At 31.6% G+C, this 226109-nt stretch overlaps 8 protein-coding genes across 22 annotated transcripts; 3 read left to right on the forward strand and 5 right to left on the reverse strand.

The window, feature by feature from the left end:
- Positions 1 to 3795: 3795 nt before the first annotated feature.
- On the reverse strand, positions 3796 to 11350 carry LOC143080906 (uncharacterized). 2 transcript variants are annotated; one of them, XM_076257070.1, is made up of 4 exons: positions 10849 to 11350; positions 9310 to 9403; positions 8176 to 8314; positions 3796 to 5510 (listed from the first exon to the last, which is right to left on the reverse strand). In XM_076257070.1, exons 1-4 carry the CDS (start codon positions 11270 to 11272, stop codon positions 5280 to 5282), a joined length of 888 nt encoding a protein of 295 aa, XP_076113185.1. In that variant the 5' UTR covers positions 11273 to 11350; the 3' UTR covers positions 3796 to 5279. The 2 variants fall into 2 exon arrangements, with proteins under 2 accessions (XP_076113185.1, XP_076113178.1); XM_076257063.1 differs by having other exon boundaries at positions 8140 to 8314.
- A 5291-nt stretch (positions 11351 to 16641) lies between these two features.
- LOC143080925 (peroxiredoxin-like 2C) lies at positions 16642 to 27844 on the reverse strand. Of its 2 annotated transcripts, XM_076257103.1 has the most exons (8): positions 27542 to 27844; positions 23356 to 23392; positions 22827 to 22858; positions 22181 to 22234; positions 20267 to 20372; positions 19731 to 19829; positions 19568 to 19591; positions 16642 to 18663 (listed from the first exon to the last, which is right to left on the reverse strand). In XM_076257103.1, the coding sequence occupies exons 1-8, from the start codon at positions 27746 to 27748 to the stop codon at positions 18536 to 18538; spliced, it is 687 nt and encodes a 228-aa protein (XP_076113218.1). In that variant the 5' UTR covers positions 27749 to 27844; the 3' UTR covers positions 16642 to 18535. The 2 variants fall into 2 exon arrangements, with proteins under 2 accessions (XP_076113218.1, XP_076113208.1); XM_076257093.1 differs by lacking the exon at positions 19568 to 19591 and having other exon boundaries at positions 19707 to 19829.
- A 10713-nt stretch (positions 27845 to 38557) lies between these two features.
- Positions 38558 to 54352, reverse strand: LOC143080933 (hydroxysteroid dehydrogenase-like protein 2). Its single transcript, XM_076257118.1, has 8 exons — positions 54265 to 54352; positions 47006 to 47169; positions 46268 to 46481; positions 44860 to 44963; positions 44223 to 44324; positions 43394 to 43594; positions 42152 to 42355; positions 38558 to 38910 (listed from the first exon to the last, which is right to left on the reverse strand). Exons 1-8 carry the CDS (start codon positions 54279 to 54281, stop codon positions 38669 to 38671), a joined length of 1248 nt encoding a protein of 415 aa, XP_076113233.1. The 5' UTR covers positions 54282 to 54352; the 3' UTR covers positions 38558 to 38668.
- A 210-nt stretch (positions 54353 to 54562) lies between these two features.
- Positions 54563 to 69471, forward strand: LOC143080936 (sterol carrier protein 2-like). Its single transcript, XM_076257131.1, has 5 exons — positions 54563 to 54651; positions 61947 to 62118; positions 66932 to 67159; positions 67823 to 68599; positions 69054 to 69471. The coding sequence occupies exons 2-5, from the start codon at positions 62016 to 62018 to the stop codon at positions 69212 to 69214; spliced, it is 1269 nt and encodes a 422-aa protein (XP_076113246.1). The 5' UTR covers positions 54563 to 54651; positions 61947 to 62015; the 3' UTR covers positions 69215 to 69471.
- An 8305-nt stretch (positions 69472 to 77776) lies between these two features.
- On the forward strand, positions 77777 to 80860 carry LOC143080945 (metallothionein 10-IV-like). The gene is made up of 3 exons (XM_076257144.1): positions 77777 to 77936; positions 78321 to 78422; positions 80712 to 80860. Exons 1-3 carry the CDS (start codon positions 77909 to 77911, stop codon positions 80780 to 80782), a joined length of 201 nt encoding a protein of 66 aa, XP_076113259.1. The 5' UTR covers positions 77777 to 77908; the 3' UTR covers positions 80783 to 80860.
- A 13842-nt stretch (positions 80861 to 94702) lies between these two features.
- LOC143080962 (oncostatin-M-specific receptor subunit beta-like) lies at positions 94703 to 186619 on the reverse strand. Of its 5 annotated transcripts, XM_076257176.1 has the most exons (21): positions 186556 to 186619; positions 162512 to 162580; positions 146429 to 146528; positions 142136 to 142220; positions 122294 to 122592; positions 116716 to 116819; positions 112926 to 113201; positions 112381 to 112510; positions 111494 to 111672; positions 110499 to 110632; positions 109658 to 109802; positions 108854 to 108945; positions 107603 to 107825; positions 106584 to 106747; positions 105093 to 105267; positions 104321 to 104479; positions 103545 to 103700; positions 102640 to 102733; positions 101265 to 101406; positions 99946 to 100107; positions 94703 to 99018 (listed from the first exon to the last, which is right to left on the reverse strand). In XM_076257176.1, exons 6-21 carry the CDS (start codon positions 116789 to 116791, stop codon positions 98116 to 98118), a joined length of 3210 nt encoding a protein of 1069 aa, XP_076113291.1. In that variant the 5' UTR covers positions 116792 to 116819; positions 122294 to 122592; positions 142136 to 142220; positions 146429 to 146528; positions 162512 to 162580; positions 186556 to 186619; the 3' UTR covers positions 94703 to 98115. The 5 variants fall into 5 exon arrangements, with proteins under 5 accessions (XP_076113291.1, XP_076113282.1, XP_076113320.1 ...); XM_076257167.1 differs by lacking the exons at positions 146429 to 146528; positions 162512 to 162580; positions 186556 to 186619 and having other exon boundaries at positions 142136 to 142378; XM_076257205.1 differs by lacking the exons at positions 101265 to 101406; positions 146429 to 146528; positions 162512 to 162580; positions 186556 to 186619 and adding an exon at positions 101133 to 101208 and having other exon boundaries at positions 142136 to 142377.
- LOC143080986 (uncharacterized) lies at positions 165580 to 209818 on the forward strand. 9 transcript variants are annotated; one of them, XM_076257245.1, is made up of 7 exons: positions 198293 to 198404; positions 202010 to 202075; positions 202245 to 202265; positions 204184 to 204350; positions 205899 to 206151; positions 207177 to 207247; positions 209333 to 209818. In XM_076257245.1, the coding sequence occupies exons 2-7, from the start codon at positions 202024 to 202026 to the stop codon at positions 209582 to 209584; spliced, it is 816 nt and encodes a 271-aa protein (XP_076113360.1). In that variant the 5' UTR covers positions 198293 to 198404; positions 202010 to 202023; the 3' UTR covers positions 209585 to 209818. The 9 variants fall into 9 exon arrangements, with proteins under 9 accessions (XP_076113375.1, XP_076113387.1, XP_076113360.1 ...); XM_076257223.1 differs by lacking the exon at positions 198293 to 198404 and adding an exon at positions 198467 to 198615; XM_076257215.1 differs by lacking the exon at positions 198293 to 198404 and adding an exon at positions 199452 to 199491.
- A 6100-nt stretch (positions 209819 to 215918) lies between these two features.
- On the reverse strand, positions 215919 to 221990 carry LOC143080953 (putative amidohydrolase YtcJ). Its single transcript, XM_076257155.1, has 3 exons — positions 221914 to 221990; positions 219591 to 219786; positions 215919 to 217762 (listed from the first exon to the last, which is right to left on the reverse strand). The coding sequence occupies exons 2-3, from the start codon at positions 219766 to 219768 to the stop codon at positions 216231 to 216233; spliced, it is 1710 nt and encodes a 569-aa protein (XP_076113270.1). The 5' UTR covers positions 219769 to 219786; positions 221914 to 221990; the 3' UTR covers positions 215919 to 216230.
- Between the last annotated feature and the right edge of the window lie 4119 nt (positions 221991 to 226109).

Here is a 226109-nt window from a genome sequence, read left to right on the forward strand (position 1 = left end):
CATGTTTTTTTTTATTTCATATGGTATACACACGAAATGTTGATATTGTTAACAATACATGCATATCGTTATAAATGAACGCATAACTCTAACTTAGATTGTACATTGTATAAGGATGTGTGGACACAAACTGACCAGGATAGTATGACTTGGAATCATCTGCCCCCCCCCCCCCACCCCCCGCCCGCAACTGGCGGATCCAGAAATTTTTAACGAGAGGTTGCCCACTGACTGTCTAAGAGGGGCTTCAGTCATTCCCTAGAAAAGCAACCAGACCCCCCCCCCCAAAGAAAAAAAAATCTGCCTTATAGTATCGATATACAATAAGCATTTTAACAAAATCATGTTGTTTTTTTAAATAAAACTATATCTATTATATATCGTCTTTGAATTAGAAAAAAATATGAAGCAATAGACAACCTGGGACCAAGAGATATTATTCATGTAAGTCCCAGATGCGACAATTTGTCCTTAAATGAATAGATATATTAATAAACTGTAAAGAAAATTTATCAGAAATATATCAGCTATATATATTCAACAAATAAGTTAAAGATAACTTAAATGGGAATAAATTTTCCTTTAGTAATATTTCTTCCTTTTATGCGTGATTGGTTTAATTTTAAGAACTATGTAAGTGTGGACACATATAAGTGTGGATAGTATATTTGGATGTTTGACAGTGTTTTCTGACAAAAAAATGTTGTCTGTTTTCCCCATGGGTTAACGGTGTAGCACAGGGACCACTAACCAGTATCGAACACTAAAAACAAGTTGCTTTCGTTAAAAAAGAAAAGCAATACGTGAACCTAAGACCGCTGACTGACGGGTCACCAAACGATTGTTACTGAATTTGTGTGCTTTTTATTGATATTGATAAGTAGAGCTCTCTCTCTGAATGATAAGTGACATCTTCATTAAGCGAGTTTTATAGTGGGTTTCCCTTTGTGTGTGTGTGTGTTTAGGAGTAGTTCTTATTTGAAAGTTTTCTTTCATATTTCAACTTATTTTCACTTATCTAAAATTTTCTAACTGCTATCAGTGCAATTAAATACCAACAGTATTTATATCTGATGTCCTTATTTTCAACAGTGCAAGAAAGGTCTATAGAAAAAATTTCCTGAATTAAATCATGCCACACAATGATCCTTGAACTGGTATGATCATGGTGTCCTTTTGACATTTTTAATATAAAAAATAAGATGTGATATGATTGCCAATAGGACAACTCTTCATAAGATACCAAATGGCACAGAAATTAACAACCATAGGTCACCGCAAGGCCTCGTCATCAATGAGGAAAGCCCATATCGCATTGTTACCATCTTTCTGTACCCGAATATTAGTTTCATCATGCAGTGATGGATCCAAGGGTAAAGTTTAACACCACAATTTTTGTTTAACAACTAATGCTTTTGTATGGAGACCAATGCTTGGAACCGACTTTTAAAAATGTCTGCACAGATCCTTGCCTGTCATGTATCCCAAACATATAGAATTGAACATCAATATACTTACTTATACTATAAAGATGAAGACAAATGTATCAGACTAACACAACGCACAAAAATGACGCTATATACTTTGGACTGATCAGGATTCGAATCAAATGTAGGCACAATGCTTATATGATGCTGTATTTGTTCATCATGCGGGAACAAAGAACTTAATTTGAATACAATTTTTTGGTATTAGACAATAATTCAATAGGCCAAGCACCCAAGCGCCACAACAAAAAAAACAAACCAAACAAACAACACCGGGACATTTCTAGTCATAATTATTAGAACAATAACCAGATGCTCCGCAGGGCGTAGCTTTATATGACCGCAGAGGTTGAACCCTGAACGGTTGGGGCAAGTATGGACACAACATTCAAGCTGGATTCAGCTCTAAATTTGGATTGTGATTAAATAGTTGACACAGCATAGGTTTCTGACACAGAATGAATGTGTTCTAATGAACTTAAAATTTTTTTTTTCTCTTAGAGCAATTCACTATGCTGTTGAATATTAATCCTCTCAAACAAATGTTTGAAGAAATTTTCTTTTTTATTTATGAAATTTCAAATGAGAAAAATTGAACCCAATTTTTTTAATCACATCCCCCTTTCCCTTATTCCAAAACTAATCTCAATTAAAATTTCTAATGGAGTTTGCAACAATAACTACTCATTTAAATACATCATAAAATATTAAGATGTAAAAAGACTGCTTGTTATCACTGAATGGTAAAGATTATTTTAATTTATCAGTTGGTAGTAAAAAGTGAATATACATTGTATATTGTATATAACAAAGATTTAAGTTGATTCTGGACAAAGAAAGATAACTCCAATTAAAAAAAAATTTGCTATTGCACAATATTTTGCAATTAGATATTTCTTGCTTACTATTCTGGACAAAGAAAGATAACTCTAATTAAAAAAAAATTTGCTATTTCACAATATTGTGCAATTAGATATTTCTTGCCATTGCGCAATACTGTGCAATTGAAAAGACTTGCTATTGCACAATACTTAATATAATAATTTTAGATCCTGATTTGGACCAACTTGAAAACTGGGCCCATAATAAAAAATCTAAGTACATTTTTGGATTCAGCATATCAAAGAACCCCAAGATTTCAATTTTTGTTAAAATCAGACTAAGTTTAATTTTGGACCCTTTGGACTTTAGTGTAGACCAATTTGAAAACAGGACCAAAAATGAAGAATCTACATACACAGTTAGATTTGGTATATCAAAGAACCCCATTTATTCAATTTTTGATGAAATCAAACAAAGTTTAATTTTGGACCCCAATTTGGACCAACTTGAAAACTGGGCCAATAATCAAGAATCTAAGTACATTTTTAGATTCAGCATATCAAAGAACCTAACTGATTCATTTTTTGTCAAAATCAAACTAAGTTTAATTTTGGACCCTTTGGACCTTAATGTAGACCAATTTGAAAACGGGACCAAAAGTTAAGAATCTACATACACAGTCATGACAGTTAGATTCGGCATTTCAAAGAACCCCAATTATTCAATTTTGATGAAATCAAACAAAATTTAATTTTGGACCCTTTGGGCCCCTTATTCTGTTGGGACCAAACTCCCAAAATCAATACCAACCTTCCTTTTATGGTCATAAACCTTGTGTTTAAATTTCATAGATTTCTATTTACTTATACTAACGTTATGGTGCGAAAACCAAGAAAAATGCTTATTTGGGTCCCTTTTTGGCCCCTAATTCCTAAACTGTTGGGACCTAAACTCCCAAAATCAATACCAACCTTCCTTTTGTAGTCATTAACATTGTGTTTAAATTTCATTGATTTCTATTTACTTAAACTAAAGTTATTGTGTGAAAACCAAGAATAATGCTTATTTGGGCCCTTTTTTGGCCCCTAATTCCTAAACTGTTGAAACCAAAACTCCCAAAATCAATCCCAACCGTTCTTTTGTGGTCATAAACCTTGTGTCAAAATTTCATAGATTTCTATTAACTTAAACTAAAGTTATAATGCGAAAACCAAGAAAATGCTTATTTGGGCCCTTTTTGGCCCCTAATTCCTAAAATGTTGAGACCAAAACTCCCAAAATCAATACCAACCTTCCTTTTGTGGTCATAAACCTTGTGTTAAAATTTCATAGATTTCCATTCACTTTTACTAAAGTTAGAGTGCGAAAACTAAAAGTATTCGGACGACGACGATGACGTCGCAGACGACGACGCCAACGTGATAGCAATATACGACGAAAATTTTTTCAAATTTTGCGGTCGTATAAAAATGTTAATACCCAAAAATTCATGAAACTCAGTGAATCTTTATTTGTGAACATGAATTGTGCATTAAATGCTTAAAATTTCACAGACACCCATTCTTAGCAGATACATCTATGTAAATGCAAAATATAATGATGTCTGATTGTCCAAAATAATTGTTTAACACAATAAATGATTCAGATCTGGTTTAAAACCAAAAAGTGTGTATGTTTACTATTACTATCAAGTACCATTTCTCAACTTCCTAAAATGAATATTTTCAAATACATGATATTAAATAAAAATCCTATTGGACTTACCGAAACAGAAGAACTTTACAACTTCAAAATATCTTGAATTTGCTGTTTTCTAATTTATAAAGGGAAGCATAACATAAGTTTTTACAGAGTGTTACTGATGTTGGCAGTGACAGGAGTCACAACACTAGGAATACTATGTACAATAAAATCATTTAATCACAAAGTGGCGTAAAATGGAAAAATACTGTTAAAGAACAAATTAATGTGTCGCCAATGGAACTTGTTTCATAAAAAATACCGAGACAAAACAAGAAATATTTGTAAATACAATATAAATAATTGTATGTTATTCCATTGTTTTCATACAATTTAGTTCTACGACCTTGATATCAAGTCATAACCTTTATCAGAAAAGATAGGCTCATTTTTTCATGAACTTTTCACTTATGTTGCTGCCAATTTTTTAATATGATACTACCAACAGTTTTAAAAGGTAATTCAAAATTGCAATTTATTTATTTGGAAATTTGGCAGTAGTGAACAAAAAAATATAACAATCTGAAAGTCAATTTTGTTATGAAATGTTAGTAATTTCATAACTAAATGTGCTACAAAATTTAATTGATGCATGAAAATATATTTCATATTAAACCAGTTTCAATGTCAATTAGAAGTTAATGCAATGGAATGAATACTAAGGATAGTTGATTTACAATACAACATTGAAATAATCAGAAGCTAATAGACAGATTTATAACAAAACTTAACATTTAAAAATCAGATGTAACAAGATTTTTGATTGGATAACTCAGAACATATTCAAAACATACCATACAGTTATGAAGTACTCTCAGCAATTGCAGTTCCATATCGAAAAGTTTAAAAATAAGTTTTTTTATTTTAATTTTTTGTCCTTCAACTTTAAAATATTGTATAAAATATCCAATTTAGATCAAATTTGGCAGTGGTTAAAAAAAAAATTTTTTCATTGTGCTAAATTTGATTTTCCTTTAAGTATTCTGAATTGTTTAAGGAAATTTTTTCTATACATTTTGATTTGACATAATCAAAATAATATTACTTTTAAAAAATGTGTTAAAAACTTACATTGAAAGACCAAACTATGATGTTTTTGCTATGCAAAACAATACAATATGTTATGAACTATATGCAGTTCATATTATCCAATCAAAAAAGTCATTACATCTGATCTTATGCAATTTGAATATAACACAAACAATTTGATAGGATAATCTTCAGCAATCATCAATTTTCATCATGTTTTCTTTGTCCCTCCACAGTCTTTTTCACTTCCCTGAGAGCTGTAGTCTTTACAAAGTCTATCTCTCTGTATTCAGTGGGTGTATTATTCCCCGTCTCTGCATGTGTAAGATGTATCGGTTGACTTGTAGGTTGGTCCACCAGGTCCAGTTCTAAATATTTCAGTTCATCTTTATCACTTTTCATAGAAGGGGGCACTTTATTCCAATTTTGACTCTAAAATGTGAAAATGAAACATTCTTTTAGCCTTTCTCAAACATCAATAAAATGAATTTTATGTAAGTGTGTCAAAGTGTTTAGTTCATATGGTGAAACTTGTGTAAATCACACATAATGTATTCTTTTCTGTAACACACACACTTATTAAATTTCGTTGAGGAATTCAAGTATAGATTCATTTCAGATGAAGATTATTCCAGGATCTTGTAATATTCTAAATTTTAATCCCTATTATAAGCTAGTATTATATTTGTCAGATTAAGTTAAGGATTTCTATTTCTGCTTTGTTTTTATATATTTTTTTCCACATTTAATAAGAAAAATACTGAATCAAATTGTTTTTACTTTATATGTTCACAAATTTATGTTACATAAAGGCCATCATAATATTGTAAGATCATAAATACACTGAAATTTATGATGGCATTGTCTTTGTTTATACATGTAGTAAAATGTAAATACATCTTCACATAGTAAAGTGCACCATTTCTCCTAAAAAAAAATAAAGATAGTCAAATAAAATGCATAAAATAACTATAAATATAAACTAAAATAAAATGACTATATAGCAAAGAAATAAGGTATAAAGCATCATTCTGAACAGGTTATTGGAGATAGGGTGTGAACATCATTCTGACATGCAAGAATTTTATATCTACAACCAGGAATTACATATAATACAAATTAAAGTTGTTTATGTTTTTTGCCTCCTAGTTTTTGGTTACTGTTAAATCTCCTTAAACAAATAGAGATAAATCAAAATTACACAGTAAAAGCATAAAAATATAGTATATAAGCCAATACACGTAAATAACAGTGCCTTGTGATGTTTCATAGCCTGATGGGTCAGGCGCTGTTAATTATCTGTATTGGCATACAGTCAGGCTATGAAACATCACCAGTCGCTGTTAATTATGTGTATTGGCATACAGTCAGGCTATGAAACATCACAGGCGCTGTTAATTATGTGTATTGGCTTATATACTATATTTTTATGCTTTTACATTTTTCTCGCTGATACACATAGTAAATATGGCTTCTACTAAGGAAAGCTCCATTTGGAGTTAACATGTTTAGAGACCACTTATGTCAGTACACCTTTCCTATATGGCTTAAAAATTACAAAGTAAATCTAACGCCTTAAAGCATGAATTTTAAGTCACAGCAGCCTATTTTTTATCAGATGTTTATTTCCTCTCACAATGCATCAGTATATGAGTTTTGATGATCCAATCATTGGAAAGTACAAAGATAATACAAGGAATCAATGCAGATTTATCTCATAACTTATAGTGAACTAGATATCAATTTAATGCAAAACTTAATTATAAATTGTAGATCAAAGTGACCTAATTGTGCAAAGATTCGGTCTGAAAGGACAGGATGCACTACAGGCTGTTTAAACTAGTTTTATGTGTACCTGCATATGTAGAGCACATGCAAATATCAACTTAATAATTTACTACCATTTTGTCTAAATAATCATCTCCCTACATGTTTTTAATACTTTTGTTTGATTATGGATATGCATTCTTTTTCCAACTCACAGCTTCATATATGTCAAAATATTGTCATTTGGTCCCTTGTGAAGAGTTGTCTCATTGGCAATCATACCACATCTTATTTCTTTTTTTATATAAAAGGAAAAATCAAATTTCTGCTTTTAACTTTCGCAAAATCTCTGTGAATTTTCATTTATTTATTTAAAGTTCATCACAAGTTGAAATTTGCACAACAATCAATTATCTTTAGACAAAGGCCATCTCAATTTGTTTAGTTTCAATTTTTCAGCCAAATGGGCCCATTACAACACTTCCTTCTTGAATAATTACTAAATAAGCCTTTGCAAATAAACTGGCATAAGAGTTGGATTATCATGTATATTTTCACTGTGCAAGCTAGCTCCAGGAAACAGTCATGCTGACTATGCTGTATGGGCTTTGATCATTGTTGAAGGCCGTACGGCGACATATAGTTGTTAATTTCTGTGTCATTTTGGTCTCTTGTGGACAGTGGTCTCATTGGCAATCATACCACATCTTTTATTTATATACAGTGGCTGGAGAATCACAATCTTTCATTGACAGAGTTCAAATTATTTGTAGATCAATTCCCTAGAGATACATCTATATATCTATGCTAGAACTGTACTATGTTTAAAGATTTCTAATTGTATATGTAATTATTCTGGTTGTAAATAATATAATCATGCAGAAAGATAATGAAGGAAACTATTTTAGAAAGGTAAATGTGAGGAAAGAATTACAACATCAATATATTGAAGAAAAAGGGGAGGATAACTCATAAAGGGAATTAACTCTGCTGTTATATTTTGCCTGTAAGTTAGTGATCTCCTTTTTGACAACAATACAAAACTTTATTCCATGTTTAAATTTTACTATAAGCTAAATATTGAACAAAAATATATGCATTAGTTGAATCTTAGCACATTTTTATATATTTGACTGAATTTTAAAGAATTGACACATCTAAAAAGAATGATTTTCAACTGATATTTTTTACCATTTAGTCTTGAAAAAGGAATCAAAAAGGAATAAACTGTAGAGATTTGGATCTATATCAGAGTTAAGTCCCTTGGATAAAAAATGATCAGAATGATGCGTACCTTTTGATGTTCTTCATATGGATATGGCACCATTACCTGGTCAATGTCAGCTATGCGATCATCCTCCTCATCTTCTGAACTTGTAGTTAAATCTGGATGTGGATTATTATTTTTTGGTAAAGGTATGCTATGTTGGAGCGATCGAGATATTTTACCAGCATACGGATCTCGGCCACTGTGAATATAAAAAATTTGCCAAATTCAGGATTAATGAATACATGTTTCTCTAATTCTCATGCTTTTTTCATATTTCTAGATTGTTGTAAGAAAAATATATCTCATCTCTAAGTAAAAACTTTGTTCTTGGCAAATGATTAGTACAATTTTAATTATGACTTCAATTTTCTGGATTTCTTTTGAATTTCCTATTGTGAAGTCGTTAAAAATAGCAACGAAATGCCTAATGAAGTGACATATGAAAACTACAATTTTTAAAAGAAATGATAAATTGGGTTTTGATATTGTCTTAAAATCATTAGAGAGAAACATATTACATGTACACTGCTATATCAAAGTATCCTTAATAAATATTTCCTTTTAACCCCCTAATGCTCTCTCCACTATGGTGGGGTCTCTAAAAATCTCAAAAGTAGTGATGATGTCTAGAAATGTAGACCTCATATGGGTTTTACTTGCATTAATTCAAACTTTTCCTTCATAGCAAAGATGAAGTGTTAATGTTATATGGCAATTTTCTTTGGAAACTTGTTCAGTAGTTTGGAGTAAAAGTGCAAGTTTTAGTAAAATACGAGCGCACTCACTGAAATCTCAAGGTGCCTGCCATCTTCCTTAGCCAAAAAGGCTATGTGTTGAAGACCATACCTTGACCAACAATGATTGACTTTTATAAACTGTGACTTGGATGAAGAGTTGTCTCATTGGCACTCATACCACATCTTATATCTATATATTGTTTGGTGTTTTGCAAATGGTCTCATTAGAAATATATATATGACTGTAAGACATGTAAGAAGGTGTAATAGAATCATATTTAATGGTAAATCTGAAATTTCAGGGTAATCCTGAACTGTAAATAAATGGTTTACAATTAATAAATAAGTTGAAAACTCTGGCGAGCTCATATACATGTAAACATAATAAATACAATTTTGTCAATACAAAATTTTACTTTTAAATAAAGAGCACACAAACCGTGAGTGAAATACAAACCTTGGAAAGTCAAATGGTGGATTATTAATGGTGTTATTTTTTTTTAAGCTTCGTGTTCGCTCATTTTTGTAGATGTTTGTGTAGGCATCACCATCTGAAAAGTAAAATAAATAGAGTTGTCAATTCATAATAAGGAAATCTAAAGCATTGTGGAAAATATTTTCAAAAGAGAACATGACGTATTAAAATTAGATAACAGTATGACAATGTCATAAACATACATTCAAGCAAAGATGGTCTACAAACAATGAAATTATAGTCTTTTCTATTCCTCAAGGTAAACTGTCACTCCTCAATCTCATTCATGTCAGGTGCAAAATAGTTATATGGTGAAGATTCTGAAAAAGTTTCATATAATTCTCAATCCTGTCATTAGGGGTTCAAAATCATTTTGGAGAAGAAGTAAATACAAAATAAGTTGCATTGACACCTTAAAAATATCCCATACACCAAATTTAGAAAGGCCATTTCTTCATTGTCTTTTTAGTATCTCAGAGACTTTTTAAAGAATAATAAACACATATATATATATCTTACTTTTGCTGGTAAGTGTGAATAAATACACTCATGCATACAAATAAATTACAAGCTTAAAATTCACCTATGGAGCTATCTAAATCACTCTTAAGTCATGTAAGTATCTGTAGAAAATGCAGCAATAAAAATGATTTTTTTTTCTGGTATTACATTATGAACATGGGACTGATCATGTACATTATTCTCGTACCACTTCATAAGTTCATGTCAAGTTTAAGTCAGATTGACCCAAAGAACTGTTTAACAACCAAACATGCCAAATATGAAACTATAAAAAATATTTCACATGTTAATTGTAATAACAAGATAATTATATACCAAATTACAGTGAAACCTGTTTAAATCAACCTCTTCAGGATTTTGATTTTGTTTGGTTTTGGCCGGTTAAGTTTTATCAAATCCACAATGCACATAATTTAATATGACGGTGCTTACGAATATGTTTGGTTTATACAGATTTTCAGTTTATGCAAGATTTGGTTTCACTGTATTAAGTGTCAATCATCATTTTAGCTCTTAATTCCTTCCTTATGTGTCATTCTCTTTTTAATATTACATTTATCATGTGTATATGAAGTATTAAATATTCTGTAGTCCCTATTTTATCATTACATCAATCAAAATGATGATGTAACAGCTTAAGGTATATATTTGAGTGTAAAAAGTGCAGATAAGTTTAGTTTGCCTGTTTTTTTAATGACCTAGAAATCAATACAACCCATATAAAGCGAATTGAGACAACTATCCTCCAATGTAGAAATGATGTGAATTTAAGCAATAATAGTTCAGTGTCTGCATGACTTTCAACAATTTATTTTTTCAATTTTCGTGTCTTCTAGACATATTCTTATAAGGAAAGATAACAGTTTAACATTTGCCACTATTTATAATTGAGTTATATTCTACATGTATATAAGATGTGCAAATAATCGTTTGAGCAAAACAAATATTGTCTACGCCATGTCACCTTTTTTTAAATGTAATAGAATAAATTTGACTTACTGCAAGGTTTAGGGATAACTTTACTAATCCTAGGTGGCCTTTGAGGAGGAGGATGATCGTATACATTCACCTCAGACATTAGAGTGTAACTGTCATGTGACTTCCCACTATCTGATATAGAAGATGTCCTATCTGCTACAGCAGGCGGCACAAGACCGTCCATTGCTAAATACATATCCTCATGTGCATGTGACACATGTCGTGTTGCAGCGTTTATGTAACTATGGGAATCAATACCACATCCAGGTGGAGGAATCACTAATAAACTAGAACCACTCTGTCCTGACGTCGGAAAATCATATGCACTTTGTGTAGAAGCATTGTTTGACGGAAAATCGTAAGATAACGGAACATTTGCACTAAGGTTTGTTGACATAGGAACAACTTTATTTATGTCTAAACTATCAATTCCTTCATTCAACATTTTACTATTTGGAGGAATATTTTGGTATGGTTCTTGTTGTTGCAGATACGACTTTGGCGGGGGTGGTCTTACCGGAGGTACATCCAGTGGCGGATCCAGAACTTTTCCTAAGGGGGGGCCCGTTGACTGACCTAAGAGGGGGCCCGCTCCAGTCATGCTTCAATGATTCCCTATATAATCAACCAAATTTTTCCCACAAAAGGGGGGGGCCGGGCCCCCCAGGGCCCCCCCCCCTGGATCCGCCTATGACATCGTCCATTTTTGGCAAGTTATGAGGATTTGTTGGAGGATAGTCATAAGTTTCATCACTCACAACATTCTTTTCTGAACTTGGAGGATAATCATATGTAAGGACTGACTGTGAAGAATAAGCTGAGTCTGCCTTATGACTTCCACTACTTGATGAACGAGGGGTACTTGGACTGTGACGAGGGGGGTGACCTGGGGATGGGATCATACACATCTAATGTAGAATCATCTTTGGATGATGACTCTGAAGATGTACATATTTTAGGAGCTGGCATAGTCACATTCATATCATGAGCCTTTGGTGGCATATCATACACTTGTGTGTGAAACACATCGTCCTCAATCACTTGGCCCCTTTTAACAGGTGGTGGTGGGGCTATTTCATCTGGTATACTATCAACACTATCTGGCCTTAATAAAGGTGGTTTTCTTGATACGGTTCCAGTTCTACAATTAGTCAAGGGAACATAATCCCTGTCAGAATTTTTTCGATCTCGACTCTGCGGAACATGTGTGATTCCTTGAGTTGGCTGTATAATTGGTTGTTTAGTAATAGAAGATGGCACATTTTGAATTGTGGTGAATGTATCATTGTCCTCTTCTCTCTGGGGTGGTAAATCAGAAGCTAAAATAAAATAATTTAAAATTATTACTGGTCTATTAGTATATGTATCTCGCATATAACATAATATAGGGACATACCTGTCTTCAAGAACACTAAAAGTGAAACTTGGTCTAAGTTTTGTGGTGATAGCCATTTATATGTATAAGTTTCATTGGTTGTGGCGATCTCAAGTTATCATGTAAGAAAACAGAAACAAAAAATCAGCGATTTTTTAATCTGTAAAGGGCATAACTCTAGAAAAGTAAAAGTTCCGCCTACCAATTTCCTGCTTTATCTGTGTTTTGTGGTAATAAGCATCATGAGCATTGTGGTAAAGTTTTATTACATTTGGATGAGGCAAACTAAAGTAATAGAATGGGAATTTATTGTAGGACTACAGAAGGACAAACAGAGGAACATGAGTAATATTTAATCCTCCCAATCGGCAATGGTTACAGATTTATACAACCGCAGAGGTCGAACCCTAACAGTTGGGGCAAGTATGGACACAGCATTCATGCCTGATACGTACAGCTCTGAATTTGGATTGTGATCAAATTTTTGAAATAATATATGGGTTTCTGACACAAAACAAATGTCAAGATCTTACAAATCTATTGCGCAATATTGTGCAATTAAAGATTTCTTCTTCAAACTTTAAAAAATTTGGAATTTGAGAAATTTGAGACCAGATGCTCCGCAGGGCGTAGCTTTATACGACCGCAGAGGTTGAACCCTGAACGGTTGGGGCAAGTATGGACACAACATTCAAGCTGGATTCAGCTCTAAATTTGGATTGTGATTAAATAGTTGACACAGCATAGGTTTCTGACACAGAATGAATGTGTTCTAATGAACTTAAAATTTTTGTTTTCTCTTAGAGCAATTCACTATGCTGTTGAATATTAATCCTCTCAAAACAAGAATGTGTCCTCAGTACACGAATGCCCCACTCGCACTATCATTTTCCATGTTCAGTGGACCGTGAAATTGGGGTAAAAACTCTAATTTGGCATTAAAATTAGAAAGATCATATCATAGGGGACATGTGTACTAAGTTTGAAGTCGATTGGACTTAAACTTCATCAAAAACTACCTTGACCAAAAACTTTAACCTGAAGCGGGACAGACGGACAGACGAACGGACGGACGGACGAACGAACGGACAGACGGACGGACGCACAGACCAGAAAACATAATGCCCCTCTACTATCGTAGGTGGGGCATAAAAATGTTTGAAGAAATTTTCTTTTTTATTTATGAAATTTCAAATGAGAAAAATTGAACCCAATTTTTTTAATCACATCCCCCTTTCCCTTATTCCAAAACTAATCTCAATTAAAATTTCTAATGGAGTTTGCAACAATAACTACTCATTTAAATACATCATAAAATATTAAGATGTAAAAAAAACTGCTTGTTATCACTGAATGTTATTTATTATAATTTATCAGTTGGTAGTAAAAAGTGAATATACATTGTATATTGTATATAACAAAGATTTAAGTTGATTCTGGACAAAGAAAGATAACTCCAATTTAAAAAAAATCTTGCTATTGCACAATATTTTGCAATTAGATATTTCTTGCTTACTATTCTGGACAAAGAAAGATAACTCTAATTAAAAAAAAATTTGCTATTTCACAATATTGTGCAATTAGATATTTCTTGCCATTGCGCAATACTGTGCAATTGAAAAGACTTGCTATTGCACAACACTTAATATAATAATTTTAGATCCTGATTTGGACCAACTTGAAAACTGGGCCCATAATAAAAAAATCTAAGTACATTTTTGGATTCAGCATATCAAAGAACCCCAAGATTTCAATTTTTGTTGAAATCAGACTAAGTTTAATTTTGGACCCTTTGGACTTTAGTGTAGACCAATTTGAAAACAGGACCTAAAATGAAGAATCTACATACACAGTTAGATTTGGTATATCAAAGAACCCCATTTATTCAATTTTTGATGAAATCAAACAAAGTTTAATTTTGGACCCCGATTTGGACCAACTTGAAAACTGGGCCAATAATCAAGAATCTAAGTACATTTTTAGATTCAGCATATCAAAGAACCTAACTGATTCATTTTTTGTCAAAATCAAACTAAGTTTAATTTTGGACCCTTTGGACCTTAATGTAGACCAATTTGAAAACGGGACCAAAAGTTAAGAATCTACATACACAGTCATGACAGTTAGATTCGGCATATGAAAGAACCCCAATTATTCAATTTTGATGAAATCAAACAAAGTTTAATTTTGGACCCTTTGGGCCCCTTATTCTGTTGGGACCAAAACTCCCAAAATCAATACCAACCTTCCTTTTATGGTCATAAACCTTGTGTTTAAATTTCATAGATTTCTATTTACTTATACTAACGTTATGGTGCGAAAACCAAGAAAAATGCTTATTTGGGTCCCTTTTTGGCCCCTAATTCCTAAACTGTTGGGACCTAAACTCCCAAAATCAATACCAACCTTCCTTTTGTAGTCATTAACATTGTGTTTAAATTTCATTGATTTCTATTGACTTAAACTAAAGTTATTGTGCGAAAACCAAGAATAATGCTTATTTGGGCCCTTTTTTGGCCCCTAATTCCTAAACTGTTGAAACCTAAACTCCCAAAATCAATCCCAACCGTTCTTTTGTGGTCATAAACCTTGTGTCAAAATTTCATAGATTTCTATTAACTTAAACTAAAGTTATAGTGCGAAAACCAAGAAAATGCTTATTTGGGCCCTATTTGGCCCCTAATTCCTAAAATGTTGGGACCAAAACTCCCAAAATCAATACCAACCTTGCTTTTGTGGTCATAAACCTTGTGTTAAAATTTCATAGATTTCCATTCACTTTTACTAAAGTTAGAGTGCGAAAACTAAAAGTATTCGGACGCCGGACGACGACGCAGACGACGACGACGCCAACGCCAACGTGATAGCAATATACACCGAAAAATTTTTCAAATTTTGCGGTCGTATAAAAATCAAGTTTATGTCAACCTTTTGGATAGTTAAAGCCGATATGGTTTCGTTATTAGGAAGTTAATGTGATATGTTATCAGCCTCACATTATGCTACTTTGGAATGACCTTATTCCATGCTAAGTCAGGAATCTGATGTTCAGTAGGGGTGTTTTGTTGATGTGATTCATAAGTGTTTCTCGTTTCTTGTTTTATTTTATATAGATAAGACCGTTGGTTTCCCGGTTTAAATGGTTTTACACTAGTCATTTGTGTGGCCCTTTACAGCTTGCTGTTCGGTGTGAGCGAGGCTCCATGTACTTTGACCTATAATGGTTTAATTTTATAAATTGCATCTTCGATGGAGAGTTGTCTCATACAACATCTTATATCTATGATCACTGAACCATACTATCGAGGTCATACCATCCTTTTATAAAGTATCTTCATTTTGCAATAGTTCTGTATGCATTCTTATCCTCCAGCATACGAAATCCTCATTCAATCAATAGCCACACTTAAAATCAAGTTTGATATCTTCGGTGTGTTTGAATCTACTGAAAAGTAAAACCACAAAAATATCGAACTCTTGAGAAAAATTCAAAACGGAAAATCCTTTTGCAAATGGCAAAATCAAAAGCTCTAACACTTCAAACTAATGGATAACAACTGTCATATTCCTGACTTGTTACAAACATTTTCTTATTTAGAAAATGGTGGATTAAACCTTGTTTTATAGCTAGCTAAACCACTCACTTGTATGACATTCACATTATAGTTACGTTATAAACCAATCTCAAAACAAGAAACAAGTTTAAGGAATTTCTAATCTAACGTATTTATAGAAGTGAAAAAAACACAAGCTCACAAAAAACACGAAACAAATAGTATACTGTCTGCATATTCAAAAGTTGTCATATCTGAACAGACTTTACAAAGTAAAACCAATTCAGGATAGTAGTCCTTGTTTATAACAAAGATTTTAATGTTTATACACTGGGTCAGATGGTTTATGCACAGATGGAAATGAGCAGACACAGACAGTGAGCTATATATAAGGATCAAACATTTCCCAAAATCAGCCCACAGCTTAGTCAGATTGGAACATACATGTACCTCAGTGCAAACACAATGCACTGATCGTGAAGACATCGTTTTGACCCAGAACAAATACATCACTGGCTTTCACTGCATATAAACTTACCTAACAAATATTTCTCCAAAACAGGTTCAACTAACAGCACACTTTAAGTTACCTGGACATCAAACACATCACAGACAGTGGTGAAAATACATGAAAAAACACATCACAGGACAAGCAGAAGTGAAACTCACTGGGAAAGAGAGCTCAATTCACAAGCAATGCAACAGAGAGCAAAGAAAACTGTTAATTGAAAGACAACCCAATGCAGAGGGAGCCCAAATGTTCAGAGAGCAACATAGAACGGTATACATAAACCAATTTAGACAGCACACTCCACGTGCAGCCGTAAACCTACCTGATAGAATGTATAACTAACAAGCTTACCCTACTCTAATGAAATACAAATATCTGTATAAATAAACTTTATTGTAAAGTAATAATTTCAAAAAAAGAGTTATAAATATTTCCAAGAAAAACAAAAACATAAAAGTTACAGTGACAGCATTCAAAAGTGTATTATTTCAAAACTTAAAATATATCATTGTCATAAGCAATTTATTTGTAATGTGTTTATATATCTTCTCTTTTTTCCCGATCAAATCTATTCTTGATAAATGATGTATTGCATGCTCTTAAAATTTCTACATTATAGTGGATTTATACACTATTTAGGTTTTACTTGTTACATATGTCAACAGTAAGAAAGTTTAATGTACACCACATATATTGACAGGAATATCTTTTTCTGTTAGTTATAATTAAACTCATCATAGATACCAGGACTAAATTTAGTATATACAACAGACGCACATTTCTTCTTTAAATGACTCATCAGTGACGCTCTAATCCAAAAAAGTTAAAAAGGCCAAATAAAGTACGAAGTTGAAGAGCATTGAGGATGAGAATTCCTAAATGTTTTGCCAAATACAGCCAAGGTAATCTATGCCTAAGGTAAAAAAGCCTTAGTATTTCAAAAAATTCAAACTATTCATATAGTGTGTGTGGTTACAATTGAGACATTACAAAACAAACGTAAATCTTCTGCTACAGTTAAATAAATGTTGTTCCTGATGAGGTATCACAATAACAACTAACTTGATAAAAACCTTTTTAAACTACATGTAGTTCTATGACTCCAAAAGGATAATCCCCACCCTGCAAGACAATTACATATAGAAGTAAATTTGATTATCTCCCCTTAAACATGTTGCATCTGAATTATGGTACTGTTCCACAACTGTGTTAAGTTTCATTGATATCAATTCATCCATTTCTGAAGAGTTTCACTTGCAGGATACAGGCACAGACATAAAGTGGCATACATGTTATGTCTAAATACTAAGTTTGTTGGTGGTATAAAAAATATAAAATTTCAAATGGTAGATTTTGTGGAATGAAGCTCTAATTTGCTTCTCCACTTAAGACAAAAGTGTTGTGTCACTTTTTAACAAAGTTTAAGAGAACTAACATTTTTATAAAAAGAGCTTCAGTTACAATATATTTAGTAAACATCTGAATATAAAAAAAATACAATATTGCATATATAGTGACAGTATGTTAGAAAAATGTTTCACAAATATTGAATGGTTTATAATGTTTTAAATAGAGGTACATACATTAATTGAAAATGAACACAAAATAAATAAAACAAATATTCACAAAAACATTATTATTTATATACATACTATAGGTTATTTGAAGGATATGAAATATGGAAGACAACTCATGTCCAATGAAAATCAAATGTTACAGAACTAAACACATTCATACTTCATCATATAAAACTTAACAACAAAGATAAAATGATATGTCCCTTTTAATCTGCATACTGATTTTATCAAACATTTCTTCTATACAACATCAGAATGTTTATAATGATTTAAAATCTGTTATATATTTTAAAATGAAACTATAATAATAATGATATGTTTTTGGAAGGAATACCATATGTGAAAAAAAAATCAAATATTATGAATATGTAAATAAATTTATCCTCATCATGTTCATTTTTTCAATTGATTTTTTCTATGATTCAAAACCTTTAAATTATAACATTCAATGTGCAGAAGAATTCAATTTCCCCCTTTTCTTCTGTATCAAGATTTCATTAAAACCAATTGTTCAACTACTATTAAATCCACTTCTTTATGATTTAAACTTTTTTTCTGGTAATAAATAAAGATATATATACAGCACAAACAACTCATTATTTGTTCTCTTCAATCTCTCAGTACAGAAAGGTCCAGTCGCAGGTTCAATTTATAATCATTTTGGTTATAAATGTACAGAATTGGATTTTGATCACAAGCTTTGAACTCTTGGGTCTTTTGGAAAACTGACTGGTAATACTCCTGCTACTTCTAACAGTTTGTTGATTGGAGTATGACTGGTGGAGTTTTTGTCCACGTGTGAATAAAGCAATTCATTACCTGAAAAAGGAGACATATATTTAATTTAACAAGAGTAAATCATGTTTCAGCATGAATTGCGATATGAATGATATAATGTATAAAAAGATTCTGTGTCCATAAGACACTGCATAGTTCACACTATATTTCCATTTTTTGATAAACTGTAAAATCTGGTTTAAACCCATATGATATATGCTATATAGTTTAAAAAGTTCTCATCATAATGAAAATATGAACCAAATTTCAAGTTGATGTGACAAAAACTTCAGAGAAACCAATGGGACTTAAACAAATTGCCTGATTCAGGATAGATGAAGAATGTTCAAATAGATCAGAAAGCATTATGCCCACTATTATCATTGCAGATTTTACAAAATTTACATTGTTGCTGGATTAAAATCCCTAAGTTTAGGCCAAATAAAAATATATGTGCGGTTCCAGTAACCCTGTCTTCCCTCCTTTTTCGCCTCAAAAATAGCGTACCCTAAAGATTTTATTGTCTTTTCTCATTAAGCCCTGTTAAAGTCAGAATGTTGCTCCCATAGACTCAATGTAAAAAAAAATCATAAAATAAAAAAAAAAACTTTTTTATTTGGCCTTAGCAGTGTTAGAAAAAAAAACCTATAAAAATAAGGAGATGTGATACGATTGGCATGCTCTTCATTTGAAAAAGTGTTCACTGTTGATACAAGGATAAAACTCAAGTGGTTGAATGGTTTTGCAGTTTCCATATATGGCATAAAATAACTACAAATAGAAGTGCTTTAAATGGTAAACATTTTCTATATTGTTTTAATTTGTCAACATATAAAGTATGACCTTGCAACCGAGAAAAGGGCACATTTCAAGTTTTTTATCCCATGGAATAAAGACCTATAACTTTCTAAATTTGAACCCCTACTACATACGAAAGTTATCTTACCTGGTCCAACAACTAAGGCACCCCCTTGCTGCTGAACATTTTCTTGGAATTCTTGATATTTCATTGACCTCCATATACTTCTCATTACACCCATTAACATATTCTGTTTGACATGTGTACTATTTGCATGTTATCTTACCTGGTCCAACAACTAAGGCACCACCCTGCTGCTGAACATTTCCCTGGAATTCTTGATATTTCATTGATCTCCATATACTTCTCATTACACCCATAAACATATTCTGTTTCACATGTCTACTATCTGTAAGTGAAATTAAAAACTTTTAATATGACACATTAACAACAATTTTTTTAATAAAAATAAATGAAATTAGAATGACAAACTACTGGTAAAATAATTAGAGACTGAGAATCTATTTTTTTTTATTCAGCATCAAAATATTGTATTAAAATTAAAAAGGTGGCCTTTGTCTTTTTTAATTTTTCAAATTTAAATTTATTTAGTATGGATAAATGTTGTGAAACATTAGACCACCATTCAAAAATCAGCAATTTTGGCTGACCAATACCATACTTCAGTTAAAAGGTACTGTATTATTCAATGGTACATTGCCATTACCAATATTTGAACTGAATGAGCTGGTTTCACAACTAGTTTTTAAGGAATACCAAGTAGCAGGACTTGTTTTGAAATTTGAAACTATAACCTATAAAAACTGTATTTAAAAATGTACACACCTGAACTTCCATGTTCCAAGTGTTCTTTTAAGCCTAATGCTTTATAAAGCACTCTTTCTGGATCGGTATATAAAGTGGACTGAAATCCAGTCAATTTCTTAAAATCCTGAAATAAACAAAACATTTATTAAAATACGAATAAAAAATAATAAACATGAAATCTGAATGCATGCAAATATTTCTAAGCTTGATCCAATTAGGCTCTACGATATCATCAGCAGTACTATTACATAGATATAGGAAGATATGGTATGAGTTCCAATGAGACAACTCTCCATCCAAGTAACAATTTATAGAAGTAAACCATTATAGGTCAAGGTATGGCCTTCAACACGGAGCAGGAGCTTTGGCTCACACCGAACAGCAAGTTATAAAGGGCCCTTAAAATTACTAGTGTAAATGTTCCGGACCTTATGTGTATTTGGACCGTACGCGTACGGTCTGGACCGTATGCGTACTTTTTCAAAATACTCATACGGTCGGACCGTACGCGTACGGTCTGATTAATGTTGCTTAAGTTTATAAGTTACAAATGCATGTAAAGTTCATGTACAGATCAACATAACTTAACTCTCAAATTAATATGGAAAAGTTCAATTGTAATTGGAATAAAAGCTTTATTTGTTAACTAAAAAAAAATTCACGCTTATTAAATCTATTAATATCTTGTATTTAGTATGTCGATCAGTAATACATTAATTGAATTATAATCATAGAAATTTACGATATCGGAAGTTAACATGATGTGGGACGCCAATTTTAGAATATTAGAAACTTTACAAAAAAAATGCAAATGCAAAGGAACATGAATGAACTGCAAACATGTAAATGTAAAAAATATATCATTAATTGTGGAAGTAAGTGCCACCTTGGGCGAGAGTACCAAAATAGTATTCAGATATACAATTAAACAAATATTTAATGTCAATTGTTCATTTTATCCATCTTAAAGTAATTGTAATGATAACAATTTATAAAACTAAAAATTGTGATAAATGGTTATCTCGTACTGGACCATACGCATATACTCATACGGTCCGACCGGAATATTAATTGTTCCTGTATCAGTGATACTGTAAAATCTATGAAGCTATACACGCCTTGACATTTTTTGTCAGAGTTAATTATATGAAATGCACATTTAGACCCAAAAGTTAAACGTGAAATGTACCTTTGAACTCTAAAAAGAACAAAGTTGTCAATAATCGGGTAATGACATTGTGATGAGGAAGATAATCATTTTCTGTGTAACTGATGCATGTATCTCAAGTTTTATCATCATATCAGTTAAAAAACTAGCAGGAAATTACCTGTTAAAGGCTGTTATAGTCCCTCAAACTAACGGTGATTTTATATAAAAAAAATAACACCTGCATGTATCATAGTTAAGTGCAAGCCTGCCTAAGAATTAGGCAGTGTCGAAAACATGACAAACAAAAACTCACTCAAGTTGACATTAGTTTATGTTCAAAATGTAAAATGATGCAAAAATGTGCCATTCGTTTCCTTGTCCTGTTCTGGTAATTCCAGATATAATTTGGTTACAGTGCTATAATAATTAACAATTAAGGGGAGCTAACTCTGTGATTTGCTATCTTTCTAACCAAAAGTTATCTAGAGTTTTCTCAAGTTACCAGACACGCAGAAAAAATAGACCTACCACTTCTAACTCAGGATGAGGATTACTTCAAAATGGTACTATACAAAGACTGGCACTTAATATGATACAATCTAGAAGTATTAGCTATATAGACTACAACAATACATACCAAAGACCTCATGAATGTAATTATTTACACCAAGCTAACACAGTTTTATAATTTCTTCCATGTAATTTTCACTGTTGTGTAAAGTGCATCAAATAATATAGAAACAGAGGTTTTATATTAAGTAAGAAAAAATAAACAGACTTACTTTTATAAATTTAAAAGGTGCTGGCCCAATTACAACAAGTCGTACATCTGCTTCCTAAAATAGAAAAGTAGTAACATTAATTTTTTTTTAAGAAGTTATATAAAAACAGAATTTTTGAGACAATTTCTGTTATTAAAAAAATATTTTTGCAAAACCCTACCTTACCAATTCTGGTAATTTTTTCGGTCAGACAAATCATTTAGACTTCTGAAAATAACAATTGATTTAGTATGTCACCAGACATTGCATACCACAGGGCTTTTATTATCTTTTATGTTGGCTGGTACATTCTTATTTGTACATGTACAGTAGGTGGTTCTTTTCCATATATTCAATGAACATCTTATAAGAAAATTCCTGAATTCAGGCAGTACTTCTCAATAAGAATAGGAGGGTAAAGTAAAAGTACTGGGTACCACCTCCATTGACCTCCTATAAATGAATGGCCTGGAGGTGACATAAAAAATTGTTTTAAAGCTACCATGTGCATATAATTCAACAAACAGAAAATGTTTATCTCACTTCCCTGCAGACAAAAAAATAATTTCTTTCTGGTCTACTACATGTATTATTCATTTTTTTGTAAAGAACATTGGCTACTTAGCCATGTCAGCAGCAAGTTATTAATATTAATAGCAAGACATACCTGAAGATACTCAAAAGGAACCAATGCCAGATCTGAAAAAGATTATTCATAAAAATTAATACTGTTAGTCAAGATTAAGAAATTTTTTTAATCATTTATTTTGGAAGTAAAGTTTTAATAAACTTGCACATAATGTTGTTACAGTGATCAAGATACGTGTTCTTTTGAGTAATGTTGTGTTGTAAGGTTGATGTCTCAATTGTCATTTATGGATTGCTTCTGATGAGGTTAAACTATTATGAAATACATTTTTATACATTTGTAGCTTGTTGATCATTTAAGAAACCATCAGACAGGGTTCTTGTCTTCCTGGATTCATCATTTTAAAAAGTGGTGAGTCTAAAGATGCATCATTCAAGATTGTTCCATTTTGTATATACTGACCACATACACATGTATCATTGTACAACAAAATCTTAAAAAATAATCTAACTTTGACTTCATTACCGCCTCCTAATTTCAACATGTTTAAAATAGATGTTTATGTATAATAAGTGTTGTACTAAAATAAACTAAAACTACTACTTGCCTTCTACATAATCTTTACACACAAAACACAGAAAATGCTGAAAAGAAAAGAAGTCATATATGATATGTATGTGGAAAAAGCCTGTATCAAGTCTGAAATAAGGCAATTGTTTAACACTGTGACTTAATAGACAACTTTCAAGTTTGATGCATTTCCGTCAAAAACTCTGGTTTTAGTGCATTTAGGTGCATCGTCACTTCCGTTCCAATGTTGAGCGAGTGGTTAGAAAACCATAGATTTATATTGTACGAATTATGCAGCATTGAATTGTCATCATGGTCATATTTGACAATCAGCACAAAACACCTATTATTTATAGTTCATTCTGCACAATGACAATCACTGAGACGCTTGATGAACGTTTTTATTATAGTGCAGGGATACAGGTGATCCCCTCTATCTGGTAAATGATGTCACAAAGGCGCGCATAATTGACGAGTTTTTTTCGGTGACAAATGAACTCGAAAGTGGTCTATTGTTTTTCTGATTGATAGTGTTTGATTTTATTATTTTTATAGACTTTACTTTTTTAATTTGCCTAGTTCAGTATTTTAGGGTTATATTTTTTTTCTCTAGAACATTACAGGAATGAAATGTTAAGTTTGTTTACCATTAAAAGAAAACAGAGTAATAATAATAACTTGGGATTTAGTCTAAGGCGTCAAAGAAAAAAATATAATAAAAGCCTTTCAAGACGGGTTACACTAATGACTGGACCGAATGACAGGACCGAATGACAGGACCAAATGAAAAATGCTAATAACTTTTTCATTTCGCAAAGGATTGATCTCAAATTTGAAATATAATAAGATTTCATCATTTGATAAATAGATTTAAAAAAAAAAATTAAAACATTTTGTAAGAAACTTTAGAAAACGTGACATGACCAACTCTGATAATGACAGGACCAACATCGAGAATGACAGGACCAAATCAAATTGCTAATAACTTTTTTGTTTTTCAAAGGAATTATTTCAGATTTGAAATATAAAATGGTATGTCATATTTTGAAACCAAAATGTTATAAAAATTATAGACTTATTTTCAAAAACTTTCGAAAACGTGACATGACCATCGCTGATTGACAGGACCAACATCGACAATGACCGGACCAGATGAAATTGCTAATTTCTCTTTTATTTCTCAAAATATTTTTCTAAAATTTTAAATTTAATAAGATTTCATCATTTATCAAATAAATTAAAAAAAAATACACAAAAAATATATAAGAAACTTTAGAAAACGTGACATGACCAACTCTGATAATGACAGGACCAACTTCGACAATAACAGGACCAAATAAAAATGCTAATAACTTTTTTATTTTTCAAAAGAATTATCTCAGATTTGAAACATAAAATGATATGTCACATTTTGAAACATTTATGTTATAAAAAATAATAATTTATTTTCAAAAACTTTCAAAATCGTGACATGATCCCATCGCTGACTGACATGACCAACCTCGACAAAGACCTGAACAAATGAAATTGCTAATTATTCTTTTATTTCGCAGAATATTTCTCTGAAAATTAAAATATGTGAAGATTATACCATTTTATACATAAATATAAGAAAAGGTATAAAAAGCTGGCTGAAATGTGACCTGGTTAACGTTGTCAATAACAGGACAATCCTCGACAATTAATGACAGGACCAAATAAAAATGCTAATTATGCATAACATTTGTCAGAATATTCCTCTCAAATTTGAAATAATGACAATTAAGACCATTTTGCACATCATATAAGAAAAATATAGAAAAAAAAACGTATTGAAAGCTTGCGGTTGTGTGACCTGACCAACATCGGCTATGATCTGGCCAATGATTTTACTGAAATTGTTCAATTCTGATCCATAATTAGTAAGATATATCTTATAAATTCAGGAAAATATATTCTATGGTGGTTAAAATTAAAATGTTTGATTCAGTATATTTTATGAAAATATTTGAAACTACCAAGAAATCATGCATGCAAGGGTCGGGCATACTTCAAGAAATGTTTATTAGTTTATTTATTATGAGGGGGGAAACTATCAAGATATACCCTGCATATACTCAAGCATACATGGAAATAATTATTTAATGTTCTGAAAATATTGAACAAAACAACGACTTGAACTATTATGTGATTTTAATTACTGTCATCACAATCTTTATTGGATTTATCAACTTATTTATGGCTTATGTCACACCTTTTGTTTGTTACCTTATAATTGTTTTCAGACGTGTCAGATTATGTCCGGTAATTAATATACAAAATAATCTGAATGAATGAATGAATGAATGATCTTTATTCTCAACCCAAATACATAGTTAAAGAGTTAAGATATAGCATGTGTGAAATATCAATTAATATGATAAATATAAATATTTATCATATTAATAGATATTTCACACATGCTATATCACCAAAGATAAATAAAGTTAGCTTTTTCCCTTATTTTCTAAAAGCTTATAAATCATTCAATCTTAATGTGTGTGTTTTAATTATTATTATTAATTTCAACCAGGATTTGATTATTTTCTATAGTAGGGACTATGGTCATTTCACGTTTTCGCAATAAAAAAAATCTAGATTTTTTTTCTTTAATTGATATTTTAAAAGATGAGATCACATTTTATTTTAAATCTGACATAATTCCTTTTCAAAATTAAAAAGTGAATAGCATTTTTATTTGGTCCTGTCCTTGTCAAGGTTTGTCCTGTCATTGTTAGTGTTGGTCAGGTCACATTACAGCAAGCTTTTAGTATTTTTTTCCTATATCATTCCTATTTTTATGTATAAAATGGTTAAATCTGACTATATCTCAAATTTCAGAAAAATATTTTTTAGAAATAAAAAGTAATTAGCAATTTCATCTGGTCCTGTCATTGTCGAGGTTGGTCCTGTCAGTCAGCGATGGTTATGTCACGTTTAAACTTTCTATATTTTTTATAACATTTATTTTTCAAAATATGACATATTATTTTATATTTCAAATCTGTGAGAATTCCTTTGAAAAATAAAAAAAGTTATTAGCATTTTACTTTGGTCCTGTCATTGTCGATGTTGGTCATGTCATTATCAGAGTTGGTCATGTCACGTTTTCTAAAGTTTCTTACAATTTTTTTAATTTTTTTTTCTTAAATCTATTTATCAAATGATGAAATCTTATTATATATCAAATTTCAGAAAAATATTTTGAGAAATAAAAGAGAAATTAGTAATTTTATCTGGTCCAGTCATTGTCGAGGTTGGTCCTGTCAATCAGCGATGGTCATGTCACGTTTTCGAAAGTTTTTGAAAATAAATCTATATTTTTTACAACATTTTGGTTTCAAAATATGACATACCATTTTATATTTCAAATCTGAAATAATTCCTTTGAAAAACAAAAAAGTTATTAGCATTTTTATTTGGTCCTGTCATTCTCGATGTTGGTCCTGTCATTATCAAAGTTGGTCATGTCACATTTTCTAAAGTTTCTTACAAAACTTTTTAATTTTTTTCTTAAATCTATTTATCAAATGATGAAATCTTATTATATTTCAAATTTGAGATCAATCCTTTGAGAAATGAAAAAGTTATAAGCATTTTTCATTTGGTCCTGTCATTCGGTCCAGTCATTAGTGTAACCCTTTCAAGACGTCAAAATTCTTTGGACTACTTGGGATTCATATTTTCTGTAGTCAATTTTATTCAAGAAAAGAATGCAATTGAATTAATTATTTTCTCATTATCATGTTTATTTGACATACTATCAGTGATCAAGAAATACCCTTCATCTAGAAAAATCACCAAATTAAGGCAAAGAGAAAACTAGTCCAAATAATTATGACGTCTTGAAAGGCTATTATAATTTTTTTCTTTGACGCCTTACATCGACGTCATAGTCGATGTAAGGCGTCAAAGAAAAAAATTATAATAGCCTTTCAAGACGTCATAATTATTTGGACTAAGAGAAAACCTGCACATGTCATCATGGTCATTGGGATAAGATTGGGGATTTGCATTAATAGATGAATACATTAATTTCTGAATTAACAGCATTTATTTCATAATTGTGTCTCGTGTTTCTGCATGCTTTAGTCTATTTCAAGTATTTCTTCTATTTGTTTAAGGGATTATCATTATGGAATTTTCAAAATTTTTCTTGCGCTAACAGTTTGAGAGAGAAAAAAAGTACATGTACACAATGTTACCCTTGTAAAGACAATGATTGTTTTTTGTTTCTTGTAAATATCTCCAAAACGTATTTTGTTGCCCATTTCATCAAATACAATCATATCTTGAATCTTCTCAAAGTCCACTTCCATTGTTGGCTCATCTGGTTTATCTGTTCTAGTTATCTTTAGATCGTCGACTCCTTTGATTTCTTCTGGAGCGTTTAGTTCCTCTTTAGTTGACATTTTGTTGATCACTTTTAAATCAAACTGTTTCTTGCTGCAGGGTTCGTTTGGGCTAGCATGTGCCTGTTTTCTTTTGTCGACGTCATTCAAAAGCAGATAAATTAGTTAAGGACTTCCGTTGTTTTAAGCGCATGGATGACAATGATTGATTTTAACCGGTAAAGGTGAAGGTTGCAATCAATTACCACGGTAACAGGTAAACCTTTCCAAAACATTATTTTTTTGGCGGGGAAATATAAAATTAATAAAAAAAAAAATTATGAATAATTTTCTTGTTGAAAATTTAGATTTTCTATAGGAAATCTAAAAAAGTTTCAAAAAATTTGTAGGGTTAAAAAAAAAATATAAATGCAACTTTGAAAAGGGGGGTCAAATCAAATACCAATCTCCGGCGCAGAGTTCATATCCGTTCCATACATGCTCCGCAATACTGCACTTAATATTGAGTGTAGTGTTACAAAGTATTGAACGGAACGGATATGTGATCTCTGCGCCGGAGATTGATCAAATACAGTAGTTCAGGGAAAGCTTGTTCGCGACCTAGAATTCTGAGTGGGTCAAGCGTTTAATTAAAACTCATGCGAGAATATACGAGATTTGGTTGAACTGGGGGGCAAAGTCATATATGGTACACATCAATATTCGGTGTTTAATAGGCGTTTATTAGGACGCCTGCCGCTTTCCCGTTTACCTGTGAAGTCGTTGAGTGTCATCTGTTTTTTGTTTGTTTATGTTTATGTGTAATAAAGTAAAATAAGTAATATTTTGAAAAATTTCGGGACATAGTGTTTAAAAATTACGGGAGAAAATTGGAAAAGAAAATTGAAATTACTGCTTGCAAAAAGCCAAAACGAAATGTTTGATAAAGAAGGAACGAGGTCCTTCAAGTCCCTGGAAGCTGTTAAGAACTTTGAAGAAGTTTATGTGCAGAAATATAATTTTTTGTTGATTGAGAATAATTTCCAGAAACATGCTGGCGTATTAAATGGCATTTATTGCCAAAACAGTATACAATGGTGACACTACATAATTTACTCTCTTTAGCCTTTTTTCGGGAGAATATAGATAAACAATCTAAACCATATGATTGTCATGTAAGACGGAGCTTTTTGAAAAGTTGTTGCTGGTCATAACACATGCATAGTCGTAATGAATGATATTTTGCGATGCATTCAATAAAAATAAACATCATGGCTTCATAAATGTTATGTTTTCAATATTGTATAAATAATCTGACCGTTAAACCTTGGTACAGGATATACGTTCCTTGTTCAAACCATAATAAAAATATAAAATTCCCATAAAATCAAACAGCTACAGATCGTCATATGGAATTAAAATCTTAGCAAAAAAGCCGCACCCACTTATAAGATATTCTGACTGTTGCATTTTGAACACACGAGTGAAAGTCCAGCGCAATGTAGAACAAAATAGTTTCAACATTCATATATCATTATCATGATCTTGACCTGCATGGATATGCATTTAACTTGCAACTGGACGATTAAACAAAACGGTTATTGACGACTGCACGAAAACCTTTACTTCAAACAAAGCATGAAATTAACTGTTCACTCGGGAAAAACGAAGTCCATCTAGTAAACTACGGGAAAATGAAAATAAATATTTGCAAAATTTTGCCCTGGATACTGAAAGAAACTCCCAATTTCCCGAAATTCCATTATGTTTGACAACGTTTTTGATGTAAAACAAAACTTTAACCACAGACTGAACCTAAATGCTGAATTAGTCGGCGTGAATGCTGACGACGGAACCTAGCATCGCTAAGTATCGCTTTCGCGAAACTTGTCAAAAAGAAGGATGTATGTCAAAAGATCCAAGTAGGCAGCTATTTCACTCATAAATCTTAAAGACCTCCTTGCTTTCGACAAGACGACAATAATTGTTTTCTTTTTGTCTACGGGGGGGGGGGGGTCTTTTTTCTATAGTAATTGTATCGCATTTAAGTATCATTTTTACAGAGGATGACCTTGAGGTCACTCCGATGTATTGTTATCGCTTAAATTTCCGTCATTCATAAATTCTAGTCAAATTAGTGTTGGGTTTTCAACACCAGTGAAAAAAGTGCATTTTCATACCTGCGATTTCTGTTCTCCGGTTGTACGATGTTTCAACAAAATATGGAATCATTTCAGTTGTTGATTTAGTGGTGAAAATTTGACTGAATTATATCTTAATAAATACGATTTTATATGTTTAATTGGTGTTTCAGAAAGAGGTCAGGTGCTCTTGTTCATTCATAAAATTATCGTTCATTCATAAATTTATCGTAAAATAAAAATCACTACACAGGTTATACGTGTAGTGTAAATGACCACCTGTAATCTAAAAATAGCGGTCTCACTAATAACGACAAGAAGAACTTTTAGCGACAAGAAGCGTCAAGAACGGACAAGAAGAATAAATTAAGCGACAAGAAGACTATTTAGAGACATGAAAACTTCTCGTACCGCATGAGGATGACACATATCAAATGAACAATTATGTGTGGGACTTAGTTTTAAGAAATGATGTCAAAGTAACACTATGAAAATATTTTTAGTAAGCTGAAATATATATTTATTTTTTACATGTTTATGTCTTGTAAGTTATTTTATTTCTGTCCCATTTTTCAACATTAGCGTCTCGAAAGGTGAAATGTTTTAAATGAATGGTTAATTTAAATTAATTATGAAAATTGTTAAAATTAAATAAATAAAAGTAATTATTGCCCAGTTACAAACACTACCAGGGGATAATGCATAATTACCCCCAACTAAAGCCTGGTAAACTTGTTGTCTCCTTGTGAAATATAAAACATATTAAAAATGATTTCCTGCTTAAGTTGAACCGACGTTGATAAGTTTGACCAAACTTATCAAGTCAACTTCCGGTAGCTGGTGAAACTAAGACAATACTTCCAAAAGACGCAAATGCGATAAATCGATTATCAGGTTATCGGCGTATTAATATTGTAAAATATCAGCTGCTCGACAAAAAGCTTAATATTATGTCTCGCAGCTGATATTTTACGATATCAACATGCAGACAACCTGATAATCGGTACTTATATGCAATCGTAATATTAATAATATATATATATATAACAACAAACCAGTGTATTCTCTACGACTATTAGTATACAAGTATAATAGTCCAAGGTATACTGATTTCTTGCACTACAATATAATAGTTATTACGGTGAGGTTGAATTTCCTGTCATTTATTCATCATCCAAGCACGAACTTGTATCAGAAAAAAATATCTCTGTAAATTTACCCAAGTTTCAGGTATAGAGATGTGATCTGTTTCTGTGGCATGTGTTTTTGACCATCCACAAGAACCTGCGGTCATCCGATGTTCAGTACTTCAGTACTTTGATTCTACCTACTAACATGAATTTTCTGACACAAAAATAAATATACGACAGAACTGTGCATTAAAAGTATGTAATCAAATGCCAAACTATATATATATATTGGAATTAACTAGATGTTCTGTATACAATATTATGTATGCTTCACAATATATCAAAATAAAATGCTGAACGACCCATCTCCCCCTCCTTTCAAAAATTGTCAATATCCGATGCATTTGAATTAAGCACAACACATTTATGTAAATACACGCATGCAATCAGGGATAGCATTTTGAACATATATTTTAATGGTACCTAACTGTCAGAACATGATTACGATTATTAAGGGTATAAAAATTGTCTCTAACTGTCGCCTGGTGAGATTAATAGTTTAAGGTAAAACTTTATGATACCATATGGCCTAGGTGTTGATTGACTTTTATTTTTATGACCCAAGATCAGTTCCTCAGACATGGTAATGAAATAGCACCTGTACCTTCTTGAATATACAGACGATCTGCTAAGTGAACATCACAGCATGAATCTGTCCATTTTTGCGTGAAGGTAACATTCAATGTCAGGTGACATATATCTAACCGTTCCTTTTGTAATTAAGATTAATTAACACAACGGTCAAAATAGTCTGTTTTAATATGTCAGTGGAATCTTCATTTAGAAGAATGTAACAAACTATTAAAAAATTACAGACAGTCTACCCTCTCGGTCTTAATGATAATATCATGGGAATTGGCAATATATCAAGAACCGATTCTGTTAACATTTTGGATATAGTTTCTAAAACTGTTCGTAAAAATCGTTCTCATGGACGCAGAAAAAATCGCAATCAAAGAAAATTTCGGACCAACCATACAAATATTTCGGACCTAATTTCCATTTCAAAAAACAACGGCAGACATTATCTGTTAACCAAGCTTTGTTCTTTACCTATACATAAATTAAATAAAATTTTAGAGGATTGCAACACAATTTCATATTACAGTCCTAAGTATGAAATTGTCCAAATTATAATGGCATATTGTTATTCTAAACTGTTTCCAAAAATTGATCGCCCTGAAGATCATAAAAAACATTTTATTAAAATAAAGTATGTCAATAAAGGTTTTGATTTTGTAAATATTGCCGGTATTTTTAACGACCATTCTGTTAAAGACCAAATTCCTGGATATTTTGATAATACTGAACTCCCTCTCATTTGTTATATTTACAAGAAATCTACCCGAAAATATGTGTTTAATTATAGCCAATTGTGTAAAGATGTAAATATCACTGAAAATACACCTATGTCGTGTAATTGCAGTAATTCAGAATACACCTATGGACCAATTTCCCATGTTATAACAGGAGACCTTAACATCGTTCGCGACCGAGAGTTAAAATCATTCCTCAGTAAAGGACCTAAATATCGTCCCCCGTCAACTATTAACTGGAATGAGTGTCGTAATATCATCAACGACTCACTCCGCGCCTACTGTTTGAAATGGGTAAAACGGGAAAAAGCTGACAAAAAATCTTTGGACTCTTTTATTAATTCAGTAATGAAGATAGTTGATATTCGAATACAACATTTTAAAGAACATTTTACCCTCAACAAAAACTATAAAAACCCTATTTCGCGTATCAAAAATAAACTAACAGAACTAGCCAAGGAATTTGTTTTTGTCCCGGCTGATAAAGCTGCTAATAATATCATTATTGTTTGACGTAAATTTTATATAGAGGTTCTGCAAAAGGAAATCACGAATTCACCAACATTCCAACTGACTTCATTTTCAGAAAACGACATCTGTAACAAACATAAACTTTTAGCTACTTCTTTACAAGCAGAACCAAACACAATGAAAGTCCCAACTATGTACTGGCTTCCGAAGCTGCACAAAAAACCTTACAAATATAGATTTATTTCATCTTCCAGCCATTGTTCAACTACTAAATTGTCTGTTTTACTTACTAGTACACTTGGTACAATAAAAAACCTGATAATAAATTGTTCAAATAAGGCCTTTGAAAATAGTGGAATTAATTACTTTTGGAGTGTCAAAAACTCGTTGGAAGTACTTGATAAATTGCATGCATATATTGGTGATTTTGAATCTGTTCAAAGTTTTGATTTTTCTACCCTATATACCACTTTGCCTCATATTCTTATTAAGAAAAAATTCACATCCCTAATTAACTGGGCATTTAAAAAGTCGGAATGCGAGTACATATGTTCAAACTCTTTTAGATCATTTTTTAGTAGCAATAAACAAAAGAACTATGTCAATTGGACATGCTTTGATACTATTTATGCACTTGAATTTTTACTTGATAACATTTTTGTTCGCTTTGGAGATTCCGTATATCGTCAAGTTATTGGAATTCCAATGGGGACTAACTATGCACCACTTATTGCGGACCTGTTTTTGTATTGTTATGAGTTACAATTTATGACTAAAATTAGCAAAGACCCATCAAAACAACATTTGATACAAAAATTTAACAATACTTTTAGATATTTGGATGATATATTGGCTCTAAATAATGACGACTTCAGTATGTATACTAAAGAAATTTATCCTGTAGAACTTACTTTAAATAAAGCTAATGATAACAATGACCACTGCCCTTTCCTCGATCTTGATATCTATATCATAAACGGGAAGCTTAATACAAAAATTTATGATAAAAGAGATGATTTTTCATTTCCTATTGTTAATTATCCATTTTTAGATGGTTACGTTCCCTTGTCACCATCTTATGGTGTTTATATATCTCAACTTGTACGATTCGCTCGTGTATGTAACAATGTATTAGATTTTAGCGAGAGAAATTTATGTATTACTGAAAAATTATTACACCAGGGTTTTCGATATCACAAACTGGTCAAAACATTTACTAAATTTTATCACCGGTATAAGGAAATAATTCGTAAATATAACTCAACATGCAGACATCTTATACGTTCAGGTATTTCACATCCAAAATTTTATGGAAATATTCTTTATAAAGCACAAAAATGTCAGTATTCTCCTCAGAAACTAACAAAACCTTTAAATAGACTTATTAAAAGGGGATATAGTTACGATACTGTTGTCAGGTCATTAAAGATTGCATATTTTGGATTTAACATTGATTCACTGATAGGGTCTTTGCATCGGAACTAAACACATTTATTTCTAAAAAAACAGTTGTTGGCATGACACGGGTTATGTTCTTCTCATATATTTTATGATAGTATGATACTAAACCCCTAACGGGAGGGATTGTACCTGATATTCATATGATGAAGACATAATCTTTCAATCAGTTTAATTGAGGTCTGGAGCTGGCATGTCAGTTAACTGCTAGTAGTCTGTTGTTATTTATGTATTATTGTCATTTTATTTATTTTCTTTTGTTACATCTTTTGACATCAGACTCGGACTTCTCTTGAACTGAATTTTAATGTGCGTATTGTTATTCTTTTACTTCAACATTGGCTAGAGGTATAGGGGGAGGGTTGAGATCTCATAAACATGTTTAACCCCGCCGCAATTTTGCGCCTGTCCCAAGTCAGGAGCCTCTGGCCTTTGTTAGTCTTGTATGATTTTAAATTTTAGTTTCTTGTGTATAATTCGGAGTTTAGTATGACGTCCATTATCACTGTACTATTATGCATATTTTAGGGGCCAGCTGAAGGACACCTACGGGTGCGGGAATTCTCGCTACATTGAAGACCCATTGGTTGCCTTCGGCTGTTGTTTGCTCTATGGTCGGGTGGTTGTCGCTTTGACATATTCACCATTTCCTTTCTCAATTTTATTTGTATTTATAAACGATATAAAGTAGTATTTGGTTTTGAAAGATACTTAGATTTTCATTGTAATGTATCTATATTACCAAAATTGCGTAGCGGCACACTTAGATTAAATGTTGAAATTGGTCGTTATCTGAATACTCAAAGAGAAAATAGAATTTGTATATGTTGCAATATGGATGTTTTGGAAGACGAATATCATTTTGTTTTATCATGTCCAACGTATAGATCTGTGCGCATAGAATTTTATATTTATTCTACTATTCTTGGCCAAATCGGCACAAGTTAGATAATTTATTCTAAATCTCTGACAGTAAAACTATGCATTTATTCAAATGCAGCCGCTTGGAAAATTAGATCACATATAATGTCATAATATTATTGTATACTCTGTAACTTCTGTTCTCTGCTGCCTTTTATTTGTCATATGTTGTTTATATTTTCGTTTGCCATAGCATGTGAAAATAAATTATGCATATGACTACAGTAATAACGATGCCGATCTGGTAAATCAATAACCTGAAGATTAGCCAGGACCCCAGGCTATAAACTGATAATGCCCCCAGTTTATCAAATCTCGTATCTAATTAGTCGATAACGCAAAATCACGATCGATCTTGCACATGCGCATTGCTTCCCTGAACTAGAGTATTAATGATTTTATCAGGAACATGCACATCCCATGTAATTTTTTTCTTTTTAAATTTCTTAGATATGTATTTTTTAATCATTTATAACAAAAAACTTTACTAATAAATTTATCTTAAAAAAAACTATAATTTGTTCTAAACAAGAGTGCACATGCTGAAATGTCTCGCCTTCTTTACTAATCATTGATATTATGTTGATAGTCCTAAACATAAAGCTTTATTACAACTGTCACATAAACTCAACATTAACCAAGAAAACTAAACATTGATCAATGGACCATGAAAATGGGTGTCAAGGTCAGATGAACCATGCCAGGCAGACATGTAGCTACAGCTAACAATTCTTCCATACCAGTGGCAGATCCAGAACTTTTCCTAAGGGGGCCCGCTGACTGACCTAAGGGGGGGGGACCCGCTCCAGTCATGCTTCAATGATTCCCTATATAAGCAACAAATTTTTCCCACGAAAGGGGGGGACCCTGGATCCGCCTATGTATACAACAAATATAGTTGACCTATTGCTTATAAATTAAGAAACAGACCAAAACACAAATACTTAATACTTAGCAATGAAAAGTTGAAAATGAGGTCTAGGTCAAATAAAACCTGCACGACTGTCATATAGATCATAAAATATTACCATACACCAAATATAGTTGACCTATTGTTTATAGTATTAGAAAAAGAACCAGAACTCAAAAACTTAACTTTGACCACTGAACCATTAAAATGAGGTCAAGGTCAGATGACACCTGTCAGCCAGACATGTACATCTTACAATCATTCCATACACCAAATATAGTTGACCTATTGCATATAGTATGAGAAAAACTGACCAAAACACAAAAACTTAACTATAACCACTGGACCATGAATATGAGGTCAAGGTCAAATGACACCTGCCAGTTGGACATGTACACTTTACAGTACTTCCATACACCGAATATACTAGACCTATTGCTTATAGTATCTGAGATATGGAATTGACCACCAAAACTTAACCTTGTTCACTGATCAATGAAATGAGGTCGAGGTCAAGTGAAAACTGTCCGAAGGGCATGAGGACATTGCAAGGAACGCACATACCAAATATACTTATCCTAATACTTATAATAAGAGAAATTTAACATTACAAAAAAATCTTAACTTTTTTTTCAAGTAGTCACTGAACCATGAAAATGAGGTCAAGGACATTGGACATGTGACTGACGGAAATTTCGTAACATGAGGCATCTTCTTTGAAGTTGGAAGTCAGTATCTTTTTGAAGAGAAAAAAAATTACTTCTTTTATTCTTGATAAGACCTTTTGTTGTAAATGTGTTTGTGCAAATGACTTTTGTTTGTTGTCATTATGGCATGTTCCTTAAATGCAACATCCCTTACGTTCTTTGGCAGTCTTCTCCTGAATATGCACTATATATATATTTGCCACTGGTATTTAAGAAAACAATTCATCAATTACTTTTTCAACAATAAAAAAAAACTCCTTTGGAAAAGATGGGAAAAAAAAATCAGATTTATAAAAATAAATCATTACCAATTAATTTTAAGCAAATAAATAAATAAAAGCTCAACAATAGGTTCATAACTCTAGGCACGTCTAACTCTCCATTGTAGAGAAATATGCACAGGAACCTGCATTCTTTATTTCGAGTTCACATATGATAACCTAAATACTGTAAATAGCTTTTGCCACTCACCTAAGGCTATGTGCCTCTTAAGCTTTGGACACTCTCCAACAATGGAGACTTTTTTCAGTTGATTTAATATTGCTGATATCTTTTTCCGTTAACAGTTTTCTCGATCTACTTTTCAAAATTTTGCCCCAAAAACAAACAAGATGCAACTAGTGACAGCATACAGGATTTACCTCAAAGGTTAAACCCTGAATAGCTGAGCAAGTAAAGAGTCACAATATTTAAACTTAACACAGCTCTCAATTTGGATTGTGATTGAATATTTGACAGATCATAGGTTTCTTTTAATATACACAAAAGGAATGTGGTATAAGAACTTGAAAATTTGAAATTGGACATTTATCTATTATGATCCATTATCTGAATTACATTATTAGAATCAGCATATAAAAGAACAAGAATTCAAGTTTTGATGAAAACAAATTCAATTTACTTTTAATTACACCATTTCTGTGTAAAGGGAAATAACTCAAAATAAACAGGCGACCAAATGACATAGAAATTAACAACATAAGGTTATTTTACACCATTTCTGTTCAAAGGGAAATAACTCAAAATAAAAATAAATCAAATAATAAAAAACTGAAAGGTCTACAACTCAACAATGAGAAAAGCTGAAATCATGAAAATTAAACTTGACCTTCATTCAGTCACAGGAAACAATATATCTTAATTTTAAAAGATTTTGACAAAGTGTTTTCATGTTAATGAACAGAAACTGTTTGCAGCCTATATGTATTTTAGTCTGTAAGATATCAGACAAAAAGACAAAAAACATGGTTGAAATTGTCATCAAAAGGCAATTACTACAATAATCCAGTAGATAGGTTTTGCAGTGGGTCAACAGATAAAGCGCAGGAATTTCAACTCTAGAAAAGGAGGTCATATTAAATATACAGGGCCAAAAATGGCTACATGTTGAACAGGAACAGAACAAATTAAACTAAGTCTCCCCTTCTGCACATTTTTGTCAGATGGTAATGAATATTCAATAAAACAGATATCTATAATCATGAAATAATGAATTGGCATGCTGATCTGATTCATTTCACATTTGTCAAGTCTGAGCATTTACAGCTGACTTTAAGGTATGGACATTGCTCATTGTTGAAGGCTACATGGCGACCTGAAGTTGATGACATCCACATCATTAGGTCCGTGTGCAATAGTTGTCTTATTGGCGATTGCACCACATCTCTATATTTTATATAAAGGAATTTTCATACATCTATCAGGTTTATCTAGTTTGAATCTTTATTTCTGTGTGTGTGGGCATACAAGAAATTGAACTAAAAAACAATACAAATCTTAGCACTATAAATACTTGTATTCATTTTAACAAATACGATTTAATATATATCTGTAACAATGTTAAATGGAATTTGTTTGTTCCCTGATTAATTTTTCAATGCCGTTACATCATAACTTTGAATTCATCTGACTCATCAATTTTTCTAATTTCATAGCTAAACCCATGTCCCCTTTGATCTTGAGCTTGCCACCCATGAATGCCGCCACAGCCTTTAATTCTCCTTTGAACATTTTAGAAAAGTCAGCGCTATCAAGGGTCATTTCACAATCAGCTCCACCTGGTGCTGGCCCTTGCCCTACAGCTCCACTTCCATTTTTTAAGTCCAAGTACCATTCTCCCTGGTCTGCACCTGAAACACAATTTAAATGTTCACAAAATAGTTACCTTTATTATAAATTTCATAAAAATATCGGACTTATTATTCACATGAGAGTGCTCATTTTGCAATAAAATTAATATTTCCAAAGGCATAACTCTCTTAAAAAAAACTGATCAGCACTGTTTTTGAAAATTTCCAAAGACATTGCTGATATGGACCCATGATTCAAGTTTCATAAATTCTGGCAAGAATTGTGCATATGAGAGCGCTAACCAGGGATCTCCATGGATGAAAATTGAACGATGGAGGAACTTTCACCATTACAAACCGTGTCTACGCTGTACAGTGTAGCGCGATCGGAAGTATTTTATCCCTCTATACAAGGAATGGTGAACATGCTAAATCATTGCTTATTTAAATTATATTTATTTGAATTTTCATTATAGAATTAGAAGTGTGAATATTTTCATTTATTGCCGTTTTTAACCATTCAAATGCCAAGTCTTCATGGTCCCCCCTTAGTCCAGAATGACCAAAAGCTGTCATGAAGGTCCCCATGTAGTTTTCTTGTATTTTTGGTAATTGTTTATATGGGGGTTAAAAATCATATGATGTGGAGCTTATTTTTCATGGACAGTTGTCAAATTCAGAACCCATTACCGGTATTGGCTGATTTGCAGCAACAACAAAACGATTCATACGGGTTATTTAAAAGGTTAAAGAGATTTGTAAAGCAAACGTTGACAAATGAAAACGTTTTTAATGACTTTATCTGGCAAATTGATGCTGTGCAACATGCATCTTTCGAGTCTGAATAGAAACCGGAAACACGGATGTATGAATTTGATTGTAATATACGAAATGAATTCGGAATTACGATACGATATTTCTTTACAGGAAATATTTAAGTTTTTACTTTTAAACTTTTATAGTAATTCTAAATTATCGTTACAGCAGTACTTGAATTATTTGCAATGAAATAATATTAACTGTTTTGCGTCTTATTTTGCACTTCTTAAAAAAGGGGGATGCTGATTGCGTAAGTCAAAATAAAGCACGTGTTCGACTTGTTAAACTGTTTTCTTTGTTACTGGACTATTAATTTATTTATTAAATCTAAATTATCATAATCATTTGCCGAAACTAATTGATTAATTCAACAAATGGATTGTCTATCCTCAGATAGTATTCTCCTGTCTGGTTTGTTGATCTACCTGTACAAGCTCAGGTACGAGTGATTAGTGATCTTAATCCGGATATCCCTCAGGCGTTAGAACTGTATTGGATTATAAAATAAAAAGCCTAAGGGTTATGCAATTACATGCATTTGATTATAAATGATAAAAAAATGGCGTCGGGCTGCAAAAAAACAATGAAGTTTTGAACGGTGGCGGAAGACAATTTAACGATGGCGCAAGACAATTTAACGATGGCGCAAGTCATTTGACGATGGCGCAAGACATTTGAACGATGGTGGGGCGCCATCGTTAATCAGACCATGGAGATCACTGCTAACAATATAATTTTTCATATGATCAATATTTCCAAGGGAGATATAACTCTTTATAAAATATGAGTTCAGCACTGATTTTTTATCTCATCAACAACATTGATTTTGTTCAAAAACTGTCAATGCTAATAGTATGAGAAACTTTTAGTATAGGTTTTCTTTCTATTGCTTTGGCATATTCAGCACAAATATTTTTTTAAAGATCTAGAAAATTTTTTGCTTCATTATTGCATCATCTATTTTATTATAGGATTAAATGCCTTTTTATAGGAATTTATTGGTGTATAAACTCGACCAATTCACACACAAACAAATAAAAGTCAAAAGGATTTTAAAGTATTGGCGCATGAATATATTTGTTGGTTAACACAAAAATATGTACTCCATGAAATTTGCTATATCTGATATAAAAAAAAAAAACCTTCAAAACTCTATTTATCATTCAAATGAAATGTTTAGTGTTATTTTTTATTTCAGTGAATCCCAAACTCTGTCTGACCGACAAAATGTCAGACAAAAAATCATTCTGTCAGACAGGAATTTTGGGATATTTTGGTCGAATATATAGTAGAAAAAATTTGTAACAGTTCCACAGAACCCAGTGTCTCGCCTACTTTTGCTGTTAATCGCAGGCTCAACAAAAATGAGACAACAAATTGGATTGTAAGAAGCTTGATAAAATCCAGGATAGTTTATGAATCTTACTGTATGCAATGCTAACTGGAAAGAAAACCTATGTCCATTTATAAGTAAAATACGGATAAACAGGTACAAAGGTTTAACAAAATTTTCTTCTAGATACTAGCCTATGATCATAAATCAAGTTTGGTACAAATCCAGGATAGTTTAAGAAAGTAATTAAAATTTTAAAAACTTTAACCTCAGAGTGAATATTTGTGGACGACACCGACGCCACTAAAGCAGACAGAATGTAGGATTGCTATGTGCCGCTTTTTCGACTTAAGTCGAAGGCTCAACAAAAATAAAATTTCTTTTTAGTCAGACAAACCCTTAAACAGTTTGGCACAGACTGTTATTTAATTTAACGATTAAACCGGAGTGAAAATGCTGTTAAAGAATATCTTATCAAGAATTTCTGAACTTTAAGGTCACTTGTCAAATATTTTTTTACATTCATATTATATAATTCTTTATATCCTTTATTCATAACAAGTACACAAATTTAAGTATGTTACAGGAATTGTCCAACTTTGAACTTCATATTTGTTGCTCTTGTGTTGCTGATAATCTTTGTGCCAAAAACAATGGACAAAAATAATTATTTAAGGGCAGTAACTCATATAAGGAGTCAACTGGATTACAGACTTTTTTTGCAATTTATAGTTTTTAATTATCCTTTGGGAAAAAATGCAAAACACAAATGGTAAAAACTCTCATTTAGAGGCAGTAACCTCAATTGAAAGGACGGCTGATTTCAGACAAATTGAACAATTTTAGATTTTGTCAAGCTGTCATCATATTTGATCTATCATATTTCTCAAGATAAAAAAGTAAACAGACTATGACAGATGATGATCTATCCCAAGTGGTCAGAAAATCTTGCATGAGCCTTTGGGTCAGATGAGCTAAAACTGAATGCAGCAAATTTAAATGAATCTTCATTTTTATATGTGATGGTTTCATGTTAGTTTCATACACTAACGAAAGAATGCATTATCAAAACTTCACTTCCATGTCATTGTGAGTCATGAATTTTCAAACTCAAATCAAGTTTGCCATGTAAAATAAATAAATCTTTACCTGATAAGTTAAACTGAAAAACCCCTTTGGTACTATCGACTAAATCTTCATTTAACATGGTTTTGAGCGTCTCGAATGTGGCAGCTGGACCCCCTGAACTTGAAGAGGAACGACCAAATGCTGGTTTTGCACCATCTTCAACCATCTGTTGTCGCAAAAAATCTGGGTCTTCTTCCAGGAAAAAATCAGGTAGTAATCTGTTTCCTATTAAGAAAAGACAAATGTACTAAAATAATTGCTCTGACAGAATTTTATGGCCATGTGAAACAAGACTGTCAACAAAACATCATACATGCCAACTTTTGAAAATATATTAGTGTGTGACAACATTTTTATGGGTTTACAATTTTTCACAGTCTTATTTATTTATCGTGTTCTAAGCTATTAAGATCATCTAATCCAGTTATGTCCTTAAATATAAGAAGATGCGGTATGAGTGCCAATGAGACAGCTCTCCATCAAAGTCACCTTGCATGTTTTGAAAGGTCGTACAAGTATACTACAACCAATGTTACTGTGTATTGCAGACTTTGCAAAAGGCATATGTGATATGATATCTCTATCATTGAATTTGTCAATTAGCCACAATTTTCTACTTAGTTGGTGTGAAAACCTTCTTGAAAATGATAATGTGTCTACAATGAGCACAAATTTTACAGTTCTGACATACAGGTTTTTTTTTTACAGTTCTGAAATTGACCAGTGACCCAGGCTCTAGAGAGCAAAATTGTTCTAATGTCATTTTGTTACACCACTGTCCCAGGTAAGAGGAGTGTATGGCGCAAGAAAACATGTTTATCCACATTCTTTATGTGTGTCCAAAGTCAGGAATCTGTAATTAAGTGGTTCTTGTTTGTTGCGGTATATCATATTTATTTTTATAGTTTATTGTTTTGTATTAAAGTTTTCTTGTTTGATTTGTTTCAGATTTGTCATTTTAGGGTCTTTTTAAGCTTACAATGTGGTAATGGTTTTGCTCATTTGAAATCCCTTCTGATCTTTAGTTATTAACTTCAATGTCTCTGATGGATAAAGCTGTCTCATTGGCAATCATTCAATAAGTCTTATTTTATAGAAAGAGGAATTCACTCAATAGTTCCAAAAAATGTTAAAATCACTACTTGTTTACAATGCACCACTAATTACTACCTGTAATTTTATTATTACAACCACCTGGGTGGTTTTTATGGACTTTGGACTACCAATGATGGTTGGTTTCAGGTATTGTATAATAATAAATACCTGGAACACAGGCATACTGCTCCATATCAGTAACACCAGAAGCCTTCAATACTTCATCATCTATAGCAAAGTTCCCTGTGTATGATTTGCTATCTTTGATAAACATGACATAAGCAGCATCAGACATGATCTCGGGTTTACGACATTGCTTGGCAACTTCACCACTTCCTCCTAACATTTCCATGGCTGCTGTTAAAATTGCTGAAATTTACAAAGATATATCTTAAATAATGTATTCTGAGTGATTGAAAATACTAGCTAAATTAAATTTAGAATGCAAAACGAGAAATAAAACCTATAAAAAACAGTGTACCATGCATTGACTCCTGTTGATGCTTTAATCTGATTTTATGTCCAAGGGGAACAACTCCAATATATTTTTTTTGTTCTTTAATTTTTTTCATATATATTCTACAAGAAATATAGGAGAATGATAGGATAAGAAGAACCACCAATTGTGTACTTATCAATTTAATACTTTTCAACAGTTTATTCAGTAAGTCGGGTTATTTGTTTTCAAATTCATACCAATAGTCACATCATAAAAAAATCTGTCTCACCAGTTTTACAGCCTATAATACATACTGTTAGGTACAAACATTTTCAGAATGATTTGTGGGGAACAACAGTATATAAGTTAAATGATCTAAATTACTTTTTAAAGATTGTAAGTTGCATAACTTTGCAGAAAAAAATGTATCAATGAAAGAAAAAGTAATCAGTCTACTGTTGGTAGTTTTTCCTTGAAAATTAAGATAATTACTTCAAACTTGACACTCAAAATTTTCTATAAAAAAGAAAATATTTAATAATTCTTATTTTCTGATACCTGTTCTTGGCCATAGAGCATTGACTGCTATTCCATCACCTTTTAATTCTTCTGACATTCCTAACACACACATTGACATTCCATATTTGGCCATTGTATAAGCTGTAAAGGGAAAAATATTTTATCAATTTAAGAATCAGAAAATGACTTTTCACACTTATCAATGAAGTACTCTAGACAAATATTTTATAAATATTTGTTGGAATTTATATTTCAATTTACAGTATTACAAATACTATCAAAATTAATGATTTAATACAATGTAATATTCAATGAAGGAAGCTTAAGTACTCAGAGAGAGCCAAAACCTTTGGTGTGAAACTTGATAATCCATGTAATATAAATTAAGAGTCTGACACACCTGGCATGTACAAGGTTCTATCTCACAACTACAGTGTTAACAGGTAAGCAGGTAAACTAATTAGTCCACAAGGCCACTGAGGCACCAAACACAACTTGCATGTGTGGGTTCAAACTCACAACCTGTTTGTTGACAGGCTAGTGATACAGCAGAAAAATTGCTTAGACTAAATGGCAATCAAATTTAAGGTCCCTTCTAAGAAAAATATTTTTTCTATAGTTTCCATTAAGAAAAGTGAGAATAAATTTAAATGTAATATAACCCATTGAATCTTACCTACATGATCTTTAAACCACTTGGGATTCATATTAAGTGGAGGGCTAATATTCAGAATATGTGGGTTACTGCTCTTCTTTAGGTAAGGTACACATACATGTGAACTGTAAAAATAAATGTTTTCAATTGTAAACAAGATACAAATGAATGCAGCATATTTTACAATCATTTAATTCACATTGGTGGCTCACCATTTAGTCCCTCATTTCTGATGCTGTGATGAGTAAAATTGAGAAAATCTAAATTACTTAAACAAGGATTAAATATATGATGTCATCATATTATTAATAGCTGTACTGACAGACTTTAATTCATGAATGTGTAAAGTGCAAGAGGGAAAAATCTGTTGATTAGCTGTCAAAAGTTTAAAAAAAATATTTTTCTAAATTTGAATTTCTGGCAACTTTTTTATCATGATGCATTGCAACGGAAATAAAGCTGAAAACTTAGGAAACATTATCTTTGTATTTAACATCCTCACATAATCTTTAGGCCACCCTTAAAAATATTTTGGTTTGCCCAAACCCTACCCAAAGGTTGAGACAGTGGGTAGGTAGGTAGGCATTTTTTTTTTCTTCAAAAAAAGGAATTGAAGTATCAGATGTTTATTAGTCTTCATGCCTATTTGATTAAAAACAAAATTCTTCAAATCAGGACAATAAAAGAATTTGAGTAGGCAGCTTTTTTCTGGGTAGGTAGCGTTTGGGCAAACAAACCTATTATTTATTATGGCCTTATATTGTATGACATCAAGGGATTGGCTGATGAATATCATGCCTGTTTCAAGTCAGAGTAATAAAGGTAGTCAGTACAGTCAGATAAATGGTTTGGGTAGGGTAGCTTGTGTTCATACAAACTCAATACTCATGACATAATACTGTCATCCTATGAACTATACATAAGAAAATGTGGTATGAGTATCAATGAGACAAAATTCTTTATCCAAGTCATAGTGTGTAAAAAGTAAACAATTATAGGTAACTCAAAGTAAAGCCACTAGCATGTTAAAATTCTGGCTCAAGATGTTTGTCTAATATAAACATGATAAAGCAGAATTGATTTTAATATCAATTTCATATGCTCTTGTCCTGAGTATGTTTATTTATATTCAAACTAGATAATAGCATCTACAAGCAAGTTACAAGCTATCCTACCCAAAACATTTATTTGACTGAACTGACATGCTAGTAGATGCCAGTATACTGTTAATACAGCTGCATTATTATTTATGGCATGTAAAGGATTTTGCGTAGTACATTGTAACCAAATTTTGAAAGATCAACAAGTCTACAAAATTTGTAAAAATCTATATGTAAAAAAGTATCCTAAAAAATATATTTTTCCACATTCCAAGTAAAATTGATACACACAAACATAAAAAAAAAATCATATTTTATGCATAGTTTACCATAGATAAGTTCCTCTGCCATTAACTTGATTCATTAAGTCATATTTCTTCATAGAAGTTTCTACTGTTCCCGTCAGACTGATAGCACTGGCATTGTTTACAAGTATGTCTATACCACCAAACTTCTGTACAGCATCTTCTACAGCCTTTCTAACCTCCTCTTCACTTCTTACATCAACAATACATGGCAGGCATTTACCACCAAGGTCTTCAACTGAGAGAAGAAGGGAAATGTTTTACAGCTTAACGGTTTTGACATGTTAAAATTGTCAAATGTTTATTGTAACGTGCCAGATTATCTGGTTTTCATTTCAAATGTTTAATTCAAGGATCCTGTACACAATAATTAGGGTTCAGTTTAGATTTATGAATAGGTAAGGGTTTGTTTTAGAGAAAGGTTAATTTAATTTTAACGTAACAATGTAGTATTTATATGTTTTTAGTGGTACAAGTGAATTCAAATTAGCCAGTTGTCATTTTTTATTTTTTTCTTCAATAAATTTTCAATATTCAGTGGAAAAATGGAGGGGATTGATATGATAAGAAATATTTAGTTTATTTTTTTTATTAAACTGTATGTATCATGTGTATTGTGGAATGGTTCTTCGTAAGAAGCCCAAGAACTTTCCACATTTTTTTTTCATGAAGACTACTTTTGAGCAATTGCCCTAAGCACTACTTTGATCATCTTTTAGTTATTCAAAACTTGTTAAAACTATATGTAATATACATCTTTACCTTCCTTAGCAGCAGTGTAAATGGTTCCTGGAAGTTTAGGGTGTGCTTGGGCTGTTTTGGCAGCTATTACAATGTTGGCCCCATCTCTGGCTGCCTTTAAAGCTATAGCTTTACCAATACCTCGACTAGCACCAGTTATAAAGATAGTCTTTCCAGCAAGTTTCCTATAACAATCAGCATAAGAGATTAAATGCAAATACTTTATTTTAACAGTCAAATAACATCAGCATTTTTATTTTCTGACATTCTCTCATATATATATGCTAAATGATGTTTAATCAGGTCTGCAGTGCTCCAGATGATTACTGTATTTTTGCACAATCCTGTTCACTTTTTCGCAAATGTGACACACTGAATTTGACTATTTACCGGATTTTCAATATAATGAACAACATGATGGGTGCCACATGTCGAATCTGCTTACCCTTTCAGAGTACCTGAAAACACCCCCAGTTTTTGCAATATTTTGGTGGAGATCTTGTTGCTTAATCTTTAAGTTTTTTATGTTGTGTCTTCTCACAATGTGTACATGTACTTTTAAATGTCTGTTTGTCTTTTTGTTTTAGCCATAGCGTTGTCAGTTTATTTTTTGATTGATGAGTTTGAATGTCCCTCTGGTAACTTTCACCCCTGTTTTAGAATTGACTTAATATCTCTTCTACATGTACTTCTATGCCGTTTTAAATCTGCAGTCGAAATTTCCAAAATGCAGATATTCTGAGTGTGTGTGTCAACCATTTTCTTCATTTTCCATAGAGCTAGTAACTTAGACTCCTGTTTTTTTTAACTACTGATTGCCTCTGTGGTGGTTCACGGTGGGTATGGTTGTCCTGCGAGAGAACGTTCTGTGCTGGTGATTCGGTCCTGACGGGTGCTGGTGATCGATGAAAAAATGTAAACAAAGACGAAAATGATGATTTTTGACGTTTTCACTCATAAAAAATGGAAGAAAACAGTTGAGATTTTTCAATTTTGTTTCTTATAGGTTCATATGTAAACCATTAAAAAGTTGACCCTCTAAACTGTTTCAGTAAGCGTAACACAAAAATGCTCATTTTCAGAAAATCTAGAACTGAAAAAATAAAACAAAAATGCTCATAGAGTCCGCTTTCTATACCGCAATCCACACGACAAAACTATTTTGTGAAAAAACATTGCAATTTATTAAAATTTAGCATTTTCTCAATTTATTCATGTCCTGATACTGTGCTGGTGGGTCCTGTCATTGTGCTGGTGGGTCCTGATACGGTGCTGGTGATTTTGGATAAGAAGTTGGTCATAGTTGAAACAAATGTTACAAAATCAATAAAATTGGGCAGATAATTGTTGTCAATAGGATCTATGACTCCTATTTTAGCTCTTATGCATCCATTTGGCTGTTTAATATGTGTTTTCAAATGATCGTAACTTGTATTACATTATTACATAAAAGGGCAACATCTTTCGTCCAATATCAGATAACAATATATAGTATCTAAAATAAGAATAGTTTTATTAAGATATTAAATGCCCCTTACATTGATGCTTCAACAATGATCAAAGCCCATGCCGCATAGACATGTTTGTTAGCGCTCCGCATGCCCCTCCCCACTTCCACCCAACCAATCCTCCTCATTTCCTCCTTCATTGTTACAGTGGTGTACCAGCACAACAATTTATCACATAAAATAATAACACAAAGACACACATTATTGAACAACGAATGCTCGCAGGTACTGAAAGCTAGTAGTTCAAAGGGTCCGCATTTTCAACTAATAGATAAACCATGTTCTCATATACAAAAATCCCAATCGTGTCGATTAAAAATGTCTCAAAACTTAAGTTCACATTTTAATGTTCGATGAAGCAGAACTTTAAAAGTGTGCAGCTCACAACAGTTATTGTCATAATTATGTTTACATACGACTTATAAAGGAATTAAGAAGGTACCAAGAAATATTTTACAGTTCAATTTAATGATCATGAATGGAAGGAAATGGTACGGAAGTTTACATAGGACAAAAAGAAATTGATAGTATTTTTTGGCATAAGACTTAAACGCTTCTTTGCATTATATAGTACAGCTCTTCTATAAAAGCATGCAAATAAAAACTTTGATTGACTTGCTTGCTATGTTTGCTTGGAAGTTTTCAAACAATAGGTAGGCGGAGTTTCAATACATACTGGGATTTGACTGGACAAATAAAAACTGACAGGAGTTGAAGTTAATGTTTATTGTCCAAACAAATTCTAGTATACAGTAAACAGACTACTTACCTGTCGTTTACAAACATCCAAACAATCATAGCAAACAATTAGATCAATGGTTTGCTTTGCATATATTTATAGAAGAGCTGTAAATTCTAAAAAAAAATTCTTGTTGTCGTAGATGGTTAAATCCTCAACAAAATCTCAATAACTTTGTTGGAACGAATAAAGGTTTTAAATCAAATTTTCGTGGACTTTTTAGCTTCCACCCTGACGCGGCATGTTAGCTGTTCGTATGCTGTTGCACCTGACGCACGGAAACTTTCACATTTCCATCTTCTTTTCTGAAATATTTTACCCAGCTCATACTTGACAAGATTGTTATCCTAGTAAAAGGTGTAACCAATGAATTGAACACAAGTTAAAAATCCACAATACTATATGATTCATTTTATGTGTCAATTTGTTCGAAAAAAGTCGAAAAGAAGAAAGTTTTTTAATGTCATGATTATCTGTCGCTTTCTAGATCTATGCTTAACATTTATTTCAGATGACATGGACTCCTCATCCTGGTGACCCTGCTGCCTTTCATAACTTTATCCGTATACATATGGGTCAGAATTTACTGTCATGAAATTTTTGTTACATCCAAAACTGTCTTTTTAGAAAATTTAAAACTACTCATAAAATGAAAAGGCCACTGTAAATTAAACCTAGGGATCAAGGCCTTTCCATTTCTGTATGCAAAAAGATAACTTGTTCATGCAACATGATATAAGTGGCATTTTTTCATTTCATTGAATGATGTAACACAGACTCCAAAACTTCTTGTAAATACTGGTTTTCAGAAATTCTATGAACAATTTAACATCTGTGTAGGGTTAAGTCTGTTCATTATCTCTAAACAGATTAAATGCTAGCAGTATTCTGTCTAATTTTGAACCATATTCAAGAAATTTCACTTTAAACTCATGGATGTAACAGGACACAATTTCGGTTTTCTTTTCATGTTTCTGAATATACCACAATCAATTTTTGGTGAAAGGTTACAGGATATCAGAAATGCATGGTGCAGATGAAAAAAAAAGTTGACTAAATCCAATTGGGTCCTCATACTTTTTTTTATTATAAACTATTTTTCAAATTTGTTGTCTTTGTTACATCAAAAATTGATTTAGTTTCAGTGTTACACCATATACTGCAGTATCTATATTAGCTTATCTTTTCATGGACCTTTCCTAGTATTAATATTGTGGTGCAATGTGAACTAATCTCCGTGTGTAAATTGGGTTACTTTTATTCATGAATTTTTCATTAGCCTAAATTTTGACAAACAATTCAAGGGTGTAACAATGAAACCATATTCTACACGGACTTATTGCAGCGAAATGGTTGTACCATTCTTCATTTATCATAAATCTGTTTACATCAAACTTAGCCGTACCAAATTTGTCAGGTTAACAATCTTGATGATATCAGATTTAGAAATAACAAAATTAATCACAGTAATCCTTCATTACATGTATATTTATGTGGTAAATATAACTGAAATATTTCATGTACATGATGTAACTAATGTCTGGTTTGCACTTCCTTCAATTTTGCAACCTTGTTTTCTTCCATTGAAAGTTGAAAAGACTGCATGTGTTGAATATGGTTGTACATTAGTATGACATTATGTCATAAATTTTTCAAAACATCAATTGAATATTGCTATTATGTTAATTGGTTCTCTTTTATTTAATTTATTAGTGTTGTATATAAGATGTAACAAATTGACACTATTTTCATGGATGTCCAACACTTGCGTATTTGAAGTACTTCTAGGAAAAACCGTCCATGCACAACATTATACCCGAATGTTGGAACAGTTTATCTCCGGGTAAATCTGCATGTTTATGACAGGGAACATCTCAAAGCTGTTTTAAGTAACATTTTTTGGATGTAACATTTATGACACAAAATGTTACATCTTCAATTTCTGCAAATATAACCTATTTTCTCGTTTTAATATGACATGTATACCCTATTAAGCACCATTAAATAGTTATCTAACACCTCTTATTGATATTAATATTCATATAGCAAAGAGTATTTGAAAGATAAAATCAACTGAGACGTATTTTTAACCACATGATTTTTACGGACACGATAAATTCAACAAAATGTCCACCAAAAATCACATTGAAATTTAGTATAAGAAACACTTGCATCAGAAAAAGTGGAATTCTATTGAGATTATTTATATCATCATCATGCAAGTTTTTTTCCATTTTATGTTTTATTCATTCTGAATCTTAATTGACTATACATTTTAAGAAATTGTCAGATGTAACACAAATTCCATGACAGTAAATTCTGACCCATATATTAATAGATAAACAAAAGACTGCAACTGGTATTTTTGTATTTAAAATGATTCGTTGTAACGAGAATATTTGTGGTGAATGGAAACTGTGAGGGTCAAAATCTTAAATTGCTTATAAATGTTGCTGGACCCAGTTTCGTTATCTGATTTGAATTTTCTGAAATGTGCAAGGTAGATAGACATTGGCCTTTTGATTTTTTTTACTCGGTAACTAGTTTTGCCCTAATTGTTTGAACTTTTGCAATATTAAAGCCGATTTCAATGAGTGTGTAGACAAAGGAAATATCTTTGGTTATCTTGCTTGCTGAACAGAAAAATCATTGTTAGGTTATGTAAACTACCCTACTTTAAAAGTAGACTAGTCCGACAAATGACCCATCTTTCTGTCTGTAGGACCAGGCTACTTCGAAAGGAGGGTAGTATACCTTACCTAACAATGACTTCACGGATTAGCTAACAAGCAAGCTAACCAAAGATATTACCTTTGCCTACATACTCAATGGAATCGGCTGTAACTAAAAACTCGAATACATTTTAACAGACAGTGGTCATGTTTGTTGATGAATATTGTTTTTCCTAGATTCACTCTTGAAAAATCATTTGGTAACATTTGGTCAAGTAATTTCAGAAAAGATCTTTTTGTAATTGCGGACGCCAAGACAATACATGAACCTCACACGACCCCTCGACACAGGTGAGCTTATATATGATCTTATAGCGATTCGGGTTGATAACCAGTTGAAATTAAGCCAGTTTTTTGTGTGTGTAGATTTATATTGTTTTAAACTGTTATGACATTTTAAAGTTAAATGTAGGTGTTTAATCTAAGAATTTCTTTTTTAAACTTATATACTTGTTTTATACTCAATTGGTAGTATGAAGCTACGAGATATTTTAATTTTTGAAATTGACATATTCTACTCTGCCCTTTCATAAAATAGTGAATTTTTTTAAGTGTTCTATCGAACTTTCGAAAAAAAAATACCTGATAACCGTTCAGACAAAAACATTATGTTGAAAAATCTTACAGATACAGCAAGTGAGTCTTAATAGCTATAAGATACATTTTTCTTTTGAAATACAACTTTTAAATCTTACGGGAAACTATTCCAAGCTTAAAACTTTCACTGTAACCTCGCTCTAACTTATCCCCCATTCCCCCCAAAAAAACCAAACAAACAAACCCGCAATACTATTGTCATGCTTATAGTCAGCACTAAATTGTTCACAAACAAATGTGTTTTAAGCTGCTAAAGACATATGATTCAAACGCTCAGAAAGTCCTTTGTTCTATATTTTGGCTCACCATTTTTATGCAAAACCTTTTACATTTTTATTTTATGGGTTATTGTTGAAGGTCGTACGATGACGTATAAAATTGAGAATGGAAATGGGGAATGTGCCAAAGAGACAACAACCCGACCATAGAAAAAAACAACAGCAGAAGGTCACCAACAGGCCTTCAATGTAACAAGAAATTCCCGCACCCGGAGGCGTCCTTCAACTGGCCCTAAACAAATATATACTAGTTCAGTGATAATGAACGCCATACTAATTTCCAAATTGTACACAAGAAACTATGTATGGTTGTTAACACATACTTCCTTTGGTTTCTTATGGAAATTTGTCCATTGACAACAAACATACCACATCATCTACTTTATATAAGTATTGTATAAATTACAACGTATTTTGGTGATCTTGCAAAATGATCGTAATCCCGAAAATCGTAAACATATTTTCTTATATTTAAAGGGGGCAAGAAGGGTTCCATTATCAGGCCAATAAATAAGATTATACAGTTAATTTAAAAAAAAAAAAAAATAGGGGTATTTTTACTCTCATAATAACAGTAAACAGATTCACAACAATGTCAATTTCAAGAAAGCAGACAACAGTTAATTAGTCAATAACAGTACAGCATCAATGATCTTGAATATATGCCACTTTTAACTAAAATATAAAGGCACAGAACCAGGACATAGGAGCACAGAACCAGGACCGTTTTTCTTATCACCAGCACAGCGTCAGGACAATTCCGTTTCACGAACTTGCACGACTTTTGCAATATACTTTGCATGGTACTTATGACGCATCAGAGAAAAATTAAGCAACAAAACAGTCGTTTTATTGCCGTTCTGATACAATGTAAACAAACCCACCAGCACAGAATCAGGACCCACCAGCACCGGACAGGACCAAATCACCAGCACAGAACGTTCTCTCGCAGGACAACCATACCCACCGTGTGGTTGATAGTTTCTTTTTCAAATGCACTCATTTTTGACAAGATTCTCTACCAATACACCTTATCGCTAATCCAGGCTGACCCGGCCGCTTGAACTTTTGACGTATACAACAATCACTTTTCCATTGTGGCGTCAGATATTTTGTATTTTGTGACGTCAAAATTTTACGGGAACCTGTGTGATATCCAGTATTGGCGGACAAATAGCGAAAAGGTGCATAAAATGATCAACTGTCCTTGCCACTTGTCTCAGAATTTTTTTTCCTACAGGGACTTCTTATACTAACTATTATCTAGAATAGTCCCTGTTTTGAAGTTATACAACTATGAGCATGATGAGTATGGCCGTCTTACCTTTTTCTTGGATAAATACTTCAATTAAATATTTTTATGCATCTTTGCAAAATATGCCATTATGTTATGATTTATATTATCTTAAATATACACTTTTCCTACCCGGTATTTGCTGCCATTGCTCTTATTTGCCCACTGTCAAAACTTGTGTAGACTTTGAACTTGTCAGAAGCCGGTAAGATTTCGAGATTAATTCATAAACCAGAATTAGAGAGAAAAAGAATTTAAAGAATCCACTATATTTTTCGATATGATAAATATTTTAATAAATCTGAAGCACATTGGAAATATTCTCATAATTAATAAGAAAGAAAGTAGACAAACAATTTTTTTAATAAGGTTTTATTCAAACAAATATTTCACATTAAGTTCGTTTTTTATCAAAATTAATTTAGAATTTGTATTCACCTTTAACAACAAAAGTTGAAAGTCCATCTCTGACAGAAATTATACTGAATACTTGTCTAAAACATAATTTATTATGTGAAGGTAAAAACTAAATGATATGGGGATAGGGAGCGTCTTTTTACCACAGAACACCACAGAATACCACAGAACACCACACAATACCACAGAACACTAAAAATATACCACAGAACACATATAATATGCCACAGAACACATATAATATGCCACAGAACTCCTAAATAGTAACAATTCAGACATTGCAGTTGTTGTTATTGCTAATTATGTCTATAATATGACTTTATTAGTCACACAAATTAAAAATTTCAATCTAGTGTCGACTCATTGTCCTTACGACCCCAATCGACTTGGCCTTTAATTGGGACCAGACTAAAAATTAATGTAAGACCAATTATCGAGAAAACCACATAGAATTGTACCAATATAATTTTTTCTTGTTGGAAATTGAAGGTCGAAGACTGATTTACGTTTGTTTGTGTGTGTGTGTGTGTGTGTGTGTGTCTTCCTCAAATTTCAAGTGAAAAAATTCTAGTTTAGATAAGTCTTGTCTGTGGTCAAATTTCAATAATAATAAAGAGATATAAAATTAAGTTGAAAATTTTAATTTGATAACATCAATAACAAAACAATTCAATAAATACATTAATGTCTTTTTTCGGCTCTTTCTGTTCTTGGTCTCTTTCTCTGCATAGGTTTCTTGGCTATTGACTTAGCCTTGTTCACAACAGAGTATAGTCCATCGGATGAAGTTATGATATTTTCGTGTTTTCTTTTTTTACTGTCCTGCAGGAAATTATTAAAGAGCTTTCGTTTTTCCTCGTCTGATTTTGTTTTCCAGATGGCATCTGCTATAGTGTACTGTTTGTATGAGTTGCATGTTGTCCCCAGAATGATGAAGGGCTGACCGTAGATTAATGAACTGGAAGTCCACCATGTCAAATAGTTTATCAACCAAATCTGGTGCATGTTGGGGCTTCCAGTTGACTGCCACTTTCATCACCCGGTTCATGGATTCTGCATTGTTGTTCGTCCACATTTGCTTAGTGCCTAAACGTCTATTGGGTGCATTAACGAATTCTTCAACTCGTGGCTTAAAACTTTGTTCGTAATATTTCAGGAACTGAGGATGATTTGCACACAAGTCCTTGAGCTCCGAATCTGCCCTTGCAAATTGCAATGTGTCGTCTGCGCTTGCAATTCCTTGATCTCCAAAAATTGTGTTGATGATGGTTTTTCTTTCTTGGGTGCTAACACCAACACGATCTTGAAGGTAATGTTGTACATTGTCCTTTAAATGTTTTGTGCACAATCTTCGTTTGGCAGTTGGAAATGCATTTTCCATCGCCTTGGTCATAGCTTTTTCGTAATCACTGCCAAACTCTATATTTTCGTGGAGACGAAGTTCAACATCATTAATGGGTAGTTCAAGTGTGGCAGAAATGTTTGAAAAGAAGGCTCTGTATGAATTAAAGAGATTGTCAAATGAAACCTATGTTCTTAGTGACCAGTATAGAAAATTAAAGGTGGCTAACGAAATTGACCAATTGGAGGACAGGCAAATGGAAGACGCCCTCGACAACCTACCAGAATTGAGCAGCGATGAGGATGAAGAAAAAATTGAGTAATATATCAGCTTGATGGATTTTACAAAGGTCCTTTTAAGGACCATCAATATTTTCAAAAAGATCCATCATTGTTGTTCACTTAATTACCCTAATTTCATCCGCCATCCATTAATATTAAGTTCCAAAAGGTTTTGCCAATTAGAAAACCAATTCGATGTCAAAATTTAAAATATAAAATTACCAAATGTAATTTTCATAAACATATTTAATTCCGTAACTTAAATAAAAAGAAAAATGAATTAACAAAACTTGACACGCGTTGGACGTTGATAAATATGTTAAAGGTGATAATCCATGATTAATTGCAAATAACAATTAATAATGTGCTATATACATTTTGAATTAATGAAGCCTATCTCGGTGATGAATAGAAAACAAATTCAATATCAAAATTTAAAATATAAAATTACCAAATTGTAAACTTCATGAATATATAATATATAAAATTACCAAATTATAAACTTCATGAACATATAATATATAAAGTTACCAAATTATAAACTTCATTAACATATAATATGCCGTAACTTAATAAGAAAGATGAATTAATAAAACTTAAATTGACACGCGTCGTTAATAAATATGTTAAATGTGATAATCAATCACTTATCAAAAATAAAGCCGTCCTCGGTAAGAAATAGAAAACAAATTCAATGTCAAATATTTAAAATATAAAATTAACAAATTGTAAATTTCATAAACATATTATATTCCGTAACTTAATAAGAAAGATGAATTAACAAATTTGACACGCGTCGGTGATAAATATGTTAAATGTGATAATCAATAACTTAATTATCATAAATCGCAATTAACAATTGTGCTGTATACATTTTGAATTAACAAATCCTGACACGCGTAAGTAATAAAAAGATTATACCGATTCAACAGATTAAGAAATTTAGCGTATGAAACAAAATTTACAAAAATTGTGCAAAATTGCAATATTTTTTTTAATATAAAAACATAAAATTACCAAATTAAGACGAAGTAAGCCAGATGAATAAGAGTAGGTTGACCCTACTTCTTCTTTCAAACAGGTCAAACAACAGAACGTAGAACAGCTGGATGTTATATTTATGAACTTTATAATAGATTTAGAAAGATTTTTGAATTTTTTTTCTTGTTCTATCAATATATACCCTTTGGTCAATATCTTTAAATTTTGGAGCCAATCGTAAATTTGACCAATAATATTAACAGGAAATAAAATATTGTCCACTTATTTTCGTCGGAAGTAAAAGATGATCCAATAACATTTACAGGAAGAAATTGTGATTCCAGTACTTTATGGTTTCACGTTTCCATTGTCTAACACAAGATTTGAGACGTCGCTAACAGAACAAAAATGTGAAATGACTTCTCTTGAGACATCGTTAAAAAAACAAAAAGTTATGTAGGACTTCTTTTAAATTTCCATTTCTTTTGACAGCGTGGTTGAATTATAGAAGCCATCCGTTCTTTTTAAATTTTGACATAGACCTCATTATAAAGTGGGTTGTGTTTGTTTAATTACTCTTAATAATGACCATAACATAGGCTTCTGTTTTACAAGCATTATTAAAAAAAAAAATTTATAAAATTATATAAGTATGTCAAAAGGAAACCCATTCAAAGATATTGCATGATAATTGATTAAAATCGTGCTAAAGGAACTTTATGCATTTCAAATAGAATTTATATATATTCATAATATTAAAGTAATCAGTCAAAGTCCTCGATCTCTTTCCGTCGGTTAGATTTTGATATTTGTCTCTTGTCTTATTTTTAGTAAAACTATTTTATATAAGAAGAAGAAAGAAATGAATAAAATATATAATATATATATTTGGTGGTTTGCGGAGTTGTCATGTTATAGACTTTCCTTTCCTGTTTGGTGTGTTCAATGTAGATATATTTGATATTTCAACTTTAATTCAATATGATTTGTTGCATTAATAACTGACATAATATATTAAGGTCACAATTAATACAATAAAACAAAAAACAAAATTAAAAAAAAATGCGCTGTTTAGCGATATGCGGTTTGCGATCGGTGATGAAGTTTAGATTTCCCGTCTAATTAACATTAGTTCATGGATTTTTTAAGTTATTTTAATGGTATGTTGCATATTTTAGTTGTTTTTTTGTTTGTTTTTATGTTCTGTGGTATATTTTGAGTGTTCTGTGGTATATTATATGTGTTCTGTGGTATATTTTTAGTGTTCTGTGGTATTCTGTGGTGTTCTGTGGTAAAAAGACGCTCCGATGGGGATATCTTTTTAGACTTTTTTTTATTCGAAAGAAACATTGTCCACTAAAATTAGAAAATGACACCAAAGATTTGGATAAATGTCAAATGAAAATATCAGTTGATTATATATATATATATATGGCAAAAATAATGCCAGTGAGAGAAGCTAGGATATAATTTAAAAGACTTCTGGAAAGGAAATTAAAATTTGTGCTGTTACTCCTTCCTAGCATTTCATAGTGTCAATTAAAAACAAAAAACAAAAAGAGAGGTAATGACAACTCTGTCATTTCACCATAGCCTCACCGGACACAACGATTTTTGAACTGTGATTAATATTTTTTTTATGTTGACTACTTTTCTTGAATTGTTTATACATGATAGAATTTAAGATGTATGAAGCATTTCCATTTTGCATTATATCCCACATAAATTTTTATTCACGTTAAGATACTTTAGTAAGATTTCCGTGACCTTGTTTTACGGGTCAAGAGAGCCACATATGGACGCAATTCCGAACAGCCCTATATTGATGTATCTTGCAGAAGAAATCAATGACAACAGTCTAGATTGATAAAGCATATATTATTTTCTTTTTACAATAAATAGGGTCACATGAGTCTAAAAAACGTCAATTGTGGGGTTATTAGGGCAAGATAAAAGGTATCAAGCATATTAACAGAATCAGGAGATATATTTCTTTCTATATATTAACAATAGACATGATAGAAGGCAATATGCACTTACCTTTCATTTTTTTTATATAACTTGCAGGCCAGATTGCCGTTCTTGTAATATTTTCAGAATGATTTTGTCATCATCATCAACATTCACCAAGTGCACATAAATTGTATTATCATGAAAATAAGGGAATTTTAATAGGGTTTTTATTTATAAAAACATTTATTGATAAATATAAATAAATATGATCTCAGAAGACAAACAATGGAAATCGTTCGTAATTGTGTCCAGTCGTAATTGCGTCCTCTGGGGCTATATACATGATATATAACTGCATATGTGTTAAAAAAGAAGAAGACAGGATATAAAAACATGTCAATTGATGTCCTAATTTGTATAATACTATGCTGACTCTAGATAAAGCTTAATATTTATTTATTTATTATAAGCAATGCCATCTGACAGAAAGTAACCAGTGTAAACGGAGTTAACAAACCCCAAGTCTGGTAATTTCTTTTGTTTGAGGTACATGTCACAGTCTGTTCATTTTGTCAAAAAATTAAATGAACAGACACACTGCACAAAAGAAATGATATTGTACATGTGACTTTATTTTACTTGTGTAACCTTACAGGATGAGAACATGAGAAATACACAAAAATGCAGAGGAGATATATTCACACACATCATTCAGATAAATTTCATTTTCTACTGTTTATAAGGGACGACATCAAAAGTTCAATGAAGGATAAAAAACTTAATTCACATAGTTTTTTTCACTGACCCACCCCCTCTTAACTTAATTTGGGACAAATTGATTGACCATTAGGGATATATGTAAAATCGATTTGAGATTAACAAAACTTGCAGTAATGTTGACCCCCTCACCCCAAACTATTTGATTTAAGTTTTTTTATCCTACATCGATCTTTTGATGTCGTCCCTAATCTCCCCCAGAATTGGTTGATTTGCATGTAGGAATATCCAATTATTATTTCTCCTTGAATTGGTTGATTTGCATGTAGGAATATCCAATTATTATCTCCCCCTGAATTGGTTGATTTGCATGTAGGAATATCCAATTATCTCCCCTGAATTGGTTGATTTGCATGTAGGAATATCCAATTATTATCTCCCCCTGAATTGGTTGATTTGCAGGAATATCCAATTATTATCTCCCCCTGAATTGGTTGAATTGCAGGATGTCCAATTATTATCTCCCCCTGGATTGGTTGATTTGCAGGAATATCCAATTACTATCTCCCCCTGAATTGGTTGAACTGCAGGAATATCCAATTACTATCTCCCCCTGAATTGGTTAAATTGCAGGAATATCCAATTACTATCTCCCCCTGAATTGATTGAATTGCAGGATATCCAATTACTATCTCCTCCTGAATTGGTTGATTTGCAGGAACATCCAATTATTTTTCCCCTGAATTGGTTGATTTGCAGGAATATCCGATTACTATCTCCTCCTGAATTGGTTGATTTGCAGGAACATCCAATTATTTTTCCCCTGAATTGGTTGATTTGCAGGAATATCCAATTATTATTCCCCTTAATTGGTTGATTTGCAGGAATATTCAATTATTATCCCCCTGAATTGGTTGAATTGCAGGATATCCAATTACTATCTCCCCCTGAATTGGTTAAATTGCAGGAATATCCAATTATTACACATTTTGTAGACCACATATATAAATAATATTGTTCCCTGAACTTGAAGTTATAGTATGTTTCTTATTTCCTCTTCTAATTTAATTCTAAGTTTTATGGCACAGGAACAGGAATGAAAGAATAAAGTTGAAATAAATTAATGGATGTTTTATTTTAACTGCTCAGTTGCTTAAAGAAGTGATTATAATGTCAGGTGCTAAAGGGTAATATGTAAGTTTTTCAGAATATCTCTTGAGTAGGCATGGGGTAATTGTAATCAGTAATCGTAATCTGCTGTAATTGATTACATTTTGCAGTGTAATTCTATGTAATCAGTAATCATGCCATTTCCAAGAGTCTTGACCTGTCAATACAGTATATTTATTTGGCTAAATTTATATAGTATCAATTTTTTTGAAATGTTGGATGTTTTTGGGGATTTGTAATGTACATTTTATATACAACAAAATTTTTGCCAAAAAAAAGGGTGTGATTTTTTTTAAAATGACAAAAGGTTATAAAGAAATAAAAGGAAAAATAATTGTGGTCTATGGCCTAAGCTCAGTTTTTGTAGTAATATCCAGTTATTATTTCCCCCTGTTCATGCTATTAACACAAATTAGTTGATTTGCAGAAATATCCAATTGTTATTTCCCCCTGAATTTTTTGATTTTGTAGTAATATCCAGTTATTATCTTCCCTGATTTGATTAATCAGTAATTATTTCCCTCTGAATTGGTTGACTTGCAGCAATGTTATCCAGTTTACTGTAAAATTCTGAATTGGTTGATTAAAGAATTTGGAGTTATCTCCCCCTGAATTTGTTTAATTTGTAGTAATAACCAATTTACAATTATCTCCTTCCAAATAGGTTGATTTACCCAACAAAATTTGACAATAAGTTATTCATCCACTCTAGATAGCAAAATTCTCTTTTACATCTACATGTACCTACCAACCTAGTCCTTTTTATGCCCAGATGCTCATTTCTCTTCTGTGCTTTCTTTTCTATTTTGCCCCAGCTGATTCCATGTTCTTTCATTTCTGCTTCAACTGTTTTTCTCCATGATGTTTATAAAAGGCATCTTTTCTTTCTTTTCCCTCTGGAGTCCATCTTAGGGCAAACAATTTTATATGTTAGTCTTATTTTTATATTTCAGTTATTTTGTAAGCTAAGTTTAGAGTACTGGATATTAGAGGATTAAACTGCTACACAAGAGATTCTTAAAATGGATAAAAGGAAAAGAACTTTTGTTGTGGGTGTTGGAACCACAAAATTTGAAAGACCACTGACCAAAAATTGGGACTATCATGACATGGGAAGAGAAGCTGGTATGGATAAGATAAGACAGCTACTTTTCTCAACTTAAAGATAGATACTTTGAACAGGACTAGAAATATTTGAGATACACAATTAAAAAGTTTATTGTCATACAGTCAGTATTAGGCATTGTTCTTGAAAAGAAATAAGAAGTCTTATTGAGACTTACAGATTTGCTCAGAAAAGCTCCAAAATCAGTATCATACAAGAAATTAAAAAGAATATAATAGGTTTAACAGAAAATGATTTAAGAGATTTAATAATCTCAGATTTCTCATGAAAATTGATTTCTTCAATACAATTATAAACTAATTTACTATATATTAGCATATTAAATAATCTATTGCAATAAAAAATCATAATATCTAATAAAATTTGTAGATTTAGCTAACAAAGTCCTTATATTTGTATAAAGTAATATTCGTTTATAGTGAAAAATTGTTTTAACGTTGAATAAGCTACAATTAAAAATTGCTTGCTGGTCCCTCTCTGTGATTACCATTCATTTCCCAATCAATCTATCACCAAAGGAAGATAACAAATTCGATTTTCGTTCATAGTCTTTTTATATGACCGCAAAAAATTTAAGTTTTTGGTCGTATATTGCTATCACGTTGGCGTCGTCGTCGTTGTCGTCGTCGTCCAAATACTTTTAGTTTTCGCACTCTAACTTTAGTAAAAGTGAATAGAAATCAATGAAATTTTAACACAAGGTTTATGACCACAAAAGGAAGGTTGGGATTGATTTTGGGAGTTTTGGTCCCAACATTTTAGGAATTAGGGGCCAAAAAGGGCCCAAATAAGCATTTTCTTGGTTTTTGCACTATAACTTTAGTTTAAGTGAATACAAATCTATGAAATTTTGACACAAGGTTTATGACCACAAAAGGAAGGTTGGGATTGATTTTGGGAGTTTTGGTTCCAACAGTTTAGGAATTAAGGGCCAAAAAAGGGCCCAAATAAGCATTATTCTTGGTTTTCGCACAATAACTTTAGTATAAGTAAATAGAAATCAATGAAATTTTAACACAAGGTTTATGACCACAAAAGGAAGGTTGGGATTGATTTTTGGAGTTGAGGTCACAACAGTTTATGAATTAGGGGCCAAAAAGGGGCCCAAATAAGCATTATTTTTGGTTTTTGCACCATAACTTTAGTATAAGTAAATAGAAATCTATGAAATTTAAACACAAGGTTTATGACCATAAAAGGAAGGTTGGGTTTGATTTTGGGAGTTTTGGTCCAACAGTTTAGGAATAAGGGGCCTAAAGGGTCCAAAATTGAACTTTGTGTGATTTCATCAAAAATTGAATAATTGGGGTTCTTTGATATGCCGAATCTAACTATGTATGTAGATTCTTAATTTTTGGTCCCGTTTTCAAATTGGTCTACATTAAGGTCCAAAGGGTCCAAAATTAAACTTAGTTTGATTTTAACAAAAATTGAATCCTTGGGGTTCTTTGATATGCTGAATTTAAAAATGTGCTTAGATTTTTAATTATTGGCCTAGTTTTCAAGTTGGTCCAAATGGGGGTCAAAAATTAAACTTTGTTTGATTTCATCAAAAATTGAATAAATGGGTTCTTTGATATGCCAAATCTAACTGTGTATGTAGATTCTTAATTTTTGGTCCAGTTTTCAAATTGGTCTACATTAAGGTCCAAAGGGTCCAAAATTAAACTAAGTTTGATTTTAACAAAAATTAAATTCTTGGACTTACTTGATATGCTTTATCTAAATATGTACTTTGATTTTTGATTATGGGCCCAGTTTTCAAGTTGGTCCAAATCAGGATTCCATATCAAGTATTGTGCAATAGCAAGAAATTTTCAATTGCACAGTATTGCACAATAGCAAGAAATATCTAATTGCGCAATATTGTGCAATAGCAATTAATTTTCAATTGGAGTTATCTTTCTTTGTATAGAATAGTAGTTGATAATATATGTTGGAAATTTGCCAGACATGACTATGATGTCATTTTCTATTTTTATATGCCAATAACTTTATGTAAATAACTTCATTGGAAATTTGCCAATATAAAATGTTGCTGATGAAGCTTTTTTTCCTTATCTTATCTAAAATGTTTTTAGATAATGTATGTTGGACATTTGCCAGACATGACTATGATGTCATTTTCTATTTTTATTTGCCAATAACTTTATGTAAATAACTTCATTGGAAATTTGCCAATATAAAATGTTGCTGATGAAGTTTTTTTTATTGTTTTATACAATAAACAATGTATATTCACTTTTACTACCAACCAATCTTTACCATTCAGAGATAACAAGCACTTTATTTTACATTTTAATATTTTATGATGTATTTAAAAGAGTAGTTATTGTTGCAAACCCCATTAGAAATTTGAATTGATATCAGTTTTGGAAAAAGGGAAACGGGGATGTGAAAAAAAAGGGGGGGGGTTTAAATTTTTCTCATTTCAGATTTCATAAATAAAAAGAAAATTTCTTCAAACATTTTTTTGAGAGGATTAATATTCAACAGCATAGTGAATTGCTCAAAGGCAAAAAAAAACTTTTAAGTTCATTAGACCACATTCATTCTGTGTCAGAAACCTATGCTGTGTCAACTATTTAATTTTAGATTTAAAAAGTTTGAAGAAGAAATCTTTAATTGATTTGTAAAATCTTGACATTTGTTTTGTGTAAAAAAAAACCATGTAATGTCAAAAATTTGATCACAATCCAAATTCAGAGCTGTATCACGCTTGAATGTTTTGTCCATACTTGCCCCAACTGTTCAGGGTTCGACCTCTGCGGACGTATAAAGCTGCGCCCTGTGGAGCACCTGGTTATTTCTATTTTTATTTGCCAATAACTTTATGTAAATAACTTCATTGGAAATTTGCCAATATAAAATGTTGCTGATGAAGCTTTTTTTCCTTAGCTTATCTAAAATGTTTTTAGATAAGGTATGTTGGACATTTGCCAGACATGACTATGATGTCATTTTCTATTTTTATTTGCCAATAACTTTATGTAAATAACTTCATTGGAAATTTGCCAATATAGAATGTTGCTGATGAAGTTTTTTTTATTGTTTTATACAATAAACAATGTATATTCACTTTTACTACCAACCAATCTTTACCATTCAGTGATAACAAGCACTTTACTTTACATTTTAATATTTTATGATGTATTTAAAAGAGTAGTTATTGTTGCAAACTCCATTAGAAATTTGAATTGATATCAGTTTTGGAAAAAGGGAAACGGGGATGTGAAAAAAAAAAAATGGCGGGGGGGTTAAATTTTTCTCATTTCAGATTTCATAAATAAAAAGAAATTTCTTCAAACATTTTTTTGAGAGGATTAATATTCAACAGCATAGTGAATTGCTTAAAGGCAAAAAAAAATTTTTAAGTTCATTAGACCACATTCATTCTGTGTCAGAAACCTATGCTGTGTCAACTATTTAATTTTAGATTTAAATAAGTTTGAAGAAGAAATCTTTAATTGATTTGTAAAATCTTGACATTTGTTTTGTGTAAAAAAAACCCATGTAATGTCAAAAATTTGATCACAATCCAAATTCAGAGCTGTATCACGCTTGAATGTTTTGTCCATACTTGCCCCAACTGTTCAGGGTTCGACCTCTGCGGTCGTATAAAGCTGCGCCCTGCGGAGCACCTGGTTCAAAAATGATGAACGGTTCTTTATATTGGTATGTAATCATTTTAAACGTTTCAAATTTCTGAAATTATATTCGTACATCAATGTTTTTGATACACCAATAACAAAAACTGAAATATACTGAATTGATACATTTTGTAATTATTCAAAATTATATCAGAAACCTAAACTTAATTTTAAAATATTGAACCTGTTAAGGGGAGAGAATACTTGCATAACTTTTTGGCACATAATACAACGGAATGTCACTCTTGCATACAAATGGCACATCAATATAATTAATTATCTGTGCAATCGTCCCCCACCTTCAATGATGATTGTAAATTATAAATATAACCAAAAGTTGTTAATCTATAGATAGTTAAGACTAATGAAAGCTAACCCACTGTAAAAATATTTCTTTGCAATTTTTTAAAACTTCCTCAGAAAAATGCTCGAGCCACTTGACTTTCATAGCTCAAAATTAACATTTTTACACAATATTTGAATAAAGTAGTTGAAGATTATTCGCTTCTCAAAGTGTAAGACACAATAAAAATCGTATGCTTGCACCATCCTACCGAAATACGGATTTAATTAAGTCCTGAACATTTCGACATTTCTTCGTATATTTTGATCAAAACCGGTTTTAAGCAAATCACAAGTATGTGTTAAGATCCGACTAAATACCTATTTTCCTATATGGTCAGGTAAAGTTGCTATATATATGCCTCTAACTCTTTAAAGAACCCCTTTTTTTATTTTAAAGGTTAATATTCAGCAGATTGAAAATAATCTTTCTTGTAACAGAAACCTTTACAAAACTCTTTTTCAAGAATCAGTAGATAAAAAAACCCAACTATGTCACACAATTCAGAAATTAAAAAAATACTTATTTTTTTCCCCTCATCTGCTACTGAAAGTATTATCAATATGCATTGAATACAGAGTATATTTATAAACATACATTCATTATGACCAAATGTATTTACAACATCATCAAAAGAAAAAAAATCAAAGCAGGAGAAAAAATTTTAGATTTTAAAAAGTACCTTTGGTTTAGTTTTTCTTAAAGATACTTTACACTTGACTTTGAAAGCTGAGTAGTATGAATAATCAGTTTTCATGTCTCTTATTTGGCATACAATTGTACTGAAATAAACTTATTACATGGTTTTTCCATTTACAGGTAAAGCAGCATTAGAAGATGCTAAGATTCCATACTCTAAGGTTCAAGCAGTTGTTGCAAGTTACTGTTATGGGGAACCAACATGTGGACAGAGAGCTGCCTATGAACTTGGATTGAGTGGAGTACCAGTGTTCAATGTAAATAACAATTGCTCCTCAGGTTCTAGTGCCCTAATGTTGGCAAGGAGACTGGTTCAAAGTGGCATTGAGGACTGTGTCATGGCTTTAGGTACTAATTCAATTATGCACAAAAAACTTTCTTAATAACTTAGTTATTATTTTTTAATTTCATATTACATGTATATGCTATCAAACATTTTTAATACACATACACATCTAGTGTTCTAGCAAACAGAATTCTTGCACTATCCCATTTTCTGTTCTTGTATAATCTATAAAACTAAATAAATCTAATTCATAATACAGTTAAAGGGAGATAATTCAAAAGTTAAACAAGTTAATGGTTTGCATTTCCTTGTGGAAACTTTCTATCCATTTCTATCTTGAATTGTTGAACAACAGTATTGCTTTGTTTGTGGAACTTTGCACGGATCCCCCTTCCTATTATGAAATGAAGTATTTTTAAATACCAAGAAGAATGTAGTGGCAGATCCAGAAATTTTCATAAGGGGAGGTCCATTGACTGTATTTATATAAGTGGAGAGGAGAGAGGAGGCCGTGCCATCATGCTTCAGTGATTCCCTAAATAATCAACCAAATTTTACCAATTAAACCTGCTTCTGAAATGCATTTCAAATATTTGATATATATATATATATATACATCTAGGTACATAAGTAAATTTAGATTAAATTCAGATTGACATATATATAATTTTTTTTTTATAAAATATATATCATGTTTATGATGCATATAATGTTTTATATTTCAGGCTTTGAAAAAATGGAGAGAGGACTTTCAGAAAGATATCCAGAGAAGGAATCCCCTGTCAAACGTCACATGGACCACATGGTTACCATTGGAGCCGATCCTGGTCTTATACAACCAAGAATGAACGCAATGACATCAGATGTTGTCAAATTGTATGCTTATGCTGCAAGAGAGTATCTGGAAAAGTACCCAGAAGCCAATATTGATGACATGGTTAACATTTCTTATAAAAATCATAAACAAAGTGTGAATAATCCTAAAGCCACTATTTCTAAAGAAATATCTCATTCCGATATAAAAGATAAAATGATGTTGTGTCATCCAATTACATTTTGGATGTCTGCTCCAGTTGCAGATGGTGGTGCTTGTGTCATTGTTTGTAGCGAAGACTTTGTCATTCGTCATGCTCTACAGAGAAAAGCTGTAGAAATCATATCACAGCACTTAGTAACTGACTTGCCGTCATCGTTTGAAAAAAGTTACATTGATTTGTCAGGGTACCAGATGGCAAAAGAAGCAGCTAGGAGATGCTTTCAAGAATCGGGTCTGACTCCTGACAATGTCAATGTTGTTGAGGTTCATGACTGTTTCTCTTGTAATGAAATGTTAATGTATGAGGCGTTAGGACTTGCCAAAGAAGGAACAGGATACCAGTTGATTAGAAACAGTGAATGGCGTAAAAATAAGGAAGGTGGAGAAATGTGTTATTTGAACAATAAATGGGTTGTTAACCCTTCAGGAGGACTGGAGTCCAAAGGTCATCCAATAGGTGCTACAGGTGAGGGACCTGAGAAAGAAACTACTGTTATTGTTTTTTATTATGTTTTACCTCTGTATGAATTTCAATTTTACTTGATTGAAATCTGGAACATTTTTTTTCATTATGAATTATAATATACATGTATATAAGAAGATATGGTGTGAGTGCTAATGAGACATCTTTCCATCCAAGTAATAATTTATAACAGTAAACCATTATAGATCAAAGTACGGTCTTCAACACAGAGCCTTGACTCATATCGAACAGCAAGCTGTAAAGGGCCCCCAAAAATGACTAGTGTAAAACCATTCAACAATGTTCAAGCGATAGAACCAATAGTCTAATCCCAATCTCATAAAAATAATTAAAAATGGAGCAAACAGATGAACACTTTTGTCTATTACAGCAACACATATTCATGTATGTTAACAAACCATTACAACTCAAAGCATCTATTTTCTTATTCTTACAGGTCTTGCTCAGTGTGCTGAATTAGTCTGGCAGTTGAGAGGACAAGCTGGTAAAAGACAAGTTGAAGATGCAAAAATTGGTTTACAACATAACTTTGGTATAGGTGGAGCTGCTGTAGTTACATTATATAAAAAATATGGTATCCAACAAGCTAAATTGTAGAACAACACATTGCAAGGAGTATCTTAACAGGTTCAGCTCCAGCAAAATTTAAAAGAACAGACAATCAAAATATGTTTGAATCGGAACCTGAATCCAAAAATGTATATGTATGGTAATCTAAATACGGGTAATAATTTTATCCTAATGAAAGCATTTTAATTATGGTACATGTGATTTTCTGGTTTAAAAAGACCACAAGCTTAGAAATATAATGCTAGAATTTGACAGATTTTTTTATGAATTGTAAATCAGAAACAGATGATTCTAATATTATTTCATATATTTGTTGTATGCTATATAAACAGAACATATATTTTGTTAAGTTAAATATGGATGGCTAAATTATTAAATTTACTATGTTTATGTTGTCATTTGCAGTTTAAATTATATGCAGAAAAAATATGCCTGAATTACCAACTTTTATGGAATTTTCATTTCACTGAAGTTATGCAATTTACAAACTAGAAGTGTTCTCTTTGTTAATTTTTTTTTAATTAACTGATAACTTTTAGGGGGATATGATGTGTTTTGTGTATTAGTCTATGTTAAGTTTTATGTTAAGGTCTAGATAAAAGCAACTGCAAATCATAGAGGATCTTTTGATGCCTTTTGTCAAATGAGGAACTTAATACGGTCAACTTTTATATATCAAATAGAGAGGATATTGTGTCAATTATAACGTTTACATTTCTTTATTTAAATAAAGAATAAATCATAACATAATTGCTATCGATTTAGAATGTTTTAAATTCAATATATATAAAACAAAGAACAATTTGCCTTTTGATACTGACTTTTCAACATGAATTATACATGTACAATGTATTGCAAGTGGGGTGTTGATACAAATACATTTTATTATCATAATTATTGTATAGTAAATAATGTTTATACTTTTAAAAGCATAATCAGAATGATCTGATAAGAATAGTCAATTTTTGTTTGATTTTATTTTGTTGAAGAATATTTATAAGATTTGTAATATTGTTGACATTCCAGAGAATAAATAGAAAATGAAGTAAATTGAATTCTTTTATTTACATACGACCGCAAAATTTTTTTTGGGTGCGTATAATGCTATATTGTCGTCTTCGTCTGTGTCGTCATACAAAGACACATTTGGTTTCCGAACAATAACGTTAGTTTAAGTGAATGGATCTCTGTGAAATTTTTTAAGAAGGTTCAATACCACAAAAGAAAGGTTGAGATTGATTTTCAGAATGGTGGTTCCAACCATTTAGTAATTAATGGCCCAAAAGGCACCCGAAATGAGCATTATTCTAGTTTCAGGATAATAACTTGAGTAAAAGTATTTCGATTTACTCTGAAATTGTACCACAATGTTCCATTCCACAATAAAAAGGTTGGGATTTATTTTGGGGGTTATGGTTCCAACAGTTTGGGAATTAAGGGCCAAAAACAAGCATTTTTGTAGTTTCTGGAACAATAACTTCTGTGTAAGTGCATGGATCTCTCTGACATTGTACGACAAAGTTCCATATCAGAAAGGGAAGGCAGGGATTGAATTTGGGGATAATTGCCCCAAACATGCAGGAATAAGGAGCAAAAAAAGAGCCAAAAACAAGCATTTTTTCTAGTTTCGAGACAATAACTTGTGTTTAACTGTTTCATCTATGAATCTCTCTAAAATTGTACAAGGTTCAATACTACAAAGGAAAGACTGGGATTGAGTTTGATGGATACTGCTCCAAGGGAGATTAAAAAAGTAGGGGGGTCCAACTTTTTAAGGGGTTCATATATTTTTTTTCAAAATTTTTCAAATGTTAAATATCTGAAAAGTTTCAAGAAGAAATTTTCAATTGCACAGTATTGCGCATTAGATTTGTCATTTATTTTGTGTCAGAAACCTATATTATGTCAAAAATTTGATCACAATCCAAATTCAGATAGTATCAAGCTTGAAAATTGTGCCCAAATTTGACCCAACTGTACAGGTTCCACCTCCGCTTTCGTATCGGGCTGCACTCAGTGAAGTATTTTACTAGCATTTAATGTGTAGAAATAAAATATATGGCAACCCAAAATGTATCATTATACCTTATTTACTAATTGAGGATTGTTGGTTTACCCACTGAACATCAGTGGTTATCTCTGGGCACTCTGGCTTCCTCCACCAACAAAAACTGGCCACAAAGAAATAGCCAACAGTGCAGAAAGTTGAGTTAAACATCAATCAATATACATGATGTATCTGCTCAATCTTAAATTTGCTTTCAAAAACATAATTGTATATATATATACCCAACAATCTCATGCCTGTCAGACAGTTTTCACTTGACCTCGACTCATTTCATGGATCAGTGAACAAGGTTAAGTTTTGGTGGTACATATCTCAGATACTTTAAGCAATAGGTCTAGTATATTTGGTGCATGAAAGGATTGTAAGGTGTACATGTCCAACTGGCAGGTGTCATCTGACCTTGACCTCATTTTTATGGTTCAGTGGTCAAAGTTAAGTTTTTTAGTTTTGTTATTTCATGGTTCGATGGTTATAGTTTAGTTTCTATATTTTGGTCTGTTTTTCTTGTACTGTGAGTAATAGGTCTACTATATTTGGTGTATGGAATGATTGTAAGGTGTGCATGTCCTACTGGCAGGTATCATCTGACCTTGACCTCATCTTCATGGTTCAGTGGTCAAAGTTAAGTTTTTGAGTTTTGTTATTTTTTTTCGAATACTAAATATATGCAATAGGTCAATTATATTTGCTGTATGAAAATATTTTATGATGTCCTTGTAAGTCCTGCTGGTTTTATTTGACCTTGACCTCATATTACGGTTATTTGCTCAGTATTTAGTTTTTGTGTTTTGGTCTGATTTTATATGCAATAGGTCAACTATATTTGTTGTTGGGAAGGATTGTAAACTGTTTATGTCTGCCTGACATGGTTCATCCGACCTGATTTTCTTGGTTCGTTGTTCAATGTTTAGTCTTCTTGGTTAAGACTGTTTCTTAGAAACTATAAGCAATAGCTATAGGTCAACTATATTTAGTGTATCATGTGTATTGAATGATTGAATGATTGGAAGGTGTACATGTACAGGTATTTCTCGTTTGGTTTATATGACCGTGACCTCATTTTCTTGGATCATGTTAAGTTTATGTGAAGGTTGTAGTAAATCATTATATGTTTCTGTTTCTTTTATGATGTTTTAAATTGTCCTTCCTTTTCAAAGATTTGCAGATAGTTGTGTTCTTTATATATGACATGCTCAGATCCGGCATGATCACTTTTTTTCATGACATCACAATAGGTAATTCAGAAAAAAATCATGAAAATTTAATGTCATAATTAAATTTCGACAAATCATTTGCTGAGAACAGATATTTTACTAGTGATAAGAAAAATTGCTCAAGAGATGTGAAAATAACACAAAAATTAGAGAAACTTGGAATCCAAAATGAGCCATTTGTGTTTAGAACTTAAAGCCACTGCTTGTTGTCAATTCTTCGGGACAAAATTCCACAAAAAGGTCATCTGTAGTATGTAATGTAAGACAGAAAATTCAAAACAAATTTGACCTCCATTTAATCATGAGAATCAACATATTACAACTTGAAACAGATTGGATCAAACATTTAAAAAAAATTTAGTATACAATTGACATTTAAGTGCTTTTTATGCCCCACCTACGATAGTAGAGGGGCATTATGTTTTCTGGTCTGTGGCTCCGTTCGTCCGTCCGTCCAGGTTAAAGTTTTTGGTCAAGGTAGTTTTTGATGAAGCTGAAGTCCAATCAACTTGAAACTTAGTACACTTGTTGCTTATGATATGATCTTTCTAATTTTAATGCCAAATTAGATAATTATCCAATTTCACGGTCCATGGAACATGGAAAAGGATAGTGCGAGTGGGGTATCCGTGTACTTTGGACACATTTTTGTTCATAATCAATTAAGACCATAACACATGTATATAAAACAGAAAACTGAAAATAAACAATATCATGAAAACAAGATTCAAGGAATAGACTTTTTAAAACAGCTTGCCTGACTGCCCACTCATTTACATTTTTTGTACAAAACTTCATGAAAAACTGATGATTAGATGGTTATCCCGTCAGAAATGATGAAATCCATTCATTTAAAACATCTGTCTATTGTGGAAGACTGTATGCTAACCTTTCAATTACTTGTTGGCTATTAGAAATGTTGGGTATCTGTATCTTGGAAATAGATCCTACATCTACTTTTAATCATTTTCTGACTTTGCTTACATGTATCAGTATCTTGAACAATGTTGAAAATACTTTGAGGAAGTTGCAAAAAGATTTTTTTTTTTATTCATCTTTTTATCTATGCAACTATGTGTGGAAATAACAACAAAAGCAATATCGTAAAGATCACCTCTTTTTAATTATATTTCAAGTAACTCACCAATATGACTGAAATCGTCATTCAACAATGTTCAACACTGTGCATAGAAATTACTTCCTTTGAAGAGTTTTTTTTTTTTCTCTCACTATTTTGGCTTTTTTACTGGAAATAAATATAAAATATTCTTGTTGCATTGTTCCAATTCAACAATAAATTTCGGATAAATTGCATGAATAGGACATGACAGTGATTTAATGATATGGGGAACTCAAAGAAAATACCTGAAAATAACCAATACAAACATGAACATGTTCAATCTAACATTGTTCTGAACATGCATGGAATATTTGCCACAGGACATTAAGCAACAAACAATTAGTCATTCAATCAATTTAACATTTGGGAAACCTATTTTGGTACATGTAGTTTGCTATCTAGTTTAGAAACTGGAAAGGCTTTTAAAAAAAAACCTGTTATACATGTAAAACCTTTATCAAAATATATTAAGTCCAAACTTAACCACTTTAACATCTGTTTAAATATACTTGTACATTATAATTGATTCTGTGATTCAAATTGTTTTATTCTGTAGTATTCACATATTTACTCTCATTGTTAGATTCACTCTTCAATAAATAGCTACACATAAAAGTAGTCCACAATGATAAAATTGCTACAAATGTTAGAATGAAACGCAATCCTTTGAACCATGGGGGATAAGCCCATGACACCATGTCATAATATCCAGCACCTGCTAATCCTCCCATCACAACAAACAATGATAATGGATGTGGCATCATAAGTCCACCCCATGCCACTAGGGATGGGACCACACTGACACCAAGACTTATCCAACCTGGTCTCAATACACTTTCTTCTGATATTGAAAACCCCCATCTTACTCCTCCAAGAAACGACAAAATGGTTGCTCCATAAGTCATTTGAGCAAAGCATATACTTGGCATAAACATACTACTGAAGATCATATATCCAGGAGCTGCTACAAAGGGGATTAATCCAGAGGCTCCAAGTACTAACGCTGGAACTGGGGAACACTTTAATTCTTTCACGCTGCCCCATACTGTCACTGCTTTTGTTTCCCGGTCTTCATGAAATGGTCGTAAATAAAATATATGGAAATCATTTGCCGTAAGAAAATTTGTCTTTAACTTGTTTAGATGTCCAGCACCTATATTGTTCTGTGAATGCAAGCCCTTCGATGAATTACATTGTTTGCCTGTATATAACTTATTTTGGAAAATGTTTATGCTTTTTCTCTTACAAAAGAGTGGTCTGTATTGCCAGATAACATGACTACTGTTGTAGTGTCTAACAATCTGTCTCACAGCTTGCATTATTAAATCTACAAACAGAAAAAAAAGGTATGGTCAGTGATTGTGTGAATTGTTGATAGCAATGAGCTTTAGTCTCAGTTTATGACTGCAATTGCTAACACAAATTAAGTTTTTGCAACAAAGTTTGAAGAGTTGCTTAATGCTGATAGTCTTTTCACAAAGGATGTAATTTATTTCACACCAGGCAGGATAGGTGAACATGGTGAAAGGTGTTTGACTGACTGCCCAATAAAAGAAATTTTGAGTTTTTAATGTATAATTTTATCACTAATAATGGCTCAAAACCTATGGCTCACAATGAATATCTTTTATTTAACATGTTAATCTACATTTGGTTTTTCAAACATTTTGAAAGTTAAACATTTGCCAAGTACTTCTTCCTCTTTAGATGAAGATCAAGGTTAAAAAATACCCCTAAAAAACATTGGACATATTTCCAAAATGAAAAATGTTCCTATGAAACAGAAACCATTTACACCCTTATAATTATATAACGACCAGATATGGAATGTGTTTTAACATCAAACAATAAAAAAGCCTGTAAGGCAAAACAATTTTTAAAAATGCAATTTAACAGAAAACCATGCGAGTTGGCATCTATGGTAGGTAGGGTGCCAAGTTTTTTTTTGCCTAATCATAAAATGTATTGTACATGTTGTAGTAGCTGCCTTTCAACAGACACTTTTGCACTCGGAGTCCTTGCTAAACTTATCGTAAAAAAACAAGTTAATGGAATCATAACAAGCTTTGTTGTCATCATACATGACAGATTATATGCATAATTATATTTACATTTTAACAAATGTTTGATGGCGTTATACAGGGGTTTCATTATCTTTCATGTTGACTGGTACTTTCCACGTTTCTAGGTGGTACTTTTCAATTTATTCTATGAATATCTTATATAAGAATTTCTACATTTAGGCGGTACTTGTCAATAGCATAGGAGGGTAAAAGTACCGGGTACCGCCTCCTAATGAATGGCCTGGTTATAGTATTAAATAAAAGATAAATCAGTTTTTAACATACAGGATACACCTTATCGCTATTTAGTCCAATCCGGGAAAAACAGTCATTTATACAACTTCCTGTTAGGGTCAGGCCTCCAAAAATAGAGGTCATTAGTAGTTGGCTGAGGGAGGAAAAACTTTAGAAGCGATCATTAAGAAACTTTGATAGAGTATGATTCATTTTTTATAAAATTAAAATTGAAGTAAAAAAATATTTTGTTTGAAGTATTTACGGTAGTTTAAACAGGTCTCATTAAAAAGTATCATGCATGGTGCATTTTTTAAACATTAAACACAGGGTCACAGATAGCTTCAACTGGATGAAAAAGATGTGTAATTTTAGAACTTATCCGGAATGGAATAAATAGCAATAAGGTGTATTACAGCACTGAGCAGGCTGGTGTTAATATAGAGTATTACTATTACTTAACTATCTGCAAGCACCTTGGCTATACCAGAGACATATAATACAATACAATAGACCACTTTCGAGTTCATCCGTCACTGGAAAAAACTTGTCAATTATGTGCGCCTTTATGACGTCATTTACCAGATAGAGGGGGAGCCTGTATCCCTGCACTATTAACGTTCATCAAGTGTCTTAGTGATCGTCATTGTGCATGATAAACTAGAAATAATGTTTGTTTTGTAAGTTCTTGATCACAATTCCTTAATGACAGCAGTGCTGATTGCCAACTTTGAGAATTTTATTTGCTGACTAACTCGTGCGATATAGTATTATAGTTTTCCAACCACTCGCTCAACATTGGAATGGAAGTGAAGATGCCCCTAAATGCACGAATGATGTTCACAAAACCAGAGTTTTTGAAGGAAATGCATCGAACTCGAAAGTTGTCTATTGTATTATGTCTCTGGCTAAACATTGTGTCATAAGTTTTCAAAGCCAGGGTAAATCTATTTTATTTTCAAAATATTGCCTCATAACTATTCACAACACCAGAGACATATTATATGTCTCTGATAGTGATACCACAGTCTAATATTTGTAAATGAACTGATCAGAGCCAGAGCTTTTCTAAAGCAGCTGAAACTTTATATATAAAACAAAACATAGTTTTTCGTTTCCCTTGTTCATTGTCATTATAAATATATTCAAACCTTATTAAACCTTGAAAATAGCATTAGCAGACAGTTTTGACATTTTTCACATTTAAATATCTGGTACTTTTCTTTTTTTTATGCAACTCATAGAGAAATAATTGTACAGGAAACCGGGCACCAGAGGATTTTAATATTATAAAGTTTGTACAATGCAGGAGTTGAATTCCGGCAATATTAAAACCAGAAAAAAAAATCTAGGACTTGAAAAAAACATACCACACAAATATGAACCCCAATATAATTAAAGAAAGTGGAATATAAAGCCCAAAATTGCTAAAAACGTGAAAAATAGGTAAGAACAGAGACACATAATACAATAGAAGTACCTGAAAGCAGAGACATATAATACAATGTCTCTGCTGAAAGCAAGGATTTGTATAGTTCTATTACTATACAAATCCTTGCTGAAAGTTAAGACTAGTCTAATTGCACATTGAACAGCATGGTATAACGAAAAACCAAAATGTTACCAATTTCAAACTGTGTTTATGTTTGATATTATTTAATACATCATAAACACAATTAATGCCTTGACCGAATTAACCAAACGATGACAGCACAGGGATAGTCGTATAGATGATGTTATGAAGCAACATATTATTATGTCGAATCACTGATTTGCACACGATCAGATTTTCACACGATCGGATATTCAGGGAGATGCTATGACGCAACATATCATGGCGAATCTCAGATTTGCACACGATCGGATTTTCACACGATCGAATTTTCACACGAACATATCAACAAACATATGTTTTGCACGCGGATCACATTATTGTTAATCGACATATAAATCAGAAAGCGCCAATTAATATTATTAAACTTATTTGAATACTACGACCACTGAGACCACTACAAATTAAACATGCCTGCACCTTGTAACTGTATCGAAAGTAAGTACATGTATAAATGTATATATTTTATGCTGATTATATGCACCATTTAACGATTTACCGTACTAAGTGTTCATTTTCTAGTGAGATAACATTAACATGATAAATACGAGAAGTAGAAATCGATGTTCACGTTTAAACCTTAAAGATCTTAAACTTTACAACGAGATTCACTATAAAAATCGCCCTCCCCTTTTTTCAAATCATTGCTTGTTATTTTAAACTTTAACCCCAAATGAAGATTAATAATTACTTGTTGGTCCATGCAGTTGATACCGTTTATCATTTATTATAACAAAATATTATTTAAATAGGTTTTAAGTGTTTTCATGATATTTAAAAATATCAAAACGTACTGTATTTAGATTTTTATTTTTTTTTTAGCAAATGTGTGTATCTGTGAAACTGGCTGCAGCGGTGAAGGTTGTCGCTGTGGTGAATGTAAATGTTCCGGTTGTAAAGTAGTATCTGCTTGCAAGTGTTCAGGTATGTTTGCCTTCATTTTATTGTACACGCATATAGTTTAATTTTAGATTGGTAGACCGTAGTATAACGGCCAGTAATTTGTTCAAACAATAGTAAAATTACAAACAATTAACTCTTTCTCTTAAACTATTATTATTGTTATTGTACAGTGTTTATAACGGCATCATCTGATATTAAAATTGCCCTAAGCGCTTTAAAACATAGATCAAGTCATAATACTAACAATGACAACTGCCCTTTCCTCGATCTTGATATCTATATCACTAACGGAAAGCTGAATACTAAAATTTATGATAAAAGAGATGATTTTTCATTTCCTATCGTTAATTATCCATTTTTAGATGGTGACGTTCCCTTGTCACCATCTTAGGTGTTTATATATCTCAACTTGTACGATTCGCTCGTGTATGTAACAATGTTTTAGATTTTAACGAGAGAAATTTATGTATTAATTTACTGAAAAATTATTACACCAGGGTTTTCGATATCACCAACTAGTCAAAACATTTACTAAATTCTATCATCGGTATAAGGACATCATTCGTAAATATAGCTCAACATGCATTTGACATGCAGACTTCTTATACGTTCAGGTATTTCACATCCAATTTTTTATGGAAATATTCTTTATAAAGCACAAAGGTGTCAGTATTCACCTCAAAAACTAACAAAAAAACTAACAAAACCTTTGCATAGACTTATTAAGAAGGGATATAGTTACGATACTGTTGTCAGGTCATTAAAGATTGCATATTTTGGCGTTAATGTTGATTCACTTATAGGGTCTTTGCATCGGAACTAAACGAATTTATTCAAAAACCAGTTGTTGGCATGACACGGGTTATGTTCTTCTCATATATGTTATGATGGTATGATACTAAACCCCTAACGGGAAGGATTGTGCCTGATGTTCATATGATGAAATCATAATCTTTCAGTCAATTTAATTGAAGTCTGGAGCTGGCATGTCAGTTAACTGCTAGTAGTCTGTTGTTATTTATGTATTATTGTCATTTTGTTTATTTTCTTTGGTTACATCTTCTGACATCAGACTCGGACTTCTCTTGAACTGAATTTTAATGTGCGTATTGTTATGCGTTTACTTTTCTACATTGGCTAGAGGTATAGGGGGAGGGTTGAGATCTCACAAACATGTTTAACCCCGCCGCATTTTTGCGCCTGTCCCAAGTCAGGAGCCTCTGGCCTTTGTTAGTCTTGTATTAATTTAATTTTAGTTTCTTGTGTACAATTTGGAAATTAGTATGGCGTTCATTATCACTGAACTAGTATATATTTGTTTAGGGGCCAGCTGAAGGACGCCTCCGGGTGCAGGAATTTCTCGCTACATTGAAGACCTGTTGGTGACCTTCTGCTGTTGTTTTTTTTCTATGGTCGGGTTGTTGTCTCTTTGGCACATTCCCCATTTCCATTCTCAATTTTTTATATTCATTTTTTTGGTATTTACTATAAAATATGAAAGCCAATATTATAAAATCCTAAAACAAACAAGTATTATGAAATATTTCACATAAAACTATACTTTGTCTATTAAAATATACTGATATAAACATGAATTGGGCATGATAAACACCTTTGGTAAATGTAGATTGTTTGGTATGTGGGCGAGAGATTTTAAGGAGTGGGTGAAATTGTTTCTTACGATTTAAATTTAAATTGACCTAAACTATTTTCACAACAAAACTTATGAATCTACAGGCCCGAAGCTGAATGTTACGATTTTTGTACCAAGATTCTAAATAAATTGGCTGTAGATATGATTTTGACAGGCCTAACACTATTTTAACCAAGGAGTGGGGGATGTGGCTGCGGTTTAATGCAAAGGATGCTGAAGCTTTCAAAAACAAACTCAGTTCACTCAGTCTAGTAGTCGTTACCTACTGAATACACTTAGTATCGGAAAGATATTTCGTACAATGTGGATTTTGTGCCACGTCACTATCAATGACTGTTCTTCACAATTTGGTGTTCGTTAATAAGGAATTAAATATACGTTTTATTTTTGTGTGTGTGTTAAAATTTACAAAACTCTCTGTACTCGAGTTTCAAAACAAAATTAGGGCAATGTCAGAAATTATCATTTTTGCATTCAGCACAAAACTCGAAGTTTCTAATTAAAAAAAACGTTGATACTTTTCTGGCAATGATATAATATTACATATATATAGGTATAGACCAGTATCCCCCCCCCCCACCTGTTGTTGAAGTGTCAATTAAATAATAAAATAAAGTAAAACTGTCTATTAATGAAAACTGTCTTCTTACTTTCAGGTAGCTGTGAGTGTGGAGGAGGATGTACACCTTTAACGTGTAAATGTGCACCTGGATGTTCCTGCAAATGAATCAAAACGACAATGTACTCGAACTTATTTCATGCATCAGATCAACCATTATGTATTAAAATTTCATGTCAAACTATACTTACTAACTTATTGATCCAAGTTCCAAGTCAAAGTTATTCCGCTTAGAGAATTGTGATGCTCTTTTCCTCGAATGTGACCGGCCAAATTATATCTGTAATTTAATTTGTACCACCATGACTAAAACGACGGGTGTCGTTTGTAGAGCACTCGTTTGGTTTAAGTTGCTCATGATCAGTCTCTAGTTTTCTTATTTGTAGTCTGCAGTTTGTCTCTTTTTTTGTGTTATGGCGTTGTCAATATCAAAAAGAAGATGTTGTATGATTGCCAATGTGACAACTCTCCACAAGAGACAAAAATGACACAGAAATTAACAACTATAGGTCACCGTACGGACTTCAACAATGAACAAAGCCCATACCGCACAGTCAGCTATAAAAGGCCCCGAAAAAATGACATTGCAAAACAATTCAAACGAGAAAACTAACGGCCTAATTTATGTACAAAACAGAGCGAAAAACAAATATATAACGCATAAACAAACGACAACCAATGAATTACAGGCCCCTGACTTGGGACAGGCACATACATAGAGAATGTGGTGGGGTTAAACATGTCAGTTTGTTGTCGACTTGCGATATTGTTTATCCCGTTGGTATCTCCCGTCTCTCATTTGTTGCATTTGTTAATCGTCAATAGCACTTTCCTTTTTGTGGTAAATGTTGGATCTCCATGAAATTTTCCAAGAAGGTTCATCACAACCAAAGAAAGGTTAGGTTGATTTTGGGGATAATGGTACCAACAGTTGCGGAATTACGGGCCAAATTTATTTTACAATAAACATATTCGCAGAACAAAAACATTTATTTTGAGAGTCCCAGATACTTTATTAGTTGACAGTTGTCCTACTAATTCCACGTGTTTTCAAGTAGTATTAAACTCGTAGTAGCCCATAATGCATTCAATGTACAGTGTAGTTCATTGAGTCGATTGGTAAGTTTTTCAAGGCCGTATTGGACTTGTGTCTGGGAAATTACTATTATATTCTGACGTCAGGAAATCTAGAGTTCTCGACCTGTTGAAAGATTGATCATTGTAAATAAAAAATTTAAATATTCTACCTAGGGTTCGAACATCAACCTATGGTCAGAACTTCTTAAATCTGAAGCTGCTGTTTTATGGAATGTTCTACCTGATGATTACGACAATTAGGGAGCTACCATTTGATTTTTATGGGGGGGCTAGGATGAAATTTGAAAAAAATAGGCAGGACAGGAGTTTTGAGTAAAAAAAAAAGGCAGGATGAGACACTTGCAAAAAAAAAAAGTCAGGACGACAATTTAGGTAAAAAAAAAGTCAGGATAAACTAAAAAAAAAGGCAGGACCGAACAGAGTGAAAAATAAAAAGGCAGGACAGAGATTACAGCTAAAAAAAAAATGCAGGACAAAATTTTTCATCCTAGCCCCCCATAAAAATCAAATGGTAGCTCCCTTACATAGTCATAGAAAACATACATAAATATAACTATAAGGTACAATTATTACAGACATGTCTGCCTTTATTTCCTCTCATTTGAACTAACCATGTTGATATGTTTTCATGATGTGTAGAACATTTGAATTAATAAAATTGAGAATGGAAATGGGGAATGTGCCAAAGAGACAACAACCCGACCATAGAGCAGACAACAGCAGAAGGTCACCAACAGGTCTTCAATGCAACGAGAAATTCCCGCACCCGGAGGCGTCCTTCAGCTAACCCCTAAACAAATATATTCTAGTTCAGTGATAATGAAAGCCATACTAAACTCCAAATTGTACACAAGAAACTATAAAGGTTTAAATAATACAAGACTAACAAGGGCAAGAGGCTCCTGACTTGGGACAGGCGCAAAAATGCGGCGGGGTTAAACATGTTTGTGATATCTCAACCCTCCTCCTATACCTCTAGCCAATGCAGAAAATTAAACGCATAACAATAAGTTGGTTTGGGACGTTTACAGGTTGATTGAAATAATGTTCTTCTTGTTGCCATAATTTTTCGTATTTTCAAGGATTTGTATAGTTAAAGTTAACTATACAAATCCTTGGTATTTTCAAAACTCAGTATAATGATTCCCTTTTATCAGTACTGAAAATATGCAAACTAAAGTGGAGTGGAAATGGTAAGACTGGGACTATTATACAGTAGTACAATAGTCACAGGGTAAACCAATGAAACAAAGAAGGAGGTTATTTTACCAAAGTGGCTGTTCCTCTATAATGGTTGCCTTCGTCTTAGCATTTGTATAATAGTCACTTGGTAAGCCAATGAAATAAAGAAGGAGGTTATTTGACCAAAGTGGCTGTTCCTCTCTATAATGGTTGCCTTCGACTTAGCATTTGTATAATAGTCACAAGGTAAGCCAATGAAACAAAGAAGGAGGTTATTTTACCAAAGTGGCTGTTTCTCTCTATAACATGGTTGCCTTCGTCTTAGCATTTGATTTAAACAATGTGAGTAAGCTTGACTGTATACATTGTACTTATTTCGTAAATGCAAGCTATAATCAATTAAAAGTTAAATGCAGAATATTCCAGAAAGTCTCTTTGACTTCTACTACTACTTACTGGTCTGATTCTACTACTTCCACTACTCCATACTGAGCTTCTGTTTCTAAGACAGTTTATTGAGCGGCTTGACCAGTCACTACTACATACTGACCTGCTGCTTCGCTGACTTCTATATATTCATAAACAATGAGATGCTTAAAATAAGTCTACTTCGTCCAATTTTCTTAATTACTATATATATATAGCTGCTGCTTCTACTTCAACTTAATGAGCTGGTTTTTTCTTCTTCTCTTATTTCACTTAATTCTACTTCTTCTCTATCGTTTACTTCCTCCTATTACGCTGCTGCTTCGCTGGCTTCTACCTACTATTACTGACCTGCTTCTAATACTTCTTTTTACTACTACACTGTATTTACTGAGCTGCTGCTTCTCTGACTTTCACTGCCAATTATTGAGCTGCTTTGCCTACCATTATAACTTCTTACTGAGCTGCTACTTCTAAGGCAAAATAAAATAATAGTTGTTTCCTATTACATTTTTTTACAGGGGCGGATCCAGAATTTTTGAAGGGGGGGGGGGGGGCGAAGGTTTTAAAGAAAAAAAAATTGGGACTTTTTGGGGCTAAAAAACATAAAATAAGTGTAACATGCAATTATTAAACGGTTCCTGTCGTGGGGAATGTTTATTTTGTAGTTGCTGTAAAGCGTAGGGGTTGGACATGTTCGATACTGTATTCTCCTTATTAATTGTCTTTCATAAAATGATAGTATGGATCCAAAGTCATGTATTGATAAATTTGATGTGGGACTTGTCAGTAAAAAATAGACATTGTAAATTCTCGCCGGTTTGTACATGTTGTACATGTTGTAAGTTAAGTCATCAGGACCTCACATATTTCTTGTTGTATACAAGATATACACCTGGCTATTCGATGGAATTTACAATACGACCAACAAGAGTTAAAAAAGACAAACAACCAATTTTTATCCCAATGTTTTGATGAATTGTTTTACCCCAAAAAAATAAGTGAGGGGCTTCAAATCAACCAAAGCCTACGAATGAGTCTTATGACAACGAATTTATGAATGGGTCGACAAATGGAGACAGAAAGGCCGCACCCAGCAGGCAGTTTGCAGTTTGGTCTTGAAAAAAGTATTTAATACATCAGTTCGGCATATCAGACAATTTGATCATACCTGCAAACCCGGCCACAAAAAAAAAATACGCCCGTTTTTATTCATCGTGCTCATTTAATGCTAAATAATTCTGTTGGAAATTTTTGTTTCTAATAGCAATAAAGTGGACAAGATTATTGTTTTCAATCCAGTTCCGGCCATAACTTGTTTATGGCAAAACAACAAAGTCATTTTTTTCTTTCTCAAATATCTAAGACTGCCTCCTCAAATCAAATGGTTCGTACCGCTAGAGCTTATACAGACTTGGGATCATTATTCAGCGATGTGTTTTTTTAATAGGCTTGGCGTTTGGGGCTAATAAAATTGAGAATGGAAATGGGGAATGTGCCAAAGAGACAACAACCCGACCATAGAAAAAACAACAACAGAAGGTCAACATGTTCAGTTTCGTAGTTAAAGTAATACTGCTGTGGAACTTTTTTTCATGAGTATTACTTTCTGTTTAGTGGAATAGTGAAATAGAAGCCAATACGTTCTTGCTCAATCCTATGTCGCTTAGAAGGTATCATAATTGTCATCCTCAGCCTAAGCAATGTATTACTGTAATTTGAATTTCAAAATGACTGAGTGACGTTTGTTCGACCGGGCACTGGTCAACTCCACCATAGCGAATCACATGACTTTGACAATCAGTAAATTCCAGCGAAAAATAACTTTATAAGTGAAGAATTGTCGAAAAAAAAATACTAGAATACATGGAAAATGACAAAGTTCAAGAAGTCTACTCTTATTTATTATTTTACAAAAAAAAAAAAAAAAAAAAAAAAAAAAAAAAGAAGTCCAATCAAAAGGGGGGGGAGGCCCTCAACGCCCCCTCTGGATCCGCCACTGTTTCAAAAAAAATAAATAAAAAAAATAGGGTAGGTAGGGATTATTTTTTATTTTACCTTTTTTTTTTTAAATTGGGTCTATATCAAGGACATTCAGACTTTAACAGTGCTTATTGAAAAATTACAAAATAACCTTTAGGATAGGCTATTTTTGAGCTTAACATATAGGGAGGATAGGGTAATAGGAAACACACATCTTTTATTTTATTTGCCCTAATTCTTATTGTGACTTCTACTACTTACGAAGCTGCTACTCTGACTTTGACTCCTACTAACTGAGCCACTGCTGATTCTACTATACTTACTGTGCTGCATTTCTCAGTGACTTCTATACTGCTCCTTACGGAGCTTCTGCTACTTCTGCTACTACTAACTCAGCTGCTGCTTTGCCTACTTCTGATCTTCTTACTAAGCTGATGCCATTACGGCTTCTTATTGAACTAATGCTAGGTCAACTTGCATTGATACTGAAATGCCGCTTCTTCTACTTCTACTTACTGATTACTTCTACTACTACTTTACTAAGCAACCTGTCGCTTCTCCTAGTAAGAAAAGTATAAACAAAAATACAGAACAGACTATCTACAATTATCGGACCACAGATGAATTATCACGTTGTGATTGGTTAAATACCGTCACGTGGTGACCCCCTATGAGACCGTATGGGGTTAGTAAGTTTCATATGGGGTTCATGACGCGTTAATGGCGACGTCATCTATTAATGTTGTTCTGTTTCATTGTTTATTTTTCAACAAAACGCCGCAGAAAAAGACCAGCGTCCGATAAATTCGTTATACGGTTAACTACTGACCCCCTACGGATCCATAGAGGGTGAATAAAATTCATAGGGGACTCGGCCTCCGGCCTCACCCCCTATGGATTTTACTAACCCTCTATGGATCCGTATGGGGTCAGTAGCGAACCATATAACTTATAATATGATGGCCCAAACTTTTCATAACACATACTGTTATAAATCTTAAACTTCATAGTGTGAATGATTTAATCAATATTGTAGATACAAGGCTGATAATGACGAACTTGGTTTGGTGTCTAACGTCCAGCGACAAGTATATCATGCATATACGGGTTAGAGCATAATTATAAGCCCTGCTTTTTACTAGACAGACATGTTGAACATTTGCTCATCAAATCTTTTTTTTAGTAAGACAAAACGGTTGCTTCAACTTAAATCTGTGAACTAGTAGTCTTCTTTTGCATATCAAGGCTATAGAAAACATCTTGACAACATTGAACCCATTTATAATGTTTACATGAGATATGTTTTAGCATTTTAAATATTTACATTTCAAAATTATTGCAACAAATAAATAGTGTTGATGTTTATTTGAGTCAAAACAATGACATGTTAGACCTTATTGCAGATCTCCAGATATAATCCATATGTTTCCATGGTAACCATTTTCATTGCCAGATTTAAGTTGACCTTAAACTTTAGTCTATATAATCCCATTATAATTCTCAAATTGTTTTAATCTTGTTTTTTTTCTAAATTTGCAGATTTTACAAATTTTTACAATATTTCGCTAAAAATTGCAATTTTGAAAGCCCCGTTTCCATAGCAACAGACCTATTATTTGTCATTAAGTTGAATTTCTCCTGTCAATAATAAATAAACAGTTATGTAAGATTAAATAAGTTATTAGTTAACTTTTTAATTGCATTTTTTAATGAAAAAACTGATAAAAATTTGAAAATTTAACTTTTTTGTTTCCATGGTTACCGCTCTTGGAAACAAGATCCCCAAGCATTTTATTCCATATATCGAAACTATAATATGTTGCCTCAAAGGAAAGTATAATGCCATATTCCAACATGGATGCGTAAATTTGCTACACATCCTCAAAAACTGTCTAAATTGGGTATTTTATATACCTGTTGAAGTCTTCCATGTATCCAAGGATCAAATCAGGGTAACATAAAATATTTTATATTTTTAAATTCAATCATTATATCAATTTGTAATGATATTCATATAAATAATAGGTATTTTTACTAATATATTGTTATTTAAGTGGATATTAATGCTCAAAGTAGACCTATTTCATAGTTGAAAAAGAGCAATTTTGAAGGTTAAATTAGAATATCCTGTTACCATGGCAACCATGGTCCATATCAACAATATCAATATATTTTTTTCATTTATCCATAAAAGTGTATTAACTGACAAAGTTTGAAGCTTTTCTGAGACTATGCGTGCCACGACCTATATGTGGCATGGTTGATATTTACAGAGAATCCATGTTAATAAATATGCTAGTTCAAACTTCATTCTACTTATCAGTGAAGCAGCGAGTACCAATACCGGGTCAATGATCAAACCCAAGACCTTCTTAACGTTAGCCTATTTGAAAATAGCGGTCAATAAGTGAGTTTATTTCATATCAGTTAAGAATAAGCTTCTCTTATTGGATAAAAAGGGACCACATGACATTCATTATTCTTCAGTAATAAATTCCATCGTAGAACAGTGGTATTGACTGGGACAGCGATAATGACCTCGCCTTCGGCTCAGTCATTATCACTATCTTAGTCAATACCACTGTCCTAAGGGCAGTCTATATATCACGATAATGACCAGTTTTTCAAGAACTATTATGTAAATATTTTCGTAGAAATTAAAAACATTTGACAGTTATCTCCAGCATTCTCTATATTTTCTTGTACTGATACAATTATTATACATTTTTTTTTAAAGTTCTGTAATTATAGCTATTCTTCTTTATGAAACATTTTGTTTTCATTATCATAATGCAAATAACACCTAGATCATATATTTTACTTCCAAGGCAACTTTTCAGGCTCCAAGGTAGTACAGTAATCCTTCAATGTTTTTTTCTAATATAAGGTCATTATTCTGAAAGTTAATGCCATTTACCATATTTATTAAAACAGTAGCTACAAATATTTCATGATTTTTATTCTAAATGAGTAAAGAGATTCCTTATAGCCTTAAATGCTCACCTGTCAAAAGTATATATTAAATTGCAGATCATTTTTGTTTAATGCAGTTTCTACTGTTATAGATTTAAAAAAAAAAAGAAGTAAATGAGAAATAACCACTATAATAGCCATCTAGAAATGGGATAAAGGTAGACAATTACATTCTTTTCATGTTGATTGATTGGTGGGGGGGGGGGGAGGGGGGTTTGCAGGATCTTCCAACTGCATTGAAGACCCATTTGTGGCATTCGGCTGTGTTCTGCTCTTTTGTTAGGGTACTGTCTCTTTCCCACTTACTCTAAGGATCATTCAGTTAATACTTGTGCATTGGTCCTGTGGTTTTGAGATGTTTGAAAAAGTTTACATTGATGACGACAATAATATGCCAATCCCTCAGTATGGCACTCAGGGCAAAAGTCAAATAAATACCATAAATGGAAGAAAAGAGACAACATGGCAAAAAGAATCAAGGTGCTTGTGAGCACTGACGGGGATTGCTTTCATTTTGCAATTTTGCGAATTTAAAAATATATAATTGAACTGTATTATCCTAGGCAAATAACAAATTTTAATTGGAGTTATCTTCCTTTGTTCATGGTTGAAATGATTTTTATCACAGATTCATACATCATGCAATACTTATGTAAACTGTTTTTGATAAGTATGGTAATTGATAAAGTTGTCATATTGTAACTTCGTTACTTGAATATCTAAGTATAAGCTACTGCGTTTTGTGCAATCTTTACCCATAAAGGAAAAAGACAATAACAATTAAAACCAAGGAGTAAACAAAGACTCACAAAACCAAAGGACATTTACATCAATAATTATAAAAAAATAAATAAGAAACCACCACACGAACTCCACTAAAAACTGGGAGTGAAATCAGGTGCCCCGAAAGGGTAAGCATTTCCTGCACCGTATATGGCACCTGTCGTGTAATTTCTTTGTCAGTTCGTTAATGATGGAGGGTTATTATGACTGAAGAAGAATATCAGATATGATTTCTGACACACTTTTGTCATAATGGCCAATCAGCTCATGATGGCGACTGTAAAACTTCTTGAGTGATGACCTTAATTTGATTGATTCATAGCCCTATCTTAGCAACTTTTGAGAAAGCAAAATACCTCGTTCAACAAAATCAACGTACTTTGAGCTAGCTCTAGAGTAACGTATCAATTGAGATACATGTACTCCATATGATGGTGCCGCTGGGATGTTGCTACACAGAAATGGAAAGTTGACTATAGGAAAATTAAAATCATCGCATTTGTCAACAGTAGTCATTTCGAGAAAAAGGTCTAAATATGAAGCAGATTTATCTGTGTCGGTAGTATCTTTAATATCAAGTTCACTTGATATATTAAATGTAAGTGATCACTGAATGTATTATTATTAAGAGACAGTACACCATCAATATACCGAAAGGTGAAGTTAAAAGACTGGGCTAATTTATGTGCAAGTCCTTGGATAAATTCTGCTTCATAGGAATACAAAAACAAATCTGCAAGTAGAGGAGCGCAATTGGTACCCATTGGGATTCCAATAGTCTGTTGAAAGACCAAACCTCCAAATTGAACAAATATGAAAAAATGACAAACAGAAGTCCACAGAAAGCTTAAGATTGACCAGTTGTCGAAAAAAATCTGTTGCACGCCAGAATTTGTTTGTTTTAATATTTTGGTCAGTTGCGTAGTATGTCTGTGATGTATGTTTACACAATTTTGGCTGCTGGATCCAAAGTATTGTTATACAAACTAATTATGCCTGTTTGGATCCCTAAACCAGTTTTGTCAATGTAATGTTACAACCTTTATATGCGTTGGAGGTTCAGCTAGCTTAAAAACCTGAGGATAAACCCACAATTATCTGTTATGCATTTGTTTTTCACTTGGTCTGTTGATTGATATTGTTGGATTTGTCAGTTTCAATAGACTTCCTGTTTTTAAATTTGGCTTAAGACTTAGTTCATTTTTTTTTTGTTAATCTTTTTTGCTAATATTAAAAAAACAGGTAAACAATATTTAGAACAGGGACCATAACTGTGCACAAAATTATCAACACTGAAAAAAATTCGTAATGATCTGCTTCTCGTCATGATAAAACAATATATCAAATATCAAATCAATATCTTTAAGCTTGTAGAAACAAGAGTGCACACGCTGAAATGTCTCGCCTTCTTTTCTAATCATTGATATTATGTTGATAGACCTAAATATAAAGCTTTATTACAACTGTCACACAAACGCAACATTTACCAAGAAAACGAAACATTGATCAATGAACCATGAAAATGAGGTCAAGGTCAGATGAACCATGCCAGGCAGACATGTACAGCTAACAATTCTTCAATACAACAAATATAGTTGACTTATTGCTTATAAATTAAGAAAAACAGACCAAAACACAAACACTTAACACTTAGCAATGGACCGTGAAAATGAGGTCAAAGTCAATTAAAACCTGCGTAACAGACATATAGATCATAAAATATTTCCATACACCAAATATAGTTGACCTGATGCATAAAGTATTAGAAAAATAGACCAAAACTCAAAAACTTAACTTTGACCACTGAACCATGAAAATGAGGTCAAGGTCAGGTGACATCTGTCAGTAACCTTACAATCATTCCATACACCAAATATATTAGACCTATTGCATACAGTATTAGAAAAATAGACCAAAACACAAAAACTTAACTATAACCACTGAACCATGAAAATGAGGTCAAGGTAAGATGACACCTGCCAGTTGGACATGTACACCTTACAGTCCTTCCATACACCGAGTGTACTATACCTATTGCTTATAGTATCTGAGATATGGACTTGACCACCAAAACTCAACCTTGTTCACTGATCCATGAAATGAGGTCGAGGTCAAGTGCGCACATACCAAATATAGTTATCCAATTACTTATAATAAGAGAGAATTTAACATTACAAAAATTCTGAACTTTTTATTCAAGTAGTCACTGAACAATGAAAATGAGGTCAAGGACATTGGACATGTGACTGACAGAAAGTTCGTAACATGAGGCATCTATATACAAAGTATGAAGCATCCAGGTCTTCTACCTTCTAAAATATAAAGCTTTTAAGAAGTTAGCTAATGCTGCCGCCGCTGGATCACTATACCTATGTCGAGCTTACTGCAACAAAAGTTGCAGGCTCGACAAAAAGTGGAAAACTGATTTGCCTGACTGACAGACGGACAGACAGACAGACAGACAGACTCCCTTTTGACCTTGTCAGTAGGGGACTGATAAACAAGCTGGTATGTGCTATTGCTCTCTCATGATACCCCTGCTATGAGTACTGTCAAAAGAAAGTTGATGAGAGATGAAATTGACAATAAATCACAAGGTACAACATGCTCACATAATACTTGATACCTATGTTTGATTTTCCAGAATCGAGTCTTTTGGGTATTATTTCAGGTAGTTCTGGGCCCTCGGTCATAAAACTTTACTTAGTACACAGAGTACAAAATTTGTTAACAAAACGTCAATTTGGTAGAAGTTTAGCTAGCTATAAAACCAGGTTTAATCCACCACTTTCTGCATAAGAAAATGCCTATACCAAGTCAGAACTATGACAACTGTTATCCATTCGTTTGATGTGTTTAAGCTTTTTGATTTTGCCATTAGAGTGGGGACTTTCAATTTTGAATTTTCCTCTGAGTTCAGTACTACTTCAGTTTTACTTTTCACAAGGTATGGTAGACCTCAGTCATAATATTTTACTCAGTACAAAACAGTTCAAACTTTTGATCAAAACACCAATTCAATACTTTATTTGGTTGATTTCCCAGTCAGAGTTTGATAATCTTGCTCCAAATTTTATAACCACAAGGACTGATCTGTAGTTCCTGAGAAAAAAATCATTTGATAGATGGACAGAGGGAAAACTAGATACCATTGAGATGGGAGCCATCTCTGTGGGCCCCGCTGTCAATAACGTGGGGTAAATAAGTTGTATGGATAATCTGATATGAAGCATTATTTGACACATCGACACACACTCTGGTGTCACACACACTCTTGTGTCATGTACAAACCGACAGACAGACGGTCAAGTATAAAGTATGAAATATTAACGGTTCTCGATAGGTAGAGCGGACACAATTTGTTAAGAACAACAAACAGATGGACAGACCGACGGACGGACCTTTGACACACACTCTGGTGTCATGTACAAACCGACAAACGGTCAAGTATAAAGTATGAAATATTAACAGTTCTCGAGAGGTAGAGCGGACACAATGTGTTAAGAACAACGAACGGATGGACAGACCGACGGACTGACCTTTGACCTAGGATGCATACATTATGACACATTCTCTGGTGTTGGTTAATATATATGTTAAGTTGAAAATGTTTGTCAGGTATAAAGTATGAAATAATAACAGCTGTCCTCTCAAAATATAGTGTGGATCAAATTTGTTAGCGATGGACAGACCAACAGACAGACAGACCTTTGACCTAGGAAGTTGTACATACATCATGACACACCCTCTGGTGTTGATGTCAAGTATTATATTTGAAATCATAACGGTTCTCAAGATATAGAGCGGACACAATCTTCACCACAGGACACAGGGTTGTCAACTGAAACCAAAGTTTTTTTGACCTTGACCTTTGACCTAGGAAGTTGTACACACATCATGACACGTCCTCTGTTTGTGGTTAAAATGGATGTCAAGTATAAACTTTGAAATCATAACGGTTATCTAGATATGGAGCGGACACGATCTTCACCACAGGATACAGGGTTGTCAACTGAAATCAAAGTTTTTGACCTTGACCTTTGACCTAGGAAGTTGTACATACATCATGACACACCCTCTAGTGTTGGTTAATAAACATGTTAAGTATTAAGTATAAAATCATAATGGTTATCTAGATATGGAGCGGACACGATCTTCACCACAGGACACGGGGTTGTTAACTGAAACCAAAGTTTTTGACCTTGACCTTTGACCTAGGAAGTTGTACATACATTATGACACACCCTCTGGTGTTGATTAAAATGGATGTCAAGTATAAACTTTGAAATCATAACGGTTCTCAAGATATAGAGCGGACACGATCTTCACCACAGGACACAGGGTTGTCAACTGAAACCAAAGTTTTTTGACCTTGACCTTTGACCTAGGAAGTTGTACATACATCATGACACGCCCTCTGGTGGTGGTTAATAAACATGTAAAGTATAAAGTATGAAATCATAATGGTTCTCAAGATATAGAGCGGACACAATCTTCACCACAGGACACAGGGTTGTCAACTGAAACCAAAGTTTTTTTGACCTTGACCTTTGACCTAGGAAGTTGTACACACATCATGACACGTCCTCTGTTTGTGGTTAAAATGGATGTCAAGTATAAACTTTGAAATCATAACGGTTATCTAGATATGGAGCGGACACGATCTTCACCACAGGATACAGGGTTGTCAACTGAAATCAAAGTTTTTGACCTTGACCTTTGACCTAGGAAGTTGTACATACATCATGACACACCCTCTAGTGTTGGTTAATAAACATGTTAAGTATTAAGTATAAAATCATAATGGTTATCTAGATATGGAGCGGACACGATCTTCACCACAGGACACGGGGTTGTTAACTGAAACCAAAGTTTTTGACCTTGACCTTTGACCTAGGAAGTTGTACATACATTATGACACACCCTCTGGTGTTGATTAAAATGGATGTCAAGTATAAACTTTGAAATCATAACGGTTCTCAAGATATAGAGCGGACACGATCTTCACCACAGGACACAGGGTTGTCAACTGAAACCAAAGTTTTTTGACCTTGACCTTTGACCTAGGAAGTTGTACATACATCATGACACGCCCTCTGGTGGTGGTTAATAAACATGTAAAGTATAAAGTATGAAATCATAATGGTTCTCTAGATATGGAGCGGACACAAAGTTAAAGTGTTACGGACGGACTGATCACTATAGGGCGACCCGCCTAATGTGTATAACACATCATTTGGGGGTTATGCATATCCGAGGACATTTCAGAACTGGATAAAGGAAACTTCAAAGGAAACTATTGTGTCTGCCTTAATTTTGACTTTTTATAATCATTGAGGCCAAAATTAAAAATATTTTGGTTTGCCCAAACCCTACCCGAATGTTGAGACAGTGGGTAGGTAGGTAGGCATTTTCTTTTTTTTTTCAAAAAGAGAAATTGAAGTATCAGGTCTTTATTAGTCTTCATGCCTATCTGATTAAAATTTAGATTTTGAGTAGGCAGCTTTTTTCTGGGTAGGTAGCGTTTGGGCAAACAAACCTATTATTTTTTATGGCCCGACTATCATGAAATGATACAACAAATAAGTTTTATGATTTTATTTGCTGTTTCAACAAATGAAAAAGCAATAAACATACAAACAATGTCTAAAACTCAATTAATGTAATAAAAATATTCAATCTCATAGCGGTATATTATGACAATTAAATTCAAAATGAAATGAATTTTATTCAGATCTTATTCCATTTTATTTTAGCAAACCTTGAAACGATAGAGTTGCAAAAATTTGAAATCATCTTTTTTCTTCATTAACAATAAAAGTAAAGTAGAAAATAACTAGATAAAAATATTTTTTCTTTTCTTATCTATTTGTTTTATATATCAAAGTTCAAATCATGTATCATCACCATATACATTGATTGATTTTTCAACTTTTAAATAATTTAAAACAGGACAGCTGAAAAATCAAAATAAGGTTCATTAAAGAACATTTTGGTTCTTTTTAAATTACTTATTTCTTTCAAATGAAAGAAAAAGTATAACTTATATAAAAAGGAGAGGGTAAAATTTTCCTGTAGATGATCATACTTTGGTAAAGCTTTTGAATAGTCCATATATTAAATGTTTTGATGAGTGTAAACATATCATACCCTAATGAGAATATTCATAATATGAAAGCCAATGAAAACAACAACTTGATTATGTATATGAAAATCACAACCTTAAAATACAAATAAGACAATAAATATATAAATTTTACATATGTTACATAAATATATTAATGCACATATGTCACAACCATTATTGTTACAATATCACACATTTACATGTGCTGGTCACAACATGTACAAGCACTTTTCAAATTGTCTGAGCCCCGGAAGCACATTAAATTGAAAAAAAAATTCATAATAATCGCTGTCATTTAATGCCCAGTGCTTGGAGGTAAAATAAAATGAAAATATGCTCATGGCAGTAAAGAATCTGCATATATATTCAGTCTTTTCTCTATGAAGAATATTTTTCAATTAAAAAAAAAGCAAGCATAATCAGATGTTACTGTCTTGTTGCATTTTGTGTTCTACTTTAAACAAAGAGAAACAGTTGGTAAATTGATCAATTTGAGATTATCAACTATTTTCAATACAAAAGTATGCATTGAATTCATTAGAACATGTATTGGTTTTTAATACTGATATATTTGACCGATTTAAGTTATGGTTTGAAAAATTCTTCAAATGGCCAAATCATTAGAATATATGATTGAGGTAGAAATTTGAATTGATTTTCTTCAATACATGACAAAGTTTAGTACAGAAATTGTTTATTATGCTTTGGGCAGTTTCGAATTTCAAAATTATATTATTAAAATGTTGCAATAAAAGTGAAAGAGATTGATAGTACATGTACAATGAAATCCGATAACAAAAAATATTTAGTGAATTTGCTGGGACATGTTTTTGATACAACTTTTTTGTATTTAAAAAATTATTGCATTTAGTTTTTTTGGTTGAAAAAAAATCTAGAGGTTAAGGATGTACTTGGGTGAGGTTTTAGAATTTGTGTCAGATATTCAGACTCCTTTGTGTTTTCCCATATGATACAAGGTAAAATATTTTTGCCCCATAACACCTACTTATCTTTAATATAAGACTTAATAGCTCATAAAAGGTCATTTGATAAAATTTAAGCAGATTCTTGATTAACTTTCTTTTGATTTGAGACCCATATTATACCAATGCAAATATAAGGTAAAAGTTCGAGTCAGCATTTTCCCGCCATATTTTATGAATCAAATATCTCGAAAAGGAGCTCCATGACCTATCAATAATTTTAACTTATTCTGACCCTTAGCTAATACTCTTTCAGCTTATAGTATCAATTTCAAATTATTAATTTATTTAATTTCATCTAATATCACCTAAGTACATCCTTAAACAACAGTTTTTTGAAAATAATTGGTGAATTTGGAAAAGCACCAACTGATTGGTTTTATGCTATCCTTTACATTTCAAATGGAAGGAACATTCAAGCAAAAATGTATTTCGCAAGGAGATATTAGAATTTTATTATAAGATGCATTAAAATAAATTATCTTGATAATAAATGTTCAAGAAAAGAAAAAATACTCTTCAGATCTTCAGAAAAAAAAATCATTTGTAGATCACAATTCTTACAATATGTATATATTTCCTAAATTTCTTTAAAATCATTTATTCAATATTTGTATGAAATTTAAATATATTGAAGGTATTAAGCATTTTAAAGCTGACAATATACTGAAAATAAACCCTTCATCAGCACTTCAGCACAAGTTATTTTTCATGAAGTAACATATAAACAATGGTCCGATAAGGAATGTCTTTGTAGATAATCACAACCAAGAACATATATTAAACATATATAAAGCAGATAGGAAAATCCTCCTTTCTGCATTATTACACTCTCAAATGGTACCATATTCATTAGTTTTTTAACTTTAAAAGGTTGCCTGATTTTGATCTAATTTGCAAAAATAAATAAATTGGTACATGTATAATTTCATTCTTATTTGAAGGCCTTCTCCATAAACGTGAACTATCGAAATAATGAAATATTTTGATTAACACAAAAAAATGTGTCTGGAGCTCTGTCTATTTATTATATAACCAAACAGTCTTAACACATATTAATTTTTTATAAATATTTTTGTACCATAATGATCAAGTTATTAAATAGATAAATTATTAACCTCCGATTAATATAAGTTTTATTGCTATTTAAATTTTTATTACTTTTGACCCACTGACCTATTTACTTAACAAATTTTCTCATGCGAAATTTTAAAATAATGTCCATGATATTCAGTAATGGAAAAAGAAAAATAGCAGGAAGGTCAATAGGTCAATGTTTCCCCGTCTCTCATTGACACGCATACAGGTTCAATACATGAAAAAATGTTCAATACATGAAAAAATACTTTTCAGATCTTCAGAAAAAACTTTCTGAATTTAAAGTGTCAGTATATAAAGCAGGAGTGATATGAAATAACACTCCTTCATGTCCTTATTTAGATAAAAATAAAATTATCTGTAATTCTATATAACATAGAATTTCTTTGACCTAATTACAAAAATTGTTGCATTTATACAAATAAGATAATAAGTAAAACTAGAAATATGCTATTTAAATATATTTAATCAAATATTATTTTTTTTTACAAATTTTGATTTAAAGTTAAAACACATCTTTTTTATTGATAATTTTTTTAATACTTTAAGGTCAATAAAAACAAATAATATACACAAATTATTAAAACTTAATATTTAACACAGAAGTTTTTGTATTTTAACATACAATATGCTATCCACATCTTATGCGGAAGTTATAGAAATATTAACTGTAAAAAAAAAGAAAAAAGATCAATATTTTTTGTACAAGTCGAATTTCTCATATAGCACTTTCAACTAAACATTACACAATGAAATGGAAATATCTTTGAAGTCAGTAGCAGTATACATTAAAGCTCTGTTGCGGTTCCTGCATCTAACAACGACAATGAACCATAAAAGTGAGCAGGTACATTAATGACTTCACTTACGGGCCGTGGTCCCGGTTTAATGTTTAATTCTTTTTTATATGTTGCTTCTTCTTTATCCACGACAATGTTCGGATTAGGAAGAAGTTGTGTTATATTTTCTGTCGGGATGTACCCATTTATCATTTTGATGTCATTATTGTTTGAACATTTTTGGCATGGTTCATGCACGTAACCGTTACTATCAGGAGGACCGAAAACAGAATTGTCAGCTTCGGCAAACAGTCCCGCATCTTGAACATATGACGTGATTTGTTTGTCATCAGTTTCATGAGATTCATTCGAATCCTGTGTTTGATCATCCTCCAAAGCCGAATTAATCTCATTGGAAGTACAACTTTTCAATGTATCCTCGTTAAAATGGTCGTACTTTCTTCGATCAAGAGGTAATTTTATATTAAAATGCTCCCTCGAATCTTCTGAATCAAAATCACAGGGAGGATGAGTCACTATCTTATTAGATAATATGGATAGATTGTTCGTCTCATCATAGGTGGGGTCGTCCACCATACTGCCTACACTATGACATGGTTTGCTAAACGGCAGATGTTTACGTGGAATTTTTTCAGAGTTTGGACATTTCACAATGTCAACACAACTATATGGCGACACAACACCAGATAACACGTCAGCACTACCCGAAACACCCGAACTTCTTTGAGGTCGAGGTCTAAATGAACTAAGAGTTTTGTTCTCATGGTAATGTGATTCTCTGGAATCCATACTATTTCTAGGGAACTGTAGACGTGAGAACAGTGATACCATACTACTTCTACTGCCCTCTGGAAATGGGATATAATTCTTTCCTCCTTTACCATATAAACCCTGTAAAAAAAAACTTTTAGAAGTTAAATGTAATTCAAGAGAAAATATAAAACTTTGATGATTTTTAATGTTATTTCACTGATTGAGATTAACAAAGAAAAGGAAAGGTTTGAGATCTCAAAATCTAGTTTAATCTGAAAGTCAGGAACTCTGTCGTTTGTGTTTTTTTGGTATATCTAAATGTTTCTGTCATGTCAGGAATTTAGTTTGATGGTATATTTTAAAGTCTCTCTTAATTCTCTTAAAAACTTGTGATTCATATCATTTGGCATGGCCTCCTTATGGATACCCCTGTGTTGTTAAAAAGCATATATATTGACCTCTGTTTGTCTTCTGGTTTTTGTGTCATAGGAGTGTTGCTGTCCCGTTGGATATACGTCATTCAAATACTCTCTTGAGGTTTATAAACAACAGAATCAATGTGATAGATTAGAAGTATATCTACGCACATACATAGTTTGAAGAATATCATGTGATATGCGTGATAGATTTGCATGTTATCTATACACATATATAGTTCGTAGATTATCATGCAATACATTTGTCTTTATAAAGGTCATATCAATTTTCTTGGTGTCAGTTGCAGCAATACCAGTCATGAATGTACATACCATGAACTAAGATTGATTTGTGTTTTGAGCAGGTACATATCAATCAAAATGTCATAAAGTGAGGGTGGCAGTGATGCCACAGGCATAGAACTACATACTTTAAACTGAGATAAGCAAGCACTCTTTTTTACATTCATATACTGAAAAATATGTCTTCAGAGTGAGAGTAGCAGTGATGCAAGAGATAACGATAAACATTTTGTTCATTATATTTTAAAGTTCCCTTGTATACGGGCAGTTATATAACTCATCTCAACGCACATTCATACAGATGTCATGAAAAAGAATAGCTGAAATAAATAAAATGTATCCATACCTTTTGAGAGCCCATACCGCTTTGTATGAGTGGCATATCAATGGACATAGACTCTGGAGTTGTTGGCGATGGTGGTGACGGTGGCAAATCAGGAATCTTTGAATATATGTCATCATCTGAGTCAGGTGACTGGGATGTCTTAGAACTAGGTCTTATCATTGGCTAAAAAAAAGAAAAAAAAACTTGTCTTGCATATGATGGAAAATAATTAATTTATGCTGTATTTTAAAATAATGTGAAATTACTTATGAGTTAAAATTTTGTGGATTTTAGAACATTCCCAACTCCCATATATGGGTAGGTATAATAGTTCTTACTTTCTATTTTCACAAATGTGTAATTAAATCTTTAAAGTATTTCAATAAACATGATAAAGGACCAGTTGAGTCAAAAATAAGATATATATAACATGAACTATATAAAACAAACTAATTTTACTACAACTGCAGGTGCATTTTGATAACTGATGTCTCCTCAGTGATGTTCAAGGCCAAAATATTTGAAAATCCAAAATCAAATACATGTATATCTAATACCGAGGAAACCAAAAAGGGGAAGTAAATTTGATAAAGATGATTTTTCTCATCAATACTCAAGCTAGCTTGAACAGCTGCATCATAAGGCTGTGTACCGAGAAATTTCAATTGTGTCATTTATTTTTATAGGTAGAATTTCAATTGCAGAATTTTTCTTATGTTCTTTAAACGTAGATTGTTTTAATTTTCAATATCTTATGATAGTGCAGTTTTTGCACAAAGCTGCATTAAAAACAAATCTTCTATAATTATTTCCCAGTATGTAGTTTAAAAGCAAGATATAGATAAGTCTAACTACTATAAGTCTAACTATTAAAATAATTCTATTTCTACAAACACCATCACCAAAACAACACATGTGGACCTACCATTGTAAAAATACATTTATCTTTAATAAAAGGAAAGGATGGGAAGAGGTTCATGCGATTAAAAGGCCAAACAGATTAAATTTCTTGATTCACATTCCAAAAATCCAACTTTGATCGTCTTTTTTTTTAATTTTAACATTTATCATCATTTTAAAAACAAACATCAAAACTATCTAGAAATTTCTATGGCCTGTACAGAACATGCAATTTTAACCCATGCATAAAGACTAAAAACTTGAGGAACGGGATATAAAAGTAAAAAGAGAACAGATGATTCACTTACAATGGGAGGCAATGGAACATTGGGTAAATCTATATCATATGGCTTGAACTGTTCCTTAACTTCGGCAGCACATCTCCTGAAAATAATGTGAGAGTTATAAATGTGCTGTCAAGCGAAAGCCTATCCACTTACAATATGAGGCAATGGAACCCTTTGTAAGCCACTGAGTAAGTCGTCTGCTTCATTTTGTGGATCTTTCACTTCTTTTTTATAACATCTAAAAATTACGTTGGGTAAAATGATGTCATATGGTTTGTGTGCACTCCTACATCTTCTGAAAATATCATCATGAGAGAAAAATATTTATACACTTCAGATAACAAAAAGCTTCAATTCTCTCTCAAGAGGTCACAGTATTAACAGACTGAAGTTCAGGTCTACAAAAACTTAGTTCAATCCTGAAAAATATTCATACGATTGTCCTAAGTCAGTGGTTGTTTTTAATCAGGTTTTTTTTCCCCTAATTTTTATTATTTCACATCTAATAAAATATATAATCATAATCTGTTAAAATTATACACAACTCTTTTTAATTTCGAAATTGATTTGTTGTAGAGAAGGTATGTTGACCTGAACCTGAAGATGTTTTTTTTGTTGAGTCATTGGGCTGCTCTCTCATTGGCTAATACCCCCCCCCCCCCCCCCCCCCCCATATCTCATGTTATTCTTTACATCATTCATTAACTTGCTGGTACAATTTCAATATCTAAAAGAGCACCATATACATCTAGGAAGATAAGTACAACTAAGAACCCATAATTAGAAATGCTGATTAAATGACAAAATATATCAAATAAAAGTTGCTAATTTTATGAAAAAGATGCAATGAAGAATTAAGCAAGAACATCCCAAACTAATTTGTTGCTGTTGTTGCTAAATCATTAAAATAATCAGAAGTATCTTAATGTTAACTTTGAAAATGATATTTTAAATAAAATACTGTTACATGCACCAACCAAAAACCTCCCATTGGGATATGTCGGCAACTCAGGATTGCAGCGAACTTATAAAATACAGGATAAAATGGTATTATGCTTACTTGTGAAGTAGGCAGATTTTCTCCTAAAAAGTAGGACCTTTTAAAAAGGTCAAAAGTTGCATACATGTCTAAGATTCAGTCTGAAGTTGTATAAAAAGCAAGAATATTTCTACTTCAGTCTTCATTGCCATTGGCAATTCTCAAAATATAGACAAATAAAATTGAGTCATTTTAACAATTGAATTTATGCCCAAATTTACTACGCATACTACTTATTTAGACTCTAAAGAAATAAGAGGAGCAACTGAAACAAGACGCTGAAATTTTAGCAGCTGTCATTCAGAATACACTGAAAAAAGAAAATGGTGGAAATTTTAAGGGGAGGCAACTTCTTTCAGAAGCATGCAAAGACATGAGAAATCAAACTCTTTTGGCCTTGTATGTGACAATTCATCTTTAAATAAATCAGAAACAAAAACATATTCTGCAATTATTTACCCAAACCACAGAAAATTTTATTAAACATACCTAAAAGCACAGATAAATCCAATCAAAGCTAGGAAAACAACAACCAGAATAGACAAGGAAATCCCAGCTATTTCATTTGTTGTCAAGGAGATACCTAAAACATAAAAAAAAAATCATAATTTAAAATAAGTAAAAACATAACATTTTTTTCATTGAAAAGATAATGAAGACAATAATAAATGTCAGGGAAGCATTATACTTCTTAAATTAACATGTATATATGCATATATTTATCAAAACTATTAAATCCCCCTTTTTAAGAATACAAAAATTTGTATGCTAAGACATATGGTTTATGCACACAGGCCATAGTAAATAAAATCCGTACAAACATTTGTTATGAAGATTTGAATCATGGATTTGAATCATTTATGTTTGTATGTCAGCATAACATATGCAAAGTTAAGGGGATACCTAACATTGCAGGGAGATAACTCTGTAAAATCAGCATAACTTATGCAAAGTTAAGGGGATACCTAACATTACAGGGAGATAACTCTGTAAAATCAGCATAACTTATGCAAAGTTAAGGGGATACCTAACATTACAGGGAGATAACTCTGTAAAATTGCTATGTGTATCCAATGAAAATTTTCCCAGAAAGTGTTTGGTTCAAGTTTTTTTTTAACTTTTTAAATTTTTGTCAAAGGGTCAAAATAACTATTTTGTAAAAATCGTATGAAAATTAAATAGCCAAATTGATTTTAGTCAAGGTGTTTGGTACCATCTTAAAAGAATGTTTGTTGTATATTGGTGAACCTTTAAGGTCTCTTCTTACTCTCCTGAATCATTGATAATGGAATAGCCCTGACCATAAGAGAGGTGAGTGATACCAGAGGGACATTGAAACTCGTGAGTAAAAAAATAAACTGACAATGCAATCATAATTTATGTTTATGACTTACCAGTAACTGGAATAGTTGTGTAGACTGGATCTGATTCTGGACCTAAGCCACCACTTGTCATAGCCTGAACCCAAACTCTATATGTAGATTTAGGTGACATATCTTTAAGAACTACACTGGTATCATGTCCATTTACATTTACAAACTGGTATGTGCCTATCAAATAAAAATAATGAAATAAAGATTGACATATACCATTTTTCAATCTTTCAAGAACCACAACTCCTGAACGGTGAAAGTGAAAATCATCAATATCGAACTTGACCTCAGTTTGTCATCAGTAACAACATATTAAAATTTCTAAAGCTTTGGTTAAATGGTTCATGAGTTACAGCAAAGACAAGACTCGAAACACCATTTTTGAATCTTTCAAGAACCTTTAACTGCAGAAAAATTTCAAAAGCTTTTGTTGAATGGTTCATGAGTAAATGCATGGACACTACTTGGCAGCCGCTCGCCCAAATATCCCCAAATCTATAACTGATTTTTACCTCATAAAGCATGTTAAAATGAAGCTCAGGTTTTATTGAAGGACCATAATTTATCTATACTGTGGATTCATTTATTTTCGTGGGTACTAATTTTCGTAGTTTGAGGAAAATTTGCACATTCGTGGATATTTAATTTCGTGGTTTTGGCAAAGTCTGCATACATTCCTTTAGACAATTTGCAATTCGTTGTATATTTAAATTCGTGGTTCCCCTGTACCCACGAAATCCACGAAAATTAGTATCCAACGAATATTAATGAATCCACAGTAATCAATAAGTACTCACCACTACAATTTTGACCCTTCACTGATTCACAATAAAACACAGTAAACTTTGTGATATATCCACCCATTTCTGAACATGCAAATTTATCCCATTCTACTTGCACACTGTTGTCTTCAACCAATGAAAGAACTCGTACATTCTTGGGAGCCAGTTGAGGTCCTGCAAAGCAAATTTGAATTTAGATATAAAGAGCAGTTACAATGATTCTATAATATCCATGACAAATGTCTAACTAAGTAGGACTTCAACCTAAGTTTTATTTCAAATATAAATACACACTACAAATGTGAGTTGAATAGTAAGACTTCAACCTAAGTTTTATTTCAAATATAAATACACACTACAAATGTGAGTTGAATATTGTACATGCCAAGTCAGTTGAAATCAGTGTTGGTTGTGATTTTTCCACCCTGTATTCTAATGCAACATCTATTTGATGATTTGAGGTGTTTGCAAACAGCTGTTTACTGGCTCAACTAACACATTGTCAGTATACTTGCAACCATCACATCACCAATTGATTATGTCGTAGCTTTTAAATACAATATAAGTGATCTCCTAAATGAGAAACACCCTCTACACACATTATACAAGTTAACATTTTATCGATTTTTAAATCTAATAAATTTACGTAAAGATAGATTAGTTATTTCATACTTTTTTTTCTTTTTTTGTTTTACATGTTTAAGATACAGAAAGACTTGCCTTTGATTTAGTTACAACATAATATTTTTTACTTGTGTGTGTACTGACACGTTCACCTGTTACTCACTTTCATTCTGCATAAAAATGCATTCGTTCCACAAAATACCACTGCTGACAGTATCTCCTGTTGGGTGAACAGTTTCCATGGAGATACCAAATATTAAACTTCTCATTTCATCTTTATTGACAGTTCTGGTATATTTTCTCTGGTTTCCTTTTAAAACAGCCCACTTAATAGGTTCCTACAAAAAGAGAAAAAGAAAATTCTTTTAAAGTTATGATTTGATAGGAAATTTTACTTAATATGCATATCCATAATCTTTAAGTTTTTTGCAATATTATAAGTGTTAGATTTCCTTCATTTTCTAATCATTATCTAAATAAAATTGAGAATGGAAACCAGGAATGTGTCAAAAAGGCAAAAACTGTACCAAGGGAAAGAGCAGAAAACAGCTGGAAGTCACCAATGGATTTACAACACAACGAACAAGAATGTGTCCAAAGTACACGGATGCCCCACTCGCACTATCATTTTCTATGTTCAGTGGACCGTGAAATTGGGGTCAAAAGTTTAATTTGGCTTTAAAATTAGAAAGATCATATCATAAGGAACATGTGTACTAAGTTTCAAGTTGATTGGACTTCAACTTCATCAAAAACTACCTTGACCAAAAACTTTAACCTGAAACATGCACTTTCATTTTCTATGTTCAGTGGACCGTGAAATTGGGGTCAAAAGTTTAATTTGGCTTTAAAATTAGAAAGATCATATCATAAGGAACATGTGTACTAAGTTTCAAGTTGATTGGAGTTCAACTTCATCAAAAACTACCTTGACCAAAAACTTGAACCTGAAGCGGGACAGACGGACGAACGGACGGACGAACAGACGAACGGACGAACGGACGCACAGACCAAAAAACATAATGCCCCTCTACTATCGTAGGTGGGGCATAATAAAAAATCCACACTCAGTCATAGGCAGCTTTCAGCTGAACCATAAAAAACAAATCAGCAAAAATGGATGTCACACAATCAACTTTGAAACATATAAATGAACCAAACTTATATAGAATAGAATCAAGAAGATATATTTTGCTCACTTAGACCCAGAAATGAATTTTTTGGGCTTTTTCAATTAAGGATTTTTGAGTTGATGTGAACCATGAGCATAAATCTTTCTATAGGCTTGTATACCAATTTTGGAAAATTAAACCATAAAATCAAATTTCCAATCGATTCGTTTAAATGAAAATAAATGAATTCACAGTGCTAGGGATTTATTATTATGTATGGAATTACTTTTGAAGAGTCCATGGGTAAAGGCTAAGCAAGTATTTTAGCATTCAACAGAATACAATTTATTTTATGTTTGTATGCTGAATTTATTCAAGAGCAATTTTCCTTTAATCAACCAAAAAGTTGATTGATTGATTAATTTTTGGTTGCTTAACGTCCAGTGGCAAATATTTCAGGCATGTTTAGGGCGATCCAAAAAGTTGAAGCCACACAAATAATTGTTTCCACGGTATAATCCAAAGACTTTATAAGAACTCACCAGACAAGTGTAATCACTTTGAGCACCTTTACACCAAAAGAGAGTATAACCAAGTATTTGTTGTGATGTCTTTGGTTGGTGCCACTTTATATGTAAACGAAAAAGATTGTTATATGTGGCTGCCTGCTCTGCCTCCACTAGGAAATGATCTGGGTATGGTGGTTCTGAAATCAAATATAATACCATGATTACAATAAATCTGCTTTAGAATTTGATGGCCAGAACAAGATATCAAATATATAATTTAAACATTTAAGGGAGTTGACAGATATTTGTAAGTAAACTGTAATTGTCGAATGCAGCAATAACATGTAAACAGATATCTAATATTATGAGACCTATAGTTTGATAATTCTTCATCAATTTATCCCTTTCAGCACCTATTGTATTAAAAAATTTAATCAACATGCGGTTAGTTTGATCTCAGTTCTTCATTGCTTAAAGTCCGATTATAACGTCGAATTTTCTTGCTTTCCTCTGAATTTCTTATTGTGATGGCATATAGAAAGAACACATCTTTTTGCAGACTATTTGAAAAGAACGAATGAGTTTGCCTGCCTATTATTTGAAAATCATTAGAGTCTCGTGTAATACCATATTTATCCACTCTCGACAATTAAATTTTGAATATTTAACTGTCTCCAGTGGATAAATATCGTATCACACTCGATGTAGTAGAAGAATCTAACGAAATAGGACATATAATTATCATGACAAAAAGATATTTCTGACATGAAACTTTATATTTAACCGGAATGATGTTCATGAAAAAATTAGTGAAATTTTGTGGTGGTTTTCATTTCTTTTTTAACAGGCATGATGTGCATAGAAAAAGTTGGTGACATTTGTTGTGGTTTTCACTTCTATTTTAACAGGAATGATGTGCATGAAAAAAATTGGTGACTTTTTATTGTGATTTTCACTTCTTTTTTTAACAGGAATGTTATGTATAGAAAAAAATAGTGACATTTCGTTGTGGCTTTTTCACTTCTTTATTAACAATTTCAATCCAAACATACTTTTATCTTTTCCAAGAATAAGAATACTGGCTCTGTGTGGCGATAATCCTTTCTTTGTCTCTCCCTGGATATCAACAAGATAATCTGTTCCCGACATCAACATAAGTTGTCCTGATGTCTTGGTACCAGTAAATATTTCCTCAGGAGATTTCTGTTTGTCAAAATCCTGTGATGTAATCTTGTAGTTTGATATCTCTCCATTTGTTAGTCTATCCATTATGGGCTGTAAAGGAAATTTTCAGAAACATGTACATTTGGTCTTTTGTGGATAGTTGTCTCATTGGCAATCATACCACATCTTCTTTTTTATACGTTTGGTTCTTTGAAACTTATAATTCAAATGTAAAGTTTCCAATAAGAGGAAATTAAAATATTTTCTATTAAAACAAGCATGGTACACAGGGAAGGCATTTTTAAAATTGGGTAACCATCTATAGAGGCAATATTACACATTAGGTTATGAAACACTCACTAGTAGATGAGATTTTGAAGAGTCCTCCCTGGGTCCCATGTATTTTGTTATGAGACAGCCCTTATAACAGTTCTTATCTTTGACAATAGTGAGCAGTGGCGGATCCAGAAATTTTCATAAGTGGGGGCCCACTGACTGACCTAAGAGGGGGCCGGCTCCAGTCACGCTTCAGTGATTCCCTATATAAGTAACCAATTTTTTTCCCAAAAAGGGGGGGGGGGGCCCAGGCCCCCTGGCCCCCCTCCCTAAATCCGCCTCTGGTGAGGTATTTTACTGTACATGTACCAATGTTGTGTCATGTATGGATACAAAATATCCTTTTTTTTTCTTTTCTATAATAAGAGCAAACACTGCTTTAATCAACCATGGTTAAAGACATTTTTTTCTCAGAGGTAAAACTTCAAAATTCTGTTGCAGACAAATTGACTGTTGAAAAGCATTTTTATCTCATACACTATTATCGGGTCTTAATTAAATAGTCATAATTATCTAAACTATCCTTTTGAATAAATAATTTTATTTCAAAATACTGTAAATTCAGAAATTATTGCATGCATTTATTATTGCAATTTTGTCATTTCAGACTAAAATGCGAATTTATTATAATTTTGGCGATATTGAGAAAAATCCTGTTTAATTCATATAAAAAGTTTCAAAATGCAAGTTTAAATTATTGCGATTATAACCCGGTCGCATTTTTCGCAATAGAAAAACACAGCAATTATTTCTGAATTTACAGTATTGATAATTGATGTATACATTAAGTAGACAATACTAACCCTCCAGTAGACAGAGATAACACGACAATCCTGGAAACTACACGGTTTCTCTACAAAACCTCCAGGCTGTACTTCTGGTGCAGCTCCTGGCACTGTAGGAAAAACACTTATATTATGTGATATATGAATATTTGATATATGGTATATTTACTATGGATTCCTTATTTTTCATTGTACACCAATTTTTGAGGGTACAGGTAAACCATGAAATTAAATGTTCAATGAATAAGAAATTTTCTATAGAATTGTATGCAGACTTTGTCATAACCACGAAATTAAATATCCATTAACATGTAAGTTTCTTTTATCCACGAAATTTGAAACCAATGAAAATAAATGATGCCACAGTAAAACATAATTTAACAGTTGACATTTTCTCACAAGTTTAACTTTCCTTATAATTAACATTTTTTTTTTTTTGAGAAATTGGAAGAATTTTACTACTTTTGAACATTTCACAGACACAAAATGATATTTTTTAAAAACTTTCTTTTCTCAAAATATACGTTTAATGTTCATTTTATGGACTGCCATCTTAAAATGTCTGGTTGTTTCAGTCAAGTCATGCTATCTGGGTTATAATATGATATTCCATTTTGTGGTTGTTATGCAGTGCGGCCTGTTATACTTATGCTGTTCAACATTCTCCTGTAATTCTTATCATTCTTTTTATGCATATCTAATTTGCAAAATGAATAAATTTATGAAGTGTCAATCAAATGAAAATGGTTGATTGATGCTTGCTTAACAACCTGTGTCAAAAAAAAAACCAAACACAAAACAACCTAACACAAAATGCCTTACCATCATCATCCAATTTTATAGTAGTTTCTACTTCATCACTCCAGAATCCATCCCAAAATGGTTTACATGCTATCTTTACAGTGTACTCTGTGTTAGGAACTAAGTTGCAGATAGTCTTCCTATTAACATCACCTAAACTCAAAACCTATGAACAAAATTGAGGGAGGATTTTATAATACTTTAAGAATGTGATGTTTTAATACCTATGTTTAATATCATGGTTCACATAAGTGTTTGAACAGTATATCTTGTGGTTAGAAGAATATTTGTTTGTATTCCTGCTATGTATTTAAAATATTTCAAGGACCCGAAGAGCTTCTGTTCCACAGCTAGTTTCTATTACATATTTGCATCAAGTATATATTATTATATATTATTTTTTTTCTATAATTTCAATGAAAAAGGGGGGGGGGGGGGGGGGGGGGGGGCGGGGGAGTCCAGAATTTTTTTTCAACTTAAGTATATCTGTTGTGACTGTAACTGAATAGCAACAGCACCGCAGACTTTAAAATTAATCTATCTTAAGCTGATCCTTTTCCATAATAAACATTTAATATCCTGTCACGTAAAAGAGGGTGGTAAAGGGTTATTTTCGTGCCACGTGTTTTGCCATTTTTATTTCAGGTGTAGCCCTGAAAAAGGTTCGTTATTTGCAGTGTTTCGTGAAATCAGGAAAAAGATCAATGTGCAAGAATTTTTTTATTGTTCATTCATCGTGAAATGGCAATTTCATTAAGTGTTCTTCCGTGCAGATAACCCCCGTTATGCCCCTCATAAAAATCTACCCAGTTTCTTACGTCTTCGTAAAATTTTCTAGGAACAAATGAGATTATTGACTTACCTTCCATGATATTTCCCATCTAGACTGGTACTGTATCCTATAAATTTTGTCTTCTGTTCTGCTGTGATTCCATTCTAAGTGAAGGCATGTGCTGTTTTGAGAGGCTTTTAAATCTGAAACACTATTGGGTTTTACTGTAAAAAAAAAAAAGAGACAATATTAAATTATTTTTCTAAAATCGATTGTGATCAATTCGTAGACTAATTAGTCCAAACTTACTTGAAGTATTGTGATGTCATGGGGGTGGGTGGGGACTGTTGAAACCTAATTTGTGTAACCTACTCTTACAGTTTTAAATCCAGATTCCTGAAACTACTCAGAAAAATATACAGTCTTATGTGGGGTCATAACAAACAATCTCAGTGTTGGCGGTCTATAGAGTGAACACTGTAGATGTAATACCTTTAACACTCAGGTGCGAAGTCTTCACTATGAAAGTGTGAGTTCAGTCCCTACTCCAACTTGCCTTCATTTCAAATGGCAACTATAAGTTATGTCAAACCATCACAGATCATTCCCCTTTGAAATAAATTCGTACTTTGTCAAATCGCATCTTGCATTTGCCATGAAATGTTTGCCCCTTGACATTATACACAAATAAATGGAGAATGTGTTTATGGGACGCTTGTAAATATGCACGAGTCAACTTCCACATACAGATGCAGAATTCATGTAGTTAATTTGTAATTATAAGCATTGTCATTAAGTTTCATAACATTTGGTTGAGGCAAACTAAAGTTAAAGAAGGGTAACAACAGATTTAGCATTTTTTTCCATTTATAAAGGGACATAACTCTAGAACAGTAAAACTGACACCATCCAATTTAAATCTTGAACTGTGTTTTGTAGTAATAAGCATTGTGTTTAAGTTTCATAACATTTGGTTAAGCCAAACTAAAAGAGAATGGACACCAATTTGGGGACGTAAGAAAGGGATTGGCAAGGGCACTTAATGCTCCCTTCGCCTAGCAGTGGGGGCATAAAAATATACCTACCTATTTTATTTGTCTGTTCATGGAATATTTTAGACTTGGTTTCATTTCCTGTTTTATTATTTCTGACAATTATAACCATGTAATACAGCATATCTGGTCGAAAACTATCCAGACCATCATTTGGTTTCCAAGCACACGAGTTCAATGTCTTATGGGGACAATCATACTGCTGCTCACCTCTGCAAAGGAAGACGGAAAAAAAAACACCATTTTAAAATGTGCGATTTTTCTTTGAATAGACCTCGAAATATCGTATAGTTTTTTGGAGTCCACAAGTTGCCTCCCTTTAAAAGATTTTGAGAGTGACTTGATTTCACTATGTAGTAAGTCCGCTGGCGAGTTTAAACAATTTTCAAAATTCTTTGGTGACTTAAATCATAATTTCACCAGCAAGATCATGGCCTGTCCTTGGGTTGCTGTGTAATTGAAGTACATGCCAAATCTCCTATCATTCATACTAACTTAACCAATTCAAGGCACCGTGGCTTTTTCTTTTTTCATGAATACCCACTTTTGTAGAAACTTCTGTGGATTGAGGAAAACTTATATCTGGTGGTTATTAGATTTTGTGGCTTTGCCAAGGTGTGCAAATTCAGGAGACCGTAATTTAGTTGTGGTTGTCTTTGGTTCATCATGTTCATGCCTGTCAAATTTGCTTTTAATAAAATGTATTTTTTTTCAATTAGGCTGTTAATTTTCTCTTTTGAATTGTTTCACATATTTTATGTCAAGCCTTTCATACTTACTATACATTAGGGTTTTTTCATTGTTGTAAGCTGTGCAGTAACCTTTAAATGCACATATCCATGTCATTTGAATTTTGGTTGACAGTAGTCTCATTAGCAATTAATGCACATCTCAATATTTTTGTATACATATTTACTTACTTAACTGTCCATACTAACTGGACATCAATATGGTTTAGATGGACGTAATTGACCCCTAGATCCCATGAACATGTCATGCTCTCCCAGTTGTATACGGTACATGTTATATCCTTTATTTGATTGGGTTCATCTGCATAGAGAGTAAAATATATAGTTAGTACATGTTAACAGTAGTATCATGATTTTACATACAATGATATAAGAGTATTAACATTCAACACTTTAGATACAAGAAGTTCCTGCTTATAAAAAAACAAAAAAAAACCACTTTAACTTTATGTCTAACTGAAAGGTGTCCTTGTTAAATTCCACAAGTTGTCAAGTTACTGCAGGAATTTCCTTGTGTAAAACTTTCTTTTAACCACGCTTTTTGGGACTTGCTTGAAAATAAGATAGGAGCAGTAACAAAAAGAAACTAAAAATTTTTTTTTTTTGTACAAAAAATGTCAGATTTATGTATTTTCTCGAAATAAATTTAATACATGTTTTGACATAATGAATTCATTTGACATTTAGGTATTACTTTAGAATTGAAAGATACGTACATTCTACACTCACTATCTGGTTCCCAACAACTTGAACATTGCCTCTGGTTTTATTTAGCTTGCACACATAATTTCCTTTGTCACTGGGAGAATAAATCGGCAGTATTAGTTGGATACTACGACTATTTAGAATTTGTATGCGGCTGCTTGGAAAAACGTTGTTACTTTTGGTGAAATAGAGTGATGAGGATGTTTCTGGCACAGCTAAGTCTGTGATGTTACAATACAATCTCAGCTCGTGACCGATGAAAACATAGGGGTCGTGTGGAAGAACAACTGTAAAAAAAGAACAAAAAATGTTAAATAAATGATAAATAGGAAGATTGATAATTTCTCCTTGATAGTTATATATTAAGCCAATTATGGGACTTTCCAGAAATAAAGATCAGAATATGATATGGAGGACTGTTATTAAACATTTTTTTTTTAGTCTGACTGAAGCCAGCCTCTTTATCCACTTGATTTTTGGTTTGCCTACAAACGCAAGTAGATAGTAGGGGATCGGCTGTAGCCACACTTTTTATCAAATTCAGCCCTTTGTAACCAATTTTGCAGTAATTTCTTTTCTTGATTTTTCAACAATGTTGATATATTCAATCTGAAAATGCATCACATGGTATAGCTGACTTATATAAACCCTGAAACCAAATTTCAGAAATCCTTGCATTTGTATTGTAGTTCTTGAGAAAAATGTGACGAAATATATTCATGGGATGGACAGACAGAGGTAAAACAGTATATTCCCCCCTTTTTTAAAGCGGAGGTATAATGAGGAAACAAAGTTAACTACCAATAATTTCTTTTGTACTAATTTCTGCGATAACAAGGAGTGCAATAGTTTTGTGTTATAAAACAAGTTTTTATTGCTGTTTACATGATCTTTCACTTTAAAAATAAGGGAGTGTTGTAAAGCTCTTAGAGTATCAAGTGTTATACTGAAGGTTGAAATCAAGCCTTGGACTTGTAATGTTTGTTTCCAGTGTTGAGAAATTCTAAAAGTGACACAAACATCAACAAAGCATCAATTAGTGCTTCTTATATAATGTACTCTTAGCATTTAAGGTTATTGTTTTCATCCTCTGTAACTAGTTCAATATTAATTACAAGGAGACTATTAATCAATGCTAAAACTATAGGATAAAGTGTTAAGATTGTAAATGTAACTTACAAGTTAAGGTCATAAGAAACCTCAAATTAAAAAAAATAATGCATATGTTTTTTTTATAACTCAATGGATAATTTTCATTATAAAACTTATGTACATATACTTTTTTCTGAAGAAAATTCTTTAATTTATTCATATTTAGAAGAAGTTTACTTTATTTTAATTGCTTCCTTCCAGGAAGCAATTCCCCCAGACATATTTTCCGTATGCAAAGTGACCTCAGTGTGACCCATCTCATAAAAATCCGGTGATCGCAATACGCATGGATGTCCTTAAAATAAACTATTATCTGAATTTACATGTTAAACACGGGCTCAATTTCCATGCTTTTTTGTTGATTGTTGACAAACAGGTGACAATCGTTAAACTTCGGCTTCAAAACACGAACTTTAATTACCTGCCATATTTTCACAATAACACTGACCGATTGAAAAAAAAATTGACGATTATACGAAATTTACACGAAAAAAATGATAAATTCGTTCACAGAAGACTAAGTTTATGATGTTTGTATGCATTGGTTCAAGAATTGGAAGAACATTATTTTTCACCGGTCACTCGTTTCTTATGACTTTAATGGTCCAATACAACACTTCAATCTATATCACATATCACACTTTGGTCATAACTTTTATAAATTGCCTATGAGCTACATGTATGCAAAATATGCTATGGTCTACACATTCATAAATTTCTCCTAAACCTCACACAAAATGGTCTACAGCTGTCATTGTCAATAATGACATTACATTTGTACAAATTAAAACTAGAGGCTCTAAAGAGCCTGTGTCGCTCACCTTGGTCTATGTGCATATTAAACAAAGGACACAAATGGATTCATGACAAAATTGTATTTTGGTGATGGTGATGTGTTTGAAGTTCTTACTTTACTGAACGATTTTGCTTCTTACAATTATATCTATCATGAACTTTGCCCATTAGTAACAGAGAACTATATTTGGTAAAAATTTACATAAATTTACCAAATTAATGAAAATTGTTAAAAATTGACTATAAAGGGCAATAACTCCTTAAGGGGTCAATTGACCATTTAGGTCATGTTGACTTATTTGTAGATCTTACTTTGCTGAACATTATTGCTGTTTACAGTTTATCTCTAACTATAATAATATTCAAGATAATAACCAAAAACAGCAAAATTTCTTCAAAATTACCAATTCAGGGGCAGCAACCCAACAACCGATTGACCTATTCATCTGAAAATTTCAGGGCAGATAGTTCTTGACCTGATAAACATTTTTATCCCCTGTCAGATTTCCTCAAAATGCTTTGGTTTTTGAGTTATAAGCCAAAAACTGCATTTTACCCCTATGTTCTATTTTTAGCGGTGGCGGCCATCTTGGTTGGTTGACCAGGTCACGCCACACATTTTTTAAACTAGATACCCCAAAGATGATTGTGGCCAAGTTTGGATTAATTTGGCCAAGTAGTTTCAGAGGAGAAGATTTTTGTAAAAGATTACTTTAATTTACGAAAAATGGTTAAAAATTGACTATAAAGGGCAATAACTCCTAAACGGGTCAACTGACCATTTTGGTCATGTTGACTTATTTGTAGATCTTACTTTGCTGAACATTATTGCTGTTTACAGTTTATCTCTATCTATAATAATATTCAAGATAAACCAAAAACAGCAAAATTTCCTCAAAATTACCAATTCAGGGGCAGCAACCCAACAACCGATTGACCGATTCATCTGAAAATTTTAGGGCAGATAGATCTTGACCTGATAAACATTTTTATCCCCTGTCAGATTTCCTCAAAATGCTTTGGTTTTTGAGTTATAAGCCAAAAACTGCATTTTACCCCTTTGTTCTATTTTTAGCCGTGGCGGCCATCTTGGTTGGTTGACCAGGTCACGCCACACATTTTTTAAACTAGATACCCCAAAGATGATTGTGGCCAAGTTTGGATTAATTTGGCCAAGTAGTTTCAGAGGAGAAGATTTTTGTAAAAGATTACTTTAATTAACGAAAAATGGTTAAAAATTGACTATAAAGGGCAATTACTCCTAAACGGGTCAACTGACCATTTTGGTCATGTTGACTTATTTGTAGATCTTACTTTGCTGAACATTATTGCTGTTTACAGTTTATCTCTAACTATAATAATATTCAAGATAATAACCAAAAACAGCAAAATTTCTTCAAAATTACCAATTCAGGGGCAGCAACCCAACAACCGATTGACCGATTCATCTGAAAATTTCAGGGCAGATAGATCGTGACCTGATAAACATTTTTACCCCATGTCAGATTTGCTCTAAATGCTTTGGTTTTTGAGTTATAAGCCAAAAACTGCATTTTACCCCTATGTTCTATTTTTAGCCGTGGCGGCCATCTTGGTTGGTTGACCGGATCACGCCACACATTTTTTAAACTAGATACCCCAATGATGATTGTGGCCAAGTTTGGTTTGATTTGGCCCAGTAGTTTCAGAGGAGAAGATTTTTGTAAAAGTTAACGACGACGGACGACGACGACGGACGACAACGGACGACGGACGCCAAGTGATGAGAAAAGCTCACTTGGCCCTTCGGGCCAGGTGAGCTAAAAACAAATTAAAACTTTATTTTACATAAATAAAACAACATTCATAAGTTACCTCCAGGATAGTGAAAAGCGCCTTTAACTGTCTGCAATACCAGGAAAATACTCAGCCACAATATCATCTTTATCATCTTGTGATCTTATCATGGCAGCATTTGTCTGAAAAACAAAAATATCTTATTTTCTTTGTTCAAAGATATTGAACGCCTACATGAATATGTTTCAAGTGTGAAAGATTTAAATTTCTGTGAATTTCTGTCACTTCTGGAAGCCTACTGTTTCTATTACACATTAATATAATGTTGTTCTTTTCTTCCAAAGGTTATTTTATTTCTTGGATTTGAACAAAACATCTCTTTATACATGAATTCATCTTGGTAATTTATATTGTAGGTCATTTCCTATGACCTAATTTGTTATTTTTACTTTTTTCAAATAATCTTTTTTGTTATTTTTTTTCTTCCTATGACCTATTTTGTTATTCTACTTTTTCCTAGAACCTCTTTTGTTATTTTACTTTTTTCTAGAACCTCTTTTGTTATTTTACTTTTCCTAGGACCTATTTTATTATTTTGTTATTTTAGTTTTTCCTAGGACCTATTTTGTTATTTTATTTTCTTCCTAGGACCTATTTTGTTATTTTCCTTTTTCCTAGAAACTCTTTTGTTATTTTATTTTTTCCTAGGACCTAATTTGTTATTATACTTTTCCTATGACCTATTTTGTTTTTTTACTTTTTGCTATGACCTATTTTATTATTCTACTTTTTCCTAGGACCTTTTTTGTCATTTTCCTTTTTCCTAGGACCTATTTTGTAATTTTGTTATTCTACTTTTTCCTAGGACCTATTTTGTTATTTTACTTTTTCCTGTGACCTATTTTGTTATTCTACTTTTTCCTAGGACCTATTTTGTTATTTTACTTTTTCCTATGACCTAATTTGTTATATTTTTCCTATGACCTATTTTGTTATTTGACTTTTTCCTATGACCTATTTTGTTATTTTACTTTTTCCTATGACCTATTTTGTTATTCTACTTTTTCCTAGGACCTATTTTGTTATTTTACTTTTTCCTATGACCTATTTTGTTATTCTACTTTTTCCTAGGACCTATTTTGTTATTTTACTTTTTCCTAGGACCTATTTTGTTATTCTACTTTTTCCTAGGACCTATTTTGTTATTTTACTTTTTCCTGTGACCTATTTTGTTATTTTACTTTTTCCTATGAACCTTTTGGAACTGTATTAAGTCATGTTCACTCTTTTCTGTTTGATTTACAGTAACTTTCCTCTTTCTTATCAGAAAGTGTAACCTTCACTATAGGAAAATCTTTTGAACCCCTCTTAATGGCCCTTTTTAGACACTGAACAATGAAGTATTTTTAACAGCAAAAAATAAGCAGTAATAGTATTTCAGAAGATATGTTACATAATACTTTCTACATGAAACCTTTAAGATACTTTAAGATAAATATATACATTTAGATTATAATATATGGTATCTCCAAAACTTGATTTATATAAAAATCTTCATTTTTCTCATTTATATAATCCAATGGAAAAGTGTTAATTGTATACATATTTTTACCAAACAAATATATGTTGAAAATACGATTTGCTCTATATTTGCCAACCAAACCTAATTTGGTTCAGGAAATGAACATGCTAAGAATGAGTAACATTTACATAAAAAGTCAATCCAAAAATAACAGACATAGATATAGGAAGATGTGGTATGAGTGCCAATGAGACAACCCTCCATCCAAATAACAATTTAAAAAATGTAAAACATTATAGGTCAATGTACGGCCTTCAACACGGAGCCTTGGCTCACATCGAACAACTATAAGTGCTACATAATAATGTGTGAATCTGCTCTCCCAAAGCTTTCTGTCAGACAATTTTATTTTAACTGATTTTTGTTTGAGTTTTCTTTTGGCATTTCTGTCTTATTATGATTTGTTCAGCCCTTGTTTTTATGATTGTTTTGTAGCTCAATCGTTAGTTTTATATATATGTAGTGTTTGTCTTTTCATATTTTCTGTTTTGCCATGCATGGTATTGTCAGGATTTTGGATGTATGAATATAAAAATTTACATACATTGTACAAATTAATCCATCACTTATAACAACTTTTCACAAATGAAATAAAATATGAGGACAAAATTGCTGACCTTTTACTAGAGACTATTACAATAAATTATTTATGATGGACCTGGGCACTGTGACTGAAAAGAAATTTGCACCTGGCTACAGTTGACTAATCACATGTCGTCCTTTTCACCTGAATAAATGACAGATTGTATATTTCTGGTTTAACATCAGAGGCCTATCATTTGTAAACCTTTTGTTAGTGGTAAGGGGTCAGCTCAGACAATGACCCTCATCCGATTATGTCCCGTTTGGATAAAAATTATGTTCTTTTTATGCCCTTACTGAACATATACTGATCTTTTATGAGCAGATAGGAAGATAAATGCAAGCTAAACAAAAATGGTACAATAAAAGAAGTAAAAGTCTATTACTTAAATTTCCATAAAGTTTTATTTCCCTTTTGTAAAAATATCTCCATCTTTCAAGTATGGTTGAAAAGGGAACTTAACATTGGAGAAATATAAAATCTTTTGATTGCACAAAAATAAAACGTTTTGTATGTACTGTCATTGACTGTACATAAAAATATAGTTATATTTTATTAAATGATAGAGTTTTTGCTCATCGTTGAATGAATCTGAATGTGTATTTATAGATATAGCTTGGTGGTTAAGTTGATGAAGGAATTTGAAATTTAAGGGTAACGGGAGACATGCAATTTGGTGCAAATTATGTCAGACTATTATATGCCTGGCATGCGTATGAAAAGGACATAAAAAGCTCTCCACAACACGTTTAACATGTTCAAATTCAAGTATTGATAAAAAAAAATAATTTTACCCAGTATTGTATACTTAATTGGAGGTATTTTAATGGTATAGGTAAATTAAATTGAATTGTCTCCCTTTAATAACAATTTGAGTTTTTATCAAATTATTGATAAGCTATTTCTTGGATAAAAATCAATGAAAAAACATAATAAATTCAATCTATAATATGCAGGCACAAAATAGTTTACAATTTTGAATTAATGTAAAAAAAAGTTTTTTTTAAAAAGGATGTGATACCGGCAAGGATTAATGTATAGTAAGATAAACCGCGAGATTCCAATCCTTCTTACTATACAAATCCTTGAGTTTTGTCATAAAATTTAATATGAAAAGACTTCCCCTATTCTAAATTAAAAAAAATCAACAAATAAATGCATAGTAAACAAAACACAATAAATATATTTACCTTGGTAAAAATACTATTGACAGATTGGTGTTTTAATGTAATTCCATGTTTGGGCAGATGATTGACAATTGATTGACAGGAAATACAGGTGTTACTTGTTTACCTGTACAGGAATGCAGGTAACATATGTATAGATGATACAAAATCAATAATTTGCATGATTCAGCAACAAGGGTGATGTCAGATGCAGGGAAAAAATATCTTTTAAAGTATTGACTTGAAATTCAAGGTAGTATGCAAAGCTAATCACCTTGCAGGCATATTTTTTTTAGTAACAATGACTAACATCAGATGGTTAGATACTTGAAAGAAGAAGTTTTTAGTTTTAATAACATGTTGAAGGTGAAACACTTTCATTTAATTATCTGCTTTTGAGCTTCAAGCTATTTGTATAGACATTATCTGAATACACATAAAAAAAATCGCCTCCTCTACAACCCTTCAAATCCTCATTAAACAGACTTCTGATTTTAAAGTTTGTACTATACTGTATACATCTGTATTATTCTAACAGCAGTAAAAACATTTTACACCTGAGTTATACAATGAAAACTAATCAAAATTGGTGAGCAAAGACCGATTGAAACACAATTCAATATGATGTATTAACAAATAGAACCCAAAGGAGGAGGGACAAGAAAGACTGATAACTTCAAGTACTTGCATATCAATCTGATTATATCAAGAAGATTTAATGAAAAATGTAGAAATATTTGCCACTGGACTTAAACAGTAAAAATAAAAATCTATTTTGAAATTTAAACTGAAGACTACCTGAATTTCGATATGTAACGAAATTGAAATGTTATAAGATTACATTCAGTTTGGTTATCAAAACTTTATTTGTTTAAGGTGTAACTTTCCATCTCACTTCTTCCTATACCAGATACTATTTCATTTATTGGATTTTAATGTAAGTATTTACAGTAACCCAGGTCTAAATGATAACCATTTTTTCAATGCTATGTAAGATTATAGTATTACAAGAATTTCTTATTCTTAAACGTTCAACTTTGTCATGTTTAATTTGTATCAAATATATTTTCAATGCTATGAAGGATTATAGTATTACAAGAATTTCATATTCTTAAACATTCGACTTCATTTTTTCAATGCTATGTACATGTAAGATTATAGTATTACAAGAATTTCTTATTCTTAAATATTTGACTTTGTCATGTTTGTATCCCATTACTATTTATTTTAAAGTTATGACATATTATATGATGATAATGGTTTCGTAACAATTGGTTTATGCAGTCTAACAGTCTGTAAGAGGTTTTATTATCCATTCCTTTTATATCATATGCCTATTACATAATGCAACATGCTACATTAAAAACCGATTTCATGGGCAAGACCTAATTGTGCGTATTGCATTTAATCATTAAATTTTGCTTCATCTTAAAAGCACTTGTAAAATAGCACTTTACCGGCAGTTATTTTGAAACGGCTGGCCTGATTTCTAATTCACAACCACAATATATATATAACATGGAATTCAATGTCTGTCAATCAGCAATCATGGTTGTTGGTTGCTTTGCTATTCAAAATATCAGTAAAAATATTTGCATTTTAATTTATACTGATATTAAACTTTTTCAGTAAAAACTAAAAAAACTCTAATCATGCTGAATGAGGGCTATCGTAGTTCAATTGAACAGAACTTATACATTATAAAATATTTAAAATGAGATAATTTTTACAGTTTCGTGGTCGATTCTAGAACATGTACACAAAACTTATTCATTCAAAATTATGTTATACAGTTAAGTCTTAAGCTCTTATTAAATAATTAATTAGGAAATAATAGGTTTCCTGTCAAAATAAAAATCTTAAATTATGAAATTTATCAATAATCATTATGAAATATTATACCTAATGTATACATTGCTTCTTACCAATAAATTGTAGTAAATCTCTCCATACAGCACTATATTGACATAGAATACTAACAGAGATGTAGGTCCAATTTTTAGATACTCTAATATTGAAATATATTAGTACCGCTAGAATATTGATATTTTTTCCTAATCCTCAACACTAAATATCACTGAATTTGAAAGTTATTTGTACATTGGGTCCAAATTAAATTACAAATCCACTTTGAAACATTAGAAAGTAAACACAACTTGACAATACAGGTATTTATTTCCACTGTGTAATATACATCCCACCTGCCTTAACTAAAATCCAGGTGAAATCTGACCACTGGTCACTATGTCCAAAGCACTGACTATTACAATCATTAATGAATGACAATATAACAATAAGAGATCAATAATAACAATAGAGGCTCACCACAGGAGATTTAATCAGATCAAGTACTCAGGTGAGGCACATAAAGGGTTTGCCTGGTCCAATGCAGAGTTGAAGAGTAATCAGTAAATTTCACAAGTGGTTCCTTGAAGGTTGTTGGAATTACAGAATATTTTTCCTTTACTTGTGTCTAGTTCACTTCACAGTTTCCTCCTATCATTCAGGTGTGAAAATGTCAGTTTGGTGATTTTCCTTTAATTTGCCAGATAATGTCCTGATCTTGATGTAGTTTAACTGGATGTTTAAAGTTACAAACTCACAGGTCCAATCTCTGTTTCAGTCTGAAAAAAAGGAGGAGATCGAGGTGTTAAAAATTTGACATTTTAACCAAACTTCACTTTCGCGGAGACATGTATAAGTATATATGTCTCCTAGTTTTGTGAGTATATCCCTTTTAATTCATTCCTTAGAGTGCTACCGCAAACATCAATCCTTCAAAATTAATATTTTTAAACAAAGGAAAAATACGGTCATTTAAGTTGAATTATCAAGAAAACGTTCACCTTATATGACCAAGCTGCTATCATATCATAATAAATAACACGCCAAAAAATGTCAACGTTTGACATACAACATTACACTGTATGTGTTACATAAATGACAAACTACATGTACATGTAGTATATATATATCGGTACTAAAGTCCACTAAATAAACTCAATTCTAATTTTTAGTTGTAAACAAAAAATGTCAGTCAATTTCCCAGTTCAATTTAAACTAACCATATACAAATTAAATCGTTTAAAATTACAAAGATAGGCTTGTTAGATGTCAAATGTTAAAACGATTTAGTTCTCTGAAACCCATGTCACAATATGTGGATATCATAATAATCAAGCCTTAGCAGTTGTAACGTAGATTTCAAATAAAATCAAATTTCAATTGGTTACGAAAATAATGAACATGAGACGTTCAACAAGAACGTTGTTACATGGGTAGTGTCTGGGGTTGTGATACTATCAGTCTGAACATGTAAAAAAACCTTTTGAAAGCTTGTAAAACAGGAAAACAATGATTCATATCTTTCATACCAAGTTTGTGTGAAATCTGACTCAATCTTAGTTTGTCAATATTAAAAAATTATCTTGTTATTTTATCAAGCAAATTTTTCCCATTCCTTTTGACGAAAAAATATGATTTTTTTTAATTTGAAATCAAAATGAATCTCCAACAAAATTTAAGAATCAGACCATGGAAGTATTTATATATAGACTTCCATGATTAAACTGAGTATAAAATATAAACATTTCTCCACTCATGCTCAAAATACATACAATTATGATATTATCTAAAATTAAATCTTTTTTTAAAATAGATTAATTCCATTACATACATTAACATTTAAATGTCTGATGAAATATATAAACTCTTAAGCAAAGTTACTTGTAAACAGGATTTTCCAATTTAATTTACTCACTTGGAAAATAAACATATTTAAAATTTAATCTGTTTAAAAATAGATGATTGCAATACATACTTAATACATTTAAACATCAGCTTCTAAGCAAAGTTCGTGACCTCGTTCAGAATGTTCAAATTTAATTTACTCAAAAAGAAAAAAATTATGATGTCATATTCAAAATTAAATCTTTTTAAAAATAGATTAATAGCAATTACATACGAACAATTTAAGGACAGAAATATATGATTCTTAGCAAAGTTCCTGACCTTGTTCAGAATTTTAAAATTTAATTTACTCAATAAGAAAAAAACTGTCATATTCAAAATTAAATATTTTTTTATAAATAGATTAATTGCAATACAAACTTACAGTCAAATTTCCCTTTCCGTATTGCATTTAATGTTCAGATGACTAATTAAAATTCTAACACTAATCAAATATGCACCAAAGAATTTCCCTGTAATATACGAACATGTCATATAGATTTCATGGATTGTAGTGAGCAGAATACACACAGACAAGACATAATAACATGCTCATACATAAATCTCTGCATGTCAACGCACTTAATTAAGTTGTCCAGGTAGTCTAATTAATCAATAAAGAGCAATCAACATGGCTAACGACCCAGGTGACTAATCAAATAGGTTAATTACAAAGTCAAATACATTATCTAAATATGCTAATCTCTGTGTAAATTGTAAACTGTTTTATGTTGTAACACCTTGTTGATAACAAAATTTCTCGTTATTAAACATGATATATTAGCTATTGAAAATCAATTAAACAAATTATTAGATTTGTTGCTACAGAAAATAATTTGCTGTGCATATTATTTTGTTAATAAAATGAACAAAGCAATATGTCTCCAGTTATTTCCTGAGAAATATTTGTTTAAGATCGACTAATTATTTTTTTGTAAAATTCTCTCTTTCATGTTTATGATGATTTGAAAGCAATTATTTCCAATGCAAACTAAGAATTCAATTAGAAGAAAATGATTTATAAAAACAAAAAACCAACAATTAAAAAAAAAAAGATTCAATCAAATACAAAAATACAGAAAATTCAGAGACAAATATTGCTCTGAATATATATTCTACAATTCTTTTACAGCAAACCAAAAAATGGTTGCAAAAAGGTAAAATTTCATATGTAGATCGAAGAAACTCGAGAACAAAGATGTACAACAGTACCTCTGGGCCAACAGTCCTGTTAATACAATTATTGACCATTTCAATTTTTAACACATATCGATTCCAATACTCTTTGATTTTAACAAATTTTCAATTTATTATTTGAACAAGCTTAGACACATAGCTTTACAGAATTTAGCTTTCAGGCCTTGGCATCACACCTTTCCATTCAAAACTTGTCAGTCAATCTATCTGTCACAAGAAGCTGTTTAATTTAAAGATAAATAAGGGATATATCAACAAAATTATATTTGCTTTTTATACAATAACTGTTTATTTTGCTAACCTTTCTGATGTTTCAAGTGGAACCATTCCAACACAAAAGACTGCCAACTGGACAATGTGTGAAATTTTACAATAATACAAATAAGTCTAATTCCTATAGGAGATCATGTCATTTTATTTATTAATCAGCTAATAGAATTATACCTATAGTCATAATTGAATGTGCTATTTTGTTATTGGAGAAGAATACCACTATTTGTTGAACTTCATAAGCTTTTTTATGAAATTAGTTTTTGTTAACTTTTGATCTAAGATTTTCTTTAACTTTTGTCTGTATGAACATCTGATCCTTAATTATCATTTACTTCGTTTTGCATGAACTAGATGTTTCAAACTTACAAATATATGAAAACTATGAATTTTTACCAATTTTGTATAAAAGAAAATCAAAATTTATGCCATTTTTAATCAGCAAATTACAGGAAAACATTCATATTTCAGTATCTTTTTATCATTCTTTAGCAAAAGCAAGGTTTTGTAAAACTTCAATTATAGACAAAGAACTTAATGAACCACCTAAATTTATCTTTTATTAAAGACTCAGAAAGCATTTTAAAATAAGCGATTTAAAGACAAAACAAAAGAGAACCTCTCTGGCCATGAAGTAGTAACTTCATAATTTTTTAACACTTAAAGGACAATCAGATCTTACCATTTTCTCAGAACAAATTCACTTATAAACTTTAGTAAACAAAGCACTAATTCCAAAAACCTAAGATTTAAAGATAAATACTAATGCTTTTGTATTATACTTCCTTTTAATACTTAAACAACTTTATATTTTTAGAGCATGACTATTATTGTTATATAAACTATTGTGGCCAACACAATGGGTGTTTATTACACAACCATAAAGGCATTATATTGATAATTACAATTTAAATGGTTCAACGTTTACTCAAAAGCCTCCTTAAGTGGCAATCATCAATTTAAAGGTGTGTAGGGGGCGTTGTACAATGACCAGTGACTAATACTAGTACTGCTTTTGAAGAACGGTCATTCCTATCTTAAAATCTGCATAGTTTGATCTGTGGTGTAGGTTGATGAGTTGAAACAATAAAGTTAGGTACTAATTGTATACTTAAAACTGGGATTAAAAGAGATCAAATTTTAAAGGTACTAACATCAACTGACTAACTTTTAAATTGACTTTAGTATTTACCAAGTACTAAAGTACTAACTGGTACTAACTAACATTTATGACAATAGTATTTGGTTAACAAGACCTGATGTGAGTAATACATGTCAACAGTCAAATCCTTTACCTTATATGGAAAATGTAACATAACTACAAAAATAACCTACCATCACTTTTTGTAGGTTACTTCAAATTTCTTGGCACTTATACAAGTCCTTTTTTTTTTTAAATAAATTTAATCAGTTAGAGACTTTGATAAGTAAATGGTGATAGATAAATAATTAAGGGTTTAAGCTAAAAAAAAAATAATTTTAAACAAAAAATGAACCACAGTAGAGCTGATCTATCAATTTATATATATAAAAAAAATGACAGGTATTTACAAATCAAACAGGTTTTTTCAGAGACATATATGTCTATTGTTTTGGTAAGAGATGCCAGATAAACTAGAATAATTTTAAGATAGTCTGACTTTGGCTGGATCATGTCATTTTACACACACCCGTCACCAATCATATCATCATCTGCATAAATTATCAACATCAGGGTAATGTCACCTAGCTGACCATATGTTTACCTTAAGGTCACATGGGGCCAAACTTTAAGTCATAAGAAACCTCAAATAAAAAAAAATAATGCATATGTTTTTTTATAACTCAATGGATAGTTTTTATTATAAAACTTCTGTACATATATACTTTTTTCTGAAGAAAATTCTTTAATTTGTTCATATTTAGAAGAAGTTTACTTTATTTTAATTGCTTCTTTCCAGGAAGCAATTCCCGGACATATTTTCCATATGCAAAGTGACCTCAGTGTGACCCATCTCGTAAAAATCTGGTGATCGCAATACGCTTGGATGTCCTTAAACTAAACTATTATCTGATTGTACATGTTAAACACGTGCTCAATATCCATGCTTTTTTGTTAATTGTTGACAAACAGGTGACAATCGTTAAACTTCGGCTTCAAAACACGAATTTTAATTACCTGCCATATTTTCACAACAACACTGACCGATTGAAATAAATATTGACAATTATACGAAAATTATGTGAAAAAAATGATAAAATCGTGCACAGAAGACTTAAAGTTTATGATGTTTGTATGCATTGGTTCAAGAATTGTAATAACATTATTTTTCGCCACTATCACTCGTTTCATATCACTTTAATGAAAGAGGTAAAAAATATCATATGTAATGACCATGTATAGATGTATATATTCTATTTGCTTTAGTTTGCCCTGTAAAAAATGATTTAGCAGCTGGATGGCTTAAAAATGTGTAATGGTAATTTAACTCTTGAAACCTTCAAATTGACTTTATCTTTGAACTTCTGTATTGCAGATCCCAGGAGAAGAAGAAGCTACAGTGTTATGATTGCCAATGAGACACTCTGCTCTTCACAAGAGACAAAATGAAACAGAAATTAATAACTAAGGTTACTGTATAGCCTAATCAACAATGAGCAAAGCCCATACCCCATAGTCGGCCTAATAGTGTCACAGGGCCTCTCCTTCACTATGATGAAATACTGATGTTACAGAATTCACAACTTAAAAATCTAAAGCATACTGGGTAATATTTTCAAAAGTTAATGCCAAAAACATCCAAGTGATTAGTTTACAACATGCTTAGTGACACAACAAGAATTGTCCTGCTACAAAATTCAATCTGTCTACCAGGGTTAATAAAGTTCAAAATTTTGGGTAAGTTATCAAAAACAATTAAATTCTTAAAATTTTGATACTTTAAGAGATAAATGATACTGTGAAGATGTCAAAAGATGTGAACTTTTGCCAATATTAGTTTCAGCAAAACAAAAGATTCATAGAATCAAAAGAATGCAAGAAGTCTCCAAAATTCTGGTGTTAAAATACTTTGATCTGATAATTATATTGAATACAATGAACAGACAGAGCATATTGTTTTACACAACAAGGTTATGATTTTACAGAAAAGATTTAAATTGCACAAGGATTTTTTTTTAACAAGGAAGCAAAAAATTTTAAGTCCTAATCAGAAGATCAAACAGACTTAAAACGCAATTAATAGTTAAATGAAAGAATTTTAATTAAATGTTCTGTCATTATCCAATGATCCATTTTAACATTGAATTCCACTGTTGTTTATTAAAAAAAAATAAAAAAATACATCTAAACAATAAATAGAAGGGATATTGCCTTAATGAAACTATTATATCTGTTTAAAATGTTAAAAAATCGAATTTCAGCACATTTTTATTTTTACTCAAATTAACAAATTTCTTTAATAAAAAAAGTAAAAAAAATTTTTTTTTTTTAAATGCAAGCAATATGTCTATATATAGCATTCCTTAAAAGAAGAAAAAATTCATTACATTTTGTAGAATACCAATATTTAACATAATATACCTTTTGTTCCTTTTTTCCATAAAAAATCAAGCACCATATGGTGAAAATAATACAAACACACTTCCCCTTACCTTTCTCCGTTGTCAAAAACTTAAAAACTTGCCACAAACATACAAAGTCAGACATTAACATTATGTAAAATTGTCATAATAAATTACAACGATACCTAACTGTTAATCTGATCAGTATAATAAAGGCTTTTTACTTACCGTGGAGGACATTAAATCACATAATCACATATTTACTTATGTCAAGTCAACGATTATTTACCAGATTATCATAGTAATTCCAATCGGCTATAATTCTACACTTTTCTATTGTCATCAATTCCAACACAGTTGCAACGAATCCTTTAAACGTTACGAGTAGCCCCGGAGCTGTTTTTGTCTGGTTGTGAAAGGTAAAAGTTATCCAACCTGTTTATTAAGTGTGTAAAAGGAGATTTTTAATCAAATATTTGCTGTGTAAAACATCCTCGGGGCCTGAGACACTGTTATACTATATATCTGTCAGTAGCTATGATGTGACATGATTTTGTTTTGAAATATATGTCAGTTTTGTTTTCCTACCATTGATGTATCTGTGTATTGTTCTACAAATTGGGACCTTTTAAAGTTAATGTAGTCTTTATCTGATGTTTGTATTTACCATTATGGAACAGGAAGAAAAGAAATTGAATAGAAAGAAAAACAATTTGAACTTGACAGACAGTTACAGGACATAAAGATGACGATTAATACTGTTAGACCATATTAAACTAAATCTTGAGTTTCTGACCAAATTTTAAATGGGCAAGGATGAAACATAGTTTTAAATTAAGCACAAAATTTTTAATCAATTTTGATTATTTATTCTGCAAAAAGAAATGAATTTTAGTTCTCAGACTTTTGTGATTTTCTTTTAAGTGAAAAAAATCTTGGGAGTTTTTTAATTGTTGAAAGAGCTGTGCTCAAGAAGATTTTGACAAAATTTATAAAGAAGCATTTTCTTTATACTTTTTTAAAACAATTTATAAATGTTTCTGAAGTTCTTTTCGGCATTAACAAACTTCCAATCTCATTTTTGTTAACAGTAGACTGTGAAAATAAAATAAAAACATGACTAATTAAAAAAAAGCACTATATATAAAGTTAAATAAGTATTTATTTATGTAAATATATTCAGCTTTTATGACCAAGAGGCTACAGTCCCAGCAATTATATATACAAATGTAACATTTTAATATGAAATACCGACAGTGCGAGGGCTGTATTGCCAGTCAAGTTTGTTAAAACTTCCATCATCAATATGAAATTGTAGGCGAAAGACCACAAAAAGCTTAAATCAAGGGTGAACTGGACAAAGGCTGATGAAAGCCAAAGATGATTGTATAAAGTAGATTTGACCATGAGATCAGTCACCCTTGGTCAACAGACATGAATAAATCAATAATGAAAACAAAATTTCGGTCAACAAAATTTATCTAAACTACAAATGACAGACTTTTCCCATAGTAGCACCAAACCCAACATAGAACATTAACGGTAACAAATTCAATAATCTGAATATATTTGAATGTATCAAAGCATGAATATCAAGTGGCTTTTTCTCTATTTTCTATGACCAAAGTACCATATTAGAATAAATCCATGGGAACCTTTTTTGGACAAAAGTAAAACATATATGGACATTGTTTAACATGAATTAATTAAGTTTATACAAATTGTGAAAATTCCCATTTTTTGGATTGATGGCTTTGAGTACAAACCATGGGGTTCTTTTCCCGAAAAAAATCTTATAATGAAAATTTTATATTAAGTTTGTACCTAAGCTTCATAACATGTGATCATTCATAGTTCTATGATTTTTTTTACTGTATAAACAGATGACAGCTATAATATTAAAAGATGGACAATAAAGGGAACAATTTGATTGTGATATTCATGGAGAGAAAATTCAAATTAAAGGTAGTTCTCACAAAATCAGCCTAATTATTGGAGAATCAAATCAATTCTTTTTAGTAATCCTGCCTAATCAAATCTTTTATTTTGTTGCGGGTGAAGAATAATAAATCAAAGCTTACACCTTTGATTCCGGGGGGGAAAAGACTTGTAAGATTTTGCCCGATAACACATCATCTAATATTAATAAAATTTGACTGGACTACAAAGCTAAAAGTGCATTCTAACCGCAATAAGGTCGCAGGAGGTTAATTATCTAATGGCAAACTACCTGGTTCTTTACCTGAGATAACTTGTTTATTTTTATAGCCATATACCAACAAATTCACTCCCATTAAAGAAATATTCTATATTTAATATGACATTAACCTTGTATATGAATTTTTTAATATAAAATTTACCTTGAATACAACATAATCATTTAGTTCAAGCTTTGATCAATTCTACCTTCAGGTAAAAAGAGACGTTTTACGATCGGTAATTAACCTTAACTGTAGCCATTATCAATTTTCTACAGGATGTTTTAAAATGCTATTAGCCGATTTAGGATTTCATTCATAGTGTCCGTCAACAATTCAAAATATAACCATATACGTAAACATTGACCCATATCAGATATATTAAAAAAAGACATAGATAAATGTTCCACATGCAAGGTAATATATTAAATATAATAAATTTAATATCCATATTGTTACACAGTAAGAAGCAATAAAACAAGATCTATATCAACTGACTTAAGGCATTTTATCTTCAGTTTTATGGCAGGTCTTGTTGACAGCTTAATTCAGTATCCTGTTCAGGCTTTACTGACAGCCAATATACTTTAATACCTTTCCTTGAGCTAGAATTGTATATTTGCCAATGCGATTGGTTACTGCTAATACACAATTTACCTCAAGTTGTAAATTGTGGACTGCTTCTTAGAAATAACATCATGGAGCCCATACAATTTATGCATTATAAGTCGACAGTAATATGTAGGCATTAACCAATTTTTTAATGAAAAAATAACTATTGATATCAAAATATTTCAGCTTAACAAAAAGTTGAATGATATTAAAAGATTAGAAAAAGTTAAAGATTACACAAATTATACATTTTATGCACAGATAACTTTGCCTTTTTTGCTAGCTCTTCATTGTCAATTAAAATTTGTACCTCCGAAGAGGAACAACTTGTACAAATAGATCTCTTATAATTACAGGGTGAACTGCATATTTGCATATCTTTGTACTGCAATACAAATGATGAAACGCAGGCCTCATATACTATGAACTTCAATATTCTGCCTTAAATGATCCCCCCCTTTTTTTTTTACGGTACTTTGAAATGTAATCATTAGATATGAAGTCTCTTTTTCTAGTTTACAGGACTGTTTTAAAGTCTTGACAAAACACACAATTTCAGTTTATACATACAATATTTAAAATTAACCAACATCTTAATTGAAACTACAAACAGAATTATGCATTCAAATTTATAATAAAAGAAAAAGTCTTATTGAAAATGATGAAAGAACTTTTATGAATCTTTTTACGTACACTAACAATGCATAACTCTTAATTTTAATTCCATGAAAATATGCGAAAGTACATAATGACTTAAACATCTGTAAACCTGAACAGTTTCTAATTTTTTTGTTGTACATATCCAAGAAAAAGTTATATATGGCCCATCTAATAATTTACACAAAGGTTATAGCCAAAATATATCACTTGTTCATTAATATATATAAACTTTAAACATGTAAATCTATGCAGTTGTTTAATTCTTGCTAATTTCCAGGTAAAACATGAGAAAATATCATTTGAGTTGCTAATTTGTACAGATCAACATATTGTGTGAAGGGGGGACTAAATACAGTGTGAAAGAGATTCACGGAAAAAACAAACTGTGAAATGAATATCCTTATTTACATATATTAACCTGATGTCTATCAATAAACATAGTCAAGGTCATACAATTAAGTATACTTGTATCCTGGTAGTTTTTTTTTTTTAGGAAAAGTTATATATTCATATTATCATATATATTTTTCAAAGTTAATATATAGACCATATGTAGGGTACATAAAAAAAGAAATGTCCGAAACATAGGGTATAATTTGTCCATAAAATGTGTAAGTCTCATAGCCATTAAAAATTAGGGTAGTAGCTATAGCTAGTCTAGCAGCTGAGGTAATACAATTATTCTTATTTGTGGGCTGACAACAGACTGACCAATGCAACCAAGCACAAAGGTGGGAATTATCTTTTTGGGTCGTCAGGATTGGGCCATTATAGTAACAGGAATTTAGATTTACATTTACGGGCACTGAAGAACTAACGATTTAATTTTCTGGAATTCAGGATTCAGCCATTATAATTCCAGGAATTGGGAATATATATATAACATCCCCTCCAATCCCCCCTCTCTTCTGCAGACTGTAATGGCAACAAAGAAGGTGTCCATTACAACAATTGAAGTGCTTTTCACTTAATTTAAGAATTTTTTGGAATGTCACATATTAATTTTAAGTAACTGTTATCCATACCCATGAAAAAGAATGTTTTTTAAAGATGTAAAAAATAGTGAGTAGTCATGAGCAGCATAAATCATTCTGATGACTATGATTTCTTGAGCAGAAAAAAAATCAGAGTCATATCTGAGTGTTTCTATTATTAGAAATGTGTTTAGCTTATGTTAACATAAAAACAATCTTATTGATACAATCAAAACATGTATTTGGTAAACCAGAAGCTAATAACTTTATATGATTAATACATCAAAATGTAACAACCTTTCCGCAAGTCCTATTTAGATAATACATTAAATATGCTAAATAACCATTTGTGGTCCAGATAATGACGTTGATAAAATGTTTTGTTTTTATGAAACACACAAATATAACAGGTCAGTGCTCCGGTATAGAACATTTTCTTAGAAATAGGACTATATCTATATAACCATTTCCTTTACAATAAAATACCTCCTTAACTAAAAGGTAAACTAACAAAAAGTTTAAGACATATTTCTTTCATAAAAATCTGAAACAGTGTTTCATGTCATAATATTTTATTCTATTGAGAGAAAAAAAAGTAAAATTTGCATAAAGACTTTTTTTTCCATTATTTTTTCCTATTTATACTAATTAACCTGCTATTATTCCATTTTAAAGACAATTGTGTAGTCAAATAATTAAAAGCAAATCAAAACTTAATTTTGTTGGTTCAGAGTAAGTAATCAATCATAAAGTTCATCTATAGTGATAGTGTCAGCCTGTCCACTCTTCAGGTTTTTATAAATAGTTCAAACCCTACTCACAGAAAGGTGCGTTTGACTCTGATTTTAACTGACAAGAATTGCCAGACTTCCAGAAGAAAGCCAGTGCAGTGTTTTTTTCTGCTACATGTACTCCAGCTCATCCACTAACAAATATGCACCCCTCATCAAATAACCACTTAGATCTGGTGTGTCACTCAGAACTGGTGTGGCACTCAGAACACAAACAAATAAACTGATCAAAAGAGATATTAAGGACAGAGTGTGGCAGACATACACGAAATGCAGAAACCTTTAAAAACAGACATTTATAAAAAGATTGACACTTAATCTATAAAGCAAAAATCCTATCTTATAAGTATAATTGGACTGTATGTATATATATCGACATTGGGATTATCTGCCTCCCTGTAGATGTTTCTCACTAAAAGTCAATTATTCTGACCTATATCTGTACAGAGTCTCTTTGAAATTTATTGACATATAAGTAGACAAACACTAGACTAAATCAATTTTACCTTTTATCAAAATTATCTGACTTTTGTCTCTATCTAAATAAAAAATTCAATTCAGTTAAAAATTTCATTGATTCTTTATTGTAAATTGCTTGAATTCTTTATATACCATGCTTACCTAAAAACAATTGAACTTATTTGTAAAACTGTTTACTAAACTATAAATAAATAATAAAATAACACATTTACCGAAAAATAATAGAATAATAAAATAACATATTTACCAAACTATAACCTTCCTTTCTTAAGTATAACGCAATACACATCTGAATTTATCGAATCCAGTTCAACTAATCTAATTCAAGACACTAGAAGCATGACAATAAAAAAATCCTTAAACTAATTCGGTCCTTTGATGTTTTTATCTTTTCCCTCTCCAAATGCTATTTTGGCTTTCAGTCTGACCTCAAATGTCGAAAAAAATCACTAATCCATCACTCTCGATAGAATTCTCTCCTATTTTATCCCATGTTCTTTGTTAGACATCTTAATGTATAACCGAATTAAGACAGGACTTCTAAATCAAACTGATTACTAAGGGAAATTGTAGCTTGGAGACCCTGCTGCATGTCCAATTAACCATAATAAGATGTTGGCTTAGACCAATCAATACAAGCAACCGACAATGCTTTCACAATTCTAAATTTTTTTTCTTGAAGCATTGCATCAAACCCAGACAATGCTATAATCATTACATAATGAATTATAAATCTTTGTCTCAAAATTTAAACACTGTAATTCTATTTTAGCTATTTTCAAATAAATATTTAATATCCTTAGATTAAATTCTAACTGCAATATTTACAAAACAATGTTGACTATAAATCAAAGCAATACTTTTGTTAACTAAAACCTTCCAAATGCATTTAAAGTGCATTTATTTCAGTAATTGAAATTAATTAAATACTTTAACAGATTAAAAGTGAAATGAAATAACTTGATTGAAATTTATACATGTGTAATCCATTTTAATTAAAAGAAAAAACTTACAATCAAATTTTAAGTCCAAAGGAATGTTAAATAAAGCCATCGTTGTGCACTTAAATACTAATGTACAATGTACATGTATTTGCACATATTTTCCAAATGCCATAACAACAAATGCAAAGACATCTTTTCAAATATTACATAGCTGACCATTTTGAAAGTGTTTGCTCCGTCATGTTTTTTTCAAGGCGAAAATAATAATAAAAAAAGAAGTTTTTTTTTCTTTCTAAAAGACATATGTTTTTCTTTCAATAGAACTTGATGAACATAAAAAATTCTAAAAAGATTGTTTGATACTTGCCTTATTTTAGAAACAATAAAAATCTCAGAGGTCAGATCGAAAGACACTATAGACTTATGCAAAGAACAGCTGCATTTTCGTCACAATTTATCACAAAACATAAAGCCTGGAGTCACATCTGCAAATTACAGTAACTTTCTTTTCCGATGTAATCAATTAAGGAAACTGTCTTCTCGATTCATTTGTAACAGAAATATCAAGAGATCCCAATCGTGAAGTCTTTAAAGGATAAACAAAGCCCACTTAAGAAAATAAAAACTAACTGTTCGTGACAATCTTATCATTCTAAAATCAATTTAACAGTACAAAACAGTCACTTGTGAGGATAGATTGTGTAAAAATCAACAACAAAAATGAGCAATAACACACACACACGATTAGTTTCTCCTCCATAAAAAATAACCTACTTTATTCGTGGAAGCTTGATATTATGAAATATTTGTATCGTTTTAAAAAAAATTAAAGTGTAAAAAATAACAATTCCTATCTTTTTTTGAAAAAATTCTAGATTGCAAAATTTTCGTACTCACCATTCAAACTGGAAAAATACAACAAAAGATTTTTTTATTCCAAGTTTGTCAGAAAGTCACAAAATAATCCATCTTGAGTTATCCATTGTTTGCAACAATCATAGCACTGTCGTATAGCAATGTTGGATAAAAAAATCGGGCATATAAGATTTACTTTTAATTACATAGCCCTATGAACAGATGATTAAAATCAATATCGGCTGAAGTTGTCTGTCACCATCATGTACACGTTCTCGTTTGTCAGCCGATCAGAACTGTCGTTGACAAAGATTATGAAGACAATCCTAAATTCATCTAACATTGCATGCCGAACTATCACTTATGAAACACTCAGTCGCTACGACGACCAGAGACAAGAAATTAAGAAAAAAATTCATGAAGGAAATTTCTTGATCAATATTACTTTCTAAGAAATTATTTGGAGATAAAAAAAATAAGAAGCTTGAACAACAGTCAATGATTTTTTCTTAAACAGCTTAGAGGCTAAGTTTATTGATGACATCAAGAAGAAGAAAGATGTTGTTCATTAAAGAAAATCTTACAGTGACCTACTTCTGAAGGATTTCTTCACCTAATGCCTGAATTTTTTTCATTTTTGTTTATTTGACTTTTAAAGGAGGGTTAGGCCCAAATATGGCTGTCATTTTTTATTATGATGTGAAGGCATAGTTTTATAGTCAATTACCATTTGTTAGGCAATAGTGTTTTTTATTTATCTAAAGTAACCCGGCACTCACTCACTCACTGTTCTTTTTTGACATTGCAAATTAGCTTAATTTCATTTTTCAAATTCCAACAGAATAAAATGAAAACAGACCAATTTTTACATTGGTTGTTAATTAAGGACTAGAAATATTTTGTCTTATAAAAGTTTTGGACCCTATTTTTTTACAACAAGTACATACTCTATCTTACTTGAATGAAGAAAAGCTTGTTAAAAATCACTCATAATAGGCAATTCATTAAATAAAATAACGATAAAGCCATCGATGATTATAAACAATACCTTGTCAAAATGTTTACTTTTCACCTAGAACACAAAAGTCACACAAAAAATCCCCCAAAAACATAATCAAAATAAAAAATCCCAAAATTGTTCAATTATTATATCTATCTTGTCCTTGCATGTTGTTATCAGAAAAAAACAAGAACAAACATGTGGAACATCACATAGAAAAAAACGTTGTAACACACACAAATATATGACAAAAAGTCTTTGTATCCGAACAGGTGAATCCTATATAGTCAAATTACACAATTTTTTACTGAAAATATACTTAATGTCACTTTAAATATATATTATTTTCGTTTTATACAGTATACAATGTATTTAGAAACAAAAATCAAGTTTCAGTCAAATCTCTTTTTTTGTATTAAGATAATTTATGAATACATCTTTTTCTCTTAATACAGTATATAAGTTACCATTATTTCGTATCTACAATAGTTTCACATTATTAAATATGTATCAATATCTACTACAAACAGTGTTTAATACCTATAGATCCCTATTTGATAAAGTAATATTGGCATATTGATATCCCAAAACATAGCATTACAGCTTATATACAAAAGGACTTTATAAAATCTCCTTATCATGCTTAAAAATACAATGGTATGCAAGTGTCTAGTCTGAATATACACATAAAATGCATTCAAACTTCGGTCCATTTCAGTCATAATAAATAAAAGCTTAACATATTTTTCAAGAGTTTACTTTTTACGTCTAACATGTAAAGCTTTAATGGACCAGGTGCTTCGATTCTTTAAAATTCACTAAATTCATAATCCCTTATGAAAACATAGACTAACAATTCCGAAAACATTTTCATATGAAGTCGTCTAGTTGACTAATACATTGATAATTTCGTTATATGTAGATTTCAGTGATATCAAGCAGGGAAAACCATTCTGTAACAAATACATTTCATGCCAGTTTCTATATCCGTCAAATCAACAGATCTGTCTCCTGAAACGTGCATTACAGAAACTTAACAAATGAATCTAGTTTTATCGGCAGGGTACATTCCGCATGGCTTGGGAATCAAGCTGACATTCAACGTAAATTATTCACCATTACAAAAAAGCTGGGGCAGGAAACAGATCATTACGTTTCAAAAATTTCAATTGACAATTTAGAGCATATAGGAAATGCTAACGTAATTTACAAATTGACAAATCTGTTTGACATTTAGATAAGGCGCAATTACAATTTTAATATTTATCTACTCTCTTTGAATGCACCTACTCACAGAATTATGTCTGTTGTTTTTTTTTAATTTCAAATAGGGTGAAAATCCTTTGAAAACATGATGTTAAGGAGATGGGGGAGTGCATTATTATTATACACAATGAATCAGCAAACCAACAATGAAAAAAAACATAGAAAACATCTTATGCATATGAAGAAAGTATATTCAAGATTTGTTGCTCAACAGATACACTATAAATGGTCTTAAGTAAATGTTTTTGTTATCAATGTTGATATGACATATAGTGTTGGAGTATGCATGTTAAAAGACCCCAAACTAGAAAATTTCTTTATAAAAGACTTTAAAATGGGTTCAATACCTTTTTGAAAAGCATCTAGGAATTTTTAGGAGAAGCAACAACAAGCAGGTTACTGTTTAAAGTCAGAATTATTTGTCAGGTTATGGTAAAAGCAGGTTTCATATTCTTATCTCAATTCCTGACTATGTGTGTAATATTTGCCACTATATATCACCACCAAAAGCATCTAAAACACTAGTTGACCAGATTTCAGACTTTACCATTCCATTTTTGTCATTTTAAAATATTTATTTTACTGTTATAAAATTTGTGACTATCCAAAAGCGTTTGTTACAGAAATGACAGATTCAAATAACCCCAGGTTTTACACCATTATTTTTTATACCTTGCTGAACACTATGTAAGATTTAAGGTGATTCGGTCACGATAAGGATGCTGTGATCAAAGTGTGTTTAAATGTGTTTTTATGCGACACCTCTGAGAGTTCAAAAAGTCATTTATTGTTTGTAAGTGTGATTATAGTAAGATTGTTATTAGACACGTCTATTTCTGATCGTAATATAACTAATCAAACTGTACCGAGTCGTTCGTGGCAGCAAGTTCAGTGAATGCTCACGGTATATTTACTTCAGTTATCAAACAATGTCCCTTTCAACGGAAAATGTTTATTTTAAAATTTAGTCTTTCTTTACCCCTTTTAAAATCAAACAAAAATTGAAAAGGTAAATTATTTTCAGACTTTATAAGGAAACAGCTGCTTTTAAACCAATTAGCTTAGTTCTGTTGTTTAATTGCTGTTTGCTTAACTTCCAGTAGAGAAAGTTCATTTGAAAAATGAGGTCAAACAAAGAAAATGGTTAATTTGTACAACCTAAGAAAAAACCCAGAGAAGACTTATAATCTTTAGAACGTTGACATGCAATCAAAATTACTTTTAATTTTAAATTATTACAACAAATCAAAAGGATACTAGAACCTGTTTATGTTAAAAAATTACTTTGATTATAAGTTGCTAGGTTCTTTGATTCAAAATATTAACTCTTTCCTCCCCCAAAAAGCTCCACATTATATTTGAAAGGTTATTGCAAATTTATCATTAATTCTATAATATTGATAGCAGATCTTTAATAGTTTTTGAGTCAAATGGTTCTATACAAGACAATTTAGAACTAATAACATTTGTGACCTAGCTGATTGTTACTGAAGAAGGTTTGTTGATCCCTATAGATCATGACAACTTGTTTTATTGGGTTAATGTTTAAGTGACATATCCCCATATCTTGCTTATTCTTAGCACATGTTTTGCTCATAAAAGAAAACTTTTTATCAAGTGTATAGCCCCATTCTGAGAGAGAAAAAAAAAATTCAAGATATTATAATTATTAAAATTAAAATCTTAAAAATTTGGATAAGATCAAAATAAACCAATACTCACTTGAAAGAATAAAAGTCAACAGTACAAGAAATTACCTTTACATCATAAGTCACTCAGAACTACCATATTGGTGCATCAAAGAAAACGGATGCAATCAATATATATATACCAAATATAAGCTTTTGATTTGTGTCAAGGGGAATACCCTAGCCTCATTCAAGAGGAACTAGGTTGTAAGTATTTGAAACTTTATCTGACCTTTATATTTAGGACCATTGCTCAAGACATCAACTTGGACAATGATTCAAAACAAATTACATATCATAGTACAATTTTCTGACACCTTAGAAACTTAAATGTATTTTTGCTTATATAACATTGACAGAGACGGATTTTAATATGATAATCTTTTTTCACAAGTCAGACATAAAGTTAGTTAATGCTCTTTAACAAATATTGTACAGCATAATGAATAAGACATTAATTTGTTTACTTATTAAATGTATTTGTTAAGTAAGATTATTTTCAATAAAAAGTACACATTTTTGCATTGATTAATGTGGCCTAATGCTTTTCTTCAACGCACATAATATAAGCTTAAGAGTATGAATATAAATGCTGTAATAGTAAATAGCCTTAAAACCTTAAACAACAACTGTTATATAGACATTTTCCCATAAAAAATTTACAATCTAGTATATTACTGTTAACATATAGCGAACAAAAAATATGCAAATAAGGATATGCAGTATGATTGTCAATGAAACAACTTAATCAATCAAAGCCCAAAGGACAAGGATGTAACGAACTTCTTGTCACCATATAACCTTAAATAATGAGCAAAAACCACATATTTCACTTAAGGGCACAACTAAATAAAAAATAATGTCACATATAGCTTCACACATGAAGATTTTCTGACAAACTTTATTTCAGAATTCGTTTACCTCAACTGATTTTTATCTAACATCCTTTTATGTACTGTTTGTTTGTTAAATGATCAAGATAAAAAGGGGGAGGGTCAAAATATCAAAAAGGGTTACATGTGCTTGTCACAAACTAATCAGTGATTGTCAAAACCTATAGTTTTGTTAATTTGGGATTTAAGTATTGATGGCTGAGATCTTATACTTTCTCATGAATTAATGCACATCTCTTTTTATTTATGCTTATAACGCAAACACCTATACAAGATGTCTTTTGGTAATTTGTGTTGTTGTCGCATTGATGCATACATCTCAAACTCTTGGATTCATATTCAGTTCTCAATTTCCTATAACTATTAGCAACACAACCTTAGGGCTGTTAAAAAACCTTAGGTTCCTAGACAGAATGAACCTGACCAAAGTGGATGCAAAAATTGATGTAATTTGTCCATTGTGACACCTGCTCTTAGTAGGATTATAGATTATGCTTGCGTTAAATATTCAAATACACTGTATGTATTTATGCAGAAGTATATAGGTACACCTTTGTATTTAGTAAACACTTATTCCAGGTAATTATCAAATATTTTAACATAGTCAATATTCATGATTACTTAGAAAATACTAATTCACCTGTACCATAAAAAGTCTGACCGATTTCTAACTAAAAGTTAAGTTCTAATTTATGTCACTTTATAAATCACAAATTTCAAAACATGTTTATCAAGTAAGACAGAAAAAACAATATCCATCTTATAAGGTTTCTCTATTTGTGAAAACAAATCAACTTCCAGACACAGAACTTTACAAAGCTTAGCAGCGTGACAGAAAATAACATGATTTGTGCATTATTTGTTCACACGATGAAATTGTCTGATTGTAAGCAAAAACTTTTTTTTTACATATGAATAGTTTCTATGAATTCATTTAAATTTTGAACATGATTTTACTTTTTACATATATTTTAAAAACAACAAAAATTCAAATTGGTATAAGTACTTATGAACAAATAATCAAGTACAAATCAAAATATTCTGAGAATCAAATTCATCAAAATTACCTTTAGGAATTTAATTTCACAATAATTTTCCTCCGTCACTATAAAATAGCTTGCTTCCGGTGACCTGGAAAACGTCCAAACTTATCTTAAAGTGTAAAATACAACACAAATTATGAATGTATAAACGTCTAACACTGAACAAACTCTGTCATGTAAATATCTGAATTCATCAAGACATATCAATAACGTTGAAAGAAGTTCATAAACTCCTCATGTATGTCTAGAATCATACAAAAGCATTCAAGTCAATATTGTGAACACACTGTTTAAATTCAAGTTAAAGACTTTGTATTAAAAGCTCGGCTCATTCAGGTGTATAAGTTTTATACGATCATATAAACATTTAATCTTGATAATGGGAACACGTCAAATATATTTCTACATGCACAATATATGTATTGTTAGACTATGTAAAATTTGACGCTATAGTAAAAACTTGTTCAAGGAAATCGGCAAATAATAAACTAAAGAAAGAGTTCAATGAGAATCTGATAAATATGTCAAATCGTGAATGAAAAACAGTACCGTTGGTTTGTTTTGTTTGTATAGAAAGTTTACAATAGGTTGTGCTAGGTGTTACCAGACTGTGTGAAACACTTTCACAATGAAGTCACTGTCCGTACAGTGTACCACAAATAAACAAGTTGCATAATATTTACTATAATAAATGCATGACCATATCAAATGTGCTTGTATGCACACTATAACTAGTGCAAAACAAGATTGAATGTTGCTGATTACAATACAGTCTTGTACATAAATATACAAAGTCATACGCTTCTCAGTTTCAAAGTAATTAACTTTTCAAAACACTAGTTTATATTGATCGGGGATTAATAAAGGAATCCAAACAGCAAAAAAATATATAGGTCACTGTGCTTGTTTTCGAGATATTAGCCCAGTGTCTTCCCTAGAAAATTCTTGATGCATGGTGGGTCTAAGATGAATTTGCAGCGCGGAGCGCGGTGTTGTTTTGTAGAATTATTTTTATTACACTAGTAAAATGAATTGTGCTTGCAAGTTTAAAAACTTCACATAAATCTGCAATACAGTCAGGAACAATTTAATTAATACTTAACATTTTCTCTCAAGGCCAGCCTGGATCCAAAAGTTTATTCAAGGGCCCTGTAGAATTTTTTTAGGCTCTACCAGGTTTGTTATTACTACAGGTACATACATATAAAATAATCTGGAATGTTCGATCTTATATAAAAGCCAAAAATATATGTTTGAAATACCTTATACATGTAGCTTGTTTCTGATTATGATTGAAATAATAAAGGAATTAAATTAACATGAGTTTTTCAGAATAAAAATCCATTTAACCATGTATTTTCAGACTGGTGAACTTTATATATTTGTAATATTAATAGAAAAAAAAACACAAAAAAAACCAGCCCCCCCTTTTCATACCCCTAGATGTAAATTATTTTAAATAAAAAAAAAGTATTATCAGTTTCACCCCAAGAAATTATTAATTGTTCATGAATAAATCTTAGCAGTTAATCAAAATGATTTCCAAAATGAAATTCCTACTGTCTATAAATAACAATGAAATGTAACTGTTTCCTGTTAATAAGGGGTTTCCCGAATTTTCCCGCCAAAAAGCACATGGCTTTCAACAATTGTAAACAAAGCATTCAATTTGTGATCATGGATTACAGCTTTAAATAATTTAATTTGGATATAGATATTAAATTTAAGGTACAGTCAAGCAATGTTTTTACTTTCTTCTGGATTATAACTAGTTTGAAAGATCAGTTTGAAAAATAAAACAATTTTTGACATCAAACCAAAAACGATCTGAATTGTGAATATTCAGTGACCCATAATTTTTTTTGAACTCTGCTACGGAGGTCAAAGTTACATCATGTTTCAACCCAATGATGTGTATTCTCTGTTACAACTAATCAACTGCGTTTGATATAAATATTTCGATGTCAGACTTATGATTTCAAAACGTAAAATTTATACTGCAAAAGGTTTACTTTTTATTTTTCACGGAAGGATATTTGGAAGCTGTATCAGGCTATAATATTTATCATTAAAACAACTTTAACTCCCGATTTCTATTATGCAATCGAAGTCTTGAATGTTGTTCTATCTGATCAACGTGGTTGTAAAATCAGAGCGTTGCATCTAATTATGATCAATTATCAGTCCAGTGAGTTTGAAACACCTGCAGAGTTTTGTCAATTGTCACTTCATATTATAAGATAATAAAAATTTCACACATAGCGGGATGCATAGCGGGTATGATACATGCATGGCGGCCGAAATTTTATGCGTAGCGGTACCGCAATGCATGAATAGCCTAGGGAAAACACTGTTAGCCATTGAAATTTTTGCGGCAAAATTGTCTCTCTTGACTTTTCATAACTTTATCATTGACAAGTTTCAGTTCTCAAAAACTATTAAAAAATAATTAAAATGTTATAAGACTTTTACAGATGGCTTATCATTATACATGTAAAAGATTTACAAAAAGAAAAATGGGGGTCACGGGGCAAATTTTTTCAAGGCATTCAAATGGATAAAACCAGAGGATTTCGAAAATTTGACAAAAAATCCAAAATATGACAAGCCAGCTTCCTTAAGGGTGTCAACAAAAACACAGTCTGAATATGATATATGGCCTGTCTTTATTTCTATTATATAGATATAGGAAGACGTGGTGTGAGTGCCAATGAGACAACTCTCAATCCAAGTTATTTTTAGGCCACTTTCCTCTATCCTTTATCTTTTGTCATTCTTTATATTTTAGCACCAAATCATTCCCTATTCTTAATTTTTTTGGCCCATTCATCTGCATTGTTTATTTTTTTGGCCCATTTCAATTCTCTATTCTGTAAACCCTGTATATAGATCCCCATTAATACAATGCCATTTTTAAAAGAACTGAAAAATCATATTTGATCCTAAAATTTTATGAACATATATATTTTTATAAGGAACCCATTCAATGATTCTTTATTTTTTCGAGGTTTTTTAGGTAAATTAATATTAATAGCCCCACACTGTAACTGTTATATGGCAAATTTAATGGACCAAGAGCTAGTTATTATAGTCAACCAGCTAAACAAAATATAGCAGAGGGAATGGTAAAATTGTCATTAGAAGATTAATTCCGGATACTTTTCAATTTTTTTACAAAAGATTTATTAAATTATGGCCAATTATTATACTACTCTTACAAAAAAAGCCATCATGTTTTTTTTTTTGTATTTTTGATGAGTTTTTTTTATAAGCAAATCATCTTTTTCCAACTACCACTTCAAAAAGAAGTGCTGTTGAACTTAGCTTACTTCTTCTTGATAGACCAACAACTCAGGTGTGTAGGTGTCATACCACCAATTACTCCCTCAAATTTAGAACGTATGTGAAAGTAGGCCTACTCGGACAAAAAATAGTGCATTTGATGTCATTGTTCACCTAAACTAACCAACAAATTTGCAGAAATGAAACTTTCGTTGAAAGAGAAATATATTAAGACCATTTTGAGCCAAATTTTACCTGTCTAGGAGTTTGCATTTAAAATTGAGGATTAATGCGCTCCATGGTATACTAATTTAAGATTTCCAGAAAACCAGGGCTTATTTTTAGTGGTACCTCCTTTCGGGAGCTCTCTTCTTTCTTATATGATTTTGAATGTATGTTGAAAATTGGCATGCAGAAAGGTGACACCTGTACAATTCAGGATATACCTAGTTTCTATGAAGTTAAACTTAAGGTAAAATATTTAGAAAGCTGTGAAAATTGCAAAATTTGGTTGAACAGATAGGGACTTTTAATTGGTGGTATGACACCTACATTAAAGCAGCTAGACATGTAGATTCATGACAAATTGGATTAAAATGTTCCCTTATCTTGTATTCATATCATAAAAACATGCTAGTTTATGTGAACTGACAGCTAGATAGCAAAATTTTAAACAATATTAACCAATTTAAATCAAAATACACCGAAGGCTATGCTTAGTTTTCATATAATATGGAGATTTAAAACTTTATGAATTGACTTAAGGCCAACTTAAAAGTGAAAGTCGGTGACTTATCGTATTCATAAAATAAATATTGAATGTATTCACCAATAGTGGTAGTTTCATAAAATAAATTTAATAAATATTCTGATCTTTATGTTAAATAAACCTAAGTCCACTTAAAAATTATCTTGAAGGAGATGGGCTTTGAAGAAGTAGAAGAAAAACGAGAATTGAACAGAGACATGAAATAAGATCAATACTTTCCTGGCCCTATTACTTTTGGCTAACAAGGCTAACACATGGATAGTTACCTGCAGGAAAATGTACCTAAAGTTCTTTCACTGTAAAGCTTAGAGTGGCATCAACTTAACACAGGAATGTGATGGCTGTAGTTTTTTGTTGTTGAAAAAACTGGAAAGGAAAAAAAATTGATAGTATATGAAAATATGGTTTTGATTAAAATGCGACCCGAGTATATACAATAGTGGTATCTGTCATTTTGTGTCTGTTCATATTTTCAGCAGAGTACTTACAATTACTGTACAAAAATAAATCTGATGTTTAATATCATGTCTATACTTTCAATAACTAAAAAAAACTACCATTTAATATTAGATCATTATCTAATTTTTTCATTAGCTGATGACCTATATATATAAGGGAAATGATTAGAACACCCGCAATAATATATCTACATTTGTTTGCCTATAACTAAAATCAGACACCATATAATATAGATATCAATAATTTTTTCATTAGTAGATGACCCATTTACACAGTAAATGATCTAAAAATTTCTTTTGAAAATTAATGAATAGATAGGTCAGCAAACAGTTGTAACCGGTTAAATCTCCACAAAAGAAATATTAAATTGGAATGTACATGGTATGTCAATCACAATACTCTAATAATCTTCAGGCGCTGAAAGATTATACTCCCTCAAATGATCAAAAATATAATTAAATATACAAAATGCCTTCAAAGGCTTCTCAACTCGAAGCAATTACACAAGATTTCTGACTTATTTTCATGTCACTTCAGACACCTCACAGATGAAAAAGGAGTGGGAACCAAAATAATTATAATGGCAAAAACAAAGATGTCAAACTAAAGATAAATGTCTATGAACTAACTGCTATTGTTCAGTTGTATGTGCTACTTTATTTTTTAAAATCCAGTACTCTTTATAGTTAGCAATTGTTTTCCTAATAAACTTGCAGGCACATCATCCTCCAAAATTATTTTGAAAGGAGATGTGAGGGTTTATTTTAACAAAACACAACAGCGCAAATATAAAAGTTAGGTGTATCATCAGGTTATATTACCTTTTCATCTCGAGATGCAGTTTAATTCCAAATTTTCTTTTTAATCTAACATTTTTTGCAGGAGTGCAACAAAAAGGCTGTTCATTTCTCAATAGTCAATAAAATTGCCTCCTGCAAGTTGACCCCAATTCAAGCTTATCCAATTTACAACTTAGGAGGTACTTAAGAGCCATCAGTTGGGTCATTAATTTGAAAACCAATAATTAAAAATACCATATCAAAAGAATGCTCACGTTTTCTAAAAGGTGGCTCAAAGTCATTAATGTGCTTGCATGAAATCATGCTGTCTAACTATCTACAGTAACGTTATATAAAGTACAGGATGACATGATCTTTTGCAGTGCCCTGCACAAACCCTTAAAGAAGATCAATGCAGAAAAACAAAAGAACATTTTAGTTTTTCTACAAACTGGAATTATTGAACTGATGTTCATCCCCCTAAAAAACTTCTAGAGACAATTATAATATAATGAACAGCTACTGTATAATTATAATTTGTTTTAATAAATCATAACTATGTAGAAAGATTAAAATATCCTGTTTTCAGTGTAATTTTTTACTGTCTAATTTTCATTTTTTCATATTTAACTAGTAAGAAGAGCTAATAGTAATTTTCTTCAAGTCTGTATAATCATTTGAGGAAGACAAAATGCAAAAATGCCATATTTAGAACACCACAGTATCCAGAAATAATTCTAATAATATATTCCCTGTCACGAAGTCACAGAGAAGAAGCATTAATGATCATTAAATCCAAACTAAAGTATTAAATGGAAAACAATTCTAATTAAAAATTAGTCTTATAACTTGAAAAGACTGTCTTCCATACTTTTTAAGATTTGAATGGAAGATGTAGAGAATATGCCATTGAGATAGCAATCCAAAAACAACAAAAAGATAAATGATAGACAAATGTTTTCTTTGCTTCCTCTTACTTATGTCTATAATGTTTGTTTTATCTAATATGCATAAAGCATTTAAAGAACAGTAGTTAAGAAGGATAATATAGAAACTGACAAAAAATAAAGGCAACAATAGTATACTGGTGTTCAAAGGTCATAAATGCATTGAGAGAAAAATTCAAATCTGGGTTTCAAACCAAAACCGAGGGAAACACACCAACTATAAGAAGAAAACAAAAGGACATCAGGAATACTGAAGTGAAACAAAAACAAATGCCAACATACATATAGACAAACCAATTGATAACAACTGCCAAATTCCTGACTTGGTAATAGGACATATAAAGAAAAAATGGTGAGTTGAACCTGGTTTAATGGCTAGTCAAATATCCCGCTTTATGACAAGGTTAAAATATCGCTGAAATGACACACTATGTGTCAAAAATACAGCAAAAACACACACAAGAACATTCATCAAAGAGAAAAATGAAAACAAATAATATAGTCGACAGAACACGAAGACCAGTGGTAAAATAAATGTCTTAAAAATTAAGCCGTTTATTTACTACAATAATGTATGATATGATTCATATTGTAATTTTGAAACAAGAAAAAGAGCTGTTTAGTTTCTTAATATTTAATAGGATTGTGGATTACAAATCTACCCAAAATCTCACCTTGTCAAATCTACAGCCGAGGTCAGATATAAAAAGAGACGTACATGCTTCGCTTCAGCCCATTAACCTGCAGACAATTATAGAAACAAAACAATATCATATAATGCCTACATTTACCAAAACTTAGATCAAACTCGATAATCTCCTTGTATGAAATCATGCTGTTCAACACCCAGAAGCCAAGTTATATAAAGTACACGAAGACATCATTATATGCACTAAGTGCCCAGCATAAACCTCTAAAGAATATCATTGCATAAAAACAAAGGAACATTTTCATAGTCTTTCTGCAAACTATAAATTATTGAAGCTATGTTCATCTCCAAAGCTGATGATTGCATAGCAACCGTATAATTATAATTCCTGTCTCAATAAGTCTATAAGCTAAAAAGAATGATTTAAATTTCCGGTTTTCTTTGTATTTTATTAGCAATGCTTATTTTCTTTCATTTTATTTTAATAGAATATGTTAATACATTGAATTTATAATTTCATCTCATTCTGTATCATCAAAAATGAAGATTGCCACCCCCCCCCCCCCTCCCCCCCAAAAACCAACTCAAAAACACAACAGTCAAATCGAGAAATAATACTGATAAAATATTCCCTGTCACGATGTCACAAAGCCAACCAGACTTTCCATCTCTACAGAGAACCATTAAAATAATTATTTAATGCAACATGATCTATGTGTTCTCTTGATGTGACTATTGGGCGACATTCTCATGGCATTTGAACCTAATGTCATTTATATAATGATGATCTATTGTTTCAGTCAAACATCATAATCGGAATGTTTGATCGTGGGTTTGGGGAATTAGAAAATAATCATCGAAAGCTGGCAGCTCCCTCATCCATAGTTGTCATGTATGGTGAACCTTTTGATCTACTGTCAAAGCATCCAAACCCCTAAATCCCTTAACTCCAAGTTGAAGGTACATAATATTCATTCAATTTAATGAATCAAATCTCATTTACAGCTTTGAACAAACAGCTGTTTTAAGGAAATCATGATGAACAACATGTGAACAAAATGTCATTTCCAAATTCAAAATTTTTAAAACTATTTCAGTTGATTCGCTACATAATATTCATTCAATTAAAAGAATTAAATCTCATATACAGCTTTGAACTAACCAGTTTTAAGGGAATATGTGTATCATGTGGACAAAATGTCATTTCTTTTCTTAAATTTCGCTTTTACTGTAAATTCAGAAATTATTTCGAGGTCTCAGGCCTCGACAATAACGCTTGTCCGATTGTCCGGTACCAGAGGGACAAAAGGTCGGACAAGTAAAGCTGTATCAAGTACACTTAATCTGTAGAAAATAAATTTAATCCAACTTTGATGAACAATTAAAGTAATTATAAACAAAAAACAAGAAAACAAATATTATTTTGACATGTTTCTGAATTCTGTTTATTCAAATGAAAACCTTTTTTATTAACATGTTTACTTGCAATCGATAATTTTTAACTGGTTCTTTATCAGGTACTTTTTAACAGGTAAAAGGTATACTTTTCTGGATGGAATCAATGATGGGCTTTGTAGATAAGGTAACTTTACAGGACAGTTCTCACCTTGAAAGATTCAGCTCCAAGTTTAATCATTTTAATACACAGTTTGGCACTGTAGAAGACATATTTAGTAGACATGATTGATAGACAGTTTGACAAGGCAGGAGACATTTCGGGACCAAGACAAATCAGTACCTCATTTTGCTACCTTATTCTTTTCCTTATAATAAATACCATACCAGTAATTTTTTCACAAAAATATTTTTTTTTATTTCCCATGAATTTCACAAAATCATATTTAATCATAAGTATAAAAAAACAATCCTTGCAATATGGTGACCTATAGTTGTTAATTTCTGTGTCATTTGGTCTCTTGCAGAGAGTTGTCTCATTGGCAATCACACCTTATGATGGCTCATCTTCTTCTTTTTATTGATTGCATTTGAATAAACTTTTTTCAACTTAAAAAAACCCAACAGAATACAAATCAAATGAGTGTACAGGCCTATCAGATGGTGCCTCATGTTTAGAGTCTGGTGAGACTGGACATTGATGTAAACTAGAACCTAATTCCTGTGACATGACTAGTTTCGCATTTGTACTTGACTTATATTTTTGAAATTTTGAAATACATCAAATTCTGTTAAATTGTTTAAATTCGTTTTGCTCCTTGAATCAACTAAAAATGTTAAAAGGTTATTTTTAATAGAATTTTTTTTGGACAAGTAACAATTTCATTCGAACAAGTAAATTTTGGTATGTACTTGTTCTACAGGACAAGTTGAAAAAAAAGTTATTGTAGAGGCCTTGGTCTTTATCAATGCAAATTAAATGCAACTGGATGAGTAGCACAATAACAAGAACTCACATTCTAATTTCTGATCCGTGTATCTTTATACAGGTTTTCCTGATATCTCAATACTAAATGACAGCAATACTTTCTAAATCTACAGTAAATATGCAATTTTGTAAATTAAAAACAAATAATTACTCTGAGCCCCAATTTTCTTTAAATATTCACAGTATTCGCTGGTTTTTTGGGGGGTAAAATTTGCTTGTTGTCATACTTTCTTATTGGGCTCAGGAACCCCTCTTTTATACTAAAGGAACCAGTTGATACTAAAAAGAAATAATACAGTTCAACACGTTCATTTGATTGAACCAAATTTTTTTAGAACAAGGTTGAAATATGATCAATTCTCAAACCAACATTTACTTAAATTTCTATTATCAAGAATGCAAGATGATTTGCAATACATATCTATCAGCCCTCAGAGACTTCAGATCATATACAACCTTTCAGAATCTTATAATTCAACAGGAAACTTTGCAATATTACATGAGTTACATAAAATTAATACCCATGAGATGTGGAAATAATGTTCCATTACAAAACGTGTCATATTCAGTTCACTGCCAATCAATACGGAAACTATAAGGTTTATATTACGGCAATTTTAATTGACATTGAGAACAAAATTAATTACGGAAAATAACAAATGAATCTATTCTTCTAATCATTCCAAATTCCCACTGTGACTATATTACATATAAATTGCACTGGACTCGATTAAAATGTACCAGGATGGAGTATATAAGTACTTTCTCACCCATCAACAAATTGTATAAGCAGGTATCCATTCAAAATTTCCTGGAATCATAGATTGAAATATCTTGTTATTTTAGTAAAAAAGTTAAAAACTGTTTATTGATATGCTTTAGAAATTATACAATCAAATTTTAATGAAGCTCAATCATGCATGTAAAAGTAAATCATTAAAATTTAGAAAATATCATCAAGGGGCAGATAACTAGACTTCATTTATCCAAGTCAAAATTTCTTGGAATTGTGGATTAAAATATCTCGTTATTTTAGTAAAAAAAGTTTAAAAAAAATCTGTTTATTGATATGCTTTAGAAATTATACAATCAAATTTTAATGAAGCTCAGCAATCATGCATGTAAAAGTAAATCATTAAAATTTAGAAAATATCATCAAGGGACAGATAACTAGACTTCATTTTTTAATTAAACTTTAAAACTGACAATGAATCTTGCTTCAGTGGTTAATTAAAGAGACATGGAAACTTATTACTGTTATTTATTTCAGTGAATTGGCAAAAATATTAGCCACAAAAAGGTCAGATCCCATGGAAATGAAATATGACATTGGATCCCTAGGGACCTGCATCTAATCAGAAACACTGCACGATCGATATTGGTCTTGACATGGATCTTGGAAGCATATGCATAACTTGAATATAATGCGGAAAAGTTACATATCAACATGGACAGTTGACAAAAACCAAAAAGTTTATGAATATTTATAAATGCTAAACCATCCTAACTGTAAAGAAACTAATCTGTCAAGCTTTAATTGATGAAAAATTTTAGCAGACTTGATTATACTGAATTAAGAATTGACATTTTGCTATAAATAGTTTGGGAGTAAAAGTCAAACAGAGAGCAAACCACCAACACAATATTACCCGAAACAAACAGCATTATTGTAATTTCAATAGGATGGAAAACTAGCATGATCGATGCACTTATTATGATAAACTGTTAATTACAAAAAATATTTATCATATGCACTTTCAATCTAAAAGGCATATTTCTCTAATTTTAACCCTTCTATTTTAGTGAAAATTGTCTATTAAAGTACATACAAATAGATGATTGAAAGCTGTTCATCCTTTTCATATGAAAATGCATCAAGTTAATTAGAATTTGAGAATACCGTACTGAGATTTTATGAATATAAGGGAATTAAGTATTGAGCGTGTTTTTTTAGTCATTAATATTTTTTCGATGTCAGATTAATCTGCACGTACCTTATCTATTTGCACATTAGTCATTTGTTTTTTATTTCCTGTCAAAAAAAATTTTGATATGTCTTTGTGAATTTTGATTATTTAAAAAAATGATGAACAATCTAGACAGACATGGTAAAGCTACCTGTACTTCTGAGTCTTTGACAAGATAAAGCAATACATTAATGACAATATTTAAGGCTTCAGAACTAAATCATATCATTTCAGCATAAACATTCATGTGAAAATAATGAAATAAAATATAACCTCCAATGAGAGAACTATTCACTGAGGAACAATTTGAAAAACTAGGAAAATGATGTGAACAACTATAAAGCACTGAGTGAGTATGGCCTTCTACAATGAGCAAAACAAATAAACTATGTACAGTATATTGAAACCATACAAGTTCTTGGAATAACAAAATAAGTAAACCAGCACACATCTAAGACCATAAAACTTAATATCTATTTGAATTATCCTATCAACAATTTTGATTTCAAATAAGATAAGCTTTTTTTATTGCCATATTTGAATGAACCACTTGCAAGAAGACATGTTTTTTTAAAAAGCTCTTTCTATTAACAAAAAAATAAATGCATACAACCTAGTCAATATCATAGATACCAAAATCACTACCAGTAACTTTCACAATCTCCATCCAAATACCCAACTAAATACAATTGATTTTCTATCATTAGTTGGTACCATTAAATCTTTGATCAGTGTCTAGACAATTAAAACCTCATTATATAATATACAAACTGACCAATGGTCAGCAGCAGATGTTTATAACAGACTAACAGTCAGATGGAAAATAGGCCAATACTGTCCTTGTTGCAGGTGGCTAAATACTGACCATTACCACATTCAACCAATTGACAATTAACTGACCTAATGTCCGGCCATGAGGACCGCTAATAGAACATGGCATGATGGTATTGATTTTCTTTGACATAAGGGATTTACTTGGCCATTTCATCTTGTGTATCGCTAATGAAGGATTTTTTTAGGGCTTCAATGAAGATTAAAGAGCTCATCTGAATGACTAGTGGTAATCCCTAATGTAATCGAAGTCCAGTCACAGCGGACTTAAAAACAAGCTAAACAATACAATAAGATTTCCATCCGCTGACATTGACAAATACTATTTAAGACGGGTAAATAACCAGATACTAAACAACATATCTTGTTGGAAAAGTATTTCCCTCAAAACTCGTGACCAAGGAAATATATAATGTATAGATATCAAAACTTAGTAACAGATATACTAAATTAAACATGTTGAAAGGTATTTAGGATTTTGAGTGCTTTACCTTAATAATTAAATATACAGCAACCCAACGTCACAAAAGAATAAAGAAGACATTTAGAGGTCAATATATATTGCCCTCCAAAATTCACAATAATTAAATTGAAAATTGCTTTGCCATATTAAGTATATGCTATGCCAGTTCCTAAAATTATAAGTATTTTGACAATCTTTAGTTTTTTTTGTGTTGTATAGTTGCTGTCTCATTAATATAGAGCCCATACTTCCTTTTATTCATATTGCAGACACAAAATGTCTTTCTGCTGAACACTGTTTATCATTAATCTTTAATTAACAAAAATGTCAAGATTATAAAATTTGAAAAACTTTTTATCAACAAACCTTCCGACAACAGTGTAGATATTTCTTAATGATTGTAAAAAAACAACAACTTTTTAGTGCAAAAATATTTTTCTAAAATGTCAGAACATTTTCGTTTCCCTTCATAATATAATGTATTGAGTTACTATAAAAATGCCATTGAAAAATTCTTTCAAAATAGCAGGATGTTCCATAATTTTATCTGGATTTAAACAAGATATGGGTTAAAATCCTCAATTACAGTTAATTAATCCTTAATGGCTTAAATTACAATGTATTTTTAATAATGTTTATAATTCATCAAAGTACTTAATTTTATACAATTATTATAGATAATCAATTTCAAAATGATTGTTAACGTCTAAATAAGGTCCCAGCACTTAATAATAGCAGATAGTTGTATGAAATATATTGTTGATAATAACTTGTATTGGACTGTTTGCTACAATAATTCAAAGTGTCTATATCAAATGCAAAAACAAAAGTCATCAGTTCTATGACATTTAATTGAGCATAGCAATGTGTCAAAATTGTAATCAGCTTTGGTCAGAACAAAACCGGCAGATTAACTATAATTCCATTTTTGTCATCATATGACATTACAAAAGTAGAAATCACAACTAAAAATTGAAAGCAACCTGAATCTTTATGGATTCGACAATAATTGTAAACAGTATGTAAATGTTTTGTAAGGATTGGTCAAGGTAAATTGCATTATTGCAAGCCTTACTCAGACAGAGGGACAATCATAAATTATTTCAGGTCTATAAGAACTGGTTCAAAATATTGATTGATTGAATTATTATATTTTTCCTGATCAAACTACCCTTATCAGTGCTCTTAAATCTTTATAATGAAATCCACTGAACAAATATTTAAAGCCATTGTGGAAGTCACTGCCTTAAAAATTAAAGAACCTTAGTGAGCACGCTCACATACCCCACGTCCCCACATTGTCATTGGAGAAATTAATTAAGTATAAGAAAAAAAAATTGTATAAGAAAAAATATTGAATAATAATTTCCTGTCAATATACATAGTATGTCCTTATTATCTACAAAGTTTCATGAAATTCTGTTGTGTGGTTTGAGAGGAGTTGCGATGACAAACTGTTGCAGTAGTACATTAAAGTAAATAAGTTAAAAGGGGCGTAACTCCTAGAAAAATCAAAGCCTTAAAGGCTGTAAAAGCAATTGCTGCCATGTTAATGTTTGGGGACTTTTATTTTTCATCCACATATATACAAGAATTAAACCTGACATGAGTGTTGTCTAGTTAAAAGTAATAAGGTTTTAACTTTATATAAATAAAAGACTTTAGCAGAAAGTCATTTTTAATATGTTTTATATTTCACAAGGAGACAACACGTTTACCAGGCTAAAGTTGGGGTCAAATATACATGTGCTGAAACATATAACTCAAAAAGAAATCATCATGGATTATCCCCTGGCAGTGTTTGTAACTCTCTTGGCAATAATTTCCTTTATTGATTTAATTTAAAAAATTTTCATTATTAATTTATATTTAACCATTAACACAAATGATTAAGTTAAAACATTTCAACTTTCCAGACGCAAATGTTAAAAAACGGGAAAGAAATAAAATATCTTACAAGACATAAACATGTAAAGAATAAATGTATATTTCAGCTTAATAAAAATATTTTCATAATGTTACTTTGTCATCATTTTTAAAACTAAGTTCCAAACATTATTGCTCAGTTGATGTGTCCTTCTGATGCGGTACGAGCACAGGCACTTGTTTCTATCCATAGGAAGGTCGATTATCCATATAAATAGTTTTATATGGATAGTCGACAATCCTATGGATAGAAACAAGTGCATGTGGGTATGAGATAACTACAATTCTCATGCAATCCCGAAAAGGGGGGGTCATCACAGACAAACATGACATTAAATCGTTATCACTGAACAAGTATATATATTGTATAGGGGCCAGCTGAAGGACGCCTCCGGGTGCGGGAATTTTTCGCTGCATTGAAGACCTGTTGGTGACCTTAAATTAATTCTGCTGTTGTATGTTTTTCTATGGTCGGGTTGTTGTCTCTTTGACAAATTCCCCATTTCCATTCTCAATTTTATTATACCAACAAGAACAAACAGCTCTACGTTGCTTTGATATTTATCAATTTTCAGGAAACATTGCGAAAAATGATCTTCAATATTTCGAAAACATGTGAAATAAAATTGCTAACACGGTGGACCGTCGAGTGTCAACAAACGTAGTAGACTTGTTCACTGAAAAGACGAGGATAATGGTTTCATCTGACATTTGTTATGCAAACCCAGTTTTGATCATGATATTTAAAAAGACGTACTTTTTTTCAATCTATGTATTAATAAACTAGAAAATTCCAAATTGTAAATTTCTCTTCATCTGGACCGACTTGGCATCTACTACGTTTGGACGGGTCCATTTCATTAATAAGGTGATCGATAAATATTACGGAGTTTTGACAGAAAAGGAAAACGAACTTATTGTTATGTGTTTTCAACAAGGGTTTCGTTCCGCTAAATTATTTGCGCAAATAAAGTTTGTCTATTTTTAGATTACAGGTAATAATTTGACACTACGCATTAACCTGTGTAGTGATTTTGATTTTACGATAAATGTATGAATGAACGATAATTTTATGAATGAACAAGAGCACCTGACCTCTTAAAGAAACACAAATTAAACATAAAAAAACGTATTTATTAGGAGATAATTCAGTTAAATTTTCAATACTAAATCAACAACTGAAATGAATCCATATTTTGTTGAAACATAGTACGAACGGCGGAAAATGGAATCGCATTTATAAAAATGTACTTTTTTTCACTCGGACTTCTATGTTATTTGATAGTCAAACGGTTGACCCTTTAAATACAAAAATACATCTACAAGAACATATTCTGAAACTTCTTAAATCCGCTAACTTTTTTTTAAAGTTTCAAGCTATGTATTGCATTAGAAAACATACATAGGTGTTAAAGAATGACTGACCAGGAGCCTGTTTAACAAAATACTATGGCTTGATCTGGGCGGAGTCTCTGATCTGGGTCACAAAGATGGCCATACGCGACGGCATAAAAGCAATTGCTTTAAAAATTGAATCGCAATTTCCCGTCGATATGCACAACTACATAGTATGTCCTTATTATCTGAAAAGGTTTCGTGAAATTCTGTTGTGTGGTTTGAGAGGAGTTGCGATGACAAACTGTTGCAGTAGTACATTAAAGTAAATAAGTTCAAAGGGGCGTAACTCCTAGAAAAAAAATTTAATCGCAATTTCCCATCGATATGCACAACTACATAGTATGTCCTTATTATCTGAAAAGGTTTCGTGAAATTCTGTTGTGTGGTTTGAGAGGAGTTGCGATGACAAACTGTTGCAGTAGTACATTAAAGTAAATAAGTTCAAAGGGGCGTAACTCCTAGAAAAAAAATTGAATCGCAATTTCCCGTCGATATGTACAACTACATAGTATGTCCTTATTATCTAAAAAGGTTTCGTGAAATTCTGTTGTGTGGTTTGAGAGGAGTTGCGATGACAAACTGTTGCAGTAGTACATTAAAGTAAATAAGTTCAAAGGGGCCTAACTCCTAGAAAAAAAATTGAATCGCAATTTCCCGTCGATATGCACAACTACATAGTATGTCCTTATTATCTGAAAAGGTTTCGTGAAATTCTGATGTGTGGTTTGAGAGGAGTTGCGATGACAAGAAACAGGACTGACGGACTGACGGACGGACGGACTGACGGACGGACGGACTGACGGACGGACGGACTGACGGACGGACGGACAAGTCAAAAACATTATACCCTCCGCAACTTCGTTGCGTGGGGTATAATTATATTGCTGTAATCCACACTTCCTTTATGTCAAGTATCAGGGACAACATTGGTCACTCTTTCTGAGTGGGTCTGACTTTTTAAAAGTAGACAGAATTACAGATCAATCCACCAATTGTTGTGTAGTACTTAATTGTTCCTTGTTTTTTTGTTAAATTTTGAGGCTCAGATATTGACTTCTATAAATATTTTTTTTTTTGCTTCTTTGAAATTAAAAAAATGTGCTGACATAAATCGTCATGAATATGGCCAAGTTGGATCTTCCATTCATTAAATATACAGCAAGAGGTGAAAATAATGAATGAAAATTTCGGCAAAATCAGCCAGAAAGGGCTAATTGAATGCTAAAATAGTATCTACTAAAAAAAAATTGTATAACATTGAACTTTAATCCCAATCTTATTTACATTGGGTTTGGTTCAAATGTTAGTGAGATAATTGACATTATAATTTGCTGAATACCAACAAGAGACCCTCAGTCTGAGCTCTGGTATTGTCATGAGACTTTCATAGTAGACTTAATGGACTCACTTATCTCTGCTCAGATCAATCATCTCATCAAAACAATTTCTAAAGATGGTCATAAATTGGTTTTGAGAAAGATACTGTCATTTTGCTGATAAATATTTTATACATGCATTCCTAAGGGTACTGATTACGCCCTTTTAACAGCAGACTTTTAGCATTACAGTTTTTGGCAAAGCTTGAACAAGATCCATCTAAATTACATTTAAAAGGAAAAAAAATTAGACGTTAAGTTAAAACTATTACTTTGAAGGATATTTTTGCTTTGAATAATCAAGAATTCATTTACATATATATATATATATATATATATACATGAGATATACTAATCAAAGCACAGAAACTGACTCTTAATTATGATCAGTAATAGCTGTTCTTTTCTTGGTTTGGATAATTGTGTTTCAAATAGGAATCAAAAACTTGTACTAAATTCTATGTCAAAAGAGACAATTTTCCATGTTTAGAAGGTAATATTTCTCCATTAGTCATTAATTTTACAGTGTGTATATTTCCCTGCTTGTTCACTATTCCAGCTCTCTGTAATTATGTCTTAAATTTAAATAGAAATGGTCACTGTATAATCTAGAAAATTAATGAGACAAAAATTAAAAATATATTTAAATGACTAAAAATCATTTCACAGATACATTTATACTTGGTTTTGGAGTTTAAGCAGAACAATTACAAATGTATTATTAATGAAATATGCAATCCTAATTTTTATTGTGAGGTACCAGAAGTTTACAGAGCTCAGAAATCTACCTCAATTAATGTAAGATTATTGACACTTCAATAAACTTATTATCAAAGGTTAGTAATCCATTTTAATATTTTAGCAAGATCTTTGAATGTCGCCTTAATTTATTAGTACTTATTAAACATATTAAATATCAAATTTATTCCCAAAGATTATCAAATAACTTAACATGTATTTCTATGATTCAGCTATTAACACTGATGGTCCCCTACTGCTGATGAAATCCATTACTATTAACAGGTATGGATGGACCCAGAAACTTAAATCCATTTCAGGTGCACTAATTGATATTTAAGTGGGGGTAAAACATGTCCTACTTATGATTCATAATGAGGCTTTCAGGAAATGCGAGTACTCTCAAAGGTCAACAATGTGTTTCTTACACATTTGTATTGAGGCTTCAAACTTAATTATACTTCTTGGGTGTAAATGCTATAATCTGAATGAAACACCCCAAAAGTCTTATTTGAGATCTTATCATTAATATTTGAATTTATATGAACCAAGGCTTTACTCAAAAGCCAGAAGATGTTTTAAAAAAAAGTTTTAAGTGTGTAAAACATTTTTGGATAAATCCTTGACTCATACCTATTTTGTTCAAAAAACCATACGTAAATGGCCATTTTTTGGTCAAATATGTCTAATTTGACATAAAGACATCACAAGTGACCTGTATTCACCTAAATATCCTGATTAAATCAACCTGTCCATTTATCAATAAAACAAAGATAACTCTGACCTGCTTGGATAACTTTACTACTTTTGCAATTAAAGAAGCAAAATATGGCTTTTAGTTTATCATATCTCCTTTAAGAAAATCTTGAAACAACTATTTTCTTAAAAAGCAACTAACTCAATTAAAAATTCGTAAGGGTTCCACGGAACCCAGTGTCTCGCCTACTTTTGCTGTTAATCACAGACTCAACAAAAATGAGGAAAAACATCAATAAAAATTTCCCTCTCGATACTGTCTTTTGATTGAAAGAAGCTTCCAAGTTTGGTAAAAAATCCAGGATAGTTTATGAATCTAATAAATGTTTTATAAACTTTAACTGCAGACTGTATGTAATGTTAACTGGAAGAAAAACTAAGTCCATTTATAAGTAAAATACGGAAAAGTGGAAATTTAATTTTACAAAATTTTCTTCTTGATACTATCTTATGATCATAAACAAGCTTCTGTCCAAGTTTGGTACAAATCAAGGATAGTTTATGAAAGTTATTAAAATTTTAAAAACTTTAACCACAGAGTGAATGTAATGTTTCCCCGCAGAAAAACTAAGTCCATTTATAAGTAAAATACGGAAAAAATGGAATTTTATTTTTACAAAATTTACTTTGGGATACTTTCTTATGATCATAAACAAGCTTCTGTCCAAATTTGGTAGAAATTCAGTATAGTTTAAGAAAGTTATTAAAATTTCAAAAACTTTAACCACAGAGTTAATATTTGTGGATGCCGCCGCCGCTGCCGACGACGACGGAATGTAGGATCGCTTAGTCTCGCTTTTTCGACTAAAGTCGAAGGCTTGACAATAATAGCAGGAAAAGTTTTAGATAAAATGAAACTATATTAAAACCATCAATATATCAGAACTTTATGCTCTAAAATAGCAAAATTAATTAATTCTAAAAAATATTGGACAAAAACTATGCTTGTAACAGTCAAATAGAAACATTTGTTCAACATAGGGGGGACATTATGGCAAAGCTAAGTCTGACAACAATCTAATAGAATGCTATTGTACAGACATGTCCCAATGCTCATTATGAATTCAAACTCTCGAAATAAATAAATGAGGAAAAGAAAGATATTGTCGCTAAACTACGGACACAATGAAATGACTCACTCTACAAAACAAACACATTCATGTTTTTTTCTTTTCTAAGATCGATTATTCAAGATTTACTGAAAATGCCCACTTAAAATTTTACATTACTTTTCAGAAGCATGTTTAGGAAATTGACAATGTTGAAAGATATCTTTAGCTAATTATTGCTCTGTATATCCGTATTTATGGATATGAACTAAAGGTGCTTTTTAGCTCATAAAAATAGAACAATAATTAATCAAAAGTACACTGCATCCTATAATAAACGGTATACTTTTTAAAAAATACCCTTCATGTATGACCAACATAAATTTATGAAATTTATGGACAAAACATTTCAATGCAAAAGTATCAACGACTTTAATAAACTAAAGTTATATGTCTCTAGCTCCATAAGAGTTGAGTCATAAAATATTTACTGTTAAAAAAAAGTTTTACAAACCTTTAAGTGTTGAATTCTGTCGCTTTGTGTTTTTTGGTTCTAGACTTTCTTTGTTGAAAATTGTTTTAAATTGTTCTTTAAGTGTATAAATTGACTCATAATAGTTTTACAAACCTTTAAAAGTGTTGAATTCTGTCACTACCGGTATGTTATTTTTTTGGTTCTCGACGTTCTTTTATCACTCTGAAATAAAGAAAATCGATATAAGGTCAGTATAATCTTAAATTTACTTTTCTTATTCACAAAAAATATCAATTATCTAAACAAAAAACTTGATCGTTGCCAAGTGGACAAATACCGTTTTATCTAAAATACACATCGAGACAATCTAACCTTAGTCACATATGAAATGCCCCTTGCTTGGATAAGATCAATCTATATATTTAATCAGTAATTTTGAAGTAATACTTATCAAAGAGCAAGGTTCTTTGATGGCTATTAATTCTACATCAATATACCTAGTTGAAATGTGATCACCTTTATTTATGGAATGAATTTAAAACAACACCTGCCAAAAACTTTTAACAATATCAAAAATAATTTTATAAATATGGATATACTTATTAAATTCTTTATATTTTTTTCCTTTAACAAATTAAGCAAAAATTTTTTCTGATGTTTAAGGGGTGTCCATGGAAAAACAGGCAGTGGATGGCACATGACATATTTTGTTTTCAAATTTTTTTAATCTATTTAATATCACAAATTTATTCTTTCTCAAAATTAAATTTTGTTTTTTTATTAACTGCAACAAATAAAGAGAAAAAAATACATAGAAAACACTGAAAAATTCATTGAAAAGGGGAGATAACTCTTCATTTTGTACAAAATTTTGTTGCATTGTTTAATAATGAACTTTAAAATCATTTTCTGAGCCATCCACTGTTGATTCAAAAATATCTTTGACATAAATATCCTTTGTATGATATAAACATTGCTTTGGAACCAAAACTTCAGTGGAAAAAAAATTATGATGTGCCACCCAAATCATAGGATTTGCCTGATATTTGCTTGAACAGCCTCTTAATAAACAAAGCAAACTGTACTTCAATGATCTTTATTAAGTGTACTGTTAATTCTGAAAATATTCAGAGGTTTTTATTAATGCAAAAAATATGACTGGTTGAGCATCGCAATAACAAGAACTTAATTGCATTCTAGCTAATATCAGATACATTTATTTACATACATAATATATTATGTAGCTTTTCCTGAAATTGCAATAATTAGTCTTGCATTTTTAGCCATCCTCTAAAAATTGCAATAATTTTTGAATTTACAATTCTTTTTGTCTTGAATAAGAGAGATATAATGCCTGCACATATAGAACTTCACTAAAGAAACATCAACTTACTGTTATACATTTTGTACTATTAAATGTCAAATAGTGCAGTTTAAGAATCTGCTTGAGCATTATTTGACATACTCTTAACCATCTAATATGGTCACCTAATATTTGTTCACAAATGCTTCTAACATGTTCTCTAATTTTGTATTTTCAATCCATCATGTTCAAACAAAGATGGCCGACACAGAATTAACAGAAACACAAGTGTTGACACAGCTCTTGACCAGTTGTGTGTTTTACAATCTAGATGTCCTTCACAAGTGCTGAACGTCCTTGAGAGACAGGAAGTAAACATTTCATAGAACAACTTCAACTTAATAATCATTATTAGTCTTCCAAACAAGGCTTTTTCTGTTTGATTTTGCTATAACCTTGCTACAAAGTGTACACATACGAAAAACCACATTCATGCACAACCATATGGTGCATTCTGAGATTAAAAATAAAGATGATAACCATTAGATTCTTCTGAGAGATGGTTATAACAGCAAAGCCAAGATCATAAAATATAAATATTTGTTAATAACTAACTTGGTATCCATCCTTAAGTAAAAGTCAATAGGAATAATATTGTATAACAAAACTGTTGATGCATTGTAAAGCATTGCAAAATTTAGAATATTATGTACAGGAAATTGTACAATATCTCATTTCCCTTAAGTTTTCATATTTTGTATTTTCTCATTTTTGCCAAAAAAAACACAGCTCTTCTTATGTCTACATGGTCTATATTGATTATATAATAATTCTTTACAGTATTCATATTACAACAACAAACATTTTTTAACAAAAATCGGACACATTAGTCCAGCTACTAACCCCTGTAGCAGTTAATCAAAGTTTTACAAACCAATCGGTTGATCAAGTTCTCTCCCTTGACATCTATGTTAACATTATTCTCATGCCAATGTTTGATTGTTCCATGAACCTTATCAATGGTTGATTGTTACTTTGTTATTGAAAGTTAGAAACCTCATATTCGACACTCTAATTTTTATACTGGGAAAACAAATGCATAGCATATCAAATTTATCATCCTTTTTAGTTTTTTCCTATAAGTGAGGGTTTGGATGGGGTTAAATGATTAAAGAATAATGCCCTTAAAAAATGAAGATTAGAGAAAAAAGGGGTTAATTTTTTGAAGATTAGAGAAAAAAGGGATTAATTTTTTGAAGATTAGAGAAAAAAGGGGTTAATTTTTTAATGATTAGAGAAAAAAGGGGTGAAAATAAAATGTTTACAAAATAACAGACTGTGCCCCGATCCAGACCCTCATAAGTGAAATCAAAATACTATACTATCTTTAAATAATAGACAAAAATCAACGAAATGTAAAAACAAAACTAAAACCTTGACATCTTATCCAAATATATTATACTTAAAAGAATCCCATTAGTAAGCGCATGTGCTTCCAATGTGACTAGAAGTCATGTTCTTGTACCGTATAAAGAATTAAACAAATCTCTAAGGTCGGCATTAACAGAAGATTAATACTGACACAGGGATAACATAAGTAAATTGAGGACTCGGAGATACATAAATTTTCCAACAATCTCCATTAATATAGATAATTAGAAAAATGGTTTTTGTCATCGTAAGAATGATACGGACACACATGGGTATAGTTAAATCCTACATTCCGAAATACCAAACTACCGTTGAGACAATGTAAATGGCTTAGGTTCCATTGTAAGCCATTAATTTATTTTTCGTCATGTTATCTTCCATGTCAAATGTTACTTCCTCAAAATAAATTGAGATAACATTAAAAAATATGTTTTACCAGATAAACAGGAAGTGACTTTTTTCACAGATTTTCAACTGCATTTCCCAACAGTAATTTAGAATTTTCTGTTAAGGTGAGTAAGTTCATTGTATATCACGCCATTTTACAGAATTATCACTGCTGTAGATTGTTAACACTTCTCTATTGTTCAATGTTCAAAAATCAGATTTTATTACCAATAGTTGCCTTTGTGTTAAAAATAATTATGTCCCCATACATTAGATTTCCCCTTACAATACATAGGTAAAAGGTGTTTGGAAAACAAAACAAAAACGATTTCACATTTGATAAGTTTCCAAGGCAACATTCTATGAAGAAGTGTGCGTGCACCCAAGTAACATCTTTTATTTGGTGAGAGTAGGTAAATAATTCATTTTGTTGTTTCTTGGTTGTGGAGATTTTTCCTTTGAGGATATTTTTTTTTTATTTACATGAAAAAGGAGCCTATAAAGAAATTACTGTGATATCTCTATGTACGAGACAGGTCACCCAGTGATATTGTTGGCTTTTTTCAAAAGTACCTCTACCCTTTTTTATTGGGAAAATATGCGTCATTTTTATCAAATTGGGAAATTTATAATGAAAGATGAATTTGACTGAACTTCAATTTGCAGACCCCCTTTTGAGAGGTAAACCCTCATTTGAAATAAGATGTCAGTGATGATACATAAATAGACCCTCAAATCTGCACATATAGTCATTTTAAGCATGAAAATGGTATAAATGAGTGTTTTTCAGTTTGCATTCATGCACAATTACTACTGAGACAGCACTGTTTGGGACAAAAGTCCTTTTGTGAATAATTTTAAGCCATTTTTTTTTTCAAATTGGGATTTTTCTCCAGGGGAAAAACCCTTTATTCTCCATTAATTAAAGGCAAACAATATCACTGTGGTCTCTCTATTCTGTAGCATACATGATTTGGAATTCTGTAGTTTATAACCGTCATTATCCTCTATGAAATAGTAGGGAATGAAGATGAACACAATCTTCAATGGTTTTGTTATCACAATCAATATATTTCGTTAAGACATTGTCCATAAATCAATTTTCTTAAAAAGTATTTTTTACCTCTCTGCTAATTTACAAGAGTTGTCTTTCTTGATAGAAAGTTCTAAATGGGTATTCAAGAGTTGTCCCTCTTGAGAGAACTTGCTACCTTAGCTGTTAAAATTAAGTTAGAAAGTTATCACATTACTGAGCATAAGATCTCTGCAATTTATGCAGAACATGAGACAAAAATGTATCAGATAGAAAAAAAAACCAAGATATTTCTTCACAAGTTAGGACTTGGAGAGAAACGATTTTTTTTATTAATTTACATTATTTTTCTAAATTTGTAAAAATAAAACAAGTTAGGACTTGGAGAGAAACCATTTTTTTTATTAATTTACATTATTTTTCTAAATTTGTAAAAAAAAATATTTTCCAGCAAAAGGTTCTCATATATCAAACACAAAGTGTCAGTAATTGAAAACAAATACAGAAATTCTCATAAAAACAAAAATATTCTCTTCAAAGTACATATTATTTGATCATCTAAAGCATCATTAATACTTCTTCATTCTTAATATTACATTAAGAAAATGTATTATTTAAGGAATTCGAGTAATGACAATCGATTGAATACCAAACAATTCATCATTATAACACAATTCAAACATTCGCAGTATTGTTAAATGTCCTGCACGACATTCAGTCTCCAATACAAACACGACCAAATTAAATTACAAAACTACATTTTTGTCTTTATTTCATTACCCGCTACTCTTCCTGCAATTTTAAGGGCTTGATTATGAAATTATGACCGATTCTTGCACCTACGATATTTTGTTGATTTACATTGATTGTTCTGGTGCCGAGGTAATTTGCAACTATTTTTACAGCTAAACTATGATGAAAGAGAAAGACTGAGAAATCACATTTACTGTTAAGTAACATACGATCAGGGATCAATATGAGAAATAGAAATTAACAAGGATAAAATGTGTGAATAAAGCAGCTGAATCTCAATGGGAAGTTCTCTTAATAACATGAGCATGCCATTTACACTTTAACTCAATAACATATGGTGTACTTTAAATAAGGGCATGAGTTTACTAGTCCATGGCATATAAGTTTTAAATAATTGGGTCATCTTGAAACTTGCATTGAGATGAGAATTGTTGCCTATGTGGAAGTTCTCACTTTCACTTTGATATCATCAGTAGAACTGCACTAAAACAAATATTTCTTTAAGGTGGTACCCAACACTTTCACTAAAAGTAATTTGGCTTGTTTAAAATTTTCATAAAATTTTGTCAAAGTATTTACTTTGACACTTTAACAAAAATATAAAAATTTTAAAAAATTTGAACCAACCGTTTTGTCAGAAAATTTACACTGGTTCATATAGCAATTTGACAAACACCAATTTTGATCATTTATATAATCAGAGAAGCTAATATTCCTTTTACAACACAACGTAATTAAAACGTTAAGCCAACTTTACAGAGTTATCTCCCTGTAGTGTTAGGTACCACCTTAAGAAAATAAGATGATTGCAAATGAGACAATATTCCAAAAGAGACCAAATGACATAGACGGTAAGCAACTAAAGGCAGCCTTACAATCTTCATCAAGGATCAAAACTTATAATGCATTGCTAGCTATCAAGCCCCAGAAATGACAAATATAAAACAATTCATTTTTCAAGGCACTTTGTCAAATTGCTCTCCGCCTCTTTTTTTAATGAATTGCCACACACTTACCCTTTCTTTTTCTACACTTAGACATGTTGAATCTTTTTCTACACTTAGACATGTTGAATCAAGATCTAAGTTTTGGAGCTGAATACTACATCAAAACCAAATAGTTAATAAAACAGCTAATTCCAATGAAAATAAATTATTTTACTTCAAATGCAGCAAATTCAGTTTTAGTACTATCAGTTTTACAGTAAGTCAATCGTAATCTGCCTATTAAAAATGTACAGTTAAAATGTTATGATAATTGACCTTTTATTGTTGTAGCAGTTATTATTGGTATTATATACACTTATCTGTATTTTGGGATAATTAGCTGTACTTAAAACTATAAAGGAAAGTTTAAATTGAAAATTATCAAATAAAAAGTATGTGTTAATTCTTTACAAAATTAATTTAATATAATTTTCATTCATAATTGAGGTTAAACCATTTACAGAAAGGATAATATTTAAAAAAAAAAAATGGGTATTTGGTTAAAGTATTATGAAAGGCCTGTTAGATGTTTAAAATGGTAGCCTCATTGCTACGTGTGACTGGTTTTCTGTTAGTTAAAAACTGTTTAGTCATGCTGGAATCTTTGAAAACAAATTAAAATCAGAAACCATAAGGGCAAAGTATTACAGGCGCGGATCCAGAGGGGGGGTTCCGGGGGTTGGAACCCCCCTTTTTTTTAAACGATCAATGCATTTGAATGCGGACATGTCATTGGAACCCCCCCTTTGTCCTGGGTTAGGAACCCCCCCTTTTTAAAATGGCTGGATCCGCCCCTGTATTATGTCATGCATGCTATGTGAAACCTAATAAATCAGTCAATACATGGTGGTATTCAGTGTTCCAGCTAGGATTTGAAAATAGAGGGGCGCGTTTTTAAAAAGGGCACTTTAGCGCGTTCTCACTGAAAAAAATCAAATACTTAATATTACCACATAAAGACATATTTCTTGATGCATGGTGGGTCTAAGATGAATTTGCAACGCAATGCGCTGCATTGTTTTGTAGAATTATTTTTATAACACTTGTGAAATCAATTGTGCATGTCAGTTTAAAAACTTCACATAAATCTGCAATACAGTCAGGAACAATACTTCACATTTTCTCTGAAGGCCAGCCTGGATCCAAAAGTTTTTTCAAGGGCCCTGTAGAATTTTTTTAGGCCTTACCAGGTTTGTTTTTACTGCAGGCACATACATATTAATAGTCTTGAATGTTCTTATATAAAAGCCAAAAATATATGTTTGAAATACCTTATACATGTAGCTTGTTTCTTATTATGATGGAAATAATAAAGGAATTAAATAAACATGAGTTTTTCAGAATTAAAATCCATTTAACCATGTATTTTCAGACTGGTGAACTTTATATATATTTGTAATATTATTGAAAAAAAAAAAAAAAAAACCCTTTCCATACCCCTAGATGTAAATTATTTTAATAAAAAAAGTATTATCAGTTTCACCCCAAGAAATTATTATAATTTTTTATGAATGAATCTTAGCAGTTGTAATCAAAATGATTTCCAAAATGAAATTCCTACTGTCTATAAATAACAATGAAATGTAACTGTTTCCTGTTAATAAGGGGTTTCCCGAATTTTCCCGCCAAAAAGCACATGGCTTTCAACAATTGTAAACAAAGCGTTCAATTTGTGATCATGGATTACAGTTTTAATTAATTTAATTTGGATATAGATATTCAACTTAAGGTGCAGTCAAGCAATGTTTTTACTTTCTTCTGGATTAAAACTAGTTTGAAAGATCAGTTTAAAAAATAAAAACATCAAAAGAAAAACGATCTGAATTGTGAATATTCAGTGACCCATAAATTTTTTGAACTCTGCTACGGAGGTCAAAGTTACATCATGTTTCATGCATTTTGCGTGTTGACCTATTGGAATGATTCTTTTTAAATGACATAATAAATAACAAATACAATAGAAATGAACACCGTTCACATTTATTTTATAAATTATATTTTGCATCGTCAGGTGTTAAAATAATCAATTCATTTAACTTCGATGTTTGGTGCTTCAGGGTAAAGGGATTAGACAGGGTCGTAAATTTCACCTGATTAAGTAATTGACTCTAATCAAATAGGTGATTATAATCAGGTAACAAGTGTCAACAATTTTAATCTGTTGTCTTAATGAAGTGTGTGTATAAAGAACTCAACAAAATGGCGACGATATGAGGAAAAAAGATTGTTTTTTAAACTTTTTTTCAAAAGGGCACAGAGGGGCGCAGGGGCGCTTAAAAAAGGCAGAGGGGCGCAAAATTTTGGGGGCGGGGCGCGGCGCCCCTCCATTTCATGCTAGCTGGAACACTGGTATTGAAGGATCTTTAAGCAGCCTATATGTGGAGATAATAATAAGTGACAAATAAGTCCTCTGATATGTCATGCAAATCCCAAACAAATTTTTGGTAAAAATATAAAAAGGGATTTGTATTATGCAACAGAGGTACTCATGATTATTTGAAAGCTACATAGACATTATTATCCTCCCTTGTTTGAAATGTGTTACAAACATCATTTAACAATATGCAAGAAGACTTGCTTTAAAAATTAAAATAGCAGACCTGACTTGACCAACATAGACGAAAGAACATGCACATTTGAAATTTGTATCAACCAAATCATCTCTACATGTTGTAACTACAGTTGTAGCAGGGGCATAGGCGGATCCAGGGGGGGCCTGGGGGGCCCGGCCCCCCTTTTGTGGGAAAAATTTGGTTGATTATATAGGGAATCATTGAAGCATGACTGGAGCGGGCATCCCCTTATGAAAAGTTCTGGATCCACCACTGAGGGGTATGATAAGTTTCATGTAAAACTTAATATTGAAACTATATTATGCATTGGTGCCTCAACCACTTTATGTACATGTCTAGATAAAGCAATTTATATTCATTAATATGAAACTAAATGATGCAAGTTGACTGAAATTCACTTTGATCATTTCAACACAAAATGGCATTAATAAGTGTTGTTTAAAGGGAAACTTCGCAAAAAAATCAAAAATTGATATTATGTTCATTCTGTATAAAAATGCTCAAATTCATAGATATTAAAGTTTTATTCCGCTAGATAAGCGATCACCATCGATTTTAAATTTAGAGTATCAATTCTCTGTGATCCGCCATTTTGTCTTCTTTCCCGATTAATAAAAACGATATGTCTATAAACCACAAAGAAACAAAACTACAGTAACCGATGTAGTCGTAATTGCGTGTCGATATCTTGTCAATCGTACGGTTGTTTTATCCGACTAACTAACTTGATACGAAAAATATTCTTACTTTTTTTAAATTACCATGGTCTGTTGTTTTTAAACTTGATATTGGAATTAGGTGAAAAGTCAAAGTTGAAATCATAAATAAGTGTTCCGTGAAAATTGTTTTCGAAAATCTAATTTGTTCATAATTCTTTAAAGTAATAAACAAATATATTTTGATCTTCCCTCATCTGATCACCAGCATGGCTAAAGGTATTACTTCCAAAGGTATTGTGAGGGGTGTGAGGTGACACGTCCAGGTATTCAAGCGATTTCCTGTCGGGTTTGCAAGTTTATGCATCGTTTCACTTCTGCAGGTATTGATCAGTGTACACGGCTGATAACTTATAACTTATAACTTTCCATTTTGAACTAGATGAATAATATACAACTCTGTCTTACTTGTCATTACTAAACTCATACGCTTGTTTATAAATAACATTTCTGGTGTAAAGAATATAATTCATAAACATATAAATAATACCCAAAAAATAAGATTTGATGAAATTAAAATCTATTTAAATATTTTTTCCAAGGGTGAATTTGGGAAAATGTAATATATAGTCATTGTCAATAGTGAAGGACAGATTGGAACAGACCAGAAATATTGATTTAAAAAAATGTACGCACTTGCCGACGATTCGTTTATACGACTGGATAGAAAGTTACGGAACTATAGCGCAATTTAAAATATATACATGTATACATTGAACATAAGAAAAAAACATAAATTTTGAATAAATAGGGGTAAAAGTGTTGTAAATAGACTAGTCCACGTATGCCAACAGTATGTAATCATCGAATGTCGATAGACTATTGTATACCAGAAGAAGAAGAGAACCAATTTGATTTAAATACAGGTCGATGTATAACTTTTGCTTTGGTTCATTGAAGCTGTGGACCTAGTAAAATCACAGATTTATATTTCAATAAGATTGTTCTCGAACAAAGGAAGTAATTCGTCATCACAATTGTTATATATGCCACTGGACGAACACTAATTATCCCCAGGGAATGTGAATATTTTGCTGGGAAACTTTTGAGTATCAAAGTTTCAAATTAATTTCGGGATTTATTTTCTTTCTTGGTATTCAATACAGAAAAAAGAATAAATTACTTGTTCGCTAAATATGGGTATTCTTGTCAGATAAAAGACTTTTAGTTATATTTAAAAAAAATAGGGAAATATGACATTAAATTGGTTCTGTCTTTTTTTTAAACATCGTTAAAAAGATGTGTGTCTAAGGTGAACGCCACAAGAACCCTGTAATACTAGTACGAGAGTATAGCATGTAAACATTCCTTCTCAATAATATGGTTGTATTGGAAATCTTTTCATACAGATTGACAACTCATTGTCCGATATGCATGTAATATTTGCCACATGACGCCCATAGTTCTTTCTACCATCATCATCTTATTCTGTTATATTGCTGTAAACATCGATGGTTCACACCCAAACAAAATGGGAGTAATGGACATTCAGAGCTTCTCCGTGTTATACACTTGTGAAATATATAGACGAAATTTCTGTATTGAAATTAATCTACATCTCACAAACAGGATTTTCAAATAACGATTGTGAGTAATCACCTTACAAACCAATATAAACGTATGGCAAGATATAACCATGAAGGAATTTAGTTTTTGTCAGACGCAAGAACTCATCACTATATATATCATAAACGTATATATATGCATACAGTTTCAAATATTAAGAACAAGCGGTCGATGTCGATAGTCTGTTTTCTAACTGTTCAGAGTTAGACATGTCACTTGTTCATTCTTGGAAGCCTTCATACTCCCCGTCTAACGATGGTAACTCTTTCTGATTGTGTTGACTATAAATGCTTGTATGGTAATTCTGTCGTTTATCTGTACAAGCGGTTGCATTTCCTCTCCTTTCCCAACAAGCAAACGAACGAAACGCCACTAGTCTGATTTCTCTGGAGCTCATCCTCAATGGCTCTTATACGTCAGGAAACTTACATGTATTCTTATAATGATTGTTTCAAGAACAACGATGTATGGACGAACTATTATAAATTCGTCAATATCAGTTATGCATGACTAAAATATAACTTTTATTACAACTACTGTATTACTTATTTGGATTAATGACGGCTATCATGTTCAACATTGCAAAAATATTATCATAGAATTTTAAAAAAAATCCTCAAAAACCCTCAAAAGAAATAATGCCTTAGCTTAGATAATTGATATTCTTTTCACAAAAAAATCGTGTAAATGATTGTCAAATGAATTTAATTATGTAAGAATAAAATGTTAAAAAGAAACTAAAAAAAAATCATGCATGTTGTATGTTGTATTTTTTTGTCAATTAAAAACTTTAAAATTGCAATAGTTTTATTAGCATTTAAACACAGCCAGATTTGAATACAAGTTAAGAAATTCCGGTAAAGTCAATGATATCAAACAGATGTACAATGGTATATCAAATTGGGTAATATTGCATTTAGTTTTTATAAAAGATTAAAACTACTATTTTTTGCTTCATATTTGAATCTTTACGCCAATTGCCGCTAAGAAAGTAATCAAAAATTGTTTCCTTTTATTTTTATACACTTTCGGAATTACGAATCTGAATTTTATTTTCAATTAATTTACACAATTTAATTATTGTATCTTTATTCTCATCGTGTATTAAATCTTAGTGTATTAACATCGTGACAGCATACTCTTTCTAATCCTTTCTGTTTATCCTTTCCAAATAACAACATTTATACCTGTGTACGCTTGAACTCACACCTGCGGCTAAATAGCTACAAGGTAAACGAATTGACCTCAAGCCGAGAAATATACAGTGACCTTTATAAAATAATATAATTACACACTCTGCTCACACATTAGTTGCATTGAAATTATTATCAAAACAATAACGGTAAATAGAACTGAAATATTTTCAGTTCAATATCAGTAAAAATGTTCAATAAATATTTTATGAAAAAAATCTCAACAATGATTAATTAAATTTATTCAAAAACATTTACTAGAGATAATTTTATAGGAGTTTAATTCAATCAATACAAAACGGTATATGCATATTCATTTTCGTTCATTCTTATATTGTGGTTAATAACTTCGACCATTCGTCAGCTGTGCGCTTTTAATTACGTATATTGTCGATAAGCTATAAGAGTTAAACAGATTTTATTTTATCCCAGAATTCAATAAATCGGGCTAATACGTCACGACCCACTCGAGAATTCAACCAAAAAAGTTACAAATACTTGATTTTCTCCGTTATTAGAAGGAATATAAATTTAAAACTTTGCAAATGTGTTTTTTATGTTAAGATGAACATAATTAGATGATAAGTAAAAAATCGCGGAATTTCCCTTTAATTATATATTCTTTGACGTTTGCAATCTCTTATGTATATAATCTTTTCAAACAATTTGGTGCAATACTTTTATCCATGTATTTTAATATCCAATACATACATTTTGAGTGGGTCTCAATGGGGTCTACGCGTGACGCGGGATTGCCGATTTTTTAGTAAGCGTGACATGTGAAAGTCAAATTATTGTGGCGTGAAAATGGGAAATGAGGTCTTGCAGGACCAGGGAAATGACAAAAAAAATGAGAATTGCTTACGTACATAGTGTAAGCGGGATACAGAAATCTGACAAAACAGTAAGTGGGATCTGGGATCGGAACCCCCCAATGAGACCCCCTTTTGATACTGTCAATTCAGAAATTATTGCATGTATATTATTGCGAATTTGTAGAATGGATTTTGTTGTTGATATTTTTGGAAAATCTGAATACAGTTATGGTATATGATTCAGATATATAAAGAATGTCAGTTCTATTTTTTGTGATACTCATTTTCAGTTGCATGATACACATTTATAAAGCCTTGCAATAGTTTCTGAAGGCACAGAAATATATTTTCTAATTAAATGTGTCACATAAAGACGTAAAAAATATATTAAATTTTACTCAATATACATGATATAGATTTTTTTTAAATTTACTGAGTTTTAAATTTATCATCATTTATTTATTGTTAACCAGTGGTTTTGTTTATGAGAAATACCACCAGGATCTAAAATAATTAGTAACCCTCAGTAAATGACTTTTTTATCAATTTCATAAAAATAATGGTGTAATTAATAGCATGATTGTCAGGGGACAGAAAATAAAGTACTAATGGCTAATACATTCCCATAACTAAACAATCCCTACTCAACAGGCTTCCTGTCAAACACCATAAACAGTATTCCATCAACGGAGAAAGAAGAAAATCTGACGTTTCCATCATCAACCGGACTCAATATGTTATATTTATAGCAAATACACAATCTTCAATCTTTCGATAGGAAATGATCAAGCTGACTTTCATGCATGAAAAGTAAGATTGTTTCCAAGAAAATGGGTAAAATACCGGCTTATATTGTGAACAAAAGCTAAGAAACACATCAATACTAAGACACTACAAATACGGTGACCTGATCTTCCTTTTTTTTTTCCCACATCTCAACTTCAGTCAATAACTATTGTTGCTCAGTTTCAGACTTATTCATATTGCCGTTTAAGAAATCTTTGTTTACATATTTTTCCCAAACTTGAATTTAAATGTAAAACATGCACTCTTAAGAATTGTTCCAACACTGACAGACTCTATCTACAAATATTTTTTTCGTAAATCAAAGGTAAAAAAGGTGAAAAGTCAATTGCATCCACTCTATCCAAACTTTTAAAATATGTCTATGTTATTGTCTTTCTGTACATTAACATTGAATGGTCAGTTTCTGAATTGATGGTAAGTTTACATAACAATTAAAAATGCTTTGAAATAATTATTTCAAATCATTCAACAAAATTCAGAAAGTCTTGCGGTCTCAAGTCAATCTTAGTTTTTTTCTCCACTTATAAACAATAAAAATAACCATCCAAATGCATGCAAACCCTAAGGTTCTCCCCTTTACTTGTCTTGATTTAGAATACAACATTATATAATACCCTCCCGCAGTGTTTGAAATTAAAAGGAAATTCAAAGTAATGCCATGCAGTCACAATTTGGATTAGCTTAAAGAAATTTTCACTGCTGTTCAATTTAAATTTTCATGTTCATTTCCTGACATTTGTTAAGCCATAGCTTGAAAATCAAAATCTCTAGTGCAGTAGAATTCATACTGCATAATATACCTGTAATTAGATAATTGAGGCCAAATAAAAATATATGTGTGGTTCCAGTAACCTTACCTTCTGTAACTTTTTGTCTTAAAAATAGCCTACCCTGAAGATTTTATTGTCATTTTTCATTAAGGTGGTACCAAACACTACAGGGAGATAACTCTGTAAAATCAGCAGAACGTTTTAATGACGTTGTGTTCTTAAGGGAATATTATTTCAGCTTCTCGATGATCAAAATGAGTGTTTGTCAAACTGCTATATAACCAGTGTAATTTTTCTGATTAAACGGTTGGTTCAATTTTTTTGATTTTTTTTTATATATTTGTCATAGGGTCAAAGTAAATACTCTGTCAAAATTTTAAGAAAATTAAACGAGCCAAATAATTTTAGTTCAGGTGTTAGTTTTAGTTCAGGTGTTAGGTACCACCTTAAAAGCACTGTTAAAGTCAGAATGTTGCTTCCAAAGACTCAATGTAAAAAAAAAAAAAAAAAAAATCTACCTACCTACCCTAACTTTTTTTCAGATGTAACTGGAACCACACATACTATTTTATTTGGCCTGAGGAAGACTTTTAATTTGATCTAGCAGTTGCTTTAATTATAATTCAGTATCTTAGGGATCTGATCAATTATTGACAAAATTTCTTCATAATGAATAGAAATCGAAATTTTGTTACCTGACCATGTGATAAATTTCATTTGGATCATAATCTGACAGCTCCCATTGTTTCAATTTTTTAAGATACATCCCCCTTTTGGTGTAATAATAGGTTTAAAATATAGATCAAATATATATAAAATTTCAATGCCAAAGCAACATCCCAAGACTAGAAAACCAAACCAGACATTAAGAAACCACAACACAATCAGTGGTGGGTCAGATGGGGACCAGAGAGTGTACTGTACCCCCTTATGAGGTGAAAAATGAATATTTAAGGGGCATAAAATTTTCCAAAATATTTTCCCCTTTGCTCATATTAACTCATTGTTATTTTACAATTCCAACAATGACACGACACAGGAGTCCCCTTTCCTTGTTCCCTAGATTCACCCCTGACGGGTACCAATGGCTATAATCTTTATAGTGAAAATGCTATTCCTTCTTCAATAAAATTTATAAATGCTGCTGTAATAGCAAATCTGGTTTTCTCCACTCTTATCTTGTTTTGTTTGTGCATTATTTTTCTGCAACATCTTTTGATGTCTCATATGTGCGTTCACCCAATATCCGATTTCATTTTCAATTTACGTTATTTTTACTATGGTATCATTACATCATTGCATATAATAGCAATCTGCTAGGAAAGCACACTGAAGCATGCATGCAGGTAATTGTGATAAATATTATCAATACCAGTGAATGTCATAAGCAACGACTTTTGATATCTATTTGCAATCTTTGCAGCCATTGACAAGATCATTGCAGACGTGGTTAACCAAATCCATTTGATTTTTATATCAGAATGTCATATAATACACCTGAAAGTAACCTAATACAGGCATAAATTTTAAAAACCAAGCAATAACTGTTAATATAATTTACAACATTGCAACTGATCTGATTTACAACTTTAAGGGAATCAGTGGTCTGTTATGTAGTATAAGGTTGAATGTTTTATTATTATGTGACATTAGCTTTTAATTCATCTTCAATACATAGAGCATTTTCAAATTCAGGAGGTATTTAAATAAAGGGCTGCGCTTTAGCGCATGATACGCCCGTTGCTCTTTTAACTTGTCTTTTATGCTTTAAATGAATTTATATGATCAACTAGAAATAGTGTGAGCCCTGTCAAATACCCCCCCCCCCTAATAATAAATAAAAATGCACAAAAAAATTGGCACTATTAAGGCTACCTCAAATTTAACTAAGTTTGTTGTCTTTAATTTTTCATCCATACATAAAATTTTGTGAAAGTGTTAGTTATTGTCCCAAAATTGGAAAAATCCCCCCTTTTTTAAGCATAAAAATTCATAACACGGAAATGTAAAATCTGAAATTTATAAAAATTGAAAGGGAGCTTACATCAATAGATATAAACAATTCACCAAAGTTTCATGGACATTGGTGAAAGCCTTTTTGAGTTATTGTCTGAAGTGTTAAAAATCACCCTTTTTTTATGAATAAAGCCCCATAAATCCAAAACTTAAAATCTGAAATTAAAAAAAAACGAAAGGGAGCTTACATCAATAGATATAAACAATTCACCAAAGTTTCATGGACATTGGTGAAAGCCTTTTTGAGTTATTGTCCGAAGTGTAGAAAATCCCCCCTTTTTTATGAATAAAGCCCCATAAATCCAAAACTTAAAATCTGGAATTAAAAAAAAACGAAAGGGAGCTTACATCAATAGATATAAACAATTCACTAAAGTTTCATGGACATTGGTGAAAGCCTTTTTGAGTTATTGTCCGAAGTGTTGAAAATCCCCCCTTTTTTATGAATAAAGCCCCATAAATCCAAAACTTAAAATCTGAAATTAAAAAAAAACGAAAAGGAGCTTACGTCAATAGATATAAACAATTCACTTAAGTTTCATGGAAATTGGTGTAAGTGTTTTTGAGTTATTGTCCGAAGTGTGGACGACGGACGGACAGACGGACGGACGGACAACGGTATACCATAATACGTCCCGTCCCGGGCGTATAAAAACTTACAGGCTAAACAGGCATTAGCTCACCTGACACATAATGGTTCAGTAACATATTCTTATCAAAACTTAGTTAAATAGATGAAATCAATTAATGTATATAAATTGGAACCAGCAATTTTTTTTTATCGATGGAATATGTTTTCAACTTAAAAAACGAGTAAAAATTGTTCATACATTATTCAAACATTATTCAAGGTCAAAGGTCAAGGTCATTGTCCATATAAGGTTACAGCATATTGTGGTGCCCCAACCAATTTCGAACTTTTGACAAAACATCAATTGTGCACATCAATCTTTGAGCTTACAATTTGTTGAAAATTTTATGCACAAGATAAAGATATTATGCATCTGAATGAGCATGATTGAAAGTGATAAATTTTTCTGACATCTTAATCAAATCCTTGTAAACTGAAACTGCTCAATAATTTACTTTCAACCCAATATCCTTGAATTAAATATCGTAATACAACAAAATATTAAAAAATTTTACGAGCAAAAGCACTAACAATAAAAAGTCTCCCGACACAGTACCTTTAAATTTCCTTTTCCAAAGTCACAAATCAATGAGAAAAGCAATCATTGCTTGTGACACAACACGACTTGACTTCCAATAATCAGTTCTTTATAGACTACATTTACTTCTTCCCCAGTCAGAAATCGTGAGGAAATTAAGAATTTACGGGAAAATCAAACAAGCAAAAACGTAATAGATCACTTTTTGTTACAATACCAAACTTCTGTTTTTTGCAATTTTCCAGCAATTTTCTGAATACTTAATGAACATCAAGTTTCAACCGTAATGCACAATATGATTGCTTGATGGGGAGAATTATGCAGTTGTTAAAGGGTTTGGAGTCACATAAATATGAAAGAGACTTACAAAATGAAGTTTTAGTAGGCTGTATATACTAGCTAATTTCTAGGTTAATGGATTTTCCTCTAAATCAAAAATATTAAAACATATATGAGATTAACTTTATTTAATTGAAAACAAAGATAATAAATGCATATTTGCCAAGATTACTTTGAATAAAGAAGATTTAAAATAGTTGTAGCCTCTGTCAAATACAATAGTCAAAAGTAGTCTGGGCTTTTTATGTACAAACATGTATTTTATACTTTTAACAAAGCCAACACCATGATATAGTTAAGAGTGTTGAAATTGGCATTAAATACCATGCAACAATCAATCCATCAATAATTAAGAACAAGAATGTGTCCAAAGTACACGGATGCCCCACTCGCACTATCCTTTTCCATGTTCCATGGACCGTGAAATTGGGTAATTATCTAATTTGGCATTAAAATTAGAAAGATCATATCATAAGCAACAAGTGTACTAAGTTTCAAGTTGATTGGACTTCAGCTTCATCAAAAACTACCTTGACCAAAAACTTTAACCTGAAACTCCCACTTTCATTTTCTATGTTCAGTGGACCGTGAAATTGGGGTCAAAAGTCTAAGTTAGCTTAAAAATTAGAAAGATCATCTCATAAGCAACAAGCGTACTAAGTTTCAAATTGATTGGACTTCAGCTTCATCAAAAACTACCTTGACCAAAAACTTTAGCCTGAACGGACGAACGGAACCACAGACGGACGGACGAACGGAGCCACAGACCAGAAAACATAATGCCCCTCTACTATCGTAGGTGGGGCATAAAAATGTCTCAATGATCTCTTTTTATATTGATAAACCAATGATTGTGTATATTTCACACCCAATTTTGTTACTTAAAGGAGCAAAAGTCACGAAATTATTCCAATAACTGACCACGATTAGATCTCTAGGTGAAATACAAAAAAACTTGCTCTAATTCGTAACCTTCAAAGAAATATTACTAACAGTAAAGAATAACCTTATGAATCAATAACAGATGGTCATATAATTTACTGTTATACCATATAAAAGTAATTTGATTTAGTCAAACAAAAAGGTTATCTTCAGTTCAAATAACCACAAAATATGAATAAAAAGAGATTTAAGAAATTATACACCTATATGATAACAACCTAACCACACATAACCATAGGACTTCTGGAGGGCAACATGCAGGAAGTCGTCAAGAAAAGAGACTAGGTGTTAATATTTATAATGTTCTTTTTCAAATCAGTTAAAATTGTAATATAAAAACTAGTAAAACTTGAATACTGTTATACAAAAAGTTAAGAATACATGATGAAATTAGTGAAAACTCAGAACGTGTGTCCATAGTATACCAAAATGTCATACACCACCACATTTCCATGTTCAGTTATCTGGGTCAAATCCCTATTTTGGCATATGATTTAAAGATTTCTGCTCATAATGAAAAAATAAATATGCGCCTCTTTAAGCAATTAACAAGCAATCAATCTTTTCTGTTTCCAAGCTAAAGTAATGTTGGTCATTTTCATGACAGTACATTAATATGACATTCTCTTTAAAAGTACTCCCCTTTGCACAAACTTAGTATTTTAAAGTGTTTTTTTGGGGAAAATTTTGAATTATTCATTTCAATTGCAAGTGATTGATTTCTTTTCTGATAAAAACAAATTTTAAAATTAAAAAAAATGGTGTGATTGAAACTAAAAAATTGATGATAAATTCTGAGAAAAACAGTTATTTTTTTTCCAATGTGTAACTTTGATGAACAAGCTGCCAAAAAACATGCCACATATAAACAATTTTGCAGGAAAAAATCCCAATACCGTAGCATGTATATACTGTAGCATGTATAGAAGGAAATATTCTAAAAATAAGTTAATTTCATCCTTTGAAAAAATGCACCTAACCTTTTTTAGTGTTAATGTGTAGACGTATTTAACCTTTTAAGGTGTTAATCAGAATTGTCTCAAAATGACCATAGATCTGTCTTCAAATAATCTTCTGACGTCATGCCAGGGGCGGATCCAGCCATTTCAAAAAGGGGGGGTTCCCAACCCAGGATAAAGGGGGGTTCCAGCTATATTTCCCCATTCAAATGTATTGATCGGCAAAAAAAGGGGGGTTTCAACCCCGGAACCCCCTGGATCCGCCAATGCATGCAACGCCTACCTTTGAAAAATATGACGTCAAATGTTTAAAAGTTAGATAATATATTTTGCTGGAACTTGTGAAGTTTTAAGAAATGACAGACAAACTTGCCTACAAGTGTAAATATGTCTATAAAAACTTGCTTTAACTATCAGAAAAAATGAAGAATACAGTTTGTAAGTTCAATTTCAAATGCCAGCATTATTTGCTTAACTGTCCAGAAATAGTAATTGAAATGTCTGCTTATGTCTAAAATTTGGTCTTAACAGTCTAGTGTCAGACGAAATGACAGTTTTTATAATCATGACATTGAACGTTACTGAAGTTTTATCTTGTCTGCAAGCGGTACTGAAGTTTTATCTTGTCTGCAAGCGAACTGAATTTTTTTTCCCTTTTTTTTCTCCATTAGTGCTAGCAAACATCATTAAGGCTTGTTATTTTAAAATGAATAGAGAAAAGCATTAGATCCTGTTAATCGGAAGTAAACGATTTATAAAAAGACAGAATTACGACTTTTAACTTGTTTTAAACGCTGAAAATCTATTACATCATATTGTTGTGTAACGACTTTTAAGGTTTATCAATAGATGTTACTGATGCAACATAATTGATCTAGCTTAACTCTTTCAACTATATACATGTTGCCATGCGTTAAATGTTATTTACTTTAAAAATTTCTATCTATAGGGTTCCAAAAGCAAAGCATATTTAAACAAATATCGTGACAGTATCATTTAAGTGCAGCTTCGTTATTTCAGTCACAGACCAAATTTACATAATTGATAAGCGATATTAGTTAAACAATAGCGATATAAATCAACGGAAAATTCAGGAGTCTATCGCAGATATTTTGTATCTCGTAAAAGTCAAATATGTAACATTTGATTTAAAACCAATACGAAACAAATAACCAAATATTGACAATAATAAAGCTGATTGCACTTCATTCAACAAAATCATTAGACATTTGATTACATTATTCAATTGCAAATGAGTTTTTGACTTTTTAATTCAGATATAATTTCAATTGTTAATATCAATAAATTTTATTGTAGCAAAAATTAAAATCACAATGAGATTTTTCATCCATTTGTTTAATCAATGTTTAATGAAAATTTTAAAATTGCATTTCATGTAATTTCAATATGAAAAACAATCTCTGTTGAGATTCCAGAGATAGGCTAGTTTAACGCTGTGATAAGGTGGCTTTATTGATGTCAAAAAGATAAATCAGTAAACAAAAACTCAAATCAAATAAATCTTAAAGGCCCGTAACTCCTTCCTAAAAATTAACAAACAAATAACTTCCATAATCATTTAGCTATCACTATCAGACATCATGCCTTCAGAAAAGATCCACTCATACAATAAAGACCAACACAACAGGAAACATGAGTCAGAGGAAATGTGGCATGAGTACTTTTTTCACTTAGGGAGTCCTAAGAATACAAATGCTTGATAAGGATAATACATAAAATGTTTCTTAAAACATAAGACATGCTAGATGTCATATTCAAAATAAGAAAATAAAAAGTTATAACTACCCAAGATCAAATTTTGATTGATTGTCAAAATAAAAGATTTAGTTTAAACAGGTTTCCAGTATGCATAACTGCGAGTACTCTCAGATCTGTTCATTGTGTCTTTTTGTGTCGGGATGTATAAGTACCTGGCCACGTTCACATGTATTTTTTGTCCATCTGAATAATGAGTTAAGCTTTTTTCAACTGATTTTTATAGTTCGTTCTTATGTTGTACTGTTATACCACTGTCCCAGGTTAGGGGGAGGGTTGGGATCCTGCAACATGTTTAACCCCGCCACATTATTTATGTACGTGCCTGTCCCAAGTCAGGAGCCTGTAATTCAGTGGTTGTCGTTTGTTTATGTGTTACATATTTGTTTTTTGTTCATTTTTTTACGTAAATAAGGCCGTTAGTTTTCTCGTTTGAATTATTTTACATTGTCTTATCAGGGCCTTTTATAGCTGACTATGCGATATGGGCTTTGCTCATTGTTGAAGGCCGTATGGTGACCTATAGTTGTTAATGTCTGTGTCATTTTGGTCTTTTGTGGATAGTTGTCTCATTGGCGATCATACCACATTTTCTTTTTTATATAGGGTTCAGGACAGGTATGTTTTAATAAAAATTTGCTGTACCTGTAGGATTTGTATTAAAAACAGGTCATTACATCCTAATTTTTACAGTAATGTTGTTTAAAAAGCCAGTGAATTTAGATATGATCCAATTGTAAACTTTTTATTGATCCTTCGATAAACTTATTCTTAAAAGATTTCAATTTAACAAAGCACACAGTAAGACTTTTGAACATTGTTTTTAAAGGTATTAACATTGATTTAGTTTTCTGATAAATTAAAATATAACTAAATATATGTTACGATGGCCCTACATTCATTAAAACTTATGATCCTAAATGTTGTTCATATTATGACTCTATATTTGAGTATCGCTAAATCTGGTTAATTGACTTTTGACTCTCTTTAAGCTATGAGTCCTTTGTAAAATGCTCCTATAGTGAAAAACATATACACAATTTCATTTTTTTAAGTGAGACTTTAAAAATTCACAGCAAAAGTAATTGTTAAGTTTGTCTTTGTTAATGATCATCATTTAATTACAGATTCATCAATTCCAAATTTCTCCTAGAACAAATCTAATTTTTTACAGAAAAAATGAATTAATAAATAATGATGATATGGATGCAACATTGCTCCAACTATCCAATAACTGCATATTTTTTGAGTGGATAATACGTTTTTTATGCAAGAAAAACATTGTTTTAATAGAAAACAATTAAGGAAAATGTTCACGACAGCTTTAGATATGATCAATACAAGTATAACAGTTCCAACGTGTAAAACAATATTTGGGATGTACAGAAAACAAGATAGTTTTGTCAAGTCTTACAAAACAAGAAATAATTGGATAAAAAATGTAACACCAGTTTGGCTGTTTTGTGTATAAAAGTATAGTGGTAGTTGTCTAAAACATAATAAGTCTGGGCCTTTGGGAATCTGAGACATATTGTAACATACTTTTGTACATACTTTCCTTTTACCAGACTTTTCAGCTAACTTTGCAGTGATTTACTTTTTAGATTTTCTGACTTTGATGATAGATCAATTGATTGATTTTTCAAGCTAAAGCCACGTGGCTATTTCATGCAGCCACATTTTTTCAAAAGTTACCAAAGATAATCACCCACCTTCATTAAAAATGGAAATAAGGAATGTATAATAGAGAAAACAAACAGACAAAAGAGAAGGAAAACAGCACAATGCCACCAAATTGGGTCTTCAACACAGTGAGAAAACCCCTCATCTTAAGACGCTTCAGCTGGACCCTAATCAGTAATATGTTAGGCATTTGGAGCATCTCAGGGTAAATTAAGATAATCACCCACCTTCAGTGGGAAACCTGACAATTCTAGTATATAAAGATTTGAGTCAGTTGCTCCTTACAATGAGAACACATATTCAAAAAGGCCCTCTTACACTGTTACATTTTAATTAAGGAATACATCATTTTTGACAATTTATTTTAGAGAATATTATATCAGCCAAGAAAGTCAAATAAAAAAATTGCTTATGAAAACTAAAATTAAAAAATATATATAAATATACATGTATATATACAATATTTTAGAATACTTTACATGTATATGTTACAATTTTTAGTATCTTGGCTAGCGTAGGAAATCCTTATTTAAAGTGCAATTGCTCATATAGGGCAACAATTACATTAACTGCTCTGATCTCATGTTGCATTTTATATGAAAATAAAGTTTTTCTTCCTTTATTGTAATTCTGTAACATCCTTAGAGCACCAAAAACTTAGATGATGAAATAAACAAACTTTATACAACATCAAACAAATGCTCTAATATCAATAGACATTGAATATGCAGGTTAAGTGCATTGGAATTTATGTCTTCGCTTTTTTCAAAGTAAGCAAAAATGTGCATGTTATTACCTTACCTCTCTTTACACTTTTATCTGCTTCACAAAACTTCCTTCATCAATCACATCCAACATCTATCTATCGTGACCATTTATCATTGCAAACTGACATCCCTGAAACTATCTTCAGCTTTATACAGGTAAAACCACCTTAATTACAGGTAAAAACAACAAAGTTAAAACTTGCTATTATTTACCTTGATAAAAAGTCACTGCTTTTCTTGCTCCAGGAAAATTTAACATCAATGCATTAAGGTAGCACTACAGTCAAAATTTTCTGACTCCAATCAACAGTCTTCAAAGATTAATTTCTACAAAACTACTCAATGGATTTTTAAAATCTTTAACTCATTTTAAAGCTGAAATATAACTCTTTCTTAATCTATATATAAATTTATTTTTTGTTTGATTAATTTCAAAATATAGCTCATTAATTGCCCAAAAATTGGTCTTCCAACTTGGATGAAAATGGCACATTCATGTCAAATGGAAGTAAAAATTTGTTTTCATCCCTTTAATCAACCATATACAATCAACAAAACCGTGTCTTAGATTTTTGATATATTCCTCCAGTAAGAAGATATATTGATTTAACTGCTGGGTTCCAAACCTCATTTCACCTTACATCTTTGAAGACCTATAAATTCATTTAGAAACAAATTATCCAAAAACTGGGACACGGTATTGTAGAAAATACATCCTTTAATCATATATATCAAAGTCAGGCCAAAGGGGGTAATCATTAAGTTTCTATTTTCATTTTTTCCTTACAATTCTCATGAAAAATTGTTCTGAGAAATGACCTAAAAACTGAATTTCCCCCTTAGAACCCCTATAAAGACAATATAAATACAAAAATTCCACTGGGAACACCCCAGGAGTGTTCTGATACCATTACTATATCAATAGAACCACACACTTTGTGTCTTTGATGCTCTAATGCTGTAAATTTTGCATTATATGTGAACTGTCCAACACTTACTTGGCATTTGGCGGGAGTTTGACGTCACAGATTTGACCAACATCTGTGATGTAGTAATTAAATATAGACAAAGCTCCGCCTCTTTCTTTCCAGACAGTCTAAGATAAGAGCATAACAAGATTGACCAGCTGCATATAATCAATGTTTAACATCATTATTCTCTTTATATAAAGAATAACTTTCATTTGAATTTAAAAAAAGAAATAAACTGTCTGAAATAAGCTAGAACATTAAAAGTGTGCATCAAAAAACATGTTCATGAAAAGATCAAGAGTTAGACCTTCTTGAAAATCCACTTTCCACATGTTTTTTTTTTTTTTTTTTAATTTAATGGAACTGACAAATTACACATAAACTGAAAATTAGTTAAAATGCATAAAACTGTATTTAAATGAATATTAAGACCAAAGAGAAGATATTTATACAGACAGTCAGAGGCTTTCAAAAATACTTTCCCATTCTTTACCATTTCATTTTTAATACATTTTTTGTAGATTTTTTTTCCTTTTAGATTTTTTCTTTTTCTTTGTTCACTTCCATGTTATATAAATTATTTTTGTTGCAAAACAATAAGATAAGACTACAATATTTATCTTGTGGTCAGGGATTAACAGCTAGACACTGGTATCAACAGATGATTGACATATTAGCCCCTCCCAAATGCCTATATATTTAGATTAATTACCATGTGCTTTTATTTACATAAGTTCATTATCAATTTTCTCCCTGTTGTGATATGATAATGACTTTGGGATTTTTACAAACCGCGCAGAATGATTCTTACTTCAAAATTATGTGATAAAAAAAATATCTTCAAAAAATCATCGCTAGACTGTAGTGCTACCTTAAGAAGATTCCTTCACTCCACCACTTCATGTAAATCAATAACACGACCTACATGAAAAATAAAACATTCTTCTAACCCAGACATCAATCATCGACATCGAGTTAATTAGTCAATTAGGGTAATGATACTGGACAATGGGAATCGGCTCGAGGCATGCCAACCGTATTTGAATTGACCGATGTGAATTTACAGCAACTTCTGTATGAATCGGGAGACACATTTAATAATTATATATGGTTGAGTGCCCATTTTATTTGGTGTGAGATTAGCCTTAACCTAGAGATATTTTTCCCATTGAGTTGTTGTCCACAGATAGTAGCTAATGATAGAATAAATCATTTGAAATTCGTGTGTAAAATACCGCAACATTCAGTTCTGCGTTTTCGATTTTATGAATTATTATACTGAGCTATTAAAATGCAGAGATCATCATATCATACAAAAGGATTCTATACAAACTCAGTATGTGACAGTATTTTTCAAGGACATGTGCAAAAGAAGATACCATTTGTATGCAAGAGATGAATTTTAATGCTTATCCTTTTTTCCGCTTTCAATTAAATTATTTTAAACAGCTGTCATATCTTCAACTGCATTTAAAATAATAGGGTACAGAGAATTAAATTTCTACAAATGCCACATATCATATGGTCATTAGTTCTATATAAATTGTAGATTATATAACATAAGAAGAGGCTTTTAGCAGTCATATGATTTCATCAAAATTATATGACATAAGACTGCTTTGAAAAGGATGAGAAAAAAACTTTTTTTTAGTGGAATCTTTTTTTAGTTGAAATTTTTTAACTTATTCAGAGCCTTCCATCCTGCATTAAATTCTGAAGAATAATTATGACATGCAAGAAAACATCCAAGAGTACATTTATATAAATATGTAAATTAACAGCTTTCAAGATTCAAGATTTTTTTTAAATTTTTATTTGTGTCTTGCTACTTAATTTGCCTTGACAAATAGCAACTATTTAAACAGCTTGAAGTACTAAGAAGAAAATTCTATTTATATTACATCATACATTTGTATTAGAAGCATAAACTAGAGGCTCTAAAGAGCCTGTGTCCCTCACCTTAGTCTATGTGAATATTAAACAAAGGACGCAGGTGGATTCATGACAAAATTGTGTTTTGGTGATGGTGATGTGTTTGTACATCTTACTTTACTGAACATTCTTGCTGCTAACAATTAGTTCTATCTATAATGAACTTGGCCCAGTAGTTTCAGTGGAAAATGATAGTAAAAATTTACAAATTTTATGAAAATTGTAAAAAAATGACTATAAAGGACAATAACTCCTAAAGGGGTCAATTGACCATTTTGGTCATGCTGACTTATTTGTAAATCTTACTTTGCTGTACATTATTGCTGTTTACAGTTTATCTCTATCTATAATAATATTCAAGATAATAACCAAAAACAGCAAAATTTTCCTAAAATTACCAATTCAGGGGCAGCAACCCAACAACAGGTTGTCCGATTCATCTGAAAATTTCAGGGCAGATAGATCTTGACCAGATAAACAATTTCACCCATGTCAGATTTGCTCTAAATGCTTTGGTTTTTGAGTTATTAGCCAAAAACTGCATTTTACCCCTATGTTCTATTTTTAGCCATTGCAGCCATCTTGGTTGGTTGGCCGGGTCAAGCTACACATTTTTTAAACTAGATACCCCAAAGATGATTGTGGCCAAGTTTGGATTAATTTGGCCCAGTAGTTTCAGAGAAGAAGATTTTTGTAAAAGATTACTAAGATTTACGAAAAATGGTTAAAAATTGACTATAAAGGGCAATAACTCCTAAAGGGATCAACTGACCATTTCGGTCATGTTGACTTATTTGTAAATCTTACTTTGCTGTACATTATTGCAGTTTACAATTTATCTCTATCTTTAATAATATTCAAGATAATAACCAACAAGAGCTGTCAAAATGACAGTAAACCGGATTCTTTAAAATTTATTTGTGTTCTGGCATTTATCAATATTACAAGGACCAAAACTCCTAATAGGAAATTTTAAAAGGTTTGGTTGAACGGTTCATGAGAAAATGCACAGACACAACATTTTTTAAACTTTCAAGAACCGTAACTCCTGAACGGTAAAAATCAAAATCGTCATTATTGAACTTGACCTCCATTTTGTTGTCAGTAACAACATATTAAAATTTTAAAAGGTTTGGTTGACTGGTTTGTGAGTAAATGCACGGACACGACATTTTTTAAACTTTCAAGAACCGTAACTCCTGAACGGTATTATTGAACTTGACCTCCGTTATGTTGTCAGTAACAACATATTAAAATTTTAAAAGGTTTGGTTGAACGGTTCATGAGTAAATGCACGGACACAACATTTTTTAAACTTTCAAGAACCGTAACTCCTGAACGGTAAAAGTCAAAATCGTCATTATTGAACTTGACCTCCATTTTGTTGTAAGTAACAACATATTAAAATTTTAAAAGGTTTGGTTGCCGCCCGCCTGCCCGCCCCGCCCGCCCGACTGCCCGACCAACGGGTTGTCCAATACATCTGAAAATTTCAGGGCAGATAGATCTTGACCTGATAAACAATTTTACCCATGTCAGATTTGCTCTAAATGCTTTGGTTTTTGAGTTATAAGCCAAAAACTGCATTTTACCCCTATGTTCTATTTTTAGCCATGGCGGCCATCTTGGTTGGTTGGCCGGGTCACCGGACACATTTTTAAAACTAGATACCCCAATAATGATTGTGACCAAGTTTGGTTTAATTTGGCCAAGTAGTTTCAGAGGAGAAGATTTTTGTAAAAGTTAACAGACGACGACAACGACGGACGACAGACGCAAAGTGATGAGAAAAGCTCACTTGGCCCTTTGGGCCAGGTGAGCTAAAAAATCACATTTTTTAGAGGAATTGTTTATGGAAGGTGTCATCACTCTTCATCATATCCTAAGGAGTAACTGTTACATGCAGTCGCTTGCAAATATATTTGTATAAGGTTATTTACAGTTTGCATATGTGTCAGCTTCAAGTTGACAAAATAGCAACTAAGTGAACTGCAAAAAATGCTTAGCATCTAGGAAGTGCTAATTAGATATATAAGGGAGTCCTGGGACAGATTTTGTTATATAAGTACAAAGTAGGTTGTTAATCTGTGTCATCTCATTCCACCAAAATAGATATGCAATATTAGGTCAATGTCAGAAAAATATCAATAAAATTGAGAATGGAAATGGGGAATGTGTCAAAGAGACAACAACCCGACCAAATAAAAAACAACAGCAGAGGGTCACCAACAGGTCTTCAATGTAGCGAGAAATTCCCGCACCCGGAGGCGTCCTTCAGCTGGCCCCTAAACAAATATATACTAGTCCAGTGATAATGAACGCCATACTAATTTTCCAACTTTTTTGTATGAGGATGAGAAACTGGGGAAGGGTGATCGAGGTTCTAACTTTAAGTGTTATATTTGGCTGTAACTTGTAACACATTAACAATTATGAATTAATAGTGTGTGATTGGCAAAGGATGAATTTAATTTTAGGAATGCATTTCTAATTTTCTCAGCCAAAAAAAGAAAATATGGGCCCTTTTGAAGGGAAGAGGTTGGTTAAATTTTTACAACAAAATTTTCCTAAATATTTCAGCATATTATTACTATGATTTGATATGTTCTTGCTCAGATCTATAGTATCTTAAAATAACCATAGTTTATATGTGCCCCCCCCTAACCCCTTTAAAACTTATGATTTATATGTATGGGGCAGTAGTTATTTCATTTCCTGACAGGTTAAACTCAGCGAGTAATTTTCAAGTTTTAACATCTGAAATTTTTATTTAGCTTTATATCTATACAATTCTAACTGAAAATAAACTATATAGAACTAGAAAATATTATCTAAAATAGTCAACAAAATATTTAAAACATGTGTATCATACATACCTTATCTTTTAAATCTAAGCAGCTCTTCGTCTTTGGAAAATCTCTCAACTTATAGTGCCTAGCTTTTGTGAAAGAAAATCAATATCGTTCTTTGTCTTCTATCTGAAAGGGAAAAAAGCAAGTCACAGACAGAGTGACACTTCTGTTTTCAGCTGCTACTGTTATTAATCACAAAAATGGATAAAAGAAAATGTGGGAACATACGTCAACAAGACAGCAACATGACAATAACAATCAAAGTTAATATCACTATGATCTTTAGCTTGCTTTTATTAGAAGTATTTTACTTTGATAATTCTAAATCAGAAAAAGTTGATTTTTATAAAAGTTTATTATAAAATTACTTTAAAAATTGTCTGTTCTTGAAACTGTTGCCTTTAACTAGATGTACTTAAAAGAAGGTCGTCCCTTCATTTCTAGAATTCACTTTGATAAAAAAGAGGTCCAGCAATCATGCTTTTATACTGCAGTGAGTGCAGTCTGTGCCAAACTGTTTTAGGGACTGATCGAAAAAGAAATTTAAATTTTTTGTACTATATTTTGAACAAAAATAACTAAAACAAGAGGCTCTCAAGAGCCTGAATCGATCACCTTAAAGTTTTTGCTTAAATCTTCCATCAATGATTATTTTGGGTTTTCAATTTATATAAATGGTTCTTCGATTCTGTCATATCTTCTTCAAAAGCAAAAACAAGAGTGGACACACTGAAATGTCTCATTTGTCTCATGTTCATAATATAATTTATGATGAAAGTATAAAAAAACATTGTATACCCCAAGCATTACATTATTGCTGTTTACAGTTTATCTACATCTATAATAATATTCAAGATAATAACCAAAAACAGCAAAATTTCCTTAAAATGACCAATTCAGGGGCGGCAACCCACCAACGGGTTGTCCGATTCATCTGAAAATTTCAGGGCAGATAGATCTTGACCTGATAAACAATTTTACCCCTGTCAGATTTGCTCTAAATGCTTTGGCTTTTGACTTATAGGCTAAAAACTGCATTTTACCCCTATGTTCTCTTTTTAGCCATGGCGGCCATCTTGGTTGGTTAGCCGGGTCACCAGACACAATTTTTAAACTAGATACCCTAATAATGATTTTGGCCATGTTTGGTTAAATTTGGCCCAGTAGTTTCAGAGGAGTAGATTTTTGTAAAAGATAACTAAGATTTACGGAAAATGGTTAAAAATTGACTATAAAGGGCCATAACTCCTAAAGGGGTCAACTGACCATTTCCATCATGTTGACTTATTTGTAAATCTTACTTTGCTGAACATTTTTGCTGTTTACAGTTTATCTCTATCTATAATAATATTCATGATAATAACCAAAAACAGCAAAATTTCCTTAAAATAACCAATTCAGAGGCAGCAACCTAACAATCGGGTGTCTGATTCACCTGAAAATTTCAGGGCAGATAGATCTTGACCTGATAAACCAATTAACCTGTGTCAGATTTGCTCTAAATGCTTTGGTTTTTGAGTTATAAGCCAAAAACTGATTTTTCCCCTATGTTCTATTTTTAGCCATGGTGGCCATCTTGGTTGGTTGGCCGGGTCACCGGACACAATTTTTAAACTAGTTACCCCAATGATGATTGTTGCCAAGTTTGGTTCAATTTGGCCCAGTAGTTTCAGAGGAGAAGATTTTTGTAAAAGATAACTAAGATTTACGGAAAATGGTTAAAAATTGACTATAAAGGGCCATAACTCCTTAAGGGGTCAACTGACCATTTTGGTCATTTGACTTATTTGTAAATCTTACTTTGCTGAACATTTTTACTGTTTACAGTTTATCTCTATCTATAATAATATTCATGATAATAACCAAAAACAGCAAAATTTCCTTAAAATTACCAATTCAGGGGCAGCAACCTAACAACGGGTTGTCCGATACATTACAGACCTATGTGTTTAAAACTTTAGTAAAACTAAAAAATCACAATTTTTTACAAAATTTGCTACTTTTAAAAGTAAATGATTTGTAAAATCACTTATTTCAATAAGTCCTCGGACTGTTTTAAGAGGTTGGCCGGGAATTAAACCATATAAACAGGATTTTTCTCAATATTGTAAAAATTAAATTCACATATTAGTCTAAAAGGACAAAATCGCAATAATAAGTGCACACAATAAATTTGGTTTGTTAATAATATTGATCCCTGAGAAGATCTATTTTGACTGACTAGTTCCAATCTGTAAAAAAATTTTCAGAAGAAATTAATGGGTTTTTTTTTTATCATTGTTTATAAATAATAACTTTTATAAAGTACTGTGTGAAATATGTTACATATTATATATTGTCTATTTCAAAAATTACAGAACACATTTTTAATACCTTAAAATAAATAAACTGACCATGTCTTATAAACTGTTCTTTTGTTTTTATATGAATCATATTATAATATTTAATTTAATATTATTTCTAAACATTTTTTATGTTTTTGTCTATTATGATTTATTTGTTTGTAATTGATATGCCTATAAGGGCCCTTTGATTAGAAAATAAACATATTTGATTTGATTTGATTAAAAAAAATTAAAGAAAACAAAGCATAACTTCAGTATGATGTGAATCCATTTGATAATTATGAATTTTTTTTGACTGTACCACTTTAAAAACAAGAGGCTCTCAAGAGCCTGAATCGCTCACCTTAATTCTTTTGGTTAAATCTCTCATCAATGATTATTTTGGCTTTTCAATTTATTTAAATGTTTTTTGGATCATCCTATTTTCTTCAAAAGCCAAAAAAAATAATCATTTTCTCCTATGTTCTATTTTAGCCATAGGAGCTATGTTTCTTGACATACAAGGAAATAAAATATAAAATTTATACTAGATACTCTGAAACTCATTTAGCCTAAGTTTGGCTGAAATTGATACAGCAGTTTCAAAGGAGAAGATTTTTTAAAGTAAGTCAACATGATGAACAAATTGTGAAAAAAGTCTTTAAAGGGCAATAACTCCTTAAGGGGTCAATTGACAATTTTGGTCATGTTGACTTATTTGTAAATCTTACTTTGCTGAACATTATTGCTGTTTACAGTTTATTTCTATCTATAATTATATTCAAGATAATAAACAAAAACAGCAAAATTTCCTTAAAATTATCAATTCAGGGGCAGCAACCCAACAACAGGTTGTCTGATTCATCTGAAAATTTCAGGGCAGATAGATCTTGACCTGATAAACAATATTACCCAACGTCAGATTTGCTCTAAATGCTTTGGTTTTTGAGTTATAAGCCAAAAACTGCATTTGACCCCTATGTTCTATTTTTAGCAATGGCGACCATGTTTGTTGATAGATCACAACTTCGGATACAATTTACAAACTAGATACCCTAAGGAACATTCAGTTAAAGTTTGGAAGTATTTGGCCCAGTAGTTTCAGAGGAGAACATTTTTGTAAAAGATTACTAAGATTTACGAAAAATGGTTAAAAATTGACTATAAAGGGCAATAACTCCTAAAGGGGTCAACTGACCATTTCCGTCATGTTGACTTATTTGTAAATCTTACTTTGCTGAACATTATTCCTGTTTACAGTTTATCTCTATCTATAATAATATTCAAGATAATAACCAAAAACAGCAAAATTTCCTTAAAATTACCAATTCAGAGGCAGCAACCCAACAACAGGTTGTCTGATTCATCTGAAAATTTCAGGGCAAATAGATCTTGACCTGATAAACAATATTACCCAACGTCAGATTTGCTCTAAATGCTTTGGTTTTTGAGTTATAAGCCAAAAACTGCATTTGACCCCTATGTTCTATTTTTAGCAATGGCGACCATGTTTGTTGATAGATCATAACTTCGGATACAATTTACAAACTAGATACCCTAAGGAACATTCAGTTAAAGTTTGGAAGTATTTGGCTCAGTAGTTTCAGAGGAGAAGATTTTTGTAAAAGATTACTAAGATTTACGAAAAATGGTTAAAAATTGACTATAAAGGGCAATAACTCCTAAAGGGGTCAACTGACCATTTCCATCATGTTGACTTATTTGTAAATCTTACTTTGCTGAACATTATTCCTGTTTACAGTTTATCTCTATCTATAATAATATTCAAGATAATAACCAAAAACAGCAAAATTTCCTTAAAATTACCAATTCAGGGGCAGCAACCCAACAACGGGTTGTCTGATTCATCTAAAAATTTCAGGGCAGATAGATCTTGACCTGATGAACAATATTACCCCATGTCAGATTTGCTCTAAATGCTTTGGTTTTTGAGTTATAAGCCAAAAACTGCATTTGACCCCTATGTTCTATTTTTAGCAATGGCGACCATGTTTGTTGATAGATCAAAACTTCGGATACAATTTATAAATTAGATACCCTAAGGAACATTCAGTTAAAGTTTGAAAGTATTTGGCCCAGTAGTTTCAGAGGAGAAGATTCTTGAAATAGTTTACGACGACGACAGACGACGACAGACGACGGACGACGACGGACGCCAAGTGATGGCATAAGCTCACTTGTCCCTTCGGGACAGGTGAGCTAAAAATAAATGAAATAAAGATTTTGTTATTTTAGGGTGTTCTAGTTCAACCCATAAAAATGGGGGATAACACAGTTCCTTGAAATTGATTAAATTTATGAACTCTTAAATCAGGAATTAATTAACTTAAGGATGTACACCTCTGAGGAGCCAAAAATTTCTAGAATTAAACTTTTTTCTTAACCTGATTTTTTGGTTTATGAGACTGTAAAAAACTAATAGGTGAAGAAAAAATTACATGGTGGTGCACTTCCTTTATTTCTATGGTCCTTTGAAAATACCCAATTTTGATGATTTTCCCATTTTTCATCAATTAAAATTTTTGCCTATTTTTGGGCTCTTATCGTGAAATAAATCACAGTTCCACAATTAAACTTTGTTTCATACTTTCAATAAAGATGGAATGGACCAATCTGAATAAATTTAACTTAAAAAAACTATAGGTATTATAGGTCATGTAGGTGTTAATATAAGAAAGTTTTATCATATTTTGATGCTTTTTAGTGTCAAATTTACCATGCTGTCAATTTTGTAAATTTGTGATTTTTCTCAGTTTTAAGAACAACATGCATATCATTTAAACTTTTTTGTTATAAATGATAGAAAAAATACATATATCTAATCTAAGAAATTTGAAAAGACCAAAATGATATGGGATGTACATAATTTTTGTAAAATCATTTTTTGTACCCTCACCGGCATTATCTCAAAAATTTGGCTAAAAAGACTGACGTACTTGATTGGTCGTAAAATTTGAAAACTGAAAAACTATTCATTGTAAATACACAATTTTTTCACAGAGTTGTTTGATTATAATACTTTTAAAATTCATTGATATTTTCCACTTGTCATGCTTGTATCACATGTTTTGGAAACTAGAACGAGATTTCGAGACTGAAACGTTCGATCTTCCCTCAAAATAGTATAGCACGTACACTATTGTCAATATATGTTTTCCCAGATTTTTTTATAGATAAAAGAGGGGCGTAAAGGGGGGTATTTGCATGGAAGAACGCGAAATAACATTGCAATCCCATTTCACGATGAATGTCACAACAATTACAAATATCCTGCATGTTGATCTTTTTACCGATTTCACGAAACACAGTTAATAACAAACCTTTTTCACGGCTTCACGTGAAATAGTAATGGCAAAATATGTTGCACGAAAATAACATTTTACCACCCTCATAAAAAGTCCAAAATTTTATAGCCACATATTATAAATAAAATTTGGAGATTTATATATATTTGAAAAATTCTAAATGTTTAGGTTTTACAAATATATGAAAGGAGACCATATGGCCTTTATAAACCAAAAATTAAGATAATTTTTTTGATTAGATTTTGCAGCTAAAATAAACTTGTTTACATTTTAAAAAAATATGGCGGGTAATGTGCACACGTTAGAACTATAAATTGACATGTCCGTGTAATGTGTATGTTTGTCATTTTTGGGATGGAGAAAACAGTTAGAAATAAACATCATGTCAGTCTCTGATCATATCTGTGATATTTGTCATAGACAGGATTGTTTTTTTCTATAAGACATACTGTCATTCACACTAGATTGCAAAATGTGGCCTAGAACTACAGCTTCAGTGGATTTGAATTACCACGCAAATTCTAAATCAGTGGACAAGGGGAGATAACTCAAATTGAACAAGGTAACAAAAGGGAATTACCCTAAAAATTCTTGTGACAGTTTATGGCTAAATTTAGAATAATAAACACCTATATTTTTGGAAGTTTGCACATGTCGGTGAGTATTACCAATGAATAATTTCTAAAAATATCACTCTTAGTTACACTATGATTTCAAAAGGTTAAATGCAAGCTTCCTACACATAAAAGAAAATCTATGTTTAGAATTATTTAAGGATCTGCTGATAAATATGTTGATTCATAACAAAAGTCTTGTGGATACTCAAAGAGCTCTAATTCTTCCTGTTAAAGAATTATGCCAACTAAATGTGAGTTATTATGGTACTGGAAATCATCTATACGAATTTCATAGACCTGAAAATGCTTTAGACCTTTGTGTGATTTCAGCAGTACGTACTACTGACAACTAGGAGAGGTTAACAGTGATCTATGTTTTATTGAAACAGTCTATCAATAAAGCTTTTTTTTATCATTGTAGTTTGTTTGGTATTCATTTATTTTAGCCTTTGAGTCATTTCAGCTGGTCTTTCTGGTATTACCTTTGTTTTTTTAAAGGTTCTTTTTGCCAAGATGCATTTAGATCTATTATGTTAATTGTGTGTGTTTATTTCATTTTTTTGTCTTGATTATAAATTATGTTAAAATTCTTTTCTTAAGAACCAATAGAAACTATGTAATTTAAAAGACCTCTTGTCATTTATTTATTACTAGTTTATATCCCATTAAGTTACTGTCATTTCTGACCATTCCAAGATAAATAAGTAGAACAACAACTAATAAATCATAATTGCTTATTAAACAATATTTGTTATATTTAGCTTTATATATATATTACTTGATTCCCCAGTAATTTTATTTACATGCAATTTAAAATGTCTGTCATGCTTCACAATTTCTTAGAAACCTGAAAATATTTTAAAAGAACCAGGGCAGTTTTTACCTGGAATTATTATATAGGTACATGTATGAAATTATCTATTGATCATAATGTTAGTCCTTGCTATTTTACTAGGAAGTTTAAAAATTCAAATCAATGTAAATTCCCTTAAAATCTAGTTTATTTTAAAATACATTTGTACATGTACGTATGCAATAATTATATATTGGAGGGACTTCAAAATCACAACAAAAAGTTACAAAATGTGTATGATGGATATATATGAAAAAACCAGATGATGTGTTTGGTAAGGAACATGTACACTTTGTACCAGTCAAGTAGTTCATAGTTTTCTGTGAAAAGTTGAATAATATTGTTGTTTTTATATGTGGCCAAAGTGGTGTTGTTATTATGTTATTTTGGACTGAAAATTTTCTGTTGGCCCACTTGGTATTTTCTATCTCTTTTTGATGTACGGTTGAGAAACTTAGATCTTGTTAAAAGGTTTTCTGGTATTTAAATTCAGTTTAAGAATTAAGATGTAGTTGCAAGTGACTGGCTATTAAGTCAAAGTGCATATACACATGCTTTTATGATATAGTTCACTTTGGACTGGCATAACAGTCATATACATGTATGTGGAAAGGATTTTTAATTTTTGGGTTGAAAGTATTTGACAGTAAATCTATTGATGTCATGGATGTAACTTGAAAAAGCAGGGTTTAAAGCCTAGTAGAAAAATATGTATCTTAAGATAGCAGACATATTTTTTAATGTACAATTAGTCTCTTAACTTATTGATAATGCTAAAAATTATCTCTCTGTTTATCCTTTTTTGTAGTAGAGTGTAAACAATTTATGTAATAATTAGTATTCTGAAAACACGACAACAACATTAGGTCTTTTTGGAAGCGTGTTTGCATATAACTCATGTCCTTTGTGTTGAGTTAATTGTCTATAATCAATACAAATTGGTGAAAATTTTCTAACAAAATGTTTGTCAAATGCATTATTGAAAACTTGGACCATATATATATACTGCTACTAAAATTGAGAATGGAAATGGGGAATGTGTCAAAGAGACAACAACCCGACCAAATAAAAAACAACAGCAGAGGGTCACCAACAGGTCTTCCATGTAGCGAGAAATTCCCGCACCCGGAGGCGTCCTTCAGCTGGCCCCTAAACAAATATATACTAGTCCAGTGATAATGAACGCCATACTAATTTCCAAATTGTACACAAGAAACTAAAATTAAAATAAAAAAATAAAATGCTACTGTTTGTATGTAAAATTTGTAACAATAAGAAAATTTAACACGGAACTGAATAAAAACTCAATAAAGAAATGAAAGGTTTAATTGCTCCAATGATGTCCTGTTACAACACTGTCCCTTGTTAGGGGAGGATAAAGTGCCCATGACCATGTTGCACCTCACCACATAATTTTAGCTGACGGAGCCTGTAGTTCAGTGGTTGTCATTGGTTCATGTCTGTCATTGTTAGTTTTTTTCATACTAAGTAGTAAAGTATATTGTTTATATTGTGTTAAGTTAGCAGTGGCGGATCCAGAAATTTCCATAAGAGGGGCCCATTGACTGCCTAAGAGGGGGCCCGCCCGGTTATGCTACAGGGATTCCCTATATAAGCAACCAAATTTTTCCACGAAAAGGGGGGACCAAATCTTCTTTTATTTATACATGGATATTTTGCCAATCATGCATTAATAAATAAGCTTATTACAAGCATTATTTATTCATATGCATTGAAGTTTGATAAAAAGCTTAAATACAAAGTTTTCCTTGTGAAGGTCAGATGTCTCTTTATGAAACATATGGCTTCCTCCATCAATGAGATATAGCAAAGTGGCATTATACATTATTCAGTAGTGTTGCATGTCACACAATCTTCATTACTTGGGGTCCTTTTTTGTACAGCCGTAATCAATGAATGATTGTTTTTTCAAGGAGTTATTTTTTAAGTTCTCATTGCATTAACTCCATAAGATAATGCTATTGTCATGTGTATTTATTAAATGTGACAGTTCACTTTACACAAGTTGAAATAGCCAGGTTAACACCAACTGAATCTGGGTAAGGCAGCAACCATTTGATTTTCTGGGGGGGGGGGCTATGGTTTTTTTTGGAAAAAAAAGTTTGTTTCCAGTTTTTGGAGAAAAAAATAATTTGTTTTTGATTCTGAGAAAAAAAAATTGTTTGTTTCACCCTCAGCTGCCACTATATGTAATGCTAAAATTGAAAGAAAAAAATTGTTTTCGACTTGTCGTGAAAAAAATAGATTGTTTTTCGCCACAGGCGAAAAAAAAAAATTGTCCAGAAAAAAAAACCCATAGCCCCCCCCAGAAAATCAAATGGTTGCTGCCTAAGGGTTTTATTTTCTTTGCAATAAAATGAATTATAAAAATAAGGAGATGGGGTATGCATGTCAAGGAGACAACTATCCAGCAAAGTTCGAATGTAAGTGGATGTAAGCAATTATAGGCAACTGTATGGCCTTCAATAATGAAAAAAAATTATACCATATAGTTGGTTTTAAAAGGCCAGGAGAACCCAATTTGAAATTATCATGGCATCTTAGCTTTTGACATTGATTTTAAAACAATATTACCAACATGGCTTGAAAATGAATCCTGTAATTTTGCTAGTAAATAGATAAAATAACAAACACAAAAGCAATGAAAAATTGGTATAAAAATGGTTAAAATGTGTTTAAAAAGTTGATGGATTTTTTTTTTATAAAAACATGCTTATTGCTGAAGGAGGTACATTGTATGATTTATTTTAAATATATTATTTTATATGCAGGTCTGAGACCGAACATGGTTTTTTCACGAATGGCAGAAGGAGGATCTCCACTCAAGTCACTACCAGGTATTGTACTTTGACTAAAGCTGGAATTTTTGCTTTAATAATAAGTATTCCAAAATGAATCTTTATTACTGAATAAAGTTGGAGAAAATATTTTTTGTTTCCTATTGGTTATACAGCTACTTAGGTATTAACATATTTTGACATATATCCTTGTCTTTCAAATATTTAGGTTTGAGTGATTCTGATGAAGGTAAATCCAGCAAGAGCACTTTGTCTTGCACTTATCCAGCAAGAGCACTTTGTCTTGCACCAATCCAGCAAGAGCACTTTGTGTTGCACCAATCCAGCAAGAGCACTTTGTCTTGCACCAATCCAGCAAGAGCACTTTGTGTTGCACCAATCCAGCAAGAGCACTTTGTCTTGCACCAATCCAGCAAGAGCACTTTGTCTTGCACCAATCCAGCAAGAGCACTTTGTGTTGCACCAATCCAGCAAGAGCACTTTGTGTTGCACCAATCCAGCAAGAGCACTTTGTCTTGCACCAATCCAGCAAGAGCACTTTGTCTTGCACCAATCCAGCAAGAGCACTTTGTCTTGCACCAATCCAGCAAGAGCACTTTGTCTTGCACCAATCCAGCAAGAGCACTTTGTCTTGCACCAATCCAGCAAGAGCACTTTGTCTTGCACCAATCCAGCAAGAGCACTTTGTCTTGCACCAATCCAGCAAGAGCACTTTGTCTTGCACCAATCCAGCAAGAGCACTTTGTCTTGCACCAATCCAGCAAGAGCACTTTGTCTTGCACCAATCCAGCAAGAGCACTTTGTCTTGCACCAATCCAGCAAGAACACTTTGTCTTGCACCAATCCAGCAAGAGTGCTTTCGGTTTCACTAATCCAACAAGAGCAATTTGGGTTACACTAAATCTATGAATTGTTATATTCATTTATTAACACTGCATCTGGCCTGGGTTGATATCAACTGATTTGGTACTCACAGGCATGATTTATAACACCTTTTCTTAAATTTAAAAATTAAGAATTTAATTAGAAACTGTCCTTCCAACTCTGTAAGGCACAGTTGGCCCTAGATTTTTTTTAAGCCCATGCCATAATTGGAAAGTGCATTGAGTTTTACTCTTGTCCATGTGTCTGACCGTACATCCAAAAATAGATTTCGGTTCACTAAAATTACTTGCATTTACTTAATCTTAAGAAACTTATACACAAAGATTAATATCCACAAAACACAGATTTTTCTTAAATTTTGGTGGCTTCCCTTATACTGTTACAGAGTTATGCTCCTTTATAAATGGAAAGTTTCCATTCTCTAACTTTAGTTTGCCTCAACCTAACATTATGAATCTAATACACAATATGCTAATATTACCACAATACACAGATCAAGTTTGAATTTTGGTGGTGTCAATTTTAACGTTCTAGAGTTATTCCCCTTTACAAATAGTAAAATTGCTGAATTTTTCGTTTTCATTATCTTTTTTAAGTTTGCAAACAACCAAATGTTACGATACTTTTTACCACAAAACTCAGATTGAGTACAAATTTGGGTAGTATCACTTTTACCGTTCTTAAGTTATGTTCCTTTATAACTTTGTATATACAAGTGGGGGCATCTCCTGTGTCCCATGGACACATTCCCCATATATTTGTTTGTGCGTGTTACTTGGAATGGACATATTCTTAACTCATAATATTGTGTGGTGAAGGACACTACTTTAGTCTAATCCATTGGAGGTGTGTCTTCATTTGAAGATTTTATATACAAATACAGATCTATATAGATACAGATCCCTTTTGGTTATAAAGCTCTTCAGTAGAAAACAGCAGAAGACCGCCAATATGTCTTGAACACAGTGCGAAAATCCTGCATCCAGAGGGGTGCTAAGGCCGTCCCCTAAACAAATATGTGTACTAGTTCAGCAATAATGGATGTAATACTAAACTCTAAAACATATCAATGAACTTAAATTAAAAATCTTGTAAGACTTACAAAGGCCAGAGGCTCCTGACTTAGGACAGGCACGAAAATCTTCAATTAATAAACCTGTTGAATATACATTTGTGAATACACAATTATATACAAGTAAAATAAACTAGTTTAGATTATACATATGATTATTACTTGAACAGTTTTAATACTTTCATTTCAGATACATCCCCTAAAGAAAGAAATTTTTATGGAGCTGAAATATGGGAAAATCTTCGTTCAAAACAGACAATGCTGTCATACTGGCGCCGAGGCTTGACAGAAGTTTTAAAAGACCATGAATTTGATGAAGCTGAAGGAAAGAAAGTTATAAATTTTCTATTGTCTATTGTAAGTGTTCAAATATATGATATATATTATAACAGAGGCAGATTTAGGAGGGGGGCCAGAGCCCCCCTTTTTGGGAAAAAATTTGGTTGCTTATATAGGGAATCACTGAAGCATGACTGGAGCCGGCCCCCTCTTAGGCAGTCAGTGGGCCTTATGAAAATTTCTGGATCCGCTAGTGTATAATTCTATAACAGTCTGGTGAGGACTACTTTTGGAATCAAATTTGAAGTACATCAGATGTTTTGCTTTAGCTAATGTTATGCCCCATTTAATGGCATTATGTTTTCTGGTCTGTGCGTCCGTTCATTCCTCCATTCGTCTGTCCTGCCTTAGGTTAAAGTTTGGTTGTTAAAGTTTTTGGTCGAGGTAGTTTTTAATGAAGTTGAAGTCCAATCAACTTGAAACTTAGTACACATGTTCCCTATGAAATGATCTTTCTAATTTTAATGCCAAATTAGAGATTTTCCCAAATTTTCACAGTCCACTGAACATAGAAAATGATAGTGCAGATGGGGCATCCATGTACTGGGGACATATATTTGTTTAAACCCTTTTAAAAGTGTCTTCAGTCAATTCACTTGTTTATGTCACAGATTTGAACTGATTTGGTCATTAAAGATCCTCAAATTCAAGCTTAATTATGAAAAAATTTATTTATAAAAATATGCTATAAAATGTCAGATGGGTAATTGTCTTAAATGCAAATGGCCACATCTGCGCATTCAATCTCAACCTTTATATATTTAAATGATAAGACTGAACACAAGTGAGTCCACTTCCACTTCAGACAAAAACTGTCTAGAAATTAGCACAAACGCAAAAATTGTGAAGATTTAGTCATTTCGCAAGTGTTTGCTTTTTGTGTGTTTTTTGCTGTTTTTGCTCTGATTATGTTTCATGAATGTGTAATAGGTTTTGTAGTAAATTTTGATTACTCAAATTACATAAATCCATAGTTTGCAATACTTGTCATAATTTGAGCAATTACTAGATGTGCTATAAATTGTACAGTCAACTTTTTGAAAAAATTTAAGTCCAATGAAGTTACAATGTAGTCACAATGTAGTCACCATTGTAGTCTTGTCGGTGTCATCCAGAAAGGAGTGCTTCCAAAGCCAACCAGGCTCAGCTACTCAGGAGAAACATGTACTCAAAAGACACCTCAACACAACTGTAACTGTTTCAAGCCAGACAACATTAACTTGCAATATTTCAAACATTTTGGACTTTAACTTAAACTGTGAATGGATTAGTGAAATTAGTGACTTTATTATTTGGAACATTTGGACTTAATTTATTTGTAAATTGTTTTGGCATCATTATCATCATTTAGATCTGTTATTATATAAAACTGTTACAACTTGCTGCTTGCTTTATAGTTATGCCTGCCATTGCTTAAGTATTGCGAAAGACTGACCCCCTGTACCTTGGGCTGTGCATGTTCGATAGTCCCCCTTAAACTCGACGTGCATTGGCCCTTGGTGACAAATGCATAGATACCCCTTATCATTTCTGATATATCATAAAAGTTATTTTTATCTTTTATAGTTTCGTTTTGCCATATTAGCGGCTAAAGAACATGGACCTGGAGCAACGGTCAAGATACTTTACAACTTAGTCCCTAATCATTTGAACCTGGTTAGCTGGCGGAGGATATTAGTTGGAATGAATTTAGTGTTAGAAGAACCTGATACAAATAATGACATTAGACTTATAGGAGTCACTTTATCTAAAAAACATAATAGAGAAATTATTTTACAAACATTAGACGAATTTTCCAGATTATTAGTATTGCTGAAAGGTGAGTTTATTCTAAATATTCCTGATTTTTTAAATACATATCTTTACGATATATTAAACATGTACTGTAAATTCAGAAATTAATCATATGTTAATGTGTCCATTTATTATTGGGATCTTTAAAAAATGGACAAAAATGCAAGATTCAAATTGCGATTTTCAAGAAAATTTGCATACACTTATATGTATCAGACATCAGAATAGGAGTTCTTATTATTATGATTTCCACCCATTCGCATTATTCACATTAGTATGAACATCACAATGATTTCTGAATTTACACATGTTACAGTATGCAAGACAAATTACAAAAACACTGAAATATAAAAAATTAGAGAAGGTATGATTGCCAATGAGACAACTCTCTGATTTTGATTAAGAGATCATTCTTATAATCTTGATTTTATTTGTCAAATATCATGATATTTTAATAAGAGTGAAATTGTGCAAATAAGGAAACGTGTTAAAATAAAAATCAACCTATAAATAAGAACCAATTTGAAATGTCATACCTTTAACCTTTCCATTGCCTAAGTTTTGGAAAATTACTATCAATGACTGACTTAACAAATATGATCTACAGTACAAAATTAGAGACCAGGAGCCAAGCATTTTTTAGTAAGATCTCCTTAAAGTTAACAGCCTTATAATTTTGTATTTCAACACAAGACTTATAAATTTAGTGCCCCTTAATTAAAAGGTTTTGAAAGTCGAATCAAAAATTGAGGTAAAGGGCTTCAAATGTGAAATTTCAAAAACAAATGTGATGAAACCTTTTATTAATTAAATTGTATTGCTTTTCATCAAAATATTCTAATATGGATGAGATGTGTCTTTTTATCAAAACTTTTTGAAATAGCATTGTATAAATTGTAGACACATTTCTGTCATAATGCATGGTTGTGGTTACTATATTGTCCATTTTGTAGTGAATTCCAAAATACTTTAATTTAAACTTTCTATTCTAGTTTATACATAAAACAGTATATACAAATATGATCACAAAAAAAAAAATCTTATTTTCAGATTGCAATTGGCAAGTATTGCAGACAATTCTAGATATGGACCAAGGTTATCCAATGGCTCTACTTGAAATAGTAAGTTGTCAACATATTTGAATGTGTCATTAGAGATATATTAATGTATATTTGATTAAAATTTAAGGAAAATAAAAAAAGACAACAGTAGTATACTGCTGTTGAAAGTCATAAATGGATTGAGAGAAAACAAATCCGGATTACTAACGAAAACTGAGGGAAACACATCAAAAAGAAAAGGAAAACAACGAAATAACGGAAACATGAAAGTGCAACAAAAAAACAAATGACAATGCAACACACAATAAACTGGTACACTTAGTTGGTCTGAGACCACAATTGTCGTCCTTTGATTTTCGTTGTTCACAAATATAGTCCCTAGTGTTGACAGTGGGTTACTTGCCATTAATTTTTATACCCCTTCCAAAGGAGTAGGGGCAATAAGCCCCTTATTTGGCCCAAAAATTACTGCAAATTTAAAAGTTATCATACATATTTTTAAATTACTGAAAAGTATATCAGGTAGAAGGTATTCAGAAAAACAAAATAATTTTGGACATTGAACAAGTTACCATGGCAACAAATCATGCCTTAATTTGTATATTTTGTAAAATTTTGTGATTTTCCTTGTTTTTCATCAAATGTTTAAGTATATTTTCGATTGGAAAAGTATGTGCGCACCCAAGAAACAACTTTATATTTGGTGAGATTTTGTCAATGGTGATAATAAAGCTTCAGTTAAATTATTGTGTTGTTTCTTGGCTGCGCACGATGTTTCCACACCAGAAATAAAGATAGAAAACTGCATAAATTCTGAATTTTCATCGTTTTTGTGAAAACAGTACATTTTATGACGTAATTGTGACGTCATCACATAAGAATCTTAATGCTCTTCATTTATATTTCTTGACCCTATGCATTTCTACAGATTATGTGCCAATTTGAAAAAGTTATCAAACATTTTATTTTCTTGGGCCAAAACCAGGCCTTTATGCCCCTACTCCTTTATATCTCCATGTTTAATGCCTCAAATTGCAAGTAGGGGGGGGGGGGAGGATTACACTGTTAAAAAATTTGGGTCCAGAATTTTAAAGGAAAGTAGTGATTTGGTCCAGCTGAAAAAGGTTTAAAATTAGCACTTTGGAAGCTGTCAAAAGATTTCAAGACACCCTAAACATAAAATTGTCCATATTTTGAGTTAGAGCTAATAAAGTTTTCTATAATGTTGATATAATTTGTCCCAAAAGTAGTACAACACACTGTAAAACTTTCTTTGAGAAAGCGCAGGTGGGTTTTTTTTTATTTTCATTTATGTTCTAAAAGAAATGCACTATGAAATAATTGTGGTCTCGGACCAGTTATTTGTTAAAGCTCCTTGTTCTTATTAGATGCATCATCTTAATACACTTTAAAGGTACATGCCCAATACTTGTACACAATTATCATATGGACCAGAAAATGAATAAACTTTTCATAGATACCTGGATTAAAATTTTGTGCGCCTGATGCATTTCATTTGAAAGAAGACTCATTAGAGACCCTCGTATCAAACAAGTTTAAAAAAACAAAATATCTTAAGCTTATGTGAAAAAAATTGTTTTTGCATGGTACACCATTTTTTTTGCAAATATAGATATAGGAAGATGTGGTGTGAGTGCCAATGAGACAACTCTCCATCCAAATAACATTTTAAAAAAGTAAACCATTATAGGTCAATGTACGGCCTTCAACACGGAGCCTTGGCTCACACTGAACAACAAGCTATAAAGGTCCCCAAAATTACTAGTGTAAAACCATTCGATATAGATTTGCTTATGCTCAGTCATTTTTTTTTCTTATACAGCAGCATTTCATCTGTGGTGAAAACGAATCATGCAAATTGTTTTAAGTTTACTGCAGTTTAAAATAAAAACCGTGAAAGATTCACAGGGAAAATAAAAATAAAAAAGGGTGACCACACCAAGACTGAAAAGAAAAACAAGTCCTCAGAATACTTTTTAAAGAACTGAAGACTTAGGGACACAAACGAAACCAAAAACAGGGGTGTAAAATATAAAGACAGTTGAGATATTTTTTGTCATGAAAGAAACATTAAACACACTTTTGAAGATTAAATGTTATTTCTATATTTTTATTTCTTTGTAGTTGGATTATTGCAAGGTCCATGATATTGCGCCTGTTTCAAAACAAAAGAACTTAAAGATTTTGTATGAAATAGACCTTTTTGCAATGCGTCAGTTAGGATTTTATCGTGCAAATCCAACAGAACCAGTGTCATGGGAACGGCCTGCAAGTAACGCTCATTTGACGTTCATTTCTATATTATATGCATTGTATGGATCTTTAATAAGAGACTCTTTACGTCCTAACAACTCTCATAGCTTACCTTTTTTTTGATGTTGTGTTCTTTGACTGTTATGATGGATGACTGATGAAATCTGATGTACCATGTATAAAAAATGAATATCAGAAAAATTGCCATTTATTTCCATGTATAAACGTTGTTATATCATTTATATGTTGTTATCTTAAAAAGTTGTATGTTGTATGATATATGGATGTTAATTCTTATGTCAATAGAAGAATAACTTGAATATACTGAATAAAAGATTTCATTACTAGACAAGAAAATTTAATGAACAGTTTTCCTCTTACAGTTGATATGTTTCCCTCATTTTTATATGACCTCAAAATTTTTTTTGCATCGTATATAATGCTATCTTGTTGTAGTCGTCGTTGTCTGCGTCGTCTGCATTGTCCAAAGACACATTTAGTTTCTGGACAAAAACTTTAGTTTTAGTGAATGGATCTTTATAAAATTTAACAGAAGGTTCATTACTACTAAAAGAAGGTTGGGATTGATTTTGGGGGTTATTGTCCCAATAGTTTGGGAATTAGGGGCCTAAAGGGGGCCCAAAATAAGCATTTTTGTAGTTTTCAAACAATAATTTGTGTTTAAGTGTATAAATCTCTCTGTAATTATTATACTACCGCAAATATTTTGGTCTTATATTGCTATCATGTTGGCGTCGTTGTCTGCGTGGTCGTCGTCATCATCGTCCAAATACTTTTAGTTTTCGCACTCTAACTTTAGTAAAAGTGAATAGAAATCTATGAAATTTTAACACAAGGTTTATGACCAAAAAAGGAAGGGGTGCCACATGTGGAGCAGGATCTGCTTACCCTTCTGGAGCACCTGAGATCACCCCTAGTTTTTGGTGGGGTTCGTGTTGTTTATTCTTTAGTTTTCTATGTTGTGTCATGTGTACTATTGTTTTTCTGTTTGTCTTTTTCATTTTTAGCCATGGCGTTGTCAGTTTGTTTTAGATTTATGAGTTTGACTGTCCCTTTGGTATCTTTCGTCCCTCTTTTGGATTGATTTTGGGAGTTTTGGGTCCAACAGTTTAGGAATAAGTCAATAAGGGGCCAAAAAAAGGGCCCAAATAAGCATTATTCTTGGTTTTCGCACAATAACTTTAGTATAAGTAAATAGAAATCAATGAAATTTAAACACAAGGTTTATGACCACAAAAGGAAGGTTGGGATTGATTTTAGGAGTTGAGGTCCCAAAAGTTTAGGAATGAGGGGCCAAAAAGGGGCCCAAATAAGTATTATTCTTGGTTTTCGCACCATAACTTAAGTATAAGTAAATAGAAATCTATGAAATATAAACACAAGGTTTATGACCACAAAAAGAAGGTTGGGATTGATTTTGGGGGTTATGGTCCCAATAGTTTGGGAATTATGGGGCCAAAAAGGGGGCCCAAAATAAGCATTTTTGTAGTTTTCAAACAATAATTTGTGTTTAAGTGTATATAAAATCTCTCTGTAATTATTATAGGACCGCAAAAATTGGAAATTTTTTGGTCTTATATTGCTATCACGTTGGCGTTGTTGTCTGCGTGGTGGTCGTCGTCATGGTCCGAATACTTTTAGTTTTCGCACTCTAACTTTAGTTAAAGTGAATAGAAATCTATGAAATTTTAACACAAGGTTTATGACCACAAAGGAAGGTTGGGATTGATTTGGGGAATTTTGGTCCCAACATTTTAGGAATTAGGGGCCAAAAAGGGCCCAAATAAGCATTTTCTTGGTTTTCACACTATAACTTTAGTTTAAGTAAATAGAAATCAATGAAATTTTGACACAAGGTTTATGACCACAAAAGGAAGGTTTGGATTGATTTTGGGAGTTTTGGTTCCAACAGTTTAGGAATTAGGGGCCAAAAAAAGGGCCCAAATAAGCATTATTCTTGGTTTTCGCATAATAACTTTAGTATAAGTAAATAGAAATCAATGAAATTTAAACACAAGGTTTATGACCACAAAAGGAAGGTTGGGATTGATTTTAGGAGTTGAGGTCCCAAAAGTTTAGGAATGAGGGGCCAAAAAGGGGCCCAAATAAGTATTATTCTTGGTTTTCGCACCATAACTTAAGTATAAGTCAATAGAAATCTATGAAATTTAACCACAAGGTTTATGACCACAAAAGGTAGATTGGGATTGATTTTAGGAGTTGAGGTCCCAAAAGTTTAGGAATGAGGGGCCAAAAAGGGGCCCAAATAAGCATTATTCTTGGTTTTCGCACCATAACTTTAGTATAAGTAAATAGAAATCTATGAAATTTAAACACAAGGTTTATGACCATAAAAGGAAGGTTGGGTTTGATTTTGGGAGTTTTGTCCCAACAGTTAAGGAATAAGGGGCCCAAAGGGTCCAAAATTGAACTTTGTTTGGTTTCATCAAAAATTGAATAATTGGGGTTCTTTTTGATATGCCAAATCTAACTGTGTATGTAGATTCTTAATTTTTGGTCCCTTTTTCAAATTGGTCTACATTCAGGTCCAAAGGGTCCAAAATTAAACTTAGTTTGATTTTAACAAAAATTGAATCCTCGGGGTTGTTTGTTATGCTGAATCTAAAAATGTACTTAGATTTTTGATAATTGGCCCAGTTTTTAAGTTGGTCCAAATCGGGGTCCAAAATTAAACTTTGTTTGATTTCATCAAAAATTTAATAATTGGGGTTCTTTGATATGCCAGATCTAACTGTGTATGTAGATTCTTAATTTTTGGTCCCGTTTTTAAATTGGTCTACATTAAAGTCCAAAGGGTCCAAAATGAAACTAAGTTTGATTTTAACAAAAATTGAATTCTTGGGCTTTTTTGATATGCTTAATCTAAAGCTAGAAATATCTAATTGCACAATATTGTGCAATAGCAAGAAATTTTCAATTGGAGTCATCTTTCTTTGTCCAGAATAGTAGTTGAATCAACTTAAATCATTGTTTTATACAATATACAATGTATACTCACTTTTACTACCAACTGATAAATTAAAACAATCTTTACCATTCAGTGATAACAAGCACTTTATTTTGCATTTTAAATTTTAAATTTGAATTGAGATCAGTTTCGGAAAAAGGGAAAGGGGGATGTGAAAAAAGGGGGGGTAAATTTTTCTCATTTCGGATTTCATAAATAAAAAGAAAATTTCTTCAAACACTTTTTTGAGAGGATTAATATTCAACAGCATAGTGAATTGCTCAAAGGCAAAAAAAATATTTTAAGTTCATTAGACCACATTCATTCTGTGTCAGAAATCTATGCTGTGTCAACTATTTAATCACAATCCAAATTTAGAGCTGAATCCAGCTTGATTGTGTGTCTATACTTGCCCCAACCGTTCAGGGTTCAACTTCTGTGGTCGTATAAAGCTGCGCTATGCGGGGCATCTGGTACCACAAGTTTCCATACCAAGAAGGGATTGTTGGTATTGATTTTTGGGGTTATGGTCCCAAAAGTTTAGTAATTAGGGGCCAAAAGGGGGGCCTAAAATAAGCATTTTTGTAGTTCTCAAACAATAACTTGTGTTTAAGTGTATGAATCTCTCTGAAATTACACCACAAGTTTCCTTACCATGAATGGATAGTAAGAAATTGATTTTTGGGGTTATGGTCCTTATAGTTTAGGAATTAGGGGCCAAAAAGGGGGCCCAAAATAAGCATTTTTTGTAGTTTTCAAACAATAACTTGTTTTTAAGTGTATGAATCTCTCTGAAATTATACCATAAGTTTCCATACCATGACGGGATAGTTAGTACTGACTTTGGGGGGTTATGGCTCAAATTTTTTTTTTTGGAATTAGGGGCAAAAAAAGGGGGATGGACATTTTAGACAATTTAAAAGCAGTGTAAGGGAGGTAATTCAAATACATTTTACATACAATGTTGGGTATGTTTGTATTCACCCCCCCCCCCCCCCCCCCCCTTACACTACTTGTAAATAATGTATACACAATTGTCAGGTTTTGGACTAATTGCAAAAAAAAGGGGGTAGTTTCCCCCAAATTTTTGAAAAGTTTGAAGAAGAAATCTTTAATTGCCCAATATTGTGTAATAGATTTGTAAGATCTTGACATTTGTTTTGTGTGATAAACTTATATTATGTCAAAAATTTGATCACAATCCAAATTCAGAGCTGTTTCAAGCTTGAATGTTTTGTCCATACTTGCCCCAACTGTTCAGAGTTCGACCTCTGCGGTCGTATAAAGTTGCGCCCGGCGGGGCACCTGGTTAGTTTGTAACCTAGATTTGTTTTCTCTCAATCGATTATTGAATTTTGAACACCGGTATACTACTGATAGATATAGGAAGATGTGGTGTGAGTGCAAATGAGACATCTCTCCATCCAAATAACAATTTATAAAAGTAAACCATTATAGGTCAATGTACGGCCTTCGACACGGAGCCTTGGCTCACACCGAACAAAAAGCTATAAAGGGCCTCAAAATTACTAGTGTAAAACCGTTCAAAGGGGAAAACCAACGGTCTGATAGACAACAGAAAATTGATGCCTTTATTTATCTACCTCACAACTTAATTTGGTAATTTTATAGATAAATATGATACATGTATCTTTCAATTAAGACCTGTCGTATATTGCTTAAAAAGTACATAGTTTTGTACACTTTGAACAATTTCTACATCAATCTTCCTTATTACTAAAAGGATATAAAAGGATTCATGCTCTGTAGGTTTTGTATGAGAAAAAAGTAAAATCACAGAAATTCCAAACACTGAGAAATATTAAAACGGAAAATCCCTAATTAAATGGCAAATCAAAAGTTCAAACACATCAAACGAAGTGATAATAACTGTTTAGGTTGTACATGTAACACCATAGCCAGATTGCCAGAGATTGTAGGGACCAACCACCACTGGGACGTTGCCACTGCTTGTGGACATTTTACCTCTGTAGGTATTATTGGTCAAGTATATTCAGCTTTTTGTTGACATGACATATTAATGACATGGTCATTATCTGAAAAGTTACTGTTTATGAAAAGTTGAATTTAGTTGAAACAGTAAGGTTGTATAACCCAAGGCAAAGATTGCCATAACTTTAGTTGACATACAACGTTTTAAAATTTGTCGGTTTTTAATGCTTTTCAACTTTGTTTTTCATTTTGTCTTACACCAATTTTGAATAGAGTGCCACTAAAGAGTCTCATGTAGACGAAACTCGCATATGATGTAACTCCATGTTTGGTATCGTTGATAAATTAATTTATAGTTAAAACCCTCTACTAACGGATGCTAGACGTTTCGGACACACAGCAAGTTTGGTAACAGTCGTTTTGCCATACTGCCAGATCGCGCTTACTTAAAACAAAATGTAAGAAAATTACAAAATCAGTCCTTATCCCACCCAAGACATCACCACCAGTTTTTGTTGGGATTCGTGTTGCTCAGTCGTTAGTTTTCTGTGTTATGTTTAGTGTACTGTTGTTTGTTGGTATTTTGATCATTGAGAAACTTAATATTCTCTTAACAACACAACGTAATTAAAACGTTGAGCTGATTTTACAGAGTTATCTCCCTGTAGTGTTAGGTACCACCTTAATACATGACAGCTTATATGTCAACTTATATTCGACTTATGAGTTTGAATGCCTCTCTGCTATCTTTTGTCTTTTTTATATTAACACCAAATCCAAATTTCAAGGGAAAAAGATGAATCTCACTATTTGGCATGTAAACCCAAACGAAAAAAGGAATCATAATTATTGCAGAGACATAATACAATTGTATTATATGTCTCTGATTATAGTCAACATTATATACATAATCTGATATGAAGATTTAGTAGAGGGGGGAAAAAGGTGATAAATTGCATATTAAAAACTCTCCCTCTTAGTATGAAACGGAACAAAATGGCATATATAGAAAAATTCGTGACTTAAACCGATTGAAGCTCGATAAGTATTGTAAACATGCAAAGAATAAATAATTTACATAGGAAGGTGAATTTATCAAATGAAACATCTAGGAGATATCGGGATTTCAAACGCAGTTGTCTAGACATGTTCTGAGACTACTTTCAAGTGTTATAATAATGTCTTAGATTGAAACGCAGGGAAGACCAACATTATCTTGTCGCGGAACTATTACCTATACACTAACATTTACCGTAACAATTTGACTCAACCTGGTGATATAAATTTTGACAATAAATGTCACTTGAGTGATTCTCTAGGCCAAAAAAAAAAATGAAAGTTATAAACCAGCTAACGCAAATATTAAAGATTTTAAAATACAATCGAAATGAACCAAAAGTATAGCAATTATTTAGTAATTACCAAGTATTCAATTTTCTGTTGTCTATAACACATATGCTTGGTGTAAGGATTTGGAATATACTGTATAATTTCCAATAAATATAATTATAACTCTTGGTTTTACTCTTTATTCACATTCTGAGCACACAGGTTTTGCTCACATTTTCCGAATTAATTCGGTTCAATTCCAATATGGAAAAGAAAACACTGAAAGCTATAAAAACATGAAAACTGTACTAAGCTTAACATCTAGAGACATAAATTATACACCTATATCTTATTTTACAAAAAAAGGCCTTAAACATGAGTGCAGGGAAAGGGCGGTGCGGTGCGTTTGACACTGATATAGGAAACATCACATCATGGATTTTTTAACAACGCTTTTGAATTACGCCCCTTTGACTCTCAGTGAACACTGATAAAGTTTCAAAAACTTGCAGATTTGGGATATTTTCCTTTGTGTCTGTAAATTATATCTCCTCGAAGGACTGTCATTTTGATTTTGATTTTACTAATTTTTGAGCTGGGTATTTTCATTACATCACTATCGATCACAACAAAATCAGCTTCTTTTCCATTTTCTAACGATCCAACAATATTTTCCTGTCGCATGGCATATGCACCATTTATTGTGTACATTTCTATAGCTTGTTTTATTGCAACTGACTGATGGCCCCTTTCGACTGCATGCTGAATACCGATAAAAGGATTCAGGTCACTGACATCCCAGTCACTACTCAAGGTCACTGTGGCGCCAGTGTCTGCAACACTTTTAACCGGAACAAAATTTTCAGCTCGTTCCGTTCCGACAACCGATTCTGTGCTGTGTCTTCCACAAGGAAGCGTGTAATCACCAGACACTTGGAAGTCGGCTACAACCCCAAGATCCTTGAATCTACCCAAATCCCCCTCGTCTATAAGTTCTAAATGTGTCATTCGATGACGTGTATTGTTTTCTTTTGTATTTTCTATGGCATTTAGAACCTCATGTACGGCTCGATCACCAATAGCATGTATATGAAAATCAAATTGTTTTTCGTCTGAAAAATGTTGCAAACTCTTGATATATTTTTCTATCCGAGCCTGTGTGAAATAGTTCATCCCAATATTTTCCTCAAGACCTTTAAGGTGAAGTTTCTTTATGTATGGTTTAAGAACAGCTGCTGTAGTATTATCAAGTAACCCATCAGCATACATTTTTATTTGATTTTGTCGTAGAAGACAGTTATCGTCACAGTGGTACCCAGTATGTAGCTCTTTCAAATTCTCAATTTGTTCTTCATCGCACATATGGGAATACACCCAAAATCCCAAAATAGCTCTGACTGTGAGCTTTTTGTCAGCACATGCTTTCTGCCAAGCTTTATGATGTTCTTGCTTCCAATACACTCTTGCATCGCAAAGGGAAGTAATGCCATATTTTTTAATTTGATCTAAGGCATACATCAAACCTTCATAGTTATATTTTTCCATTTTTGCCGAAGGCGCCATGGCAATATCCATGATTTCTATGCCTTCATTTTCAAATAAAATTCCATTTGGTTCCTCAGTGCCCTTTTCTCTCATTATAATACCACCTTCTCGGTCGACAGTTTGGCTATTAATACCAGCCAATGATAAAGCTCGAGTATTTACCCAAACTGAATGTGAGGTTTCTTCCATCATGATAGCCGGTTTATTAGGAACAGCTTCATCTAATATTTTCCTAGGAGATCTTCCACCACTTTCAATATGTTTTAACATCATTTCGATTGAATATCCATGCCCAAGAACCCAGTTAGTCCCTTTCTGTTTTGGTGCCTGTTTCTTTATAAGACCGATCATATCTTCCGGGGAAAGGTCGCGCGGTAATTCACAGGTTCCGCCAACCTCTGAACCTGACTCAAGTGGATGCATATGGACGTCATGAATACCAGGGAGAACAGTAGCTCCATCTAGATCGTACATCTCATATTCACCTGCAAATTATGAAATAGCATTAATTGTCTCAAACTATGGCCACCACCTGAACCAAGGATTATACATCGCAAGTACTTTCAATATAAAGTTTTCATAACTGCACGTATGAAATTGATGCTCCCTAAACATTATAATAATACCGAGACAATCTATATACATTTTTAAAGGAATACATAATGCTGGTGGAGATTTATTCCCCCGAGGGTATCACCAGCCCAGTAGTCAGCACTTCTGTGTTGACTTGAGTTATCATTGATATGTTCATAATAATAAATTAACTGTTAACAAAACTTTGAATTTTTGAAATATTAAGGCTTTTCTTCCTTAGGAATAGATTACCTTAGCTGTATTTGACAAAACTTTTAGGAATTTTTAGTCTTCAATGCTCTTTAACTTCGTACTTTATTTGGACTTTTAAACATTTTTGGATTCGAGCATCACTGATGAGTCTTCTGTAGACGAAACGCGCGTCTGTCGTAAATATAAAATTTTAATCCTGGTATCTATGATGAGTTTATTTACAACCACTGGGTCGATGCCACTGCTGGTGGAGATTTATTTCCCCGAGGGTATCACCAGCCCAGTAGTCAGCACTGCTGTGTTGACTTGAGTTATCATTGATATGTTCATAATGATAAATTAACTGTTAACAAAACTTTGAATTTTTGAAATACTAAGACTTTTCTACCTCAGGAATAGATTACCTTAGCTCTATTTGGCACTTCAACTTCGTACTTTATTTGGTCTTTTAAACATTTTTGGATTCGAACGTCACTGATGAGTCTTTTGTAGACGAGACGCGCGTCTGGCGTAAATATAAAATTTGAATCCTGGTATCTATGATGAGTTTTTATCAGATCTTATCAAGGAAATATAAAAGTTTTGTATGAAGAAAACAAAAAGTGTTGCCAACAGATTCTTTCGAGCTAAAGTACATACCATAGCCCTTTCTAATATGTCAGTTCAGAGGAACAAATGGCAAATATTAAAACAAAAAGTAAAACTACAATAACATTGAGAATGGGAACGGGGAATGTGTCAAAGAGACAAAAACCCGACCAAACAGCATAACACAGCCCAAGAGCAACACAACGAGAAAGTCCCGCACTCGGAGGCGGGCTTCAGCTGGCTTCAACTGGCTCCTAAACAAAAATGTGTCTAGTTTTGATTTCTATATGCTTCCCCAATTTGTTTTTTCCCGGGAACATTAAATCTATTTTTTTTCTATTGTATTTCTTCTGTAAGTTAGTTATGAATGTTGCTCAGTGAGCAGATATTTCCTTTGCTTCTTTCGTGAAAGTTTCCACATGTACTTGTTTTCATCCGACTTTCAATATTGATATATGGTCATGAATGTTGCCTTTGAGAGCAAACTTGTTGTAATAAAAAATTGAACAACACCAAAATCATAGAAAAAACCCATATAATTGTAATTTCATCAACATTTATATTAATTAAGGAATGACTGTAATATTTTTTCTGTCTATGAAGAAATAACATTAAAAAATTTGGTGCACACTGAATAACGCGCGTAGCGGGTTATTTAACAGTGTGCACCACATTTTTTATGTTATTTCGAATAGACAGAAAAAATATTACAGTCATTTCTTATAATTTAATTCTAAATTCCATTTTAAACGGTAGAAAAACATGAAAAAACGTCGATGACGTCACGGTCACATGACTAAATTATGTCTATGGGCTCATAACAAAATAACTCCAGCCAATCAGAAGACGCGTTACATCCAAAATTAAATTAATCTTATTTGTTGGCAGTGGACCGATATGCACACTAATCAACGGATTTAAGAAATTAGTGTTCCCTACCTGATTTGTAGAAATTCTTTGCCTCCTCGTCAGAGCCAACATAAATAATAATACCACCTTGCACTACCATAGCCTTCTTTGGCTGTCTTTCCCATTCTGAACACACCACTGTATAAATGTTTCCATTTAGATAAATGGCTCCTCCAGAGGATTGCCTTGGCGACTTAAAGGACGCCATTAGAAAGAAGGTTTATATCTATATTTAAAAACGAGAAAGTGATTCAAAGTTAGTTGTTTGTGATAGAATGTTTAATTTAATTTTCCATCTTATACTTAACTGTACTAGTTGGGATTTAACAGTAAATCTTGACAAAACCAAAGTTATGATTTTTAACAAATCAGGTAAAAAACTTACAAAAGACAAGTTTGTTTTTAGTGATAATATTTTGGAACACTGTACAGAATATAAATATTTGGGTATACTGTTTAAACCATCTGGTAGTTTTACAGAAGCAGTGAGACTTCTTTGTAAAAAAGCCTCAAAAGCTATATTTTGTATTAGAAAACTGTTATTTTCTGAAGATATCAATGTATTACCTCACTTAAAGCTTTTTGATGCTTGTGTTAAACCTATACTTCTTTACTGTAGTGAAGTTTGGTCTCTGTATATGATAAAAGATATTACAAATCTAGAGTCAAAATATTGGTCATTGGCTACCATCAAAGTACAAATTAAATTCGCAAAAACTTTAATTGGAGTAAATAAATCAGCTGTCAATTTAGCAGTACTAGCTGAACTTGGTATGTATCCAGTTTTTATAGAAGCTTTAAAACTGTCAATTGGCTTCTGGTTGCATGTGATCAAATCTGATAACAATTGTTTACTAAAAGATGTATATTGTTCCAACCTGCAATTAACCAATAGATTTGCTAAAAAGATTGAACAGTTACTTGCTACATTAAATTTTTCACATGTCTGGAAAAATCATGATACTATTTCAAAAAGGCGTTTATTATATGCAATTCATACCAAACTTAATGATAGATATCTTAATTATTGGAAAGAAAATATATTTTGTGATAATAAATCAGTACATGGTAATAAGCTGAGAACATATAGACAGCTTAAAGAAAATTATAAATTGGAAACCTATTTATTGTTAAATATAGACAGAAAAGTAATAGGGCATTTTGCTAAAATTCGTATTAGTAATAGTGTTCTTAGAATTGAACAAGGGCGTCACACTAAAACCCCTGTAGAAGAAAGAATTTGTCCTTTGTGCCTCTTAGAAGTTGAAGATGAATTTCATTTCACTTTAAAATGTACAAAACTAAATATAATTAGAGACCAACTGTTTTCCAAAATTAGTGAAATAGTTTCCTCTTTTTTAAAAATGACTAATGAAGCAAGATTTAAATTTTTATATACGTGTGTTGAGACTGATATAATTAGAATTATTGTTAAATTTATAAGCGACATGTACATTTCTAGAAATGCTTTATTAAGCACTAAATAACTTTGTGGTACCACCTCCTCATATAATGTTTATGAAATTGGTATGATATATATATGTTTGTATGTTTGTGTATAACAAATTTGTATTGTCTTGATATCAATCCTGTAATTTTGGATTTTAAACCAATAAAATTTACTTACTTACTTACTTACTGTCTATCTAATCTCACTATATTATGTACGAAATTAAAAAAAAATATAAAATGTAAAGTTTTTTTGCCATATGCATTAGATAAGGGACTTCCCGATTAAAATTTTCCGTGGAGTTCTTTTTATTTTTTTTGGATTGGATTTTCTGATGAAGGTAATCGAAAAAACACTTCGTATACAGCAGTGTTTTGTAATTTTCATCATACGTTTTGCATTTCTATAATTTCTATAATAATTACTGATCTAAGGTTACAAGTCCTTACCAAGTACAAATCAAGCAATTATTGATTATTTGTTCTTTCAATAAGCTGACGTGAACCAATAATGTATTCTCTTGTACTTGATATAAGTGCAAAAAAGCTGCAATTGTTAATTCCTATTACAGTTGTATTGCGATTTATAAATGAAATCAATAATTTCGGCACTCACACTTATTAGAAAGAGTATGTTTAATTTCTGATTAAAAATATATATAGCCGTTGATACTACATTTGAATATGGTCTGATAACATATTTAGCACAATATAACATGCCTTCCATATATTTAAAAAAAACAACATATTCACTCAAAGTTTGTATAAGCATGGAAGTATTATATTGACATAATACTTCCGTGGTATAAGCTAATATCAAAGATAAAGGTAAGACCGTTTCATCATCTTGATCTACGGTCGCTGTTTTATATAATACTTGACATGTGTGTGTGTGTGTACTTACCCAAGCTACCTGTTGTTTACTGTTAGATGGTTAATGTTCCGGATCTTGAATCTAGTTTGAGGTCACAAGGAAGATATATGATTAAGAAGTATTTTGTCGACTTATGTTACATTTAACTGGTATTTTACTTCCATTATGTTATTAAAAGTAAAAATGAGATATGGACACTATATGAACCTTTGTCCGACCGTATCATTTTTTTAAACTTTATCCTAAGATATATTTGAAAAGCTATGAGATCTCGTATGAGATATACATTTAAGAAGGTGCTAGCTGTCAAATTCGTGTTCACCGATTTGACTCAAATTTTCATATTCGACTTATAACGTATATCTAAATGAAAAAAGTCTAAAATAAACAATCTACAATGCTAACATTCAAATTATGTATCAGAATTTCGCGTGTACTAATATTTTAGTCTGGGTGCAACCTAATTAAACATCGAGCCGACCTTCCGAGATTGCCGACGGTTATATAACCCGTTGTAAATATAACTAAGATATGAATAAATAGCGAACTTGTGCAATTGGATTATTCGAGCCCTTTTTTATTTCATATTATAGGTTAAAACAAAATGTTAATTAACGTTTTGACCTGTATAAGAGTAAGTTTTTACAGAACGAATCAGTCAATCAAATGGGTTTACTCTTGTTTCACTTTCAACGTTGTTAAATGTTCACATTCTTTGGTCCTTTTACTAGCTGATCACGCATAGTTCATGCGTAAACCATCTTTACGGATTTAATGAGCTCGAAATTTTCACTGCAAGTAATTATCCCTTCTACTAATATCTCAATAATAAATATTTGAAATTAAATACTGTATTAAGATTACCTTACCATTTCATAATAATTCATTAGCAATGTTTCTTTGCTTATATTGGCAAAACTGAACCAAACTGGTTGCTAAAAGCGAATTTTTACTTCACTATCTCACTTTCATTTATGATTGAACACATAAAATCATATTTCATATTTTCTATATCTTGTAGCTAGTGCACCTTCAAGAATGACTGTCTAATTGACCGGGTTGAAGAATTTAACTATTTTTGCAGTGGTCAGTTATTTGGTCAGTCTATACTATAACTATCTCCAATATCAGTTTAGAAATTTATGGTTTATTCATACTCCCTCAAACAAAGTTTTTACCAGATTGACTTGGTTATCATTTTATCCCCCTTTCGATTATATAGCTCTTTACTGCTTCGGTTGTTATACTTTCTTGGCTTTAAAAAGTGTGTTTGCCCTACTGATGAAGGTAAATTCAGAAAGCGCCTCAGCCGCATACAATATACAATGGTTCTTATATTGGATTGTCAATCTAATGGAATTTAACGCGACTGTCATACAAGTGAGAGGTTTAGCTAGCTGTACAACAAGGCTCAATTTCCCATGTTCTACATAAAAGAAATGCATGTACCAAGTCAAAAAATATAACAATTGTTTTCCATTTGTTTGATGTGTTTGAGCGTTAAATTTTGCCAATTGGTGATCATGAAGAACTTTCCGTTTTGAATTAACATTGGAGTTCGGTATCGTTCGTGTCACTTCTTACTATGACTTCTAATTTATAAATATTTAGTGATATAATTCTTATAGACGGTTGTATTATTTCCTGTCATTTGAACTAAGCATGAAAGTTTTTCAATATCGTATGCAAAATATATGAATCGCACTAATGTTTAGTACCGGTGGCGCGCTTCTTTTATTTACTACTGTCCTTTGAAAGTGCCCAATTTGGATGATTTTCCCATTTTTCATCAATTTTTACCCATTTTGGGCTATTATCGTGGAAAAACTCACAGTTCCACAATTAAACTTTTTTTCATACTCTCAATAAAGATGAAGTTGACCAATCTGAATAAATTCAACTAAAAAAACAAACTATAGGCAGGTGTTAATATAAGAAAGTTTTATCATATTTTGATGCTTTTTCGTGTCAAATTTCCATGTTGTCAATTGCAATTTTGTAAATTTGGGATTTTTCTCTTTTAAAAGAACAGAATGCATATTATTTCAACTTCCTTGTTATAAATGATTGAAACAAATAAACAAATACACATCTAAGAAATTTGAAAAGAAAAAGTTATATGGGATGTTTTCGTTTCTGGTAAAATCATTTTTTGTACCCTTCACCCATTTTTCTCAAAATTTCAGCTAAAAAGACTGACTTGATTAGTAATAAAATTTGAAAATTTCATTATTCAAAAACTACTTATTGGAAATACACAATTCTTTCACATTGTTAATTTTGATTATGATGTTCACCAAATTCATTGCTATTTTCCACTTGTATCACATGTTTTGGAAATAATTCCAGAACGAGATTTCAATGAGACTGAATGAGACTGAAACTTCAGAAGAATACATCTTTAAGTAATCAAAATTTGTACCTTGAATTTGGTTTTGTCATGGATCTTTTTGTATTGTTCAAATTATCACGTTGATTCGTCTTCATTTAGTATCTTTGGTGCCGGAAAGAAAATTTCATCCATTTGTACTATTTTGACTTCTGTCTCAATACTTTTTTCATTCAATACTCGTTTTGAGGTTATCGTTTTTCTCTTTCAATTTATTTTTTTCATTTTTTGTATGTACTCTGTAGCCTAAGTCTATGACTTCAACGTTATTTTTCTGTTCACCTAAACTTCAGTTTGGAAATCAATGATAAATGTAGGTACAAGGCCTGCCAAATTCCAAGTGTCATGTCATTAAAAATAAATCGACTAAACTTACATTTTTATGTCCCAAATTTGGAAGCTCTTGCATTTGTTAGTCCTAAATGTTTTTAGAAGTTTAGTTCATCTAACTTCTTCTTAACATTATAACTTTAATCTGACAGTTGTTTTTTTTTAAATTTTGAACTGTTTCACATTGATTAATTATAACGTTTTCATAGCTTGCGATACGGTAAGCGTTTTGCTGATTCTCGAAGATCGTAGCTGTAGTTGTTTACTTTCTTGTCTGTGATCGTTGGTATATATTTGTCTCAATTGCAATCATACCAGTTTTATTTATTCTAATACCACATTTATTTTTGACATAAATGGTGACAGAAAAAGTTTCGAAGAAATCATTTTAATATTTAGAATGTTTTCAAGAGCATCAACTCTCTGTAGTTTTATAGAAGAAACAAAAACTCGTATCGATTTATTTGTATATAAATGATGTATCCATGAGACATGTATTTCATATGCAGTGCTGCAACTTAGATATTGCATCCTTGAAATGAAAAAAAATATTAAATCCTGATTCTTCATTTCGAATATCATTTGTAAATTTACCTTTTGTCCCTTTGATATCTTTTTTATATTTTGTTCTAATATGACGTTCTTCTTTAGCTTTGGGTACAAAGCCATGTTCTAATTTGAATAGAACATGGGCTGCACGTGATTGACGTCACAATTGAAATTGCAACGTCAGATGAATTTTGAACAACGCTAGAGATCAAAATGGACATTTTTGTTGGTGTTGCTCGCTAGGAAATTAAATAAAAACATTCTAAAAGTGAGTTTAAATGTTTCTGTTTTTTTATAATAATTGATAAACTGTTGATTTTTCTATGACATTTTTGTTCATCAAATCAAAATGGCGACATTTCGAGCGTCTACTAAGGTCCGCTTCGAAGAACAAAAGTTCAAAATATTCCTATTAGAGTCGAAATAATTCTATCATGCCATGCTCTATGCTCATTTTAACATGGGTAGGCATTATATTTGTAAACATTTAATACCTCGCTAACGCTCGGTATTAAGATATTAACAAATATAATGCCTACCCATGTTAAAATGAGCATAGAGCATGGCATGGAAGAATTATTTCTTAATTTGGTGCGATTAATAGTCACAAAACGAAGAACATCAATGAAAAACAACTTGTTAGCGAAACTTGAAGTTTAACGGTCACTCATTCTGCTTTCTTCATAAGAGGTCAATGAAATTCGTCTGTCTAATACGAATAAAGGCAAACCTTGACAAGAAGAGGAAAACAATTGGTCATCATATGAATACCAATAGATAGTTTAAAACAAAGAATGTTGCCTTGAAATAGATAAATATTACCAACTAATCAACTCAAGCTTCGTTAAGATAAATGGCATGTTTACTGATTTTGAAATGGTACAAATCAAGATGAAGCAAGAGATTGTGACATCGCATTATACCGAAAGGAGGAAAAATGATCGCGTTGACATGGTAA

The sequence above is a fragment of the Mytilus galloprovincialis genome, chromosome 1 (assembly GCF_965363235.1).
Source record: "Mytilus galloprovincialis chromosome 1, xbMytGall1.hap1.1, whole genome shotgun sequence".
NCBI classification, from domain to species: domain Eukaryota; kingdom Metazoa; phylum Mollusca; class Bivalvia; order Mytilida; family Mytilidae; genus Mytilus; species Mytilus galloprovincialis.

What these genes read in the sequence shown, in the direction of transcription:
- LOC143080906 (XM_076257063.1), bottom strand. Translation starts at nt 11,272, where the DNA reads ATGTTGAATGAAGGAATTGATAGTTTAGACATAAATAAAGTTGTTCCT. An exon ending in CCACCATTTGACTTTCCAAG is followed by an intron (nt 8,315 to 9,309) that starts GTTTGTATTTCA and finishes TTATATTCACAG; the next exon opens with TGGCCGAGATCCGTATGCTG. An exon ending in CATATGAAGAACATCAAAAG is followed by an intron (nt 5,511 to 8,139) that starts GTACGCATCATT and finishes TTCACATTTTAG; the next exon opens with AGTCAAAATTGGAATAAAGT.
- LOC143080925 (XM_076257103.1), bottom strand. Translation starts at nt 27,748, where the DNA reads ATGTCAACTAAAGAGGAACTAAACGCTCCAGAAGAAATCAAAGGAGTC. An exon ending in GGGAAATGTTCAGCAGCAGG is followed by an intron (nt 19,592 to 19,730) that starts GTGGTGCCTTAG and finishes TTCAGCAGCAAG; the next exon opens with GGGGTGCCTTAGTTGTTGGA. An exon ending in TGCCTTAGTTGTTGGACCAG is followed by an intron (nt 18,664 to 19,567) that starts GTAAGATAACTT and finishes CTCCTTTTTCAG; the next exon opens with GTAATGAATTGCTTTATTCA.
- LOC143080933 (XM_076257118.1), bottom strand. An exon ending in GGCAGAGGAACTTATCTATG is followed by an intron (nt 44,964 to 46,267) that starts GTAAACTATGCA and finishes TTATTTTTACAG; the next exon opens with TTCACATGTATGTGTACCTT. An exon ending in TTTTCAGTTTAACTTATCAG is followed by an intron (nt 38,911 to 42,151) that starts GTAAAGATTTAT and finishes ATTGTGTTTCAG; the next exon opens with GTGCAGACCAGGGAGAATGG.
- LOC143080936 (XM_076257131.1), top strand. Translation starts at nt 62,016, where the DNA reads ATGGATAAAAGGAAAAGAACTTTTGTTGTGGGTGTTGGAACCACAAAA. An exon ending in TGACATGGGAAGAGAAGCTG is followed by an intron (nt 62,119 to 66,931) that starts GTATGGATAAGA and finishes TTCCATTTACAG; the next exon opens with GTAAAGCAGCATTAGAAGAT. An exon ending in GGACTGTGTCATGGCTTTAG is followed by an intron (nt 67,160 to 67,822) that starts GTACTAATTCAA and finishes TTTATATTTCAG; the next exon opens with GCTTTGAAAAAATGGAGAGA.
- LOC143080945 (XM_076257144.1), top strand. Translation starts at nt 77,909, where the DNA reads ATGCCTGCACCTTGTAACTGTATCGAAA. An exon ending in ACCTTGTAACTGTATCGAAA is followed by an intron (nt 77,937 to 78,320) that starts GTAAGTACATGT and finishes TTTTTTTTTTAG; the next exon opens with CAAATGTGTGTATCTGTGAA. An exon ending in ATCTGCTTGCAAGTGTTCAG is followed by an intron (nt 78,423 to 80,711) that starts GTATGTTTGCCT and finishes TCTTACTTTCAG; the next exon opens with GTAGCTGTGAGTGTGGAGGA.
- LOC143080962 (XM_076257176.1), bottom strand. Translation starts at nt 116,791, where the DNA reads ATGATAAAGATGATATTGTGGCTGAGTATTTTCCTGGTATTGCAGACA. An exon ending in CCAGATAGTGAGTGTAGAAT is followed by an intron (nt 112,511 to 112,925) that starts GTACGTATCTTT and finishes CTCTCTATGCAG; the next exon opens with ATGAACCCAATCAAATAAAG. An exon ending in GAAGGGTCAAAATTGTAGTG is followed by an intron (nt 103,701 to 104,320) that starts GTGAGTACTTAT and finishes TTTATTTGATAG; the next exon opens with GCACATACCAGTTTGTAAAT.
- LOC143080986 (XM_076257215.1), top strand. Translation starts at nt 199,467, where the DNA reads ATGAAAAAACCAGATGATGTGTTTG. An exon ending in AAAACCAGATGATGTGTTTG is followed by an intron (nt 199,492 to 202,009) that starts GTAAGGAACATG and finishes TTTTATATGCAG; the next exon opens with GTCTGAGACCGAACATGGTT. An exon ending in TTTGAGTGATTCTGATGAAG is followed by an intron (nt 202,266 to 204,183) that starts GTAAATCCAGCA and finishes CTTTCATTTCAG; the next exon opens with ATACATCCCCTAAAGAAAGA.
- LOC143080953 (XM_076257155.1), bottom strand. Translation starts at nt 219,768, where the DNA reads ATGGCGTCCTTTAAGTCGCCAAGGCAATCCTCTGGAGGAGCCATTTAT. An exon ending in AAAGAATTTCTACAAATCAG is followed by an intron (nt 217,763 to 219,590) that starts GTAGGGAACACT and finishes CATAATTTGCAG; the next exon opens with GTGAATATGAGATGTACGAT.